The 288,358-nt window shown below is 43.0% G+C and overlaps 1 protein-coding gene and 1 long non-coding RNA gene across 5 annotated transcripts; one reads left to right on the top strand and one right to left on the bottom strand.

Annotated features, from left to right (window-relative positions):
* Positions 1-19,503: 19,503 nt before the first annotated feature.
* LOC120928650 lies at positions 19,504-24,129 on the bottom strand. Its single transcript, XR_005747282.1, has 3 exons — positions 23,870-24,129; positions 19,831-19,915; positions 19,504-19,741 (listed from the first exon to the last, which is right to left on the bottom strand). It is a non-coding gene; the product is annotated as an uncharacterized LOC120928650 (long non-coding RNA).
* A 70,701-nt stretch (positions 24,130-94,830) lies between these two features.
* Positions 94,831-254,166, top strand: SCUBE3 (signal peptide, CUB domain and EGF like domain containing 3). 4 transcript variants are annotated; one of them, XM_040337785.1, is made up of 23 exons: positions 94,838-95,562; positions 133,117-133,239; positions 141,950-142,075; positions 173,224-173,358; positions 174,110-174,232; positions 179,184-179,300; positions 189,106-189,153; positions 209,113-209,229; positions 213,957-214,079; positions 218,753-218,869; positions 219,864-219,986; positions 223,455-223,571; positions 224,918-225,007; positions 227,701-227,814; positions 228,035-228,196; positions 228,520-228,723; positions 233,756-233,917; positions 234,022-234,189; positions 235,057-235,218; positions 239,555-239,752; positions 244,765-244,917; positions 249,727-249,806; positions 251,688-254,166. In XM_040337785.1, the coding sequence occupies exons 1-23, from the start codon at positions 95,442-95,444 to the stop codon at positions 251,835-251,837; spliced, it is 3,033 nt and encodes a 1,010-aa protein (XP_040193719.1). In that variant the 5' UTR covers positions 94,838-95,441; the 3' UTR covers positions 251,838-254,166. The 4 variants fall into 4 exon arrangements, with proteins under 4 accessions (XP_040193722.1, XP_040193719.1, XP_040193721.1 ...); XM_040337787.1 differs by lacking the exon at positions 133,117-133,239; XM_040337786.1 differs by lacking the exon at positions 189,106-189,153.
* Positions 254,167-288,358: the final 34,192 nt, after the last annotated feature.

Genomic DNA, 288,358 nt, shown 5'->3' with positions numbered 1-288,358 from the left:
TCTTATTAATACTGCTGTTCATCATGGCACCTCCTGCCCATGTGATATGACTCTGTATCAACTACTACTGTTAATACTACTACTGCTGCTTCTGCTGCTGCTGCTGCCCAGTCAAGACACCTATGTCAGCAGTTATTTGACACTCTATATACTCCTATTCCTACTGCTGTTCATCATGGCACCTCCTGCCCATGTGATATGACTCTGTATCAACTACTACTGTTAATACTACTTCTGCTGCCCAGTCAAGACACCTATGTCAGCAGTTATTTCACACCCTATATACTCTTATTAATACTGCTGTTCATCATGGCACCTCCTGCCCAAGTGATATGACTCTGTATCAACTACTACTGCTAATACTACTACTGCTGCTTCTGCTGCTGCTGCTGCCCAGTCAAGACACCTATGTCAGCAGTTATTTGACACTCTATATACTCCTATTCCTACTGCTGTTCATCATGGCACCTCCTGCCCATGTGATATGACTCTGTATCAACTACTACTGTTAATACTACTACTGCTGCTTCTGCTGCTGCTGCTGCCTCACTCAAGACACCTATGTCAGCAGTTATTTGACACTCTATATACTCCTATTCCTACTGCTGTTCATCATGGCACCTCCTGCCCATGTGATATGACTCTGTATCAACTACTACTGTTAATACTACTACTGCTGCTTCTGCTGCTGCCCAGTCAAGACACCTATGTCAGCAGTTATTTGACACTCTATATACTCCTATTCCTACTGCTGTTCATCATGGCACCTCCTGCCCATGTGATATGACTCTGTATCAACTACTACTGTTAATACTACTACTGCTGCTTCTGCTGCTGCTGCTGCCCAGTCAAGACACCTATGTCAGCAGTTATTTGACACTCTATATACTCCTATTCCTACTGCTGTTCATCATGGCACCTCCTGCCCATGTGATATGACTCTGTATCAACTACTACTGTTAATACTACTACTGCTGCTTCTGCTGCTGCTGCTGCCCAGTCAAGACACCTATGTCAGCAGTTATTTGACACTCTATATACTCCTATTCCTACTGCTGTTCATCATGGCACCTCCTGCCCATGTGATATGACTCTGTATCAACTACTACTGTTAATACTACTACTGCTGCTTCTGCTGCTGCCCAGTCAAGACACCTATGTCAGCAGTTATTTGACACTCTATATACTCCTATTCCTACTGCTGTTCATCATGGCACCTCCTGCCCATGTGATATGACTCTGTATCAACTACTACTGTTAATACTACTACTGCTGCTTCTGCTGCCCAGTCAAGACACCTATGTCAGCAATTATTTCACACCCTATATACTCTTATTAAGACTGCTGTTCATCATGGCACCTCTTGCCCGAGTGATTTGACACTGTATTGTCAATGTCTACTACTACTATTACAGCTCAGTCAAGACACCTGTGTCCCAATTTTTTGGTACACTATTGACTACTATGACCACTACTGATGCTGTAAAGTATTCCCCAAGTGTTTTTATGCTATGTATTACTATTACCACTACTGCTTGTAAATCATGCCTGTGTGATACTTAGTGGGAATGCTTTAATAAGCATTCCCAGTATGGATACCCGTAAATGTATTAATCTTAATTAGTGTGAATGCTTTAATAAACATTTCCAGTATTGATATACGTAAATTTAGTAATCTTATTATTCCTTACGTTTTTTGGTTCTGCGTAACTTCGGCATACTTTCAGCTATTGAGACCATTCAACTGTAAAAATGTTCGTCTCGTTCAGCTAATGATGGGACTTCTTCAAGTTTTTTTCTACTTTTTACACTTTTATAAATTTTAAGCTTTTAGACCCTTTTTTTTAACATTGAAGTCAATGAGAACATCCATTTCCCCTTTGAATTCACATGCCCTGCCAAAAGTTTCAGCTACTTCATACTTTCACTTACAGACACTGAAAAAACTTTAAAGCGGTCACAAAATATTTAGCTATCCGGCTATGACTTTTCAGATCGTTATCGTTTACAATTTTTTGGTGAAAACGCAATTTACGTTTTGCGAATTTTTCACAAAAATGCAATAGGTTATAATGTAATCCTATGGAGGGGATTTAGAGTTTGTCATGTGACCTTAACATTGGAGATCTTTGTAATTAAAAATATCTTTACAAAAAGGGGAAACAAATTGGTCTCACGCCCACAAGATCTACTTTTCATACACAATTTTTATATCAAAACGTAGCTATGCTTGTCTGGTTTATGGCAATGTGACCAATTCTGCGATACGTATTTTAGTTTTAGTTATTGGAGCAACAGCCAGAAATTATGTCTCATAGACTCTCATGTGAAATTATCTAAAAAATGTTGCTGCAGAACTCACAAAGACGCTCTTTTCTAAATCGCAGACATGGCCACATTTTTAAGTTTATCTGCATAAATTTCATATCGATGCGTTTACAAGGGCCGTGTATTTCAAACGGTGTAGTCGTTGTATCAATTGCATGTACGTTTGAGGATTTATTAAGCTTTGTTTGGAGGCTTAAATCATGTATTAGATCTGTGAATTAAAAGCGTTTGTAATGTTATTTCTTTCCATAAATAACTTTCCTGACCTCAGTGCAATATTCCTCCTCACTGACCTGGGGGGAGGGGAAACCTATTGAGGGGGGAGGGGCGACCAGGAAGTCAGCATACTCTATACTTTGCAGATAGAGAAAGAAGCTGTGTGTCCTAAAGATAGTGTAGTGGTTATGGTGAATGTCTTTGGCAAGGGGCTCACCAATTAAGCTATTCAGCATTCCCACTCGCATTTTCCTCAGGAAATGCATTGTCTAGTTATATTATATTTTAATACTCCTGCTGCTGCCTCCATGCTGAGTAAAGCTTCATGACCTCTCTGGCACAGCGGATCCACCAACAGCCTCCGCTACAAGCTACCAGACCGGATCTAAACAGCAAGTGTAACTATAACAATGAACCTTATGTTAAACCCTGTTTTGCGGCATTTATACTGCAACCATTGGGCTGTCTGCAAGAGCTCATCTGCATTCTCTCTCTTTCTTGCTCTCCCTCTCTCTATCTTTGTATATATATATATATATATATTGTTGCTTTTGTTATGTTCATTTTTCAACAGTTTATTTTGTGTTCGTCGTGTCTGTGTCGTGTGCTTTAGTTTGTCCTAGGTTAATGTTAAATAAAATAATAGTATAAAATGTTTTTGCTTATTATGAAGTTAAATGTGTTGATGTTGATTTGTTTGATGTGAAGTTAGATGTGTTGAAAAACCTACAACTCTATCTCAAAAAGAAATGAAACATTTCCAAAAAATAAGATTTTTTAATACAAAAATAAATTTAAATATAGCTATCAATGAGTTTCTGAATGCGGTGCAGTTCCGCAATATGACCCGATAGCTGCTGCTCTAGCAGAGCATTTTGTTGGGTGAGGTAGCTCATCTTCCGCTGGTTTTGCAGGATCCTATGGTGGGTCTTTTCGATGAGTCTGTTCTGCCTCCTCAGATCTCTTGATGCTTTTAGGATATAATAAAAAAAGATTTGGATTTCAAATAACGTTACCAAATAAATAAAATATTTTTTTTTGCTTATTAATCAATCATTATCATGTGTATACACTTGTTATGTGTCTAACACATCCCAGGAGTGCAGAATTATTAGGCAAATTAGTATTTGGACCACATCATCCTCTTTATGCATGTTGTCTTACTCCAAGCTGTATAGGCTCGAAAGCCTACTACAGATTAGGCATATTAGGTAATGTACATCTCTGTAATGAGAAGGTGTGTGGTCTAATGACATCAACACTCTATATCAGGTGTGCATAATTATTAGTCAATTTCCTTTTCTTTGGCAAAATGGGCCAAAAGAAGGATTTGACAGACTCTGAAAAGTCCAAAATAGAGAGATATCTAGCAGAGGGATGCAGCACTCTTAAAGTTGCAAAGCTTCTGAAGCGTGATCATCAAACAAAATAAGCGTGTGGAAAAACAAAGGTGCAAAATAACTGCCCATGAACTGAGAAAAGTTAAGCGTGCAGCTGCCAAGATGCCACTTGCCACAAGATTGGCCATATTTCAGAGCCGCAACATCACTGGGGTGCCCAAAAGCACAAGGAGTGCAATACCCAGAGACATGGCCAAGGTAAGAAAGGCTGAAAGACGATGACCACTGAACAAGACACACAAGCTGCAACGTCAAGACTGTGCCAATAAATATCTCAAGAAAGATTTTTCTAAGGTTTTATGGACTGCTGAAATGAGAGTGAGTCTTGATGGGCCAGATGGAAGAGCCCGTGGCTGAATTGGTAAAGGGCAGGGAGCTCCAGTCCGACTCAGACGCCAGCAAGGTGGTGGTGGAGTACTGGTTTGGGCTGGTATCATCAAAGATGAGCTTGTGGGGCCTTTTCGGATTGAGGATGGAGTCAAGCTCAACTCCCAGTCCTACTGCCAGATTATGGAAGAGACCTTCTTCAAGCAGTGGTACAGGAAAAAGTCACCATCCTTCAAGAAAAACATGATTTTCATGCAGGACAATGCTCCATCACACGTGTCAAAGTACTCCACAGCGTGGCTGGCAAGAAAGGGTATTAAATAAAAAAAAGTAATGACATGGCCTCCTTGTTCACCTGATCTGAACCCCATTGAGAACCTGTGGTCCATCATCAAATGTGGGATTTACAAGGAGGGAAAACAGTACACCTCTCTGAACAGTGTCTGGGAGGCTGTGGTTGCTGCTGCACGCAATGTTGATGGTGAACAGATCAAAACACTGACAGAATCCATGGATGTCAGGCTTTTGAGTGTCCTTGCAAAGAAAGGTGGCTATATTGGTCACTGATTTGTTTTTGTTTTGTTTTTAAATGTCAGAAATGTGTATTTGTGAATGTTGAGATGTTATATTGGTTTCAATGTTAAAAATAAATCATTGAAATGGGTATCTATTTATTTTTTGGTTAAGTTGCCTAATAATTCTGCACAGTAATAGTAGTCACCTGCACACACAGATATCCCCCGAAAATAAATAACACTAAAAACAAACTAAAAACTACTTCCAAAAAAATTCAGCTTTGATATTAATGAGTTTTTGGGGTTCATTGAGAACATGGTTGTTCAATAATAAAATGAATCCTCAAAAATACAACTTGCCTAATAATTATGCACTACCTGTATACTTCTAGCATCAATACCATATTATGGTTCTACAATCTGACAGGTGCGCTTTATATGTTGTCCATTTTTATATCTACATTTTATTGTTGAAATGTTATTAATCATTGTGCACATATTTACCTTCCTGAACGAGGCTCACAGGACCGCTCTCTTCCTCCTGCTCTTCTGCTTGAGAAGTTGGGGTGGTGGGGGGGGAAGCTCCTCAGCTTGCTCCTCAACAGGAGCTGGGGTTGGGGAGTGGGAGGGCCCTGGCTGCTCCTCCTCATCCATCTCCTCCTCTGCCGCATCCTCCTCTGCCGCATCCTCCTCCTCCTCCTCATCGGCCTGGCGCCTTCTGCGCTTGGCGCGCACAACTGGCATTGGAGCTCCTATAATAACACAATGTTCATATATTATAAAAATGTTTTCTAATGACGTATGCAAATTCTGTGTACTCTGCTGTATTGTATATGAATACAAATTGATTTATATAGACAGTTAACCAATGGGACAATGTTATATTAAAGGGTCTTGTGGGCACTACAGGGGACTGAGCGTGAGCTGGGATGACGCCATGTTAAAATGAGCTGTTTTTGTCTCCTTTGTTTTGTTCAGACGATCTCATGTTAAAAAAAGGGCCTGATGGAGCACACGGGATTACTATAACAACCCCACTCCTAACACAGGAATTTAGTGGTAATCTATATATATAAAACTCAACGTGTGTGTGCATAAATGTATGTATGTATGTATGTATGTATGTTCCAGCATCACGTACAAACGGCTAAAGATATTTATATGAAACTTGGCACACAGGTTACTTATATGTCAGCCACAAACATAGGATAGGTGGTTTAAACCTTACCCACCCCCATTTGCCATGGTCGGGGTTTTTCTTTAAAGTCCCATGCAAAGCAATGGGAAAAGTATGTTCCCACATAACTTCTGTGTTCCTGTCTGCTGTCCCATGTCTTTTTTCAACAGTACTATGAATACCTTGGCTGGTGGTGATATATGTTAGCACAACATGGCATCTTGGTTAACAACATCTGACCTTACATGAATTACATATGACCTTACATAACTGTCACCAAAGGAGCTGCGTTGGCTCCACGCGATTGCCACTGCACTGACAAGTGATTCACCTCTGCAGCTAGGGGTTCGGATCCCGCTCTCGGCTACCCGTGAATTGAGTTTGGTGGTCTCAGCCCCGCCCCTGGTGGGTGTGCTATGCGAGGTTGGGTTGGGAGGACCCCCTCACACCCGCCATTGCCAACCGGGGCATGGAGAAAGGTGGCAGATTGCCTCTGGGGGAGGCCTCCCAACTCCTGCAGGCCGGCTCCTCTCTCTTTCGAGTTCACGCACAAAATACACTTTTGAAAAAAAAAACATAACTGTCAACAATAACTTACCTGGATGATATTTAGCCCGAAGACGTCTGACCTGATCCATTTGGCGCCTCTTCAGGTCAGACCACTTCTTCACAATCGCATTGTGGTCGTGTTGGCCGCCAAAGTCAGCGATTAGGGCGCTGACCACAGCCCTTTTCTCTGGCTGCCTCCGCAGCTTATCGTATCCTGTTTCCAGGAACTTCTGCAAGATGAAGAACAAAGTATATTGTAATACTTCTGTTGACAGCCTTATGGATATATGACGTAAATGTATGCTATTCAACAATTGGAAGCATTCTCGCCTTATTAATCAATGACAGGGGTAACATGACAGATTTTATATCCTGCCATTTCGGTCGCCACCTTTTTTGCATAAATATAGCAGGCATTATCATTTGCATAATTATGAATATATTATTAACAACACAGGATACACGTATAGGGGAGATATGCGTTGCTAACTCTTTTCCCTGTCAGGAGCCTAACGCCCCGGGGGGTCAGAGACGGGACCTTTTCGGAGGACCACTGACGTATGTACCCGTCGCAGTTTTTTGTGATGTCACTCTTTAGGTGTGTGCACATTTTTCACTGCATCCGGGTGGAGTTTTTGGGTTGTGTTTTGCACGCCACAGGCTTTTCAACAGGAAAAAAACAGCTGGAGGCAGAATGGTTGCAAAACACTACGGGTTTGTTACCTAACTCTGGGTTTCAAGACCAGTCCACCTCCAGCTGTTGCAAAACTACTACTCCCATCAGCCACGGTCTGTCAGTGCATGCTAAGAATTTTACTTTTGCTGCATCTAGGGTGCCACAGTTTAGAGACCCGTGCATAAAGGCCTGAAAAATGGGGGCCTGCAGAACTTACAATACTAGAAGTGCCAGCATTCCCAGGCATGCTGGAAGTTGTAGTTCTGCAACATCTAAAGGGCAATATGTATTCGAACGTCCTTGGGCCTTGAGGACACTGAAGTCAGGACGTTCGCATACGTCCTATGTCCAAAAAAATGTTAAATTCATTATGCTAAATAACAAGGAAAAGTGCCTAAATACACATTTGCCAACCAGGGTGTCTGCAGCTGTCCAGGCATGCTGGGACTTGTAGTTTTGTAAAAGCAGGAGACACATTTTTTGTGAAATACTAATATCTGATCATATATACTAACTTTTAAACTAGACTAAAATGCAGTTGAAGATAATGAAATAACAGTGGTCGAAATACTTACACAAATCAGCAAATTTTCCTCAGATACAGTGAAATTACTTCCAACCATCTTGCTCTGCGATTGCGTTGCGATCAAAAAGTTGGAAACTGGCAAGGGTCCAGGAAATGGTCGCGTGTTGTTCGCGTGTTGATTGCGCTGCTTGGACCGAGATGGGTCCATATGGCTTCGGCTGTATGGACCACAGTAACTCTTTTCCCTGTCAGGAGCCTAACGCCCCGGGGGGTCAGAGACGGGACCTTTTCGGAGGACCACTGACGTATGCAACCGTCGCAGTTTTTTGTGATGTCACTCTTTAGGTGTGTGCAAATTTTTCCTTGCACCGGGTGGAGTTTTTGGGTTGTGTTTTGCACGCCACAGGCTTTTCAACAGGAAAAAAACAGCTGGAGGCAGAATGGTTGCAAAACACTACGGGTTTGTTACCTAACTCTGGGTTTCAAGACCAGTCCACCTACAGCTGTTGCAAAACTACTACTCCCATCAGCCACGGTCTGTCAGTGCATGCTAAGAATTTTACTTTTGCTGCATCTAGGGTGCCACAGTTTAGAGACCCGTGCATAAAGGCCTGAAAAATGGGGGCCTGCAGAACTTACAATACTAGAAGTGCCAGCATTCCCAGGCATGCTGGAAGTTGTAGTTCTGCAACATCTAAAGGGCAATATGTATTCGAACGTCCTTGGGCCTTGAGGAGACTGAAGTCAGGACGTTCGCATACGTCCTATGTTCAAAAAAATGTTAAATTAATTATGCTAAATAACAAGGAAAAGTGCCTAAATACACATTTGCCAACCAGGGTGTCTGCAGCTGTCCAGGCATGCTGGGACTTGTAGTTTTGTAAAAGCAGGAGACACATTTTTTGTGAAATACTAATATCTGATCATATATACTAACTTTTAAACTAGACTAAAATGCAGTTGAAGATAATGAAATAACAGTGGTCGAAATACTTACACAAATCAGCAAATTTTCCTCAGATACAGTGAAATTACTTCCAACCATCTTGCTCTGCGATTGCGTTGCGATCAAAAAGTTGGAAACTGGCAAGGGTCCAGGAAATGGTCGCGTGTTGTTCGCGTGTTGATTGCGCTGCTTGGACCGAGATGGGTCCATATGGCTTCGGCTGTATGGACCACAGTAACTCTTTTCCCTGTCAGGAACCTAACGCCCCGGGGGGTCAGAGACGGGACCTTTTCGGAGGACCACTGACGTATGCAACCGTCGCAGTTTTTTGTGATGTCACTCTTTAGGTGTGTGCAAATTTTTCCTTGCACCGGGTGGAGTTTTTGGGTTGTGTTTTGCACGCCACAGGCTTTTCAACAGGAAAAAAACAGCTGGAGGCAGAATGGTTGCAAAACACTACGGGTTTGTTACCTAACTCTGGGTTTCAAGACCAGTCCACCTACAGCTGTTGCAAAACTACTACTCCCATCAGCCACGGTCTGTCAGTGCATGCTAAGAATTTTACTTTTGCTGCATCTAGGGTGCCACAGTTTAGAGACCCGTGCATAAAGGCCTGAAAAATGGGGGCCTGCAGAACTTACAATACTAGAAGTGCCAGCATTCCCAGGCATGCTGGAAGTTGTAGTTCTGCAACATCTAAAGGGCAATATGTATTCGAACGTCCTTGGGCCTTGAGGACACTGAAGTCAGGACGTTCGCATACGTCCTATGTCCAAAAAAATGTTAAATTCATTATGCTAAATAACAAGGAAAAGTGCCTAAATACACATTTGCCAACCAGGGTGTCTGCAGCTGTCCAGGCATGCTGGGACTTGTAGTTTTGTAAAAGCAGGAGACACATTTTTTGTGAAATACTAATATCTGATCATATATACTAACTTTTAAACTAGACTAAAATGCAGTTGAAGATGATGAAATAACAGTGGTCAAAATACTTACACAAATCAGCAACTTTTCCTCAGACTTAGTGAAATTGCTTCCAACCATGTTGCTGTGTGATTGCGCTGCGATCATAAGTTGGAAACTGGCAAGGCTCCAGGAAATGGTCGTGTGTTGTTCGCGCAATTGCGCATGCGCGATCGAAAAATCGCAATCGCAATATGTTTTTTGGTTAAAATATCATACATATTCGATTTCAGAGTGCTGCTACAGCAGTTTTCGAAATATCTGCAATCAATTTCGCATTCGCATTTTGTGAAATTGCGTTAAAATATCTCGAATATTCGATTTCAGAGTGAGCCAATCAGAGCGCTCCTCCAGCATTTCTCGAAATTGCGCAATAAATATCGCATTCGCATGTTGCGATATTTCGATAAAATATCAGGAATATTCTGAGCCAATCAGAGCGCTCCTCCAGCATATCTCGAAATTCCGCAATAAATATCGCATTCGCATGTTGCGATATTGCGATAAAATATCACGAATATTCTAAGCCAATCAGAGCGCTCCTCCAGCATATCTCGAAATTCCGCAATAAATATCGCATTCGCATGTTGCGATATTTCGATAAAATATCACGAATATTCTGAACCAATCAGAGCGCTCCTCCAGCATATCTCGAAATTCCGCAATAAATATCGCATTCGCATGTTGCGATATTTCGATAAAATATCACGAATATTCTAAGCCAATCAGAGCGCTCCTACCGCAGTTATCAAAAAATCGCAATTATTTTCGCATTCGCAATAGCGAAAAATCGCAATCAATTAATTTCGATAAAATATCACGAATATTCGAATTTAGCGAATATATCTCGAATATTCGAATATATATTCGAGATATATCGCGAAATCGAATATGGCATATTCTGCTCAACACTAGTCATGAAAAGGGGAGCTTTTCCAATAACAAACAAAAAAAATCAGATGTGGAGGGGCCTTTTCATATGGTTTTGATCCTAATCTCTCTTCCTCCATCTATCATGTATGGCTGTTAATTAGCATACAAAGGGGGTTAAAGGATATACAGATCATTATGGATGAGAACTAAAATTCACCAAAATCCATCAATTCAAAGCACATTTAATTTCAGGATTTGACAGATTTATTGTGTAAATCTGGATGTCATCCCTATTTAAAATCACTTGCATAATCTACTTAAATGGAGCTTATATTGTCTTTATAGGCATTACTTAGAACCCCCCTTTACAAAGATTATAAGATAGATATATGGGGCCAGATTCACAGTGGACTTACGATGGCGTATCTCCACGTATGCCGCCGTAAGTCCGAATGTGAGCCGTCGTATCTATGTGCCTGATTCTTAGAATCAGTTACGCATAGATTTGGCCAAGATACGAGCAGTGTAAGTCTCCTACGCCGTCGTATCTTGGGTGCATATTTACGCTGGCCGCAAGGGGCGCTTCCGTAGATTTACACGTCAAATATGTAAATTAGGTAGATATGCCGATTCATGAACGTACTTGCGCCCGCTATGCCGTTTACGTTAGGCTTACGTCGGGCGTAAAGTTACCCCTGCTATATGAGGCGCAGCCAATGCAAAGTATGGATGTTGGCAAGCGTATCTTTTTACGTCGTTTACGTAAGTCGTACGTGAATGGGGCTGTGTGTAGGTTACGTTCACGTCACAGGCATTGGGCCTGGTGTATCTTATGGAGTAAATTCGACGTGATACTGAGCATGCGCGCACATGCGCCGTTCGTTAGGCGCGTCATTTACGTGGGGTCACGATTCATTTACATACAACACGCCCCCTACCAGCCTATTTTGAATTAGGCGGGCTTACGCCGGCCAATTTACGCTACGCCGCCGCAACTTATGGAGCAAGTGCTTTGTGAATACTGCACTTGCCTGTCCAAGTTGCAGAGGCGTAGTGTAAATAGGATACGCTACGCCGGCACAAAGATACGGCCAGATACGTGAATCTGGCCCATAATATTTTTATATAGGTACAACCTCTTTTCAAAAGTTTTCAAATTAAATTTGTCCAAAACTTTTGGGTATAAGGTTGTATTATTATTCAAAAACAAGTTGAGGGCTTATCTAATTGTAACACAGGTGATCTGCTGCCTCCCTATGTAAAAATTTCACCTAAGTGAAATCCAGAAAAATTCAAAACTCAATGAAAGGGAAGGTGGCGCTGTTTAGAATGTATTTACACAGATAGGGTATCACCAGAGTGCCTCACCCCTGCAGGGGTGGAGAGCGTTGTAGTCGAAATACACTCCGAATCGTTTTGACAAAGGCTTTATTACATCTTGGCACTCGTGGAAGGGGCCAGACTCTCCCTGAGATACCTGCACGATTGGATTACAGCAAAGAAGGAGGATATCCCGGCAAGGGGGATTTTAGGATTCGGAGTGTATTTCGACTACAATGCTCTCTACACCTATATAGGTGAGGTGCTCTGGTGAGTGCGGACACAGGAGGGGAGCACAGAAAAAGTAGGGGAGCACAGAAAAGTCACCTAATTGTGTAACACGGAATCACTTCACAGACTGTCACTTTTTGATTAAGCACATGTCACTTTCTGGCTTATGGACATTTATTAATTTATATGGGTATCAGTGATGAATTTATGCATCTAATTTATAGTTCTATATTTTGGATTAAGCACGCGTCACTTTCTGGATTATGGACATTTAACAATTCATACGGTTATTAGTGATGAATTTATGCAGTCCTTCCCTTCTATAGAACTGATGACCAACTGAGAAGTTGGCCCAGTTCTCCAGGAACCCAAACCCCTCTGTACTACCCCTGCTCCTCAGCCAATTGTTTACTTCCCTAATCTCCCTGCCTTTCTGATGTGGCTCAAGGTATCGATAGTATTTCTGAGAATACTACCTTGCAGGTCCTATTCCTCAATTTAGCTCCTAAGTCCCTTAAATTGTTCTTTAGGATACTCCATCTGCCTCTGACTTTGTCATTGGTGCCAACATGTACCATGACAGCCGGGTCTTCCCCAGTCCCTCCCAGTAATCTTCCCACCAGATCCATGCTGTGCCGAACCCGAGCACCCGGTAGACAACATACAGTTCGGCGCTTCAGGTCTTTGTTATAGATTGCCCTCTCTGTCCTTCTAGGAATTGAGTCGCCTACCACATCTGTCTTTCCTTTCCATTTGCTTCCCCACCACTCTAACCGGAGGAGTTATTCCCCTGGCAGCTAGGAGAGTCCCTCAGCTCCAGCAGTGCTAGTCTCAGACTGGTTTCACCAATGTCACTCAATGGGATGTTCCAGCCCAGGATCGGCCTCGCTGGCACTTTGCCTTCTAACCTTCCTAACTGTCACCCATTTACTCTTTTCTAGTGCCTGCACCTTTTTGTCTCCACTCGCCTCTGTGCTGGCCCCTGCTGGTACCTGCTAGGTACGTTCCCTAGTCTCCTTTAGAGAGTTATTTGCCCTCGATCAGATGATCAAGGAACGCATACATGCCGCAAGATGTACACAGAGTCGCATCTCCACACCCGCTGGGCATCGTACCTACTAATTTAATGAGGATCGGGGACTATACCCTATTCAAATTAACAACTAGCTTCCCGACACTAATACTCAACAATACACAGGTACTCAACAATACACAGGTACTCGCAGCCCACATGCACTCGCAGCCCATATGTACATACAGTCCACATGCACTCGCAGCCCTACTCAGGTGTATACCAGGCAATGAAGTGTTAGTAGATTTCTTCTGCCACATTGGGGTTGATTTTATTAAAACTTGAAAGAGGGACATCTGGTGCAGCTGTGCATGGTAGCCAATCAGCTTCTAACTTCAGCTTGTTCAATTAAGCTAAAAATCCTGGAAGCTGATTATCAGGACACGTACTTACCGAGACCGAGATGCTGCGGACGGCTCACCTTTACGAACTGGCGCTAAATTTCCTCCGAGGGTGGAAACAGAGAGAGGGAAGCACCAGAAGGCACCGGCACCGGAGGGTAGCTGGGTAGTAGCCGAGGTGAAGATCACAAGTGTGGGATCCGGAACCACAGGATACGTTAGAAGCCGGAAGCCAATGCAAAGTCAATCAGGAGCAGGAATAAGGAAGTCCAAGAAGCAAGCCAGGTTCAGGGAATGGAGACAGCAGCAAGTTCGAGATTCAAGCCGGGATCAGGGTTCACAGAGAGAAGCGAGTCCAAAGTCCAGAGCCGGGGTCAGGGGTAAGAGAAGGCAGCAATCCGATAAACGAGCCGAGGTCAGGTATCTAGTCAAGCAATCGGGTAATCCAGGTCAAGAGGTTAGTTCAAGGGATAAAGCACATACAGGAACTGATGACAAACCAGCAATTAGCAAAGGGGAAGGGGCTGGCTTAAATAGGCCGCACTGGCCACTGATTGGTCCACAGAAGTACAGGTTCAGGACCAGGTTCCAACGGACAGCACACAGAATAGCACTGAGCAGTGGCTCAGAGACAAAAGAGCTGGACCTGCAATGGAGAGATCCTGGGTTCGATTCCACCCAGGACCAACTGGGGAAAGAGACCGTGGAAGGTCTGCGCCCTGACAGTGCCCCCCCCCCCTAGGGGCGGACTCCGGACGCCCAAAATGTCCATTAACTCAGGATGTTCACGTTGAAAGGACCGAATCAACCGAGGGGCATGAATGTTTCTGGAAGGCTCCCATGAACTGTCCTCCGGGGGATAGCCCTTCCATTTAATTAAGTATTGGAGTTGTCTCCCTCTTTTCCTGCAGTTAAGGATAGCTTCCACTTCAAACTCTCTTTCTCCTTCAACCTCTATTGGTGGAGGTGGAGGCTCCGCTCTCCCTTGGAAAGGATCCGGGACCAGGGGTTTAAGAAGTGAGGCATGAAATACGGGGTGAATCCGGTAAGAATCAGGTAAGGCCAGTTCAAAGGCTACAGGATTAATCTTGCGTTTAATCTCGAAAGGACCGATGAATTTCGGGCCCAATTTTTGGGAAGGAACAGGTAATTTTAGATTAGAGGCGGACAGCCAGACTTTCTCTCCCACCTCAAAAGTGGGACAGTCCCTTCTACCTTTGTGATAAAATTTCTTAAAGTCCTCCTGAGCCCGCTGCATCACCTCTTGTAAGTTTGAGAAATTCTGTTGAATGGATACTAACCGTTCTTGGTCGGCTGGAACAGAAGCTTCGGGAATAGAGTCCGGTAAGAAGGGAGGATGGAAGCCATAATTTGCCCAAAATGGTGTTTGATTTGTGGAGGCATGAATGGAGTTGTTATATGCGAATTCTGCAGATACTAATAGTGAACGCCAGTCATTCTGGGAGACTGAGCAGAAACAACGGAGGTACTGCTCCAAGGTCTGGTTAGTTCTTTCCGTTTGGCCGTTGCTTTGCGGATGATAGGCCGAGGACAGACAAATCTTCACTTCCAGGGACTTACACAGTTCCCTCCAGAACTTGGAAGTGAACTGTGTACCCCTATCGGATACGATACTCTTGGGGACTCCGTGAAGTCTAACGACCTCTTTAAAAAAAAATGTTGCCGTATCGGAAGCTGAGGGCGTGCCAACCATGGGCAAAAAATGTGCCATTTTTGACAACCGGTCAACCACGACTAGAATCGTGGTGAACCCTTCAGAGGGTGGTAGGTCAACGATAAAGTCCATTGAGATGTCTGCCCATGGACGTTCCGGAATGGGCAGTGGCTTGAGAAGACCCCAGGCCCTGGTGTTAGGACCCTTGTTGCGTTGGCAACGGACACAGGAGGCCACATAGGTTTTGCAGTCACGCCGCCACTTAGGCCACCAGAAGGATCGAGCAATTAGTTTGGAGGTCTTACGTGTTCCAAAATGGCCTGCCATCTTGAGGTCATGGTGTAGCTGTCTTACTTCCCTTGGCACGGAGATCTTATCTCGAGACCACCACAAATCTTCCCGTTTTACAAGTGAAGAGGTTTCCGGATCTGTACATTGGCGAGATGCCAATTTAAGAGAATTGAGGAAGTCTGATTGAGCGATCAGAAAAAAGTTTTGAGGGTTCAGGATAGTGCTGGGTTCTGAAGTATCCGGTGTTTCCGGGAACATTCTTGAAAGAGCATCGGCTTTACCGTTTTTTGAACCGGGTCTATAGGTTATGTGGAAGTTAAACCGCGTGAAAAAGAGGGCCCAGCGAGCCTGCCTGGGTCTTAGACGCTTAGCGGAACGCAAATGCTCTAAGTTTTTGTGGTCTGTAAAAATTATGATAGGGTGAATAGCTCCTTCCAGTAAGTACCGCCATTCCTCCAATGCGAATTTGATAGCAAGCAACTCCCTATCCCCAACATCATAGTTCTTTTCCGGCGGAGTAAGTTTCCGGGAGGCGTAAGCAACTGGGTGCAAGAGGGATTTTGGCCCCTGTCTCTGAGATAAAACAGCACCAGTGGCGGACTCTGAAGCGTCAACTTCCAGGATGAATGGGAGTGTTGGATCTGGGTGATGTAAAACGGGTGCCGAAGAGAATACTGACTTAAGCTTAATGAAGGCTTCCTGAGCTTCCCGTGACCAATGGAACCGATTCACTTGACCTGTAAGCTTGGTGATGGGGGAGACAATGGAGGAGAACCCCACAATGAACCTTCTATAGAAATTGGCGAAGCCAATAAAACGTTGGACACCTTTTCTATCTGTAGGAGCCGGCCATTCCTGAATTGCCTTGACCTTTTGGGGGTCCATGGCAACCCCATCAGTGGATATAAGGAAACCTAGGAATTGTATTGAAGTCTTCTCGAACTCGCATTTCTCTGCTTTGAGATATAATTTGTGTTGTCTGAGGATCATAAGTACTTTTTTAACGTGGTTCCGGTGTAATTCTAGCGTAGCTGAAAAGATCAAGATGTCATCTAGGTAGACAACAAGGAAGTCGTCCAGGTACTGACGAAAGATGTCATTGACTAAATGTTGGAAAGTGGCCGGGGCGTTACAAAGCCCGAAAGGCATCACTAAGTATTCAAAATGTCCGAATCTAGATCTGAACGCTGTCTTCCACTCGTCCCCTTCCCTGATCCGGACAAGATTGTAAGCTCCTCTGAGGTCGAGTTTTGAGAAGATGCGGGCCGAGCGGAAACGCTGGAACAGCTCTGGGATGAGTGGTAAGGGATACCGGTTTTTAATGGTGACCTTATTGAGCTCCCTATAGTCTATACAAGGTCGGAGTGAGCCATCCTTCTTCTCGACGAAGAAAATCCCAGCCCCAGCGGGGGAAGAGGAGGGGCAAATAATTTTTTTCTCTAAATTCTCGTCGATGTAGGCCTTGAGGGCCTTTAATTCAGTTTCTGAAAGGGGAAAATTACGGCCGAAGGGAATCTCAGAGCCTGGCAGGAGATCAATAGGGCAGTCATACGGCCGATGTGGGGGTAAACAATCTGCTTCTTGTTTATCAAAAATGTCTTTGTACCCCAAGTAGGCAGGAGGGACGTGTAGAAGGTTTTCCGGTGGGCTAATGAGGGTGGAGCAAGAATCAGGAGGAGGTAGCAGGCAATGCTGAAGGCAAAAAGAAGATGTGAAACTGATGTCTCTGGTGAGCCAATTGATACATGGTTGATGGAGCTGAAGCCAAGGGAGTCCCAGAATGATGGGGAACATGGGAGATGGGATGAGGTCCAACCGAAGATGTTCTTGATGGCCAAGATCAGAGATGACGTGCAGGGGAAGTGTTTCATGTGTAACCAATCCAGAACGGGGAAGTGACCCATCCGCTAGGTGGACTTGAAGGTGAGTATCTTTAGTGCGGTGAGGGATGTGCAGCTTTTGGGCCAGGGCCAAGTCCAGGAAGCTGCTGCATGCTCCCGAGTCAATGATCGCCGGTAGGCGGGTTGCCCCTTTCCGGAAGCTGCAGGGAAAGGAAAAGCACAACGTAAGTCTGTGATAGATGCGAGACATGGTAATTGAGGGTTGGTGCAGGTTTCAACTTACAGGGTCTCACCGGACAGGTGCGCAAAAAGTGGCCGTCCCCACCGCAATAAAGGCAAAGGTTGGCTCGACGCCTGCGTAGTCTTTCTTCCGGAGTGAGGGGCGGACGTACTAAGCCAAGCTGCATAGGCTCTGGATCAGGTAATGAAGAAGTTGGTGAAACCGAAGGAGGTGTGGGCACCGAAGGCAGACGTGGCGGAGCCCAGCTGAGACGGTTGGACTGGAAACGTTCAGAACGCCTCTCTCGTAGGCGTCGGTCCAACTGGGTGGCGGACTGGATCAGACCCTCCAGAGTAGCAGGGGTTTCAGAACGTGCCAGTTCATCTTTTAGGGCTTCGGAGAGACCCTGGCGATATTGGTACTTTAGGGCCAACTCGTTCCACCCAGTATCGGCCGACCACTTCCTGAACTCGGCGGTGTAATCCTCCACTGGGCGTCTACCCTGGTTCAGATTATGGAGGGTGGATTCAGCAGTGGATGAACGCAGGGGATCGTCATAGAGCTTGGCCATGTGAATAAAAAACTTGTCAATAGTGTCCAAAGCGGGACTCCTCTGCTCCATTAGACGATGGGCCCAGGCCTGGGGTTCATCCGAGAGGAGGGAGATGACAAATCCCATTTTCACCGCCTCAGAGCAAAAAGTCCTGGGCTGTAAACCAAAATAAAGGGTGCAGGCGTTTTTGAAAGCTTTGAACTTCCTACGGTCACCCGAGAAGCGTTCAGGAGTGGGTACTCGGGGTTCCGGGTTCGTGGTCATAACTGCTGGGGTTAATGCGGCCTGAGGAGCGGGAAGTCCAGTAAGAGGGGCTGCAGGTACAGCAGATGGCCCAGGTGGGATGGCAAGTTGTTGTAGGCGGCCATCCATCTGGAGATAGCCTTCTTGAAGTTTTTGCACAGCGTCCGTCAAGGCGGAGACCTGCTGGCACAAGGTCTCAAAAGGTGAGCGCGCCCGGTCGGTCTCAGACATCTGGCTGGTTTGTACTATCAGGACACGTACTTACCGAGACCGAGATGCTGCAGACGGCTCACCTTTGCGAACTGGCGCTAACCTTCCTCCGAGGGTGGAAACAGAGAGAGGGAAGCACCAGAAGGCACCGGCACCGGAGGGTAGCTGGGTAGTAGCCGAGGTGAAGATCACAAGTGTGGGATCCGGAACCACAGGATACGTTAGAAGCCGGAAGCCAATGCGAAGTCAATCAGGAGCAGGAATAAGGAAGTCCAAGAAGCAAGCCAGGTTCAGGGAATGGAGACAGCAGCAAGTTCGAGATTCAAGCCGGGATCAGGGTTCACAGAGAGAAGCGAGTCCAAAGTCCAGAGCCGGGGTCAGGGGTAAGAGAAGGCAGCAATCCGATAAACGAGCCGAGGTCAGGTATCTAGTCAAGCAATCAGGTAATCCAGGTCAAGAGGTTAGTTCAAGGGATAAAGCACATACAGGAACTGATGGCAAACCAGCAATTAGCAAAGGGGAAGGGGCTGGCTTAAATAGGCCGCACTGGCCACTGATTGGTCCACAGAAGTACAGGTTCAGGACCAGGTTCCAACGGACAGCACACAGAATAGCACTGAGCAGTGGCTCAGAGAAAAAAGAGCTGGACCTGCAATGGAGAGATCCTGGGTTCGATTCCACCCAGGACCAACTGGGGAAAGAGACCGTGGAAGGTCTGCGCCCTGACACTGATTGGTTTCTATGCAAAGCTGCACCAGATTTTGCACTCTCCAGTTTTAGTAAATCAACCCCTTTGTGTCCAATAATCCAATGACTAGCAAAGCTTTATAGGTTCCAAAAGCTGGTGCTGGATTGGTGCTCAATCTATACAAATCTTGTTGACTCCAAAACAGCCCGATGTTCAGGCATGAATTGAAAATCTGGCACTGGGGTTGGCAACCACTCTGGTAAGACTGTACCAATTTCTAGTTTTGTCATGTAACAATAACTTCCTCAGAGTCACAAACTTTGGTGCTAAATTTAAGAATATTTATTGCAGTGTAATGATAAAAGATTGAACACTGCTGCATTTTATGCTTTGGTCTAAGGTTTTTGGTGTACAAGAAGACTAAGTAAAACGGTGGTTTCTCAAAATGACAGCATAGCATTATGAAACTGTACCTTCTGAATAGGCTCTTTGGTCGTAGAAGTGGTTCTGAGGTCTCAGCCCTAGGTTTGAACATAGTCGGAAGTCAGTGAAGAAATCTAGAATGAAGGCAGAGAATGTTACTCATCTGTGACAAGAATACATTGTAAGAAGCAATGGAATGGGGGTTGGGTGGTTCAAGACTTACAGTTTCTATTTTATGTTTTAAGACCAATTTTCGAGGTATCTATGCAGGCATCTGCTGTTGCACCAATAAAAATAGTGGTATGAGCCTACAACGAAGACAAATAATGTGGTTTGTTTGAGAGAAAGAAATGACTTAGGAATAAGTTTGGGGGTTTCCTAGCCTCTTGCTTTTCCCTTTTTCATTAATAAAAGTAAAAATAAGCGGATGGCGTGATACAAAACTTGCACTATCTGTGTGGATGAAGGCTAATTCAACAGTTGGGCCTTTCTGCATTATTCAGCAAACCTGTCTACTCAGGCCCCATACACACGAGAGGATTTATCCGCGGATACGGTCCAGCGGACCGTATCCGCGGATAAATCCTCTCGAGGATTTCAGCAGATTTCTATGCGATGGCGTGTACACACCATCGCATTGAAATCCGCGCCGAAATCCTCTGGCGATGACGTGTCGCGCCGTCGCCGCGATTATGACGCGGCGACGGGCGCGACGCTGTCATATAAGGAATTCCACGCATGCGTCAAATCATTACGACGCGTGCGGGGAATCCCTTTGGACGGATGGATCCGGTGAGTCTGTACAGACGAGCGGATCCATCCGTTGGGATGGACTTCAGCAGATGGATTTGTTGAGCATGTCAGCAAATATTCATCTGCTGGAAATCCATCCCAGGGGAGATTTATCCGCGGATAAATATCCGCCGGAGTGTACACACCATAGAATCTATCCGCTGAAACCCATTCGATGGGATTTATCTGCGGATAGATTCTATGGTGTGTACGGGGCCTAAGGCACGTGAACAACAGATATTTAGCTCTTGTGCATGAGATCTCTAGGTTTTTATGTGCGAGCGAAAGGCACAGGAGCACCATCCAGCTCCACTGCCAGCAGTCTGTAAAACTCCAGAGAGAGGCTGAAAGGCGATGCAGCTGTATGGGCCATCGAATGGTACTAATGTCTTGGGTAGTATTTGCACAGGGATAAATGTCCAGAACACAGACTTCCTGCGCTCTGGGCATTCATCCCTGCACACTACCTTAAATGTTAGTACCACTGACCCCCTCCAATTGCAGCAGCTTTCAATCTCTCATAGAATTTTACAGTCGATGTGCCTGTTCCGCCAGAATTTTATACACAGGGGCTAACCACCCAGTGTGCATGAGACCTTAGTAGACAGGATGGCTAGCTAATCTTCAAACCTCATTTTTTCTTTGTTTCAATAGATTATTGTTGAAATAGATTTTCAACAACAATACATGTGAATGCAAATCATAGGTAGAAGCAAAGCATAGGTAAAAGCAGAGGTATAAAGCTTTGTGTGACATACAAAGAAGATCCAATGTTAGGGCAGATATAATAGACGGTATAATTTTAAATTTGGAGACCGCAATAGCTAGGACCCTCTTTCTACACCTTGTACATTGCTTACAAGCTGTCTTGATCACTGAGAGAGAAAGGTAGGTTATTCGGGAAAAGACAAGAAGGAAAGAAGGGAAGAGGTTGAGGAAAAAGAACAAGGTTGGGGTCAAAGAAATGAAGGAACAAGACCAGTCGGCGTGCCACCATTCTCAAAACCATTTACCCTAAGCTGAGTAAGTTAGATGGTCTACAGAAAATCATCAAACCTTATAAATGTCTTTGGTCATGAAGTACACTGCCAGTTTTTCATACACTAAAAAGCATGCTTTTGCTGGACTTGTGCAACTGTTGGGGTGCCAGACCACCAGGTTTGGCAAGAGTTTGTATTAACAGTGCATGCCATTGGTTTGAGGTTAAGTAGGGCTCCATATGGATTCTTAGGGATGTTTTGGCCCAATACAGTGTATAATAATTGATAAACTCTAGTCCAGAAACTTTCAATCCTGGGACACTCCCACCATATATTAGCTACCCACTGCTCAAAACCCACCACAACAGAGGTCTGAGGTTCTCTGTTTGAACCTATTATGTTAATGAAAATATGGAAAAGAAAGCATGCAAAAATGTGAAAATAACATTAAAAAAATGACATCAAAATGTATGCCTACCCAAAAAATATACTATGCTTTCCCCTTAACACAGAAATTTACAGTCGCTTGACATAGTATTCATACCCCTTGAAATTTTCTACATTTTGTCCTGTTACAGCCAAAAACTAAAATGTATTTTATTGGGATTTTATGTGATAGACCAACACAAAGTGGCACATAATTGTGAAGTGAAAGAAAATAAATGATTTTCAATTTCTTTTTACAAATAAATATCTGAAAAGTGTGGTGTGCATTTGTATTCAAACCCCTTTAATCTGACAGCCCTAACTAAAATCTAGTGGAACCAATTGCCTTCAGAAGTCATCTAATTAGTAAATAGAGTCCACCTGTGTATAATTTAATCTCAGTATAAATACAGCTGTTCTGCAAAGCCCTCTGAGATTTGTTAGAGAACCTTAGTGAACAAAGGGATAAAGTTGTGGAGAAGTTTAAAGCAGGGTTCGGTTATAAAAAAAATATCCCAAGTTTTGAACATCTCACGGAGCACTGTTCAATCCATCATCTGAAAATGGAAAGAGTATGGCATAACTGCAAACGTACCAAGACATGGCTGTCCACCTAAACTGACAGGCCAGGCAAAGAGAGCATTAATCAGAGAAGCAGACAAGAGGCCCATGGTAACTCTGGAGGAGCTGCAAAGATCCACAGCTCAGGACAACTGGACACAGGACAACTGTTAGTTATGCACCATGTTGTAGGGTTGCTTTTCTTTAGCAGGGACAGGGAAGCTGATCGGAGTTAATGGGAAGATGGATGGAGAAAAATACAAGGCAATCTTAGGAGAAAACCTGTTATGCCGCGCACAAACGGTCGGACATTCCGACATCAAAACCGTGGATTTTTTTTACAACGGATGTCTGCTCAAACTTGTCTTGCGTACACACGGTCACACAAATGTTGTCGGAAATTCCGATCGCCAAGAACGCGCTAACGTACAATACTACGACGAGCCGAGAAAAATTAAGTTCAATGATTCCGAGCATGCGACTAATTGATTCCAAGCATGCGTAGGATTTGTGTGCGTTGAATTGCCTACACACAATCGGAATTTCCGACAAGAACTTTTGTTGTCGGAAAATTTGAGAACCAGCTCTCAAACATTTGTTGTTGGAAATTCCGACAGCAAATGTCCGATGGAGCATACACACGGTCTGATTTTCCGACAACAAGCATCGAACATTTGTTGTCAGAATGTACGATCCTGTGTACGCGGCATAAGAGTCTGCAAAGGACTTGAGACTGGGGTGAAGGTTCACCTTCCAGAAGGACAAGACCCTAAACATACAGCCAGAGCTACAATGGAATGGTTTAGATCAAAGCATATTCATGTGTTAGAATGGCCCAGTAAAAGTCCAGACCTAAATCCCATTGAGAATCTGTGGCAAGACTTGGAAATTGCTGTTCACAGGCGCTCTCCATCCAATCTGACAGAGCATGAGCTATTTTGCAATGAAGAATGGGAAAAATATCGCTCTGTAGATGTGCAAAGCTGGTACAGACATACCCAAAAGACTTGCAGCTGTAATTGCAGCGGAAGGGGTTCTACAAAAAATTGACTCATGGGGCTGAATACAAATTCACTCCGCACTTTTCACATTATTATCTGTAAAAATTGTTTAAAACCATTTATCATTTTCTTTGCACTTCACAATTATGTGCCACTTTGTGTTGGTCTATCACATAAAATCCCAATAAAGTATATTTACATTTTTGATTGTAACATGATAAAATGTGGCAAATTTCAAGGGGTATGAATACTTTTTCAAGGCACTGAATTGTTTAATTATGCAGTTTGTTTAATTCCAGCCTTACAATGCCCATTTTAACCTTGCATCAAAAGCAGGCATTTGCAAATTAATCAAACCTTATATACATTAACTATACATGCAACCAATTTTCATTTATCTTCACTCATTCAATTCAATGTAATACTATGACCTCAGTATTCAGATTCCATTTTGCCTTATTGTTTGCTATTTATTTAAAATGTAAAATCCTTTAATACTCACTTTGTTAGGTGCTGAATTGGAAGCTGCCTGTTGAAGCAGGGTCTAGGTGTGTCCAGTCATTTGGAAGTGTGCCTTGCAATCTTAATAAGAAAGTAAAAAAGAGACATGTTTTATTTCACATGACTATTTTATTCTTTAGAACAAGAAGTGTTTTGTGAAAGCATAACTTAATTAAATGCTCTCAGCTCTTGAATGAAGTGACAGATAAAAAGACCTGTAAATCTCATATATAAATGTACGTGACAGTTACAGAAACAAATTGAGAGTTTGTGAAAGCAAGAGTTACTGTATAAAAGCTAAAAGACTTCAGGGCACATTGTTCTTGCTACTCTGTTAAAAAAATTTACTTGGGAGTTTCTGGCAGCGGTTTTCTCTAAATAACATCTTGCTGTAATCTCATTAGTTAACGTACATTAGACCATTTTCATGAAGAAGCAGGAGAAGAGGTCCTTGTTTTGGTTTTAACCATAATAAAAAGAACTTCACTGAAATATAGTCTGGACATCAAATGTCCCAAAACCGCTTGTATCACAAACCCCTAGGGTTTAAAGTGAAGTTCCACCCATTTTTTTTATGTTTGTCTGTGCTGCATGCCCTAATCTCATAGTGTTCAGAATAGACAATTTTTATTTATTTTGTTGCTTGTAAATACCTTTATTTTGTAGTTCTTCATTACTTCCTCCTCCTTATTAGCCTAGGCTATTCGCAAGAGTTTCTGGGATAGGCATCATGTATCCCAGAAGTCTTTGCAAATAGTCTATTTGCATAGAGAAGGGGCGGCAACTTCCTCTGACACTCCTGTTGCTATGGAAACCTGACTGAAACCTATTACATCGCTTGTGCAGCACTGAGCATGTGCGAGATCTGCAAGGCTGAAATCCAGGAAGTCATACAGTCTGGCTTCATGATGCCCACACTTAAGATTATAAACTAACTAAATGCTCTAACAAAACGGACCTAACAACCTAACAAAACGGACCTTAGTTTACAGACTAACTTTACTTGACTACATTAAGCTTGTGTATTACAGGGGTATTTATATTTAAAAAGTGAATTGTGGGTGGAACTCCCCTTTAACAATACACAGAGGTGGCCATCTTTGTAGAAGCACAGGGCTTTGCTTTCTCATGTCAAACCACTGCCCCCCCCAATGACTGGTAATCTGGTGACTGATGGATGAAATATTCAAGAAGCAGCAAGGAATTTGTAGGAAGCACAGATCCACGTTTGCTTTCCACATTTGCTTTACAGGAGCACTGTAAGCAGTCTGTACTTACCTTCTACATTCTCCAATGCAATGCCAGCCCACCCCGGCAGCTCAGATAAGTACTACTTCCCAACTTTATGATGCCTGGTGACTGAGAAACTTATTGCTGGAGGTGGGGATCCTGCATAGCCTGTGCAAAATTAAACTTATTTAAAGTAAAAACATCTAAAATTTCAGAGTGCTCTGTCAACAGATTTGGGTGGCAGGAGAATGAGTAGATGGTAAGATATGATTGCTTTAGGTGCCTCATATAAGGCATACTTGTTATATTGCTCATGGGCAGAATCTTCTTTTGGAAAAAAAAAAAAAAAAGTGTTCTCAGATACTGACTTTCAGTTTTGTAAAGTCATTGAAGTCAAGTTTGCATTAGGTATCTTCTATTATGTGCAAATAGCAGAAACATGTAGAGACATTTCTACACTGCCATCTCACATAAATGCAAGGTAGACAAAGGAATTGTCAATGTTGAGACATAAATAAACACACGTACAAGACCCAACACTTCAGGTTAAGCAACACCCATGACAGTCATACAAAAGATAACTGCAGCCATTGCACAATTAACACCACAAACTTATTATATTCATCACCAAGAGGGGTATTTATAAAAAAAAACTTAGAACAGAAAACAGAAACAAATCTAGTCCATAATGACCAGTCTGATTTCATATGTCTCTCGAAAAAGAGGAGTCTAACTGGTCACTATGAGCAACAACCCTGCTGTTTCTGCTTTCTATTGTCTTTGTTTTTAACCCACAAAATACCCCAAATCCTTACCACTGCACGCTATCGGTGCCTTGGATAAACCCTTTAAAGGAGTCCTAGAGTATTTATGTCTATGATGAAATATATATCCATGGAATCCTAAACCCTTGATGTGGCATTCTTCTTTTCCTCCTGTATTTGCTCATAATAGATTTTCCCTAAAGGGTTACTTCACCTTTACTGAAAAACTGCCAATGTAGATGAAGGATGTCTGTAGATAAAAACAAACCGTGTAGCTTTGACTAAAATTGAATAATGCCCTTGCTATAGGTGTAGGCCATTTACATACCTCATGAAGCATGACTGGAATACTCCTGAGCCATCAGGGGGAAAAAGTGCATGTGAGGGGGTTTGAATCAGAGCAAGAGCTCACTCCTGTAATGGTGAAGGTGAGTAGTAATGAGTAGGCCTCACTAGGTAATGTCCTAACAGAGTCCTGGGAGTATTCTAGTCAGGCTTCATGAAGTATGTAAATGGCCTACACCTAGACTAATTTCTCTTTAGTTAGAGCGGCATGTTTTTTTTAAAATTTGTTTTCTATAAAACACTCCTTACATGGATAGGCAGTTTTTTCATAACGTTGAACTAGCCCTTTAAAGCGGATCTCCACCCTAAAGTGAAGTCGCGCTGATCGGCACCCTCCCCCCCTCCGGTGTCACATTTGACACCTTTCAGGGGGGAGGGGGGTGCAGATACCTGTCTACAGACACAATACGGGCAAAGGACGGGTTTTTTCCTGGCATCCCGTCCGTCCCACGTTGTATGCTGGAAACACTCGGCTCCCAGCACACAGCGGGAGCCAATCGGCGGGCGCAGCGCGACTCGCGCATGCGCCGTAGGGAACCGGGCAGTGAAGCCGGAGTGCTTCACTTCCTGTTTCCCTCACCGTGGATGGAGGGGGGAGCAGCAGGGTGACGAGCGATAGCTCGTCATCTGCTGCGGACGGCGCTGGACTCCAGGACAGGTAAGTGTCCTTGTATTAAAAGTCAGCAGCTGCAGTATTTGTAGCTGCTGGCTTTTAATATATTTTTTTAGTGGCACATCCGCTTTAAAGAAACTTTGTCCAGATGGCTGAATCCAACAACATGTTAGACCAACCATGGCATGTGTGAATAATATATCATTTAGTGACAACTTTGTGCAAAAAAAAATCAGTTTGTCATATTCCCGCAACTTGTGTCAAAATATAAAAGATTCCATGGACTCGACATCCCTCTCAGCAAATAGCTTGGGGTGTCTACTTTCCAAAATGGGGTCATTTGGGGGGGTTTTGTGCTATTTTGGCATTTTATGGCCTTCGAAACTGTGATTGGTAGTGAGGAGTGAAATCAAAAATTTACACCCTTAGAAAGCCTGGCGGTGATTGGTTTTTGGGGTCCCGTACACGGCTAGGCTCCCAAAAAGTCTCACACATGTGGTATCCCCGTACTCAGGAGAAGCAGCAGAATGTATTTTGGGGTGTAATTCCACATATGCCCATGGCATGTTTGAGCAATATATCATTTAGTGACAACTTTGCGCACAAAAAAAATAAATATTATTCCCGCAACTTGGGTCAAAATATAAAATATTTCATGGACTCGAGATGCCTCTCAGCAAATAGCTTGGGGTGTTTACTTTCCAAAATGGGGTCATTTGGGGGGGTTTTGAATTGTCCTGGCATTTTATGCATTTTATGCACAACATTTATGTCACCCACTCTTCTAACCACTTGAAGACATAGCTCTTTCTGACACTGTTTGTTTACATAAAAACATATTTTTTTTTTGCAAGAAAGTTAAGTTGAATCCCCAAACATTATATATTTTTTTTAAAGCAAAGGCCCTACAGAATAAAATGGTGGGTGTTGCATTTTTTTATTCCACACAGTATTTGCGCAGCGATTTTTCAAACGCATTTTTTCGGGAAAAAATACACTTTTTTTATTTTAAAGCACTAAAACACACTATATTGCCCAAATTATTGATGAAATAAAAAAGATGATCTTAGGCCGAGTACATAGATACCAAACAGGACATACTTTAATATTGCACACAAACGCGCAGTGGCGACAAACTACATACATTTTTAAAAGCCTTTAAAAGCCTTTACAGGTTATCACATTAGATTTACAGAGGAGGTCTACTGCTAAAATGACTGCCCTCTATCTGTCCTTTGCAGTGATACCTCACATGCATGGTGCAACTGCTGTTTACATATGCCTCCAGACCGTTGCTTGCGTTGGCTTTTGCGCAAGAGCGGGGGGGGGGGGGGACAGGGATGCTTTTTTTTTTATATTTATTTAGCTTTTTTTATTTTATTTGTAAATTGTTCCTTGGGGTCTATTAGACCCTAGATCTTTCCTCTGCCCTCAAAGCATCTGACCACACCAAGATCGGTGTAATAAAATGCTTTCCCAATTTCCCAACGACGCTGTTTATATCCGGGGGGGTGGGACATTCCCTCCCACTGAATGTAAAAGCAGTCTAGAGGCTAATTAGCCTATAGAACTGCTTTTACATGAAAGCCGACCGCTGGTTGAAAATATTGATACCAAGATGATACCTAAACCTGTAGGCATCATTCTGGTATAACCATTCAAAGTCCAGCAACATACCAGTACGTTGATGGTTCTTGTTTGGACATGTATTGTAATCTTTTTTTTATGCAGCCTGTTGGCTGAACGAAAAAAAGATTGATCGGTGGGTATGCCCACCATTAGAATACCTCCCTTCATCCACCCACTTCTAATGATGGTCATACATGCACCATTTATATATGCCGAAGCATGGGGGCATCCTCCCGCAAAAAAGTTATGCTGCGTACACACGGTCGGACTTTTCTATGCCGTGTACACATGGTCAGACTTTTCCATGGGAAAGCCTCCGTAGGAATGTCAACTGTATGTACGCGGTATTAGGAGCAAAATCGCTCCTCCGCCCCTAATGCCCCCATGCTTCGGCATATATGCTCTTTTTTTAACTGTGGTGGTGAAATCACCTCCTACAGCGTTGGAGTCGCGGCTTTATATATCGTGGGAGCAAACGCTGTTGCTGTCACGCTAAATAAATCCGCGCTGCAACTGAATGGCATACCTGCTAAGCAAATGATGGTTAACATTTAAACAAAGTAACATTATAGTATAACAGTAAGATCATACCATGACTGCAAAGCAAATACCAAAAAAAAAAAAACAGTCAAAAATAAAAAATTTTTTAACGCAACCTGTGTCTAAAATATATATATATGCCGAAGCATGGGGGCATCCTCCCGCAAAAAAGTTATGTCGCGTACACGCGGTCGGACTTTTCCACGGGCAAGCCTCCGTAGGAATGTCGACCGTATATACGCGGCATTAGGAGCAAAATCGCTCCTCCGCCCCTAATGCCCCATGCTTCGGCATATATGCTCTTTTTTTAACTGTGGTGGTGAAATCACCTCCTACAGCACTGGAGTCACGGCTTTATATATCGTGGGAGCAAACGCTGTTGCTGTCAAGAGAAATAAATCCGCGCAACAGCTGAATGGCGTACCTGAAAACAGTAAAGTAAATTACATACCTGAAAAGCAAGCATGAAAAAACATAACAACAATAAAACTTTGCAGAATAGAATACAGTAAAAAAGAGCAGAACAATAGAGAGAGAATAGAGAGGGAGAGAACAATAAAATGACAACTATTTTTTTTTTTGTGTTCTTTTTTTAACACTTTTTTTTGTAACTGTAACTGTTCAACTTTTCGGTTCCAGGTTTGGGTCTCTCAAAATGCGATGACATCTTGGGAGACCCTGTGTAAGTGTGCCTAGCCTGTGAAATGTTTTACCCTACGCTAATACTTCACTAGTGTGTGGAAGCGTTCAAAACATTCACCAATACAAAGACCAGGATCGGCAGGACAGCTGGGACAAAAATAACGGGTGTCACGCCTAAATCTGCGCTTGCTACAGACACGACATTTTCTTTGGGGGGGTTCGTTGGGTAGGGGTACTCTCGAGGGCATACGAAAAATGCCTCTCATGCAGTCGGCTTACTGCATTTGGTGGAGGATGATGAGGTGCAGAACCGCCTGGATACAGGAGTTCTGTGATGATCTCCTCCTGGAAGTCAAGGAAGGATCCATTCCGTCCTGAAGCTTTGTATAAGACAAAAGCATTCAGTAAAGTTAATTGAAATAAATATAGAGACACTTTTTTGTACCAGCGTCTCGCCTTACAGGCAATATGATATGGCGCCATCAACTGGTCGTTGAGGTTCACCCCTCCCATATTTTTGTTATTTTCGTGGACACAGAGGGGTTTCTCCACAAAACCGGTCGCCGTACGAATTTGTACTGTTGTGTCTGCGTGAAGGGTGGTAAGAACGAAAACATTCTTATTGTCCCGCCACTTCACAGCAAGCAAATTATTACACCTGCAGCAGGCTCTCACCCCCAGCCTAAGAGGGGAATCTACAAGCCGCTGGGGAAAGCCCCGGCGATTAGGTCGCACGGTGCCACATGCTCCAATCTGACGATCAAACAAGTGACTAAAAAGTGGCACGCTGCTGTAATAATTGTCCACATACAAGTGGTACCCCTTTTCGAATAAGGGTGACACCAAGTCCCACACGTTCTTGCCAGCGCTCCCTATGTAATCTGGGCAGTCCTCCGGCTCTACCTGACTATCTTTGCCCTCATAAACCCTAATGCTCCATGTGTAGCCTGTTGCCCTGTCACAAAGCTTATAGAGCTTGACCCCGTATCTGGCACGCTTGCTGGGAAGGTACTGCTTGAAAGACAAGCGGCCAGAAAATGTAATCAGGGACTTATCAACGCATACAACTTGCTGGGGATTAAACAAGGCTGCATAACGTTCGTTGAAATGGTTTATGAGGGGCCGAATTTTGTAGAGCCGGTCACTATTGACTAAAACCCTTGGATACTGATGGATAGTCCCACTGAGGGCACCAAGGTGATCCATAGAGAATGGGAGAGAATGACAATAGAAGAGGGTATCCTGTATCAAAGAGGCCGAAGGTGTAAGCCAGATGTTCCTTCCAGAAAAACATTGCTTGACTGTGCTAAACGCACTTCATGATGACCATGGTCATTTAGGCCCAGATAGAACTTTCAAACTAGTCAAGGACGAATTCCATTGGCCAAAGTTGCAGACTGAGGTGGAAAGTTAGTGTCGCTCCTGCGGCAGGTGTATCCAGAGGAAGACTGCCAGGCAGGGCCGCCCCGATGAGTTACTTACAAAGTCATGGACCTATGGAGTTGGTGTGCATTGATTTCCTGTGACTAAAACCTGATCTGAGTGGGAGGAGTAATGTCCTGGTTGTGACAGATCATTTCACCCGATACGTCCAGGCCTTCCCCACTAGGGATCAAAATAGCCAGCACAGTGGCCAAGACTTTAGTAGAGAAGTTCATTACCGTCTCCCTCAGCGTCTACACTCAGATCAAGGCCGGGACTTCAAAAATAGATGTGTTAACTCTTGAACATAAAGAAATCGAGAACAACTCCTTACCACCCTCAAGGTGATCCACAGCCAGAGCAGTTTAACTGTACACTCTTGAACATGCTGGGAACCCTCCCACTAGAGAAGAAACAGCATTGGGGACACCATATTGCTGCAATAGTCCATGCCTACAATATTACCTCAAATGATGTTACTGGATACTGCCCTTACAGACTAATGTTTGGGAGAGAGGCTCGCTTACCAGTAGATCTAGTCTTTGGGACCTCCACTGATCACACCTCTCAAGCCTCTTACAAGGGCTATGTTGATAGGCTAAGGAAAAACCTAAGGGTAGCCTATGAAAAAGCAAAGGAAGCTTCTCACATCAGAGAACAAAAGAATAAGAGGAACTTGAACTTAAAGTAAGAGTTCAAGATCTGCAACCTGGGGATTGGTTATTGTTACAAAATCTAGGAGTGCCAGGGAAACCTAAACTATCAGATCAATGGCATTCCCAATCCTACATTGTTTGTCAATGTCTACCGGGGCTTCCTGTATATCCAATCAGACCAGAAGGGAAGACAGGGCCATTAAAAACTTGGCATTGGAATTACCTATTGCCTAATTCAGAGGCTGTGTGGGTTCCTTCCGCTCCTTATTCCGAGCCATCTCAACCTCCAACATTGAGGTCTCGGTACAGAAATTATCCTCTAGACCAGTGATGGCGAACGCGTGGCACGCGTGCCGCTCCCGGCACGGCAAGCCGTTTCGGTGGGCACGCCACACGCCATGAAAAATTGATAAACACACACTAAAATCCATTCGTCCCCACCGCACCGCAAACTACAACTCCCACAGTTCTCTACTGCTATTGATGACATGTCCGTGTGGGAGTGACAAAGAAGAAACTCCCTCGGTGACGTGCGTGCGTGTGTGCGCACGCACGCTGATCCAATCAAAGAAGCTGTCTCATCCCCACCGCATCCACCATCAAACAAATCAGCGGTGACGTGACTGGGAGCACACGCGGCTGGAATCAGAGGAGCCTTTCGGCGGGAATGAGCTGCTGGAGCAAGGTCAGACACTGGGAGACAGGTGTTAATGTGGAGTGTTATCTTGTTAGTCCTAAGCCTGCCCCACTCTCAGATATCAGGTGCTAGCTCAAACAATCAATTGTGCAAAAAGAACAGCCTCATTGGTGTCATTGTGAAATAGTGTGCCCCATCATTGGTGTTATTTAGCCTCATTATTGGTTTCATTAGGAAACATTGTGCCCCATCATTGTTGTCATCATTGGTGTCATTGTGCCTCATTATTGGTGTCCTTAGGGAACATTGTGCCTCATTATTGGTGTCATTGTGCCTCATTATTGGTGTCATTGGGAAACATTGTGCCCCATTTTTTGTCATCATGCCTCATTATTGGTGTCATTAGGAAACATTGTGCCCCATCATTGGTGTCATTGTGCCTCATTATTGGTGTCATTAGGAAACATTGTGCCTCATTATTGGTGTCATTGCATGTGTCAAGTAGGTGAGTGCAATGGTCAGGTAAGTGAGTGTAATGGTCAGGTAAGTGTGTGTAATGGTCAGGTAGGTGAATGTAATGGTCAGGTAGGTGAGTGTAAGTGTAATGGTCAGGTAGGTGAGTGTAATGGTCAGGTAGGTGAGTGTAATGGTCAGGTAAGTGAGTGTAATGGTCAGGTAAGTGAGTGTAATGGTCAGGTAAGTGAGTGTAATGGTCAGGTAGGTAAATGTAATGGTCAAGTAAGTGAGTGTAATGGTCAGGTAAGTGAGTGTAATGGTCAGGTAAGTGAGTGTAATGGTCAGGTAAGTGAGTGTAATGGTCAGGTAGGTGAGTGTAATGGTCAGGTAAGTGAGTGTAATGGTCAGGTAGGTGAGTGTAATGGTCAGGTAAGTGAGTGTAATGGTCAGGTAGGTGAGTGTAATGGTCAGGAAAGTGAGTGTAATGGTCAAGTAAGTGAGTGTAATGGTCAGGTAAGTGAGTGTAATGGTCAGGTAAGTGAGTGTAATGGTCAGTGTATGTTGCACAATGCATTCCTGATCCCTGCAGTCTGAGCGAATCTGGCAGAATCGTACATTTCTAGTCCCCTAGGGCTCATTTAGAGAGGGATGATCAGTCCCATCCTCTGTACAGAGCCGCTGGCAGGTTTAATTCTGTGTTGGCACTTTGCAAGAAATAAATTGCTCTTATGTCGCGGTTTGGGCACTCGGGCTCAAAAAGGTTCGCCATCACTGCTCTAGACCCTGCAGCTGAACCAGAAGACTGTTTAGGGACAGGCCCTCACATGCCTTATACCAGGGATATGCAATTAGCGGACCTCCAGCTGTTGCCAAACTACAAGTCCCATGAGGCATAGCGAGACTCTGACAGCATCAAGCATGACACCCAGAGGCAGAGGCATGACGGGACTTGTAGTTTGGCACCAGCTGGAGGTACGCTAATTGCATATCCCTGCCTTATACTAAGAAGTCAAGCTGGAACTATTTGCTCTGGTTTATGCACCCCTTCCTCTTACTGAAAGAACTGAAGGAGAGATTAATTAGATCAGTGTCTAATTTTCTATTTGTGTATGGTGGAGGTGGGTGTAATCTTTGTAATTTTCAAATTTTTCAATGAGATTTTATATGTGGATATTTAATAAATTAATATAGTCTCACCCGGTTGTTCCTTTTTAAAGAATTTCTTTTGGAAATGTTCTTATTTTTTTCTCTTTTTTTTCTAGAGATTACGCTAGAGTCTGAAACAGAATCAGAACCTGTAATTGAACCAGAACCTGAAAGTGAGTCTGAACCAGAAGCTTGATGCAGCCAATGGGGAACAGAACAGGAACCTTATTCTGTGGAAGACATGTACGCTCGACTGAGACTGGAAATATGTCTCCCAAAGAAATTGACCTATGATTCCCTTGGAGAACACTCTGATGAACTCATACCCACTGCTCATCAACCGACGCAAGCACTTGCCTCCTTTTCTGAGTCTTTGGCAAAGGATGACCTTGATCCACCCCCTGACACTACTGGGTGGGCCACTGATATACTTTTGGCCTGTCCTAAACTTAATATGAGTTCCTCCTCTGCTGATGTACAGTATATCATTTATTATCAGAGGATCCCTCATTAAGCCAGTTATTAGCTGTTACCACCTCTGGTTTAGTAGACAAATTATTGACTAGCTCATGCAGTAAAGTCATTTGGGTGATATCTTGTCTTTGGAGACCAAAGACTTTCAAGTGGGGGTGAGGATGTAGCAATATGGATTGTTACCAGAAAGCTTTGTACCTTCCAGTGTTCTAAACACTGTGCTACTGCGCTACTATCAATCTATCCAATCAGGGCACAAGACACCTGCCATATCTGGTGTGCTCGTTCCTGGGGCAAGAAAGACAGGGCTCAGCTAAATAAAACGGGGTGTATGCTGCAGCATTAGAGAGAGTTTTTCACGTTAAGCATGCATTAAGGTGAAAAACCACAAGGGTTTACAACCCCAATAAGGCATCCTAGAAGAAGACTGCATATCTCCTAAATTCGGTGTACACTTGGAATCTGTATGGCAAAGAGAAAAAAAGCTTACTATGTATATCTTGTTTCTTCTCTGTTCCTCTATTTATCAAGAATGCTGTGCAATGGGAGAGCAACAATGGCATAAACAGATGATATCAGCTTGTAGTATCCCCTAATGATAGACTAGGTGTAGGAAAAGTTATCTGACTCATGGTAGTTGCATGAGTCTATTAATTGGGTCATGGTTCAGATTCAGGTCAGGCTGGAAAGCTCTGCAGACCAGTCCTCTATCACCTCCCCCTGGTTCTGGAGGTTTAATGGAAACTTCTAGAAGCTAGTGGGTGGGGCTAAAGAGGCAGGAATCTGAATATTTATGGGAATCTGGTCAATCCCCAGGCAGGAGGCCTGGCAGGGTGGCTGAACCAGCCCATAAATATTAAAGAGCCTGGCCAGCAGGGAAGTCAATTAAAAAAGGGAGTGTTAAAGTGCTGCTGTGTGTGGCCTGGAGGGGGCCTTGGAGGAAGGGGGGGGGGGTCTGACCCCAGGATGAAAGCTGGAAGAAAGAAGCTAAAAGAGGGTTCTTCACTGCCCCTCAAGTCCACCAGGGAAGGGCAGCCTGTTAGCCAGGAAGGAAACTAGCCAAACGAAAGACCTGAAAGCAGTTTCACCTACACCTGCATGACAAGGACAGTGTGAGTACCTATACACCCCCAGGGCCTACAAGAGGGAGGGCTGCTAAGTGCCATACCCAACCAATTCTCCCTTGGACAGTGCTGAAAATCTGTTCTGGAATCCCTTGCTCTGGGATACTCTTCAAGGCAGCCAGATGGGCTGGTAGTTTCTAGATGGGGTCTAAAGAGGTTAATTTAAAGGGGACCAAGTGCTTTTTACAGAGACTGTGTTACTGATCCGTTAAGAGACAGAATTGAGTTTTGTCCTCCAAGTTTTGTTTCAAGTCAAATTGGGAATCCCATATACCCCTAGACCCTATCCAAGTTGTTTACCAAAAATAAAACAACAAAAACAAGCACATGGACTGGTTACTGACTTTGAATGCAGGAGTAGAGGGACCGAAAATCCAATGGCTCCTGCGAGGGTAGCACTACAAGCTTAAAGTAAAAGCCCAGTCAAAACCTACAGTAACTAAGCTTAAACATGCTCCCACCCTCGTGTTAAGCCATATACTAACTACCCTGTAAAGGAAAGATGTGTATACTTACCAAATGTAAAGGCACTCCGGACAGATAACATGATCAGCTCCCAATGCCATCTTCAGGAAAGAGGAGGGACAACGAACAGTGGATGCCCCATAGTAAGTCTATGGGTGGTGTCACCTTCCAGGCTCTACAGCCACGGTCAGCAATCTCTCCTCTCCCCTGAAGCCGGCGACTCGGGAGGCTATGTGATTGGACCAGAGCTACCTTAATTAGGTAAACAAAGACATCTTTTCTTTACAGGGTTGCTACATCACTAACCTACATCACTGACCTAGTCTCAAAATATCAACCCTCTCAAACCTATGGAACTCCCTACCCCAATCTGTCTGACTATCTCCTACTCTGTCTACTTTTAGGCTATCCCTGAAAACCTTTCTCTTCAGAGAAGCCTATCCCACCTCCACCTAACAATTGTACTTTTATTTTCTCCATCACCTAATCCCCCACAGTTATTACCTTTTGTATCCATTTTAGATTGTAAGCTCTAATGAGCAGGGCCCTTTGATTCCTCCTGTATTGAATAGTATTGTAACAGTACTGTCTGCCCTCATGTTGTAAAGCACTGTGCAAACTGTTGGTGTAATATCTTTTCTGTATAATAATAGTAATAGTATAGGACTTATGCCCCGTACACATGATCGGTTTTCCTGTTGGAAAAAGTTTTTGGTCGGGAATCCGGACCGTGTGTATGCTCCATCAGACTATTTCCAACTGAAAAACTGCTGGAAAAAGATAGAGAGCAGAATCTCTTTTTTCCCGTCAGGAAAAAAACTGATCGGAATTTCCAACCTTGTGTACAAATCCCAACACCCAAAATTCCTACGCATGCTCGGAAACAATTCGACCCATGCATTACATTTCATTTTCTTGGCTCGTTGTAGTCTTTTACGTCACCGCATTCTTGGCAGTCAAAAGTCACCAAACTTTTGTGTGACCGTGTGTATACAAGGCAGGCTTGAGAGGAATTCCATTGGAAAAACCATCCAACTTTTTTTCCGACGGGAAAACCGATCATGTGTATGGGGCATAAGACTGGGGGTAGGAGCACTTTAATGTTTGGCCAAGTTGAAAATTAATCTTTCTGTATTCCAGAATCTCTATTCTCCACATTGATATCCACTGCTACCTGCTGTAAACAGTCAGTATTAGGTTATATTTTCCCTTAGCATAGTGAATAAGGGTATTGTTTGCAAACAGGAAAATCTTCACTTGGCTAAAAGCTAAGGGAAAATTCCCTTGAAAAGTAAACATCTTATTTGCCTTGGGTAAATCAACTTTGTTGTCTCCTATGACCACACTGACATACTGAGGTTTATTTACTAAAACTTTAGAGTGAAAAATCTGGTGCAGCTGTGCATAGAAACCAATCAGCTTCCAGGTTTTTTTGTCAAAGCTTAAAGGGGTTGTAAACCCTTGTGTTTCTTCACCTTAATGCATCCTATGCATTAAGGGGCCGAGTCATACACTCGGCGGCTATGGACGCCGAGTGTATGAAACGGGAGCGAGCACGCAAGGTAACCCCTCGGGATAGAGCTTCCCAGAGAGGGTTATCTATTGCTGGGAGGGGCTGCGAGAGCCACCGTGGGATCCCAGAAGAGGACAATCGGGGCCACTCTGTGCAAAACGAACTGCACAGTGGAGGTAAGTATGACATAGTACCCATCATTTGACGGAGCGATCACATGGTAAACGGCTGCTATCAGTGGCCATTTACCGTGATCCGTGACGCGCCGGGTCTTCCAGACCCAGCGGTCACGGATATTTCCCGGAGCGCGCCCCAAGGTTAGAAGCTGATTGGCTATCATGCTCAGCTACACCAGATTTCGCACTGTATACTTTTAGTAAATCAATCCCACTGTGTACCAAACAATTAGCACTACTAATACTTCTGGTGCAGTTACACTTATAAGTTTTTCTCCTAGTTTTATGTTCCCCAAACACTGATCCAGCAAGAACCCACAGAGTCGCTTTTCAAAATCTTCTGAGCTGGACCCATGCATGTACTGTGCATGCATTACTTAATCCTATAGAACAGGGGTCTCCAAACTGCAGCCCGGGGGCCTGATGTATGCTTTTATCTGGCCCTTGGGGCACTATTTCATGCACCGATACCAACAATCAGGCTTAATTCCCCCCAACTAATGCCCATGTAGGAGTACAATTCCTCCCAATGACGCCAACAATGGAGGCTAAAAACACCAATAATGGGGTACAGTTCCTCCCACTGGCACCAATAATGGGGCACAATTACTCCCAAAAAAAAATTATTAATAAAAATGCAATAAAACTATCCCCTATTTTATAAACAATACAAATTTTGCGCAAACCAATCGATAAACCCTTATTGCGATTTTTTTTACCAAAAATAGGTAGAAGAATATGTATCGGCCTAAACTGAGGAAAAAAACGTTTTTTTATATATTTTTGGGGGATATTTCTTATAGCAAAAAATAAAAAATATTGAATTTTTTTTTAAATTGTCGCTCTATTTTTGTTTATAGCGCAAAAAATAAAAACCGCAGAGGTGATCAAATACCATCAAAAGAAAGCTCTATTTGTGGGGGAAAAAGGACGCCAATTTTGTTTAGGAGCCACGTCACATGACCGCGCAATTGTCAGTTAAAGCGGCGCAGTGCCGAATCGCAAAAAGGGGCAAGGTCCTTAACCTGCATAATGGTCCGGGTCTTAAGTGGTTAATAAATGTATCGATGTTTCCAGTAGAAGTTTAGTAAAATATTTTCAATAAGTATTGCTTGCCAGTACATTTTTCATAAATTGAACAACAGAGCATTTACACTGACCCAACAACAGACTTTTCTTGTAAAGAAGCTGATATTCAAGTCATTTAGTGTTGAAGCAATACAAAAAAACACCCTATTTCATAGAGGACTAGCCCTCGTTCTACAAGATTAAAGAACAAATCTACTGAAGGGCTGCCCTCTTGAGGGTCGCAAAATAGATCAATAGCCCTCTGGCTACCCTGACCCAGAGAGTCCTCTGTCACCTCTGACACCATAGGTTCAAACATTTTTTCCCTTTAGACAATAATAATAATAAGGAATGATATAAACCAGAATGAGTTAAATCAATAAAAGTTTACTTAATAGGATGAATGAGGAAAGAACCAAATGATAAACTCAAGCTCAACTTCAACATAAGTTATTTTATATAAAGTGTTATTATAGCGGAGGTTCACCCTAAAACAATTATATACCATTCCAACCAGCATACTGCCGACATGTACAGTATGCTGTTTTTTTTTTTTTTTGCTGTACATACCGCTTTATCGTTCTTTTTCTTTTCCGACTCCCGCGGGGAATAGGCGTTCCTATGAAGAGGCGTAGATGATTGACGTGCGGCTAAGGCGCGTCACGCGATCCGAAAATACCCAAACTGGGACTCGGCTATATACGGCGCCTGCGCAGTCAGCTCCTAGTCTGTGCGCAGGCGCCGTATAGCCCCGTATAGAGCCGAGTCCAACTGAGAACCATTGACTTTAATTAGGAATCTCTCATAAGCTCTCCAAGGAACTCCCCCCCCCCCAAAGCTGGGAGGTCCTGTGTGTGTGGTCAGGTCTCTGGAGGGAATTGGAGAGGGCCTTGTGGTATGTTGGCAAGCTTTGCCTTTAGCTAAGGTAATACCACAGCAGCTGCGTTTGATGGCATGGTGCAGCGACTGCGTTTGATGGCATGGCGCAGCGACTGTGTTTGATGGCATGGCACAGCGGCTGCATTTGATGGCATGGCACAGTGGCTGCGTTTGATGGCATGGCACAGTGACTGCGTTTGATGGCATGGCACAGTGGCTGCGTTTGATGGCATGGCACAGTGACTGCGTTTGATGGCATGGCACAGTGGCTGCATTTGATGGCATGGCACAGTGACTGCGTTTGATGGCATGGCACAGTGGTGCGAATTGATGGCATAGTGACTGCATTTGATGGCATGGCGCAGTGGTGATAATTGATGGCACAGTGGCTGCGTTTGATGGCATGGCACAGTGACTGCCTTTGATGGCATGGCACAGTGGTGCGAATTTATGGCATAGTGACTGCATTTGATGGCATGGCACAGTGGTGATAATTGATGGCACAGCGGCCGCATTTGATGGCATGGCACAGTGGTGATAATTGATGGCACAGCGGCTGCATTTGATGGCATGGCACAGTGGCTGCGTTTGATGGCATGGCACATCGGCTGCGTTTGATGGCATGGCACAGCGGCTGCGTTTGATGGCATGGCACAGTGGTGTGAATTGATGGCATAGTGACTGCATTTGATGGCATGGCACAGTGGTGATAATTGATGGCACAGTGGCTGCCTTTGATGGCATGGCACAGTGGTGACAATTGATGGCACAGTGACTGCATTTGATGGCATGGCACAGTGGTGACAATTGATGGCACAGTGGCTGCATTTGATGGGCACAGTGAGGCTGCAATTTTTTTTCTTACGTTTGCGCCCCCCCAAAAATTTTGAGCACCAGCCGCCACTGGACTGCTGACATGATCAGAGGTTACGGACATGGTCAGAGGTTGCGGACATGGTCAGAGGCTGTGGACATGTTTAGAAGCTGCTGACATGGTCAGAGGATGTGGACATGATCAAAGGCAGCATACATGATACAGGAGATGGTCATAGACTGCAGACATGATCATCATATGGAATAAAAAAGTCTTCAGCCATTTATTACCTGAAATCAGTGGGGAACAGCTTAAGTTCTAAAACATTACAATTATTGTCCCTTTAATTCATTTGTGACCATTCCCCCCCCCCCCCCCAAGCCCAGCTGAGACCTCACCGAGCCCAGCCAAAAACGCCTGAGCACAGCCAAACCCAGGGGAGCTGAGACAGCCCCTCTGCTCGAGCCCAACTGCTTACCACACTGGAACAGAAGACAAAAATTACTCTGAAAAGGATGATGATGACTCTGATGAGGATAATGATGATCCCTCAACTGTATCAAGGGACAACTTTCAGCCTCCGTACAAGTACAAAGACAGTACAACGAGACTGTCCACAGATCTCCTTCTGCTGGGTAAATCTGTTAAAGTAGGCAGCAGCTGCAGCTCCTCTCAGCAGCAGAGTCCCTGCACACAGATCCACGCCAAGCCACATCTTTGCTTCTTATAGTCCCTCCCAGCGATCTGCGCTGCTCCATCAGCCTGCTGGAAATGATAGTTTCACACCATGCAGCCAGAGGGTGAATCCCTTCCAGATGGACTACATGTCCCAAGATGCCTTGCTTCTTCCATTAATCAAAGAGTCACAAAACAGCTAAACTAGAACACTAGGGAGAACAGCTCCTTGGTAACAGCATTACACAGGGTCTTCTTATTGCAGGAAATGTGAGTATCCAGCTCCTGGCTACACTACCAAAAACTGGTATTTTATATTTATACAGGTGCAAGAAGAGTTAACCTACCTGACAAACTACTTATATCTCTCAAGAAATCCAATCATGCAATTGGGTCAGATTTCAGAACTTCCAACTGACTGACTGGGTGAATTGATCCTTTCTTAGCATTGTGAGGAAGTTTAGTAAATGAAACACAATGCCATTTTACCCTACTAACCACTAATTACTTACAAACCAAAAGGCAGCTATACACATCGCTCTCAACTGTACCTGATTTCAAGGAACTATCCTTGATTTGGGGAAAAGTCCCTCTGTCCCTCTTTGTCTCTCATTTGTCCCTGATTTTGGTCTGATCTATATAGTTGTACAAAAATGTACATAAAATGCACTTTTTATCTTTCAAAAGGTGTTTCTCAATGCTAAACCTTCCATCCAAATTCTAAATTGCTTCATTTGTAAATTTTAAAAGCCAGTATAAAGTAATAGGAGCGGTCAAAAAAAGTCTTGTGGATTTAATTAACCTTTTTTTGGTGTGTGTTAGGGGGCGTGTCCTATGCCTAAATACGTTTGCAAGTAGGTGTCCCTCATTCCAATCTCAAAATGTTGGGAGGTATGTATACATAAGCACCTTGGGGACTCCAGACATTTCTTTGTCAGGGATGCGAGTAGTCTGATTGGCAAAAGATTAAACTATCTACGATGATGGCCATGCCTGATTGATCCAGACATTTGGCACCAATGACGGACCTCTGTGTTGAGCAGGGAAGAAATGGCTGCATAGAAACTACATTCATAAATGAAAGTGGGCCTTGCAGACTGCATATTTGTCAGCTTGAAGGCCCCTTTCACACTGAGGCGTCGGTGGCATGTTTTACCCATGTATTAACCCCTGCTAGCAGCCCGGTTTGCTGACGGTATAGCCGCATTGCCCATTCATTTTAATGGGCAGGAGCGGTGTCAGGAAAGACGTCTGCAAGGCACAGCTGCTGTTACCCGTTGCGCGCCTGTGCGCATGCGCCAACCAAGGACGATCTGAACGGCCACGAGCACTTCTGCTGATGCACATGCGGGCGCGCACCTGTCACGAGAACTGGCGCCATTAAACAGAGCTGTGACACTGACTTATTGCTGTTTGGTCTACCGCGTTTACCTGAATCCTGATACTTCTATGTGTGACTTCTGATACTGATCCGGCTTGTTCCCGACTACCTCTGCCTACTTCCTGCCCTGACCTCTGGCTTCCTACGGATTGATCCCTGCCTCCAGTTCCTGTTATTCAGCACTTGTTGCCAAACCTGCCTGAGACCCAACTATGCCTCTGCCTGCTGTCTATGCCTGATCTGCCTGTCTGTTGTCAACCCAGCTCGTCTGACCCTGCTTTAGCTGTCCAGCCTGTTGCCAGTCCTGCTTCCGGTGGTGCACCCCCACTTGTCTCTTGCCACGTCTGCAAGCTTGTATGCCTTCTCGCTTGCCCGTCACCTGCTGTGTCCGGTTACCGCTCGTGAGTTCCTGGCTTCTACCTGTACAGACTTCTGGACTGATCATAGACACTCTTACCCCGCTGTGCTCCTGGATCTGCTGTCTCACTATCAGTGGCCCACGAGCCATAGCTGTACGAGAGGCCTTCCTCTACACGTCAGGCTCACCCACCAGAAACGTGACACTGAAGTGTATTTAGCGTCTCTTTCAGGACGCGTTGCAGGCGCTGCAAAGCGCCTCAGTGTGAAAGGAATCTAAGTGTAAGGTAGCTAATACATGTCCCACTACTTTTGATCTTGGACAGTGAAATCCCTTTCTTCCCTGAATTTCAAACCCCCAAACAGTTTAAAATTGTGTTTTTGTGCTATGCTATAAGATACATGTTACAGCTAAATAAATTTACTTTCAGATTTCAGACCTGCTAGAGGCCCTAATTTGTGTATACCTCAAGAATTTGTTTATACTCTCAAAATGATACGCTAAGAACCTTCAGTAGGGCAGGAGTTAAAAGTATAAGAGAAATCTTTCCTTGGTCATTTGCTTTCTGGCATATCCCACAGCCAAAAGGGTAAATTTGAATAGGAGTGCGATGGAAATAGGAAATGGCGGGTCTTGTTTATCAAGTGTCTGCCTCAAGTCAAAGTCTCCATTTAAAAGTCCTGAGGATATGCCGACAGAATCCCCCTCTTTCTGTTTACTTACCCTCCGTCAACAGGGCTCCTGTCAGGAAGCCTCCCTGACTCACCTGGCAGAGGAAACAGTGTGTACGTACATGTTATATGAGCATATACATGTATGCATCCATCATAATCTATATTCTCACATAAGTCTAACTGTGTCAATTGTGTATTTGATGTTTAAAGTATATTTATTTGATGTGCTAATATACACTTGTGAAATAGCCCACAGAAATTAAATGGAAATGTTGTTTTCTAGAAACTAGACTCTGGTTTAAAGTGGACTATTTTTAGCTATCACTACCTATCTGTAGTTTAAAGACTTGGGGTTTGTTCTGCTGTTTGTATTATTTTTCTTTCATTTTGTATGAAGAATATTTAGTCTGGCTTATGTCATCATAGTGATTTTTGTTCATTCCCCAGCTCACCACTTAAAGCTCAACTCCAGCCAAAACTTTTTCTTTCAGTTTTGGAAATTGTGGGGAAAGCTTAGAAACACAGGTTTCTCTGGGGAGATAATCGTAAACTTAAAGTCAGAGTAGAGTTACACCATAGGTCCCAAATTAGATGGAATTTTAGGGGACAGTTCCTGTTCCCATACATAACTTTCTTCATAAGGGATTATCTGATTGATCAATTATTTCCACTGAGATACAGTAGAGGAAGAGGACTCATCCATATTTATTATCTATGGCTTTGTGGGCCATAAACAATGTTTCTATTAGGAAGTGTCTATTATATTATGGCTATATGTTTTGTCTAGTGTACCAAACAAACAGATGAAGGGTCTACAGGTAAGAGGGAATTGGTCGTGATTCAAAAATCGGATATCGCTGGACACCCCCAAATAAAGGACATTATATCTTCCTAGGTTTGAATGCATCATATACAGTTTGAGGTGGATGTGTGTGTCCCATTGTGTACAATCAAAGAGGGGATAGATATGTTTAATAATATTATAACATTTAGTTAGCCTTTTATTACCTGCAGGCAAGAAGAGCATTTGATAGGAACAAATATCATTGCATTCCTCTGTTGACATAGTTGCTAATAGGCTCTGCCATTCAGTCTTAGTAGCTAATGGGGTTTTACCCACCTTTGTGTGTAACAAGTGGAGAATGGAGTGGAGAATGGAAAGGAGAATGGAGTTTACATAAAAATCATGTTTTGGGGGTAAATCATGTTTCTGCTGTAATTATTTGAAGGAGTGAATATCAAGATGGCAGGTGGTGTTTGTGGGAGAACAACTTAGTGCCTCCATGAAAATTCAATAACTGTCTGGTCTCCAAGACATGTACTAAGTGTGCTTATAGGTTATAAGGAACATCAGGGAAGACCCACGTGATTAGGTGTTTTCTTTATCCTGACAAGTAAAAAGAAACGTGGCATCCTCTTTAACTTTTTTTATGTTTATCAATTAAATTCAAGAGACTAATGCCCACGCTAACGTACACAGGATGGGAAATTCCGACAGCAAAAGTCCGATGTGAGCTTTTGAACAGAAATTCCGACCGTGTGTATGCTCCATCGGACTTTTGCTGTCAGAATTTCCGGCAACAAAAGAGTGAGAGCTGGTTCTCGAATTTTCAGACAGGAAAAAAAAATTCCTAAACAATCCGACATTTGCTCGGAAGTATTAAACTTAATTTTCTCGGCTCGTCGTAGTGTTGTACGTCACCGGCTTATTGACGGACGAAAGTTCAGAGAACTTTTGTGTGACCGTGTGTATGCAAGCCAAGCTGGAGTGGAATCCGTCGGAAAAACAATCCAAGGTTTTTCAGACGGAAAATACGATTGTGTATATGTGGCATAATTAAAACTTACAAAGCCATCTACATCACTAACCTAGTCTCAAAATACCAACTCAATTGTTCTATTCACTCTTCCCAATACCTCCTGCTTTTAAACTCCAATGTCAACTCATCCCATGCTCACCTTTAGGACTTCTCCAGAGCCTCTCCCATCCTCTGGAATGCTCTACCCCAATCTGTCCGACTTTCTTCTACTTTGTCCACTTTCAGCCGATCCTTGAAAACTCATCTCTTCAGAGAAGCCTATCTAACCCCCACCTAACAACTGTACATTTATTTTCTCCATCAGCACATCCCCCACAGTTATTACCTCTTGACCTTCTCCCTTCAAATGTAAGCTCTAAGGAGCAGGGCCCTCTGATTTCTACTCTATTAAAGTTTATTGTATTGTTACTGTCTATCCTCAAGTTGTAAAGCACTGCGTAAACTGTTGGCGATTTATAAATCCTGTATAATAATAATAATAATAATGTATTAACTGCTTAATAATCTATTAACTGATGACATATACAAATTATATATGGGGGACATTTATCAATTTTGTTGCAAGATAAAAAAGCTAAACAAGAGCAGCAGGACCCATTGTGATTTATTAAAAGGTTACAGCGCAATTCATAAATTCTTCCTTTGGCTGCTCTAAAGTTGCACTTGCAACTGATCCTGACCCTGATCAACTCTTAATTTTGCATCTGTTAAAGTGGACATCTGTCTTAAAGGGGAGTTCCAGCCAATTTGTATGTTTATTAAAAGTCAGCAGCTACAAAAAGTGTAGCTGCTGGCTTTTAATAAACAGACACTTACCTGCTCCAGCGCTCCAGCGACGCGCCGGCCGGGGCTCCGCTCCTCTCCCCCCCCTCCCCGGCCGGCGTCTTCATTCTCAGTGTGGGCACCTGGCCCCGACAGCTTTCGGATTCACGGCTGGGCACCCACTGCGCATGCGCGAGCGGCACTGCGAATGCGCGAGCCGCGCGGCCCGGCGCTGCGCCGTGTAATTGGCCAGGAGATCACCTAGGACCTGTGACGTGTCCTAGGCGATCGCCTACAGCAGCCCCTTCCTGTAGGCGATTAAGCTTAGTCGCCTACAGGAAGGAGGAAGTGGGACAGGAAGTCCCACTCTTCCTGAAGCCCCCACTCCCCCCCCAAAAAAATTACATGCCAAATGTGGCATGTAAGGGGGAGAGGAGTGGGTTAAGAGGAAGTTCCAAATTTGGGTGGAACTCCTCTTTAACTTATGTAATAAATCTGTCTTTGATCTTTGAAAACTGTTGCACTTGGCTGACCAGAAATATAGACACACTACGGTTGATTTGCTAAAACTGGAGAGTGCAAAAGCTGGTGCAGCACTGTATAGAAACCAATCAGCTTCCAGTTTTGAACAAGCTGAAGACAGAAGCTGACTGGCTATCATGCAGAGCTGCACTAGATTTTGCACTCTCCAGTTTTAGTTATCAACCCCAGTGGTTTGTAAACCTGTCACAGAGATTTAATAAAGAAGACACAGCCTAATTTGGGACCAATAGTGTTACTAATTTGCTTGATAAACATCCCACAGTAAATATACAGGGGCAGATCCACAGAGATCTGCACCGGCGCAGCGTATGGGAGATACGCTATGCAGCTGTAACTTACTTTGCCAGACTTCGAATCCTCAAAGATTTTGCGCCGTAAGTTACGGCGGCGTAATCTATCTCTGGCGGCGTAACGGCGCGTAATTCAAATCGGCGATTAGGGGGCGTGTTTCATCTAAATGAATCGCGTCCCCGCGCCGAATGAACTGCGCATGCGCCGTCCCTAAATTTCCCGCCGTGCATTGCGCTAAATGACGTCGCTAGGACGTCATTTTTTTTAACATAGACGTGAATTACGTCCATCCCGATTCACGGACGACTTACGCAAAAAAAAAAATTCAAATTAAACGTGGGAACGACGGCCATACTTAACATGGCAAGTCTAACTATACGCCGCAAAACACCCGCTTTAACTATACACCGGAAAAAGCCGACTAGAGACGACGTAAAAGAATGCGACGGCCGCGCGTACGTTCGTGGATCGTCGGAAATAGCTAATTTGCATACTCAATGTGGAAAATGTCGCAAACTCCACCCAGCGGACGCCGAACTATTGCATCTAAGATCTAAGATCCGAAGGCGTACGAAGCCGTACGCCTGTCGGATCTAACCCAGATGCCGTCGTATCTTGGTTTGAGGATTCAAACTAAAGATACGACGCGGGTAATTTGAAAGTACGCTGGCGTATCAGTAGATACGCCGGCGTACTCGCTCTGTGGATCTGCCCCACAATCTTTAATTTGCAAATAAACATAAGGTAAATCAGCTCGAGTCTCAGTGGCTGAGTTGGGGTTGGTTATGGTGAATTAATTGGTTAAGTGATATACATTCATGATTTTCAAGTATGATTTATTATCGTTATTAATTATTTAAACCAATGAATCAGGCCGTGGCCAAGTTATTTCCAAATAATTATATTTTTTGTGTTAAATAAATATTTTAAAGGATTATTGCTGTTGGTTTCTTTATTCTCTATGCACGATTGGGTTATGCATGATGCCTGTGGTCCCATAATCGCACCAACTGTTGATACCCGCTCACCAAGATGCTTGGCGATGGTCTTGTGGCCCATTCCAGCCTTGTGTGGGTTTACAATCTTGCCCCTGACATCCTTGGACAGCTCTTTGGTCTTTGCCATGGTTGAGAGATTGGAATCTGATTGACTGATTGATTCTGTGGGCAGGTGTCTTTTATGGAAAAAAAGAGGAGTCGCGCTGCAAAAATATAACATTATAAAAGAACACCAATAAGTGCCAATTGAATCAGTAAAAAATTGGTCAGTGAAAATTTGTGTGATATCATGAAATGATCATAGCAGTATCAAAACATCATAATTATCCATAGTGCAGTAAAGAGGAAAGAAATTAATGGGCCAAAGGCTTGAACACAGTCTCAAAGTGTAGTGATGAAACAGCAGTAGATCCCAAGGTGCCAGACACATCCGCAACGTAGTGATCGGTACAGACAGGAGACCTCCACCCACGGGTAACACTGACTCTTACCGCAAATCAAATAAAAAACGGCATAAACACAGATATCCAGTCTCCACTGCAAAGACGAGTTCAATCCTCCATCTAATAGTAAAGCCTCAATAGCGAATAATCCCCACTTAGTATCAGCCCGATGCAGAGCTCCAAAACATATGAAGAGACCAAGGAGAGCACATAGCGTGATACTGTATAAAGGTTTATTATAAAACAGCAGATTGCGTACTTACATCAATCCAATTAAAATGAGCATATAAAAACACAGCCGGCTGGCCTGTATGGAAGCGTGCGCCCGGAAAATCCGGGTCCTCACACGTGTAACGCTCTGACGTCACCGCGTTACACGTGTGAGGAGTCACGAGTAGCCGAAAGAAGCCGAACGTCGGTGCGGCTCTATACGGCGCCTGCGCACCGACGTTCGGCTACTTTCGGAAAATCGTGACGCGCTGTATGCGACCGTCGGAAGCCTGTCGGAAGCCTGTCAATCAAATAGGAATGCCTAGTCCCGCAGCCCATACCCGGAAGCGGCGGAGAAGATCTATCTCTAAAACGGTAAGTACTGCTTCGATTTAAAAAAAAACACCCGATTCCCCTTCATAAAATGAGCCTCAATCTAATGTTAAAAATTGAGTTTTTGGGTGAACCTCCACTTTAAGCTGCCTTGAGTGAGTTTGGTCTTCACATATATTTGCATCATAAACCCATGTTTTATTCAAAATCTTTACAATAAGGTAATTTTAGGTTGCCTAGCTGGGTTGAATGCTTTGGAATTTGTGCGAAGTCTTGTACATTGCACTTCTCATGTAAGGAACACTGGTCACAAGTTAAAGGTCACTGGCTGAGATAAGCAGATGCTTAATAAGATAACTATTCAGTATCATAAATGTACAGCCACCAAAATTACCACAGAATGGAATCAGCGCCTCTGTTATCCACTTGCAACACAAATTTATGACAACTATGCCATTTGGAAACTATCCACATATGTTTGGTGTAAATATCTTACAAAAAGTGTGCCCCAAGTACTGAATAAAACAAATATGCTCTGATAACCCATCTTTTACTGTATTTTCTTTATCTAGACAAGTACAGAATTGTCTCAAAACCATAAGGCAATAAGAAGCTGAGGGAATTCTCTCAGGAGTCATTATGAAAAGTTAGATGCAATTTAGGTAAGATTCCTTTAATTTGTAATCAGTTAGGAGGAACTTCAGGTTTGGGTTAACTATGAGCTTGCCCCATACTTTGGTCAGAATTCAGAAAAACAGTATACTGGTAACAACCAGTTACCAGTCCAGCAATTCCTGCCCTTTGAACTCAGGTGGCTTAGAACAGCCAATACTAAGGACATTCTAATGTGTCAGTCCCCTCCCTATAAAAGTCAGAGTTCCCACCAGCCTTTTGTCAGTGTGTGTGTAGTTGAAGTCAGGGGCGGACTGACAACTCATGGGGCCCCCGGGCAATAGAAGATTATGGGGCCTCCGGGCTTACAGATGGCCACCATGCCAGGAGGCAGTGCAGAGGCGGGGCAGCTAAAATCTCGGGATTTTCACATCAAAAACATGTCGGTTTTGGACATATCAGGGACAGATGTAAAAAAAAACACTGATTTTTACATACTGTCCCTGGTTTTACTGAGCCTGGCAACCCTGATGGGGCCCCCTAGTGGCATGAGGCCCTCGGGCAGTGCCCGAGTGCCTCATTGGTCAGTCCGCCCCTGGTTGAAGTAGATAGGGACAGCTGACAAAACACAATACAGTGCTTAATACAGTGTTGTTATACAGTATACTTCATTACAGTGAATGCCGTGTTTTGGGTTACATCGTGTGAAATTAACCCCTTCACCCAACATATATTTACTATGCTTTATTGTGGTTCATTACTGCAAATTGCATTGTGGTGAGTAGGGATGAGCTTTGAGTTGAGCCCGTTTGGCGAACAGTGAACAATTTGGGAGAAATCTAAAGTGCTAATTTTAAAGGCTTATATGCAAGTTATTGTCATAAAAAGTGTTTGGGGGCCTGGGCCCTGACCCAGGGGACATGTATCAATGCAAAAAAAAGTTTTAAAAGTTGCAGTTTTTTCGGGAGCAGTGATTTTAATAATGCTTAAAGTGAAACAATGAAAGTGAAATATTCCTTTAAATTTTGTACGTGGGGGTGTGTATAGTATGCCTGTAAAGTAGCGCTTGTTTCCCGTGCTTAGAACTGTCCCTGCACAAACTGTCGTTTCTGAAGGCAAAAAAGTAATTTAAAAGTACTTGCGGCTGTAGTGAATTGTCGGCTCCCGGCAATACAGAGAAAAGTAATTGAAAGCCCCCCTCTGATGCAACGGGAAACCTGCATTACATCAGAGGGGTCTGGGTGACCCATCACGTCACTGGGAAAGCCCGGGTTTCCCCTTGCGTCAGAGGGGGGTGGGGTCACGTGATGGGTGACCTCGTCCGTAGCTAGATAAGAGACCTGTCAGGCTGCCGCGACGTCTTTCCCGGGGTGTCTCCAGTGGAGACAGGATGCTGTTCCTCGCTGCGCTGGACATCATCGATGGAGCCTGGAGAGAAGATCATCCATTGCAGGATACCAACAGCGCTGGAGTGGAGATCAAGAGTGGATTACCACTGCTGGAATCTTTTTTTTTATTTTTTTATTTTAAATAAAGGACTTATCCCAACTGTGTCTGTGTGTTTTTTTTTTTAATTTTACACTTTACACTTTCTTTGTGAAATGGTGGGGTTACAATGTACCCCTTACCAATTTACATAGGTGGAGGCTGGGATCTGGGGGTCCCCTTTGTTAAAGGGGTCTTCCAGATTCCGATAAGAACGACGCCCGCAGACCCCCACTACCACCGGGCAAGGGTTGTGGGGATGAGACCCTTGTCCCCATCAACATGGGGACATGGTGCTTTGAAGGGTCACCGACCCCCAAAGCATCCTCCCCATGTTGAGGACATGTGGCCTAGTACGGTTTAGGGGGGGCACTCTCTCTTCCCCCCCTCTTTTCCTGCGGCCTGCCAGGTTGCATGCTCAGATAAAGGTCTGGTATGGATATTTGGGGGGAACCCCACGTCATTTTTTTTTTGTTTGATACAAGTTCCCCTAATATCCATACCAGACCTGAAGGGCCTGGTAATTGAATTCGAGGGGACCCCCACGCATTTTGTTTATATCAATGACTTTCAATGACTTTTCTCTGTACTTTTTTTTCATCTTTTCATCAGAAATTACAGTTTGTGCGGGGACAGTTCTAAGCACAGGAAACAAGTGCTATTTTACAGACATACTATACACACCCCCCAGGTACGAAATTTAAAGGAATATTTCACTTTTATTGTTTCACTTTAAGCATTATTAAAATCACTGCTCCTGAAAAAAACGGCCGTTTTTAAAACTTTTGAATGGGTTGTTTTACAAAGTTATAGTTTACAATCACTGTAAGGCTATCTCTGATGAGCAGCTGTCAAGTGCTTTATTTTAATTGCGGAGACATGAGACACCATGTTAACTGCCCATGTCTGCCAAAGCCTGAAAACCAACACCAGTGTCCAACCAGGTGGCAAACTTAGGCCGCGTACACACGGTCGGTCAAAACCAATGGAAACGGACTGAAGGACCTTTTCATCGGTCCAAACCGACCGTGTGTGGGCCCCATCGGTCAGTTATCCTTCGGTCCAAAAATGTAGAACTTGCTTTAAAATTCAACCGATGGACGCCTAACTGACAGGTCAAAACCGATGGTTAGTACGCAAAAGCATCGGTTAAAAACCTGCGTATGCTCAGAATCAAGTCGACGCATGCTTGGAAGCATTGAACTTCATTTTTCTCTGCACGTCGTTGTGTTTTACGTCAACGCGTTGGACTCGATCGTTTTTTTAACTGATGGTGTGTAAGGCACATCAGACCATCAGTCAGCTTCATCGGTTAACCGATGACAACGGTCCTTTGGATCGTTCTCATCGGATGGACTGATCGTGTGTACAGGGCTTAAGTCAGTTTGCTCCAGTTCCCAAAATCAAAATAGAGGACAGTTAAAGGTTTAATCCTTTACATGAAGCCTCATCTAAAGCCTCAATTAGGCTGCCCAAATAATCTCAAACTCAGGCCTCAGATCATGGGATATCAGTGCTCACCAAACCCAAAACTGTCGGCCTAGATAGCAAAAGAACCACCATCAGACCAAAAGAGAGGTTTGAGCTTAAAGCGGAGGTTCACCCTCAAAATTAACTTTTTAGCTAACCTATCTCCAGCCTTAATAAAGGCTTGTAGCGTTGTCATTTTTTTAAAAATGTTTACACTTATCTGTCTTCAGCCGCACTTCCGGGTCTTCTTCCTTGCGGGGAGTGTGCGGGATGCTCTTTTTCCCTGACGGGGAGCTCTGCGCAATGTCTCCTTGGAGTGAGTGTTGATCCTCCCAGGAAACGATTGACGTGCGGGTAAAGCGCATGTCTCAGCTCTTTATGGCGCTATACGGCGCCTGCGCCTGCCGTGTAGAGCTGACTGCGCAGGTGCCGTAAAGTGCTGAGTCCCCCTCGGATATTTTCGGAAGGCAATGACGCGTTTTACCCGCACGTCAATCATCTATGCCTCGGTCTTAGGAACGCCTACTCCCCGGGGGAGCGAGAACCCGGAAGCCCGGTGAAAACAACCATAAGACCGTAAGTACAGCGGTACAAAAAAAAATCCAGCATACTGTAGATGTCAGCAGTATGCTGGATGTAACGGTCTATTGGTGTTTTAGGGTGAACCCCCGCTTTAAGGAGCAGAGTTAAGTCACCTCAGCTCCTTCAGGCAAGTTCCCTTAAAATCTAATCTTCTCCTATAGTGCTTGTTCAAGTGGAAGGTGTATACCCGAAAGTCCTTCTGGAATCTGGGGCTCAAATGTCCTTGATCTACCGTGAAAAACACCTTTAAACTCCTGCCACTACAGAACTTACACGATTGTGCTATCCAAATTACCTCCCTATAATTCTTGAATGAACAGAACAGGCCAAAGCACAACTTCTAAACTGGCAGAAAGTGTTGTCCAAAAATTTGATTGATGTGGAATGCCCAAAGAGTGCTCAACATCACATTTGTCTGCATGAGGACAAATCATTCTGAGAAATGTACCAGCAAATCCCATTAGCAGACCTAGATGACTTCAGAGAACAAATTGAAAGTCCCTATGCGTCTCCCATTGTGGTGGTGAAGAACAAAAATGTATCCCTCAGGCCCCGTACACACGTCCGAGGAACTCGACGTGCCAAACACATCGAGTTCCTCGTCGAGTTCAGTGTTGAAGCCGCAGAGGATCTCGGCGGGCCGACTTTCCTCATTGAACAACGAGGAAATAGAGAACATGTTCTCTATTCGGCCCGACGAGTTCCTCGTCGGCTTCCTCGCTGAAAAGTGTACACACGACCGAGTTTCTCGGCAGAATCCAGCTCCGATCGAGTTTCTGGCTGAATTCTGCCGAGAAACTCGGTCGTGTGTACGGGCCTGAGAATGTGCATTGATTATCGCACCATCAAAAAAAGAATAATCCAATACCAGTACACCACTCCTCAAATAGAAGACACTTTGCAATGTCTATCAGGGGCCAAAAGGTTTGGCAAGTTGGACCTGAGAAGCAGGTACCATCAGATCCCCATGCACCCTGACAATCAGGAGAAAACCACTTTTATCTTCCGAGTGGGGTTCTTGATTTTATCTGGATGCCACAAAGTCTAACAGGAGTCTCTGCACCAGTTTTGGTCTATGCTGACCCTGCCAAGCCCTTTGAGCTACACGTTGACACCAGCAGAGAAGGATTGGGTGGTGTGTTGTATCAAGAACATGACATCTGAGACCTGTCGCTTATGTGAGCCAAGGCCTTACCCCAGCTGAGAGAAACTATCCTACCAATAAGTTGGGGTTTTTCGCTTTGAAGTGTCATGAACAAGCTGAAAGAATACTTGTATAAGGCAAAATTTGAGGTTATGAAAGATAACAACCACTCACATATGTTCCTGCCACAGCTAAACTGGATGCCACAGGATATCGATGGTTGGTGGCACTGTCAGGGTTCCACTTATTTTTGAAATACTGCCCTGGAATCAGCAAAAGGGATGCTGATGTTCTGTCAAGAACACTCTATGACCCATAGACTCCTAAGAAAGAGTGTAATCAAATCCAGAGCCAGAGCGTCAACATGGGCAGAAGCATTTGGAATCACCACTGCTGGCATCCCAAAACTCTACCGCAACTTGACCCAGGTGAGGAATGAGGATCTGCCCACTCTCTTCAAGTAAAAACGTAAGGAAATACCAAGCAGAAGACCCTCTCTGCTGTTTCACTTTGAAAGCCACTCTGGAACCTCTGCCTGTGCTGATAACTCTCCCTGACAAAATGGAGTCTTTTGCCCTCACGTCTACATTTTCTCCCACACTAACATGGCTGTCGGGTGTCAACAGAAGTTGTAGCATCCAATCAGACAGCTGTAACCTCTGTAACAACTCTGGAGCCAAACACATTTCCTTGAAAGAATCTGCTTCTTCTCTTAGGTCAGCTCTATGCAGTTGAAAGTTGTAATTGCATATTTGTGTTCTTGTTTTTTTTTTATGTACATTTCAACTTTGCATTCTTTTATGAGTGTTAATGGAACAAGTATTTCCTAAATGTGTTCAAATAAAACTTTCTTCTAATTAAAAAAAATCAAAAAAAAATCTGCTCCATCTCTACAATAAAACAGCTCCACAAATTGACTGGAGGCCGGCTTGCACCCTTCCTCACTTAGGCTACTTTCACACTGAAGTGCTGCTAAAACAGCGCTAAAGCGCTGGTCGTTTTTGCTGTGCTTAAGCTGAGTTTTCAGCCGCTAGCAGGGTGGATTTTACCTTTAAAAAGAGGGTAAAAAATGCAGTTTTGCAGAGCTTTCAATCGCTTTTAAGGCACTTTGGAAGAGCTGCCCATTCATTGCAATGTGCAGGGGTGTTTTGGGAGCGCTATTTACAGAGCTCCCAACCTGCCTCAAAGATGCTGCTTGCTGCTTGCTGATGCCGCAAGCGCACCACCCCAGTGTGAAAGCACACACTGCAAAGAATAGGAGACACATGATGATACATATAGCAACGTACAGCTCTGTCCAATGCATATCGCCACGGATGACATATTCCTGAGCATGAACACCATGTCAGTGTCATCATGTTTTTATATATTCTCACTATGTTGTGAATAACGGGAGGATAACTGTAAGTTAGAATACATTTTTCTCACAACTAGACTGTACACTAGATGGTGTTATATATACTGTATATATATATATATATATATATATATATATATATATATATATATATATATATATATTCTCACAACTAGACTGTACACTAGATGGTGTTTTATATACATATATATATATATATATATATATATATATATATATATATATATATATATATATATATATATATATTATACTGTAAGTATCAGGAAGGAATGCCTATACTGAAATGGGCTCACCAACCAAGATTATAACATAGCAATTGTAGCACTACCCCCGAAGGAGCTGTTGGCTTAGATTTGGGCCTGCACGTTACCTCACCATTCGTTGTCTAGGGGAATGAGAGTCTGTAGAAACCTCAATGTCCACACAAGTTGCAAATCCTTTTTGTTACGCTTTATTCACACAAACTTGCACAGGAAGAGGGATGGAGGGTCAGGGGAAGGTTCAGGCACTCAATGCAGATCACTGGGGAGCTTTTAAGCTTCAAATGTCACACTCACCACTTTCCTTCGAGTGGGTATTGCTCACCCGGATAGGCCCCTCTCACCTGCCTAGCAGCCGGGGTGATGCACAAACAAAAATAAAGAATAACAGTCTCTGCCACAGACTTTAGTGCGATGAAATTGAACTGTACAATAATCCTCTGCCACAGGATTTAGCATTCAGATATCCAGCCTTACAGTTTAGAACCTTTAAGCCAACCCGGCACACTGTAAAGTAACATAGGCTTCGGTGCATCTTCCAATAAAGTCACCAGGCCTTCCCCCGAGATACCAGCCTTCCGCTTGGTCCTTTCCAGGACCCGCGGCTGAAAATCAATCATCACATACCTCGAGCCAGGAGGGCCACGAGGCAAAGAGCCCCGAAAAATGACGTCTGCCCCCTTATGTACCCTTCCCCAGCATGCCCAGTGGGGAGACCACTCCTACTGGGCTGTTCTCGGGGGAAGGACCCAATAGTCTCTGGCCTGCTTGTATTCCAACATTGGCCTGGGGTGATAACGCCACCTACAGGCAACAGTGAGAATTCCCTCAAGCACAGCCATAGCCAGAACAGAGGCTGTTTTAGCTATAATCATCCCAAAGTCTGAGCCAACTACCAGCTCAGACATACACTAAATTTAAACATAGCGCCTTGCTACACAATTAATTAAACATTAGCACTCAGAAATGTTGTAGTGATTAACTAAGAGGATTAGCAAGCTGCAAACAATGAACACTTAACAAACCATCTCTTGCTTTAACCTACACAGGGTGTCCTAGTTAAAACAGGTGGCGAGGATCTATAAGTGGTTACTGCAGCAACCGTCAGCAGTCTGCATGTACTAAACTTTCTGCTGGCCAGCTCGTTGGGGCCCAAAATCTTTCACTGGAGCATTCTAGGTTGTGTCCCTTTAAGAGTTGTTGCATGCAAAAGTCAAGTGTTCCTAGCAGGCAAGTCTGTGTATGGTTGGCCAGCAGCTGCCCACCAATACTGTAGAAGTAGAGGCTGGCTGTCCCAGCACCAGGCAGAAAGGGCTTCACTCTTTCTCTCTGGTGGTATCCTCAGCATGTGGACCTTTACTGCACAGATGAGTCCCCGCAGTCGGCTTGGTTTTCCCTGCTTTCAGATAAAGATGTCCCAATCACTGCCCTCCAGTGTTGCTCATCTTACTTTAAAAAAGTAATTAGTTACAGTTACAATTTACTTCTCCGAAAAAGTAATTGCGTTAGTGACTGAGTTACTACATTGAAAAAGTAATTAGTTACTCAGCAAAGTAACTGTGACTTTTTTTTTTTATATTCTACAACATGCCTCACTGTGCCATCTGTAACACGCCTGCCTCACTGTGCCATCTGTAACATGCCTCACTGTGCCATCTGTAACATGCCTGCCTCACTGTGCCATCTGTAACATGCCTGCCTCACTGTGCCATCTGTTACATGATAGGAAAAACGCTAGCAATACCAGTGAAGGTCATCATTCTTTCATGGCGGTGGAATGAATCCAGCACACGCCCAGCTCTCAACACTCACTTTCCCCTTTCATACTGTGAATCATTCATGACACAAGAATGACAGGTATGCCAGGCCATTGACGGCATCACATCACACTGCCGAGCTCAGGGGTGACCTGGACTTTCCACTGCCTCTGTGGGCTGATTAAGTTAACGAGATGCCCGGCAATCCACATATCATTTTGTACCTGAGAGCCAAAATAAACGATGTCACAATAACTTGTTGTACACAGTGGAGAGGGGATAATTAAAGCTGAACTTAAAAATTAAAATTAATCTTGTGGGGCAACACCTCCCTACCTTCTCCTGTTCTCCGCATGTCAGCCGTCGGCCATCTATTATTAAAAAAGCGCGCCTCCCCCTCTGACTGTTCCGTCCGTGATAGGCGGAACACTAATTTTCCCAGCAGAGCCTCTGTTCAGTGTTCCGCCTATCACAGATGTCCTCTCGTCCGAGGCCGAGGCTGAGGATGAGAAGGCATCCGTGATAGGCTGAACACTAAACAGAGGCTCTGCTGGGAAAATGAGTGTTCCGCCTATCACGGAAGGAACAGTCAGAGGGGGAGGCGCGCTTTTTTAATAATGGATGGCCGACGGCTGAGTCACAGGTAGGTGTAATTACGGTAACGCCGACCAAGTAATGGGAACGGCGTTGCCGTGAGGGGAAGAGTAATCAGGTAGATTACTCGTTACCCTCAAAAGGGGCATTGTTAGGTAACATCGTTTATTTAAACGCTGTTACTTACAACACTGCTGCCCTCACTGCACATGGACTGGTAAGGGTCTGTATAGCACTGGTTTCCCCACAGAAAGAGCTTTCTTCCTCCTTCAACCTGGGAAATCTGTCCCATTAATGCCTCTGGCTTGGGAGTTGTAGTTTTCCAGCCAGCCTGTGGTATAACTCAGTCTCTCCTGCAGACCACATTTCCCACAATCCACCGCAATTCTTCATCAAAGTCTCTCTTGTGCTCCTGTTTCATGTTCCGTTTAAGGGATGAAGGCAGAAACAACACCAACTGTATCTGTGCAGAAGTCTTTTGTGGATGTACACACAGACCAGCAACAAGTGAGATTGCAGCTGCTTCTCTCCTGCTAGTTAAAGTGGTTCTAAAGGCAGACGTTTTTTTTACTTCATGCATTCTATGCAGCTTCCCTTAGTCCCCCTAATACTTACCTGAGCTCTATCTCTATCCAGCAATGTTGCATGAGAGACTCGGCTGTCTGGGACTCTCCCTCCTGATTGGCTGAGACACACAGCGGGCACTGTTGGCTCCTGCTGCTGTCAGTCAAAGTCAGTGAGCCAATGAGGAGAGAAAGAGGACGGGACCGAGCCACGGCTCTGTGTCTGAATGGCTTGGCTCGGGTGCCCCCGTTTCGTCAGATATCCATCAGCCATCAGAAAATGTAATGGAAGTGACGTTTAGTCGCCGCCATCTTGCTACACCTCGCACTTGTCCATAGCAAGGATACACTGAGAAGGTTGTAAGCGGACATCTTGTTACACCCAGCAGAGTTTTGTATTTTACACATTTAGTGAAATACAGTACTCCGTCTTACTGTTTAGATGTTGAATTTTAAAAGCTGCGGCAAGCATGCTGATCTACAGGTTTGTCAATCTGACAGAAGTTCGCTGCTTTTAAATATCAACATGTAAACATTAACACAGTGTTCTAGGTTCTGTATTTAACTATATAAACTCAGTTTACTGTTAAAAAAACATGTAGAATGCAAAACTCCAGTGGGTGTAACAAGATGTCCGCTTACCCCCTTCTCAATGTATCCTTACTATGGAGTGCAGGTTGTAGCAAGATGGCGGCGACGGAACGTCACTTCCGTTACGCATTCTGACGGGTCACTGAATCTGACAAAACACCCCCATAGCAAACTGCTTGCTGTGGGGACACTCAACAGGAGGGAGGGGCCAGGAGCGTCAGCAAGTGACCTGAGAAGACGATCATGGCTGCTCTGTGCAAAATCACTGCACAGAACAAGTAAGTATACCATGTTTGTCATTTTTAAAAAAACTACATACAACCCAACTACTGTTCCATATTTGAGAGCTTCACAGACTTGCATAAACTTAAATAATCATTTTGGGGGGAAAAAAGCTTTTGGACAAAGAGATAGTACTTTCTCTAAACTGACCTTAACCTCTTGAATACCAGCCTACAGTGCCTTGAAAAATTATTCACACCCAGGGCCGGTACAAGGGGTGGGCAGAAGGGCCGGATACCTAGGGCAGGACCATTTACTGAATTCCCTGGCCCGGAACATAAGTCAATCTAACAAAGTGTTCAACCACGATATGCCTCAGTGGGATGTAAACAACACCCATCCAAGGGGAAGGCTCCAAATCCACAATGGGCAAAAAGTACCCAATGGAAATGATCCCCAATCGTGGTACCCTAAATGTAAAATCAACTTTAAAGGAACAAAATAATAATAAAAATAGAAATAAAGGAAAACTATAATGACACAAAGCCGACATGAAGAGTGCACCACCCTGCCAAGATAGGAAGGTGTAAATCATAAAGGCCCCGTTGCCACCATCCAGAGACAAAAAAGCATATTGCTTAGCTAGCAGTGTGTGAAATTGGAAAACCATGAGCCCAGGGTACGCACGCCGGGTTAATGAAACAGGTTGTAGTGAGCCCGTGGAGAAGCGATTGTGCGCTGTTTTTGGGGTAATTTTAGGGCTCAAACATTGGGTCCTCCTCCAGTGTATCACACATAAGGTGACACATATCTGGTATCTGCCATTTATCGTTGACATTAGTGTGATATGTATGCAAATGTCCCCTTTACTATAGCGGCCATACTAGTTCCCCACGGTGTCCCCAAACATCATTCTCTTAAGTTGTCACTCATCATTGACATGGATTGGGCCCCCAAGATGTTTAATATATAATATTTTCTATCTGGAGATGGGTCTACCCAATATGCTCAGCTATTCTAAGATAATCCTTTTTGTACAGAGATCAATTTTTATATATAAATTTGGATTGTGTATGTATATATTTGATGTTGCTGTGTTATATGAACATGTATGACATCACTTCCTGTCCTTTGACTGGATACATAATTTCCTGTTCCCGCCCCTGTGTGGGCTGGGTTTGGGTCCAGTATTGTATTTATAAGCAAGCAGTATGGGGGTGCAGTAATATACCCCTGTTGATGGTTCTCTAAGCCGAAACGCATCGGATTCGCTGTTATAGCATCCCATACTGCTTTTACTATTGCTCACGTGATCAAATTTTATTCATGTTTTTTTAATTTTTAAATAAAACCTGTCATGGTTTATTTTGACCTGCACCATTTGGAGCACTTTTTTTTCCTTTTTCTTCCATTTTACCAATTCCGCCCATTAACCCATTGGGGTTCTCTTTATGTCCTGCATCGGAAGTCGCATCCGTCCAGTTCCTGTGATTGGTGGTATTCATCTCATCTGATTCGTACAGCCATTGCCGTTTGGGGAGGTCCTCCGTGCAGAGATCCAGGTCCGTTGAGACCACTACGCTCATAAGACTTACTGTTATTTAAACAGCTGAGTCCATATCCTCTGGTAAGAGTACATATTATACTTACCTTTAATATGTGATGCCTTGGTGATCCCTTCAGACAACTATAAACTCAACGTTCATGTCAATATAATTCACAATTTTTTCTACGGAATCACCATTTATGCACTGATTTGTGTGATCTATTTATGCATCCAGTGCCACATTCATTGTGACACAGGGTTCTTAAACGGACTATATATATATATATATATATATATATATATATATATATATATATACAGGTGGTTCTCAAAAAATTAGCATATTGTGATAAAGTTCATTATTTTCTGTAATGTACTGATAAACATTAGACTTTCATATATTTTAGATTCATTACACACAACTGAAGTAGTTCAAGCCTTTTTATTGTTTTAATATTGATGATTTTGGCATACAGCTCATGAAAACCCAAAATTCCTATCTCAAAAAATTAGCATATTTCATCCGACTAATAAAAGAAAAGTGTTTTTAATAAAAAAAAAAGTCAACCTTCAAATAATTATGTTCAGTTATGCACTCAATACTTGGTCGGGAATCCTTTTGCAGAAATGACTGCTTCAATGCGGCGTGGCATGGAGGCAATCAGCCTGTGGCACTGCTGAGGTGTTATGGAGGCCCAGGATGCTTCGGTAGCGGCCTTAAGCTCATCCAGAGTGCTGGGTCTTGCGTCTCTCATCTTTCTCTTCCCAATATCCCACAAATTCTCTATGGGGTTCAGGTCAGGAGAGTTGGCAGGCCAATTGAGCACAGTAATACCATGGTCAGTAAACCATTTACCAGTGGTTTTGGCACTTTGAGCAGGTGCCAGGTCGTGGTGAAAAATGAAATCTTCATCTCCATAAAGCTTTTCAGCAGATGGAAGCATGAAGTGCTCCAAAATCTCCTGATAGCTAGCTGCATTCACCCTGCCCTTGATAAAACACAGTGGACCAACACCAGCAGCTGACATGGCACCCCAGACCATCACTGACTGTGGGTACTTGACACTGGACTTCAGGCATTTTGGTATTTCCCTCTCCCAGTCTTCCTCCAGACTCTGGCACCTTGATTACCGAATGACATGCAAAATTTGCTTCTCTGTAGCCCAGGTCAGGCGCTTCTGCCGCTGTTTCTGGTTCAAAAGTGGCTTGACCTGGGGAATGCGGCACCTGTAGCCCATTTCCTGCACACGCATGTACACGGTGGCTCTGGATGTTTCTACTCCAGACTCAGTCCACTGCTTCCGCAGGTCCCCCAAGGTCTGGAATCGGTCCTTCTCCACAATCTTCCTCAGGGTCCGGTTAACTCTTCTCGTTGTGCAGCATTTTCTGCCACACTTTTTCCTTCCCACAGACTTCCCACTGAGGTGCCTTGATACAGCACTCTGAGAACAGCCTATTCGTTCAGAAATTTCTTTCTGTGTCTTACCCTCTTGCTTGAGGGTGTCAATGATGGCCTTCTGGACAGCAGTCAGGTCGGCAGTCTTACCCATGATTGCGGTTTGGAGTAATGAACCAGGCTGGGAGTTTTTAAAAGCCTCAGGAATCTTTTGTAGGTGTTTAGAGTTAATTAGTTGATTCAGATGATTAGGTTAAGAGCTCGTTTAGAGAACCTTTTCATGATATGCTAATTTTTTGAGATAGGAATTTTGGGTTTTCATGAGCTTTATGCCCAAATCATCAATATTAAAACAATAAAAAGGCTTGAACTACTTCAGTTGTGTGTAATGAATCTAAAATATATGAAAGTCTAATGTTTATCAGTACATTACAGAAAATAATGAACTTTATCACAATATGCTAATTTTTTGAGAACCACCTGTATATATATATATATATATATATATATATATATATATATATATATATATATATATATATATATATATATATATATGTATATATATATATATATATATATATAATTTGTTTGCATTAATTTTTTGTGTCATCATAACCATTGAGCACAATATCATTTAGCGTTGCACTATTATTCTACCAAGTATAGATCCTATCGTCTGTAGGCGCTGTAACTTTTCACAGCGGGGGGCGTAGTTTTTCATCTTCGCCCTGGGCACCGGATGACCTTGTCCTGGCACTGTTCACACCCCTTGAAATTTCCCAAATTTTGTCATGTTACAATCAAAAACGTGAATGTATTTTGTTGGGATATGTGATAGACCAACACAAAGTGGCACATAATTGTGAATTTGAAGGAAAACGATAAATGGGTTTCCACATTTTTTACAAATAAATGTGTGAAAAGTGTGGCATGCATTTGTATTCAGCCCCCCTGAGACAATACTCTGTAGAACCACAGCTGCAAGTCTTTCTAGGTATGTCTCTACCAGCTTTGCACATCTAGAGAGTGACATTTTGCCCATTCTTCTTTGCAAAATGGCTCAAGCTCTGTCAGATTGCATGGAGAGTGTCTGTAAACAGCAATTTTCAAATCTTATGCCACGTACACACGACCGTTTTTAATGGTCTAGAAAGTTTTTTTCAACCTGATTCTTGTCAAGCCTGCCTTGCCTACACACGATCGTGAAAAAAGAATGCCCTAGCAAAGCGCGGTGATGTACAACACGTACGACGGCACTATAAAGGGGAAGTTCCTCTCGCATGGCGCCACCCTTAGGACTGATTTTGCTGATTTCGTGTTAGTAAAAGTTTGATGAGAGACAATTTGCACTTTTCAGTCTTAATGCTTTTCAATCTGTTACAGCGTGACGAATGTGCTATCTCCATTACGAACGCTAGTTTTACCAGAACGAGCGCTCCCGTCTCATAACTTGCTTCTGAGCATGCACGTTTTTTCACGTCGTTAAAGCCTACACACGACCGTTTTTCACGCATGAAAAATGCTCTGGAGCCCACACACGATCGTTTTTTAATGACATAAAAAAAAAAAAAAACATTTTCACGTCATGAAAAACGGTCCTGTGTACGCAGCATTAGGTATAAAGGTATTCCCGCACTACTATGGAACAGCTAAGTAACTGCTGGAAATGTGTGAAAAATGTGTGTCAACGGCTACAAAACACTGGAAGGTGAACCACAACCTAAGTGAATATGTAAAAAAAAGGTAGTGCCGAGCAGGGCCGGATTAACAATGGGGCTGATGGAGCTGCAGCTCCAGGCCCCTTTCTCAAGATAGGCCCATTTGCCCAAAAAAAAAAAAAATTTTTTTTTTTTTTTTTTTTTAAGATTTTTCTTTCTAAGATCGAATTTGGGGGGTTGTAGTTCGATGACCAGAGGTCACAGAAACCCCACATTTGGGGGTAGGCATGGGAAGAGCTACCCCACAACTGGTTAAAATATGGGGCGGCTATCATTCTGGGCTACCACCCAGGCCAATTCTGACACTTCTCTACTACATGTAAAAATCATCATTTGTTTTTTGCTAGAAAATTACTCTATGGTGGTCTTTGCACTTTTTATGTTGCAGGGTACAGAGCTGCACGATTCTGGCTAAAATGAGAATTGCAATTTTTTTGCTTAGAAAATAGATCACGATTCTCTCACGATTGTTGCGGCGTAACATCATCTTTCACATAAAAAAAAACAAAAAAAACAAAAAATGGGCTAACTTCACTGTTTTGTTTTTATGCTTTTTATTATTCATTGAAGTGGGAAAATGCAGTGTGACATAACATATTGCAGCAATAGCCATTGTATTCCCTAGAGTCTCTGCTAAAATATATATAATGTTTGGCAGTTCCAAGTAATTTTCTAGCAAATAATATTGCTTTCTAACTTAAGAAACAAGTGTTGGACTTTAAGTGGTTAAATTTAGTTACAATGTTAGTTAGTTACAATGTTTCATGTTGTTTACAAACTTGGCAGACTGCCCAGATTTTTTCTTTACACACAGAAGTGTATCCCTTTGATCTAAGAAGGAAGTGTTAGTTACAATGTTTCCTGTTAAAAACTTGGCAGACTGCCCAGATATTTTCTTTTGACAGCTGAAAGTCTCTCCACTTGTTATATGAAAGAATCAGCAAACTCTGCATTGAAGATCGTCAGGGGGGTTGAATCGAGATCACGATTTTTTTAACAATTAATTGTGCAGCTCTAGCACGGTATTTGCGCAGCAATTTTTCAAACATGTTTTTTTGGAAAAAAATGTTTCATTCATTAAAAAAACAGTTAGTTAGTTAAGTTAGCACAATTTTTTTTGGTATCCTAAGCGATGCTTTACATTTTTTTAGGTTACATGTTTAGAGTTACAGAGGAGGTCTAGTACTAGAATTATTGTTCTCGCTCTAACGATCGTGGCGTATGTAACCTGTGTGTATCTGGCTCTGATACTACCAGTGCCTACCCAGCCACTGACTAGTACCTCTCCCCAGCCTGTCCCCACACACCCTCTCACCTGCTGACCTGTGGATGGGGGAATCACTCCTGCAGTGTTATTGTGTTCTGCCAGTGCGTACAATGATCAGTGTTGCTAACTTTAGCTGGCAGCACTGATTGTTTTAAGAAAAAAAAAACAGGCTGGTTGTACTCAAGTTGATTAATAGATTGACTTGTGTAAAACCAGCTAGCCCATACATAGATTGACTATGGCTGGTCTCTGCATAATTGGCGTAATTTCAATCCATGTATGACCCGCTTAACCACTACTCAGTCCCTAAATATCCTTCCACTCCTGTACATAGTGCTCACTGTCATACTCTCCACACTCCTCTCCTGTACATAGTGCCCACTGTCATACTCTCCACACTTCTCTCCTATACATAGTACCCACTGTCATACCCTACACACTCCTCTCCTGTACATAGTGCCCACTGTCATACCCTCCACACTCCTCTCCTATACATAGCGCCCACTGTCATACCCTTCACACTCCTCTCCTGTATATAGTGCCTGCTGTCATACACTTCTCTCCTGTACTTAGTGCCCACTGTCGCACCCTCCACACTCCTCTCCTGTACATACTGCTCACTGTCATACCCTCCACACTCCTCTCCTATACATAGTGCCCACTGTCATACCCTCCACACTCCTCTCCTATACATAGTGTTCACTGTCATACCCTCCACACTCCTCTCTTATACATAGAGCCCACTATCATACCGTCTACATTCCTCTCCTGTACATACTGCCCACTGTCATACCCTCCACACTACTCTCCTATACATAGAGCCCACTATCATACCGTCTACATTCCTCTCCTGTACATACTGCCCACTGTCATACCCTCCACACTCCTCTCCTGTACATACTGCCCCATCATACCCTCCACACTTCTCTCTGGTACGTACTACCCTCTGTCATACCCCCTCACTCTTCCTGTACATACTGCCCATTGTCATACCCTTCACACTCCTCTACTGTACATAGTGCTTTTTTCCGTACCCTTTGTACTCCTCTCCTGTACATAGTGCCCACTGTTAGACCCTCCACATTCCTCTCCCTCACCTGCACATACTTCCCACTTATATACCGTCCATACTCCTCCCCTATGTCGCTTACCCACAAAAACAGTTCTTTAAAATTATACTGAATACCCTCAATGTTACCAGCTCTAGAATGGACACACTTTTGTTAGTTCAACTAAAGGAAATCTCAGTTCTCATATTTGTTCTGCCCCATTATTAGTACTCATTTAATTTTGTGATTACTACTATGATGTATAGAGGAACATCGGGGATCTCAGCTACTCTAAATATAGCACTTATATAAAAAAGTGGCCCTGAAAATATTTTTTAAATGTTGGCAACTGTGCACTTAGGCACTGCCCAAGGGCCACCGTCCACCGGGTCAGTAGGGGGCCCCATGAGAGGCTCCTGGGATCCTGTGATAATAAAGCGGTAGTAAACTTTCCTGACATTACTACTTTTTAGAGGCCCTGGGGTAGGTTATGCCACAACGTACAAGTATGCACAGCATATTAGCACATTAGTGTACACTTCAATTTTCAGACTGAGCCCTCCAGTGCTGCGATGAATCAGGCGGGGCCCGGGCGCTTACATCTTCACCCGGTCTTCCTTCTGGGTTCTGTGCCTTTGGTCACTTGCCTTGGCCGGGCTGTGTTCATGTCATTCCCACGCATTTATTTATTATTTATTACACCCCATTCACACCTCCGCGACAAAACGCCCGACGCCGGCCGCTCGTACCGCTGGAGGGGAGAATTTCTATTGCTGTCTATGAGATGGTTCACATCTCATAGACGCCGTACACCTGCGGCATGAAAAAAAGTCCCGGACCCTTTTTTTCAGGTGGCATTGGCGTTCGGCCATACAAAGCAATAGGAAGGATTTGTAAAAAAAAAGTTACACTATTCGCGGCAAAATACGCCGCGTACGTGGCGTTACTTGTCGCGGAGGTGTGAATGCAGCCTAAAAGGCCCCACCAAAATCCTCAGCACCAGGCCCATGATGTTCTTAATCTGGCCCTGGTGCCGAGCTGTTGCAATAAATACTGAAAATACAAAAAATTGATCATAAAAAACTAACGCTTAAAATCAATAGTAGTGCAAGGTGCAACATGTTGTGCAAGTATCAATGAAGTGCAAATCAATGGAGCTACATATTGTGCAAGTGACAATAAAGTGCAAATCAATAGTGCCTAAATATCACAATACTATAAAATGGATACACATAAATAATATAAATAAAAAACATATGCTGTGTAAACTTTTACAAGAGAATACAAAAGTGCATAAGTGAATGTGCTAAATCACAAATGTGATGATGTAAACCAAGTCCAAAGATGTGCAATCACACATAAGGTAATAAGTGCAAAGTGATGGCTCTTCAGTGCCATTACTGGGATAAATAGATGGCCCCTTACCTCACTGCTGTGAGGTTACAGCATGTAAATAAAGCCTGAAGGTTTTGGTCATGGTCCAGCCTGCCTGGATGGTCCGTTGGAGGTTATAGATATAATCACTGGGTATAGGGAGCAATTATATTTTTTATTGGGAGCATGGAAAGCATTGCACCCATGATCAGCAGATTGTGGGTGCTATGCAGGGCTCTTGCAGGCTCTGTGTGTAAGCTGTTTGGCCGTAAGGCTAGGTTCACATTACTGCGAATTCAAAATCGCACGATTTTACCACAAATTTGCGGCCGCAATTTTGCCACAAATTTGCCACGGTTCTCGGCCACAATTTCAGGGAATGCCAGTCTATAGAGCTGAATTCACACCGCACACGGATCAAACTCGCAGAGGACCCTTTTTTCCCACAGCTTAGATTTGCACTGCACTGATGTAAACGGCACTAATGGAAAACAATGTTGTTTTAATGACTTGGAATTTAAGCGATCGCAACGGCTCAAATTCGCAAAAGAATTCCCAGCAGTGTGAACCCAGCCTAAATCTTACAGCCATGTAGTTATGCATTAATAGGAAACATCAATGAACTACCACAGCGCTTAACAGCGCCCTGGTAGTTCATTGAGAACTTCAAGCTGACAGCCGCAATTCACTGTCAATTCACAGATCTGTATAAATGAGTGACACGGTCAGGTGGGCAGGCAGAGCCTTGCGCGACCTTGTTCTTTGGAGATTCCCCACCGCTTGTGACATCGGGGGGCCAAAGAGGTGCGAGGGACGGTGAATTTGTAAAATGTTGCACCCTGAATATGGGTTTAACATGTTACCAAAGGTGAACTAATCCTTTAACTACTTTCCGACCAGCCGCCAGTAATACGGCGGCAGGTCGGCTCGGCTGCGCGAGATCACTTAGCTAAACGTCATCTCGCGTTTCAATAGGGGCGCGCAGAGGTGATCAAATTCCACCAAAAGAAAGCTCTATTTGTGGGGGAAAAAAGGACGCCAATTTTGTTTGGGAGCCACGTCGCATGACAGCGCAATTGTCAGTTAAACCGACGCAGTGCCGAATCGCAAAAAGGGGCCCGGTCATTGACCAGCAATATGGTCCGGGGCTGAAGTGGTTAAAGAGTCTACAATCTATGTTATAAATATTTGAAAATTGATATATACTAATGTCCTATCTCATTTTAAAGTTGTAATTTTTGTCACAATTTTTTGGGAAAATTTAAAAATAAATGTAATAATTTTTCATACTGCCACCAGAGCAATACAGTGTCCCCATTTGACTGGTGCGGTAGTGATCAGGGTCACTGACTGGCGACAGTATGAAAAGAAAACAAATTGTAATACTGTTTTCAATTTTTTTTTACTTTTTTTTTTACATTTTGTACATTCTGTGATCAAAGCAGTACAGTGTCATCATAGTGACACTGTACTGCTCTGGAGAGATGATCAGGATTTTTTATTTTTTACACTATGATTGCTTATTACAGTGATGATCACTAAATCATTATATTTATGAATGGCATCCATTCATGTGCCATTGTGTACTATTGTGATAGCTGTTTTTTTTGCTATACAAGAAAACAAATACAGGAAATTTTGAAAAAAAAAACAAGTTCTTCTTAGTTTCTGTTATAACATTTTGCAAATAAATAATATTTCTTCATAATTCAGGTCAAAATAAATGTATTCTGCTACATTTACTTGGTAAAAATAATCCTAATCAGTGTTTATTATTTAGTCTGTGTGAAAGATAAACAGTCTAAAAAATATGGTACCGTATATATTTAAAAATTGATTAGTCCTGATTTACTGGCCTGATCTCTTTTCATGAGGCCCTAGAATGCCAGGATAGTACAAATACCCCCTAATAACCCATTTTTTTTTAAATTTCAAGGTATTTAGTAAAAGCCATGGTGAATTTTTTTAAGATTTTTTTGGTCAAATTTTTTAGAAAAATTTAAATATTGTATATCATTTGTTTATTTCACAAAGTTATTTCTCACGCACAGCATAGGTGTAAATATAATTAAACCCCAAAACACATTCTGCTATTTCTTCTGAGTATGGGAATACCACATGAGTCTGTTTTGCAACCTAGATGCATAGAGAGGCCCAAAATCCAAAGAGCACCTTTGGCTTGTCAAGGAGCATTGGTAATGCATCGGAATTTTCGGACTTTTTCCATCGGAAATTCCGACCGTGTGTATGCCCCATCAGAGTTTTTCCATCCGATATTCTGAGGAATTCCATCAGATTTTAGATAGAGAACATCCATCGGAATTCTGATGTAAGTTTGGCCGGGCAAAAGCCTGATGGTGTGTATGGGGCTTTACACATCTAATTTCCTGACTACCTGGGACATTTTTGGAGGCCCTGGAGCGATAGGACAGTAGAAACACCTACAAAATTACACCATTTTGGAAAGCAAACACCCCAAGGTTTTTTTCTGAAAGGCATAGTGAGTCTTTTAAAAAAATGTATGAAAATATTTTTGAAAAATTCAGGAAAGAAAATGCAAATATGTTTTTTTACCCATTTTTTCAATTATTTAGATATTTCTAATTACACCCCACAACAGATTCTGCTACTCCTTCTGAGTATGACGATACCACATGTGTAAGACTTTTTCACTTCTTTGGACCAATCACACAAATCAACTAATTGTATAAAAACCAATGTAATGTAATGATCACCTCTACAGTATATGAGTGGTCAGGGAATAAAGCTTATTGTAGTGTCACCTATAGCAGTCACAGTTCCTATACGCCAGCCTAGCCTATCTGTACATGGTTGCCCCACGGAATGTTCACTGACCAGGAAGTACAGGAGGCTGAAGAAAGGAAGAACAAAAGAGTCCATGTGGTTCCAGGAGTATAGTTGTCTGCAGAGGATGGCTGGGTCTGATGTCTGATGTCTCACAGGAAAATAGTCAGTTTGTTTGTGCAGATGGGTCAGTTCAGGCTGCAGGTGGAGACATGGTCAGCAATCTGGCAAAAGATTGCTCCAGGCAACAGGCAGCAAGGAGAGGTAACATTGCACTGGTATGGCAGTGATTAGGAACATTCTTGCTGACTGCACTGGTCCGTGACACTGGGGACTAGTGTGGCAGCAATCAGGAACACAGCTGCTGACTTACACTGTTCAGGTAACACAATTGCTGGCTTACACTGGTGTGGTGACACTGCGACTGGTGTGGCTGAGATTAGGGACAATATGACTGGTGTGGTGGTGATCAGGGACACTAAGACTGGTGTGATGGTCATCAGGGACAATATAACTGGTGTGGCGGTGATCAGGGACTAAATAGACTTGTGTGGCAGTGATCAGAGACAAAGTGTTGGTAAGAGCATGGCAAGTACTCTGCAAACAAATGTGGATAGGGAAATAACTTAAAATAACCTAAAATACATACAAATAAAAAAATTATAATCTTGACCTAGGAGGACGAGGTCCATATGGAGTAGGAGGTTGAGGTGGCGGTGGATGTGGCGGTGTAGGTGGAAGCGGCGGTGGAGGAGGACGAGGTAGCCAACACAGGTTTTGGTTTTTAATTTATTTATTTTTTAAATTAGGGTACACCCCAAAAGAGTGAGAAAGATCAAAGATACAAGAATGGCTGGGTAAGGCCGGTATACGTGTCTATTCTGCACAAGGTTCGGACAAGTCCTGTGGGATCCATGCTTGGTTCATTTTAATGAACGTGAGCTTGTCCACATTGGCTCTGGACAGGCGGCTGCAATTGTCTGTGATAACGCCCCCTGCCATGCTAAATACACGTTCAGATAATACACTGGCTGCAGGGCAGGCCAGCACCTCCAAGGCGTAAAAGGCAAGTTCAGGCCATGTGCCCAATTTGGAGACCCAGAAGTTTAAGGGGGCAGACCCGTCATTCAGTACGTGTAGGCGTGTGCACACATACTGCTCCACCATATTGGTGAAATGCTGCCTCCTGCTAAAACGTTCCATATCAGCTGGTGGTGCTGGTTGTTGTGGCGTGCTGACAAAGCTTTTCCACATTTCGGCCATGCTAACCCTGCCTTCTGAGGTGCTGGCGGAGCCCCTGCTGCGTTGGCGACCTCTTCCTCCTCCTCTGCCTTCGCCTTGTGCTTCCACTGTGCCCCCGCTGTCAGGTGGGAATTCCACAGGCAGCGCGTCTACCAGCGTGCACTTGTACTCGCGCATCTTACAATCACGCTCCAGTGAGGGAATTAAGGACGGTACATTGTCCTTGTAACGGGGATCCAGCAGCGTGGCCACCCAGTAATCAGCACCTGTTAAAATGTGGGCAACTCGGCGGTCATTGCAGAGACACTGCAGCATGTAATCGCTCATGTGTGCCAGGCTGCCCAGAGGCAACGAAAAGCTGTCCTCTGTGGGAGGTGTATCGTCTGTGTCCTCTGTATCCCCCCAGCCACGCACCAGTGATGGCCATGAGCTGGTCTGGGTGCCACCCTGCTGTGAACATGGTTCCTCCTTCTCCATCTCCTCCTCCTCATCCTCCACCTCGTCATCCTCCAGAACTGTGCCCTTGCTGGACAATTGTGTACCTGGCGTTTGTTGGTGCAGGAACCCACCCTCTGAGCCACTTGTGAATGACTGCCCTGAAAGCCTTGGAAATGATCCCGATTCCTCCTCCTCCTCCTGTGCCACATCCTCTTCCATCATCGCCCAAAGCGTTTTTTCAAGGAGGCATAGAACTGGCATAGTAACGCTGAGAACGGCGTCATTGGCACTGGCCATGTTGGTGGAGTACTCGAAACAGCGCAACAAGGCACACAGGTCTCGCATGGAGGCCCAGTTATTGGTGGTGAAGTGGTTCTGTTACGCAGAGCGACTCACGCGTGCGTGCTGCAGCTGAAACTCCTCTATCGCCTGCTGCTGCTCGCACAGTCTGGCCAGCATGTGCAAGGGGGAGTTCCACCTTGTGGGCACGTCACATATGAGGCCGTGAGCGGGAAGGCCGAAGTTACGCTGCAGCACTGACAGGCGAGCAGCAGCAGGGTGAGAACGCTGAAAGTGCGCACAGACGGCCCGCACTTTCTGCAGCAGCTGTGGCATATCGGGGTAATTTTTAAGGAACCTCTGCACCACCAAATTCAGCACATGCGCCAGGCAAGGCATGTGCGTCAAACCGGCTAGGCCCAGAGCTGCTACGAGATTTCGCCCATTATCGCACACCACCAGGCCCGGCTTGAGGCTCACTGATGCCAACCACTCATCGGTCTGTTGTTCCATGTCCCTTCACAACTCCTGCGCAGTGTGGGGTTTTTCACCCAAACAGGAAAGTTTTAAAACTGCCTGCTGTCGTTTACCCATGGCTGTGCTGAAGTTGGTGATGAATGTGTTACGCTGACCGGATGAGGAGGCGGTAGAGGATGAGAAAGCGGAGTAGGAGGAGTTAGCAACAGGAGGCAAACTGAAGCGCCCTGCAATCCTTGGTGGTGGAAGGACATGCGCCAAACTGCTATCCGCCTCAGGCCCAGCCGCCACTGCATTTACCCAGTGTGCTGTTAGGGAGATATAACGTCCCTGACCGTGCTTACTGGTCCACGTATCCGTAGTTAGGTGGCCCTTGGCACAGATGGCGTTGCGCAGTGCACACCTGATTTTGTCTCCCACTTGGTTGTGCAGGGAAGGGATGGCTCGTCTGGAGGAAACACTGCAAAAAATTTTTTTTTGCCCTAAATTGGTGTTTTTTGAATAGCAAAATAGAAGAACAGTAGCTAAAGTGTTTATCTCACACGTACAGATATGGAGGAAACACTGCAAACACTGGAGAAAACACTGCAAAATATATATTTTGCCCTAAATGGGTGTTTTTTGAATAGCAAAATAGAAGAACAGTAGCTAAAGTGTTTATCTCACACGTACAGATATGGAGGAAACACTGCAAACACTGAAGGAAACACTGGAGGAAACACTGCAAAATTATTTGTTTTGCCCTAAATGGGTGTTTTTTGAATAGCAAAATAGAAGAACAGTAGCTAAAGGGGTGCTATCTCACACGTACAGATATGGAGGAAACACTGCAAACACTGGAGGAAACACTGCAAATTTTTTTTTCCCTAAATGGATGTTTTTTGAATAGCACAATAAAAGAAAAGTATCTAAAGGATGTATCTCACAGTAACATATGCAGTGCTGGTGTAATTTGATTTCTGAAGCAGGACTGACTACTACCTATTTCTCTCCCTAAAAGCAAAACCAGGAACCTTTCCCTAAAGTATCTAAAGCAGAGTGACTTGCTGTGCTATGTAGATTGCTGAGTAATTTGATTTCTGAAGCAGGACAGTCTGACTCCTATCTAATTCTCTCCCTCAGAGCAGCAGCAGCGCCAGCCTTTCCCTACCCTATCTAAAGCAGAGTGACGTGCTGTGCTATGTGCCTCTAGTTTATATAGAGGCGGGTCACATGCTGCACTGGCCAATCACAGCCATGTCATTAGTAGGCATGGCTGTGATGGCTTCTAGGTCACACGACGAGTTAAACGAATGTTGATTGGCTGCCCTGCAGCGCGCCATTACATTACCGAACACCGAACCCGAACCCGAACTTACAGCAAATTGTCCGGGTTCGGGTCCGGGTAGCAAAAAGCCAAAAGTCCGGTACGAACCCGAACTTTACAGTTCGGGTTCGCTCAACCCTATTTAGGTATTGAAGTTGAAAACGGCATGATTTGACCCAAACATGCAGGTATGAGGTCCCGACTTCACTCTTTCTTTCCTGATCTACATGCTTGTCCCTGTTCAGAAATTCTTTACCCCTACTTCCTTTTTCTTGGTATTTCTTTACTTTCATTCTTTTACGGTGTTACCTTTTTTTATTTTCTTGTACATCTTTCTTCCTGGATTTTTTTTTTCTTCTTCCAAGCAACAACAAAAAAACAAAAAGAACCATAATTATTGAGAATAAGAAAGCTATTTATGTGTCTAAACATTTGCCCAAACATGACACATAAAAATACACTGTGTTCAGGGCCGGATTTGCTCTCCCTGCCGCCTCAAGGCCAGGTTTCCGCAATGCACCCCCTCCTCCTTTTTTATTTTATGAATTAAATTATTTCTTATTATTTATTCATTTTTTTAGCAATTTTTTTTTACTTAACTTTTTTGCTATCACACAGGAAAAAAAAATTCCCTGTGTGATAGCAATTGGAGGTGACATGTTCTCTTTATTGACCCTGTCACCTCCAAAACAGGAGTCCTAGCACTGTGCTAGAACTCCTGTCACAGCTGAGATGGGAAGTGTTATACCTGAAGGGTTTCACATGTACTGGTTCTCCCCTCTCACTGTGTACATCGGCAGCAGGAACAGGAGACAGACTCGGTGGCCGGGGGGAGGACGGAGTCCCGAAGACAGAGCCAGCAGAGAGAGGTATGTGGGGTGGGGGGGGGAGGGGAGGACGGACGGGAGCACACATTTTACAAGTGATTTCGGCGACATCGCCGCAATCACTTATTAACGAGCGAGCAGATTTCCCCATAACTGCCCTTAACTGTATGTTCAGGGCGTTGGGGGAATCTATGCCACTGCCGCCCCTTGGCTTCCTGCCGCCCCAAGGCCTGGCCTCAGTGGCCTTGTGGGAAATCCGGGCCTGACTGTGTTACACTATATTCTACGCATAGACAAGACATCTTTGGTTGATATGAATTATATATGATTACTCTTGCATGATTACAAATTGATTTATTTTTTCTCAGTTTTTCATGTTCATATCATCTAACAATGCATTCTGTATGTTTATTACATGTTAACTTGAAAACCTTGAGGTCATCTCTTCTAATCACTTTGTATAACCAAAAATGTTGTTTGTAATGCTTTCCAGATCTTTTTTTTATATATTTAATACAACACAGATAAAATATAATGGCACATGTGGTTAAAGTAGATGTAAACCGTAACTGAACCACATTTTGTTTGCTCTGTGCATTTTGTATCATAATCAACTTCCAGTTTTGTTTGAAATAAAATATTTGCTTTCACATTTTTTTACAGCGTGTTACTGATTTCCAAAAATCTCATTTTGGTCACTTCGTATCAACATGTGACTGCGCAGGTGACCTGATGGTGACTGAACAGTGGACCATACTCGCATAAAGTGTTGTGTAGTCTCCATCAAAAATCCATGTGACAGGATGACAACTAAGGATGTGAAGAACACCCCCGTGTTCAGTTCGCAGCAGAACTCCCGAACAGGGGAAATGTTCTAACCTGAACGGCGAACCCTATTGAAGTCCAAGGGAGCCGAACAAGAAAAATCAAAAGTGACCATTTTGAAGGCTTATTTTTTTTAAAACAATCGTTTTTGCAGGAGCAGTGATTTTTTACCAATGCAATACAGGGCATGTATACACCTTCGAGTCCAAACCAATTTTCAGCTTTCAGCGCTAACACATTTTAAATGACAATTGCACAGTCATATGATGCTGTACCCAAACAACATTTTTATCATTTTTTCCCACAAATAGAGCTTTCTTTTGGTGGTGTTTCACCAATAGGTTTTTTATTTTTGCGCTACAAATAAAAAAAGGCTGAATTAAAAAAAAAATCTCAGTTTCTGTTACAAAACGTTGTAAATAAGTACGTTTTATCCTTCACTGATGGGCACTGATGAGGCTGCACTGATGGGCACTAATGAGGCAATACTGACTGACACTGATGAGGTGGCACTGATGAGGTGGCACTGATGATGAGGCACTTATATGCAGCACTGATAGGCAGCACTGATAAGCAGCACTGATGGGCACTGATAGGTGTCACTGATGGGCACTGATAGGTGGCACTGATGGGCACTTATAGGCAGCACTGATGGGCACTCATAGGTGGCACTGGAGGGCACTGATAGATGGCATTGATCAGGAGGCACTGGCAGGCATCACTGATGGACACAGAGTGCCATCCCTAATGGGCACTGATTGGCATCCCTGGTAACTCCAGTGGGCTTACCTGGTGGTCATGGATGGGCATCCCTGGTGGCCATGGGTGGGCATCCTCGATGGGTCTGCACTAATAATCAATGTGCTGATTATCAGCGCAGACCCCCCTGTCAGAAGAGCAGCCAATCGGCTCTCCTCTACTCGTGCCTGTTTACACTGTGATCAGCTGTGATTGGACTAAGCCGATCACGTGGTAAAGAGCCTACGTCATAGGCTCTTTACCTCGATTGAAGATGTGGTGTGTCAGGCTGACACACCACACCACTGATCGCCCCGCTGCATGCCCCCATGGTTACAATTGCAAGCACCCGGCCCTTCGAGCCTGGTATGACTTTGGAAGAGAACCCCACTCCAAAAAAAAATGGTGTCCCCCCAAAATCCATGCCAGACCCTTATCCGAGCATGCAGCCTGGTAAGTCAAGACATGAGGGGAACGCGTGAGCGGCCCAACCCCTCCTGATCCACACCAGGCCACATGCCCTCAACATGGGAGGGTGGGTGCCTTGGGGCAGGGGGTGGCTCTCCCCCCCCACTTCAAAGCACCTTGTCACCATGTTGATGGGGACAAGGGCCTCTTTCCGACAATCCTGGTCTGTGGTTGTCGGGGGCTGCGTGTGGGGGGCTTTTTAGAATCTGGAAGCCCCTTTAACAAGGGGGCCCGCAGACCCTTCCCCTCCATGTGAATGAGTATCGGTTACATAGTACCCCTAACCATTCACAAAAAAATAGGCAAAAAGTAATAAACACAAGAGACAGTTTTTGACAAATCCTTTATTAAAAGATAAAAAATAGCATCCTTCGATGTAAATCCATCATCATCAAGGGGTAGGACCAAATAGCTATGTCACCCATTGGCATCGCCCCCTTTCTGATGTCATGGACTGGTGCATGCTGGGCATGTGATGTCACGTGGGGGTGGGGGGGCAGAGCCCCCATGTAAAAGGCATGTGGCCTGGTATGGTTCAGGAGGGGGGTCGCTCCCCCCCTTTCCTGACCTGCCAGGCTGCATGCCCATATAAGGATCTGGTAGGGATCTTGGGGGGGACCCCACGCCGATTTATTTTTATTTTTATTTTGGTGTGGGGGTTTCCCTCCAAATCAATACCAGACCCGAAGGGCCTGATATGGACTGGGGGACCCCACGTAATTTTTTTGATTATTTATTATTCAGCTTTGCCCAATTATGGTGCAGAATGCACTTTGCAGTGCTCAGTGCATTGCATTGGCGTTTGTCTGGTTGAACACCCTGCAAACTGGGGGTGTTCGGCGGAAGGCCGAATGGGCAAATGTTCGGCCTGAACTCATGCTCGGACCAAATTGTTCGCCCATCCCTAGTGACAACACAGGGTGACAACGCTGGAGAACAATTGAAAGTATGGTATAAATCATTGTCACCCCTTAACAGGAAGTGCCTCAAAAAGGATCACTAGGTGTTATTTTGCTGTAAGCTGCAGATTAAATTACTGAAAATGTATTTTGAAATTACAATAACATGTTAAAGCTTATATGAGATTTTAGTGAATGGGTTTAGGTCTTTATATATTACTTAGCTTTAGCATATTCTGTACTGTAAAAAAAATAAACAATGGAAAGTCTCTCTTGCACCCAGAGAGTGAATTGTTTTGATAGAGGCCTTTTGAATTTTCAAGCATGTCATGGGATAGTGGGAGGATCCTGCAACAGCTAGTGGGATACTACATAAACGCAGATAGAACACATCAACTCCATGAAGACAATACCTCCCTAGTATCTCTTTACAACGAAGAAGAATTTGAAACAAAATGGTATTGTGATTTTCTATTATATGTACTTCATTTTTTACTTCACACAGAGTTTTTACCTGTTTCGGGATAAAAATGACAATGGGGGCCAACAGCCCAAAAATGTCTGCCATGGCTGATCAAGCTCTTTCTTCAATTTTATTTCTCCAGAACCTGCTTTCATCTGCTATCATTATCTGCTATCATTGTACTCTCTACATAGTCTAATAACAAAATTTTCTGAAAGTATCAAAAGTGTATTTTTTGTACACAGCTGACTTCTCAAAAATAATATTGCCATCCACAACTAGTAAGCATTGTTTAGCCCAAAATGGCTAATACCATTAGATATGATTCTGTTAACGACTTAACGAAAAACAAGCCTGTATCCTGTGGCTAGATGGATACAATGGAGTGCAAAGCCTTTCTGGCTTAAGGCAATTCCACAGGTTAATTCCATTGAGGAGTCAATATCTGAATTTTGTTCTCCATATTAAAATGTCTTAACCACTTACCCCCCGGACCATATTGCTGCCCAAAGACCAGAGTACTTTTTGCGATTCGGGACTGCGTCGCTTTAACAGACAATTGCGCGGTCGTGCGACGTGGCTCCCAAACAAAATTGGCGTCCTTTTTTCCCCACAAATATAGCTTTATTTTGGTGGTATTTGATCACCTCTGCGTTTTTTATTTTTTATAAACAAAAATAGAGCGACAATTTTGAAAAAAATTAATATTTTTTACTTTTTGCTGTAATAAATATCCCCCAAAAATATATAAAAAAACATTTTTTTTCCTCAGTTTAGGCCGATACGTATTCTTCTACATATTTTTCGTAAAAAAAAATCGCAATAAGCGTTTATTGATTGGTTTGCGCAAAAGTTATAGCGTTTACAAAATAGGGGGTATTTTTATGTCATTTTTATTAATATATATTTTTTACTAGTAATGGCGGCGATCAGCGAATTTTTTCGGTATTGCGACATTATGGCGGACACTTCGGACACTTTTGACACATTTTTGGGACCATTGGCATTTTTATAGCGATCAGTGCTATAAAAATGCATTGGATTACTATAAAAATGCCACTGGCAGTGAAGGGGTTAACACTAGGGGGCGGGGAAGGGGTTAAGTATGCCTGGGTGTGTTCTTACTGTGTGGGGGGGGTGGCCTCACTAGGGGAAACACTGATCCTCTGTTCATACATTGTATGAACAGAAGATCAGCATTTCCCCTGCTGACAGGACCGAGAGCTGTGTGTTTACACACACAGCTCCCGGTCCCCGCTCTGTACCGAGCGATCGCGTGTGCCCGGCGGCGATCGCGCCTGCCGGGCACACGCACAGGAGTCGGGGGCGAGCGGGGGGCTGAGAGAGAGGACGTTATACTACGTGCTCTCGCCCAGCCGAGCCGACCTGCCGAAGTAGAACGGCGGTGCACGGTCGGCTAGTGGTTAATCTCTGGTGATCTGGGACACAAGGAAGGCATACCTTATGCCGCGTACACACGACCGTTTTTCATGTCATGGAAAAAAACTTAATTTTTCTCAATGTGATTCTTGTCAAGCCTGCCTTGCATACACACGATCGTGAAAAAAAAATATGCTCGAGTAAAGTGCGGTGACGTACAACACGTACGACAGCACTATAAAGGGGAAGTTCCATTCGAATGGCGCCACCCTTTGAGCTGATTATGGAAATTTTCCTTTCTCATAACTTGCTTTTGAGAATGCATGTTTTTTTCCCCGTCAAAGCCTACACACGACCGTGTTTCACGACGAGAAAAACGACGACGTGAAAAACAACAAGAAAAAATAGAGCAGATTCTACATTTTTAATGGCAATTTTTCTCGTCTAGAAAAATGCTCTGGAGCCTACACACGATCGTTTTTAATGACCAATTTAAAAAATGGCATTTTTCTCGTAAGAAATTAGCAGTTTCAAAAGATCAGCAGGACAATGGGAACATTTTCTAGTGAGGAAGTATGTAAACTAGAGATACAATATTTGGCTGATTCCACCTTTGATCATTTTAAACTTTGGAAGGATGCCCAACTGATGTATAAACAGACTGCTCTGACAACAGCGGAACATAAGAGATTTGTTACACAATGTCAATAATGTGAGGAAGGGGAAAGTACAGGCAATTTATCAGCAGTCATAGCTAGTTCCCAAAAATCATCATCCCACATAGGTACACTGATGACAGGGAACGGCACCATTACTCACAACATGGGGGAAATGGTGGAATCTTTTAGAGCCTTTTACCAGGACCTATAAACAACGTACTTCTAGAGTAAACTATCACCTTCTAATCACAAAGCATCTGGCATGGATGGTTTCCTATCCAAAATATATAAACAGTATGGCCACATATTACTGCCTGAGTTATTAGAAGTCCTTAATGAGATGTTTCAGCTGAAAGTAATTGCCAACTCTTTGAATGAAGCTGGCACAATCGTTTTTCTCGAATGAGGGGAAAGATTTACTATACCCAGCCTCATATCGCTCAATTTCTTTACTTACCTCAGACATAAATATCGTAGCTAGAGTTTTAGCAAATAGATTAGGGGTGGTTATTCAAAAGTTGGTGCATGCAGACCAATTGGGCTTTATTCCCATCATGTCTATGGCGATAAATCTGTGGAGGATCTTTTTTGAACTTGCAATTGCCCATGGATAATATGGAAGGCAGGGCAGTTTTGTCGCTAGACACTGCCAAGTTGCTTGACAGCATTGAATTGCCTTATTAGTGGGAGGCTTTGTGCCTTTTTGGACTGGATGAGAGGTTCATCGGGTGGGTCGACCTACTTTACTCTGCCCCAAAAGCTTGCTTACAGGTCAATAACTCCATTTCTACATTATTCCCCCTCTTCCCTCCTTTATGCACTGGTGGTGGAGACATTGGTGGCATTCATTAGACAACCTGCCTCCATCATAGATGGATCATAGATCATTTAAAAGAGGGAGTATTGAGGATGAAATCTCTCCTTATGTGGATGATGCATACATAGATGGCTACATCAATCAGCTATTTTCTCAAGATATCGTCAAAACATTTCAGACTATACAGGCAGACTATCAAATCCCTACCCACGGTTTCTACCAATACTTACAACTGCAAGATGCCCTAAAAACTCAGGCTAAAAAGACACCATTGTCCCTGAGGGCTACCCCTTTAATAGACATTTTAGCTAATGCAAATATTAAAAAGGGCCTTATCTCCAATCTTTATACACTTCTTCTATGCAACTATTTCACTAACCTCCCTATTCTAGGCAGGGTGGGTTTGGAGGGGGACATAGGTATCTTGACAGAAGATGTCTGGACCAGTGTTCTCGAACAGGTCCCAATGATATCCCTGTCACCCACGCAGAGATTATCCCAACTGTTTATATTACACAGAGCTTATCGAACTCCTTCAAAACTTTTTCAATGGCATGGGAGACAACCCAGACTGTCCTAAGTGTCAGGGAGTGCCAGCAGACATCATACAAATGCTTTGGAAGTGTCCCAAGTTATTTAGATACTGAAAAGCAGTAGTAGACACCATTAACAGAGTGTTTCAAATACAAATCGCTTTTGTTCTCTTAGCTTGTATCTTGGGATATCTAGACAAGGAGTATCCACTGGAGATGAAACTATAACTAAAGGCAAAACTTTTTTTTTTTGTTTTGGAGAGAGTGGAAGGGGATTAGAATGCATGTCAGTTTTTATTGCTGTCTGTGATTCACCCTCTCTAGTTGTCTTGTTTACCATTATCATTGAAAGTAAAAGTAATAGAGGTGACATCTTCCAATGAGGACACTAATTCTGGTGACCTGGGGGTCCCAAATGTATTCTTAAGATATTCTCTTAATTTACAGGGATTGCCTCTCACTTCCTGTTAGGCTATGGGAGAGGAAGTAAAGGGAAATCTCTGCAATGGGACACAAATGGCAGAAAAAAAAGTTTTGCCTATATTTCTACTTTAAGTCCCCAGTATCCAGACTTCTTTTAATTGCCGTAAGCTCTAAATTGGATATCCTCACTCTTTCCTACGTTTGAGGAGTGATGAACCAATTTAAATTCTGTTCTTCTAAAAAAAAAAACATTTTTCAACATAGGGCTCCCACCTATTTGCTTGGTTATGCATGACCTATTCCAATTCTGAAGAGTATGACTTCCTCTAGCAAGCTATTGGTAGCTGCGACCCGTGGAACCAGCTTAATTTTCAACATGGAGCAGCAAGTTATAAAAACAAAGTTATTTCTTATTTTAGACGATAGAGGAAACCTCTAGTCTTACCACTGATGTTTTTATTGAGGTCATGTAATATCTTGTAATATTATTACAGTACTGATGAAGACTGCTTAATGTTTACACACTTTGGCTTTTCTTTTTGGATTATAGACCACTTTTTATATATCTGTACGCCTCGGAGGTAAAGGTCACGATTTGTGATTTGCATGGCATGTTTGTCTTGTTTGTTTAAGACAAAAACATCCAATAAAAAGTATTTTAACTACTTGTGGACCGCCCACCATACATTTACTGCAACAGGGCGGCCGCTCTGTGCCAGATCACGTACCTATGTGATCTGACACTTCCGGGTCAGGGACGCGTGCTGTGATTCTATACATCGGGAACTGATTGGTGGGTATGGCGGACTCGATGTCCGCCAGCACCCTCCGATGCTTCGGTAGACAGGCAGAACGGCAGTCTGTGAGTACAGAAGGCATAGATCATGTGTTCCTGTAAAGTAAGAACACAGATCAATACCTTCCACTAGAAAAGAACAGCCCCCACTTTAGTGAAAACAGGCTAGGCACACAGTTAACCCTTTTATCGCTCCCTGATGGTAACGCCTTCCCAGCCAGTGTCATTAGTTCAGTGACAACGCAGATTTTTTTAAAACTGATCACTGTATTAGTTTCACTGGTCCCCAAAAAGTGTCAAAAGTGTCAGTTAGTGTCCGATATGTCTGCCGCAATATCACAGTCCTGGTACAAGTCACCATTACTCGTAAAAAAAATAAAAAAATAAAAAAAAATATACCATAATTTGTAGATGCAAACCAATCAATATTTGCTTATTGGGATTTCTTTTTTACCAGAAATATGTAGCAGAATACATATTGGTCTGAATTAATGAAGAAATTACATATTTTTTTTTAAAATTATTCGATATGTTTTATAGCATAAAGTAAAAAATATAGGCCCGGATTCACATACATCGGCGCATATTTATGCGGGCGTAGCGTATCTAATATATGCTACGCCGACGTAGCGCACAGATGCAAGCACTGGATTCACAAAGCACTCACCCCCAAATCTATGCTGGTTTTCCTCGGCGTAAGCCAGCGTAGGTGTAAATGGGCGTGAGCCATGCTAATGAGGCGTGACCCCATTAGATGGACTGAGCGTCATAAAGATACGAATAATGTACGGCGCATGCGCCGTCCCATGAACGCAACCCAGTGCGCATGCGCAGAATCACGTCGGAACTACTCCCTAAGATACGACGGATCACTGCCTACGACGTGAACGTAACCTACACCCAGCCCTATTCACGTACTACTACGTAAACAACGTAAAATATGACGGCTGTTCCCTGGTCCATACCTTTGCTTGAGTTGCGCCTCATAGATGGGGAATAACTATACGCCAGGCGTAAGCCTTACGCAAACTGCGTATATTATGCGCCGGGCGCAACTACGTTTGTGAATCGACGTATCTCCCTCATTTGCATATTTGCAATGAGGCGGCCAGTGTAAATATGCGTCCACGATACGCCGGCGTAGGAAAGTTACGTCGGTCGGATGAAGCCTATTTTCAGGTGTATCTAGTTCTGTGGGCACGGTGCACAGATACGACGGCGCATAGTAACATTTACGCGGCGTATATCGAGATACGTCGGCGTAAGTGCTTTGTGAATCCGGGCCATAGTCTTTTTTTGTTTATAGTGAAAAAAATGTAAACTTTCAGAAGTCAAGTGGTTAAAAAAAAAACAAGCCAGTCACATATAAAATAGGGAATAACATTTGGTGAATCAGTGATGACTAAGGCACTGGGTTTCCTTGTAAATCGTAGTGACTGAGCCCAGGTTCACACTGAGCTGCGGGAATGAAGCCATGCCAGTTCAGCTGAACTCGCACGATTTCGCTTCTGCTTGTCAGTCCCGATTACAGATGTCAATGTAAATCGCGAATCGAAATTTTAAAAACTAGTGCAGAAACTACCTTTTGAAATCGGTGCAGTGCCGCCGATGCAGCGTCGCACTGATTAGGACGATGCCATTGCCGACAAATGCCACCGATTTGACATGTGATTTGACAAATCGCATGTCAAAATGCACCAGTTTGAGCCAGGGCTTAATCAGTGTCAATCTGCAGCTTCTAAAGCTAGCAAGATATTTTCTTGTAATAAAAAAATGCCTAGACTTAAAGTGTAACTCATATTCAAATTACTATTTTCATTTAGGTTAAATTTGGTGGTCATTTCGGGGTTATTTGTACTGTCCTGGCATTTTAGGACCTCGAAAACGGAGATAGGCTATCAGTACATGAGGACTGAGCAATTTTAAAATATACAGTATATACCATAGTTTGTAGATTAGATAACTTTCATGCAGTCTAAATAATATACACTGATTTGGGTTGTTTTTTTACCAAAGTAATGTAGCAAACTACATTGTAGCCTAAAGTTCTGAAGAAAGATTATTTGTTTGCAAAATTATATAACAGAAAGGAATGTTTTTTTTTCAAAAAATTTCATTTTTCATTTACTGTATATAGCAAAAATATAAAAACAACAATGGTAATTAAATACCATCAAAAGAAAACTATTTGTGTAAAAAAAATTATATAAATATAATTTGTGTATAGGGTTACATGATGGAACAATTGCCAGTTAAATTAGCACAGTGCTGAATAGCAAAAAATGCCCTGTTCTTTTTTTTTTTTAAATACGTTTTTATTTTATTCTTTCACATGTCTAAATCCGTCAATATTATTATGTTTCTTCATTAAATCTTTTCCCATTTCATAAATACAACCACATCAACAAAAAAAAAATGTCATTTACATTACATTCCACCTTGAAAAAGAAAAAATAACAGATAACAAAAAGGAAACAAAACAATAAAGACAAACTATCCCGTTACCCTGGTTGCAGCGCCCCTCCTCCCCCTCTTTACTGACTTCCAATAATCAGAATTTCCTTCTATTAGTGCCCCTATTGTACTTATTCACCACTAAATGTTGACCCTGAGTTCAATCACTCATCCCAAATTCTATAATATTTCTGGGATGTTCCTCTTTGCTCATACAATAGTTTCTCATATGGAAGGATTTGATCTACCGCTCCAAGCCATTGGCCCTTTCGAAGAAGGCGTACATAGTGCCCACTGTTAGACCCTCTACATTCCTTTCCATCACCTGCACATACTTCCCAGTTTTATACCGTCCATACTCCACCCTTATGCCTCTTACCCACAAAAACAGTTCTTTAGATTTTTACTGAATATCCTCAATGTTTCAAGCTCTAGAATGGGCACACTTTTGTTAGTTCAACTAAAGGAAATCTTCTCAGTCCTCATATAATAATGGCCTACCCTGGCCATTATTAGTACCCATTTCATTTTGTGATTACTACCGTGATGTATAGAGGAGCATAGGGGATCTCAGCTACTCAGTGTCCCTTAAAAATATTTTTGAAATGTTGGCAACTATGCACCAAGGGCCATCGGGTCAGTAGGGGGCCCCATGAAAGGCTCCTGGGATCCTGTGATAATAAAGCGTGGCAAACTTAGCTAACATTACTACTTTTTAGAGGCCCTGAGGTAGGTTATGCCACAATGTACAAATATTCACAGCATATTAGGGTACACTTAAATTGTTCGACTGAGCCCTCTAGTGCTGCGCGATGATCAATTCAGCGGGGCCCGGGTGCTTCCATCTTCACCCGGTCTTCCTTCTGGGTTCTGTGCCTTTGGTCACTTGCCTTGGCTGGGCTGCGTTCATGTCATTCCCATGCATGCTCATGCGCATCCTCTCTCTCTCATCCCCCTTTCTCTCTCATCCTCCCTCCCTTACCCCTCACCCCTCTCTCATCCTCTCCCCTCTCTCTCTCTTTCTCATCCTCCCTCTCTCTCTCTCTCTTTAATTTAATTTGTTATAACAAAAAATAGTTAGCATATTTATAAAAGGCCCACCAAAATCCTCAGCACCAGGCCCATGATGTTCTTTATCTGGCCCTGCAGGTCGGCCACTTGGCACAGGACCTGGAAGATAAGAGTAATCACTGTAGTAGCAGAGACTACTATAGCGATCATAAGCTTCCACAGGAATCTCACAGGTATGGAATATGCATACTTACATTGGTCCAAGAGGGATCAATGTAACTATGCTATAAAATCCATACCTTTAAATGCACAACCCCATCTCCCAGTGTTTAGCATGGTTGTCTTCCTAGAGGCAGCTGTGGTTTCATCCAATCTACTGCATTCAGTGCCTCCTGCTGTTTGATTGACAGCTGCTCTGACCATATAGAAACGAAGACTGGGATTTCCTGTAACTGTAACAACTGCAACTTTTGCTGGAGAGCTTGACCAGTTAATAACAGGTCTACTGGCAGGATCAATAGATAATAAAACTATGTTACAGGGAGGACAAGGAAATATACCGTAAACATTGTTTTATAGATGCCATTGACAGACTGCACCATATATTTTACGATTTATTATGCACATAGTTCTACTTTAAAAACCCTGTTGGATACATAGGATTGGGGTCGTGCCTGATGTCATACCTTCCAACATTTTGAGATGGGAATGAGGGACACCTACTAGCAAATGAATGTAGGCATAGGACACGTCCCCTGCCACACCCCCTTAAAGGAGAATTAACCAAAACAATGTTAATTTAATCCACAAGGGCTTTTTTTTTACCACTACTATTCCTTTTATATTGGCTTTTAAAATTTACAAATGCAATTTAGAAATTAGATGAAAGGTTTAGCATTGGGAAACACTTTTTGAAAGATAAAAAGTGTATATTATATACAAATATATAGATCAGACCAAAATCAGGGACAAATGAGGAGGAATGAGGGACAGAGGGACATTGCTCCAAATCAGGGACAGTCCCTCGAAATCAGGGACAGTTGGGAGCTATGCCTGATGTGAATGGCGGAATGTGTGAGCTCTATATAAATGAGTTAAATGTAATACATTTTATATACACGAGTATCATCATTTTTGTCTATTATGAATGCAGCAACTAGTTGATTTGGTTTACATATGAATAGAGAAATATCCCAGAAGTATATATTTGCTATTCTAGAAAACAATACAAAGCTGTAAGGTCAGGTTTTGCCCTTCTGTTCTTTTCAGTTACAAATGCCATTCATTTCCTGTGTAGGTGTTAGATGTCTGCTAAGAATGTATTAGTCAGAAGGATGCACGAGGAGACTTATTAGATGTTGGGTAACCAACAGATTTTTGTAAACATTTGTGATACAGTAAAACCTTGGTTTGTGAGCATAATTCGTTCTAGAAACATGCTTGTAATCCAAAGCACTTGTATATCAAAGCATTTTTTTTACATGGTATAAAAGAGAAGAGAGGCGTCTCTAAGTGTAGCAATAAGTTGCTAAATGTTGTACCTTCATTAAATGTAACCATATTGCTACACTTAGAGGCTCCTCTCTTCTTTTTTACACTCAGTTGTGACATGGCGCTACTCTTATATCAAGACATCGTTTGTATATCAAGGCAACATTTATGAAAACATTTTGCTTGTCTTGCAAAACGCTCTCAAACCAAGTAAACTGTATTTATTTTTAGCTTTTTCTGATGAACCCATATACCTTCCTTTATGTACTACTAAATAGGAAACAACTGACAAAATGTGGAAGTACATTGTCTTAAAAAACTAAATTAACAAAGGGTATAAACACCCTTGTATACCAAGACCAACTAACTTACCCACTAATAAACAATCATATTTGTATTAACCCGAAACAAAAGTATTTTTCAAATTGATGATGTTTATAATAATTCAATACTGTAGTTTGCCAGTGCTTGCTTTGTTAAAGTAGTTCTGCATGACATTTAATTTGCTTAATCTATTTTTGTATCATAGGCTTTGTTTTTTATAAAACATTGTTTTTACCTCCTTTTTAGCAATTTTTGCGACTCTGTGCTGATGATCTCCTCCACCCTCTTTCAACCACTTTCTACCTACAAGCACTCCCTCTAGAGTCAGCTGCAAATCATTGGCGCTGGACCGCCTTTCTGATGGTGACATCATGCCAGTGCAATGTGTGCTGGTGCAACCGCTTGTGTGAGACAGGGTGACAATGCAAGAGAACAATCGGGAGATTGAAAGTGGGCAGTATGTACAGGAGAGGAGTGTGGCGGGTATGAAAGTGGGTAGTATGTACAGGAGAGGAGTGTGGCGGTATGAAAGTGGGCAGTATGCACAGGAGAGGAGTGTGGAGGGTATGATAGTGGGCATAACTCCATAACAGGAAGTGCCAAACCAAAGACCTTAAAGGGGTTGTAAAGGTAAAAAAAAATGTTCCCTAAATAGCTTCCTTTACCTTAGTGCAGTCCTCCTTCACTTACCTCATCCTTCGATTTTGCTTTTAAATGTCCTTATTTCTTCGGAGAAATCCTCACTTCCTGTTCTTCTGTCTGTAACTACACACCGTAATGCAAGGCTTTCTCCTTGGTGTGGAGAAAGCCTCTAGAGGACACTCTCTACTTTGCAGATAGAGAAAGGAGCTGTGTGTTAGTGGGCGTCCTGACACTCCTGCTCACCCCCTCCCTCTCAAGAGGCTTTCTCCACACCAAGGAGAAAGCCTCGCATTACTGTGTGTAGTTACAGACAGAAGAACAGGAAGTGAGGATTTCTCAGAAGAAATAAGGACATTTAAAAGCAAAATGGAAGGAGGAGGTAAGTGAATGAGGACTGTACTAAGGTAAAGGAAGCTATTTAGGGATTTTTTTTTAACCTTTACAACCCCTTTAATGACAAGATGAAAATTGATTATTTTATTAAAAGCTGCAGATTTCCTAAAATGTACCACTCTTGCTGGAATGAATAAACAAAGTATAATATAAGGATTGAAATAAATTTATTGGAGAAAATGCTGCTTCAGATTTCCCACAGTGCTGCTCATGTAGTCAAAGGCAAAGAAACTTTGGCCATGCAATTTGTAATTTTTGTTAAATCTGAATTCTGATCATCCCCTTTGGCAGATGTAAAGTGCCAATGTTTTGTGGAAACCTTCTCTCCAAGAATGATCAGTATTCCAGCCATTCTATTACTCTTTATTTATCTATCACAGCAGGACTGTTGACATTGCTTTATGTTAACATTTGAGAATAGGTTCTCTTTATAGTACAAGACTCTGTGAGCACCTTCAATGGCACCCTATATCCTGTTTATACATACCTTGTCTATATAGATCTTTATATTCTCTTTCTTTTACATAATACCATAGTTTTTATGTGAATCAACTCACAATTTGTTTGTTAAAAAAAAAACACAGTATTAGGAAATATAGCTCTCCATGCTGCCATTAGACACAGGCAGGGCTTTTTTTCAGGGGGAACTTGGGGGAACTCAGTTCCACCACCTCTGGCTCAGACCCTTTGGTGCCTTCTCACCACAATCACTTGTAAACACAGAAGTCTAGTTTCTGTGTTTACAAGTGACAGCTCTGCACTCTGTGCGTAACCCCCCCTGAACTCTGCACTCTGTATGTAATGCAATCCTGGTATTTAATGCCCCTTTAAGACCCTTCTACTGTTTGTGAAATCTGAACGGGGTCGTGGTTGAGTTCCTGCACCTATTTTCTGAGAAAAAAAGCTCTGGACACAGGCCTGATTTTGTCATTGCTAAATTTCTGAAAATACTTTCAAAGCTGGTCAGATTTTCATTCAAACATTTCAAATTTTATTTGAAAGTACTTAAAATGTTGTGATGACCTGTTTTTGGAATGCAATGCTAGGCTTATTAAACAATTACAATACGTACAATTTTTCCCAAACAAAAACAACATTCACAGTTATAAATCCGTTCACTTGAGAAATATTTCCCATCCTGCCCATTCAAATTTTCTCATTACTGTGGTTGAAAACGGACTTGACCCCACTAACTATTAGAAAATTAAATGAACATTTAGAAAGTAAACACATTCCAGTGAAATTCTACTAGTGTATGGCCAGCCCTAGTGAGTAATCTGAGGGCATGTGCACAATACAGTTAATCACCACATGAATCACTGTCTACTCTAATGTAATGCAACCCAAAGCAAACTTGTGGATCCCCTGATGACTTTTGAGGCTGTGGAGTTGATCTACTAAAGCCAAATAGTCTGTTCAAAGTCAAATAATTTGCTGGAGCAAATTGGATCATGCTTTTTTTTTTTTGCCTTCTACTGGATCAACTGTTTGTAAAGGATTGTGTATATAGGATTGTCAATATATTTTTTTGTCCATTCTATTGGTTGAACTGGACGCTTTTCAACAAGACTTAAGCCTCGTACACACAGTTCGATTGTTGGCAGGGGATTGTCTGTTGTCAGACTGTTGTCTTAAAATCTTACCGCTAGTAGGCTCCTTTGGACAATTGTTATCCAATTTTCAACCAACAAATATTGGATGACAGGCTAGTAAATTTTCGGCGGACAACCGTTTGACGTCAGTCGAAAGTACAAACACGCAAGCTCGGAATCAATGCTCACCAAACACAAAATTAGCAGAAGGGGCCCAAAGGGTGGCGCCCAAGAGTTGAAATTCCTCATAGTACGTCACTCAGTTCCAGGGTTGACAACCTCCTGCAGCATTTTTTACTGACAAAACATGGAACATTTACTGTCAGGGCACATTTTTTACTGGCAACCTGAGAAATTGCAAAATTCCTGTTGAAAACTATCACAGTGAATATTTGAACAGTATAAACATGATATGGAAAGACTGACAATACCTATAAAAAATAAATTTGCTTGAAATACACTTAGAAAGTCAATACAGCATGAAATGATCATCCCCTGATATTTACTGGCAGTCGTAAAAAAAAATCTCAGTTTTTTATAAACTGTCAGTAAATTTACTGGCTGTTGGCAACCCTGCTTAGTTCGTGTTTGTGGCACGACAATTGTGTACTGTTATGCCGCGTACACACGATCGGTTAAACCAATGAGAATTGTCTGATGGACCGTTTTCATCAGTCAAAACCGATCGTGTGTGGGCGCCATCGGTTATTTAACCATTGGTTTAAAAAAAGCCAACTTCTTTTAAATTTAACCGATGGATTCCTAACCGATGGGAAAAAAACGATCGTTAGTAGGCACAACCATCGGTTAAAAATCCATGCATTCTCAGAATCAAGTAGACGCATGCTTGGAAGTATTGAACTTCGTTTTATTCAGCACGTCGTTGTGCTTTACGTCACCGCGTTTTTTTAACCGATGGTGTGTAGGCGTGACGGACCATCAGTCAGCTTCATCGGTTAACCGATGAAAAAGGTCCATCGGTCCGTTCTCATCGGATGGACTGATCGTGTGTACGCGGCATTAGGAATAACAAGGACAGCCGCACTCTTGAACAATCGTTGCCTTTATTTAAAACAGGAACAGCACTACAAGTCACAGCAATCGAACCTCGGACAGCTGACGCGTTTCACACTATATCTAGTGATTAGTCATAGCCTGCACCTGGGATCTCTGTGGGGTGGATTTCTGCCAAGGTCTCCACCTGGAGCGGCCATCTCTCTTTGTGTACTGTTAGTATGCAAAACAAGATCCTGGCACATGCCCTTTTGACAAAAACTAGGCGATCGGTTGGCCAACAATCGTACCGTGTGTGCGAGGCTTTACTATGTAACTATGCTGACCTTGCAGATTTTTCACTTTGCAAGAAAATAATCCTTTAGCTTAGTGATTGTGGTGAAAATTAATTTTGCAAAGAATTCATATTCATAGGCAAAGAATCCCCAATCAAGTGCATGGATAATAAAAAAGAAAACAGTATTTTTGCTTACACATGATTGAAGTCAGCAGAGCTTTATTTCGTTCACCAAAGCTGGCCATGGATTTCGATTTATCTATGACCATTCCTGTTCAAAAGGAGTCAATCTAGTGATCGTCTCGAACGGCACTGCTGGAAAATGTGTGCTTGATTAGCACATGTGCAACCCATCAGTTGCAGCGATGATCATTGTATTCTGACAATGAAGGAGTCCCGCTGTCAGAACACAATAGCACAGCGTGGAGGATTCCTTCATCCACACCGAATGTGTGGATGGGGAATCTGTTTGTTTGCTGATCAAGAAAAAAAAAAAAACTGAACCATCTATGACCAGGGGAAAATTCCTTTGCAACATGAGCATTTGCCTTTAGTAAATCAACTCATATGAGCCGAAACTTGATGGATTCTCCTAGTGAGCACCAATTAGTTGATTAAAGCGGGAGTTCACCCGAAAAATTTTAACCTTAGATTGATGCTCGTTTTGTCTAGGGGAATCCGGTAGTTTTTTTTAAATCGAAGCAGTACTTACCGTTTTAGAGATGCATCTTCTCCGACGCTTCCGGGTATGGTCTTCGGGACTGGGCGTTCCTACTTGATTGACAGGCTTCCGACGGTCGCATCTATCGAGTTACGAGTAGCCGAAAGAAGCCGAACGTCGGTGCGGCTCTATACGGCGCCTGCGCACCGACGTTCGGCTACTTTCGGAAAATCGTGACGCGATAGATGCGACCGTCGGAAGCCAGTCAATCAAGTAGGAACGCCCAGTCCCACAGCCCATACCCGGAAGCGACGGAGAAGATCGCTCTCTAAAACGGTAAGTACAGCTTCGATTTAAAAAAAACTACCCGATTCCCCTAGACAAAATGAGCATCAATCTAAGGTTAAAAATTTTCATTTCCGAGTGAACCTCTACTTTAACAAAGATATCCCCCGTTTTTTTCTATATAGAAGGTAATAAGTATGGTTTCTTTAGAAAGGTATATTTTTTTTCCTTTGTTTGATGTAAAGCACACATTTTTTATAGGTTCCCCCAGTAACCACATAGCATACCCCCTCATTTAGCCATTAAAATGGCCTGTTGAAACAAGTGCCCTGTGTCGTCCACTTTCAATCATATTTAATCAAGTAAAGGAAATGTGTAATTAGAATCAGCTGCAGAAACAGTCTTTCCCTCTTCTTCCCGTGACCTTTAGCCTCCGCCCGTGGCAGATCTCCCCTGAGCTTGGCGTTGCACTGCATTATGTGCATCCCACACATTACAGACTGCTTAATCTAACCATTTGTAACCGTCTCCATTCTTCCCAACATCATATACGTTTGCCTACACATCCTTGTGCTAAAAGCATCTGGGCACACCGCGACAAGTATTAATAGCTAGGAACCTTAATTACATTTTTAAAAAAGCCTTCAAAACTACTTTTGAACTATTGCCCCATCGTCAAATAAAATAAATAGCAGAGCATCTGGAAAAACTTGTCTTCTTTCTTTTCGTTGCAGATGAAGCTATACAAACAAATATCGAAATCAAGAGGGAATTTACACTTTTTTTTTTAATCCATTCATCTTGGCTTTTTTTTTTCTTCAATCAAGCCTAAGGTAGAACCAGTTTGAACATGACAGGTAAACTTTCCTCCTGGCAAATACTGAATGGTAAATAATACTTAAAAAAAAAAAAAAAAGTTTTTTTTTTTTTCTTTTGCGCCACACACTTAGAGAAAGTAGAGCTGCGCCCTGCTAAAGAGAAAGATCAGGCGTAGCTGGAAAATCTAATATATATTCAACAAGGAGGAGCACTGAAGTTGACAGTATCATTTATATGCAACACACAGCTAAGAGTGGACAACCTCTGTCCAATGTATATTTTACAAGGTTGCGATGTTATAGCGTCAGCGGGAAAGTGGGCCACCTATAGACCTAAGATAAGTCCTTTTGGATTTAAAGGGCAGAGTCACGGAGCTGACAATCTAGTGCCCAATTAACATCCAGAGAGAGAGAGAGGAGAAATGCTAGAGCATCTATGGAAAGCAAAACTGTACAGGAGGAGCATACCTCCCTCCTTCCCCCCCTTCTCATCTTGGTCCCCCTCCTCATTCCCTCCCTCCCTCCTTCTCCGCACTCCTTCCTCCTTTCCAAGCAGGAACCTTTGTGTGTTGCAGCTGGTGAGGGGGGAGGTTTTGCTCTATCTTTTCAGTATACAGGCTCTTTTTTAACAGACAACACTTCTTCTGTCCTCAATACCCTACAGATCTATTTTTATCTTATTATTTTATTTTTTTTGTGTGGGAGTTACAAATCTGCCTTTGCTTCTCGTTTTCCATCACCTTTCTAAAATCATTTGAATTTTGCCAGCATCCAACTGATAAGTAATTTTTTTTTTATCGCTTGACTTTTTTCTTTTTTTTTTTTCATGATTGAATTAGTACTTTTTTTTACAATTATAATGCACAGAAAATTATTTCTGTATTAACGGCGCTTTAGAATTAGGTTTAAAAAAAAAAAATGCCAGAAAAGTAAACTTCATTGTTACTAAGGTACCGCTAAACGATATGGCACTTTTTTTTACTTGATTGGATTTAGGTGCTGTTTTTTTTTATTATTATAAATGCTGCAGAAGAAAATCATAGCGTTGAATGTTCTGGCAGATCATGTTTGACAGCAGAATAGACAGAGGTTCTGACCTACTGGTAGTTCAACTTTCGCTGTTTCTGTAAAGTAGCCAAATATGTATTTTTACTGTAGAGCGCACAGAACCGTTGCCATGGACGTACAATGGGACATGGTATACACGTTATTTTTGTTCCTGTTTCTCTACGGCCACATCAGTGTCAGCATAGCCAGCCAAGGTAAGACCTTCCTGGTGTTATTCACATGTTTGTATGACTTAACTACGCAGTTTAAAGCAACTCACTTGCCAGTGTAAACTGTCAGCTCTGTGGGTATGTGGGAATTTTCATGCTGGCTTTTTGTCACTTTGTGGGTTATATGCGATGAGCACCTTTGGGTTCATGGATAACTGACAATGTGCAAAGCGAGGCAGCCAATCAGCAGTCATCTTTCATGTCTGTTGACTTCTCCAAACTGATGGAAGGTAAATTCCTATGGGATGCATATTTTGTGCTGCTCTATAACTAAGCCTGCTTCTTTTGCTTTTATCTCAGTATGCTTTTTATAAATGTTGTCATGTTTTTGCTTTAATGTAATGATTTTCCTACATCAAAGTCGGCATATCAATTGTTTTTTATTCAGAGCTAGGTTTCACGTGATGCAGGTTAAAAGTTTCAGGAGGAGAGTAGATGCAAGAAGAATTTAAATTATTTGGAGGTTGTTTTCTCTATAATTATGTCTAATTGAATGGCTTGGTCATGTGTTGTTTTTATAATAGTCACTAACTTCATACATTTGCTGTTACCAGGTTAAATAAGTACACAATTTTATTGATTAAGCTTCAGATCCACATTACCTGCACTGTTTCTCTATTTCCTTTAAAAACCGTAAAGCCCTTGTCTCTAGAGAGGCACATAGTTAATATCAATTTAAACAACACCGCTGTTTCCTTTATAAAATGCTGTTTAAACATAGATGGTTTTCATTTTTGAATATCACCTTTGGCTATGAGAATCTTACACTGATACAGCTGTGCTATATTTCGGGATTGATATAAAACATGGTACACAAATTTATTAACACATAGCAGCCAATCAGAATTGACCTTTCAGCACTTTGGTTAGTTATTACATCCATGCTATTAACACTTGAAGATCGATCTATAGATACTGAGGGCAAGTGATACCCATAACAACCAATTAGATGTTGGATTTTCCTCTAACCTGAACTTTTAAGTAACTTGAAGTTATAGCTGGAATATGACTGATGGCTATAGGTATCATAGACAATTTCTTACCTCTCAATAAAGCATTATGGCTTTTGCAGGTTAGCAGTCCTTAGATGTGGTGGCTGTATTTGATTTATTTTTTCACGCTTTCTTTTTCTTTATTTTAACTTGGTAATCCTGCCATTAACTTACTTCCTGTCCGGGGGTGACAACCATAATGAGCAGGGTTGTCACCCTAGGACAGGAACTGTCTTAACACTACATACTGCTTCCCTTGCTTCCACATAACAAGGTGTTTTATAGTAGATTGAGATAGCTAGGAACAACATTGACTGATAACAGTCCAGAGGCAGAAGGTAGAGGAAGTTATCAAGTCACAAGGTTTTTGGTTGGATGAACAGATTGTTTTGCACTTGATGAACCGATATAATAAAATGCTTTCAATGGTATATTTAACAAACCAAAAGGCAACACATAAAATACATTTAATGGTAGACCTTTCATATATATAAGTTGTTTGGCAATGTGTCATCATACAGTTCAGAGGTCTCAGGTATATTACATTACTGACTATCTATCGTCATACTTCGGCAATTGCACATCGTATATTTGTACATAGAAAAGATCTTGTAACCTATGTAGTTGGGTTATTTTTACTATATTATTGTTACTTTTCAGTCTACCATGCATGCTGCTTGCTATGCCTAGTACTCGGTGACTATGTATACGGTTGATTATACAGCATCTAAATCACATATAGACATTCTGCTCCAGCTTTGTTCTGACCTTTGAAGTAGATTCATGAGGGCTGAGCTAGCCTATGATGTGTTTTCTACCGCTGTTATGAGGCCTCTTGTTATTTTTTGACATTTTTTAGCTATGACTGTGGATGTTTAGTGGGGTGGGGGAAATCTCAGCCCAAGGTTCAGGGCCAGAGGCGAGCGGTCTGGGGTGGCGGGGGCTACAGAATAAGATCTTGGTCTCCATAAAAAGCTGTGGGTACGTCATATAATTAAAAACAGCAACTAGGAAAATGACCATGAGGTACAAAGTAAAGACATTCCTGTAAAATGTGCTCATTATAGAGATTACAGATACATCTGATATCAGTACTTATTACATTACATATCATATTACACAGTAATAATGCACAGCCTAACCACACACACTTTTTTTTTACAATCTTTCTTTAGTAATTCAACGAGAAATGTGAAGAAAGCAGTAAACCTTCTCAGCCAATCAGAACTTAGTTTTCCATTTAGTCTTTTTATTTATTCTGAACTGCTAAAGGTCAACATCTGATTGGCTCCTAAGATCACTGTATACCACTGCTCTTGTTGTGAACCAGCAATACTACTTGTTGTCACTTTCACTTAGGATGGTCCTAAACTGGCAGATCTCTCGCAGGTAACATATTGGGAAGACAGACGCGCTCCACCTTGTTGAAATCCGATGCAGTTTCTTTTGTGAAATATTTAAGGCACAGTGAAATAACCACATAACCATCAGAGAAACATTTCCAACATGCTTGATATCTCTTGCTTGTTATAAGAGAAACATGGAGTTTAAAAAAAAAAAAACCTACATACTCATCTAAGTGGATGTAGCATTGATCTGATGCTGCATCTGCCCCTAGAGAACTGAGTGATCAAAGACCGCTAATCACTCAGTTCATGGTTTTCACTGAGCAGAGAGATGGTGACTGTCAGTCACCGGCTCTCTGCTTTGCCCCTCCAGCACTCACTGGAGCAACAGGTTATGGATGGGGAAAGAAGGGCTGGCTCAGGCTTTCAGTGGCATGCTGAGAGCAAGAGCAAGCTGCGGGACCAGATATCTGGGTGGATATTAAAGTCTGTATCTCTCCGAAGCCTGGACCAGTTGAGTGAAATCAGCTGACAGCAGATTTTGGCCTGCTGTCGGCTAAATGCAGGTCACAGGAGTGCAAACCGAGATGTACTCCTGTGACTTACAGGAGAAGTATGGCCATTGACCAAAAGAGCTTTGGCCCTACTTCTAGTTTAACCCTTCATAAACCAGATTAACATAATGAATGTGTTTATCAGTCAAAAAGCATGTAAAAGTATGCAGTATATACATCTTATTCTTTTACAGATCTTTTATTAGAGAATGCTAAAGGAAGGTACCCTAACTGGGTTTAAGGTACCTTACTTACAAAGTTTGCAAAAGTACAAGTGTGGTTGTCACTCGTTAAGTTTGCAATTACAAAACAGTAGCAATAGGTTCAGAATCCATTCTTAGGAAGGACTCTAAAGTGTGTGGTTGATTCTTCACAACATTCTTTAGGTAAGTGGTAACAATCCCATGAGGTATATCCATTGTAAACAGATTGGACTGGATCAATGGGATCTCCTTTGAAACCAAAGTAGGTTAGTACCTTTGCAAACAATAGGACATGTTCTCATCTGCAAACATGTTCTTGCATGCTGAGAAACCTCCACCACTTAAAATGTATAACAGTGTATATATGCTCAAGATGTAAAATCATATATTCCTTTCCACATTGTATTTAAATTATTTCTAGTCTACGCCTATTAATCTCAACAAAGATTGTAAACCTATTTTGTGAGGTTCCCCACAAATTAACCTTCGTGGAATCTGTGACATGTATTTACTATGCCCTGTGAATGTGCACTGGTGTGTCACACATTTCACAGAGCCTGCCTTCATAAATACAGAGGCGCTGAGAAAGGAGTTGGAGTCAGTGGAGGGGTTTCATCAGATTAGGCGACCCGTCAGAATGTGTAATGGAAGTGAAATTCTGGTGCCGCCATCTTGCTACACCCCGCACTCCTCCATAGTAAGGATACACTGAGAAGGTAGAAAGCGGACATCTTATTACACCCACCGGAGTTTTGCATTTTACACGTATTTTTAACAGTAAAGTGAGTTTATATAGTGAAATACAGTACTTAGAACTTTGTGTAAATGTTTAGATGTTGAATTTTAAAAGCAGCAAACTTCTTTGAGATTAGCAAACCTATAAGAAGAGCAGGCTTGCCGCTGCTTTAAAATTTCAACCAGTCAGACGGAGTTCTAAGTACTCTATTTCACTATATAACCTCAGTTTACTGTTAAAAATACATGTAAAATGCAAAACTCTGGTGGATGTAACAAGATGTCCGGTTTCCCCCTTCTCAGTGTATTCTTACTATGGAGGAGTGCGGGGTGTAACAAGATGGCGGCGACGGGATGTCACTTCCGTTACACATTCTGACGGGTCGACAAATATGACGAAACATAAGAATCCCTGATTTCTGGCAGCAAGGCACCATGGGATATGTAATCTTTAGAAACTGAAAGTAAACAGCAGAGGAGAAGCTGCAAAGCATGCAGGGAATCCAGGAAGACGTGGAAAGAAATGGATAGCAGACAGGCTGAACTCACAACATGAAAGAAGATTTTATACTGTAAAATCAAAGTAAATGTCTTGACCACAGAACTCCTTTAAGAGTGGTTGTTCCCTGTTCGCCACCGAGAAAATTAATTATGGAAAGAGAGGTTTTAGTGAAAGTGAATGATGGGAAGGAGCTGATTCATTGTACAAATCCATAGGAAAATCTTATTGTAGTTGGGGGGGGGGGGGGGCATTCTTCCAAGGCAACCAGCCCTTTACCACTATGGTGATGCCCTGATGCTTTCTGGTGCAAATATTGGTATCCAGCTAACAATCTGAATACTGCCTGCAATGACTTGCCTTTCCTAAAGAAAATACAAGCTTCCTGGCTGTAATGCTGATCCAACAACTTGGATACTTTAAAGTGATTGTAAAGGCATCTCTATCCAGTGATGTTGTAGGATTGTCTCAGCTGCCTTGGACTCCTCTCCCCATTGCTTGAGACAACAGAATGGTGCCATTGGCTCCCACTGCTGTTAATCAAAGTCAGTCAGCCAATGAGGAGAGATGGGGGGACTCAGATACATGTCTAAATGATTACACAGAGCTGCTACTCGCCTCAGGTGCCCCCATAGCAAGGAGGGAGGGGCCAGGAGAACCGAAGAGGCACCCGAGAAGAGAAGGATCCAGGCTGCCTTGTCCAAAACCACTACACAGAGGAGGTAAGTATAACATGTTTATTATTAAAAAAAAAAAAAAAACAAGACTTTTCAATCACTTTAAGTTAATGACTTAGCGCAGGTATAAAGATACACATCACTCTAGCTTGAATTGGAAGTTCAGTCAAACACTAACTATACTTAAATCTACCCCACTCCCATTCTAAGCTTATTCTATCTACCCTATGAAAGAAAAGATCTGTATACTTACCTATGCTGAGGGTGCTCCGATTCGGTCACATGATCGGGTCCCAGTGCCAGCTTGAGTGTAGGGTAGGAACAGCCAACAACAGATGTCCAATAGTAAACCTATGGGTGATGTCACTGCCCAGGCTCTGCTATCTTTGTCGGCGATCTCTCTTCTTCACTGAAACTGGCGCTGGGACCAAATCATGTGTCCGGACTGGAACTGCTTCAGAATGGGTTAGTATACCGATCTTTCCCTTACAGGGTAGATAGAATAGGCTTAGAATGTGGGTGGGAGTAGATTTCTGTTTTATTAGTGTTTGACTTAACTTCCACTTTAAGGAGCAGCAAACTTGTTTCAGGTTAGTGACTCAAAAAGTATTAAAGCTTAAGTTTCGTAAAAAATATGTCCTATGTCTGATTGACTGCTGTATAGTGTAGAAATCTTCTCCAGCACTGCAGGGTTTAACATCAGCTTCTGCAGTTCCACAGAGTTGTGCCACTCGCCCGCCCCCCGATGCCCGCCTCCTCCATTTATAGAACTCTTACTATTCTTTTCCCAGAATGTAAAGCGTTCTGTAAATGGAGGACAAGTAGGTGGATGAATGACAGGATCTGTCTCCTCCAGTCACAGAACACTTATTATTCTAGAAAATAATAGTATGAGTTCTATAAAACAGCAGAGGTAGGTAGGTAGAAGGGGCGGGCAAGTGGCACAACTATTACCTTCACAGCTGCTGTTAACCCTAGCAGCGCCGCAAGATCAGTGTTGTAGGGAGGACCAGACACATTTCATTACAGGTAGGTTATGTCCCTGGTGCTGCATAATAAAATAAAATGAACTGAAGGCAGCCAGACAGCTATTATTCATTAGAAATTTGGCAACAACCGCCTACATGTTTCTCTTATTATGTTTTTTTTAGACATAATTTAGGTACATTACGCGAAACTTTAGCAGAAGTATAGCTGTTAAGCCTCGTACACACGATCCGTCCATCCGATGAGAACGGTCTGAAGGACCGTTGTCATAGGTTAACCAATGAAGCTGACTAATGGTCCGTCGCGCCCACACACCATTGGTTAAAAAACCGATTGTGTCAGAACGCGGTGACGTACAACACAACGACGTGCTGAAAAAAACGAATTCAATGCTTCCAAGCATGCGTCGACTTGATTCTGAGCACGCATGGATTTTTAACCGATGGTTGTGCCTACTAACGATCGGTTTTGACCTATCGGTTAGGAATCCATTGGTTAAATTTGAAGCAAGTTGGCTTTTTTTAACCTATGGATAAATAACCTATGGGGCCCACACACGATCGGTTTTGACCGATGAAAACAGTCTATCAGACCGTTGTCGTCTGGTTTACCTATCGTGTGTACGTGGCCTTAATCTATTCCTAGAATCCAATGAGGGTTAAATGTGTCGGATATGATAGAAGGATTTTGTAATGTAACATCTCTACTTTTGTTGCAGTTGTCTTTTTTTGTGAAGCAACTCTAAAAAATTTAAACTTTACCTGATTAAAAAGAATAACGGTGAACAAACTGGTACCAAGCTGGTATCATAAAACACAGGACCTTATTTTCAGAGTTACAATAATCTTCTTGACAAGCTCCCTGAAATATCCAAACCCTTTCTTTCTCTAGCTGAGGAAATCAAACGTTATTAAGAAAGAAGTAGAAGACACAGCCCGGAATCGTCTGCTCTAGGTATCACCAGTGGCGGCTGGTGCTCAAAATTTTTGGGGGGGGCGCAAACGAAAAAAAAAATATTGCAGCCTCACTGTGCCCATCACATGCAGCCACTGTGCCATCAAACTCAGCCACTGTGCCATGCCACCAAATGCAGCCACTGTGCCATCAATTGTCACCACTGTGCCATGCCATCAAACAGCAACTGTGCCATCAATTGTCACCACTGTGCCATGCCATCAAACGCAGCCACTGTGCCATCAATTGTCACCACTGTGCCATGCCATCAAACGCAGCCACTGTGCCATCAATTGTCACCACTGTGCCATGCCATCAAACGCAACCACTGTGCCATCAATTGTCACCACTGTGCCATGCCATCAAACGCAGTCACTGTGCCATCAATTGTCACCACTGTGCCATGCAACACAGCAACTGTGCCATCGATTGTCACCACTGTGCCATGCCATCAAACGCAGCCACTGTGCCATCAATTGTCACCACTGTGCCATACCATCAAACGCAGTCACTGTGCCATCAATTGTCACCACTGTGCCATGCCATTAAATGCAGCCACTGTGCCCCTCAACTGTTGCCACTGTGCCAATTGTCACCACTGTGCCCTTTAATTGTCACCACTGTGCCCCATGATGCCACTGTGCCCATTGTCACCACTGTGCCCCATGATGCCACTGTGCCCATTGTCACCACTGTGCCCCATGATGCCACTGTGCCCATTGTCACCTCTGTGCCCTTTGTCACCACTGGGCCCCATGATGCCACTGTGCCAATTGTCACCTCTGTGCCCTTTGTCACCACTGTGCCCCATGATGTCACTGTGCCCCTTTCCCTGTAAAAAGCACTTACCTGAGGATTCCATGTGCTCCCTCGATGTCTTCTGCCGCTGTGGTGAAGCTTCAGCCAATCAGGTTCCTGATAACCAGAATCCGGGAACCTGATTGGCTGAAACGGCCGTTTGTCTTATACAATGCCATGCCATCAAACGCAGCCACTGTGCCATCAATTGTCACCACTGTGCCATGCCATCAAACGCAACCACTGTGCCATCAATTGTCACCACTGTGCCATGCCATCAAACGCAGTCACTGTGCCATCAATTGTCACCACTGTGCCATGCAACACAGCAACTGTGCCATCGATTGTCACCACTGTGCCATGCCATCAAACGCAGCCACTGTGCCATCAATTGTCACCACTGTGCCATACCATCAAACGCAGTCACTGTGCCATCAATTGTCACCACTGTGCCATGCCATTAAATGCAGCCACTGTGCCCCTCAACTGTTGCCACTGTGCCAATTGTCACCACTGTGCCCTTTAATTGTCACCACTGTGCCCCATGATGCCACTGTGCCCATTGTCACCACTGTGCCCCATGATGCCACTGTGCCCATTGTCACCACTGTGCCCCATGATGCCACTGTGCCCATTGTCACCTCTGTGCCCTTTGTCACCACTGTGCCCCATGATGCCACTGTGCCAATTGTCACCTCTGTGCCCTTTGTCACCACTGTGCCCCATGATGTCACTGTGCCCCTTTCCCTGTAAAAAGCACTTACCTGAGGATTCCATGTGCTCCCTCGATGTCTTCTGCCGCTGTGGTGAAGCTTCAGCCAATCAGGTTCCTGATAACCAGAATCCGGGAACCTGATTGGCTGAAACGGCCGTTTGTCTTATACAATGAGCGCAGATTGCCTGCGCTCAGAGTATAGACAGCTGAGAGCCGGAGAAAAGCCTATCAGAGCCGCTATTCGGGTAACCGGTGTCCTGCATCCGGTTATCTGAATAGACCAGGCAGCGCTGGCAACCAACAATAACATACATTTGTGCATTTATGCACAAATGTGTGTTATTTATTTGCGAGAGGGGGTGGCGCTGCAGCGCCCTCTATAGACGGCCGCCAGAACTGCGGCTAAAATGTCAAAATGACATTTTAGCCGAATAAAAGTTCTTAAAGGGCCCTTTTTTTTTTTTTTTTTTTTGTGACTGTGGGAGGGGGGGCGGCGCCCGTGCGTCCCTATGGACGGGCCGCCACTGGGTATCACAATATATAGGTTGGATCAACAAAGCTTAAAAGAGAAGTGCAGGGGAAAAGAAGAAACAATCATACTCTGTGTGGCTGCAGCATCAATCCGATGCTGCAGCTGTCGCTCGCCAGCTCTAAGACTGAGAATTGAGTGGCCACATGACTGCTATACACACAATTCTAGATCTACACTGAGCAGAGAGCGGTGATGTGTCAGTCACTGGCTCTTTGCTCTGCCCTGCCTCACTGGAGCATGGAACTGTGGTAGGGAGGCTGAGCCAGCTGCTGGTCAGGTATCTGGGTGGATCCCAACATTATTGTCGGCATCCCTGCAGAACAGTGATGGCTCATCCATATGGGGCGCATGGGTGACGCCCCCTATCCATGTTTCCGGCCCCCTAATCTACACGCGGGGTGCCAGACGCATGGATTTCAATGTTTTTTTTTGTTTGAAGCACATGATTAGAGCCTGAGGCTCTAATTGGCTTAAAAAAAGTGTGGACCCGATTGGCCAGGAAGTCTTAGGAATTGGGTCTCAGTCAGGACCCACTTGCTGTTGGGCCTGGAGGAGAAGCAATGGCCCCAAAGTGTGGAGCTGAAGCCTGAATCCATGTCTGCCTGCCTGGTAAGGAGGCCCCTCATTCCCATCCATCTCCCACGCATTTCCGTTCGTCTCCCATGGGGGGGGGGGATCACTGCATTCCTGTAATCTCCCGCAGGAGGAGGGGGATTGCTGCATTCCCGTACATCTCCAGTCGGGTGGTTGGCGTTGGTTTGCCAGCCCTCCTCTAAATATGAAGCACCAGCCACCACTGCTCTGTGACTGGCTCTGTGATGTCACTTGACAGTGGGCTTTAGCACTCCTGTGACCCACATGAGAAGTATGGCCTAACGAGCTTTGGCCTTATTGTAAAGGTAAATGAAAAAAATAACAAACACAATTTTCTTGTTTTTCTCGGGTCCCCTACCTGTGCTCCTGGTCCAGTCCAATCCAGTCAAATCGCAAGACAAGTCACACCGGTGTAACCGGGGGCTAAACCTAATTTGCCACATAGTTGCCCACTTTTTTTTTTTTTCTTTTTTTTCCCACTTCAGACTCAACCAGAGAAAAAAAACAAAGAAACGAGGAGAGGACCATGCTCCTGGCCCAGACTTCACTTGCCCGTATAATCTCCTCTATGGTTTCGCATCATAAGTGGTTCATATTCATTTAATTAATATTTGATTTATTTTCTTTTTTCTTTTATTTCTTTTTTTTTTTCTCTCTTCATACACAACAGTTATTAAAACAAACAAAAAAGGGAGGAAGAAAGAAAAAAAAAAGACAAAAAAACAAAGCAACAATCCGAATCCGAGTGGAAAATGATTACCATCTCTGGGTCATCCGGAAGTTCATTATTTGTGATTTCTCAGATTTTTTGTCTGATCTCCCTCCAGTATCTTCTTATTTTAGGGCAAATCCACCAGACGTGGGCCATAGAGCCAACTTCGCCACAACCCCTCCAACATAGTTGTGATGTGGTTCCTGAGAATTTATGTAATTTGTCCGGCGTAAGATACCAGCAAACTAAACATTTATAGTTTAGTTCTCTAGTATCATTGTTTATTGAGGTCTCGTGAACCCTTGTTATTATTTGATTAATCTCAAGCTCGTTTACCCGTGAACCCAGCTCCTCCTCCCATCTCTCAATGAATGGCAGGGCATTCTGTGTTCTTGTTTTGTTTAAAATCTGATATATTTTAGAAATTATGCCCTTTTCGATCTTCCCCCTCGCATAATTTTTCGACGGGCAGAAGGTTTGTCTCTGCTCTAACCGGTTGAGGGAGGCTATCAAAAAAATGTTTTAGTTGTGCATAGTTGCCCAATTAAACAGTGCATAGCTTTGTGTCATCTGCAAACACTAAATTGGTACTTTTAATCCCAGACCCAATATCATTTATAAATATATTAATAAGTAAGGGTCCCAACACTAAACCTTGGAGTACACCACTAACAACCTTAGACCATTCAGAGTATGAATCATTAACTACTACTCTCTGAATATTGTCTTTTAGGAAGTTTTCTATTCATTTATGGCCGGTTCACACTGGGGCGACTCGTCAGGCGACTCAGCCGCCTGACAAGTCGCGTCCCATTCTATTCAATAGAACCGTTCTAATAGGAGCGACACAAGTCTCTCCGACTTACAAAAAGGTTCTTGTACGACTTTGGGGGCGACTCGGGGCGACTTGCATTGACTTCTTTATATAAGTCATTTTGCAAGTCGCCTCTGAAGTCGTCTTCAGGACGCCTTGCCGAGTCGCCCCCGTGTGAACCGACTCTTACAAATGTAATTTTCTAAGCCTGTAGACTTTACTTTACACATTAGCCGTGTGTGGGGAACTGTGTCAAATAATTTAGCAAAAGCCAAGTATATATAATGGGCCGGATTCACATACTGGAGCGCATCTTTATGCCAGCGTGGCGCATCTCATATGCGCTACGCCGACGTAACACAGAGAGGCAAGCACAGTATTCACAAAGCACTTGCTCCCAACGTTGCGCCGGCGTAACGTAAATTCCTCGCCGTAAGCCGGCCTAATTCAAAGTAGGTGGTAGTGGGCGTGATACATTTAAATGAACCGTGACCCCATGCAAATGATGGGCCGAACGAACGGCGCATGCGCCGTCCCGTAGACGCTTCCCAGTGCGCATGCTCAGAATCATGTCGGAACGAACGCCTAAGATACGTCGAATCACTGAACGTAACCTACGCCCAGCCCTATTCACGTAGTACGGCTGTTCCGTGGTCCATACCTTTGCATGGAATGCGCCTCCTATATGTAGAAAAACTTTACACCGGACGTACGCCTTACGTAAACGGCGTATATTACTGCGACGGACGCAAGTACGTTCGTGAATTGGCGTATCTCAGTCATTTACATATTCGACGCGTAAATCAATGGGAGCGCCCCTTGCAGCAAGCGTAAATATGCGCCCAAGATACGCCGGGGTAGGAAAGTTAAGTCGGTCGGAGGAAGCCTATTTTCAGGCGTATCTAGTTCTATGGGCACGGCGCATAAATACGACGACGCACATTTACACTTACGTGGCGTATCTGTACATACGTCGTCGTAAGTGTTACGTGAATCCGGCCCAATATATCTATAGCCATTCATTTGTCTAAAGTTTTGCTTGTCTCCTCATAAAAAGAAATGTAATTTGTTTAACAACTTCGGGTCTTTTCTATCTTCCTTATCATATAAGGTAAACAAACAGGTCTACTTGGTAAAGACTTTGACACCTTTTTAAATATAGGCACTACGCTGGCCTGTCGTTAAAGCAGTATTCCACCCACAATTTTTTTTCTTTAAAAGTTAGCAGCTACAAACACTGTAGCTGCTGACTTTTAATAAGCACACTTACCTGTCCAGGGAACCCGGCCCGCCGAGGCCGATCCATCCATCAGGTCGAGTGTGACGCCCCCATTCTAAGTAACGGAAACCGGCAGTGGAGCCTTATGGCTTCACTGCTCATTTCCTACTGCGCATGCGCGAGTCGTGCATCGCTTCATGAATGGCCAGCTTGTCTTCTGGGACACACACAGTTCCCAGAAGACACAGGCAAGGGAGGAAGTGACCTAGGGGCTCCGTGGTTTAGGAAGTGGCAAATTAGGTTGACTGCATAGCAACAGAGTGTTTCTTGGAAGTTAAAAACATTTTTTTTTTTTCAGTTTGTTTCCATGAGTGTTTTAATGAAAAAAATAATTCAGGGTGGAACTCCACTTTAAAGAGCCCCTGAAAAATTTGAAACAATGGCTTTGAAATGACAGAGCTCAGTTCTCTTAGGGCATGTGGGTATATGCCATCTGATTCAATTTTATTTTGTTTAAATGTTTCTGGAGCGGACTGGCGCGTACACTCGGAATTTCCAACATCAAACGTTGGATGGTAGCTTGTTGTCGGAAATTCCGACTGTGTGTAGGCTCCATCGGACATTTTCTGTCGGAATTTCCGACAACAAAAATTTGAGAGCTGGTTCTCAGATTTTCTAACAACAAAATCCATTCTCATCATTTCCGATTGTGTGTGGACAATTCTGATGCACAAAATTCCACGCATGCTCTGAATCAAGTACGAAACGGAAGCGCTCGGTCTGGTAAAACTTGTGTTCGTAATGGAGATAGCACATTCGTCACGCTGTACGGACTGAAAAGCACGAGGCTGAAAAGCACAAATCGTCTCTCACCAAACTTCTACTAACACGACTGGTATTGAACTTCCCTTTTAATAGAGCCGTTGTACGTGTTTATACGTGACCGCGTTCTTGGCGCAAAGTCATCCGGAAGTTAAGCCCCCTCCTCCTTCCACCCGCCACTGAACCATTCACAAAGCACAGCGCACTTCGCACATGCGCAGTCGGGAACCAGCTGTGAAGCCGCACTGCCGGGTTCCCTCACCCTAAATTGCGGCGGCAGCACCCAAAAGCCGACTGAAAAATCAGCTCGGGTGAAGACACCACTGGCACAGAGCTGAGGAAGGTATTTAATTAATGTGTCTTCTCTATTTCCCCAGTCACCAACTCAAAATCATCTAATAAAAGGCTGACATTCTCAGACCTGGCCTTTTTATTATTAATAATTTTGAAGAAATATTTTGGGGTTTGTCCTACTTTCTTTTGTAATCTCTTGTTCGTTTTGAATTTTTGCAACCTTGATTTCCTTATTACATATCCTGTTATATTGGGCCAGATTCATAGAAAAAGTACGCCGGAGTATCTGCTGATACTCCGGCGTACTTTCAAATTTGCCGCGTCGTATCTTTATTTGTCATTCACAAACAAAGATACGACGGCTTTTGGCTAAGATCCGACAGGCGTACGGCTTCGTATGCCTTCGGATCTTAGGTGTAATTTTCCGGCGGCCGATGGGTGGAGTTTGCGTCGTTTTCCAGCGTCGGGTATGCAAATTAGCTGATTACGGCGATCCACGAAGATACGCGCGTTCGTCGCAATCTCTTACGTCGTCGCTAGTCGGTTTTTCCCGTCGCAAACATAAGCCTGCTTTTTCATGGCTTACATTTAGACAGCCCATGTTAAAGTATGGCCGTCGTTCCCGCGTCGAATTTCAAAATGTTTTTTTCTTTTGCGTAAGACGTCCGGGAATACGAAAGTACATTACGCACGTCGCCGTTCAAAAAACACGTCGGGGCGCTGTAATTTTGCGCAAAGCATGGCGGGAAACTTCCTAACGGAGCATGCGCAGAACGTTCGGCGCGAGAACGCGCCTAATTTAAATGGTACACGCCCCATTTGAATTAGACGGGCTTGCGCCGGACGGCTTTACGCTACGCCGTCGCAAGTTTACACGTAAGGTAAGTGCTTTGTGAATCAAGCACTTGCGGCGGCGTAACGTAAAGGGGATACGTTACGCCGCCGTAAATATTTGTGAATCTGGCCCATTGTTTGTAACTTTTAAATGATGATAGTGTTCCTTTATTATTATATTTTTTTCAAATGTTCTTATTATATATAGTTTTTTCAACATTGGAGTTTTATTTTTAGCACTTTAAACCTATTGTCAATGGGAATATATTTTGCTTCGTTTTCAAGTTGCTTTTTACATTGCCCTCCGCTCTCGTCTCTGTCCTGCAGATGATTGTGTTCCCTAGCCATGCAAGCGCAGTCCACTTTCTCTCTCTGGGAGTGTGAAAGAGTGCAGACTGCGTTGGTAGAAAACAAAGCTGAGTGCTTGTTTGTAAGTTGCTGGGGCCATGTATCCATTGCTTGGTATGTCCTGCTATCTGCAGGATGGAGAAGGCAATGAAATAAGCATATACAAACGGAAGGATGCCACGCTAAAATGACAAAGAAATAAAGTCCCATAAGTATTATAGTCCAAGTAGAAGTGATATAGTCCAATCATGAAACTAGTAGATCACTTCAAGCAAAATGTGAGGGATTAATAGGTAGATTCAGTAAGAGTTAGGTCGGCTTATCAGTAGATAAGCCGACCTAACTCAGAATCTACGCCGACTTATGTTTAAGCGTATGCTCAAACAGAGATACGCTTAAACATATCTAAGATACGACGGCTTGCGCCGTCCTATCTTAGATTGCAATATTTCGGATGGCCGCTAGGTGGCGCTTCCATTGCGATTCAGGAACGTACGCCCGGCCGACGCAGTACTTTTACGCCGTTTACGCAAGAGATAGGCCGCGTAAAGTTAGAGCTGGGCCCTAGTTGGAATAGTAATGTCAAGTATGGCCGCCGTTCCCGCGTCCAAATTTTTTTACGTCGTTTGCGTAAGTCGTCCGTGAATCGGGATTTACGTAGTTTACGTCCACGTCGAAATCAATAGGCCCGTGCGGCGTACTTAGCCGCAATGCACACTGGGGAATGTAGGCGCCCGGCGCATGCGCAGTTCACTAAAAACGTAAAAAACGGAAGGTCAAGCCCCATTAACATACAACACGCCCCCCTCAAACACATTTGAATTAGGCGCCCTTACGCCCGCCGATTTAGGCTACGCCGCCGTAACTTAGCAGGTAAGTACATTGTGAATCATGTACTTGCCTCGCTAACTTATGGCGGCGTAGCTTAAATTCCTTAAGCTACGCCACCGCAAAGTTGCGGCAATGTTACTGAATCTAGCTATAAGTGTTCAACATATATGAAAAAACACTTTGATAGTGAATCATGTAAAGATATGCAGTAGTGAAATCCACTAACAAGTGTGCCTGGCCCCCAAGTTGGGATACAGAAAGATAGTACTCCAGCTCAATACTACATACTGCTAATGCGTTAAAATGTTCTGTTTAGATATTTAAAGTGGGTGCAAACCTGATTCATGAAATCTGACCTGGGCACATATATCTGTAGTGTTTACTTATGTCTCTCCAAAGCTCTAAGGCCGTGTACACACGGTCGTTCCAAACCGATGAGAATGGACCGAAATTCAGTTTCATCGGTCCAAACCGACCGTGTGTATGGCCCATCGGTCTGTTGTCCTTCAGTTCAAATTTCACAAACAGTAGAAGGGTCTTAAAGGGGCATTAAATACCAGGATTGCATTACATACAGAGTGCAGAGTTCATGGGGTTACACACAGAGTACAGAGTGCAGAGCTGTCACTTGTAAACATAGAAACCAGACTTCTGTGTTTACAAGTGATTGTGGTGAGCATGCGCCAAAGGGTCTGAGCCAGAGGTGGTGGAACTGAGTTCCCCCAAGTTCCCCCTGAAAAAAAGCCCTGAGTATAACATGTTTGTTATTTAAAAAAAAATGTATTATAATGTATATTTTAATAAAAATACCTTGTCCTCAAAGTAGAATTCCAGGCTATTGCTAACTAAGCTTAAATCTGCTCCCACCCCAACTCCTTTTCTAATTACCCCAAAAAATGAAGATACTTATACCTACCCTTTCTCAGGGTGCTCTGGTCTGGTTATGTGATCCCTCCAATGGCTTCAAGGAAGAGGTTAGAGTGTCAACAATGGCTGGATTGCCTGTGAAGTGACGTCACCCGTAGGCCCCTTTCACGTGGGGTGGGCTCCGCCAGAGCCGCCTGCTCAGCGGGAAATCTGTCCGCTGATCCCCACTGAAAAGGCAGGTGGCTAGTCTGTGTCTGTTCGACTTATGCAGAGCAGAATCAGACCGCTCTCCTCTATGAGCAGTTGCATGTAAATGGACCGCTTGTCTGTTTACCCCTGACTGCCATCTGATCAGATCTGCCAAACCAGACAGATGCCCATCTGTCTGTTTTTAGCAGACAGGATTGGATCAGATGTTGGCGGGTGTAAACAAACACAAAGGACCATTGACATCCACCGCTCTATAGCGGGCAATGGATTATCTGATTGAGTCCGCCTGAAAAACTGACAGGCAGACCCAATCGGTCCACCCGTTTGAAAGGGTCCTTATTATTATTATTTCATTTACTTATATTGCGCCATCAATTTACTCAGCGCTTTACATATATGCTTACTATGGGGCATCAGTTGTCGCTTTCCCTCCTCTCCCCTGAAGCTGGACGCTGATCGAAAGCGGATCAAGTGACCAGACTGGAGCGTCCTGAGAACAGATATGTATAAATTAGGAGGCGGTGAGAGCAGCCCTTAACGTAGTAATAGCCTGGAGTTCCATTTTAATCCTGCATTTTCTCAAAATGAACATAATATTGCAGCAAGTTTTGTTATTTTTTGTTACACTGTAACAAAAATAAGCAAAGGAGTTGAAAGGATGTTGACACATAAAATATCGCTAAAAGTCAAGCTGATAATGACGCACATTAACAAAAACATATCAGGAAAAGGGGATTTACCCATGACACACACACACAGGATTTGCAGAGTCTTATGTGTTTTCCAAAGAAAGAGCAAAGCAGTCGTTTTTTCATTTAACCACTTCATTTTTTGGCACTTTCACCCCCTTCCTTCCTGCCCAGGCCAATTTTGAGCTTTCAGTGCTTTGTCTTTTTTTTTTGGGGTATTTAATTTACCACTGTATTTTTTATATTTTGCTAAACAAATGAAAAAAGACCAAAAATTTTGAAAAAAGACCAAAAATTTTGAAAAAAAATGTTTCTGTTATAAAATTTAGCAAATAAGTAATTTTTCTTCTTTACTAATGTGCGCTGATGAGACTGCACTGATGGACACAGATAGGCTACATTGATGGGCACTGATGAGGCAGCACTGATGGCCACTGATGAGGCAGCACTGATGGGCACTGATAGGCTGCAATGATGGGCACTGATGAGGTGGCACTGATGGTCACTGATAAGGCGGCACTGATGAGGCTGTACTGATAGGCGGCACTGATGGGCACTAATGAGGAAGCACTGATAGGCTGCAATGATGGGCATTGATAGGCGGCACTGATGGGCATTGATAGGTGGCACGGATGGGCCCTGATAGGATGCAATGATAGAACTGCACTGATAATTCCCTGATTATCAATGTAAACAATGTGCTGACAGGCATGCTGGTTGGTTTCCTCACACAGAGACAGCGTGGGAGGAAAGGACTGCCGATAACCGGCAAAGTCTGTTTACATGTGGTCAGCTGTGATTGGACACAACTAATAACATGGTAAAGGTGATTGGCCCTTTACGGCAATCTGTGATCAGCTGTGTCCATCACAAAGTGCGACGGATGTGTGCCCCAGGGGCAGCGCAGGAGGCGGGGATCTGGGAGGACGTCCATAGCAATATAGCGAGGTCGGGAAGTAGTTAAAGCACAAATTTTCAGGAAAAAGTACAGTTTAACGAATAAAAAGATAAAAGATGGTGTTAGTTTACATCCTTTATCTTTTGTTATACGTTGTGATTTTATTGTATGCAATTGTATTTATATTTTAATAATTCAATAAAATATTTGAAACGAAAAGATGGTGTTAGTAATAGATATCTAACATGTCACGCTTTAAAATTGCGCACGCCCATGGAATGGCAACAAACTATGGTACATTAAATTATCCACAGACAAAAACAGGAGGTCGGGTGCTAGAATTATTGCTCTCCCTCTGATGTTCGTGACGATACCTCACATGTATGGTGCAATCACAATTTACCTATGTGTAAAGTGTAATGTAGCACTTTAAAATTAGTTTTTATTTTAATATTTAAAATATTAACTTTTTTAAACACTATTTCTTTATTTATTTTTTCGCTCAACTTTATTGCTATCCCAAGGGATGAACAATCACCAGGCATTCCCACAATCATCTCAGGGACAGGAGACTGGCCATTTGGACCTCTTTGGTCAATTACTACAGAAGGGCAGTCTTGGCATGGGGAGGGGGTGGGTCTCACTGGTTATTCCTTTCTGCCGCTTGACTATACACTATATATGCCTAAACAATTTGAACATATTAATGAACATCAATTATCTAAGGCTAGCATAAAGCCTAAAATTAGGTACAAGTTATTTTTTCCTTTTTTTTAAAAAAAATCAGCACAAGGGATTTAATGAACATAGTCTTCTAAAGGTTTAATGTGAGTGCTTGCCCTGTTACAAGCACTCATCAAGAGTGCCGACTATGCCTGCCCTGCCACCTCCTTCATTCAAAAAAGCTGTACTATAGCTTCTATTAATGAAAAGTGCACTATGAATGGAGAATGGGAAGATGAATGAACGGTCCACCTTCTCCATTTAATTTAGTGCTTTATATAGTATAGCTTATATGGTAGAGCTATAGTACAGCTTCTATGAATGGAGTAGGGGGAGCCTCTGGAAGAATACCGCAGTCTGGGTACGGGTAGGGGGGCAGAGGACTAGGACTGCCTTCAACCAGGGCAGCCAGCATCAGCAATAGGTAAACTTCTTATTATATGTAAACTTAAACTCAAACTTAGGCTATAATGCATAGACTTGCACAACATGTGTGTCAGGTAGTTACCAAAACCATAAATACTTTACTGAACAAAGAACTAAACAATGTTAAAGGGGTTGTAAAGGTACAATACCAGCCTCCCCAGCCCCCCCATTTACTTACCTGACCCCTCGAAAGTCCTGTGCCGTAAACGCGCTGGCATCTTGGCCGGCTTCTTGGCTCATTTATTGGTTGATTGAAGCAGCGCAGCCATTTACTTGCGCTGCTGTCAATCACAACCAATGATGCGGTGCGTGGGGGGGGGTGGGACCGCCCTGTCTTTTCTTCGCTCTCCCCTATGGGGGGATCGGATGAACACGGACTGTCTGTCCGTGTTCACCCGATCCGATACGCCAGACGGATGGAAAAGTAGGTTTTTCCTCCGTCACACTTTGGCGGATCGGAACGGGTCGGATGTCAGCGGGCATGTCACCGCTGACATCCGCGGCTCCATAGAGGAGCACGGAGCGCCCGTTCGCCCGTTCAGGTCCGCCAAAAAAGCTGGCAGGCGGACCTGAACGGGCCGCCCATGTGAAAGAGCCCTTAGGTTCCACAGTGAGTATAACAATCATGCTTTACTTCATGTACAGAATGATTTTACTGTTGCGGGTTTAGTAACACTTTGAGCCCAGGTTCACACTGGGCTGCAGGAGTGAAGCCGTGCGAGTTAAGATTTCACTCCCACTGGCAGTCCCGATTTCGGCCGCGATTTCAGAGACATCTGTGCAGGTTCCTGCACAGATGTCAATGTAAATCTCGGCCTGAAATCGCAAAAAGTAGTGCAGAAACTACTTTTTGAAATCGGTGCCATTGCCGACAATTGCCGGCAAATGCCTCCGATTTGAGATGCGATCTGACATGTCAAATCGCATCTCAAATTGTACCAATGTGAACCAGGGCTAAATCTGTCTGTGGTTACAATTACCATTTGCCCATGAATGCAGGAGAGCTAATGAAGTCATATTTTGCAGCCACCTCCAAATATATGTTTTAGCTTGCTGAGTTTGTTTATAGACATCAAGAAATATTTACCAATCTCCGTCAAAAGATTTGAATGCACGATACATTTTACACGATGCAGTCATTTTAAATGATGTCAATGATACCATATAAAACACAAAAGCGGGCACAATGTGGCGTTGGTTAGTACAGAAATAATCTTTACATTGCTTGGAAGCAATCTTGGCAGCTCAGGGCTTTGCTTGGAAATCAGAAGCAGGTGGTAAAATAATGTCGTGTAATAACCTATTAGATTGAAAAGCCTGTTCTACTTAGAAAAGAGGAAATAAAGTTGCAACCTATGGATTTAGCCTGGGATCACTCAGTACATGTTCTTTGAGCAGTTCCAGACAGGTATTTCCCCTTAAATAGGTTAGGAAACAAAACAGGAAGCACTGACAACAGCTGCCAGGTTCAACATAGAGCTAGGAGGTATATTTCAGGGTGTCAGGGTTTTTGGATAAAAAGGCCAGGACTGATCCTTTTCAATCAAATGCAATGCAATATGCCTACTTGGAGCTGTTCGGTACACAGAAACATAATTTCCTGCTTGTGTGATTGGCTCACATATTTTCCCAGAAGTCTGCACTAAGATACGAGTCAGATTTCAGGCATTCCTGCAACAAAAATATTATTTTTTTGTGAGATACTCCTATTAGGAAATCACGTCTAAAGAGATGCAGACCCAGCAGATTTCCTCATTAGTGCCCTGCAGGTGCACAGCTGATTGATATTTATAAAACCCCTCCCATTAGATTCACTTTCCCACATGGACACAGACAAACACACAGGGATTTCTTCAGAATAACAAAAGGTAGGAATCTGCAACAAAGTTTGTTGAAATCCTTGTAATGTACATAAATCACCCACAGGGGAATGTTTTTACTCTTTAAAGGGGTTGTAAAGGTACAATTTGTTTTTTCCTAAATAGCTTCCTTTACCTTAGTGCAGTCCTCCTTCACTTACCTCATCCTTCAATTTTGCTCAGGAGCTGTGTGTTAGTGGGTGTCCTGACTCTTCTGTAGTCCAAGGGAGGGGGCGAGCACGACACTCCACACCAGGGAGAAAGCCTTGCATTACTGTGTGGAGTTACAGACAGAAGAACAGAAAGTGAGGATTTCTCAGAAGAAATAAGGACATTTAAAAGCAAAATCAAAGGATGAGGTAAGTGAAGGAGGTCTGCACTAAGGTAAAGAAAGCTATTTAGGAAAAAAAAATTGTACCTTTACAACCCCTTTAATTGTGGCACTTATTCAAAATATCTCGGGCCAGATTCACGTAGTTTTGCGCAAAACTGCGGCGGGGTAACGTATGACATTTACGTTACGCCGCCGCAAGTTTTACGGGCAAGTGCTTGATTCACAAAGCACTTGCCTGTAAAGTTGCGGCAGCGTAGCGTAAATCCCCCGGCGCAAGCCCGCCTAATTCAAATGATCCGGGTAGGGGGCGTGGATCATTTAAATTAGGCACGTTCCCGCGCCGAACGTACTGCGCATGCGCAGTCCCTAAAATTTTCCGTCGTGCATTGCGCTAAATGACGTCACAAGGACGTCATTGGTTTCGACGTAAATGGCGTCCAGCCCCATTCACGGACGACTTACGCAAACGACGTAAAATTTTCAAATTGCGACTCGGGAACGACGGCCATACTTAACATTGGATACGCCACCTAGGGGGCATGTTTATCTTTAGGCCGCGTATCTCTTACGGAAAACGGCGTAAATTTACTGCGATGGGCAAGCGTACGTTCGTGAATCGGCGTAACGACTCATTTGCATATTCTACGCCAACCGCAATGGAAACGCCACCTAGCGGCCAGCGTAAATATTGCACCCTAAGATACGACGGCGCAGGCCGTCATATCTTAGGCATGTTTAAGTGTATCTCAGTTTGAGAATACATTTAAACATACGACGGGCTTAGATTCGGAGTTACGTCGGCGTATCTACTGATACGCCGGCGTAACTCTTTGTGAATCTGGGCCCTCATCTTTTACCTTTAGCACACTAAAGTGTTTGTAAACCCATCCAAAAAAAAGAAAAAAAAACCCTGCAAGACAAAGGCATGAATGAGCTAATGCATCACATACTAGCTCATTATCTAATACTTACCTTGGATCGAAGCTGGTGCAGCAGTCCCTGTACACCGCTGTGATCAATGCCCATTTGCAGCTTCACAATTGTCCATCAATGCAGCTTGATCAATGCCCATCCATTGCCTCACAATTGCCCATTAATGCAGCTTGATTGATGCCCATCTGCAGCCTCCCTATTGCCATGAATGCAGCCTGATCAAAGCCCATGTCAGGGAGGGGAGTGGGATGAGCGCTATCAGATTATATACAGAGTGAAATATAAGAGCGAAGAACAAACTGAATAGGTAATAAAACCGTATCAGTAATCTAGGACTTTTAATGGTGTGTCGTGTCATAAATAGGTGAGCAATGAAACAAGGTACAGAAAGATATATAGAAAAATATCAAAATTTATTATAAATACATGAAAACAAAATATATAAAAAATACAATGATTAAAATCATTGATTGCCCTGTGATAGATAAGATGCGTCAAGAATTAGATGAATGGAACAGCTGATCGCCGACATGTTTCGCACATAGCGTCTTCTGGGCACAGCAGTCATCTAAGACACACTCTTATCTGATAATATGTAAACAAACATGAATTAGTTACATATACTTTTTACAGGGTATACACAATACATTCATGTAATTTGATAGTAAGCTCATAACTAACAAGCGTAAATCGTATAGGTACATGCTCACCAGCAACTGTGGAATGTCGAGCAACGCCAGCTGAGACACAAGAAGCAGGACCGAGGGAGGTTGGAAAGATGCTCACCGGGCAAGGGCGCGCCTAAGCAGCACCTACACCCCCTGCGGGAGTCAGATCCGCAGGGTTCTGGGTGATGCAGTACCCTTGGGTAGGTTGCAGATATTTGTAAAGTTGAGTAATTGGATCTATAAAATAATAAAGTAGCTAGTATAGGTCATGTATATAGACATGTATATATACATGAAATATGTTACCACAGTCACCTAAATGTATAGGACTGTGGTGTTACTGATGGGATATAATTACCCCACCAGTACTACAATTAAACAATGTATAAAAAATATATAGAAAATTATATAGCATACCTACTCTTGTAATTTAACACCGTTTGAATTCGTATTGGGCCATAGTATTGAATTTAAAGCAAAATGACCAGTAGGGAGGCGCTGTAGTACCAGATCTAGTATAGAGAGGAGGTAGTCCCACACCTAAATGATAAATGGTAATTTGCATTACTGCAGGTATAGTGCAAACAAACGACCAACATTTGCATAATTTGCATTGCTGCAGGTATAGTGCAGACAACCGACCAATATAGCACTTCGCTTCTCCCTGTGTTGTGGCTAGGCTTGCCTAGCCACAACACAGGGAGAAGCGAATTGCTATATTGGTCGGTTGTCTGCACTATACCTGCAGCAATGCAAATTATGCAAATGTTGGTCGTTTGTTTGCACTATACCTGCAGTAATGCAAATTACCATTTATCATTTAGGTGTGGGACTACCTCCTCTCTATACTAGATCTGGTACTACAGCGCCTCCCTACTGGTCATTTTGCTTTAAATTCAATACTATGGCCCAATACGAATTCAAACGGTGTTAAATTACAAGAGTAGGTATGCTATATAATTTTCTATATATTTTTTATACATTGTTTAATTGTAGTACTGGTGGGGTAATTATATCCCATCAGTAACACCACAGTCCTATACATTTAGGTGACTGTGGTAACATATTTCATGTATATATACATGTCTATATACATGACCTATACTAGCTACTTTATTATTTTATAGATCCAATTACTCAACTTTACAAATATCTGCAACCTACCCAAGGGTACTGCATCACCCAGAACCCTGCGGATCTGACTCCCGCAGGGGGTGTAGGTGCTGCTTAGGCGCGCCCTTGCCCGGTGAGCATCTTTCCAACCTCCCTCGGTCCTGCTTCTTGTGTCTCAGCTGGCGTTGCTCGACATTCCACAGTTGCTGGTGAGCATGTACCTATACGATTTACGCTTGTTAGTTATGAGCTTACTATCAAATTACATGAATGTATTGTGTATACCCTGTAAAAAGTATATGTAACTAATTCATGTTTGTTTACATATTATCAGATAAGAGTGTGTCTTAGATGACTGCTGTGCCCAGAAGACGCTATGTGCGAAACATGTCGGCGATCAGCTGTTCCATTCATCTAATTCTTGTCGCATCTTATCTATCACAGGGCAATCAATGATTTTAATCATTGTATTTTTTATATATTTTGTTTTCATGTATTTATAATAAATTTTGATATTTTTCTATATATCTTTCTGTACCTTGTTTCATTGCTCACCTATTTATGACACGACACACCATTAAAAGTCCTAGATTACTGATACGGTTTTATTACCTATTCAGTTTGTTCTTCGCTCTTATATTTTAACCATTAAGGACTGGTGTAGTAGTGTCTGTGCTGGAAACCAACCATACAAACCTTCGATATATACAGAGTGAAACTGCTGTTTACTCAGCGGCCTCTTTAATACAAAGTCCTGCCTATAATATGCACACACTCTTTATTGTTGGATACTTGCGTCATATACTTTCCACTGCACCTCCACTGCACCATAAAGTGGTTGTAAGCCTCAGTCAGGAAATCCGACCAAAGTATATTCAGTATATCTGTAGTGTTTACTTGTCTATCTCCAAAGCTCCAAGAGTTGTGTCTCTCTGGTGCTTCCTTCCTCTGTTATCAGCATGTGTCACTTCTGAAAGTGTTCCCGACATTTGTAATGGGGAGGTAGCTCAGCAAATAGCTTGCCTATTCATTTATGAGTGCTGTGTGTGAAGGGGGGTGTGTCCCTTTTCTCCAATCAACTCTCACACAGTGTAACTGCAGCTCTCCACCCCTCCTCTCTGCTCCTCACAGATGCAGAAGGATTTGTATCACTAATCTGCACTTTTGAAGAGATGTAGCGAAGAGACGACTTCAGATAAACAAGTAAAACGTATGTAGGAGGATTTGTATAATCTCTGTATATCACCTGAAGCTATTCTCTTCACTGAGCATATGAGAGGGTTTACAACCACTTTAACAGAAGGGGACACAATCCACACATCAACCAATGATCTTAAAAAAAAAAAATTGTCTGCAAAATAGTAAGCATAGAGGAGATTTGGCAGTCCTGAATTCCAGAATGTATTTTCTGTCTTCCTAAATGCAACAGTTTGCTGGTTGGGGACATTGTAATACCTCAGACCCTATAGCTCAATTGGTAACCTTGTCAAACTGTACCTTGCCTGCTAGCTTCCACCTGGAGATGGACCTACCGCGCCTTCCCCCTTGTTCTCCCACAACAGTTCTCCTTAAGAAAGTTCGAAGGGCCTCTAAAGAGGCACTAAATATTACTGGCCCCCTGGATTTTACCCCCCCATGGCATAATCACAATTTTCCAGAAATTTGCAAATTGCAGGGATTCTCATCATGGCAACAAAAGGGGTGTTTGCTTTTTTCCCCCCATAGTGGTACTACCCTTAAGGCATATGATCGCTTATGCACTGAATTCTCATTGTCCCCCGAGAAATGTTACCAATATCTTCAATTCAGGCAAGCACTGCAAACCCAAAATCAAACACTTAACTTAACAGTATCTAGTTCAGCTTTAGTGACTAAAGTCTTGCAATCCAGTGTCCATAAAGGTTTGATATCCCGTATATATCTGGTCTTGTTGTCCTCCATTCAGGTTCACATTTTGATGAAATGCAAAGCTCGCTGGGTGGCTGACATAGGAGACATTGATGGCAATCAATGATACATGACCCTAGAATTTATTCCTGTTACATCCCTATCAGCCTCACATAAGCACTCACAGTTGTTTATCCTTCATAGAGCCCATCGTACATCTGCCAGTTTGTTTGACATGGGCCTGAGAGATATGCCACTATCCCACAAATGTACAATACATAGGGGTGATTTTATATGCATGATCTGGCGTTGCCCAAAGCTCAAAGCTGTATTGGACTGAGGTCCTACAGACCATCTCTACACACTCTCAAATACCTGTACCTCTAACACCATTAGTGTGCCTAAAGGGTGTCTACATTATGATAACTAGATTTTTTTTACTTAGCTAGAACGTTAATTGCTAGGTTCTGGATATCATCTACAGTACCTAAAAAGAAATGGGTTGTGTTCATTCTCTGCTACTTAGAGAACAATTGGTTTACTGACACCGAAATGCGCAGCACAATTTTTTATCTTATTTGGAAGAGTTGTTTGTATACTCCAGGAGTTGCTCCTCCACAGTTAGTAATGAATAAACTCTTAGGCCTCGTACACACGACCGAGGAACTCGTTGTAAATGAAACATAGTTTTCCTCGACGAGTTCCTTGTTAGGCTTGTCGAGAATCTTGTCAAGCTTTCTTTGCGTACACACAGTCAAGACAAAATCTAGTCGTTCTCAAACGCGGTGACGTACAATACGTATGACGACACTATAAAGGGGAAGTTTCATTCCACTGGCGCCACCCTTCTGAGCATGTGCGGGTTTCTAAGCATACACACGAACGCGTTTCTCGTCGAAAACCAGCCCGACGAGGAACAAGACAAGGAAATTGAGACTCCGGATGAGGAAAAAGAGAACTTGTTCTCTTTTTTTCTCATCGAGTTCCACAACAGTTTTCTCTATGAAAAACATAAACACGACCGTTTTCCTCGACAAAAAAGCTCTGCCACCAAGTTTCTTGATGGATTCTGTCGAGGAAAACGGTTGTGTGTACTAGGCCTGACAAATTTAAGTTAGTATGGCTCCATTGTCAAGGGGCCTGAATTGTTTCACCCAACTAGTGCATCAGTTGTGTTAGTTTTGTTCTGAGCTTATAGTATGTTATTCTAGCTCAGTAGATTGCTTCAAAAAAGGCCTGGATTCTTTCCTAAATGTACATAATATAAGTGGGTACTTACATTTATAGGTAAAGTTAATCCGGGGGGAAATCCGATTGCCTCTCGGGGGATCAGGAAGGAATTCTTTCCTTTGCTGTAGCAAATTGGATCATGCTTTGCTGGGTTTTTTCGCCTTCCTCTGGATCAACTGTGGGTATAGGATTGGGTATATGGGATTGTATGATATTATTTTTTATTTATTTATTTTTATGGTTGAACTAGATGGACTTGTGTCTTTTTTCAACCTGACTAACTATGTAACTATGTAACGACTTATGTCTTTGTACTGTTCAGATGCTCTTTCATATTAATAAAAGAGTTTGGATTAAAACAATCTAAAATAACCTGTGATAGGGCTATGGAAATTCAAATAAGCTTTACAGTAAGCCCTCACTGACCTTGGTAACTGCAATATCTTGTGGGGAAATTCATTTTCAAACTTCATTATAAAAGTACCACAGTTGTGTTTTTTAGCCACTTTAGCTCATTCTGCTGCCTGTCCTATCTGTGACTTAGCCTATTCTAAGCTCTTCAACAATTCCTATCTCCATTCATTCCCATAGAAACACCATACTGTATGTCCCAACAATGGAGGGCTTTTCATGGAAATGACTGAAGATTTTTGTGCACATGCATAGAAGAAGTGCTCAGCAAGAAGATTTGCGGAGAGGTGACTGTGCAGTGCTCTGTAGTATCAAGAATTGTGGAGTATTTCATCTCCAAAGATCACAATAGAGACTTTTAATTTAGGCTGCAGTTTGTTTTAGAACAGTGTTGGCGTAAAGGCTATTTTTTTTATTATTAAAATAAACAAGAAGTTATACTTACCTGCTCTATTTAATGGTATTGTACAAAGCAGTCCCTTACCTCCTCTTCTGGAGTCCCCCGCTGGCGCTGACCACTCTTCCTTCCCTGCTGATGCCCCCCCAGTACAAGGCTTGCTAAGGGGCACCTGTGTGGGCACGCCCCCGAGCCAGGCTGTGTGCATCCACAGACACAACGTGCAACAAATCCACTGAACCCCCCCCCCCCCACCACCACCACCGTTCTCTCCTCACAGAAAGCATTAGCCAATGGCTCCCGCTGTTTCCTGTGAGACCAGGAAGAGAAAGCAGGCAGCTCTGCAGACAAGGACAGCACTGGGTCCAGGGAGGGCTACCTTAATGCAGAAAATACATTGGGGTAAAAAAACATTTAAAACGTTTAAGTTTGTAATCACTTTAAAGGAGTTCTATGGTTACAGCACTTTATTTTATAACATCAGCATTATAATTACAATACATACAATAGTTATATTTTATAAACAAAATAGATTGGCTGGAAAACTCTTTCATGTTGTCAGTTCAGCTGGTCTTTTGGTCATCTCTTTCTGCAATTTCTTTATTCCCTTCATGCTTTGCAGCTTCTCTTCTGCTTTTTAATTTAATTTCTAAGAACTATACACTGTATATCCCATGCTACATGTAAGCAGTGATCCCTGTACTGACTCTGCCTCCTGAAACCCCTTCTCTCAGCACCTCTGTAGTTCAGAAGGCAGGCTCTGTGAAATGTGTGACATAGCAGTGCCTACTCACTAGGGCATAGTAAATATGTCATGTATTCACTATGTGTGGTCTTTACAAAGTAAGTTTACAAATTTCAAGCTCATTCCGATTAATAGTAGTAGGCTAGAAATAATTGAGATACAAAGTGGAAAAAAATATATACTGTATGAATTTCGACCCTCTGCTGTGTATTTACATTAAAAAGCTGTGCTGTGTATTTACATTAAAAAGCTGTCTGTCTGAAAGTGCCCCTGTGCCAGAGAAAAAAGGGGTGAGGACCTACTAATTTACTGCCTCTATTCACCCCCTTAATGACCAGGCCATTTTTTGCAATATGGCACTGCGTCACTTTTACTCACAATTGCGCAGTCATGGGGCACTGTACCCAAACAAAATTTATGTCCTTTTTTTTCCCACAAATAGAGCTTTCTTTTGGTGGTATTTGATCACCTCTGCAGTTTTTATTTTTTGCGCTATTAACAAAAAAAGACTGTCAATTTTGAAAAAAAAAATATATATTTTTTACTTTCTGCTATAATACATATCCAAAGAAATATATAATAAAAACTAATTTATTCATCAGTTTAGGACAATATGTATTCTTCTACATATTTTTGGTAAACAAAAACGCAATAAGCGCATATTGATTGGTTTTGCAAAAGTTATAGGCCCGGATTCAGAAAGGAGATACGACGGCGTATCTCTGGATACGCAGTCGTATCTTTGATTGCGGGCCGTCGTATCTATGCGACTGATTCATAGAATCAGTTACGCATAGATTTCCCTAAGATCCGACCGTTGTAAGTTTCTTACACCGTCGTATCTTAGGCTGCATATTTACGCTGGCCGCTAGGTGGCGCTTCCGTATATTTACGCAAGGAATATGCTAATTAGGTAGATACGCCGATTCAGAAACGTATGTCCGCCCGGCGCATTTTTTTACGTCGTTTGCGTTAGGCTTTTTCTGGCGTAAAGTTACCCCTGCTATATGAGGGGTATCCTATGTTAAGTATGGACGTCGTTCCCGCATCGAATTTTGAAAATTTTACGTCGTTTGCGTAAGTCGTTCGCGAATAGGGCTGTACGTAAGTTATGTTCACGTCTAAAGCATTGACGATTTGCAGCATAATTTCGAGCATGCGCACTGGGATTTTTTCACGAACGGCACATGCACCGTTCGTAAAATACGTCAAATACATGGGGTCACAGTGAATTTAAATAAAACACGCCCACATCAAACACATTTGAATTAGGCGGGCTTACGCCAGACGACATACGTTACGCCGCCGTAACATAGGACGCAAGTTCTTTCTGAATACGGAACTTGCGCCCTAAATTACGCCCGCAGATAGATAGACAAATTTATCTGAATCCGGGCCATAGCGTCTACAAAAAAGGGGATAGATTTATGGACTTTTATTTATTTTTCATTGTTTTTACTGGTAATGGCAGTGATCTGCGATTTTTAGAGGGAATGCGACATTGCAGCTGACAAATCTGACCCCAAGTGACACTTTTTGGGAACCAGTCACATTATTACAGTGATCGGTGCTAAAAAAAATGCACTAATCAATGTATAAATAACACTGGCAGGGAAGGGGTTAACACTAGGGGGGCAACACTAGGGGGCGATCAAGGGATTAACTGTGTTCCCTGGGTGTGTTCTAAATGTGTGGGGATGGGCTTACTGGGACAACACAGAGATCGCTGTTCCTGATCACTAGGAACAGCAGATCTCAGTATTGTCCCCTGTCAGAGATCTGCCTTGTTTACATAAGCAGATCCCCATTCTGCCTCTCTGTACCGCGATCACGGTGCGCGCACCCACACATCCACATGCATGGACCGACATACAGGTACAGTACATCAGTTTGCTCAGCCTTGCCACAGTATACAGTATATGCGGACGGGGGTCAGCAAGTGGTTAATATTTTATGGTTGCTCCGCAGTACCTGCAGCTACAAGTTAATTTACTGCCCATTAACACCTTCCTGCCCGGCCTATAGCAGAATGATGGCCGGGCAGTGGTTTTACCATTCTGAGTGGATGTTATATGACATGCTCTCAGAAAGTGTGGGGCCATGCAGTGGTGTGTTCTGTTACAGGCTCTGTGCATCAGACATAGCTGATGACTGATCAGTGTACTGGCTTGCTGCCGGTAACATGTGACTGCTGTGACCAATCACAGCAGGTCACATGACAGTTGTAAACAATGGATGGTTTCCTTTCATGCCATTCATTGTATACAATTGTGTCGGTAGCTGTGATTGGTCAATGTGATCACAATAGGACAGACAGGCAAATCACAGCCCATCTGTACCATAACAATCACTGCTAATAACAACAAAACAAACCAATGATCAGTTTCATTCAGTAAAATGCCTACTTATAGCAATGTAATAATGAGTAATGAAAAAAAATCCTGATCACTTCCCTAGAGTAGTATAACATTACTATGGTAACATTATATTGCTCTGGTCACAATGTGTTAGGCAAAAAAAAGAAAAAATGTAATAAAGAAAACCAAAAATGTGTTACACCGCCACACTAGTAATATGATGATGCTGTACTGTACTGGTGACAGTATGTAAAAAAAAAAATATATATTAATTTTCCCAAAAAAAGCATGACAAAAAAATTATAACTTCAAAAAACTTGCCATGCCTCTTACTAAATACTTTGGACTGTATTCTTTCCAAAAAGGGGTAATTTTCATTATACTGTCCTGTCCCGGAAAAATGATCGTGTGTACGCGGCATTAGGCAGGCCATAGACGATGCAAATTTCTTTCGTGCAACCATGGGTTGCAGGAAAGAAGTTTGCACCATTCCCCCATCAGCACAGACAGTGAAACTCTCCTGCCGAGCCATTATCTTCTCCTGGCAGGGGTGAGCAGGGGAAGCCATCCCTGCCAAAAGAGACAGTGATTATTGTTATCAGCAGGCTGGTTGTGTGATCAACTTGGTACATTCAGCCTGTTCACAAACAGTTTGAATCTCAGCCGGTTCCTGCTGAACCACACAAGATTTGAACCGTCTATGGCTGGCCTTAGTGGAACTTAAAGGAGAAGTTTGGGGTAATTTAAAAAGCAAACAGACATACTCACCTCCAGAGGGGGCTCTCTAATTAGGCAAATTAGGCCGTCGCCTAAGGCCTCGCACTCACATGGGGCCTCGCGGCCGCCTAATTTGCCTGTGATCAATACTAATGTCTGCGTCATCAGATCTCTCTATTACCCCTCTCTCTTTCTCACCTCTCCCTCTCTCCCCCTTCTTGCATTGGCTGAATATGTCTGATGGGTGAGGGGGGTGCCCTGGAAGTGGTGCTGATCACCTGTGTGCTAGATCCGTGCATTTTCTGCAGCCATTTTTCTTGCCTCACAAAGCCTAGAGCCGCCTCTGCTCACCTATTTATAGTTGTTAGATTCGCGCTTAGGAAATATTCCTGGGCTACTGCCTCCCCTGGAGGTCCCTAAAGAAGGGATCTAAATTGTGTAAAATGTATATGATGTTGAGATGTGTTGCGCTGCACTCCACTCAAATCGTGGTATGGGTAGAGAAGTGGATAAGTGCTACCGTAAGTTAATTTATAATAATGTTATTAATAACAACCATCTGAAAAAAAAACCTTCAAAAAAACGTTTTGCAAAATAGTAGTGTCAGGTGAAGTCCGTTGCTGCATGCCACCTATGAAGAGCGAGTTGGTGCTCGGGTCGCTCTTCCTGGGGGCCAGTCAGCAATGGAGGTGTGTACAACAAGTGGTTTATGTTCAATCAATACTCCCTTTAGAACAGGTTTTTTCCTCAAAGTTGCAAAACTATGGTAAATATCCTAAAAAAGTGATCCAAACGAAAAAGCCCCTTCTATGGGTGATAGCAACCCGTGTGTATTAGATGTAAATGCTCAAGTGCACTAAATCCTAAGGGCTCTTTCACACGGGCGGACAGGTCCGCCTGCCAGTTTTTTGGGCGGACCTGAACGGGCGCTCCGTGTTCCTATGGATGTCAGCGGTGACATGCCCGTTGACATCCGACCCCCTCCAATCCGCCAAAGTGTGACAGAGAAAAACCCTATTTTCCATATGTCTGGCGGATCGGATTGGGTGACAACAGACTCCGTCGTCGTCTGATCCGCCATAGGGAGACCGGCACTCTGACAGGTCGTTCCCTGCACAGTGTGCAGAGACCGACCTGTCATCTGCCTGATCAGCCGGGATCGACGGAGCGATCCCCGCTGAGCAAAGCGGAGCCCGGAAACGGTCCGCCCCGTGTGAAAGGGCCCTAAGTGAATCCAAAACGAAACCAGATATTAAAACAACTTGTGCTATATATCAAAACAGCTGTGCATCCAAAACATACACCTGTGAGCAATGAAGGATGAAAGGTAAATGAATAAATATGTATCCTTCCCCACCAGGTGGGGATTTGTAAATGTCCCAAAAAATGCAAGACGTATCCACTGATAGGCAAATCCACAAAGAAAGTTTACACTGAGTAGATATAAGTTCAGCCGCAGTGTCCAATATTCATAAAATAATTAAAAAAGGAAAAATATAACTTTACTAGATCTTCCAGTAAGGTGACGTTTGTGATTGTCCTCGGTGTCCTATGAAGACTTTATCCTAAGTGTATATATCAAGGTGACTTTTCTGCTCCCCCTTTTGATACCCCACTCACCAGATCCAGGTACCCCTGCAGGGGTGGTAGGCGACAGTGAGTGTGTTGATTCGCTCTATGCCAGGTTGCTGCTCCTCCGCTCAGACTTCTGGGTGACCGGAAGTTGACGTATTGCGTGTGAGATAGCTGTACCTTACGTACGCTTCGTCAAGTGTCTTCTTCTGAGGCGATGCCTTTAAATACTCCCTTTAAAGGTATTAAAGGGAGTATTGATTGAACATTAACCACTTGTTATAGGTGGCATTCACCTGACACCACTATTTTGTAAAAAGTTTTCTTTGAAGGTTCACTACCAGATTGGATACAATTACCCACATGCAGATGGTAGTTATTAATAACATTATTATAAATTAACTTACGGTAGCACTTATCCACTTCTCTATCCATACCACGATTTGAGTGGAGGGCAGCGCCACACATCTTAACATCATATACATTTTATACTCCCCTCTATGCTGCAGCATCGATCTGATGCTGCAGCTGTCTCCTGTTGGCTCTAAGCCCGAGAACTGAGCGATCACATGGACACTGATTGCTCAGCTCTTGGTCCTTTGGAGTGGAGAGCATTGACTGTCAGGCCCCGTACACACGTCCGAGAAACTCGACGGGCAAAACACATCTTTTTGCTCGTCGAGTTCCTTGTGAAGCCGCCGAGGATCTCGGCGAGCCAAGTTTCCTCATTGACTAACGAGGAAATAGAGAACATGTTCTCTATTTGGCTCGACGAGTTCCTCGTCGGTTTCCTCGGCCAAAAGTGTACACACGACCGGGTTTCTCGGCAGAATACGGCTCCGATCGAGTTTCTGGCTGAATTCTGCCGAGAAACTTGGTCATGTGTACGGGGCCTCAGTCCAATGCTCACTGAAGGGTTGGGCTGGAGAAGGGGCAGGCAAGATGACTCCAGCTGTCAATCTGGGCGAATCCTGACAATATGGTTGGGATCCTTCCAGAGCCTTGAACAGCCCTTTGACATTAGCTGACAGCAGGCTTTCGACCTTAGTCAGCTGATTCTGGGTCACAAGAGTGTAAAAGTTAGTGCACTCTTGGATTCCAGAGACGTATGACCAAAACTGATTTGTCCATACTCTTTTAATTCTATGTGAGAGGCAGCAAGTTGGACCATGTTAAATCACTGTTATCATTTGCCTGTTTTACACAAAAAGAATATCAGTGTGCATTAGCAATATTCACTAAGTTTACCACTTGGACCAATGACAGACTTGCTAGTTGCTGCTGCTTAATGTATATGCCAGCTCATAGGTCATGAATTAACAAAGTATTTTTCGAGTTCAATAACCACTCTGTAAGCTTTAAAAGTTCATTATTGAGTTTGTGTTTTCAAATCTGAGTCTTTTAATTTGGGATTGCTTATATGTATTAAAAACCCATTTAAAAATCTTGGATATTTGCTTTCTTCTATCTACCAGTAAAAGCTGTTGTGTTCTCTGCCAGTAAAACAGTGTTAGTAAGGTGTTACGCCAGGACAAAACATTTAGGTTGGATTGACTGGGGGAAAGGCTTTTATTGCTGTCCCAGTAACCGTAGTTATGGGTACAAAAAAAAGCAGAAGTTCAACCGCTTCCAACTGTACTTTCCAAGAGAAGGTCTCCGACCTGGCCATGCTGCATGGCAGGGGTGTTTAGATCATGACAAATCTAAAGTCTTCCTTTTGAATTGTACCAACAGGTAAGCCTATAGTAAGGCTTACCTGTGGGTACTGTAAATATCTCCTAGACTTGGGCCGTTAAGGAGATATTTACTATAAACGCTGCCGCCAATGTCATGTGTTCTGAAGAAACGGCCGCTGGTGCCGTTTCTGCAGGGCATGTGCCGCGACCGGCAGCTCCCGCGCACATTTGTGCGCAGGAGTGATGTTTTTGCAGATTCGGGCAATCACAGCGCCTCTCCCTTCGCTCCAATGTGAAAGCCTGCGGTTTTTCCCACTGGAGCGGTGCGCTGGCAGGACAGTAAAAAAAGTCCTGCTATCCACATCTTTGAAGCGCTCCTAAAGCGTCCCTGTCCATTAAAATCAATGGGCAGTGCCGCCGAACTGCCAGCAGCGGCACTTTTGCGGGCAGTTTAAACCCTTTTTCGTCCACTAACAGGAGTTAAAGCGCAGCAAAAACAATGGTAAAGTGCCGCTAAAAATTGCCCGGCGCTGCTCAGTGTGAAATCAGCCTTAGACCCCTTTTCACACTTGGGCGTTTTTCAAAAAATAGCGCCTGTAAATCGCCTAAAAAAAGCAAGAGGGCTTTCACACTGAGGCGATGCGCTCTACCGCTCCTGCCCATTGAAATGCAGTGGCGCTTTGTGGGTAGTTTTAACCCTTTTTCGGCCACTAGCAGGGGTTTACTGCCGACGCCGCCCAAGCAGCCTTAGAGTGGCCTTTCATTGGGGCCTGTCTCAGGCACACCAGTGCAATAATCACGCTGACAGATTTGTGAACAATATTTGAGAAATAGGCCTTTTGTGTACAGTACATAGAAAAAGTTATAGATCTTTGCGTTGATAAATAGGGACAAACACAAAAGCGTTTATAATTTTTCTCAGTGTATATATAGATATCTATCTATCTATCTATCTATCTATCTATCTATATATATATATATATATATATATATATATATATATATATATATATATATATAGTTACATTGTTCCAAGATGGGACCATACCTATGCCTGTAATTCAGTAGCGCCTAGTGGTATATTTTTTGGAGGGGCGGGAAACAATCCAAGGAACATAGTGCAATATTATTATTATTTTAAAAACCAATGAGGATGGGCATAAGTACAGCAAGAGAGAGCAACTATAGGCACTATTACTACCACTGGTGCCACTGAGTTTAAACACTGTTACTGCTCAAGCAGTGAATATTAAATATGGGTAAAGGGATTTTTGCTTTATATTTTAAGCGAATGCATTCATTATTACCACTGCATCATATATATATATATATATATATATATATATATATATATATATATATATATACAGTTATCAAAGGGCTAAGAATATTGGACACTAATTTTACTGCAAAGTTAAGGTACTGTTGATACAGCTAGATCCAGGAATTTTTGGGGTGCTGTTATTACCTCTAGAGTCAGCGCTTTTTGGTACTGTTATTACTGTTAGAGCTGGGAATGTTCTACATGTATCATTGCAGCTAAAGATTTTGCTATTACCAAAAAGAGTCAGGAATTTATTGTGTTGTGTTCAATATTCCCTGCTGCTTCTTTCTTCCATTAATGTATTGTAGTGCAAGCATGGATAACTGGAAAACGTAATCTTCATGACCCACCATTTGATTCTTCCTTCTCACTGTACTGCATGAAAAGACATTTCTTTCAGCTAAATCTGATCTCATAAGCAGTTCCTTTGGCTTTTTGCTTTACTATATTTCAATGCCCTGTTATGCCTTACATTCAAGTGATACTCATTTTTCTTCTCTTAGCTGTGCTTCACTTCTCTGTGTACCATTCTCTGTGTATATTCATTATTTTAAGCACTGTATGCACATGGCTGAGAGTGCCATATTGGCACTTATGGCCCAGTGCCTAGGGCAGTACGGTAAGGGTAAAAAGTAAACCAAGCCTCCATTTACAAACTGATAATTGAAAAAATATTTTGTTTGCCAATACTGGCTACCTCTACACGTTTGTGGCTTAATTTAGAAAATCACATAAATATAAATATAAATGTATAAGTCACAAGGGCCCCGGTCTTTATTTTTAGTATAAGTATTGTGTGAACTCTCTTATAAAAGCAATTAACAGTTCTCAATATATAAAAAAGTCAAAACATGCCACTATCCTTCCCAATAACATTCCGTATAACATATAGATATCTATCCCCTGGTATTTCTGAAAACCTATATCATCGTGTAGGTAGAGATACAACAACCCTTATAGAACTCTTCCACATAGCTGTATTCATTTTGATGTGCCACTTGGAAGAACCGTGTTGTCAACATATTATCATTCCTTTCTTTTAGATGTTGATGAATGCGTGGAAGGAACAGACACATGCCACATAGATGCCATCTGCCAAAACACCCCTCGGTCATACAAGTGCATATGCAAGTCTGGATACACAGGGGATGGGAAGCATTGCAAAGGTATATTAGAAGCATAAAAAATAGACAGATGGGTTTTTTAATCTTGACTGCCCATTGCATTTGCTAATGCCTTAGTGCCCGCCTGTTCTAGTAACCTGATTTAAAGGATTTCAAAAACAGACTCAAGCCCTGTACACACGGTCGGACCTTTGTCTGACAAAATTCACATCGGAATTCCGACGGAAATCCATCGGAGTAAAAGAGAACGGGCCAGATTCACAAAGAGATACGACGGCGGATCTCCTTATCCGCCGTCGTATCTCTGAGATCCGACGGTCGGATCTATGCGACTGATTCATAAGAATCAGTTCTGCATAAATCTCCCTTAGATCCGACTGGTGTAAGTGACTTACACCGTCGGATCTTAGGCTGCAATCTCCCGCCGGCCGCTAGGTGTCGCCTCGGTCTTTTACGCGTCGGATATGCAAATGAAGAGAACCGCCGATTCAGAAACGAACGCCCGCCCGTCGTTTTTTTTTTACGTCGTTTGCGTTCGGCTTTTTCTGGCGAATAGTTACCCCTGCTATATGAGGGGTAGCTAATGTTAAGTATGGCCGTCGTTCCCGCGCCGAGTTTCAAATTTTTACGTCGTTTGCGTAAGTCGGTCTGGAATACGGATGGCCGCAATTGACGTTGCCGCCGAAAACAATGACATCCTATCGACGTCATTTGGAGCATGCGCACTGGGTAATTTCGCCGGCGGCGCATGCGCAGTTAAATCGGCGCGGGAACGCGCCTGATTTAAATTGTACACTCCCCCTAGCCGCGGAATTTGAATTCCGCCGGGGGAGTTACGATCCGACGGTGCAATTTTCGAGGTAAGTGCTTTGTGAATACTGCACTGGCCTCGCTAAATTGCAACGGCGGATCGTAAATCACATAGATTACGCAGATCTAAAGATCTGCTAATCTATGTGAATCTAGCCCACCATGTTCTCTATCTAAACTCCGACGGAATTCCTCGGAATTTCCGATGGAAATAATCCGATGGGGCATACACATGGTCGGAATTTCCAATGGAAAAAGTCAGTCTGACTTTTTCCATCGTAAATTCCGATCATGTGTACGGGGCATTATACAAATGAAAGAATTCAGAATGTGTGTGGCCATTCTTATCTCTCATAGCATGGATGAGCTACTCTGAATTGAGAACAAAAAATTACTCTACATGAATGACTATGTCTGCCTTGATGATACAGTTGTGATGCCGGGTCTGACGTTGGGTACAAATACTGTATTTTAACAATGAGTCCTGGTAAACCTAAAGCAATTGTAATTATTATTAAAAAAAAGCATCTGGGTGTTCGGTTTGCATCACTTAATTTGCAGAGTTAGAGGCCTCGTACACACGACCGAGGAACTCGACGGGCGAAACACATCGTTTTGCTCGTCGAGTTCCTTGTTAGGCTGTCGAGAAACCAATCTTCTTCATTCCCGTCAAGGAAATAGAGAACATGCTCTCTTTTTGGCTCGTCGAGTTTCTCGACAGTTTCCTCGACGAAAATGTACACACGTCCTCAGCAAAAAAATATCTCCCAGCAAGTTTCTTGCTGGTTTTTGCCGAGAAACTCGATCGTGTGTACGAGGCCTAATAGGTTCAATTTACAGATCTATACTTTACAGCTCTGCTGTACAGTTATTGTCTAAGCAAGTATTCTTCTTAAGTATTTGCTACTGTTATGTTTTTTAAGCCTCATACACACACGATCGGACTTCCATCAGACTTTTCCGTGGATTTTGATCCGAATGGGCGTTGGCCGTGAACTTGTTCTGCATACACACGGCAGGAAATTTTCAGCCAACTTTCACCAAATCACGTGTTTTTTCAGCTCTCTACCGCCACCCTTTGGGCAACTTCTGCTATTGTTGTCTGATCTTTAGCATTGGTTCTGAGCATGCGTGTTTCTACTTTGGACTTTAGTCCGATGGACTTGTGTACACACGATGGGATTATGCTCCATCGGACATTTGTTGGCAAAAGGTTTGAGAGCATTCACGGCGAACATTTGTCTGATGAAAAACCGAAAACAATTGTCTGATGGAGCATACACATGGTCGGATTGTACGATTAAAACACGTCTGTCGGACAGGTGTTGCCAAAAAGTCAGATCGTGTGTATGGGTCTTAACAATGCTTCCTCACTCCCCAGTCAAAATTTCCAATTCAGCTTCAGGGAATCTCCTGCACAGCATCACTTAAGCTGGCCATGCATGGATTAAACTTTGTCCAGTTCAGCAGGGATCGGACTGATTTAGATTTATGTATGGACAAGGTGGCTGTACAAAAGTCAATTTACCGACTGACTTCTGTACAACCGCTTTGTTGGATTTTTGCTGCTGAATCAGCACTTGCCGGCTATAAGTAAAAGTATAAAGCAATTACATCAAAATAGTCACGCTTATATGAAAATTATAACTGATATAAAACATATGTGGAAGAAAAAGAAAAAATATATATATATTTCACGTGAAAAAATGCAAAAGAAAAGTCCTCATTTTCTCTGTTCAAATGTTGTTAAACATGTGGTAATTCCTCCATCACCAATAAGAAGAGCATTCAATCGTGAAGCCACCACCCATTTGGAAGAATGCATGCTTACTGGCTACAGTGGGACCCCCTAATTAAAGAGAAGTCAACTGAGCTTTTAATTGGGCACCTAGCCCTGGATCAACATAAGGCAACTCCTCCAGCTCCGCTGGTGGATGATTGTGACCAGTTCTTATCAGGCATCACCCCATAAACACATTTCATGAAAATATAAAAAAGAGAATCCCTAATAGTGTAAAGCCTCATTAGCAAGTTTATTAGTTGAATAAAATTACGCTTACATTCGGTTAGATTCAAAGTGCTTTGAAACAAATCGCCGCTGGCCAGATAAACATTACCCGCAATTCCAGGATCTTGCGATGATGCTATGTTGCTCCGCCCTATGCGTTTCATTACACGTGATATCGTCCCGCAAATACTGCACCATAGCTGTTTATATCCACCATGTAAAACCAAGCCTCATCATGGATTGCAAAATGGATGACCTGCTTTAAACACCAATCCTCGTTGTGCGTGATAATAAATTAGAATGATAACTACTCAACCCACAACCAAGCCTCTGTTTGGGTACACTGCAGCCATGTATGACTAAACTGATCTCGGCCCCAATGATGGTAAATGTAAATGTAAAGCACCACAAGATGCCAGGCCCCCCCCAGCGGAAAGTATAGGTAACTAGCTGAATACCCGGCGTTGCACGGGCTTCCTATCTTAACCTTTTGGGGAGGAAAATCATAGTAATATAAATATACCCATCTTTTATATAAGGGTGTAGGTAAGGGTTAATGTAACTGTCATATATTTTTATTTGGCATATAAGTAATATGTGTACCAGGTATTATTGAAATATCTCCAGGCGTACAGAAGTTATGTGGGAACATACATTTCCCATCGATTTGCATGGGACTTTAAACAAAAACCCCGACCCTCACAAATGGGGGTAGTTAAGGGATAAATTAACTATCCTATAGTTTAAGTGGACATATAAGTAACATGTGACCAAGTGTTATCGAAATATCTACAGCCGTTTGGAAGTTATGAAGTAACATGTATTTCCCATAGAGTTGAATTGGACTTTAAAGGAAAACCCCGACCATGGCAAATGGGGGTGGGTAAGGGTTAAACCACCTATCCTATGTTTGTTGCTGACATATAAGTAACATGTGTGCCAAGTTTCATGTTAATATCTTTAGCCGTTTGGACGTGATGCTGGAACATACATACATACACACACACACACGTTGAGTTTTATATATATAGATGTATTCACGCATACAATGCTATTAATTAAAAATCAAGGAGCTGCAGCAACCACTGAGGCCATCTAAGGGTCAAAAATTATAATATAATTGATATGCAAGTAAATATTTATAACTTGGATACATAAAGAATCCAAATCACCAAAAATGTGTTAAAATCCCTGTAAGCACTTTATAACAGAATACTATAATGCTCAAAATCATTAACATTCCATGGTATTGGTTATCTATATATATAAAACTCAACGTGTGTGTGTGTGTATGTATGTATGTTCCAGCATCACGTCCAAACGGCTAAAGATATTAACATGAAACTTGGCACACATGTTACTTATATGTCAGCAACAAACATAGGATAGGTGGTTTAACCCTTACCCACCCCCATTTGCCATGGTCGGGGTTTTCCTTTAAAGTCCCATTCAACTCTATGGGAAATACATGTTACTTCATAACTTCCAAACGGCTGCAGATATTTCGATAACACTTGGTCACATGTTACTTATATGTCCACTTAAACTATAGGATAGTTAATTTATCCCTTAAAGTGGATGTAAACCCAAAAAATAGTTTTTTTGTTTTTGATGTCACAATGTAGAGTATAAGATTTCCTATCATTTCCATTTTCATTATTGAAATATCTCCAGGCGTACAGAACTTATGTGGGAACATACATTTCCCATTGATTTGAATGGGACTTTAAACAAAAACCCGACCCTCAGAAATGGGGGTAGTTAAAGTGGATGTAAACCCCAAATTTTTTTTTTTTGTTTTTGATGTTACAATGTAGAGTGTACGATTCCCTATCATCTGTGCCCAGTCTTGCCACACAGAGTTAATCCAGCGCTGAGCAATCCTCTTTTAATGTTCAGTGAAAATTAACAGAATTCCAGATAAAAACTTGCCAAATTATAAAGTCCGTTTTTCTGTTCTTGCTTTGTGTTACAGGTTATTTACATATCTAGAGCTTGGACATGTTTATCATATGTTATGTTATGTTTATCATAATATGAGGTGATCCAAAGTTCATTGTATATTACCAGGATATGTAAATAACCTGTAACACAAAGCAAGAACAGAGAAACAGACTTTATAATTTGGCAAGTTTTTATCTGGAATTCTGTTAATTTTCACTGAACATTAAAAGAGGATTGATCAGCGCTGGATTAACTCTGTGTGGCAAGACTGGGCACAGATGATAGGGAATCGTACACTCTACATTGTAACATCAAAAACAAAAAAAAAAAATTTGGGGTTTACATCCACTTTAACTACCCCCATTTGTGAGGGTCGGGTTTTTGTTTAAAGTCCCATTCAAATCAATGGGAAATGTATGTTCCCACATAAGTTCTGTACGCCTGGAGATATTTCAATAATGAAAATGGAATATTAATAATAATAATAATAATAATAATACCTGCTACACATATTACTTATATGCCAAATAAAAATATATGACAGTTAAATTAACCCTTACCTACACCCTTATATAAAAGATGGGTATATTTATATTACTATGATTTTCCTCCCCAAAAGGTTAAGATAGGAAGACCGGGCAACGCTGGGTATTCAGCTAGTTTAAAATAAAACAATAAATTGGCAATATACAAATTACCCCTAGAGAGAGTCACTGGCTAGCAGCAATGGGATTGATCCAAATAGTTATTGCTATCAATCCATGACAAGGCTTGGATTTTACATAGTGGATATAAACAGCGATGGCACAGCATCACATGGGAAGAAACGCGGTGGGTGGAGCGACATGCTGATGTCATTGCGAGTTTCCAAAAGTGTGGGTGTTGTTTATGTAGCCAGCGAGGATTTGTTTTAAAGTGCTTTGAATTTAACCAAGTATAATTTTATTCAACAAATACATTTTCCTATAATATTTTATGTAATCAGAGCATCTCTTTTTTATATTCTCATGAAATATGTTTACTAAACCAGTCACAATTACCGGCCAGTGGGGAGATGAAGGAGTTGCCTTATGGTGATCAAGAGCTGGTTGCCCGATTGAAAGCTCAGTTGACATCTCTTTAATTAGGGGGTCACACTTTAGCCGATAAGCGTGCATTCTTCCAATTGGGTTGTGGCTTCAGGTTTTGAACTCTTTTCTAATTGGTGATAGAGGTTTATCATATGTTTAACCAGAGCTTTTTTTCTCAGAAAATAGGTGCAGGAACTCAACCACGACCCTGTTCAGATTTCAAAAACAGTAGAAGGGTCTTAAAGGGGCATTAAATACCAGAATTGCATTACATACAGAATGCAGAGTTCAGGGGGTTACACACAGAGTGCAGAGCTGTCACTTGTAAACACAGAAACCAGATTTCTGTGTTTACAAGGGATTGTGGTGAGCAGGCACCAAAGGGTCTGAGCCAGAGGTGGTGGAACTGAGTTCCCCCAAGTTCCCCCAGAAAAAAAGCCTTAACCACTTCAATACCGGACACTTTCACCCCCTTGCTGCCCAGGCCAATTTTCAGCTTTTACCTCTGTCGCACTTTGAATGACAGTTACGCGGTCATGCACTGCTGTACCCAAACAAGATTTTTATCATTTTAATTGAGACAGATTGAGCTTTCTTTTGATGGTATTTAATTACCACTGAGTTTTTCTATTTTTTGTTGAACAAAATGTAAAAAAAAATTAGCTTTTCTTAGTTTCTGTTACAAAATTGTGTAAATAAGTAATTTTTCTCGTTCACTAATGTGCGCTGATGAGGCTGCACTGATGAGGTGGCACTGATGGGGTGGCACTGATGAGGAGGCAATAATATGCAGCTCTGATGGGCGGTACTGATAGGCAGCACTGAAGAGGAGGCACTGACAGGCAGCACTGATGGGCACTGATTGCCATCACTGATGGGCACTGATTGGCACCTCTGGTGGCCACTGATTAGCACCACTGGTGGCCATTGATTGGCATCACAGGTGGGGATCACTGGTGGGCACAGGTGGGCATCACTGGTGGGCACTGGCAGGCATCGCTGATGAGACCGCACTGATAATCAATGCACTGATTATCAGCGCAGACCCCCTCATCAGGAGAGTCGCTTATTGGCTCTCCCCTACTCATGTGCTGTCAGCGTGAATAGAGGAGTGCTAATTTACACTGTAAACAGCTGTGATTGGACACAGCTGATCGCATGGTAAAGAGCCTACGTCATCACCGATCGCTGTGCTGCAAGCCCCAGGTTGTGCACAAGTGGCTTGATCTGATGGACGTCATATGAGGTCCAGTCAGAACAATGAAACCGCCACCCAGCCATCATTTTGCTATAGGCTGGGTGGGAAGGTGTTAAGAATATTTGAGGAGGATTTTTCTTTTGCACATTGCACTTTGTGTTTTTTTACATGAAATTGTATTTTTTTTTTCGTTTTGGTCCACATATGTTTTATATCACTTCTAATTTTCATTTTGATGTAATATAAGTTTTATGCCCTGTACACACGATCCGTTCATCTGATGAAAACGGACCGATGGACCGTTTTCATCGAACGAATCGATTGTGTGTGGGCCCCATCTGTTTCTTTCCCATCGGAGAAAAAAAATAGAACCTGTTTTAAAATTCCCGTATGGTTAAAAAAACTATAGAAAAAAACGATCGTCTGTGGGGAAATCCATTGGTCAAAAATCCACGCATGCTCAGAATCAGGTCGACGCATGCTCGGAAGCATTGAACTTAATTTTTCTCTGCGCTTCGTTGTGTTTTATGTCACCGCATTGGACACGATCAGATTTTTAACCGATGGTGTGTAGGCAAGACTGATGAAAGTCAGCTTCATCGGCTATCTGATGAAAAAATCCATCGTTTCGTTTTCATCAGACGAACCGATGGTGTGTACGTGGCATTACTGTGTAAAGTATCTCACAGTGGAGTTGCTGCTCTAACTCAACTTGGTTTTTGCCTACATTTAGTTCATAGCGCAATTTCTTTTTTGATTTTTATAAAAGTATAAGTAAAATGAGCTCAGGACAGAGTGCAACCAATCTATGTATGTTGAGATTAAGACTTATGGCCTACAAGAAATTGTCCTACCAACCAGGGATCAAGTCCTGGGGAAAAAAGTGTGGGAACACCCACCCAAGATCCACTCCCCCACCAAAAAATAAATAAAAAATGATACGCTCATATGCATAATTACTAAACCGCATGTTTAGAAGCAAGTTCTTTCTAAATCCCGCGATAACTCGCGGCAGACCTCCGCAATGTCTCCTGGGAACAATGACAAAAGCTCCCAGGAGACATTGCGGCATTGAGGAAGTGAGGGAATACCCGCACACTACCCGATGAATCCATATACAGGAAGCGGATAGTAACATAAAGGATTACTAAGGTTCGCCTGCCCCTGTCAGTGACTCAAGTTGGGCATCGCCGCTTAGTGAAGGATTGGCTCGGGCGGCTTGGCTGCTCTCGGATGCTCTAGTCCTGCAAAGGGAACTGCGTTCCGGCTGTGAAAAAAGTGCAGGAACTCCTTTCCCACGCGTTCCCGCAGGACTTGAGCCCTGCTACCATCATAGCAAATGATTTGACCAGCTACTTGGGTAGCTGCAGTGATTCAGTTGTCCAGATAACCCGTACATATGCTTTGTTTCTAGTTTAGAAGACTTTCAAAAAAATGTACACCAATCTAAGGGGGAGATTTACTAAAACTAGTGCACTCAGAATCTGGTGTAGCTGTGCATGGTAGCCAATCAGCTTCTAATTTCAGCTTGTTAAATTAAGCTTTGACAATAAAATCTGAAAACTGATTGGGTTCTATGCAGAGCTGCACCAGATTTTGCACTCTCCAGCCTTAGTAAATAACCCTATAATGTATGTTTAGATTTATTTAACAGTAAAGGCATAGCTCTGTGAATTCATTTGTTACACATTTGTAATTATTTCTGTTTATTTTTTTTCCTAGATGTAGATGAATGTGAACGGGATGATAATGCAGGGTGTGTACACGAGTGTATAAACATACCTGGAAACTACAGGTGCACGTGTTATGATGGATTTCGATTGGCACACGATGGACACAACTGTCTAGGTAAGTAAAACCTACTGACAGACAATAACTATAAGAAAGCTGAACTCTAGACACTTATAAAAGACACATTAATGCAACTATGTTTTACCTAATACTTTAATAAATGCATTTTTTTAATTCAGCTAGTGTAAATACCTCAATTTGACTTGATTTCAGTATATTTCACTTGTACAGCAGCACTGAGACTGGAAGAAAAGCAGGCAGGCCAGAGAACCAATCAGTAGTACTGCAAATTGGCTGGCAAGGACAAGCTCAAAGTAGGAAAGAACAGAATGAGCATAGAGATTACCTCATCAGTTTTCTGCTGCTCCTTCACTGTACTATGTGTAGGCTGTGGGTGGAGAGATGACACTACCGCATTCCTTAACCGTAACAAAGAAACAGGGATGGACTGGCCATTGGGACTACAGGGAGTTTCCCGGTGGGCCAATGGCTCAGTGGGCCGGCTTCAGTGACAGTGGACCGCTGCGCTCCTCTGCCTCACCCTTACCGCATCGCTCACCTCCTTCCCGCAGTGCTCACCTGGGGGGAACAAAGAAGCAGGGGGAGGACCAGAGGAGCGGGGGGGATGACAGAGGAGCATGTGGGAGGGGACAGATAGCTGACTCAACAGCTATGGCCTGGGAGTTTCTCACTTCTGCCTAATCTTGTCCCATAAGGGGGGGCACCAAACTGATTCTTTGCCCTGGGTGAAATAATGTCTAGCTTCCCCACTGGTACTGCCTATAAGAGTACCAGTACCAGCCATTCTACTCTAATAATCTAATAAAGTAGAACGGCTAGTGAAGGGGGAGAGGGGGCTTGGGTGGCCGGGGTGGGGGGTGTGGGAGTTGTCCGGCCACCATGGGAGAGACCTGTCAAAGTGGGCCAGTCTGGATGAAGTCCAGGGCCAAATTTTTGTCCCAGTCCAGCCCTGCAAAGAAAGCGTAGTTATTCTCCTGGTTGTGCTGTGTGGTATAGCTGTAAAAAAACGTATAGGACTTAAAACTTATAAAAACTTAAAGCGGAGTTCCACCTAATAAGAAAAGAAATGGCTGCACATCCAGGAATTTCCGATTGCCTTTTATTGTTCAAAGTGATCAGTGATAACACCAAAGACACCAACATGAGGTCACGTAGACACGTTTCACACAAACATCTTGTGCTTAATCATTACAATAACTAAAATGACTGATAGATCTTAAATAGACCGCCCCAGTAACTGCAGGTGTTCTGTGGGCAGTGATAGTGTTGACACATTTGGCACCTTTCGGGGGGAGAGGGAAAGGTCCCATGGAAGTTCAGCCCCCTCCTCCTTGCATGTGCAATATGGAACTGGCTGAAAAAGTTGAAAGGCTTCACTGCCGGTTTCCCTTAGACCCCTTTCACACTGAGGAGTTTTTCAGGCGGTACATCGCTAAAAATATCGCCTAAATACCACCTGAAAAACTCCTGCCCAGCCTTCTCAATGTGAAAGCCCAAAGGCTTTCACACTGAGGCGATGCGCTGGCAGGAGAGAAAAAAATCTCCTGCAAGCAGCATCTTTGGAGCGGTGAGAGGAGCAGTGTGTATACCGCTCCTTCATCACTCCTTCCCATTTAAAACAATGGGAAACTGGAGTAAAACCGTTCGAAATACGCCTCTGCAGAGGCGCATTGCGGGCGGTATTAACCCTTTATTGGCGCTAGCGGGGGTTAATACCGCACCGCTAGTGGCCAAATCCCGCGCCAATTCCGACGGTATAGCGCCGCTATTTTTAGTGGCACTATACCGCCACCGCGGTGTGAAATGGGCCTTAGTGAAGATGGCGGCACAGGCACCCGACAGCCGATCCACAAATCCCTTGACAGGTAAGAGTCCATATATTAAAAGTTAGCAGAAACTGGAGAAACTCCTTTTTTTTTATACAAATTAATTGAGTTGCCACATACTGTAGTTGGCTTTGCATTCACAAAAGGAAATCCTACCAATGATATCAATAAAAAGGTAACCCAGATAGCAAGCAATTGAGCTGCAAGTTTGAAAATGACTTGCCAGGCTTCACAAGTTTGTTGCAAACAAACTTGTGCACAATTGTAGCAAGACCCCATTGCATGACTCCAGATCAACTTTCCTTACAAACATGCTGCAAGTCTGATGCAAGTTCTGATTCAGTTATGTTATGTAATGGTCATCTACAGAGTGGTGCGCTTGCTGTAGACTCACCACTGCAACTTTGTTCTTGCTAGAGACGTGCCACACAAATTTTCTACAATTTGAAAAAGTGTCAGCTAGAACGTGTGCTTCAAGTGCTCTGCAAGTGTACAACTTGCCAGTGAAAATGTGCGGCAAGTTAGAAAGACATACAATACAACACTAGCACAGATCTGTGGCAAGTTATCCATGCTATCTGGGAATAAAGTAATTAAAGCGGAGTTCTATTTCTACTTATCTGTCTCCCACTTCTGGAGATGGCGCTGCGGCACCGTCCCTAGGAAGTTCGGCCCCCTCCTCCTTCCTCTGCTTCCAGGCCAAATAGGAATCAAAGCACACTTTGCGCAATGCGTAGTAGGGAATCAGCTGCGAAACCGAAAGGCTCCACTGCCAGTTTCCCTTAACAGGAATGGTGGCGGAAGCACCCCGACAGCCGATTTACAAATTGGCTGGGGTGCCGACTTTGTGCGCTTCCTGGATATGTAAGTGTCCATACATTAAAAGCCAGCAGCTACAGTATTTGTAGCTGCTGAATCAAATTTTTTCCTGGGGGGGCCAGAACACTCTATTAAAGCTGAACTCAATTAAAAGTAAAAATGCTCTTTTGAAGTTGGGCTCCCCCTGCATTGTTAAATGTTTATTTAGGTCTAGAACAGGGGTGCCAAACTCCATTTCACCAAGGGCTGAAACAGCATTATTGTTGCCCTCAAATGACCAGTTGTATCTGTAAGACTAGATGTCTAGAGCACCACCCCCCCCCCTTATATCAGATGTCAAGAGCCCCCTACCATCAGAAGTCAAGTGTCCCTCGCCCTCCCTTACAACACAGCTCCCCCCTTACCTTGTGCTGCTGCCGGTAAGAAGCTGGAGGCAGAGCTGGGAAGCAGAAAGTGCAAGATATGGTGAAGTACCAAAGGAAGGCTGGAATCTGCTCAGGGGTGGCAGCTGCACAAAGAGGCACAGGACCTATAGGAGGAGTTCTGTCTTCCTCTCTGCTGCCAACTGCTGAGATGGGGGGAGCAGAGACGAGCCTCTCTACAACTGCACGGAGAAGCACAGGATCTGACAGAGGAATTCTGTCCTCCTTTCTGCTGCTAACTGCTGAGACAAGGTGGGTGCGAAGATGAGGTGGTTGCCGCAGCTGCAGGAGAGGTGCGAGGACCACATGGAGTGGTGTGGGGGGGAGCGGATTTGAACCGCAGGCCTTGTGTTTGACACGTGTGGGCTAGAGGTATTTTACATAATCCTCTAGACCCACAGGCTCCCTCCAAGACTGGTCGCTGCAGCCCCCTTTTTCTCCTATGCAGGTCTTCTAATGTCATCAAGGCCCCCGCATTGGGCATTTGGACTCTAAGGCCTTGTACACACGACCGAACATGTCCGCTGAAACTGGTCCGTCGGACCAGTTTCCGCGGACATGTTCGGCCGTGTGTAGGGCCGACCGGACAGTTTCCCGGCCTAGCGGACAGGTTTCCAGCGGACAAAAGTTTCTTAGCATGCTAAGAAACTTGTCCGCTGGAAGCCTGTCCGTCGGACATTTCCGATGGTCAGTACGACTCATCGGACATGTCCGCTGGCCCGAAATCCCACGCATGCGTCGAAGTGATTTGACGCGTGCGTGGAAGCATTGAACTTCCTGGTGCGCGCACGTCACGGCGTCATCGTCGCCGCCACGTCACCGCGTATTCTGACTGCTGGGAATTTGGTCTGATGGTGTGTACACACATCAGACCAAATGATCCCAGCGGACATGTCCGATGAAAACGATCCGCGGACCGTTTTGACATGTCTGGTCGTCTGTACGCGGCCTGAGGAACAGTCCACCCCTGGAATGTAGGGAAGCACTGGCTGCGGCAGGAGTGGAGGTTCTGGTAAGTAAACCAGCTTTTCCTAGCCTTCAGACATAAATGTGAATTTAACCCTTGCAATGCAGGGACAGCCTTATTGCAAGGGAGTATTTTGACTTTCCCTGAAGGTGGGCTTCAACTATGCTGCAACATATTAATTACAGTGGCCATAAACACCTAAATGAATTCTGTGGTACATTTGAGTCCGTAAAATAAATCATAGAATGTAAATAAATACCTGGGATGTTGCCAGACATTTTGTCAGCTGATAATTTCCTGTGCCCTCTGCCTGTTCTGCATTCTTATCAGTTATCGCAGATGGGATGGGTTCTGTAGTCTTCAATGTTATGGAGAAAATGAGAGGGAAAGGTTCTGTAGTCCACTCCTGCTTATGTTGTCTTAATGCAGTAAGGCCTCGTACACACGGCCGAGAAACTCGACGGGCAAAACACACCGTTTTGCTCGCTGAGTTCCTTGTGAAGCCGCCGAGGATCTCGGTGAGCCAAATTTTCCCATTTCCGTCGGGGAAAAAGAAGACATGCTTTCTTTTTGGCCCGACGAGATCCTCGGCGGTTTCCTCGTTGAAAAGTGTACACACGACCGGTTTCCTCGGCAAAAAAAACCCAGCAAGCTTCTTGCTGTTTTTTGCCGAGAAACTTGGCCGTGTGTACGAGGCCTTAGGGTGAGTGTTGTTACCTAGGACAGGAAGTGTGTTCTTGACAGAATCAACAGATGAAAGGACCTGGCAAGCTACAACATATTACAATTTTGATTTTGTTTTTTTTTAAATGTTTTAATTGCTGCGTCCCACTGCATGAACTTATGCTGTGGTTGAACAGATCTAGTGACACCTCTAAGGGAGGATCATTATGATGGTGGATCAGCATGAAAAACGCTGTCTCCAGCAACTTGATGGATACAAAAGCCACAAGACTTGGACAAGACATTCCATACAGGCTGAAGATGTACATGTTAGCTTCTATATGCGTGTTGTTTTTTAATATTTGAAGGAAGGAATATGTGGATGATCTAATAGTACCAGCTTTGGATTTCTAAATCATCTCACAAAATATAAGGGGGAACTTGCTGTAGTTTTGGAGTTAAGAGGGCAAAGGAGAACGGCAGAACTTGTTGTATTGTGCAGGGCTTGGGCTTTCTGGTAGGTTGATTTATACTGAAATTACGATTCAGAATGGCTGATAAGCACAAATCATTCCGTATGGAGAAATACCATGGTATGTTACCAAATAACCATAGTAATCAGAGAGCTTAGCCATTTGCCATGGTAAATCTGTATTTTTCTGTAAAGGGAAATTTACCATGAAAAATACTCACAAGCCATGAAATGTCATAGTAATTTCATGGTCCATTTTTCATTTGCCATGGTAATTTTGTTTCTTTTTCTGTAAGGAGAAAATGAACCGTGGTGAATGTTCAAATTAAATGTGTCATAGAAATTTCCTGGCAATTTGGCATTTCTGTACCAATTTTGTAATAAAAGAAAACCTTTTCTCAATTGTAGACATGGTACTTTCTTTAACACGTGCAATGAATTAAAGGTAGCAATGCTACACTTCCTGCATGCTTAATTGATTTCAGATTTTTTTTAATCAATTACAAGTTGTTATATAGTAAGTCCACGAAAAACTGATGTTTCCGTTCTGAGCAAAAGACTGGTTAAAAATGATGTCAAGAAAGATTTCTGTATTGGTCCATCGATTAGCAGTGGCCAACAGTGGTTCTCTATAATTCTCTAAGTCTTTTTCAATATTTTTTTTTACAAAGGGGTTTTATTCATTTTCAGTCAAACTAACAGAGCCAACAATTAGGTAGTTACAATGCAAAAAAAAATAATCATAGACAAGCATTTTCAATATTTTCAAATCTGCAATTTTCATTAAATTACTACTTGGAAACCCTGACATGAAGGTCTGTGTTCAAACACATCCTGTTATCAGATAACACGCTCTGTCCCTGTTTCCCAGTTGTGCTCCTTTGTTGTCATGCTGTTACAAAGGCTTCCAATATAAATTACAGGTAATCATTTTAACATACATAAAGCAAGAATGGTAAACTGTTGTCACCATCATAAAATGCCACGCAGTCATTGCTGGAGCACAGGCATGTGGAAATAAAATGGCTGCAAAGAGACTGCAGCACTAAGATGCGATAAAGGATAAAAAAAGAACAGTATAAAAGGCAGTTGTTAATTATACACCACAAAATACCCATGCTGTATGTGCATATAGTTCACACTCATGCTGTTTTGCTGTATATATTTGTAGGTGTACTGTAAGAATCCCATGCTTTTTACCAATCAACATTACAACTGTAAAATATGTCTTAGCATAGAACCTTTGGGTGCCAGCAGGTGACATAGGCTTCTCTGTTGTGCAGAGCACAGGAATTGTCCAGCCCCCACCAGGGGCCTTACAGAGAATTTTGGGGTTCACTGTGGACATTTCAACGCTTGGATATATTCCACTGAAAACAGCTGACATGCAAATAGAGCACTGAAGCAAAGTCCCTTTTGGGTGGAAAAAGCATAGTTCATAGACAAACTGTGGCTGATGCTGACTAATGCCCTGTACACATGATCAGAGTTTCCGTCGGAATAAACTCCAACAGGTTTTTCAGACGGAAATCAGTTCCAGCTGTCTGGCATACACATGAACACACCAAATTCTGACCTTCGAAAACGCGGTGACGTACAACACTATGACGAGCCTAGAATAATGAATTTCAATGCTTCCGAGCATGCGTCAAATTGTTTCCAAGCATGCATGTTTTTTTCTCCATTGGAATTCCATACAGATGAACGGAATTTTCATCGGAAAAAAAGAGAACATGTTCTCTTTCTAAGTCCACCGGAATGGGGCATACACACGGTTGGAATATCCGATGAAAAAATTTAGTCTGACTTTTTTCCTTGAAAATTTTGACCGTGTGGATGGGGCATAAGTTCAGGCTGGTGAATTGTCAGGCTCAGAGTTGCAACTCATGTTGTGGAATAGGTCAAGCAGAGCAAGCAATAAACAGCCAAATAGCATAAGCCATAAGACAGGAAAAAATTGTAGCAAGAAGGTGCATAAATTACAGACCTTCCAAAACCCAGGCAGTCTTTATTTTATTTACAGAGACCAATGCAGGAAGACTTAATTCTCTCTGTGATGACAAGTTAAGTATGTATTTGGTAGGTTTAAATTAGTGTAGGGATTATACTAGGTTAATTTTGTCTGTTACGTTCAAGGGTTTAAAATTAATGTTTTGTTTTTGGGGGCTAAGTTATGTAATGATTTGAGTTACATGTTAAGTGTCACTTTTATGGGTTATTTTAAGCATTAGGATTGGAGTTTAAAGTGAACCTGTAGCAAGGTCTATGGACAATATGTATTTACATATAAACAAGCTGAAATAAGCTTTAAAACAAGCCTTAAGTGTCGGTTCACACAGGGGCAACCCGACTTACAGCGCGACTTTCCAAGGCAACTTCAGCGTGACTTGGAGCAACTTACAACGTGACTTGAAGTTGCCTCCAGGACAGGCGACTTTGGAGACAACTTCCATTGAAATCTATGGGTACAAGTCAGATAGAAGTCACCTTGAAGTAGTACAGGAACCTTTTCTGAAGTCGGAGCGACTTCAGTATTGTACATTAAGACGGCTCTCATTCACTTCAATTGAATTTCTCATGTCGCGCGACTTGGGGCGACACAAGTTGGATCCCAGGTCGCGGTATTGTGAACCGGCACTTACTGACCTTTGTGGCTACAGATATTGTGGAGCTATTTATCCCCAAAATGTATGACAGAGTTAACAAGCAAAACAATTGTAGTTAGTTTCACAGCAGTTTTAGCTAACCTTATATCCTATCTGAGCCCCGGCTGACTTCTTCAATTTTCTACTGTGTTCTTTTAACCTTCATTACTGTGGAACGTTCATATATTATAGGGCCCGCAACAGTGGAAAGGAATAGAAAATCTTCTGCACATACACATAAATGACCAGCATGGAGACTTTGGGAACAGTGGCTGAGCTGTGCAAGGACCTTGGAGAAACAGGGGGGTTGCTGGGGAAGATAGGCAAGCATTTCGAAGATAATACAATATAGCAATTTCTACTCTATTCAAAACAAAGAAAAATGGCTTTAATTGTTAATTCAATAAAAGAGTTAGGTGACGTTTTAGAGTTTGAGTAAAGGAAAGCTTAAAAGTATAAGGTCAGTTTTAGGTTAATGTCATAGGGGTCAGGGGTTGTAATGGACATTTTTTTGTACATTACTATTCTGTGCTTAAGTACCTGCACCGAGATGGCTTACAGTTCTCAGTCTTGAAAACCAATGTACCTGGATTCTAGAGCACCACGAAGGACCAAGTGGATGATTTCACTCTGATCTTTAACCACTTCAGCCCCGGACCATTTTGCTGGTCAATGATCGGGCCACTTTTTGCGATTCGGCACTGCGTCGCTTTAACTCACAATTGCGCGGTCGTGCAACGTGGCTCCCAAACAAAATTGGCGTCCTTTTTTTCCCACAAATAGAGATTTCTTTTGGTGGTATTTGATCACCTCTGCGGTTTTTATTTTTTGCGCTATAAACAAAAATAGAGCGATGATTTTGAAGAAAAAGTAATATTTTTTACTTTTTGCTATAATAAATATCCCCCAAAAATATATATAAAAAAACATTTCCTCAGTTTAGGCCGATACGTATTCTTCTACATATTTTTCATAAAAAAATCGCAATAAGCGTTTATTGATTGGTTTGCGCAAAAGTTATAGCGTCTACAAAATAGGGGACAGTTTTATGACATTTTTATTAATATATATTTTTTTTACTAGTAATGGCGGCGATCAGCGTTTTTTATCAGTACTGCCACCTTATGGCGGACATGTCGGACACTTTTGACAAATTTTTGGGACCATTGGCATTTTTATAGCGATCAGTGCTATAAAAATGCATTGATTACTGTAAAAATGCCACGGGCAGGGAAGGGGTTAACACTAGGGGGCGAGGAAGGGGTTAATTATATTCCCTAGGTGTGTTCTAACTGAAGGGGGGGTGGGACTGACTAGGGGAAATGACAGATCACTGTTCATACATTGTATGAACAGACGAACAGTAATTAATCCCCCTGACAGGACTGGGAGCTGTGTGTTTACACACACAGCTACCGGTTCTCGCTCTGTAACGAGCGATCGCGGGTGCCCGGTGGTGATTGCGCCTGCCGGGCACGCGCGTCGGCACCAGGGGCGAGCAGGGGCCGCGCACCTCCGGCGGCGCACACATGCCCCTAATGGCTGAAATGCAAAATGACGTATACCTACGTGATTTCGCACAGCAGAGCCGACCTGCCACCATATAACTGCGGCGGCTGGTCGGCTAGTTGTTAATTTTTTGTACCTTTAATGCCAGAAATAGGCTGCACCATGACTGTGCTAAAGCACTTTAAAATGGTCAATAGATAATATGGCTGCACCTACAGAGAATGATCTAGCTAGGAGGAGCATGACAGTGGAGAAAGTGCTGGGCCCTAGTAGCAGATCTTGTTGAAAATCACTGCACTGCACTGCACTGTAATAAAAATTACTTCCTTTGCCAACTGATATCTGATCCAGCACATGAAGAGATGCCATCTCTATACAACTTCAATCACCTGGCACTTTAATACTAGGCCTTTGATATCTGTATTTTGGAACTAGCAATGTCAGCGGCATTTAATTCAACAACAGGCGTGGAGTGTTTTAACTTGTAACAGTTGTGTGGAGTCTTCTCAATGCCAGCAACTTCTGTAAAAAAAATCCCAAATAAGATGTAACTCCGTGATCACCATGGGTGATCCATGCAGAAGTACTATGCTCATTATTTTACTCATTGAAGCCCGTTGAGCAGTACATAGCTGACATTTTTACAGTTTACTGCTTCCCCTTGCAGAGTCCAGGGCTGTCAAATATAATTCAGTCTCTATTATTACAAAGCAAGAACAGTATAGCCATTTGAAACTTTTATACTGTTGTTCTATGTAGCATGCGGAGATCCTGGGTGCAATAAAAGAACAGCAACATGTAAGGTGAATGTCCAACTAAAAACCTTTTTTCAGTTTTGAATAGTGTGGGTAGGTCAGATTTTTACTGCTAAAAAGGGCTCTGTTAGGCCTCGTACACACGGCCGAGAAACTCGACGTGCAAAACACATCGTTTTGCTCGTCGAGTTCCTTGTGAAGCCTCCGAGGATCTCGGCGGGGCCAAATTTTCCCATTCCCGTCGGGGAAAAAGAAGACATGCTTTCTTTTTGGCCCGACGAGATCCTCGTCGGTTTCCTCGTCAAAAAGTGTGCACACGACCGGTTTTCTCGGCAAAAAAAAAACCCAGCAAGCTTCTTGCTGTTTTTTGCCGAGGAACTCGGCCGTGTGTACGAGGCCTTAGAGAGATCTCCCCCCACTCCTTGTCACAGTGACTGCTACTAGTGAAAACCTGTAACAGGAACACAGGCAGCATTAAAGTAAAATAAAAAAAGGCTTGACTAGACATATTATTTTTACTAAAGGCAAATAAGCTGTTCACTTTGCAATGAAAAATGGACATTGCAAGATAATTTTCCCCAGAGCTTGGTTAATGCGGTGAAATTTGGTTCGCAAAAAATAACCACAATAAAACAAAATGAAAAAAAAAAAAACAGTATTCTTGCTTGCACGTGATTGGATGCTTCATCTCATTCACTAAGCTCTGGGGAAAATTAATTTTTCAAAATAAACCATATGCAGGGTCCCCAGAGCTTATTTATGCTTTCCTGGGGGCAGATCCACATACATCTGCACCGGGCGCAGCGTATCTAAGATACGCTACGCCGCCGTAACTTATCTTTTTAAATTTGAATCCACAACGAATCCGCGCCGTAAGTTATGGCGGCGTAGTATATCTCTCGCCGCGTAAGGGCGCGGAATTCAAATGACTGTGATGGGGGCGTGTTTTATGTTAATACGTCGTGACCCGAAGTAAACAACGTTTTTATTTTAACTGCGCATGCGCCATCCCTGGGGGTATCCCAGTGCGCATGCTCGAAATTAAACCGGAACCAGCCAATGCTTACGACGGTGACGTCATTCTACGCAAATTCCTATTCGCGAATGACTTACGCAAACGACGCAAAAAATTCTAAATTGTACACGGGAAGGACGGCCATACTTAACATTGAGCCGGAAAAAGCCGAACGGAAACGACGGAAAAAAATGCGCCGGCCGGAAGTACGTTCGTGGATCGCCGTAAATAGCTAATTTGCATACTCAACGTGGATTTCGACGGAAACGCCACCTAGCGGCCGCCGAAAAATTGCATCTAAGATCTGACGGCATAAGAAGACATACGCCTGTCGGATCTAGCCGAGATGCCGTCGTATCTTGTTTTGAGGATTCAAAACAAAGATACGACGCGGGAATTTTGAAAAATTACGCCGGCGTATCAATAGATACGCCAGCGTAATTTCTTTGTGGATCTGCCCTCTGGTGTGTATTATATGATTTTCAGATCAAAATGGAACCAATGGTGTTGGTGCTGACAGTGATGTTCTTGTTTTCCTGAACCACAATCAAACCCTATATAATAAACCAGCTACAAAGCCACTTGAACATTTTGAGACACTCTTTTTCTATTGGTTCTGAAGCAAAGTGTTGCAGCTTCTGTTTTAGAAACTTTTTGAGATCAGTCGGTTCCTGAAGTATACGTTGCACCTCCTATCTTCACAGCTGAAAGTGTTCTGAGATATACGGTATGAGAGGCCACTTATATTTCAGAATTGCTTTATAGATGACCTGAGATGGACGATGATTGCCACTAGGTAAGCATGCCATTAAAACTATATTCTATTTTTTTCTGTAAAAGTTACCCATTTTCATAAAGAAAGCACTGAGAGTTGATATATTTGGGAAAAGCAATCAGAGCAATATATTATCAATAAAAAAAATGATAACATTACTCAGTCTGGCTGAGTATTGTAGTGACGCAGATCCTTGTTAACCTAGTTATACCCTTATTGTATTACCACTGAGGTTTTTTAACTTGTTCCACATTAGGATCTTAAGGATAACTTTTCTTTATGGTGTTTTCCAAATCTTAAAACCACCTTCCTCCTCAGAAGCCCACAAATCTAATTCTATTGACTTAAATAGAGGAAGTCAGGAGCTGGGCGGGGAGGGGGAACCATGTGGTATGTTTCTGAGGTGGACCTCTGGGGAAATGAAAACCTGTATTTTATTTTCTGCCAGTATTTCAGCTTTTAAGAAGCAGAAAACTGTTACATGATTGCTAGCAGACTGCAGATCATAGAGCTATTACCATGTTTATAACAAGAGCCAAGTCTGTTATTCACCTTCAGCCTCAAAACCAGCAGCAATTCAAATCCCCATAATTTCAGGCATTATGTGCTACCAACTCAAATAGGTACCCTGCCAGAAAAGTGTTCCTACTTTGATTTAAGTAAATGTGCTTTAAGCAGTGGTTCTCAACCTTAGTGAGACCAGGGCTGGGTAAATTATTTTATAACCTTCTATTCCCCAACAATAAAAAAAAATGCCTTTTCTCATGCAATAAAAGTATTGGATGGCAAAGTATGTAATTAAAATGCATCAAAAAGGGAGTAATCAATTGAAGATATTGCCCGTAGAAGAGTTACTCTAATTAAAATAGACTCTATGACATAAATTATTTAAAGCTGAAATTTAGTGAAAATTATTTTAATTAAAAAACAGCACTCGGGACAATACTTACCATGAATTAACTGTGTTTGATTAAAATCTGAGGTCATCTGCCCCTGAATACATCTGTAGCAATGATAGTCTATTGTGGGGGTATCCAGGGGCTGAAGACTTCAGATTTTATTCAAACATAGCAGCTACTAGTACAGGGCACATTCTTCATATATGAACTGTCCCTAGTGCTGTTTTTTTTCCGTTAAACTTCAACTTTAAGTCTATTTACCGCTTTATTATTTTTCCCATTCTTTTTATTTCTCTGTTCTTTTTTCACCTCTATTTTCCCCTATCATTCTCTCTCTCTCATTTTCTTTCTCTCTGGTTCTTTCTACTTCTCTCTCTCTCTCTCTCTCTCTCTCTCTCTCTCTCTCTCTCTCTCTCTCTCTCTCTCTCTTGTTTTCTCTATCTTCCTATTTTTCGCATCCTCATTTTATCTCCCTCTATTTCATTATCTCTCACTCTCTTATGTCTGACTATACCTCCTTTTTTCCTTTGTGTCGATTTGACTTCTTTCTCTTACCTTTTTTCTTCTCTGTTGGTCTGTCCATCCTCACTTTTGTTGTCACACACAGGAAATTGGTTTGCACCAAGTTGTGTATTAGCAAATAATATTGTTTTAACGTGCATGAACATTCTAAATAACCATACTGTCATGAAATAAATGAGCCGTGCATGTATTTTATAGGACTGCAAGCAAAGGGTAAAGTTGCAACATTTGAAAGGTATCACTAGTAAACACTTATTTGAACTTTGCACCAGTGGTGGTAATCTTGAAAATTATACAGGACTCTAAATGCCCCCAACACTTTCAGAGGGGTGCACAATGACAATTGTTTTTGTTGAGGTTTTAGTCCTTCTGCATTTTTTGTAGCATAAAACAATCCAAACGAAAGAGAAAATTTAATGCCCCGTACACACGATCGGAATTCCATCAAAGTTTAGATATAAAACATGTTCTATATTTTTCCGATGGAATTACGATGTGATTTGGCCAGGCAAAAGCCAGATCGTGTGTACGCGGCATTAGTGAAGTAATCTCCTTCATTGGTGTCAGTAGAAGTATTTATAACACCCAGCATTGGTATCAGTGGCTGACATAATAGCCACTAGCATTGGTGCCAGTGGCAGTAATAGTAACCCTATGATTAATGCCAATAGTAGTAATAGCAGTTCCCAGCATTGGTGTCAGTGGCAGTAATAGTAACTCCTGGCATTGGTGTCAGCGGCAGTAATAGTAACTCCCTACATTGGGGTCAGTGGCTGCAGTAATAACCCCCAGAATTTTTGTGAGTGGTCACAATAATAACCTCTACTATTATTTAACCCTCCGCATTGGTGATTAGAGTCAATATTACTTAATTATGCTTCTTTGCCTCACCTGGAGTGGCAGGTTGTCTTTATTCGTAGCAGTATTATGTAGCCCCCTTCTCACTGGTGGTCAGTGGCAACATCATTTACTCCCTTCTCACATCCCACATTGGTGGTCAGCGGGAGTAATATTGACCCCCTATAGAATAGAAGCAGTATTGTGTCTCTCCCCCTCCCCCACATTGGTGGCCAATGGTTGTTTACCTGATTACACACTCCCACACAACTCTTTCTCTCTCCCTTTTCCGACCAGGACTCTATTTGTACTCTATCAATCCGCTTGACAACATCAACTTTGTTTTAGTGCTTGGTGAAGAAATGCAGAGAGCACCCCGCTTCTCCTCTGCTGTCTGCTGAGCATGTAAAACCACAGAGAATAGACTATGCCCTAACCTTTAAGATGAAACATCCTTTCAATTATACATCTTATTATTGCATAACATGGATTTTTATATAAAGCTTGCCAGCTGCTTTTCACTAATAGTAGATTAAATCTGGTTGTTTTTATGATAGTTCACTGCCCCATGCTCTGACACCAGACACCATGTTTTATGTACTTTTATTTGTATTTCCTAAAATGAAAACATATGCAAACATTTTTACGCTAAATCTAATTTAGTGAGAATATTATTCAGAGAAGCAATTATAAAGGGTCCTCAGAGCTTATTTATCTTATGTGTATTTATACTGTATGAAATTCAGATTAAAATGGAACCAACTGTGTTGGTACTGACAGTTACATTCTTGCTTTCCTGAACCACACTGCAACACTGAAGATGTGTGAACACATGTAATTGTAATTAATGCACTGCAACATGTCAAATTAGTTTACAACATCTATCTAGACCAGGGGTACACTGGGAGTATGGGAACCCACAAGTAGAGGTACAGGATTGGATCTCTGAATAATAGAAAAAAACTATTTTTTGCATTATCGTTCCATTGATCCCAAAATCCAAGTGAAAAAATGTACTTAAAATGCCAGATGACATGCAAGCTATGCCCTGTACACACAATCGGTTTGTCTGATGAAAACGGACCGATGCACCGTTTTCATCGGACGAACCGATCGTGTGTGGGCCCCATCAGTTTTTTTCCAATCGGTGAAAAAAAATAGAACCTGTTTTAAAAATTTCGTATGGTTAAAAAACTGATCGTCTGTGGGGAAATCCATTGGTCAAAAATCCACGCATGCTCAGAATCAAGTTGCCGCATGCTCGGAAGCATTGAACTTCATTTTTCTCAGCACGTCATAGTGTTTTACGTCACCGCGTTGGACACGATCGGATTTTTAACCGATGGTGTGTAGGCAAGACTGATGAAAGTCAGCTTAATCGGATATCTGATGAAAAAATCCATTGGTTCGTCTCATGAAAATGAGACGAACCGATCGTGTGTACATGGCATAACAGTGTCAGTAACTGGATTTGACTCTGTGTTTTGTTTGGACAAAAACAGCAGCAATAATCTCACTAGATTTAGCCAGCCTGCATATTTGGGATTTGCTATTTTATACAAAAAAAAAGTTATACAATCCTAATGATTGTCTTTTCATGCCCTATCTATTCATTATATAAATAAAAATCAAGCTTTTGAGTCATACTGGTGAAAATTTCAACAGTGTGGCAAAGGGGGTATGGAAATATATTTGGCAATCCATTAACCTCCCTGGCGGTATGATTCTGTCAGAAAAAACATGCTAAAAGCGGTACCATTATTTGCAAGGAAATTTGGCGTTTTATATTGTAGGTCTGTAATTTTTAGAAATAACTCACTTAAATCTGACCAAACAAGCTTCTAATAGGCATCCCGGGTATGACATTTTTTTAAAAACAAAATTATAAATTATAATATAATAAATAATTATAAATAATTATAACAAATAATAATATAATTATAATAAAAATTATTCAATAATGTAATCAAATCAAAATCACTGAAATTTGCTCAGTTGCAGAATTGTTGCTGTCATTATTTTTTTTTTTTTATGACGAATTTCCCCACAAATCGCTATCGCACAATTCTGCAAGTGATTATAATTTATTATCGCTGTTTTTTAGCTGATCTAAAACTATTTTTAAAATAAAGGGACACTTTTGGTTGCTATGGACAATCTACAGTTTGCAGGGAGAAAGAAACGTTTTTATTATATAAAATGACATGCATGACACAGGACAGACCACTAGGGACAGGGGGGGTGTGTTTTTTTTACATACAGTACTGTAATCTATAAGATTACAGTATACTGTATGTAAGGTGTTTGTTTACTTTTTTGAATTTGGCGCCGTTCTCCGTCCCCGTGCGTCGTAACGTCGCAGGGAACGGAGATCGGCGTCACACGGAGGCACTGTGTGAATCGAGCGAGGACCCACTCGCTCACACAGCGCGGTGGCATCGCTGGATCCAGGGACAAGGTAAGTAACTTGTGCCTGTGGATCTAGCGAGGCAAGCCCGAGTCTGACACGGGGTTTCCGCTCGCAGCAGGAAAATCTAACCCCGTGTCAGACTCGGGAAGACCGCCAGGCAGGTTAAGGGTCTATAATGTCAAAAAGGTAAAGTATAACTAAAGGCAAAACTTTTTATTTAGATTTGGATAGAGTGATTAGATGTTAGAACCATTGTCAGATATGTATTGCAATTTATGTCCCTGTTAGGGAGGTTTACTCTCTCAGGCCTCATACACACCACCAGTTTCCTCGGCAGAATCCATCAAGAAACTTGGTGGGAGAGCTTTTTTGCTGAAAGAAACTGGTCGTGTGTACGTTTTCGATCGAGTAAACTGTTGAGGAACTCGACGAGCCAAAAAGAGAGCAAGTTCTCTTTTTCCTCGACGGGAGTCTCAAATTGGCTCGTCGAGTTCCTCGTCGGGCTGGTTTCCGACGAGAAACTCGAGCGTGTGTATGCTAAGAAACCCGCGCTTGCTCAGATTAAAGTATGAGACGGGAGTAAAAGTAGCATTTGTAAGGGAGATAACACATTTTTAAAGCTGTAACAGACTGAAAAGTGCAAATCGTCTCTTACCAAACTTTTATTTAACACGCAAACACATAAGATTAGCAAAAGCAGCCCCAAGAGTTGTGCAAGTGGAATCGAACTTCCCCTGCCGTTGTATGTGTTGTACATCACCGTGTTTGAGAACGAGGAGATGTCTGTTACGTGTGTACGCAAAGCAAGCTTGTCGAGTTCCTCGACAAGCCTAACAAAGAACTCGACGAGGAAAATTATGTGTTTTGCCCGACGAGTAACTCGGTCGTGTGTACGAGGCCTGATTGTCTTGATCACCAATGTCACTAGAAATTAAAGTGAGGGTAAATCCAAAATTTTGAGTTGCAACCAGAACAGGATTAGATAGAAAAAACTTAAATTGTGACACATGTTTCACCATTGGTTTTCCACCACATTTGAAAGATATACTTTCACGTCCTGTTGAAGAATGGTTGAGATGGCAAAAAAATAAAACCCTCCCAATTGCTATCCAAAATGCAAAAATAAAATGTTTCTGCTTTAGCTGTACGAAGGACCCCTGATCTAGACATTCAAAGTGGGCAGCATTTAGAGTCTACAATTCACTCAACAGTGTGGTGTCACAGAAAGGCTTTTGTTGATCTTAAGGTTTATATGCACAAACCATGAAAGCTTACACATATACAGTTGCACCAAAAATAATGTATTGGTTTACAACTATCCAATGCAAAACTTTTGTGGAACATTAAGAGCCCTGTATTTTTTCACAAGACATCAGCTTGCAAAATTAAGATTTTCTTTCCTTATTTGCTGTTCTTTTTTTCTGTGCCAACTAAATTCCTGTTTGGCCGACATTCAAGAGTAAAAATAAGGGAAACTTTGATACAGGTTTTACATTTACAAGAAAGCTGCGCTTCCTGATTTTATTTCTTGTAGGTTGTATCCATAACACAACATGCACAAATCATGGTTGTCAATATATACTTTAAAAGGATAAATCATTTTTTAAAACAATTTTATCTAATTAATTAAGTTTGCTATATATACCTATTTGCTCACACAATACAAATAATGAATGGCATTCTGGAAGGACACAGGTACAAAACCTTTGCTATGTGTACCCCAGCAGGCACTTCTGATACATTCAGAGACTTTTACCATCTAGAGTTCATAGTAACAGAAAATACATTTATAATCCTAGCGAAAATGTTTAGTAAGTATTGTAGTTTTTAGAAATATAAGCGATTGTTTGGAAGACATCCTTACTTTATTTGGATACTGGTAATAAATGTACCCATTTCAAGGAATACTTAGGCTTCATGTACACAAGACATTTTTACAACCTCTCCTGAACGGTTTAGAGGGGCTGTAAAGGTGCAATTTTTCTAAATAGCTTCCTTTACCTTAGTGCAGTCCTCCTTCACTTACCTCATCCTTTGATTTTGCTTTTAAATGTCCTTGTTTCTTCTGAAAAATCCTCACTTCCTGTTCTCCTGTCTGTAACTCCACACAGTAATGCAAGGCTTTCTCCCTGGTGTGGAGTGTCGTGCTCACCCCTCCCTTGGACTATAGGAGACTCAGGACGCCCTCTACGTTGCAGATAGAGAAAGGAGCTGTGTGTTAGTGGGCGTCCTGACTCTCCTGTAGTCCAAGGGAGGGGGCGAGCACGACACTCCACACCAGGGAGAAAGCCTTGCATTACTGTGTGGAGTTACAGACAGAAGAACAGGAAGTGAGGATTTCTCAGAAGAAATAAGGACATTTAAAAGCAAAATCGAAGGATGAGGTAAGTGAAGGAGGACTGCTCTAAGGTAAAGGAAGCTGTTTAGGAAAAAAAAACTTTAACTTGACAGATAGTAACCCACGCTTGAAACGTCCGTTTTGCCGCGTTTAAATGCCACGATTAGCTGCGTTTGTGTTTAGAAACGTTTATATATATATATATATTTTTTTTTTTTAAATAGCTAAAAACAAAAAAAATTCTGTAAACGAAACATGAGTTACCGCATTTAGCCGTGTTTAGAAGCTTTTGGCACTTGAAATGCCTCTAAACTCAGCTTCTGAACCCATTTTTTTGCATTCCCTAAAAAACCTTTAAACTAAACTGCCTAGAAACAGCTGTAAACGACCCTGTGTACATGTACTGATAAGGTAAAATAGAAGAGAGTTCAGGAGCTGTTGAAAAAAATGCCTAACTGCTCCTAAATGTCCGTATACCAGCAGTAGTGTAGGCCTTGATTTTGTCTGACCCATACCAGGACTACCTAGTAAATATGGTAGCTACTTTTATACTTTTTTTAACAATAATATACTGAGAAAGTTTTATTCTTTTCTTCAACAATTACATGCGTTCATGTCCATGTATGTTTATGTAGGGGCAGTTGCAAAAAATGAACACTCGTGGTATTCTTGCTTACAGGATCGCTACTAAAGAAAACAATTGCATTCTAAATTGTGTATGTGGGTAATACATGTAACAATAGTATTCATTATATAATTTTTTTTATAGTACTTCTTTATTTATATTTTTTACTTTTGCATTCAGATCAACCTATCCTGAGAGACAGGGATTTGGACAAACAATAATAATATAATGGGTGCTTCTACTGTAGCTGTCAACGTTTATTGCCATAATTTAAATACATTTAAAACACTGGTTGCATTTTATTTAAAGTTCATCACAACCTTTGTTATTTCCAATTTCGTCTGCATGTGTTGTGAGGGAAAAAACGAAATAATTTAACTAAATAAAAGAATATGAAATAAAAAAATATTATGCTAAATGCTATCATTATATATATCAACCCTATAAAGTTGTTCAATTACAATTCAATAATACGATTATTTAATGACAGTGGTCCTTTAAGCCTCCAGTATATATCACTGCTAGAATGAAAAAGATTGTAAAATCTACTTGCAGTACATACAACGGTCTTGCAGAGCTTCCTTTGTTGTGGACTATGCTTTGTCTTAGGCTGACTCTCACGGTCACTTCAACCTGTATTTATCAATGTGTTTAAAACAAGATAAACACGCTACGAATGGCAAGATAATACTTTCTTGGTTAAAGACATTCATTTATGCAGGAGCCTGTAACTTAAAATTTGAAGAGTTACACGATAGTCTCCTGGAAGGTTTATTTAGGATGCAGAAATACAATATAAATATAGACTATTTGTGAAAATTAAAAACTTTCTGATGTGCAAATGTAATAATTCCCATAAGAGAAAAATTACTAGATTTTTCACCTTTACAAAACACATGAAAACTGACACGAACCACAGAATTTCCATGGTACCAGACCCAGGAATAATATTATGATCAGGTTCTATAAACCTAAAATCAGTGCCATGTTTACCAGACCCAGCGGCGATTAGGGCTTGTTCTCACTAATGGGATTTTCATTTGCTTTTATAATGAATGAAAGCTGCATGCAAGGGAGTTTCAGACACAAGTCATTGGCTAAGTGATCAAAAACAGATGAGGTGTAGAGAAACACTTGAAATAAACATAGATTTTGGGATTGGATAATATGGTATAGTTAATACTTGTATTCAGGGCTGCTGTTATAAATCACGGGGCCCTGTACAGCCTACATGGCAGTGCCCCCTCAATATATCAAGACCATATTTTCACAAAAAATACACTAAAATCATTATTAGTGGACACAAACATAACAGAGAACCGGTCTGAATAAGTCCTTTTTTATTTGTTTTTTACATTAAAAAAAATTATATTAATGGGGGCAAGGGGGCACACGGGGGGGGGGGGATCAGAATCAGGCAGAACAGGGAGGGGAATCAGTGTCGGGGGAGCAATTACAGGAATGATGCCCTGTGCCAGTGTCTCTCCCTACAGCAGCTGAAAGCCGGCAGGAGGGGGAGAAATTGGCTTTCAGCTGCTGCAGAGAGCTGCACAGGGCATCCTACTGCCCCTCCGCCAAACCACACTAATTCCTCCTGCTGTTTGGGCCCCCCTGTGTGCCTGGGCCCCCTACAGGAGGACTGGTGGTCCCCCCTTATCAGCAGCCCTGCTTGTATTTGTGACATAACTTATACAGAATTTGTGATAGAAATATGTTCTTCTGAAATGTCTTCACTACTATCATGCTTATATAAAATTGGTCATATTAATTAACAGTTAAAAATACAAAGCATAGTCTGATATATTTTGGAAAGTTTCTGCCCCAAATGGGAGGGCTCTAGTCTAGTCTAATAGTCTGTCCCAGTCACACACAAAAAAAATGGGAACATCAAAACGTATAACATTGTTCTGTTTACCACTTTGAAGAATAATGTTCTGCCATAACTTGAATGTGAATACAGAGTAGACCTTATGTGGTTCCAGCTTGAGTATAATGTAAAAGTGATTTGTGCTGGAGTATATCATCCACACATAGCCAAAGGTGCAGTCTCAAAACAAAGAGCAGGGCAAACTATGGGATTGATTTACTTACACTGAAAAGGGCAAAATCTGGCATAGGTCTACATAGAAACCAATAAACTTCCAAATTATTTTGTCAAAGCTTAATTGAACAAGCTGAAGTTAGAAGCTAATTGGCTACCATGCACAGCTGCACCAGATTTTGCACTCTCCAGTTTTAGTAAATCGACCCCTATATGACAACACAGCAGGCTAGCCTCTCTCAACAGCTGCAACAAGCAAAAAGCATAGTACCAACAAGGCACAAACTGGGTGAAAGATAAGAGGTTTTACCAATGCTCAACAACTCAAGTAGTGCACCCGCTACACAGCCGTTAGATGTAGTATTGGTGTACCCTGTTGGGAAGTGCATACTCATCATCCGGGTAACAATTTGTTTGGGCCAGATTCTCAAAAAAGCGCCTATCTATAGGCGGGCGTAGGATATCTCAGATACACTACGCCGCCGTAACTTAGTGAGGCAGGTCCCGTATTCTCAAAGAACTTGCGGCCAAAGTTACGGCGGCGTAGTGTAACTGTGCCGGCGTAAGCCCGCGTAATTCAAAGTAGGCTAGTGTGGGCGTGTTTTATGTTAATGTATCGTGACCCAACGTGATTGACGTTTTTAACGAACGGCGAATGCGCATGCTCAGTATCACGCCGGCTTATGTCTTACGTAAACGACGTACTTTGCTAAGCCGGGCACACGTACGTTCGTGAATCGGCGTATCTAGCTCATTAGCATATTCAACGCGTAAATCTACGGAAGCGCCACCTAGCAGCCAGCGTAAATATGCAACTAAGATACGACGGTGTAAGAGACTTATGCCGCTCGTATCTTAGCCGAATTTATGCGTAACTGATTCTAAGAATCAGCCGCATAGATACGACGGCTCTCATTCGGACCTACGACAGCGTACATGACGCTACGCCGTCGTAAGTCCTTTGAGAATCTGGGCCTAAATCTTTATATATATCAGTCATATCTCTAGTTGAACATGGAGCTATTGAACTTATTAGGTTGCAGAGCAAGTAAATATGTAAATAAGTACTGTAGCTTGAATGATTGTGTTATTTTTCTATTTTATTCTTCTTCCATCCAAATAACTCCAGTTTCTAGACATGTGCACAGAAAAAAAAATATTTTTTTTTTGTTCCGTTTCGTATCGTTCCGTAGGTTCGTTTCCGTTCGTTTTTTGTAAGACGCCCGTTTTCCTGTTCGTTTCCTTTCGTTTTTCGTACGACGAGATTTTTTCGTATTCCGATCGTTTCGTATTTTCGTTACCGTTTTATTTTCGTACATGCGGGATGGTTCGTTATTCTGTTTAATTCATGTTCGTTACTTGTTAGACAATAATTTTCGTGAATTTTCGTCAATGATTTGCATTCTGTGTTTTGGATTCCTTTTTCTGTTCGTGTTTTCGGTCGTGTGTTCGTGTGACATCTATGACAATTTGTTGTGGATGTCATGTGGGCATGCGACTGAAGATACGAACAGAAAAAGGATTTTCGTCATTTTGTACTTTTGTAAATATATTGCGGGATTCGCGGCACTTTCAACACGCGGCTCATCCATATTAACGATTGTTAAGCCCCATACACTTGGTCAGACTTTTTTAACAACAAACATAAAAACGATCGTTTTCCGTTAGTTCTCAGAAAATTTGTTCGTTTTTGGGTTCAAATGTCTGGCCAACTGATCTCCCTTCAGATGAAAATCCACAGAAAAGTTTATTTGGCTTTACTGTACTACTCAGCACAAAAGAGAAGCTGCTTTACTAACTACACTCACTGCCCATTCAAAAAAAACGAAAATTACATCTGTGGCAAGGGATTTGCATTCTGTGTTTTGGGTCCTTTTTCTTTTGGTGTTTTCGGTCGTGTGTTCGTGTGACATCTGTGGCAAAAGATTTGCATTCTGTTGAATCCAAAATACGAACAGAAAAAAGGAATTCAAAATACAGGGTGCGGGTCTTTTGTTGTGGATGTCGTGTGAGCATACGACTGAGGGTGCGAACAGAGAAGGGATTCAAACAAGATACAGAGTGCAAATCTTTTGTTGTGGATGTCGTGTGAACATACGGCTGAGGATACGAACAGAGAGGGGATTCAAACAAAATACAGAATGCAAATCTTTTGTTGTAGGTGTCATGTGGACATGCGGCTGAGGATATGAGCAGAGAGGGGATTCAAACAGGATAAACGTTTTCGTTTTGTCGTATTTTCGTCAGATCGTTCGTTCGTATTTGCGGTTGTTCGTTATGCAGCTCATTCGTAATCCCGTCGTTTTCGTATTTTGGTGCTTTAATTTTTTCGTATGTACACATTATTCTGCGGGTACGAAAATGAACATTTTCGCACGAAAATTCGTACGAACGGGAATGCACATATCTACCAGTTTCCACTCCACTTGAAAACTTCAGCAAAACCTTAGCCAACATAGGGAAAGTGATAGAGACAAATATTAAAAGAGAAGATAGTACTTTTGCTTCTGAAATAATGTCTCCGCGTGAGCTTCTAGGTTCAGTTACACATTTAGATTTAGATTCAGCCCTGGCTCAACAGCTTTTTTGTTTGCATTCACTGCCAAAACTCCCTACTTGGAAATTTGGTGCCGATTTCCAAAGGTACGAGAGCTTGGCATAATAGTATTTTTCCATTTTGCAGGCTTGCTTCCGCAGTGTATGATGGTCATTCAGGTACACTCTTTCCATGGTGCACCTGGCAGTCCGATCAACATGCAGTATATGAAGGTTCATTGGCTTCACATACAAAATCTGCAATTTTCCATCCCTAGGCTGGCATGAGCGAAGTACACATTTACTTTAAGAATAAGAATTTTCTGTGAATAATGCCAAAATAGCAAATATATTATTTTAAAAACTGATATCTGTAAAGCATTAGCAATATGCACTGCAATTAAAGCTGAACTCTTGGCACAAAAACATTCATTTAAATATATTCCTCAATAGCCACAAAGGATATGAATCTAATTTGTGAGCACCAAATGCATTTGCAGACCCAGTGATTACACTGTAAAAGTATAAGCGGTAATGTGCTGTACATAGTAGAGCTGCACGATTCTGGTCAAAATGAGAATCACGATTTTTTTGCTTAGACTAAAAATCACGATTCTCAAAAACTGAATGCCAGAAACCCCCCCCCCCCCCCCCCCAAAAAAAACCTGTGATTTATCTGAAAATATGAATATATAAAAAACAGACCAGTGATATGTCTATAACAGGGGTAGTGAATTAAAATTCACGGGGGTCCGGTCAGAAAATGTTTCTTCTAGCGGAGGTCCTAGTGTCACAGACTAGTCCCCCCCATCAGATTGGTCCCCCCTCATCACAAATTTGTCCCCCCTCCTCACAGACTGGTCCTCCCCCCATCACAGACTGGTCCTCCCCCATCACAGACTGGTGCTCCCCCCACCACAGACTGGTCCTCCCCCCATCCCAGACTGATCCTCCCCCCATCACAGACTGATCCTCCCCCCATCACAGACTGGTCCCCCCATCACAGACTGGTCCCCCCATCACAGACTGGTGCTCCCCCATGATTGGTCCCCCTCCATCACAGACTGGTCCCCCTCCATCGCAGACTGGTCCCCCTCCATCGCAGATTGGTCCTCCCCCATCACAGACTGGTTCCCCTCCAACAGAGACTGGGTCCCCCCCTTACAGACTGGTCCCCCTCCATCAGACTGGTCCCCCCCTTACAGACTGGGTCCCCCTCCATCAGACTGGGTCCCCCCTTACAGACTGGTCCCCCTCCATCAGACTGGTCCCCCCTCCCCTTACAGACTGGTCCCCCCTTACAGACTGGGTCCGCCATCACAGACTGGTCCCCCCCATCAGACTGCCCCCCATTACAGACTGGTGCTCCCCATCACAGACTGGTCCCCTGCCATCACAGACTGGTCCTCCTGCCATCACAGACTGGTCCCCTGCTATCACAGACTGGTCCTCCTGCCATCACAGACTGGTCCTCCTGCCATCACAGACTGGTCCCCTGCCATCACAGACTGGTCCTCCCCCATCACAGACTGGTCCTCCCCCATCACAGACTGGTCCTCTCCCATCACAGACTGGTCCTCCCCCATCACAGACTGGTCCTCCCCCATCACAGACTGGTCCTCCCCCATCACAGACTGGTCCCTCTCCATCACAGACTGGTCCCTCTCCATCACAGACTGGTCCCCCTCCATCACAGACTGGTCCCTCTCCATCACAGACTGGTCCCCCTCCATCACAGACTGGTCCCCCCTTACAAACTGGGTCCCCCTCCAATAGGCTGGTCCCCCCCCTTACAGACCCCCCTAGATAGTAGACTCCTGTCCTCATAGCAGCACAGCGCAGCACAGCATTTCCCCCTCCCCACAGAACCGTACCTTATTTACACAAGATGTGCAGCGCGGCCGCTCTGGACAATGGGTGGGACAAGTTCAAGGTGAGTGATTGATTGATTGCTAGGACCGCCCACTGCGTAGCAACCAATCACGCTCGTTTTAACTTAAAAAGTCCCGCCCTTTGTTCAGAGTGGCCGCGCTTTTCATCTTATGTAAATAAGACAGGTGGAGGGCGGGTGCAGCGTTCCGAGGGAGAGACAAACCCGCGCGCGGCATGCCTGCCATGCTGTAAACATAGCAGCAGGCGGGCGAGCTGGGGTGAGGACTGAAACATGCAGGCAAACTATTTGCCGAGGCTGCGGTCCAGGCAGTATGGCTACTGGGGCCGGAACCGGACCGCGGTCCGCCATTTAGTGATGCCTGGTCTATAATGTTAAAGACCATATAACTCCTATGAAAAAATCAGAATGCCCTAATCATGTACACGGAAAATAAAAGAAAACCAGTATTTTTACTTGCACATGATTGGATGATGGAAGTCAGAAGAGCTTCTCCTCATTCACTAACCTAAAGGGAAAAGTTAATATTCCCTTGCAAATTGAACAGCCTATTTGCCATTAGTAAATCAACCACTTTGTCTTTAACAGACTGTGACCATCATAAGTATTTATCCTTTCTCACTACTCCTGTAACTTAAGGTGTAATCATAGGCATGCGCACAGGGTGTGCCAGGTGTGCCCAGGCACACCCTTATCACTGTGTGCAGTACAGATTCCCCCTAATGCCCTGGGTCCCCGTTCCCTCTCCCCGCAGTGCTTTCAGCTTCCCTAGTCTCCTATACCTCCAACTGTTGCTGCAGGGGTGTTTTAAGATGACTCGTAAATATGTAACTTTCCCTTTCATCGTGAGTGATTGGTGCTATGTGTTTGATCTTTGGGGTGCACACCCTAATGCAATAGGCTGCGCACACCTATGGGTGTAATACTAATGGGAAGAGAGGGGTAGTCATCTCTGGCACCAGCAGAGACCCAGAGGCACATGCCATGCCCTTTTCTACTATTAATATATAATTTTCTAAGAATCATTAGTATTGAACTTTGGGATTTCATTAATCATAGTTGGCTTTATGTCTACAAGTTAGACAGATGAGTTTGGGTATGGCGCCTGAAGGGAACCTAAAGATCTTTATATTTCTCTAACGTCATGTACTGTATATGTAGATCTTTTTTGCATCAATAATTTTTGTTTCTTTGTAAAGTTAGTCTACTTGTTTTCTCCAATCTATTATGCCATTCTTAATTAAGGGACAGCGTGATTTTACTAGCATTAAAACCACCGCCTAAGATTTCAGTTCAACAATGTGATTATAAGTCACATCCCAGTTGTCATGCCATGCCTGCTCATTCTGTTCCAGGTTTTCTCTATCCAAATATCCTCAGGATACTGTAATTGCCAACTTAGATGTTTGATATGATGCTTTGATCTCACCAGAGGTGTGTGTTTGATCTGTTTCCTTATTAAGAATTTGCAAATTGTACTTTTTATTCAGCAATTAAAGTTTATTTGGTATATGTTTGCATAATCGTGGCATGTAAGTAACAGACATGTCATATGAACTCAAAGAAATGAATCAAGTTTGTTACATTTAATTTATCAGAGGATAAGTACATACAGGATTTCAGGGGATAAGGTAAGGATAGGTGAGGCTGCTATGCGTAATATGCTATATACTGTAAGTCCTTCACAAGTTGTCATACTGTATTTAGGTGATTGGAGGTTATAGATTTTATAGGTTTTATACCCACCATGCACATGGTCATTTTAGAAGCTTTCCATCAGATTTGCATGAAAAATAAATCAAAGTTGGTGTGAAAATCAGTGAAAGAGTTCTGTTTTTTTTGTCATTGGTTCAAAACTATTTTATACAGTTATTTTTATCATTTGATCATTTAAAACAAAGAAATCATTAAAACCAACTTCTTTGCCAAAGTGAAACTTCACCACATTCACAAAGCTCTGGGGCAAATCCCCTTGCAAATAGAACAGACATTTTGCTGTTAGCAAATCAATCCTATTTTATAAGTTAGGCACAACAAAGACAAAACTTTTTGATTAAGATTTTGATAGAGTGGTGGGGGAATAGAACCACTGTTTGGTTTTTATTGCTGTCTTCTTCACCATTACCTTCCCTGGCGGTATGATTATGTCAGATTTTTTTAATGTGAAAGTGGTACATTGTTACCTGAGCCCATCTCAATCCAGCGATGTTGCACGAGAGACTAGGCTGTTCAAGAATCTCGCTCCTCATTGGCTGAGACGGCAGCAAAGCGCCAATTGGCTGCCGCTGTTGTCAACCAATAGGAGGAAGGGGCCCGAGAAGAGGAGGATTCAGGCTGCTCTTTGCATAACCACTGCACAGAGCGTGTAGAAAAAAATTGACTTTAGTATCACTTTAAGGAGATTCAGTATTCCTAATTGTCCAGGTCACCATTGTCACAGGGAATGAAAGTAAGGGTGAATCCCAAATTTGGCGTTACCACCAGAACAGGAATAGAGGGGAAATTTTACAATGGGGACACTAGTACCTGTGACAGCTTTCTAAGAGGAGATTTATTGTAACATTCCTGTTGAGTCTACAGGACATTAAATTAAAGCAAAATCTCCTTACCGAGGCATAGCTGGGAAAAAAATTACAATGGTTTAACCAAAATTAAAAAAAGGAAGATCTGGCTAAAGGATAATTAAAAGCATATTGTTTTAGTTTTTTTTTTTTATTTTAGATAGAATGGAGAGGGATTAGAACACCTGTCAGGTTTTCATTGCTGTCTGTGCCCCTGTTAAGGTCATGTTTACCATTATCATCAAAAGTAAATACCAAATTTTGCGTTGTCCTTAGAACAGTAATAGAGGAAAAATCTTCCAATGGGGACACTAGTTCAGGTGACCTGGGGGGGGGGGGTTGGGCAATGAATTAACATAATTTGTAGGGATTTCCTCTCACTTCCTGTTGTGGCTATTTGACAGGAAGTGAATGTAAATCTCACCAATGGGACACCGCAGGATTCCTCAGTCCTTCATCCTCAGACAAAACAATGCCAGCAATAGAAAATTCAGAAAAAAACAACGTAGGCCCCCCCAATCCATACCAGACCATGAGCATGCAGCCTGGCAGGCCAGAAACCCCACTTAAAGTGAAACAATAAAAATGAAAAATTCCTTTAAATATAGTGGGCCCCCTTAGTCTGCCCGTAAAGTGGCGCATCTGTAGCATGTATAGAACATGCTGCAGCAAAAATGAAATTTCTAAAGAAAAAAAAGAGTCAAATCACATTTAGATTGACTTGCAGTTGCAATCGCGGTTGCAATTGCCAGCCCGGCTATTTAAACTGATTTATTTTCATAAACGACACGCAGCCTGGCAGGCCAGGAAAGGGGGGGCATGGGGGTGGGTGCTTTGGGGCAGGGTGTTCTCTGCCCCCACCCCAAAGCACCTTGTCCCCATGTTGATAGGCACAAGGGCCTCTTCCCGACAATCCTGGGTGGTGATTGTGGGAGTCTGCAGGCAGGGGGCTTACCAAAATCTGAATTAACCAAAAAAAAATTCAAATTTGGATTTGGAACAAAACGAATTGCACATGTCTATTCTTTACTCATTGTGTTAGCATTCTCCTCCTTAGGGATTAATACCTTTATAACATACTCTAGCGCATTATTATTATAACCGTGTATCTTTTTATACTGCAATTTTCTTTACCTCATGATCACCACTAATAATACACAGCCAATAACCTTCTGAGCGGTGTTCCCGAGTCTGACTCGGGCTCGCCTCGCTGCAGCCACAGACAAAGTTACTTACCTTGTCCCTGGATCCAGCGATGCACCCCCGCTGTGTGAGCGAGCGGGACCTCGCTCGATTCACACAGTGCCTCTGTGTGCCGCCGTTCTCCGTTCCCTGCGATGTTACGACGCACGGGAGCGGAGAACGGCGCCAAATTCAAAAAGGTAAACAAACACAATACATACTGTATAGTATACTGTAATTTTATAGATTAGAGTACTGTATGTAAAAAATACACACCCCCTTGTCCCTAGTGGTCTGCCCAGTGCCCTACATGTACTTTTATGTAATAAAAACTGTTCTTTCTGCCTGCAAACTGTAGATTGTCCATAGCAACCCAAAGTGTCCCTTTATGTCAAAAATGGTTTTAGAGCAGCTAGAAAACAGCGATAATAAATTATAATCACTTGGAGAATTGTGCGATAGCGATTTGTGGGGAAATTCGTCATAAAAAAATAAAAGTAATGACAGCGACAATTCTGCAACTGAGCAAATTTCAGTGATTTTGAGTTTATTACATTATTGAATAATTTTTATTTTTATTATATTATTATTTGTTATATTTATTTATAATTATTTATTATATTATAATTTATAATTTTGTTTTAAAAAAAATGTCATACCCGGGTAGCCTACTAGACTCTTGTTTGGTCAGATTTAAGTGAGTTAAGAATTACAGGCCTACAGTATAAAACGCCAAATTTCCTTGCAAATAATGGTACTGCTTTTAGCACCTTTTTTCTGAAATAATCATACCGCCAGGGAGGTTAATGTGGTGAATGTACCAACACTATTGATGGTATCCAGGATGCTATTATATCATAGGATAACTTTTAGAAGTCAGTAGATAATAATAGTGATGTAGTAATGTAGAGCTGGATCATCAGAGCGCCAGGGAACATTGCTGTAACAGTTTTCATTTGAATTTCCGAGTGTTCCCGCTGCTTGTTGTCACATACAGTCCTGCCTCCTGGCCCAGATACTTTGATACACATTACACATCCTGGCATTGGACAGTGATCTGTCTATCAAAGAACCTGGGCCAGGAGGCAGGGCTGTGTGTAACAGCAAGTGCAGAGAACATTTGGTAATTCTAATGAAAGCTGTTACAGCGATGTTCCTCTGCGCTCTTATTATCTGGCCGCCTGCTCTCCTCTCTCTTCCCCAGGACGATCGCTGGGAGAACAGCTCCCATTCAAACCCCCTGCTGGTGGTGCTCGCCCCCCGCTCCGAGGCAGCCCACGCTCACCAGCCCTCATTTTCCACTCGCAAGATGCGAGTAGGGGAGTGGAAAATTTGAGGGCTAAACTAAGAGATACATAGTATATAAAATGATTCTTAATAACGTAGTACAAATTAAAGGTCATTACTTCCTTCGCAGGGTTATGATCCATGTTATTAACTACTGTACTATATTGTTTCTTACCTTGTTCTTACAGATTTAGATGAGTGTATGGAAAGCAATGGGGGCTGCCAGCAGATATGCATCAATATGATGGGGAGCTATGAGTGTCGCTGCCGCGATGGATTCTTTTTAAGTGACAACCAACATACATGTATTCAGCGACCAGAAGGTAAGTTTAAAAGGCAATCGAAGGGGGCTGGACTTGCAGGCACAGTCTGAATGCCTAATAATCACTCCTTTTTAGGTCTGGATAGAAGGAAGGGGAGAAAATGCTACATATACAGTACCTTTGCCATCAGAAGAAAATAGGTGACCAAATAAGGTTTTCTTTCCTACCCTGCCAATGTTCCACCCATGAGCCTGGGCTATTAACTCACAGATGATAGATCATTGCCTGTGGGCACCTACAGAATACCAAGTTACAGAGCAAAGTGATGATTACATTTTTAATTTTTTTCTTTTTTTTAATATTCATAAGCTTAATTTATTAAAGAGGTTCTTCAGCCTTTTTGAAAAAAATTAAAAGTTAGCAGCTATAAATACTGTAGTGGCTGACTTTTAATAAAAGGACACTTACCTGTTCAAGGATCCAGCACCATTTGCACCTGGGCCAGTTCTTTGCAGGTCTTTGGTTCTGGCGTCGACATGTTAACATTGGCAAGCTGGCTGTGACTCCTTGCGACTTCACAGCCAGCTTCCCACGGCACATGTGCAAGCCGCTCTGTGCTTTGTGAATGGTCCCACAGCCATCTGGGACCTATGGCGTGTTCCATTAATCTACAGCTAACATGGAACGAGGTTCTACTACTACTTTTACTGTACATACAATTATGTTATAAGTAGCTGTTGTAATAAAGTAAAATTTGTCATAGATTTGATGGTCCTTCCATACTTCTGTAATTTCTCTTTCTTTTTTTTAGAAGGCTTCCTCTGCATGAACAGGAACCATGGATGTGCACATATTTGCAGAGAAACTCCAAAGGGTGTGTCCTGTGAATGTCGACCAGGCTTTGAATTGACAGGAAACCAAAAAGACTGCAAATGTATGTGTGTCTGTCTCTCTATTTACCTAATTTACTAAAAAGTAACAACATTTTAAATGTACCACCAGCTGGAGGAGCTGTAAATAATACTTGGAGAAATGTGAAGGATTCGTTTGCAGCCACTGAGCAATTTTTTTTATAAATATCATATATATATATATATGTGACGCAATGTGCGGCGTATGGTCTGAGCACTGACAGGCTGTCCCCCACCCCTTCAACCTCTGCAGAAATGCTGGCAGCACTCATATGTATATTTCCCAAAGACACCTCTGGATATGATTCTGAGCATGTGCACTCAACTTCTTTGGTCGACCATGGCAAGGCCTGTTCTGAGTGGAACCTGTCCTCTTAAATCGCTGAATGGTCTAAGCCAGTGTTTCTCAATTCCAGTCCTCAGGCCCCCCCAACAGGTCAGGTTTTCAGGATTTCCCTCAGATGAAAAGGCTGTGGTGATTACTAAGGCAGTGAAACTGATCAAATCACCTGTGCAAAATAATGGAAATCCTGAAAACCTGACCTGTTGGGGGGGCCTGAGGACTGGAATTGAGAAACACCGGTCTAAGCCAACGTGCTGCAGCTCAGTTTCAGGGCCCTGGCAATGTTTTTATAGCCTATGCCATTTTTATGTAGAACAACAATTGTTTTTTTCAGATCCTCAGAGAGTTCTTTGCCATGAGGTGCCATGTTGAACTTCCAGTGACCAGTATGAGAGAGTGAGAGCGATAACACCAAATTTAACACACCTGCTCCCCATTCACACCTGTGACCTTGTAACTTTAACAAGACACCAGGGAGGGAAAATGGCCAATTGAGTCCAATTTGGACAATTTCACTTAGGGGTGTACACTTTTGTTGCCAGCGGTTTAGACATTAATGGCTGTGTCAGTAGTGTATTTAGGTTTTGTGCTGCCCTAGGCCTGACTAAACTCGTGCACCCCCTAATTTAAATATGACCCACCTCTTCCTGTCAAGGCCACACCCCTTCCTGTTTAAGACCCGTCCTGAAATTTTTAAGTGGGGACACTAGTTCTTAGGGCCTGGGGGGGCATTGGATTCCCTTAATTTGCATAGATTTCCTATCACTTCCTGTTTGGCTATGGGGTAGGAAGTGAAGGGAAATCTCTGCAATGGCATAGGGATGTTAAAAAAATACAGGGGCTATAAACCTTCCTAACTCTATAAAAAAGGAAAAAAATAAAGTGTTGCCTACTTTAAGCACAAATTTCTGATAATTTTATGGAGCGGACTAAGAAGATATAACTATGCCAATGGTGCAGCAGAAAACATATAGCACAGTGTGGAAGTTTTGTGGTCCAGGATGATAGGACAGTCAAAATTAGAAGCAGCTTGCGTTACACTAACAGTGTAGCACAAGCAAAGATACCTCAAACAAGAATTGAAAGACTCTTGGCTGGCTACAAAAAGCGTTTACAAGCTGTGATACTTGCCAAAGGGGGCAATACAAGATATTAACTCTGCAGGGTGCCCAAACTTTTGCAGACGCCATTTTTTTGTTTTCTGTAATTTTGAAAGTGTAAATGATGGAAATAAAATCTAACTTTTTTTGACATATTATAAGAATGTCTAATCTGTTATTTGATGCCTTTTGGAGATTTTTCCATCTTTCCTTGGCTTCTTTATGCCCAAACTTTCGATCCCCACTGTATTGAATGGTTTGCGCAAAAGTTATAGCATCTACAAACATATATTTATGGACTTTTAATTTTGTTAATTGTTTTTACTAGTAATGGTGGCTATCAGCGACATTGCAGTGGACAAATTTGCTACTAAGTGACACTTTTTGGGGACCTGTGACACCAATACAGTGATCAGTGCAAAAAAAATGCACTGTCGCTGTATAAATGAGACTGACAGGGAAGGAGTTAACATCAGGGGCGATCAAAGCGTTACGTGTGCTCCTAGGGATAGATTTCTAACTGTGTGGGGGATGGACTGACTGGAGGAAGAGAGAAATCTGTGTTCCTGATTAACAGGAACACAAGATCTCTCTCTTCCTCTCAGAGAGCGGCGGTCTGCCTTGTTTACATAGGCAGACTGTCATTCTGCGTCTCCTGTCAATGTGCTTGCATGCCCCAGAGATGATCCGAGGAATCACGTACAGGTAAGTGATTTTGCGTTTAAGGGCCGCCCTGCCACAATATATGTACGTGGGGCGGTCCTTAAGTGGTTAAACCATATATTTATATATTTATCTAAGGTTTTATTAACATACAGTGCCTTGCGAAAGTATTCGGCCCCCTTGAACTTTGCGACCTTTTGCCACATTTCAGGCTTCAAACATAAAGATATAAAACTGTAATAAAACTTGTTGTTGAATCAACAACAAGTGGGACACAATCATGAAGTGGAACGAAATTTATTGGATATTTCAAACTTTTTAACAAATAAAAAACTGAAAAATTGGGCGTGCAAAATTATTCAGCCCCTTTACTTTCAGTGCAGCAAACTCTCTCCAGAAGTTCAGTGAGGATCTCTGAATGATCCAATGTTGACCTAAATGACTAATGATGATAAATAGAATCCACCTGTGTGTAATCAAGTCTCCGTATAAATGCACCTGCACTGTGATAGTCTCAGAGGTCCGTTTAAAGCGCAGAGAGCATCATGAAGAACAAGGAACACGCCAGGCAGGTCCGAGATACTGTTGTGGAGAAGTTTCAAGCCAGATTTGGATACAAAAAGATTTCCCAAGCTTTAACCTCCCTGGCGGTATTATTCTGTCTGGAATTACGTACCAAAAGCGGTACATTTATTTTGCAAGGAAATTTGGCGTTTTATACTGTAGGCCTGTAATTTTTAGAAATAACTCACTTAAATCTGACCAAGCAAGAGTCTTGTAGGCATCCCGGGTATGATTTTTTTTTTAAAACAAAATTATAAATTATAATATAATAAATAATTATAAATAATTATAACAAATAATAATATAATTATAATAAAAATTATTCAATAATGTAATCAACTCAAAATCACTGAAATTTGCTCAGTTGCAGAATTGTCGCTGTCATTATTTTTTTTTTTTTATGACGAATTTCCCCACAAATCGCTATCACACATTTCTGCAAGTGATTATAATTTTTTATAGCTGTTTTCTAGCTGATCTAAAACCATTTTTGACATAAAGGGACACTTTTGGACAATCTACAGTTTTTAGGCAGAAATGACATTTTTTATTTTTATAAAAGTACATGCAGGACACTGGGCAGACCACTAGGGACAAGGGGGGTGTGTATTTTTTACATACAGTACTGTAATCTATAAGATTACAGTATACTGTATGTAAAGTGTTTGTTTACTTTTTTGAATTTGGCGCCATTCTCCGTCCCCGTGCGTCGTAACGTCGCAGGGAACGGAGATCGGCGGCACACAGGGACTGTGAATCGAGCGAGGAGGTCCCGCTCGCTCACACAGCGGGATGGCATTGCTGGATCCAGGGACAAGGTGAGTAATTTGCCCGTGGATCCAGCAAAAGGTAAGCCGCGCCGCTGCACGTCCACCCCGAGCGTGACTCGGGGATACTGATTTTAGCATTGAAAACCAACCCCGAGTCACGCTCGGGTTTACCGTCAGGGGGGTTAAACATCCCAAGGAGCACTGTACAAGCCATAATATTGAAATGGAAGGAGTATCAGACCACTGCAAATCTACGAAGACCTGGCCGTCCCTCTAAACTTTCAGCTCATACAAGGAGAAGACTGATCGGAGATGCAGCCAAGAGGCCCATGATCACTCTGGATGAACTGCAGAGATCTACAGCTGAGGTGGGAGACTCTGTCCATAGGACAACAATCAGTCCCTGTATACTTCACAAATCTGGCCTTTATGGAAGAGTGGCAAGAAGAAAGCCATTTCTTAAAGATATACATAAAAAGTGTAGTTTAAAGTTTGCCACAAGCCACCTGGGAGACACACCAAACATGTGGAAGAAGGTGCTTTGGTCAGATGAAACCAAAATCGAACTATTTGGCAACAATGCAAAACGTTATGTTTGGCGTAAAAGCAACACAGCTCATCACCCTGAACACACCATCCCCACTGTCAAACATGGTGGTGGCAGCATCATGGTTTGGGCCTGCTTTTCTTCAGCAGGGACAGGGAAGATGGTTAAAATTGATGGGAAGATGGATGGAGCTAAATACAGGACCATTCTGGAAGAAAACCTGATGGAGTCTGCAAAAGACCTGAGACTGGGACGGAGATTTGTCTTCCAACAAGACAATGATCCAAAACATAAAGCAAAATCCACAATGGAATGGTTCACAAATAAACATATCCAGGTGTTAGAATGGCCAAGTCAAAGTCCAGACCTGAATCCAATCGAGAATCTGTGGAAAGAACTGAAAACTGCTGTTCACAAACGCTCTCCATCCAACCTCACTGAGCTCGAGCTGTTTTGCAAGGAGGAATGGGCAAAAAGTTCAGTCTCTCGAACTGATAGAGACATACCCCAAGCGACTTACAGCTGTAATCGCAGAAAAAGGTGGCGCTACAAAGTATTAACTTAAGGGGGCTGAATAATTTTGTACGCCCAATTTTTCAGTTTTTTATTTGTTAAAAAAGTTTGAAATATCCAATAAATTTCGTTCCACTTCATGATTGTGTCCCACTTGTTGTTGATTCTTCAAAAAAAAATTACAGTTTTATATCTTTATGTTTGAAGTCTGAAATGTGGCAAAAGGTCGCAAAGTTCAAGGGGGCCGAATACTTTCGCAAGGCACTGTATATTGAAATATGTGTTATTTTACTTTCCCCCATGTTTCAAACTCATTATTGGGGTCAAATTGTGTTTATGTTCCAAAAAAAACACTCTTAAAAAGATTGCAATTGTACTAACTTTTAATATTCAATACTTATAATATGTCTTTGTAATGAGTATTTATGCTGCACACTCAAATATGATTATTTATTTTACTTTAATGTGTTATAGTGACATGTAACTATGGAAATGGTGGTTGTCAGCACACTTGTGATGACACAGATCATGGACCCAGATGTGGCTGCCATGTTAAATTTGTTTTGCACTCGGATGGGAAAACCTGCATAGGTAAGTAAAGTAAACAGATAAACACACAAATTGTTATATTGCAATGTCATTATTTAATTGCTGTGCTTGTTTTATCTCTTTTTCTAGGTTTTATTAGATTTATAGCTTATCCTTTAATTACAGTATGTTTAGATATTTATTCCCATAAAAAAATAAATCATACCATAATCGTGTACAGAGCCATATTTAAAAAAAATCCTGCTGTCCTAAGCACTCCTGAATGATACCTTTTTTTTAACTTGCTCGTCCCTTGCCTCGTGTGATTATGTCAGTAAAGACTATGGGCCAGATTCACAGTCAGCTTACGCGGACGTATCTGTTGATACGCCACGTAAGTTCTGTAATGCGCCGTCGTATCTATGCGCCGTATTCAGGGAACAAGATACGCCTGAATTTTGCCAAGATACGACTGACGTAAGTCACCTACGCCGTCGTATCTTGGGTGCATATTTTCGCTGGCCGCTAGGGGCGCTTTCTTTGATTTACGCATCGAATATGTAAATGAGCTAGATACGACGATTCACGAACGTACTTGCGCCTGTCGCAGTAAGCTACGCCGTTTACTTAAGGCGTACATCCGGCGTAAAGTTACCCCTGCTATATGATGCGCAGCCAATGCTAAGGTATGGACAATGGAACAGCCGTCGGATTTTACGTCGTTTGCGTAAGTCGTACGTGAATGGGGCTGGGCGTAGGTTACGTTCACGTCGTTGCCATTGAGCCGTCGTATCTTAGGGCGTAAATTCGACGTGATTCTGAGCATGCGCACGCATGCGCTGTTCGTACGGCGCTTCATTTACATGGGGTCACAATTTATTATAATAAAACACGCCCACTACCAGCCTACTTTGAATTACGCAGGCATACGCCGGCGCATTTACCTTACGCCGCCATAACTTAGGGAGCAAGTGCTTTGTGAATACTGTACTTGCCTCTCTATGTTACGTCGGCGTAGCGCATATGAGATGCGCTACGCCCGCACAGAGATACGCCAATCTCTGTGAATCTGGCCCTATGGCTTTAATGGATGCAGCATGCATTCTGCATTATATGCATAGCAGCTTTTCAGCTGTAGAGACCATAAAACAAGAGAAAGGAGGGATGGCTTCTTGTAAAAAGCATTCTGACTCTTTACAAGACAGTGTCCCTTTTATCCCCTTCTACTTACAGTTTTCTGATCTTAGCTACAAATGTCTAGAGATGTACCTGAGAGAAAAATAACATAAGGAAAACATTATCACAATTTTTACATTTTGAACCTTGGTGCTGCCCAATCTAACCCTACTGCCTTAGGCCTTTAATAATGTTTATATTACATACATAAAATCAGATTTATCAATATACAGTATTTAAATACTTAAAAAAAAACATGTGATTACATTTTTGTATGAATTACATTACATTACTTATCAAGATAGTGATGGTTTCATTCAGATTAAACAAAAGATTGAAAGAGGGAGTATTTGGCAGTATCTAACACCTAAAAAACATGGCTGATCCTGCCAGTTTCTTCCCTCCCTTATGTAAACTGACCACAGTATACCATGGCTGCTGAGCCCTGACACTGTGGTCAGTTTACGTACTCCCGTCATCCGCAGCCCTGCTCTCTGTCTCCACTCTGCTCCTGTGTCCTTCTCCCCCTCTCTCCCTGCCTGTCAGCTCATGCTGCTTGCAAAACACTAACTTGCATGCACCATCAGCGCTGTCTCCTAGTGTAGTGTCCCCCTCTGTGTGTGATTTATAAAACAAAATGCTGTAAATATCTTAAATTTTAGAGCAGCAATCCGCGATCACATGACCGACCTGCCCTCTCCTCCTCCCCTCCAAAATGATTTCAGCAGGGAATCTCTGCCCCTCCCACTGCATCTGTCAGAGGAGGAAAGGAGAGCGCCAGCCGGTCATGTGATCACGGATCTCGGCTCTGAAATGAGGTAATTACAGCACAGCAGGGGAGGCAGCACTGATGGTGCATACAAATTAGAGTGGCTTAACAACCACTTTAACTTCTGCCTGTGGCACTTAGGCAAGGGTGGTATGAAGTCTAACTGACAAGATTAAAGTATAACTTTTTTTCATTTTCATTATGCCCCATACAGACGGTCGTTTTTTGTGATGAAAAAAAATGACGTTTTTGAAAACGTCATTTAAAATGATAGTGTGTGGGGAAAATGTCGTTTTATGTCTTCAGAAAAACGACCAAAAAAAAATTCGAACATGCTCGAATTTTTTGTGTCGTTTTTCAAAATGTCATTTTTTGTGTCAATGAAAATGATAGTGTGTGGGCAAAACAACGTTTTTGAACCCGCACATGCCCAGAAGCAAGTTTTGAGACGGGAGGTAAAACTACCATTCATAATGGAGTAAGCACATTCATCACGCTTTAACAGACAAAAAAGCACGAATCATCTTTTACTAACAAGTAACCAGCTAAAAGCAGCCTCAAGGCGAATAGAACTTCCCCTTTAGAGTGCCGTCACTTTGTTCATCATTTTTCAAAATGATGGTGTGTATGCTACATCGTTTTTGAAAATGAAGTTTCAAAAATGTCGTTTTTTTTCATCACTTCAAACGTCATTTTTTTTTCATCACAAAAAACGACCGTCTGTATGGGGCATTAGAGTGGGGAGGATTTAGAACATCTGCCAGTTTTTATCGCAGTCTGTGTCCCCATTAGGGAGAATAACTTTCTCTATGTATCTTGTTTACAGTACCTTTATCACCAAAAGTGAAAGTAAAAGAAAATCTCAAGTTTTAAGTTGTCCTCTGAAAAGTAGTAGAGGAGAAATCTTCCAATGAGGGCACTAGTTATTGTAACCTGGGGGGCCCCAAGGTGTTCCCTTAATTTTTCAGGGGTTCCTTTCACTTCCTATTTTGGCTATGGGACAGGATGTAAATGTAAATCTCCCCAATGGGACACAGATAGCAAAAAAAACACTTTTAACACTTCCTTACTCTATTCAAAATGACAAAAAATGGCTATAGTTCTACTGTAAAGCGGAGTTCCAGTCGTTTTTGTGTTTATTAAAAGTCAGCAGCTACAAAAAGTGGAGCTGCTGAGCTGAATTTTAATAAACAGACACTTACCTGTCCCACAATCCAGTGATGCAGCCACCCAAACTTTCGGTTTTCTCCCTCACATCTCCCCGGCACCAGCATCACAAGTGTGGGCACCCGGCTGTCACAGCTTGCAGCTTCACAGGCGATTGCAAGTTGCACTGCGCCTTCTTAATGGTCGGGCAATCTTCTGTCCCACAATCCAGCGATGCATCCATCCAAACTCTCGGTTCTCTCCCTCACATCTCCCCGGCGCCAGCATCACAAGTGTGGGCACCTGGCTGTGACAGCTTGCGGCTTCACAGGCAGTTGTGAGTTGCGCTGCGCCTCCTCAATGGCCAGGCAATCCGTGTCCCAGAAGATTGCAGGGAGAGGAGAACTTCCGCTCGAGTCGCCTAGGCGGCCCGAGCGGAAGTGGGAGCTGGGTATCTGTTGTCTGTTGAAACTAGGAAACTTGCCGCAAGAACAGTATCAAAGGTGAAATCTTCCAATGGGGATGTATTTATGGTGACAATTTTCTAGGAGGGGATTTTCCTCACTTTGTAGAGATTTCCTCTCACTTCCTGTGGTGTTTCTATGGGACAGTAAGTAAAGGGAAATCTCCTCAATGGAGCACATATGCCAAAAGAAAAAAAACAAAATAAATAAAAACTAATTTCGGGAGTAACTAAATAAATGTTTTTTTCGGACGAAATATTTCAGTATGCACATGTCTATTGTCTATAGCAGTGGGTGCCTTTTAATGTTGGAGTGATTCACCCAATCACTTCTACATTCCGCCAAGGTTACAGCATTTAATAAACATGTAGGTGAATATCATGTGAAATATAAAATTGCAACTATCACCATTTTACAACTATATTCTCCAGGGTCTTTGCCTTCAGAAAATATAGTATTGCTTATGGGTTTAACTAATCTTCAACATGTGCAAAAAATGTAAAAGTGGCCCTAATAGACAAGTGGTTTGTCCAAAGGAAAGGTTAAAGGGATTGTAAAAGCAGTTTTTTTTTATACTAACACATTCTAATTTGATAGTCAAATCCATCTCATCTAACACTACCCTCTCCCCAGACTGACAATACTGCTGTCCGGCCTATAGCAAAATGACAGCCGGGCGGTGGTTTAGTTATCCTGACTGGGCGTCATATGACGTCGAGCAGGATAACTGCCGGTGCGCGCCGATCGGTGGTGCAGCGTGTCAGTCTGGCACACCGCTACACCGATCTCGATAAAGAGCCTCTGGCGGCTGATCACAGTATAAACAGGAAGAACCATTTATCGGCTCTTCCTCACTGACAGACGCGAGTAGAGGAGAGCCGTTCAGCAGCTCTCCTGACGGGGGGAAAGTGCTGATTGTTTATCAGCGCAGCCCCCCCGCGGATGCCCACCTATCAGTACCCATCCATGCCCACTTATCAGTGCTCATCAGTGCCTATCCGTTAAGTATATCTATAGCCAAAACTTTATTTTCACTTTGAATAGAGCTTGGAAGGGTTGAAATCTCTGACTTTTTTTCGCCATCTATGTCCCATTGGTGAGATTTACCATCACTCCTTATACTGTAGATACAACAACATTAAGTTTGAGGAAATTGATCCAAAGTAGGGGAGTTCCCCTTATAGCTGTCACTGGAACAAATCAAGACAGTGAATCGTCCTAAAACAAGACAGAGGTTCTAACCCCTTAGCACTTTCCAAAACTGAAAAAATGACATTGGATTAGTGTAAAACTCTTTATTTTAGGAGCATAATTTAAATGTTTTGTCAGGTGAATAGAAGGAACAATACCTGGCTACCATATCCAAAAACAAATGTACCATATTAGGCCATTTAGTATAGAGGTCATTAATACAATTTATTCATCATCACACATTTAACCATTGAATACCGGTACATGTTTTCCACTGATGCCATGGACTTGGCAGAATAATACATTTTGTATGTGAAGTTCTATAGGAGAGGATCTTTTACTGTCTGTAATAATAGTTCCCTTTGTTAGTACTGTATATGTGACTTGTCCTTCTTAGTTGGTACCCAGACAGGTTAGCATTGATGAGTGGTTTGTGTGGTGATGTAGTGTATTTGATACTTAGGATTTTCAATAAAAGCTTGTAGCCATAGTAGGGGTTGTGTTGCAATGTCTTACTGTTTTTTTTTTCTTTATAGAAAACAGCTACAGCCTGAATATAAAGGCCTCTCCTCCGCCAGCATACTACAGAGAAAAAGCGGTGTTTTTCATGTGGAAATGTGGTCACTCTGCATGGGTGTTTAACCCCATGCTGAGTCAGAGCTAAAGCTCTCCTATTATCAGGGAGAATTACAGAATTATAGGTCTGAGACAGACCACTGCTTATCAAGCAAAGCTCCTTCTCTGCAGCATGCTGGCAAAGCAGAGGCTTTTATATTCAGGCTGTGGCTTTCTAAAGAAAAAAATCTGTGACACATTCCACACCTTCGGTTTGGCTGCACCTAGGATGATTTTAGTTTATTCAAAATGAATTTGTTAGAAAAAATATGGATATCCCTTGATTATTTCTGACTCCTTTGTATGGCAACAAACTTTTTGTCGCCGCCTTTGCTCCGCCCCTGACCCCACCCCCTTTGCCCTGCCCATGTGTACAGTGGCGGTGTATATGCTCATCCTCAGGTCACAGAGTGGACCTCTCATTATAAGGTACACAGAGCCCCCATTCAGTCAGGAAGAGGATCCCCAATTATAAAGCACAATAAGTCCTACTTCTCAGGTCACAAAGTGTGCCCCTCATTACAATGTGTACAAAACTCCCATCCCCAGGTCATACAGGGGGTCCCCCATGATAAGATGTACTGAGGTCCCCATCCTGAGATCACACAGGTGCTCCCCATTATAAATACAGTGCCCCCATCCTCAGGACACACAGGGGTTTCTCAATATGAGTGCAGCCCCCCTAATCCACATGACAGGGGGTCCCCCATTTTGAGTACACTGTCCCTGCTCAGGACACACAGGGGCCCCCATTATATGAAGTATAGTCCCCCCCCCGCCTACACATACCGGGTCCACTGCCTCCCATGTTTCATCACTGTACTTTCCTGTACACATTTTCCATCACTGCACTCATGTTGTATTGCTGTACCCCCTTCTCACTCATGTTGCATTGCTGTACCCCCTCTGCACACATGTTGCATTTCTGTACCCCCTTTTCACACATGTTGCATTGCTGTACCCCCTCTGCACACATGTTACATTGCTGTACCTCCTCTGCACAGATGTTACATTGCTGTACCTCCTCTGCACACATGTTGCATTGCTGTACCCCCTCTGCACACATGTTGCGTTGCTGTACCCCCTCTGCTTACATGTTGCATTGCTGTACCCCTCTTACCACCCTTGCTCTAGCAGACATTTAATTCTCCAAGCTGCACATTGTACTTCCCGCACAGCCTGGACTTCAGGAGGAGACCGGTGAAGACCTGAGAGACAGGGCAGCAGACCAATCAGCTTCCAGCTGCATTTGGGTAAAACAGGCTTCAGCATCACTGTCACAAGGGACATGAGTAAAACAAACCACACACATGCTGCCTACGTGTCGGTGGTGCTGCTGATCTGATGCCGATCCCTGCCCTGAGTTCTCTCACTGGTTCGGGAAGTGTCCTCCTCCTCCCGGGGCTCTCTTTCTGTCTCTCTAACCAGGTCCGGGCCGCTTACTCCATCTATCCCTCCCCTCCTCTCCACCGGGATTCCTTCCACAGCTACGCATCCTGATCCCCGCAGGCAAACTAAAGCTTCCACGCTGCACCCTTTTTTCTATGGGGCGCAGAATGGAAGTTTTAGTTTGCTTGCTGGAGGGACAGACCAGTATTTAAAAAATCCTAATCCCCAGTGAGTGGCTGGGGGATCCGGATTTTGCTGCCTCCCTATCCTGGCGCCCTGGGCAGCTGCCTAACCTGCCTATTGCTAGCACCAACCCTGATTACTAAAGGCTTTTGGAGCAGGATTATGAGACGAGAATAGGTTCTTTGGGGTGAAGGGTTCAAGGAAGATTTTTTTGTCCTTTACGAGAAGACAATTTAACCATGGCTCAAGGAGCTGCTGCCGCCATCTAGTCCCCAAAGAGAAAGCCAAGGATTGGATGGGTGATCTGTCTATCGAAGTGCCCGGACAAGGGGGAGGGGCTATATATGACGAGGTGCGGCGGGGAACACACAGCTATTCAAATGAAAGCTGTAATGTTCCCCGCGCTGATCAACTAGGCGGCGGGGGGGGGGGGGGGAGTGCTTGGCTTTCTCTTTGGGGACAAGGCTGCATTTGGGGACATGGCTGCATTTGGGGACATGCCTGCATTTGGGGACATGCCCGCATTTGGGGACAAGGCTGCATTTGGGGACAAGGCTGTATTTGGGGACACATGGCTGCATTTGGGGACACATGGACACATTTAAAAAAAAGTATCGGTAAGCGTTATCGGCGAGTACATGATAAAAAGTATCAGTATTTGTACTCGGTCCTAAAAAAGTGGTATCGGGACAACCCTAAAAAAAATGCAAATAATTTCTTTATCAGTTTAGGCCAATATGTATTTTGCTACATATTTTTATTTTGGGTGAAAAAATCCTAATAAGCTTAAATAAATTGGTCTTCACAAAAGTTATAACATCTACAAACTATGGGATATTTTTATTTATTAATTGAAAAAAATTAGGGCTGTTACTGAATACAATTTTCACGTTCGATTAATCGTTTTTTTTTTTTATCGATTAACCGACTAATTTTGATTAATTATAACGCACATAAATTTTTCGGATCACCACCATATATAGTCCCCACTGTAATATCCATGGACATCTCCCCCACTGTAATATCCACAGACATCCCCCCACTGTAATATCCACAGACATCTCCCCCACTGTAATATCCACAGACATCTCCCCCACTGTAATATCCACAGACATCTCCTCACTGTAATATCCACAGACATCTCCCCCACTGTAATATCCACAGACATCTCCCCACTGTAATATCCACAGACATCTCCCCACTGTAATATCCACAGACATCTCCCCCCACTGTAATATCCACAGACATCTCCCCACTGTAATATCCACAGACATCTCCCCCACTGTAATATCCACAGACATCTCCCCCACTGTAATATCCACAGACATCTCCCCCACTGTAATATTCAAAGACATCTCCCCACTGTAATATCCACAAACATCTCCCCCATTGTAATATGGTCCACATCTCTCCCACTGTATAGGAATATTAGTGCTTGCTTAGTATTTCCAGAGAAGCCGGCCGAACACGACCAGTTGAGGCGGGGTGATGACGACAGCGCGCCGCTCTAGGCTCACCTAGGCCGCCGGGTGGACCAAGATGGCCGCCACTCTGGGAGCTAGGCCGAAGCCGCGGCCTTTCCTATGGCTGAAGCAGCAGTGGAGCACCGCGGATCACGTGTGTGCCGATCTGCATATGGTGACCCGTTCGGATCACGGATCATTTACAATCCATTGCACCACTAGTACCGATCAAAAGAATTTTGATTGATCAAAAAAGTTACGATTAATCGAGGAATTAATCTTTAATTTCCACAGCCCTAAAAAAAAAAAATGTTTTTACTAATAATGGCGGCGATAAGCGACTTATAGCGAGACTGCAATATTACGGCGCACACATCGGACACCTAACTGACACTTTTGAATATTTTTTGGGGACCAGTGATCAGTGCTTAAAAATTTGCACTGTCGCTGTACTAAAGACACTGGCTGGGAAGGGGCTAACATCAGGGGAGATCACACTGTGTGCCTAACCTGTGCTTTATCACTGTGTGGGAGGTGATTTGACCAGACAAAGGCAAATGATCAATACCTTCTCTTTTGACAGAATGGCAATCTGCCTTGTTTACATAGGCAGATTGCTGTTGTGCCTGTGTACTGTGTAATCAATGGGTGCCAGCAGACATCGAGTCTGCGGTACCCGTCCGGAAGTGTCAGATCTCGTACTAGGTACGTGATCTGGCACAGAGTGGCCACCCTGCCACAATATATGTACGGTGGCCAGTCCGCAAGTGGCTATGGATGGCATGCTGAACACCACTGTATGGACTGCTTTCATCCTAATGACTACCAATATATAGGACATTTTTCCCACTGACCCACGATAAATTGGTTTTAGTTAGGGTCCCCAAGACCTGAAAATTCATTTAGAGGTTCCTCTTGAGTAAAAAAGTTAAGAAAGACTGCTCTAATGGATCCTTAGCACTCAAATTACAATGGGGCTTTTAATCCAAAAAAAGTTTTGGCTGGACTTTTACTTTATTCTGAGGTTAATTCAAATATTCTTTAAAAACCTTAGGCTTCCCTATACTGTATAGACCTCAAGGGGTTCTTTTGTAAAACAATTTAGTAAAATTTCAACCTTTTAAATGTTAAGTTTTCATTACAAGCTTAAACAACATATAACATAGCAGAAAAGGGATGTGAATGAAGGGGAAGGTGCTAATTTATTTATTAGTGGGTACACAGCTAATAAACACAATACGCATGCTTGCCCTGTGGCCACATGGACCTTTGACGTAGTTGTCCCTCTTGAACCATTGTGGCTGTTCCCTATATTTTTTTTCTATGCTCTCAACTAAACAATCACAGTAGTGTGCATTTTGAAGAAAAACATAGAAGAACAATACAAAGTAGATTGACGTTAACTTCTATAAAGATGTAATTTTTAATTAGACTGGTTTGATTTTACTGATAGATCACTCTCTTGTAAACAGGGGAGAGACGCTCCGATCAGACTCCTAGCGCCCCGATCTTAGCCAATGGTAAATATTCAGCCTGTTTTGTGTTATCTTTATAGTTTGTATGTAAGTATGCATGCTTGTGTGTATAACTATGACATCCTTAAAACAGGACTGTTGCAGGAAAAAAGAAAAAACTAGGAAACTAAGGTCATGGTGGAGACAACTCACAACCACACTATGGAAGCAATGTTATTTCTGCAAACACATTTTTTAAGTCTGTTCTGCAAATATAACATTTGGCAACAACACATACAATAGGCTTATTCAGTAAGGCAAAGAGCTAAATGCAGTTATCCATAGCAACCAATTAAGGTTTATTTTTCACTGATCTAACTTCACCAAGGTAAAGGCTGAAATGGTTATTGTACTTGGCACAATATCATTACTGCTTTATTATTTTAACTTAGTTGTGCTTTCAACTACACTTATCACTTGACTGAGGGATGTGCAGATTACTGAGGCTCAGGCTTCCTGTAAAATAAACAATTGACCCCATTCCTTCCCCTCCAAGATTGACCAGACGACACATATTATTTTTGGAGTCAAATGGCCATAGCAGCCTCTTATTACAATTGAAATACAAATATCATCATAAACAATTGTAATGCATATATAATACATTTTATATTAAACAAAAAAAAACTCAGCTTAATCCTAATCCTAAAGGTCTTTGAAGGACTATTTTCTCTCAACCAACGAATTGTATCTGTCACCCCATGAAGGGCCCCAAGCCTCAACTTACACCAGCTCAGGGACAATTACCACTTACTTCCTACCAGATACAACCAACTTGTTACCATTGTATTATTAGAAAGTGAAGGGACCCCCATACCTCCAGATGGGCCTAACCCCCTAATTCTCCTAAAATACAAAAAAGGTACAGCGCTAGAAATATTGAGTGATAATAACCAAATAAGTGAAAAATGGTGACAAATTAAAAAAAATGTGAATAAGATGATATAAAATAAACGTTTGAAACCAATATTATATCAATGTAAAAGTCCCAAGTAGGTGCACTGAAAAAATCTTCTTCCACCAAAAAGGGACACCCAAGTAGTGAGATGTAGTCTCCTTACCGAATTAAGTCCCCTAATTCTCCATTATTTTATTCAGCACCGCCTTCAAAGACCTCCCACTGCTGCTACGACTAGTAAGAAATAAACCCATAACGTGAACATTTATGAAAAAAACATACCCCACCAAGGACTGCCCACTATTTAAACCATCCCTACCCCGTACTACAAGAAACCTTGTTAGGTAGCCCCCCAAACCAACAAACAAGGGAGGGTTGGTGGTAGAAACTTTCTTTATTCTATGAGAAGCTCAGACAAGATCCTCCAACCCTCTACTCCATACATCCCTTGGGGCCCACCAATCTAGTAAGTGGATTAATACCTCTACCCATCACACCACTATTCTCTCTGCCTCATCTTCCCACCCCAGTCATGCTGCACCTCCTCCAAGTTGCACTTTTGCTCCAGGCCATATACTTTATATAAAATATAGATATGAAAAATTCTTTGTGACCTGATAAGGCTGTGGCTCTTTAAATACGACCTGATAAATAAGAAGTCACAGGTAAACATCAGCATCTACAATATTTTACATTGCCATGTCCTTTTGTCAGGCTGTTCTGATCAGGAAAACCTCATACAGTTCCTGGTTCTTCGTGCCATCCATACGTACTAATTGGTTCATCACTAAGATGGGTTGTCTCAAAGACCAATAAGGATGTATGGGTGGTGGAAAGGGGTATGGCATGCCGAAGCTTGCGGGCCAAAGGATTGGCAATTGATGTTGCTGCAGGTATGTACAGGCACGTTTAGACTCCTGTACTTAATACCTGTCAGTGGGTCTTTTGTTTTGTTGTTGAAGTCAGTTAAAGGGGTTGTAAACCCTCAAGGTTTTTCACCTTAATGCATTCTATGCATTAAGGTGAAAAACCTTTTGTAGTCCAGCAGCCTCCCTTTTACTTAACTGAACCTGATCTTTCCAGCAACGAGAATGAGCCCAGCAGCTCCAGCTTCTGTCTCGGGTCCTCATTGGACAGACTGATAGCAGCAGGAGCCATTGGCATAGCCATTGTTGTCAATCAAATCCAGTTACACAGCAGCAGGACTCAGGAGCGCACCCGCACCAGTGCCCCCTTGGAAAGCGGGTTTCCGAGGGGGCACTCGATGTGGAGAGGAGCCTGAGGTGCCGCGGGGGGCTCAGAAGAGGAGAATCGGGGCAACTCTGTGCAAACACCTTGCACAGAGGAGATAAGTATAACATGTTTGTTATTTTTTTTATTTTTTTTAAACACAAAGCTTTACAACCCCTTTAAGGGCTCTGTGGTATTATTAAGAACAAAGTGCTCAGTTTAGAGGTCAAGTGTGGAGGATGGGGATTAGGCTTTCTTTAGGGGATTAGTGTGTGGATGTGGGGGGGGGGGGGGGTTGCAATCTAACATTAGGGACAAACCAGGACTAAACTTATTTATTGATTTAAAGCAGAATAACTTAATAAAAAAATAATGTTCTTTGGCAAGGAACATACATTTCACAATATTACATTATTCACATAATTATGCTACCAAAATGAGTGTGCTGTAAATTTCCTCCAGCATTGATCCTGTTTCTTCTAGCTGGAGGCTGCCAATTTGCTGAGCCCCGAGCCCTCCCTTTTTTGAAGCCTATTAAAGCCTCTGTATCTAATCAAGTGCTTATACAAAAAAAACATTGGAATCTATGCACCTGGTGCCCTGAATGTAGATTAGGGGGCTGGACACATGGATTAGGGGGACATTATGGGCTGCCACTGGTTACATTCAAGGAATACTATACTTAATAACTGTCACTTACTCCATTCCCCTGCGTTTCCTCCTCCTAGGCAGCCAATAGTATCACTCCTCAGCCAATCGGGTGACGAGTCTCAGGACCCACTTCCTGATTGGCCAGGAGGAGAATTTAGGGAGACAATAGCGAATAATAATTTTCTATTGTCACACAACTGGGCGAGCTTGGGGTGCAGAGCTCTGCGTCCCGAGCCCACCCTTTTTTGAAGCCTATTAGAGCCTTTGGCTCTTCTACAAAAAAAAACATTGGAATCTATGCACCTGGCGCCCTGCGTTTAGATTAGGGGGCCAAATGCATGGATTAAGGGTGGCGCCCCTGAGTCCTGCATTATGGGCCGCCACTGGTTACATTCAAGGCATATTGTACTTAATAACTGTCACAGATGCTTCTTTATACAACTGAACTGTCAAGCCATCAAATGCCTGGTGTCATAACTGATCACATGTACAGCATCATGGCAACTGTCGATCAAACAGACTAAAGCCCCGTACACACGACCGTTTTTCCTGCCAGGAAAACTGCAGGGAGAGCTTTTGGCCGTGATTCTCGGCTGTGTGTATGCTTCGTCACAGTTTTCCCGACAGGAAAACTGCCAGGATTCCCGGCAGGAAAATAGAGAACCTGCTCTCTATTTTCCCACCGGGATTCCCAGCGGTTTTAAACCCAGTAGTTTTCCTATGGGGAAACACTGCGAGGAAGCATACACACGGCCGGGATTCCCGACCAAAGTTTTCCCCGCAGTTTTCCAGACAGGAAACCCGGCCGTGTGTACACGAGGAAACTTACTGAGCACGTTCTCGGGTTTCCTGTCGGGATTCCCAGAGGACTTTATACCGCCGGAAATCCTGGTTGTGTGTACAGGGCTTAAGATGATGGCTGTAACCGAATCACTAAAACCACAAAAAAAGACTTAACATGTTAATGCAATTTCTAAAGTGGATTTCAATATCTTTAAATCTTCAGCTTTTAACCCCCCCTGACGGTAAACACGAGCGTGACTCGGGGTTGGTTTTACATGTTAGGATCGGCAAACCCGAGTCACGCTCGGGCTGGACGGGCTTACCTTTCGCTGGATCCACAGGCTTGGTTTACTCACCTTGTCCCTGGATCCAGCGATGCCACCCGCTGTGTGAGCGAGCGGGACCTCCTCGCTCGATTCACAGTCCCCGTGTGACGCCGATCTCCGTTCCCTGCGACGTTACGACGCACGGGGACGGAGAACGGCGCCAAATTAAAAAAAGTAAACAAACACATTACATACAGTATACTGTAATCTTATAGATTACAGTACTGTATGTAAAAAATACACACCCCCCTTGTCCCTAGTGGTCTGCCCAGTGCCCTACATGTACTTTTATATAATAAAAAATGTCATTTCTGCCTAAAAACTGTAGATTGTCCAAAAGTGTCCCTTTATGTCAAAAATGGTTTTAGATCAGCTAGAAAACAGCGATAATAAATTATAATCACTTGCAGAAATGTGCGATAGCGATTTGCGGGGAAATTCGTCATAAAAAAAATAAAATAATGACAGCGACAATTCTGCAACTGCAAATTTCAGTGATTTTGAGTTGATTACATTATTGAATAATTTTTATTATAATTATATTATTATTTGTTATAATTATTTATAATTATTTATTATATTATAATTTATAATTTTGTTTTAAAAAAAAAAATCATACCCGGGATGCCTACAAGACTCTTGCTTGGTCAGATTTAAGTGAGTTATTTCTAAAAATTACAGGCCTACAGTATAAAACGCCAATTTCCTTGCAAAATAAATGTACCGCTTTTGGTACGTAATTCCAGACAGAATCATACCGCCAGGGAGGTTAATAAAATATACCTGATGATCCTGCCGTGAAGAAATTTCCTGTTATGGAGTGACAACTGTGCCCCAATTCGGGTCCATTATCACCATCTCACCCACAGTGGAGAGAACAAGGGCTTTGCTAACACACATTGAGTGGAATTTACAAAAACTGGAGTACACAGGATCTGGTGTAGTTGTGCATAGTAACCATTCAACTTCTAGGTTTTATTGTCAAAGTTTAATTGTACAAGCTAAAGTTAGATGCTGATTGCACAGTTACTATGCACAGCTACACAGGATCCTGTATACAACAGTCTTCCCCCCGCTGTGTAGGCATTGTGACTATTATGACTGTCAGGAAGCTGATCGGCAGAAATGTTGTGCAGTCAGTGCTGAAGTGAGTGCATGTACACAGGAAGTGGCTAAAAGAAGCATGATGAAATTATCAGAATTGCGATACAAAAGAGATGGTGAAAACAAAACAGCATTTTATCATATAAAAATGGCCATTTGTTTATACACAATACTTTAGAAAATACATGTCATCCAGTTAGGGTTTGTATCTGCTTTAGTTTTTCAGGTAGAGTAGGAGTAAGTGTTTTTTGCTTTGAGTAGATTACATTTATTAGTAAATGCAACATAGCTGCAGTGGCCACCTTAGCTCTCAGCTCAGGGAACCTAGCTAAAATCTATCAATGCACAGAACAAATGAACAGATTTTTTTTGGGCCGTAAGAACAGATAGGTAGATTCACAAAGAGTTAGGCCGGCTTATCTACAGATAAGCCAACCTAACTCTGAATCTAAGCCGGCCTATGTTTAAGTGTATTCTCAAACAGAGATACACTTAAACATACCAAAGTTAGGCTGGCTTGCGCCATTCTATCTTAGGTTGCAATGTTTTTTTTGGCCGCTAGATGGCGCTGCCATTGCGGCCGGCCCTAGATTATGTAAATGAGGGGATACGCCGATTCCCGACGATTTACGAGCGTACGCCGGGCCTACACCGTCGAGTTACGTCATTTCCGTACGCGATAGGCCGCCTAAAGTTATTCCACCTATGAGGTGGAATAACAATGTTAAGTATGGCCGCCGTTCCCGCCGCGAGGTTCGAATTTTTTACGTAGTTTGCGGAAGTCGTCCGCGAATCGGGATTTACGGCGTTTACGTACGCGTCTAAATCAATAGGCCCGTACGGCCTACTTAGCCGCAATGCGCACTGGGAAATGTAGTCGCCCAGCGCATGCGCAGTGTAAAAAACGTCAAGAAAACGTGAGGTCAAGCCTCATTTCAATAATACACGCCCCCCTCCCAGTCATTTGAATTAGGCGCGCTTACGCCCGCTCGTTTTAGGCTAAGCCGCCGAAAATTTGAATGTAAGTGGTTTGAGAATCACTTCTAACCTAAATAATTTTCGGCGGTGTAGCCTAAAAAAAGTAGGCTAGGCCGTCCTAATTTTAGGCCATTGTGTGTGAATCTACCCAAGAGTATGCAGAGAGTCACGCAAACACATGGAAATCCTATCTATACTATATATGCCTAGGGCCTTGAATCCAGGATCATAGTGCTGCAAGGCAGCAAAGTTAAACTTTAAGCCACTGTGATAAATGTAAAATGCAGTGTTTGCCTTTATTATTATACCTCATATGAAGATTAGATTACATTTTAGACGTCAATGCAAAAAAATCCAAAAATTCAAAATGATTTGTGATTTTTTTTCTTGCAGTTGTATTTGGCAATAGAGCCATCTACAGGCTAAGTGTGATCGTTCCAAATGAATGCTACAGTGCGAAAACATTTTGTGACACATGCTTTCCTGTCTTTGGCATATTAACCACTTCAGCTCCAGACCATTTTTGCTGGTCAAAGACCAGGCCACTTTTTGCGATTCGGCACTGCGTCGCCTTAACTCACAATTGCGCGGTCGTGCAAAGTGGCTCTCAAAAAAAATAGATGTTCTTTTTTTCCAACAAATAGAGCTTTCTTTTGGTGGTATTTGATCACCTCTGCGGTTTTCATTTTTTGCGCTATTAACAAAAATAGAGTGACAATTTTGAAAAAAAATCTATATTTTTTACTTTTTGCTAAAATAAATATCCCCAAAAAATATATAAAAAAACTTTTTTTTTTCTCAATTTAGGCCCGATAGATATTCTTCTACATATTTTTGGTAAAAAAAAAATCACAATAAGCGTTTATTAATTGGTTTGCGCAAAAGTTATAACGTCTACAAAATAGGGGATAGTTTTATTAGCTTTTTTATTAATATTTTTTTTTTACTAGTAATGGCGGCGATCAGCGATTTTTTTCGTGACTGCGACAGTATATGGCGGACACATCGGACACAATTTTGGGACCATTGTCATTTTTACAGCGATCAGTGCTATAAAAATGCACTGATTACTGTAAAAATGGCAGTGAAGGGGTTAACCTGTAGGGGGCGCTGAAGGAGTTAAGTGTGACCTAGGGAGTGCTTCTAACTGTTAGGGGGCGTGGCTTGCCGTGACACATCACTGATCGCTGTTCCCGATGACAGGGAACAGACGATCAGTGACATGTCAGGTGAAGGACGAGGAGATGCTCTGTGACCCGATCGCGGGACACCGGCAGACATCGAGTCTGCGGATCCCACGGGCACGGTCACAGAGCTCGCGACACACACGGCTCACAAATTAAAGGGGTGACGTATATATGCGCCCATTTGCACAGCCGTGCCATTCTGTCGATGTAAAAGTGCGTGCGGCGGTCGGGAAGCGGTTAAAGAGCGTGTTAAAGCTTTTTTTTATGAGCTGCAAGTAATAATTAAGTGGAAATTGTGAGTTGTGTCGTATGCTGAGAAATCTTTGCAATTGCTTCACATTTTTCAGTGGTGCAGTAAATGCTGTGTCCCCGTAATGCAGGGTTGACAACTTTCAGTAAATTTACAAACAGTTTGTAAAATCCGTAATTGTTGCATCTGTCAGTTACAGACATCCAGCCTACATGTCTGTAATAGACATTCAAGGACAGATGCAAAAGTACGGATTTTACAAACTGTTCGTAAATTTATTGAAAGTTGGCAACCCTGCATTAATGGAAATACTCATTATTAGAACACCTTCGTGCAGGCATGTCAGCAGCAGTGCTTCACGAAGTAACCCCAGAGCAATAGGCAAACTAATTGGACTTTCAAAATTAAGTTAAATTAAAATTAAAAGTTGCTATGGCACATAAGGCATGCTAAATAGTGCTAAAAAATGGCATAGAATATCCTCAAGAGTCTAATTGAGAATGCTTTAGGGCTAGTTTACACTTGCTTCAAAACATGGCTTCAGACACACTTTGTAAAAGCTCTCTGAACGCCAGTTAAAGCCCCTGTCACTAAATAAAATGGTTAGCTTACAGTCTTGTTTACACCTTGCTTTTGCTTGGTGCTTCGATGAGGCTTCTATGAGGCTTTGGTGGAACTTCGATGAGCCTTTGGTGGGGCTTCGATGGGTCTTCGATTAGGCTTTGGTGGAACTTAGATGAGCCTTTGGTGGGGCTTCGGTGGGGCTTCGATGAGGCTTTGGTGGGGCTTCGGTGGGGCTTCGATGAGGCTTTGGTGGAACTTCGATGAGCCTTTGGTGGGGCTTTGGTGGGGCTTCGGTGGGGCTTCAATGAGCTTTTGGTGGGGTATCGGTGGGGCTTTGATGAGTCTTTGGTGGGGCTTCAGTTAGGTTTCAAGCAAGCTTTGCCATAGACTTCTATGAAGGCTTTCAAGACGCTTTGAAGCACCACTAAAGCTACATGGGGTATCATTTTTACGTGGGTAGGTATCACATGGGTAGGTACAGAGCATGATGGGACTGTGAGGCCTATATAGGTCCGATGCAAGGCGCGCATCCGTCATTTCAGCGAGGAGGACCGGCGAGTCAACATCGGGAGAAGGAGAGAAGTGAAGAACATGACGTCACAGCACGGAAGAAGAACTCATCACAGCACGGAAGGAGAAGACGTACAGCACGTAAGAAGACACCGGACAGCGAGACGAAGAACCGGGGTGCGCCGAGTCAACAACGGAGAGCGGCGAAGACAGAAGGAGAACCCCGGAGAGTTGAGAAGACCCGTCGGGATAGCGGAAGAAGAAGAGCCCCGCCGAAGACGCCGGAGGAAACCCGCCGGGGGGGTGGGGGCTTTTTTAAAAGCCACCCCCCCCCCGGCGGTGGAAGAGAACCAGACGGCGGCCCCCACCCACCCGAAGACGTCAAAGAAGAAGCCCCCCCTGGTAAAAGAGCTAATAAAGAAGACAGGGGGCGGCCTCCGGAGCAGAAAAATAAAATATTTTAATACACTGTGTGGTTTATTTGTGTTTTTACCACTTTTCTTGCAGGTGAATGGGTAGGGGTACGATGTACCCCATACTCATTCACTTAGGGTGGGGGGGCCGGTATCTGGGGGCCCCCTTATTAAAGGGGGCTCCCAGATTCCGATAAGCCTCCCGCCCGCATACCCCGACAACCAACGGCCAGGGTTGTCGGGAAGGGGCCCTGTCCTCATCAACATGGGGACAGGGTGCTCTGAGGTGGGGGGGCCGCAGTGCGCCCCCCTGCCCCAGAGCACCCAACCCCCCCATGTTGAGGGCATGCAGCCTGGTACGGCTCAGGAGGGGGGGGGGGCGCTCGCTCGTCCCCACTCCCTTCCTGGCTGGCCGGGTAGCGTGCTTTGGATACGGGTCTGGTATGGATTGTAGGGGGACCCCCTACGCCGTTTTTTCCGGCGTAGGGGGGCTCTCCTTACAACCCATAACAGACCTAAGGGCCCGGTATGCTCCTGAGGGGGGACCCATGCCGGATTTTTATTTAAAATCCGGCGGGGACTTCCCCTTCAGGATTCATAACAAACGCCGCACACGTGTAGAATTGGCGGGAATCCAAGTCGGATCTCCCGTCGCTTCTATGACGGCTCTGTCTCCATCGCGGCAAGCCAGCTCGGCGCTGGCTCCCGCGATGGGGCTCGTAGGTGCTCAATCTCGCTGAGAAAGAGAGCGAGATTGACACAAAATCGGGTTCACCTACTGTATATATATATATATATATATATATATATATATATACAGTACAGACCAAAAGTTTGGACACACCTTCTCATTCAAAGAGTTTTCTTTATTTTCATGACTATGAAAATTGTAGATTCACACTGAAGGCATCAAAACTATGAATTAACACATGTGGAATTATACATAACAAAAAAGTGTGAAACAACGGAAAATATATTTCATATTCTAGGTTCTTCAAAGTAGCCACCTTTTGCAGCAGACACATCTCTAGAACTGTTAAGAGGAGACTGTGTGAATCAGACCTTCATGGTAGAATATCTGCTAGGAAACCACTGCTAAAGAAAGGCAACAAGCAGAAGAGACTTGTTTGGGCTAAAGAACACAAGGAATGGACATTAGACCAGTGGAAATCTGTGCTTTGGTCTGATGAGTCCAAACTTGAGATCTTTGGTTCCAACCCCCGTGTCTTTGTGCGACGCAGAAAAGGTGAACGTATGGACTCTACATGCCTGGTTCCCACCGTGAAGCATGGAGGAGGAGGTGTGATGGTGTGGGGGTGCTTTGCTGGTGACACTGTTGGGGATTTATTCAAAATTGAAGGCATACTGAACCAGCATGGTTACCACAGCATCTTGCAGCGGCATGCTATTCCATCCGGTTTGCGTTTAGTTGGACCAGGCTGTGTAAGGGCTATTTGACCAAGAAGGAGAGTGATGGGGTGCTGCACCAGGTGACTACCTCTTGAAGCTCATCAAGAGAATGCCAAGAGTGTGCCAAGCAGTAATCAAAGCAAAAGATGGCTACTTTGAAGAACCTAGAATATGAAATATATTTTATTTATTTTTATATTTAGTTTTGATGCCTTCAGTGTGAATCTACAATTTTCATAGTCATGAAAATAAAGAAAACTCTTTGAATGAGAAGGTGTGTCCAAACTTTTGGTCTGTACTGTATATATACATATATGTATATGTAAAGTGTTAAGTTTGTGGATTCAAAAACATTCCCCTTAGGAACAATTCTGTATCACCTTGCTGCTTTAACTTAGGCACCGATTTTATCAACATACTGTATATTTAAGTTAAGATACTGAATGCCCCAATTTAAATAAAATGTCTTAGTAGGTCCTTCTAAATGAATAATTCTAATCATAGATTAGTGTCGGGCAATTGTTTCTTTGACATATTGGATGCTTTCTCCAATATAACATCATCTGTACAGATACTAAACCTTGTATATTACAAAAGAGTTAGGGACAGTATAAAAAATATGAATTTTCAGTGAATAACCCTGATGTGAATAAGAAAACATTCCATCTTTGTACATATTGGAACGATGAATGCATGAAAAAACACAGAAAACTGCCATTTCATTTAGTCTCAAAAATGTATCACCAGGTTGTGATATTGGCTTTAAGTATAAGTCCAGGCTAAACCTATCTAATCTTAAATCTTAATCTCTCACCCCCTTTGAAAGATGATTATACTTACCTATTCTCAGGGTACTTTGGTCCAGTCACATCCCCAGAGGAGAGGAGAGAGCAGGAACAATGCAATTCCTGGGCGGTGATGTCACTTATAGACTTAAAGGGGTTGTAAAGGAAATTTTGTTTTCCCTAAATAGCGATCAGGAGTGTCAGGACGCCCACTATCACACAGCTCCTTTCTCTATATGCAAAGTAGAGAGTGTCCTGACTTGCCTGCTCGCCCCCTCAAGAGGTTTTCTCCACACCAGGGAGAAAGCCTTGCATTACGGTGTGTAGTTACAGACAGAAGAACAGGAAGTGAGGATTTCTCAGAAGAAATAAGGACATTTGAAAGCAAAATTGAAGGATGAGGTAAGTGAAGGAGGACTGCACTAAGGTAAAGGAAGCTATTTAGGGGGGGAAAAACTTTAAGTTTGCCATACATTTTTTAATTTTCTTATTCAATTTCCTTTAGATTTAGCTTCAACTATGTAGCGCAAGGACCTACCTGATTGCATACAAATTGAAAGTGTTTAGGTTTTGCCCTTTATACTATGAGGTTTTGGTAAATCTAAAGAAAAATTGTACAAGAAAATTGTATAATGTATGCCCAACTTTACTATGGGGCATCCGTTGTCTGCTATACCTCACCCCCCCCCTTTCCCAAAGCCACTGCTGAGAGGTGATTATGAACTGGAGCACCCTCAGAATAGGTACGTTTATACATCTTTCCTCTACAGGGTAGTTAGAATAGGAGTTAGAATGAAGGTGAGAGCAAATTTAAGTTTAGACAGGCTTAGCTCGCATTTCCTTTACCCGCAATCTGTTAAACGACTCATATTGTTACCATTTCAGGGAATCCCTCCTCCTTAACTGACTCATCTCTAACAATACTTGACACCCTCTTAAATTGGCTTTTGGGAACAGACTTAAATATAGAGTAGATGCAGGATAAAAGACAAAAAGGGAGAAAGAAAGGCGCACCAGCCTCGTGTACTACCGTTTGGCAAATTTTAATGGAATAATAAAATAATGAAAACTACTCACAAACAAAGAATGATAAAAGGCTTGTCAAATGATAATTGAAATACCCCTCAAACCACACTCCAGACTGTAGGGGGGGGTGGCGAGGTGCGTTGCTGCTGGCTGACGCGTTTCGAGGTGACAGAGACCTCTTCCTCAGAGCCCAGCAGTCCAGCAGGATAAAAACTTGTGCATTTAGGTAATTGATTGCAATTAAAGGGCTTAAAATAAAGATCACTATAAAAAACTGAACAATAGAGCCTTGTATCGAAAAAAGGAATATAATTTTGATCATATGTTTTGTTAAACTGTACTGCATCATTCAAGCTAATATGAAATGACAACAAAGATCATCTTGCCATATGAAAAAACATCTTCTATGAATCTCATATTAAACAATATTTTTTAAACGAGGGATTATTATAAATGTGCTGTTCCCCAAATTAAGTAACAGATGCATTGGCATATGGGGGTGCAGCATGGGAGCCCATTGCTGCACCCTGCAATTGCCGGTAATAGTAATATGAAATATAAAATAATTCTTATGCAAGATTATTTAGAATATAGCAATTATAAATTGCTTCTGGTATTATATTAACCTGAATTCTCAAGAAGCCTACTGCTTGCAAAAACGTCTAAATCATGGTCAATCAATGTATACAAGGATGATGGCTCAGATCACCAACATTTTTTAAGAGAAACTTAATTTGTTATATAAATACTGTACAATGGGGTTTCTTGAACAAAAGTGAGTGAACAAAAGAAAATTCCAAATCAAGGCAGGGTCTTGGTAGGATTAGATTCAGGGCGGGCCTCTCGTTGATCCGCATGGACGTCATATGGCTTAGGGCTGTACGCTGGCACAATCTGTCACCAGCTGCGTCCACCAGCCAATGTCTGATCACTGTACCAGTACCATATAACTGCTGTAACCAATCACAACAGGTCACATGACAGTTGTAAACAATGGATGGCTTCCTTTCAAGCCATCCATTGTGTACAAGTGTGCTGCTAGCTGTGATTGGTCACAGTAATCACATAGCACAGAGTGGGCCAACCACAGCTAACCAGAACAAATCAAACTGAATGAACGCTTGCATGTATCAATGCAATTCATTGCTATATGCAAACATAATATGTAAAAAAAAATAATACTGATCACTTACCCAGAGTAGTACAAGGTTACTATGGTAACATTATATTGCTCTGGTCAAAGTGTGTACAAAATAAATCATTAAAAACAAAAAGATTTTTTTTCCAAACTGTCACCAGTCAGTGTCCCTGATCTCTGCCACATCAGTGATGATGCTGTACTGCAATAGTGACAATATGTAAAAAAAAAAAAAAAAGATTAGGACAAAAAATTACAACTTCAAAAACTCACCATGCCTCTAACTAAATACCTTGGACTGTCCAAATTCTAAAAAGGGGTAATTTGGGGATATCTGTACTGTCCTGACATTTTTGGGCCTCAAGAAATGAGATAGGCCGTCAGTACATCAGGATTGATACATTTTTTTTAAAGATTTTTTTATTAGGTTTAAGACAAACCAACAAACAGTAAAACATACAAAAAAAAACACCAGACAACCTGGTCATAAACGTTAGGCAATACACTCAAACATAGAAAAATAAACTGACATCAGTGCAAAATATAAAGTGGGCACAGTGGTAAAAGGTTCATGTATAATACCGGGATATAGCAAAAGCGGAGGTCCAGACATTAGAGATCCGTGAGGCACGGCCCATCAATGGTCAAGCAAGAGTAGTACCATCAGTGCTGGGAGAGGGTTAGCGGACTAGCTAACCATCTACCCCAAAATTTGTGGAAGGTTTTGCTCAGTTTTTGGAGTTCAAAAGTAAGTTTATACAGTGGGATAGCGTCATTAATACGTTTTAACCAGAGGGATTTCTGAGAGGTCTGTGTGCCCTTCCAAGACAGTAAAATTGCTTTTTTAACATAGAAGAAGAGTATACGGAGCAGTCTCTTGGCATGTGATGATAGGTGTAATTTGCCAAAAATGCCTAATAGGCAGTTCTTGGGGTGGATTATGTTTGGGAGGCCTAGCGCCGATGAGATGAAAGCACCCACTTCTTCCCAGAAGTCCTGGACTACCGGGCATGTCCAGAAGCAGTGTAAGAAATCGCCGCCCAGCCACAGCCTCGGAAACAGGCAGCCGAGGGCAGGAGACCCATCCTGTGTAACCTAGCCTGAGTGAGGTGGGTTTGATGGAAAATGTTCGGATATGTGGGGGAAAAATTGCGCTAACTAGAAAAATTTGTGATAAGAGGTATGACCCAAAAAGCAGCCAGCACACAAACAAACAAAGTCCAGGCAAATAAATACAAAAAAGTGCAGCGCTAAAAAACGTTAATGTGAAAAAAATGTTATATAAACATAAACAATTGAAGAAACACTTGTGTAGTGAATGGTAAATGGGAAGTTAGCTCATGAGAGCCAAAGTATATGTGTCTAGCGATCAAGCTAGTGAAAAACACAGGATAAATGCAAAAAAGCAATCAAAGTTCAATGATCTGTGGGGAGAGTTCATGAAACTGCTTCCAGCTGGAAAGGTGAATGCACTTCACAGATGATGTAAATTCAAACAAACAGTGGTAATGGCTTGTCTGTAGCAATCTCCACGTTGGTATAGGCAGTGGCGGCCCGTCCATAGGGGGCGCCCGGGCGCCGCCCCCCCTCCCCCCAAGTCAGTAAAAAAAAAAAATAAAAAAATAAAAAATTTTTTTATTTAAACATGTCCCTTTAAAAAAAAATAAAGCAAAAAAAGGTCCCTATGTGCACTGTTCCCGGGCGCTGGGCGCCGGTGCAGTGCGGTACGAGTAGCGCCACGTCTGTGCAATCACAAGATTGCAGACGAGGCGCTACATTGGCAGGCAAAATATGCCTTTGTGGCTATGCCCATCGCGCCACTTGCTTCCGGCGCGATGGACTTGTGACCGGGCGGGTGCACGGCACCCAGTGTATACTGTGCATAGTGCCGACAACAGGAAGTGACGTCAGCACTATGCATCTCAGAGGGACGCATCAGAGTGAGCCTGCAGCCAGGTGAAGATGCCTGCTCCCGATCCCCCTCTCCCTTAGTAAACTTATGGAGGCAGGAATCGGATCACTAATGGATGGGCACTGGAGCTGACAGTGCCGAGCCTGAAGCTGAAGGTGAGTGTGGGGATTGGAGGTTCTCTCTCTCTCTCCAGCTGAGAGTTAATTTCTCCTCTCATGTGTCACTCTCTTGCAGCCAGCATGGCTCCGTTTGTGTTCACCCCTCTCCCCCCCTCCCTCCAGAATGATCTCCACTGGCTCTCCCTGTCATATCTCCCCTCTGTCTCTGTGAAGCTGCACGATGTTTTTATCTTTACAGTCACACTGAGCTAGGATTGCAGCCTTTTTCTTTTGTACTTTGCCTCTTATCAGACCAGTTATCTCCCTGCAATCCCAGCATTCCAACTGCTTAGCCTAGTAATATATATATATATATATATAATTATCTGCTCTCCCCCCAACACAGGCACAGCTGATCAGTTTAATTCCAATGGGATGTACAATTAACTCTACACTGTCCAGCAGCTGCCTTTTTACCTTGTGCCCTATATAATGTGCCCTGCACCCCTCCCCATGTAATGTGCCCTGCACCCCTATCCATGTAATGTGCCCTGCACCCCTATCCATGTAATGTGCCCTGCACCCCTATCCATGTAATGTGCCCTGCACCCCTCTCCTACATGCACCGCCATACACTCCTCACACCTCTCCTACATGCACCGCCATACACTCCTCACGCCTCTCCTACATGCACCGCCATACACTCCGCACCCCTCTCCTACATGCACCGCCATACACTCCGCACCCCTCTCCTACATGCACCGCCATACACTCCGCACCCCTCTCCTACATGCACCGCCATACACTCCTCACCCCTCTCCTACATGCACCGCCATACACTCCGCACCCCTCTCCTACATGCACCTCCATACACTCCTCACCCCTCTCCTACATGTACCGCCATACACTCCTCACCCCTCTCCTACATGTACCGCCATACACTCCTCACCCCTCTCCTACATGTACCGCCATGCACCCCTCTCCTACATGTACCGCCATGCACCCCTCTCCTACATGTACCGCCATGCACCCCTCTCCTGCATGTACCGCCATACACTCCGCACCCCTCTCCTACATGTACCGCCATACACTCCGCACCCCTCTCCTACACATACCACCCACCACTATACACTCTGCAGTATTTGCAGTCTTTGATTCTGTCCCGTATGCTGTTAGATCATGGTATTGTAAAGCTGTAAAGCAATGTAGACATTTCTTAATTTTTCATTGCATTAATTTTTTTTCTTGCTAAATACTCCTGACACTAGTGGAATACAGGGGCGGAATGGGTGGATTATATAAGGGGTGTGGCTTATGAGAAGAGGGAGTGGTCAACCAGGAGGGGCGGAGTCTGGCGCCCCCCCATTCTAAAAATTCACCAGCCGCCACTGGGTATAGGAAATAAAAAGGGTACTCTTACCAGCTGTGGTGGACTTGCGTGCTAATACTAGCGCCAAGTCAGGTAAAGCGTGGTGGTCACAGCGGACCCTGGGTTTTGTGCAGATGGATGGCTCTGTTGGATGGTTCAGATGGTCGCTCCACTCAGGATATTGGAACCGATCTGGTCAGACGCTCTCTCCAAGGCAGAAACCCCAATGGGTGAGGCCAAATGATGGAAAAGGCCACACTCGTGGAACACAGCATATGTGAGGAATAAATGAAAAAATGCTCCAATGGTGCAGGTCAAACAAGTAAAAACCGTGAAGGCTTTATTTTGTTAAAAAATGTAGCAGTAAAATCACGTGAAATTGGGATCATAAAAAGCAGTATGGGGTACTCAGCATGTTACCCGACGCGTTTCGGCTCAAAGCCATCACCATACACTGATTTGGATTATTTCCACCAAAGAAATGTAGCAGAATACATTTTGGCCAAAATTTGCAATTAAAAATTGTTTATTTGCACAATTTTATAACAGAAACAAATAAAAACACCTTGTTTTTGTGTCTTTTTTTTGCTTATTTAGCAAAAAATAAAACCCAGTGGTAATAAATACCACCAAAAGAAAGCTCTAGCTGTGTAAACAAAATTATAAAAATTTGGTTTGGGTACAGTGTTGCATGAACGTGCAATTGTCTTTCAAAGTGTGACAGCTTTCAGCTTGAAAGCTGAAAATGTACCTAAGCAGGAAGGGAGTAAAAGTGCCCAGTATTGAAATGGTTAACTAAAACAGAAACAGCTATAGGAGGTTTAAAAATGGGTGAGGGACAGCCAAACTCTGCTGCTATGGTGAGATTGTGGAAGACAGTTTCATGTCACATGTCACCATGGCAAGACCGAGCACAGAATCAAAACAGAAGGTAGTTACACTGCATTAGCAAGGTTTCTCCCCGGCAAAAATTTCAAAGCAGACCGGGGTTTCAAGATGTGCTGTTTACACTTTTTTGAAGAAGCACAAAGAAGCAGGCAATATTGAGGACTGTAGATGCAGTGGTCGGCCAAGGAAACTTGCAGATGAAAGACAGCAGATGAAAGCAGATGAAACACACATCATGCTTATTTCCCTTTGATATAAGATGTGCAGCAGTTCCATTAGCACAGAACTTGCAGAAACCAGTAGGATCCAGGTACACCCATCTGCTGTCCAGAAAAGTCTGGCTAGAAGTGGTCTTCATGGAAAAATTGCGGCCAAAAATCCATATCTCCGAAATGGAAACAAGACTAAGCGAGTAAACTATGCACGGAAAAAATAGAAACTGGGGTGCAGAAAAATATTTGGCTGTAGTAGGAGGCAGTTTGTTTGTGAAGGGCTGGAGAGTAGTACAATAATAGTGTCATGCAGGCAACAGTGAAGCATGGTAGAGGTTCCTAGCAGGTTTACAGCTGCATTTCTGCAAATGGAGTTGGAGGTTTGGTCAGGCTTAATGATGTCCTCAATGCTGAGAAATACAGGCAGATACTTATCCATCATGCTATACCATCAGGGAGGCATGTGATTGGCCCCAAATCTGACCTTTGTCCGACCAAATTCACATCAAAATTCGGACGGAATTCCATCGGAGGAAAAGAGAACATGTTCTCTATGTAAACTCCAATGGAATTCATCGGAATTTCCAATGGAATTACTCCAATCGGGCATACACACGGTGGGAATTTCCATCTGACTTTTTCCAACGGAAATTCTGATCGTGTGTACGTGGCATAAGAACTATCTTCAGTGTACAGAAGAACAAGGAGTCCTGGAAGTGATAGTTTGACCCCTCCAGAGCCCTAATCTCAACATCATTGAGTCTTTCTGGAAGAGACAGAAGGATTTGAGGCAGCCTACATCCATAGAAGATCTGTGGTTAGTTCTCCAAGATGTTTGGAACAACCTTCCTGTCGAGATCCTTTAAAACAGGGCTCCAAAAAATCTGGGCGCCCGGTCGCAATTGCGACAAGAAATTGTGACCTGGTGCCCCGGGAAGCTTAGGCCTGCAGAAGGCTGCAAAGCCGCAGCCTCAATTACCGGCCGGCGCGGGCCCGCCGCGATCGCGCGGCGGGGGAGGTGGGGGTGCATGGAGACCCAGGATCCTGTGTCTCTGTGGGCCCCAACCTCCCCCGCCACGCCCGCTGGTAATTGAGGCCGTGGCTTTGTGGCCTTCTGCAGGCCTAAGCTTCCTTCTATGATCTGGCTCCATCTTGTGGTGGCCTTTGGCATTACAAGTAAAACAGCAGTTCTAATGTGTTTTTCACTGTTTTCACTGCCATCTCCTTCCCTCTAATTAGAACCCCAAAACATTAGATATATTTTTTATTCCAACACCCTAGAGAATAAAATGGCGGTCGTCGCAATACTTTCAGTCACATCGTATTTGCGCAGCGGTCTTACAAGCACACTTTTTTGGGGGGAAAATACACTTTTTTTAATAAAATAAATAAATAAGACAACAGTAAATTTAGCCCAATTTTTTTTATATTGTGAAAGATAATGTTACGCCGAGTAAATTGATACCCAATATGTCACGCTTCAAATTGTGTCCGCTTGTGGAATGGTGACAAACTTTTACCCTTTAAAATCTCTATAGGCGACATTTAAAAAATTCTACAGGTTGCATGTTTTGAGTTACAGAGGAGGTCTAAAATTATTGCTCTCGCTCTACCAATCGCGGCGATACCTCACATGTGTGGTTTGAATAACGTTTACATATGTGGGCGCTACTCACGTATGCGTTCGCTTCTGCGCGCGAGCTTGGTGGGCTCCTAGATTCCAAGCAAATTTGTCAAACCCTGCTTTAAAAATCGTGTGCAAGTGTACCTAGAAGAATCAATGCTTTGAAGGAAAGGGTGGTCACACCAAATATTGATTTGATTTGGATTGCTCTTCTGTTCATTTATTTTTCATTTTGATAATTGATAAAAATATAAACTATTAACACCTCTATTTCTGAAAGAACTCTTAATTTACAGCATTTTTTCTCATTTGCCTGAAACGTTTGCCCAGTAATATATATATATATATATATATATATATATATATATATATATATATATATATATATATATATATGTTCTGTAATATGTGTATGTACTATAGCTAAGTGCATGCTATATTGTAAAATAAACATGAGCATTTTCCTTGCAACTGCATTTTAGTTCAAAAGGTAAAACCAGGAACTATAAATAATGTTATAAATAATATGCTACAGAATAATACAAAGTTCTTTTGTATTTTAATGACCATTCTTATTTTCTTTATCACATTTGTTTGTTAAACCTTTAGAGACCTGCTCAGTGAATAATGGTGGTTGTGACAGCCGATGCCATGATGCAGTAACAGGAGTACACTGCAGCTGTCCTATGGGTTTCATGCTACAAGCAGATAGGAAGACTTGCAAAGGTTAGTAGTCCTGGAAGCTTTCTGTTAAATCAATAATTTATTAAAGAGTAACACCACTTTTGCAGGGGGAAAAAAGCAAATGAAAAAAGAGACAAAATAGTATTGCATATACAATTGCTCCCCAAGCCATATTATTATTGAATGCTATTAAAAATGTCCTTTTCTTTTCAATCTGCAACGCTGTCATTATATGTAAAATTCAGTGCAATATGGATACCTGTAGGCCTTCTGTACACAATTAGTGTACACAACTACCCAAGGAATGTCATTTCCTGCTTGTGTGATTGGTTCAATGATATTCCCAGAAGTCTGTGTGAAGATACAAGACAGATTTAATGCATCCTCTGCAACTCAAATGTCATTTTTGGTAAGATACTCACAAAGGGTTAATTACTTCGAAAGGGATACAGACACTTAGAACACTGCAAGTGCATCAGCTTCGCGCCTAAGGGTAGAACAAATCTTAATGCCTAAGCACAATTTTGCAACTTTGACATTTGTTAATAAAACCATACATATTATTATCACAACTACTTTGTGCATTCGGGTGAGTTTTTTCAGGACAAATTGGGCTTTCATTTGGTGGTAAATGGTAATTTGTATTATCAAAGGAAACCTGTCCTAAAATAGTAAAAAAATATATTTAACCCAAAATAAATTCTCCTGCTCCTGATGATCGCAGCGATGCCACATTAGTTGTTGATTGTAGCAGTAGTACAGCCCAAAAACATTAGTGCGCATTTTGCTTTCTTTTATCCCATCCAAAACACACTGAAACTAACTAACACTGATACTAATTCAACCGCTTCTGGACCTGAACCACATACTTTTACTGCAGCAGGGTGGCCTTTCTGTGTGGAATCACATAATTGTATGTGATTTTGCTCTCCCTGGTCTGGGGGCATAGCAGGAGCCAATCAGCGGGTCCGGCAGACCCAATGTCTGCTGGGACCCGCCGATCATTCCTGAGGCAGACAGAACGGCGGTCTGCCTATGTAAATCGCTGTTCTGTTACAGGAGAAGACAGAGATATTGTGTTTCTGCTAAGCAGCAACACAAATCTCTGTCTGTTTATAGTACCATCACACACACCCCCCACCCCCTCACCAGTTAGAAAGCACTCCTTAGGGGCATATTTATTTTTCTCTTCAAGGAGAGAGAGAGAGATACAATGTATCTCTCTCCTCCATTCACAGAGAGAGAAACCACAGCGTTGGGCTTCACAGTGGCTGATCACTAATTATAGCCAATCAGAGGCAAACGGGAATCGGAAATTCAGGGTCTCGTTTGTTAGTATGGAGCCCAGGGCTCACGGTGAGACATCGGTCTCTGTGCTGAGGAGTGCACAGTGCGGAGCACTCTCAGCACCAAGAGAGATGTGCAAATATGTGGCCCCATATTTGCGTACGCTTGGAGTGAAGAGGTTAATAATGAAAATGTCGCTCAGCACATTGACATAGTCAACTAAACAGATTTTTCTTCAGAGCAGAAACAGGTAGGAATCTAAAAAACAAATGTGTTAAAATCTATTAAATTTTCATTGGTCAGCCAGAGGGGAATGTTTTTTTTTTTGGAGTTACTCTTTCATTTAAAAATTAAAATATACCTGTGAACATCTACTGCTATACACCACACATGTTGGGAAATTCTACCCAATAGATGATAATCTGTGTCCTCGAAATCTCTCTGCAGTCACATTTAGGTGACTTGTCAAAGGATTGTGGCTGAACTTTTTTGCACAGCCCCAAACTTTTGCTCTTTTGGAACCATATATCTTTTTCCAACTCAGTTGTCCTCTTTTTTGGTCTAATGTTTATAACTCTATAAAGAATTGGAACATTAAAGGATAGGCAGTGTTGGAAAAAAATATTTGTGGGTCTGACCACACAGGTTCTAGAAGGTATCTCTTATCTTGGAAATTTTGGAGGTGTATTCTTGGCACATGATTCTGTACTGTGGGACCTCCTTCTCAAGCAGCACTGAATAAAGCCAGAGTTAAGCCCTGTACACACGCTCGGTTTTCCCGCCGGAAAAACCGAGGGGAAAGCCAAGAACCCGTCTGGAAAACTGCCATGAGAGCTTTGGCCGGGAATCCTGACCGTGTGTATGCTCCACCGGCACTTCCTCGCAGTGTTTACCATAGAAAAGTATTAGTAAATCTGGCGGAAAAAAAACGCTGGGAATCCCGAAGGGAAAATAGAGAGCAGGTTCTCTATTTTCCCGCCAGGATTCCCGTCTGTTTTCCTGTCTGGAAAACTGCGAGGAAGCATACACACGTGTGGTTTTCCTGGCCAAAAGCTCTCTTGGCAGTTTTCCTGGCAGGAAAATTGGTCGTGTGTAGGGGGCTTCAGCCTCCTGACCTGCATTTGGTCAGCCTAGGAGGACAGCCAGCGACACAATATAACTGGTAATATGAAAATATAAAAATTCTAATTCTTCACTTAATCATTTCATTGCAGAGTCTTTCATGTTTGAGGGTCCCTTTCACACCAGGCACACTAAATACATACATGTTAATGTGGTTTGCATTAAAATTGTTCTAAAGCCTAAAGCATTTTTTACCTTAATGCCATCCCTGTATTAAGGTAAAACATGTTTAGGTAGTGATAGTGTGTTGGGGTAACCTTCAGGATGAATATTTTAATATTTGTCAGGAACTCTAGTTGTGACGTCTCTCTGTCTGTGTCTCTGCAATGGCTAAAAGAAGGTGGTTCCTCTCTCTCCCAACTGGATTTTTTTTGTTCAATTCTTTATTTATGTAGTTTTTGATTAAACTGGGGTGAAGCTGTACAGGTACATCAAATATCATAAGCTAAGTGTCAGAAATTTTTTCCACATGGTACATATAGGTAAGGACTAGTAATCTACAAAATTTCACCAAAGATGGTCAGAGCATAGATGTCCAGTGTAAACAACCTCCGTGTCCGAACTTTTTCAACATAGACAATCATAAGTGGGTAGCTTTCCATAGCTGGGGCTACCAAAAGCCAAGAAGTGTGGAAGGTAAGTATTGAGGGCAAAAAAAAGGGATGGGAAGAGGAGGCATGAAGTCCCACCACAACTCAGTTTTTAATAGAATTTGAACTATTCAGAATATAAGAGGAGGAGTAATGCCCTATACACACGATCGGTTCATCCGATGAATACGGTCTGATGGATTTTTTCATCAGATATCCGATGAAGCTGACTTTAATCAGTCTTGCCTACACACCATCAGTTAAAAAACCAATCGTGTCAGAACGCGGTGACGTAAAACACAACAACAAGCTGAGAAAAATGAAGTTCAATGCTTCCGAGCATGCGTCGACTTGATTCTGAGCATGCGTTGATTTTTAACCGATGGATTTCCCCACAGACGATCATTTTTTTTCTATCGTTTTTTTAACCATCAGATAATTTTAAAATAGGTTCTAAGTTTTTTCACCGATGGGAAAAAAACTGATGGGGCCCACACACGATCTGTTCGTCTGATGAAAACGGTCCATCAGAGCGTTTTCATCCGACGAACCGTTCGTGTGTACGCAACATAAGAGTACTCACCCCAAGGCTGGTAACATGCAAAACTCCATGGTGGACAGTAACAAAGTCAGGAACATTAGCACTTTTTGCTTGTTCCTGCAGTCTACAACAGATAGATCATGGAGAATCAGCCCTACAGAATGCATCTATACAGTAACATTTCACATTTGGGTACACTGACAAAAAAATACTACCTTGACCAGCTCAGCACTCTATACTTGTTTCTGCAAAGATTCAGCTGCCAGATATACCAACATGGGACATTTTCAGAACATCTGGGATTTTTGGCAGGTATGCTTTTTGAAATCCTTTTCCCTGCAACATATTTGCAGTTCATGCTGAAATTCCCTTTTATGCCTCATTCACAAGAGCGTACCTAAATCGCATGTCGTGAAGGGGTTGAGTTTTCCTACATGGCAATGCGCAGGTGTTCCGTTAATCTGTGTGCAGGCAGGCAGACCCATTTATGTCAATTGTGACACAACAGCTACACAGCATATACCTGCGCCCTTTGCGGAAGTCAAATTGAGAGCAGTGGCTGGAACTTTGCAGCCAATGTGTCCTAATTGACATGAAAGGGACTGACTGCATGCAGATCCACAGAAAAACTGAAATATCATGCGGACAAAAATGGCGCTTCGCACGGGCGTAGACTTAAAGCAGTTGTAAACCCGCGATTAATTTTTTATTTATTTTTTTCACCTGAAAGGCAAAGGCCATAATGAGCTAGTATGCATCGCATATTAGCTCATTATGAAATACTTACCTCGGAACGAGGTGAGAGAAACTTACCTGGTCCACGCCGAGCGAGATGTCATCTTGACTCGGAGTGTCTTCCGGGGGTATCGCCACTCCAGCGCTGTGATTGGCTGGAGCGGCGATGACGTCACTCCGGCGCATGCGCGCAGGAGACTTCAATTCAGCAAGGTCCGGCGGCCGCCGGTCTTTTAGCCGAGGATCCCCGCTGCGCATGCGCCGCTGCAATTAGCGGCGCATTGCGGGGGGAATATCTCCTAAACAGTACAGGTTTAGGAGATATTCTTTGTACCTACAGGTAAAAGTAAAAAATGTGGGTTTACAACCACTTTAAGTATGCCCTTGTATTCAAGCCATTAAGAAAAATTTCTTGAGACAACTAAAGTACATATGTGAAGATAACATACAGTAAGTTTGCTTCCAGTTATATATTATTTTATTTCCTTTTGTAGATATTGATGAATGTCGTGTCAATAATGGCGGTTGTGATCATAACTGTCGCAATTCAGTCGGTAGCTTTGAGTGCGGCTGCAAAAAAGGTTACAAACTGCTAATTAATGAAAGAGGCTGCCAAGGTGAGTGTTTTATGTACAACAAAATAAGAGACCAGTCAGTGATTCTAAATCTGTATTTCTGACAGTCTTACACTTTCGATTCAAACTTATTAGTAGATCCATAAGAAGTTAAAATGTATTTGCAGATAATGACTCATTTCAAATGTATCTCTTTTTTTATACTATGTTAAAAAGCCAAGGCAATACAAATATACTGTGATAGGGACGTAAACAAAGTATACTAAAATGTTTTTTGTTGCCAGGCTAATTTCTCAACGAAGAGACATTTCGAAATAGGAAGTGTTTTCAGTAACAGCCCCTATTATCACTATCACCAAAAAAAAAAAAATTGACTATTCATGAAATTTAGGGATAGTTGGTGGCTAAACCACCTAACCACTCTAACCACCTCCCAGCTTTTAGTAAATGAAGGAATTCCCTCTGTGCCATGTAGTCTTTTAATATGCCTTTGTTTCAATTTTTTTTATTGATTTTACAAGGGAAAAAACATACATAACATACTCAAAAATAGGGATGAGCTTCGAGTTCGAGTTAAACTCATGTTCGACTCGAACATTGCCTGTTGGCCGAACAGCGAAAAATTTGGGGTGTTTGCGGCAAATTCGAAAAGCCACAGAACACCCTGGAAATGTCTATGGGAGAAATCTAAAGTGCCAATTTTAAAGGCTTATATGCAAGTTATTGTCATAAAAATTGTTTGGGAACCTGGGTCCTGCCAGGGCACATGTATCAATGCAAAAAAAGTTTTAAAAAAACTACTGTTTTTTCGGGAACAGTGATTTTAATAATGCTTAAAGTGAAACAATAAAAGTGAAATATTCCTTTAAATTTCATACATAGGGGGTGTGTAAAGTATGCCTATAAAGCAGCGCTTGTTTTCCGTGCTTAGAACTGTCCCTGCACAAAGTGTCATTTCTGAAGGATAAAAAGTCATTTGAAATCACTGCTCCCAAAAAAACTGCCATTTTTAAAACTTTTTTTTACATTGATACATGTCCCCAGGAGCAGGACCCAGTTCCCAAACACTTTTTAGGACAATAACTTGCATATTAGCCTTTAAAATTAGCACTTTAGATTTCAAACGTTCAAATACCATAGACTTTAATGGGGTTCTAAAGTTCACACAAACATTTGGTCTGTTCGCAGGTTCTGGTGCAAACCGAATGGGGGGGTGTTCGGCTCATCCCTACTCGAAAACAACACATCAGGGCATACCAACATCTTCATCATAAAAATATATGTTACTCCTAAGATTTATACCCCATATAACAATACAGACACCTCCCAAGAAAAATATGGTTCCAAGACTCTCCCCCTCCCTCACCCCAAAAAAAAAGGGGTGATAAAAACAACATTTATTGTGTAAGGGGGGGGCTAGAGGAGCCCTACCTAAGGGACGCTTCCCGATTACACCTATCAAAAGTACCTATCTCCCAATCACCAACTAACGAATCAACCCAAATACCACACACTCCTCTCTAAATCCATACATTTTATATCCATAAATCTATTGAAAAGTGTATATTAACCACTTAAGCCCCGGACCTTTAGGCAGCTAAATGCCCATGCCAGGTTTTGCGATTCGGCACTGCGTTGCTTTAACAGACAATTGCGCGGTCGTGCGACGTGGCTCCCAAACAAAATTGGCGTCCTTTTTTCCCCACAAATAGAGCTTTCTTTTGGTGGTATTTGATCACCTCTGCGGTTTTTACAATTTTGAAAAAAATGCAATATTTTTTACTTTTTGTTATAATAAATATCCCCCAAAAACATATATAAAAAAAAATTCCCTCAGTTTAGGCCGATACGTATTCTTCGACCTATGTTTAGTAAAAAAAAATCGCAATAAGCGTTTATCGATTGGTTTGCGCAAAATTTATAGCGTTTACAAAATAGGGGATAGTTTTATTGCATTTTTATTATTTTTTTTTTTTACTACTAATGGCGGCGATCAGCGATTTTTTTCGTGACTGCGACATTATGGCGGACACTTCGGACAATTTTGACACATTTTTGGGACCATTGTCATTTTCACAGCAAAAAATGCATTTAAATTGCATTGTTTATTGTGAAAATGACAGTTGCAGTTTGGGAGTTAACCACAGGGGGCGCTGTAGGAGTTAGGGTTCACCTAGTATGTGTTTAAAACTGTAGGGGGGTGTGGCTGTAGGACTGACGTCATTGATCGAGTCTCCCTTATATAAGGGATCACTCGATCGATACGCCGCCACAGTGAAGCACGGGGAAGCCGTGTTTACACACAGCTCTCCCCGTTCTTCAGCTCCGGGGAGCGATCGCGACGGAGCGGCTATAAACAAATAGCCGCGCCGTCGTCCCGGATCGCTCCACGAGGGAACCCGACTGCCGCATGTAGCGGGGGGGGGTCCCGATCGGACCCCCGACCCGCGGAAAGGCAAGGACGTACATGTACGCCCATTTGCCTGTACGTGCCATTCTGTGGACGTACATATACATGCGGCGGTCGGGAAGTGGTTAAAGAATGTGTCCCAAAACAACTACATACGGTGTCTTCTTTGTTCCAACCAATCATATGTTCCCTTACTCCATCTCTCCGGTCCCCCTCTTTGCTCCCCCTCCATTTCCTCCTTCAGTTCCCCTCTGTGCCCTCCTCTGGCCCCCCTCTGTGCCCTCCATCTGTGTCCTCCTCCTTGCTCCTACAGTCTCCCTCTGTGCTCCCCCTCTGTGTCCTCCTCTGTACTCCTCGGGTCCCCATCTGTTCTCCCCCTCTGTGTCCTCCTCCAGTCCCCCTATGTGCCCTCCTCTGTGCCCTCCCTCTGTGTCCTCCTCCGTGCTCCTCCAGTCCCCCTCTGTGCTCCCCCTCTGTGTCCTCCTCCATGCTCCTCCAGTCCCCCTCCGTGTCCTCCTCCATGTTCCTCCGGTCCCCCTCTGTGCTTTCCCTCTGTGTCCTCATCCGTGCTCCTCCGGTCCCCCTCTGTTCTCCCCCTTCATGTCCTCCTCTGTGCTCCTCCAGTTCCCCTCTGTACCCGATACCCATTCATATTAGAGGGGGCCGGAATTTGGGGTCCCCCTTGTTGATGGGGGCTTCCAGATTCTGATAAGCCCCTGGCCCACAGACCCCGACAACCAACGCCCAGGGTTGTCAGGAAGAGGCCCCTGTCCTCATCAACATGGGGCAAGGTGCTTTGGGGTGGGGGGGGGCGCAGAGCCCCCCCCATGTTGAGGGCATGCAGCCTGGTATAGTTCAGGAGGGGGGTGCTCACTCGCATTATCCGTTTCCTGACCTTCTGGGAGGCATGCTCGGATAAGGGACTCATACTAATTTTGGGGGGGGACCCGCGCCCTTTTTTTAAAAGAAATGGCCTGGGGCATCCCCTCTGAATCCATACTAGACACAAAGGGCCTGGTATGGACCTGAGGGGGGACCCCGCACCGATTTCTACGCAAATTTTTTTGCCAACAATTTATTTTTACATTCAGCTTTCAGAGGGGGAAACCTGCTGTCAGCTGATGATTCATTGGTTGTTAAGGATGCGGTGGCCAGCTACCTGGCCCCCTGCTAAGCAACCAGCTACAGTGCCTTGAAAAAGGTGCTTTGATCAGATAAAACCAAAATTTAACTTTTTGTTCTAAAAGCAATGTGTGGTGGAAAACTAACACTGCACATTACCCTAAACACATCTTCCCCACTGTGAAACATGGTGGTGGCATCATCATGTTGTGGGGATGCTTTTCTTCAGAGTTGTAAGGAAGATGTATGGAGTCAAAAACAGGGAAATCTTAGAACAAAACCTGTCTGCAAAAGACTTGAGACTGGGGCAAAGGTTCACCTCCCAGCAGGACAACGACCCTGAACATACAGCCAGAGCTAAAATGGAATGGTTTAGATCAAAGTATATTCATGTGTTAGAATGGCCCAGTCAAAGTGCAGACCGAAATCCAATTGAGAATCTGTGGCAAGACTTTAAAATTGCTGTTCACAGATGCTCTCCATCCACTCAGACAGCTTGAGCTATTTTGCAAAGAAGAATGGGCAAAGGTGTCATTCTCTAGATGTGCAAAGCTGGTAGAGACATCCCCAAAAAGACTTGCAGCTGTAATTGCAGCAAAAGGTGGTTCTACAAAGTATTGACTCAGGGGGGCTGAATACAAATGCAGGCCATACTTTTCAGATATTTATTTGTAAAAAAAAATGAAAACCATTTATCATTTCCCTTCCACTTCACAGTTATGTGCCACTTTGTTTTGGTCTATCACATAAAATCCCAATACAATACATTAACATTTTTGTTTGTAACATGACAAAATGTGGAAAATTTCAAAGGGCATGAATACTTTTTCAAGGCACTGTATATACAGTGCTAAAATAAAAACTTCAAAACGCAAAACACATCAAAAATCGCATCAAAAACACTGGTGCGGTTCCATTGAAGTCTATTACCCGTAAATAGCGGGAAAAAAGTCTCCGACCCTTTCCAAAAAGGCACCGGCCGCAAAATGCATAGATGTGAACTCATACCATAGGAAACCATGTTAAATGGACTGTAGAGCGTTTCTGCAAACTACAAAAAAATGCATAGTGGAACTGCAGTAACAATAAAAAATATCAATGTGTATGTGACAACCTCCTTCATGTGTGAATTTATTTATTATTGGAAGCGACAAACCTCTCATAGACATTTCCTCACCCCTAGATATTGACGAGTGCTCCTTTGACAGGACATGTGATCACATCTGTGTCAACACACCTGGGAGCTTCCAGTGTTTGTGTCAAAAGGGCTATGCATTATATGGAGTTACTCACTGTGGAGGTAATGTTTTAACTTTGCTTACTTTTGATATTGCCTTTAATTGTTAGCTCCAGGGATTTCTGGATATAGGAAATTATATGTTATTTAAACCAGGAGGGTAGGGCATGAGTGCATGGGAATAGATGTTCAGGGCCATGGTCATGTCCTGTTTTAAAGGCCTAGTTGAAAAGCTGTCCAACTAGGTAGACAATGCATAAACCAAAAGTACCAGGTAGTTGTGTACTTTTCCATTGTATGGGATTTACTTGCCTTTGAATCATTGTGTAGCATAGTCTTTGTAACTCTTGGCCTAACTTCAACCATGGAGAGGATAAGGGATTTCCAAGCTTTTGCAATTGTTGGTTTCACTGTGGTAAGGACATGTCTCAAAAATTTAAATGGATCTTTAAAGAAGTCTAGTAGTTTGACACAAATGAGGGCAATTTTGTTACCTACGGGATCGCTTGTCCCAAAAGGCTAGCAAAAAGTGAAAAAATATCAGTCCAGAATATCTGGACCACTGAGCAGGCCACCAGGTATAATAAAAGGTTCCCAATTGTCCACATATTCAAAAATTTAAAAGTGAAAAGCCAGGTATGTAACAGGCGATTCAAACTTGGACCATATACCATCTCATCACAACCTTGTAGTTGGTTTCAAAGGCTAGAACTGGACTTCACAGTTTCCTAAATTTGATACCATCACACTTCCTTGATAGCTGACCCTAGATCAGTATTCTATTGTCGGGTGTACGTCAGGAGTTGGGATGAAGAGGGAGACGTTAGCAGAGTATATATAAGTGATATAAGGACTGGAGAATGTGCAAAAGGGAACCTAACATTGTCTAAAAAGTGTTTAATCTGGAGATGCCAGAGAGTTCCACTTATGGTAACCGATAGGTTTGTTATAACACGGGGAACATCTTAACACCTTTTTCCATGATCAACTTGTAGGCGTAATGAGGAACCATTTTAAATGTATGCAAAACATGTAATTTACTTTTGTCAAATCCTAGATATAGATGAATGCAGCATTAACAAAGGAGGCTGCAAATATGGTTGCATCAATATACCAGGAGGCTTTGAGTGCACCTGTCCAGCTGGCTTTAAACTTCATTGGAATCAGAAAGACTGTGTAGGTAAGTGCTTTGAAATTTTCATGGGGTTTAGAGCACTGCAAAAACATGTTTTATCATATGAACATTAAGAGGTAATTTTTACAACCAAAACAAAAACATACAAAAAATAAATAAATAATAGTTCTCTCCTTTTTTGATGCCCATGAGTGTCTGTGTGTCTGTGAGATTTGCCATTAGGATAGGGTAAATTGTTAAAGGTATATTTTGGTCTGTATAGAGTCGAGATAGGCAGATATTTATGTCTATAGAGGGCCAAAGAAATTATGGAAATGACTACCAAATTGTTTAAAGAGAACATCAATTGTAGGTAATGTCTTAGGCCTCGTACACACGTACACAAACAAAATAAAAAACACAGTACAATCCCATACACCCAACTCCATACCCACAGTTGATCCAGAGGAAGGCAAAAAACCCCAGCAGAGCATGATCCAATTTGCTACAGCAGGGGAAAAAATTCCTTCCTGATCCCCCGAGAGGCAATCGGATTTACCCTGGATCAACTTTACCTACAAATCTTAGTACTCAGTTATTTTATGTACATTTAGGAAAGTATCCAGGCCTTTCTTAAAGCAATCTACTGAGCTGGCCAGAACCACGTCTGGAGGGAGTCTGTTCCACATTTTCACAGCTCTTATTGTGAAAAAACCTTTCCGTATTTGGAGGTGAAATCTCTTTTCCTCTAGACGTAAAGAGTGCCCCCTTGTCCTCAGTGTTGACCGTAAAGTGAATAACTCAACACCAAGTCCACTGTATGGACCTCTTATGAATGAATGAATGAAAAACTTATATAGCGCGGCACATGCGAACTGAATCGCCTCTGGGCGCTTGTTGTTCGTGTCTCATGACATCAAAAGAGCAGAGTTTTGATCTGTCTTCTGAAAGTCAGGTGGTTTTCCTCCAACCGAATGCTGGTTGGTAAAGCGTTCCATAGTCTAGGACCTTGAAAAGCAAACCTTCTTTCTCCTTTGGACTTGTATTTGGTTTTTGGAACCTTGACCAGATTTTGGTCGCTGGATCGCAGAACGCGATTAGAATTGTGAGGTTCTATCTTGTCGCAAAGATATTGCGGAGCCTTCCCATGGATGCACTTATGTGTCAGGCAGAGTGCTTTAAATGCAATTCTGTCTTTTACTGGCAACCAGTGAAGGGTTCTCAGCGAAGGCGAGATTGATTCCCATGTTTTTTTCCCAGTCACAAGTCTGGCGGCCGTATTCTGAACGACTTGCAGACGAGCGATTAGGTACTTTGGGAGCCCGAGGTAAAGGGCATTTGCATAGTCCAGTCTGGAATTCACGATTGTTCCCACCACGACTGCTACGTCTTCTTTGGGGATAAATGGAATAAGTCTGCGTAGTAGGCACAACAAATGGTGCGATCCGCTGACTACTGACCCTATTTGTGCGTCCATTGTCATGAAGGTGTCAAAAATTACTCCTAGACTTTTGACTTTGGAGCTAGGGGCGATGATTTGGCCCAGAGTGGGCGGCGGTGTCCAGGTAGTTGCCAGTTGACTCTTTCGGCTGGCGTGAAACATAAGAAGTTCTGTTTTGGAACTGTTGAGTTTAAGATAACTCGTAGTCATCCAGTTTTCTATCGAAGAGAGACATTTCTCTAAACTGAGATGATGATCCTTTTTGCTGCAGATGCGAAAATACAGTTGCGTATCGTCTGCATAAGAGTGATAAAGTAGTTCTTGGCTACTGATAATATCAAAGAGAGGGCGAAGATAGATGTTGAACAGCACCGGTGACAGGGGGGATCCTTGGGGGACTCCACATGGCACCGTGTGTTTTTCCGACGTGAAAGATCCCAGTTTCACTGTTTGTGATCGGTTTTCAAGAAAAGAGGAAAACCATGGTAAATCACCTTCTGTGACTCTGGCTACCTCGGCCAGTCGCATCAGTAACATTTTGTGGTCTACTGTGTCAAAGGCTGCGCTTAGGTCCAGCAGAACCAGGAGACAGGATTCTCCCTCGTCTGCGGCCTCGAGGGCATCGTCCCATATTTTGAGTAAGGCCGTTTCTGTCCCGTGTCTGGGACGGAAACCTGATTGAAATGGATCGAGTAGATTGTGGGTATCCAGATGCTGTTGCAGCTGTTGTACCACTATTTTCTCCATTATCTTGGAGAGCACATTTAGGCCTGTTATGGGGCGGCGGTGAGTTGGGTCCTTGGGATCCAAGTTAGGTTTTTTCAAGATGGGCTGGATTGTGCCCTCTTTCAGCAGGGATGGCACTATGCCTTCCTTAAATGATTGGTTTATAAGCTGTGTGATGGGAGGTGCCAGGATGTCGGCACATTCCTTCAGCAGTTTGGTGGGGATGATATCATTGGGTGCTGTGCTGTTTTGCAAGGCACCAATGATATTTTTTGTGGTATCGATGGAGATCGGTTCCAGAGAGAACTTTGTTGATTGTAGAAAGTTTCTGTTGGTCTTTTGCGGTTGATTGAAGGGGGGGTTGAGGGGGGTGTTGTTTTGCAGAATACTTTCCTGGATTCTTTCGATTTTGTTGATGAAGAAATCCGATAGTTCATTACAGAACTCTTGGGTGTCTGAATTGGGGACTTCAAGACATCCCTGATTCATGGTCTGGGTGACCATCTTGAGGAGTTCTCGGGGGCGGTTCATGGTGCTGTTAATCGCCATAGAAAAATTATGTTTCTTGGCTTTGAAGATTTCCTTATGATATCGTGTTGTTGTTGCCTTGTAGATGATGAGGTGATCTTCTGAAGGGCTTCTTTTCCAGGCGGCTTCCGCCCTTCTGCGCTCTTGCTTCAGTACGGACAGCTGGTTGTTGAACCAGCCGGACTTTTTTTTCCGGATGCGGACTTTGCGTTTCGGTGCTACTAAGTCGGCTGACTGTAGCAGAGCTGCATTTATGGCATCCAGTGTATCTGGGGCTGCGAACTGAGGATGAATAGTTTCGATTCGGTTTCCCAAGGTAGATTTGAAGAGTTCCGTGTATATTTGTACATGTTGATCATATCCCCCCTAATTCTCCTCTTCTCAAGAGTGAATAGATTTAGTTCTTCTAATCTTTTCTCATAGCTGAGCTCCTCCATGCCTCCTCCCGTCGAGGTAAAAGAGAACATGCTCTCCTTTTGGCTCGACGAGTTCCTCGACAGTTTCCTCGATGAAAAATGTACACACGACCAGTGTGGAAACTGGTCGTGTGTACGAGGCCTCAGCCTTTCCCGGGCTTGGTACTGTATAGGTAAAACCACTGAATGTAGACACAAATTAAAACAATATACAAATATCTACAGTGTAATAACCGACATATCAGTAGGTGAAGGTTGTACATTTTAAATTACATTACTGCACAATTTTATCCACACATCAATGAAGGTAAAATTATATGTGCATCAAACTTTTGATCATTGCAAATAACTCTTGTGAACTTGTAGCACATCTTAGAGGTATGTTCTAGGAAACACTTATTAAACATTTTCTTTGCCCCTTAGAGCTGGTAAAATGTATGACGACTGGCATGTCCTCCCGTGCGGCTATGGTATGTTCTCGAAGTGGAAAGAAAGACACCTGCTCTCTTACCTGTAGCTCCAAGACTTTGCTGCTGCCAGGTAATTTCCAAAGCTTCAAATGAGGGGGATTAGCTGTAGGGTATACAATATAATTTGTGGCATGGGGCTTGTCTTAAGAACTGTGTCTTTTAAAAAAGTAATTACAAAAATTAAAAAGTCTAAACCCAAGAACAAAAATTTAATATATTGTGGCTTAAAAGTCCTTAGATGGCTGTATTTTCTTTGAATGCTTTTTTATTTTATTTTATTTTAAACTGGTACTCCTGCCATTAACGTTCTTCCTGTCCAAGGGTACTGTATCCATGGAGAAGCAGTGTTGTCATCTTAGGGCAGGCAGTGTGTTAGAATCACAGAACACCACACCTTCTCATCATCTCCATAACATGGTTGGAAGTATTCAGTAGTTCACAGATGTAAACTGGGCAGAGCTGATAACGATGTTTGAGATTTCAGTTCAGCATTGATGGATCACTTCAGGGAAATAGGGGGTTACAAGATTTCTAGTCAGATTGACTGGTAGTTTTGCACTTGCAGAGCAAATATAACAAAAAACATTCAATGGTGTATATAACAGAGCAAAATAAAACAAATAAGAGAAGTTTAGATAAGATTTACATGCACATTAAATCAGAAACATTAATTTTTGTGTCAAAGATGTCGATTTTGTGTTTTTTTTTTAAATTACAATGACGGAAAATATCTGGTTCATTGGTTCTCTTGCACTGAAAGGGAAGTTTAAATGAATATAAACAGAATCAAAATATTTCCTGAAGGAACTAAAAGTAAATTAAAACGGAGTTCCACCCAAAAGTGGAACTTCCACTTTAAGCACTCCTCACCCCCTGACATGCCACATTTGTATTTTTTTTTGGGGGGGGGGGTGTCTCCTCTTTTTAGTGGGACTTCCTGTCCTACTTCCTCCTTCCGGGTCCTAGGCTGCCTAGGTGACTCCTCCTGTCGCCTTAGGTGGCCCCTCCCTGCCAGTGATCTTCTGGGACACAACACAGGTCCCAGAAGATTGCTGGCCTATAGCAGAGCACAGCGTGAGTGTCGCATTTGCAGTGCGCGCCCGGCTGTGAAGCCTTAAGCTGTCACAGCTGGGTGCCCACAGTAGAAATGAAGGAGAAAAGGGGGAGAGGAAGGAGCGGGGCTTTGTGCGCTCGCATCGCTGGACCGTGGGACAGGTGAGTGTCGGTTTATTAAAAGTCAGCAGCTATGCTGCTGACTTTTAATAAATAAAAAAACGGGTGAAACTCCGCTCATATGTTCAGATATTTTATATAAATATTGCTGTTTTTGTAAAATGATTCTAGTATGTAAATCTTGTATAATATTACTAGTACTAATAACAACAATAATAAATTGTTTTCTGTTTCTCTGTGCAGAGTCAGACAGTACTTACATCTTCAGCTGTGGATCTCCAGCACATAAACCTGGACTCAACTCTAAACAGAATACTAGCCATCATTGCACTGGTAACTTAATGCCTATCACAATGGGGGAAACTATAAATGTATGGACCCTAACAAAAAACAATTTCTGGTCCCTTAGCTCTCCATGATCATTCGCAAAACCAATAAAACTACTAAGCTATAGCTAATTTCAGTCCTACAGCCACTTCTTCTGTACTGGCTCAGTTTTCTACATCTCCTAATTTTTGGGGATGTAAACTCAATTCATAAAATTTGACCTTGGCACATATATCTGTAGTGTTTGCTTATCTCTCTCCAAAGCCCTGCGTCCTGTGTCTTTCTGCTGCTTCGTTCCTCTGTTATCAGCATGATAACTTCTGCCAAGTTCTCTGACAATTTTTTTTCGGGTAGGTCGCAATAGATAGATTACAGAAAGCTGATCTATACACAGAACAGCTCTGCTTATGTAGGAGGATTTGTTTCATCTCTGTGTATCATCTGAGGCTGCTCTCTTCACTGGGTGTATATGAGGGTTTACATACACTTTAAGTGTAATCTCTTTGGGATAAAATCATTGGCCTTACTATATCCCCAGGCTCATACCATGTAATGCTGGTGTTACAAAACTGTTTTATCTAGCCAATATAAGACAAACTCAGAGTCACACATGCAATAATCAAATTCCAACAGCTTGATATTATCTTAATTGCAAGTGTCAAAGGTCTTATAACACACCAGCTCTAGTGATAGTTAAACCTATAGGCGTTCTAATCTAAATATTTTTTTAATCCTTAAAGTGGCTGTAAACCTCAAACATGAAATATGAACAAAGCACATATTTCTATAGTGTTTATTTGCCTCTCTCCAAAGCACTATGGGGTTGATTTACTAATATACATATAAGTGCACTTCCTCCAGAGCTTAGTAAATGAAGTAAAATTTCACTTTGCAAAGAATACTTAGTCACATGCAAGGAATATAAAAAAGCTGAATTTTTGTTGGTACATGATTGGATGATAGAAACCAGCAGAGCTTCCCCTTATTTCAGATCTAGAGCAAATGTAAAGTGCACATGCAGTGCACAGTATATTTGCCTTTAGTAAATCATCCTCCTGTCATTTCTCCCTGATGTCTAGTTATCAGCATGAATCCCTTCGGATAAGTTTTCCTAACACTAAGTGAAAATAAGTGACAGAGTTGGGATCAATCTGTGATTGACAGCCTCAGCTATGTTCCTGTATGCTTTAAATGACGTCATTGCGGCTCCGGCCAATCACAGAGCGAAAGACCGCCTACCCAGAAGTAACTGCTGTGAAAGCTGTAAGTATGCAATGCATACTAGTTCATTATGTCTTGAAGGTTTTTTTTATGGAGGTTTACAACCTCTTTAAAAAAACACACACATATGAGGTAAATCTCCTCAATAAGTACTCATGTGCCTGTTTTAGCACTTTCAAACCCTGTTAGCATAGACAAATTCCTATTGATATTCAGCCAGCTTCTAAGTTCATATTGCGCGTTGACAACACACAGTAATTTTACAGAGTTTTGTTGGCCTTACCCATTGTGTTCTTATCCACAGCATAGAGACTAAATGACTTGTAGTCCAAGGTAAAAAATGGGAGGGCTAAATGTTCTCTCAGGCCTCGTACACACGACAAAATCCATCAAGAAACTTGGTGGCAGAGCTTTTTTGCCGAGGAAAATGGTCGTGTGTATGTTTTTCGTCGAGAAAACTGAACAAGTTCTCTTTTTTCTCGTCGGGAGTCTCAATTTCCTTGTCGTGTTTCTCGTCGGGCTGGTTTATGACGAGAAACACGTTTGTGTGTATGCTTAGAAACCCGCGCATGCTCAGAATAAAGTATGAGATGGGAGCGCGCCTTCTGTAAAAGTAGCGTTTGTAATGGAGCTACAGTAGCACATATGTCACGCTGTAACAGACTGAAAAGCGCAAATCGTCTCTCACCAAACTTTTACTTAACACGCAGTAACATGAGAGTAGCAAAAGCAGCCCCAAGGGTGGCGCCAGTGGAATCATACTTCCCCTTTATAGTGCCGTCGTACGTGTTGTACGTCACCGTGTTTGAGAACGACGAGATTGACAGTGTGTACGCAAAGAAAGCTTGACAAGATTCTCGACAAGCCTGACAAGAAACTCATCGAGGAAAACGATGTTTCTTTTATGACAAGATTCTCGGTCGTGTGTACGAGGCCTCGGAGATAACACGGGCGGAGAGCACAGGACACATGTAACTAATAAAACAAATGTAACAAAATGCTTTCAAGGCTATATTTAAAGCAGAACTCCATGAAAAAAAAATATTTTCCAAAATGCTTTCAAGGGTATATTTAAAGCAGAACTCCCAGTGGGGTTAATTATTTTGTCTAGGGGTGTCCCGAAAGGCTATACCTACCTGATCCTTCGATCTTCCAGAAAACTGCGCTCCCTCTGATCAAGCGGTGGACTGTTCTTTCCGTCCTCACATCCAGAACAGGTCTATGGGCATGATGAATTGATGATGCCAGCCAGGAAAAGTCCATTCACAAAACCACTAGCATGCAGGGAGGCAGGAGTGGCAGGGATTAGTCTCCACTAAATTACCTAGACAAAAACAAAGCAGTTAACCCATTCAGTGGGGCACAGCCTTTTTTGTGCCCAGAGTTGTCCTTTAACAGATGAAAGGAGACCAAATAAGATAAAACAATCATTGTTAGGGTTTATATACTTTTTAATCATTTTTAATTTCTCATTTCAGAAACTCTGGTGCCACCAATAAAGCAGAGAGCATCCTTCAAACTTAAAGATTCCAGATGTGGTCTGAGAGTGCGTGGCAGATCATCAAGAGGGGAGGAAAGCGCAAGACATGGAAGTATGAGAAATGGAGAAGGCGAAAAGTGGTAGGAAGAGAGGATGAAAAGGAATTGTGGGAAAGGCATTAAAAAGTGGAGATTCAGGAGAAAAAATAGGAAAGAACAGAGATATACCAGGGAGGGGTAGAAATGCAGATAAGAAAATTCAGTTACTGCTAAGTAGTTCTTTTCTCTTCTTGCTATTTCTCACGATCAGTTTACTTATCTTGTCCTAATCAGGTTCTCATGCACCATGCTCAGACTGTCAACTAACATATATTCAGTTGAAATGTCACTCTCTGTGGAGGAATAAAGGCCGTAGCACTCGCTCTTCTCCCAATAAAGAAGTTACCAGGATCTCGTTGGAATTGGAAGCTGAAGTCAAAGTGGAGGAGGCCACAAGTAAGAGTTTTCATAACCTGACATAAGTCTTAGTATTGTAAAGAAATTAAAAGATCAGAATAATAAAAAATTTGCCACATAAAATGTGATGGCATGAAAAATTGAAGCGTGATGAAATGCAGGTGAAATAAAACTAGAAGTTTGGAATTGTTTAGAAGTTCTGTGTTAAGCTTTATACCAATGTAAAGAAGTTTAGATAGAGATAGATTATTACTAAGGTTTATTTGGAGTTCAGCCGTGGTTCATTTGTTGGGTTACATATAGGGGTTTTAGTTTAAAAAAAGCTGTACCTTGTCAAATATTTTTAATTTTTATTTTCCCAGCAAGTTGTTCACTGACATGCCTCCGCCAACGACTGGAACGCAAGATTAAATCCATACTGAAATCTTTGAGGAAATCTATTAATCAAGAAAGATTTGTGATACGTTTAGCATCTGTAGAATATGAGGTAGCACAGAAGGGTGGCACAGCAACTGAAAGGGGAGAAAACTGCACTCCAGGACATCACAAAATGTGGGGAAAATGTGGTAAGGAGGAAGGATATTTGCTTTCAATCACTAAAGGAGAATGAGAAAATAGAATGAAAACTTTGTTTCTTAAGGAATACCCAGAGTAAATCCAAGCAGGATGAATGGAAAAAACACAAATGGATTCCTCCACCCACACAAGCGAAATGGAGGGAGGAATCCACCCAGCTGAGACATTGTATTCTGACAGTAGGACTGTTTGGTTACTATGCACAACTGCATTAGATTCTGTATGCACTAGTTTTAGCAACCCCCCCCCCCCCTAAATACAAGTTCTTGAATGTGGAATACTGTACATGCAAACTTCTTAATACAACATTGAAATACATAAAAGTTAATTATTTTACCCACCAAAGGATTTGTGATTCTCATCAGAAGGCCTTGTAATCTAGCCCCACCTGCAAGACAAATGGGTTGAGTAGGGGACCAACTGTATGTGCAGATTATATGGTAAATTAACAGTATAGTTTGGTCCAAATAACATCCCAGCCAGTGACTGCCCTCACCTCATAAAATAATGCTCAGAGATAGCACTGTGCAAAGAAATAGATTCATATTGGCTAAAAGTGTTTGAGGAAGAAGGGATTAGTAGGTGTTGGCGCCTACTTGTGTAACCCAATATGAATTAAATGCAATATTGCATCATAAATAATTAACTGACCCTCAATATGTGGTTATAAGTGCACATGCAGTGCTAGCTGAATCTGTGTTCACAGGTGTTGGTCCAATTGTGAAAATGTAACATCAATGAATGTGAATATAAGTATAAATGAACCAATCCTAATATTAAATGCCTAGTGCTATGTACCAATAATAAAATTAAATATAATAATGATAATAATTAATATCAATAATATAAAAATTAAAAATTATATGTAATATATAGTCCATATATCTTTAAAGTGCTCGGTGATAGTTATATAAATTCTTTGTGCCGGTATATGGAAGTGCTGTATACTTCATGCAAAGTGCTGCGTGCAACACTTAACCTGCCTGGCGGTCTTCCCGAGTCTGACTCGGGGTTAGATTTTCCTGCTGCGAGCGGAAACCCAGAGTCAGACTCGGGCTTGCCTCGCTAGATCCACAGGCACAAGTTACTTACCTTGTCCCTGGATCCAGCGATGCCACCGCGCTGTGTGAGCGAGCGGGACCTCGCTCGATTCACACAGTGCCTCCGTGTGACGCCGATCTCCGTTCCCTGCGACGTTACGACGCACGGGGACGGAGAACGGCGCCAAATTCAAAAAAGTAAACAAACACCTTACATACAGTATACTGTAATCTTATAGATTACAGTACTGTATGTAAAAAAAACACACCCCCCTTGTCCCTAGTGGTCTGTCCTGTGTCATGCATGTCATTTTATATAATAAAAACGTTTCTTTCTCCCTGCAAACTGTAGATTGTCCATAGCAACCAAAAGTGTCCCTTTATGTCAAAAATAGTTTTAGATCAGCTAAAAAACAGCGATAATAAATTATAATCACTTGCAGAATTGTGCGATAGCGATTTGTGGGGAAATTCGTCATAAAAAAAAAAAAAATAATGACAGCAACAATTCTGCAACTGAGCAAATTTCAGTGATTTTGATTTGATTACATTATTGAATAATTTTTATTATAATTATATTATTATTTGTTATAATTATTTATAATTATTTATTATATTATAATTTATAATTTTGTTTTTAAAAAAATGTCATACCTGGGATGCCTATTAGAATCTTGTTTGGTCAGATTTAAGTGAGTTATTTCTAAAAATTACAGACCTACAATATAAAACGCCAAATTTCCTTGCAAATAATGGTACCGCTTTTAGCATGTTTTTTCTGACAGAATCATACCGCCAGGGAGGTTAATGTATTAATCTTGTGTCCACTCTGTGCTCCCTTCCTTCATGCTCTGATGTGTCCCGCACTCACCAGATTAAAATCCCCTCCTGGGGTAGCAAGCCTCCACAGTGTATGCCCTGTGTTGCACTCTGGCAAATCTCTGTCTCCCTGTATGGCTCTCTCCAGTATTCGGCTCAAAGAAAAAAAATGCCCAAATAGTGTGATATCGTATAAAATCGTGCATTTATTAATAAAAAATCGCTAGGTACTCACATTTAGAATGTTCAAAACAAGCGTTGTATGTAAAGCCTCGGAAGTGTTTGTGACCAGCATGAGGTCCGCTCGACCGGTTTCGTCGTGATGACGTCGAGCGGTTACAAACACTTCCAAGGTTTTAATCTGGTGAGTGCGGGACACATCAGAGCATAAAGGAAGGAAGCACAGAGTGGACACAAGATTAATACATTAAGTGTGGCACACAGCACTTTGCATGAAGTATACAGCACTTCCATATAACGGCATGAAGAATTTATATAACTATCACCCAGCACTTTAAAGATATATGGACTATATATTACATATCATTTTTAATTTTTATATTATTGATATTATTATCATTATTATATTTAATTTTATTATTGGTACATAGCACTAGGCATTTAATATTAGGATTGGTTCATTTATACATATATTCACATTAATTGATGTTAAATTTGCACAATTGGACCAACACCTGTGAACACAGATTCAGCTAGCACTGCATGTGCACTTATAACCACATATTGAGGGTCAGTTAATTATTTATGATGCAACATTGCATTTAATTCATATTGGGTTACACAAGTAGGCGCCTTCACCTACTAATCCCTTCTTCCATACTGTATTCCACTTCGGTGGGATACATATGTAGGGGCAGCCACTTTTCATAATTGTACACATCTGTACCTCTTGCAGCTATTTATACATCATCCCTCTTGCAGCATATATTTTTAAAAACTAACCTCCGTGGCGCGGATTCATTTCACTTTTCTAAAAGTGTTTGAGAGTTACTGTGCAAGAGTATTATAAGGCTGATATCAAGACAGATTTACTAACTTTATGCTAATTATAAGTATGAATAAAAATAATTTGCCAATGAATTCCTCAATAGTAAATGGTGTTATACAGTTGTGCTCATAAGTTGGCAGAATTTATGATTTATTGGCCATTTTTCAGGGTAATATGAATAATAACACAAAAACTTATCTTTCACTCATGGTTAGTGTTTGGCTGAAGCCATTTATTATCAATCAAATGTGTTTACTCTTTTTAAATCATGCAAAAATACAAAGGAAACTTGGACAGCCGCACTCCAAAAATGTTCTTTTTATTAAAATCGATCACAAAATAAACATGCCACAGCAAAAAAATTGGAACAAAAGCTAACGTTTCGCACTGTAGCTTCAGTGCTTAGTCATAGCTAGTACTAGCGAAACGTTAGCTTTTCTTCCAATTTTTTTGCTGTGGCATGTTTATTTTGTGATCGATTTTAATTAAAAGAACATTTTTGGAGTGCGGCTGTCCAAGTTTCCTTCGTATTTTTGCATCACTATTGCATTGCCGGCACCCATGGTTTGGTTCCAGTGAGGAGGTTTTTTGAAGACTACTGAGCGGTTATTTTCTCTCTCTTTTTAAAACATAATGACAACAGAAACGACCCAAATGACCCCGATCAAAAGTTTACATACCCCAGCTCTTAATACCGTGTATTGCCCCCTTTAACATCAATGACAGCTTGAAGTCTTTTGTGGTATTTGTGGATGAGGCTCTTTATCTTCTCAGATGGTAAAGCTGCCCATTCCTCTTGGCAAAAAGTCTCCAGTTCCTGTAAATTCTTGAGCTGTCTTGCATGAACTGCATGTTTGAGATCTGCCCAGTGGCTCAATGATATTGAAGTCAGGAGACTGAGATGGCCACTCCAGAACCTTCACTTTATTCTGCTGTAGCTAATGACAGGTCAACTTGGCCCTGTGTTTTGGATCATTGTCATGTTGCAATGTCAACGCACGTCCCATGCACAGCTTCCTGGCTGATGGATGCAAATTTTCTCCAGTATTTTTTGATAACATACTGCATTCGTCTTGTCAACAATTTTTACCAAATTTCCTGTGCTTTGTAGCTCACACATCCCCAAAACATCAGTGATCCACCTCCGTGTTTCACAGTAGGAATGATGTACCTTTCATCATAGGCCTTGTTGACTCCTCTCCAAATGTAGTGTTTATGGTTGTGGCCAAAAAGCTCAATTTTGTTCTCATCACTCCAAATGACTTTATGCCAGAAGATTTCAGGCTTGTCTCTGTGCTGTTTGGTGTATTGTAAGTGGGATACTTTGTGGCATTTGCATAGAAATGGCTTTCTTTTGGAGACTCGACCATGCAGGCCATCTTTCTTCTAATGTCTCCTTATTGTGCATCTTGAAACAGCCACACCACATGTTTTCAGAGAGTCCTGTATTTCACCTGAAGTTATTTGTGGGTTTTTCTTTGCATCACAAACAACATTCTCAATTCCTTGGATATCTTTTTATATCCCTTTACTGTTTTATACAGTTCAACTACCTTTTCCCGCAGATCCTTTGACAATTCTTTTACTTTCCCATGACTCCAGAAACGTCAGTGCCGCACTGGTTGAAAGATGCAAGGGTCTGTCAGGTGTCCAGAAACTCATTGACCTTTTATTCACACACACTAATTACAAGCAAACAGATCACGGGTGAGGATGGTTACCTCTAATAGCCATTCAAACCCCTTTGTGTCAACTTGTGTGCATGTTATCGGGCCAAAATAACCAGGGTATGTAAACTTTTGATCAGGGTAATTTGGGTAGCTTCTGTTGTCATAATGATTTAAAAAAAAGTAAACACAGTTGATTGATAATAAATGGCTTCAGCCAAACACTAATCATGAGTGAAAGAAATGTTTTTGTGTTATCATTCATATTCTCTGAAAAATGGCCAAGAAATCATAAATTCTGCCAGGGTAAACGTATGAGTACAACTGTATATGCCTGCAGTACAGCTTTAATTTGTTTTCTGTATTACATTTCAGAAAACATGTAGCTTGCCACTAAGGTATTTCAGCATTTCAATTGTTATGCTTATTTAAAAAAATAAGTGACACTTCCTTCGTTTTTTTTCTTACACTTTTCCCTGTCTCTCAGCTAGCTGCCCTCCTGGCACATATTACAATGGTCAACTGGATCAGTGTCAAACATGTCCACATGGGACTTTCCAGGAAAAAGAAGGGCAACTGTTATGTGACCTGTGCCCAGGGCCAGAAGCCAGTGGACCACCAGGAGCCATTAATATTACAGCTTGTACTGGTATGATCATACAGTGAGCACTTTAAACTGCTAGACTAGTAAATTATCTGACATAGGTTTTTTTTATTCTGATATAATAAAAATTGTTTTTATAATCTTTTCAGGTCAGTGCCTTTCAGGCCAATTCTCTACAGATGGCTATCGACCTTGTCAATTGTGTCCACGTGGTATGTACCAACCAGAAGCTGGGCGCATGCAATGCATATCTTGTGGAGGAGGACTGAGCACTAGACATGAAGGAGCTGTATCTTTCCAAGACTGTGAAGCTAAGGGTAAGGTACCTTACACAATACATACATATGCAATCTATTTTCATATTTTTTTCAACTCTAATTTGAATAAAACCTTGGTCCAGTGCAGCAGGACAGCTAAAGGCAATACCAATTAGCCTGCATCCAAATACACCATTGTTATGTCCTTAGTAATGCCTCCTCCTCTTGCAGTGCTGGCTGCTAGTATGTGCTTCTTATATTTCAGTTGCTTCCAGCATCAAAGTGAGACACAGGCTGCTTGTGTCAGGAAGTACTTTCGACGACAAATCCTACTAATGTAGCCCAAGTAGGGCATGACATAGCCTAGCACTAATATTTTTAAAACTTTCTGGACCTCTGCTGTACATCCCAGCAACTCTTCTGCCACATACTGGGTGACACAATGTTTTTTTTTTTACTAAAGACAAATCCACTTTGCACTTTACAAGTGAAAACTATAACTGCAAAGTGCACTTGAAATTGCACTTGGAAGTGCAGTCGCTGTAGATCCGAGTGGGACATGCAAGGAGAATAAAACGCATTTTAGCTTGCACGTGATTGGATAATAAAATCAGCAGAGCTTCCCTTCATTTCAGATCTACCCCTCAGATTTACAGTGACTGCACTCTCAGTGCAATTTCAAGTGCACTTTGCACTTGTAGTTTGTAGTTGTATTGCAAAGTGGATTTGCCTTTCGTAAATAACCCCCAAGGTGATGCTTATTTCTCCTAAAGTAATCCCCAAGATTTTGTTACCCTTTTACAACACATATTCTGTACTATATTTATTCCAAGATATGTATTGTTCTAATCCCCCACTTTTTAGACTTACTGAAGTAATGATTAACTGTTTTTAATTTTTACTTTACCCCTCTTTTCTCTCCCACAGTCCAGTGCTCACCAGGCCATTACTATAACACAACTCTACATCGCTGCATTCGCTGTACGATTGGCTTTTATCAGCCTGAATTCCGGCAGAACTTCTGTATTGCATGTCCTGGAAACTCCAGCACGGACTTCGATGGCTCCACCAGTGCCGCCCAGTGCAAGAGTGAGGGGACATAGCGGGACAGCAAGAAGGTCATGGGGGTGGAATAAAAGGAAATGTTACTCAGCTAGGAAGATGGTAGGGGAGGGAATGGAAACGCAAGTAACAGTATATGACTATCTGACAAGATCACAGAAAGTCAAATATACTGTATATATTATGTGCAACACAGGTTTTCTAAGTCAAAATATGCTGGCCAAAAATTACGGCAGCTCAAAATTTTTACATCACTGCCAGCAATTGATATCCCTAATAATAATATTGCCTTTCATTGGAAAAAGTGGTTTATTCCCAACATTTTAGTAATGATAGTATATATTGACGTCACTGTAATTTGTGTGATTGGGCACTGCAGCTTAAACACTGGTGCTGGTCAGACTCTTGCAAGACACCAAACAATCTGCAGCTATTTACTATTTTTGAGCACCGAAATTATCAAACAAATGTTCCTCCAATCTCTGTTATCAAATCATTCAAAAAAATTATTGCAGATTGCAGTCAATCTTTATTAAAAGGTGGTGGAAAGCTTCCAACTTTGCTATTGTAAAATGTATGGTCAGCATGACACTCTAAGGCACACGAGATCCTCGTCGGCTTCCTCGGCCAAAAGTGTACACACGACCGAGTTTCTCGGCAGAATTCAGCCAGAAACTCGATCGGAGCCGTATTCTGCCGAGAAACCCGGTCGTGTGTACACTTTTGGCCGAGGAAGCCGACGAGGATCTCGTCGGGCCAAATAGAGAGCATGTTCTCTATTTCCTCGTTGTTCAATGGGAAATTTCGGCTCGCCGAGATCCTCGGCGGCTTCACAAGGAACTCGACGAGCAAAACGATGTGTTTTTCCCGTCGAGTTTCTCGGACGTGTGTACGGGGCCTGAGGCCTCGTACACACAACCGTTTTCCTCAACAGAATCCATCAAGAAACTTGGTGGCAGAGCTTTTTTGCCGAGGAAAACGGCCGTGTGTATGTTTTTCGTCGAGAAAACTGTTGTGGAACTCGATGAGAAAAAAAGAGAACAAGTTCTCTTTTTCCTCGTCGGGAATCTCAATTTCCTCATTGTGTTTCTTGTCGGGCTGGTTTACGACGAGAAACACGTTCGTGTGTATGCTTAGAAACCCGCGCATGCTCAGAATAAAGTATGAGATGGGAGCGTGCCTTCGGTAAAAGTAGCGTTTGTAATGGAGATAACACATTCGTCACGCTGTAGCAGACTAAAAAGCGCGAATCGTCTCTCACCAAACATTTACTTAACACGCAGTAACATGAGATTAGCAAAAGCAGTCAGTGGAATCAAACTTCCCCTTTATAGTGCCTTTATAGTGTCGTCTTACGTGTTGTACGTCACCGCGTTTGAGAACGACGAGATTTTGTCTTGACAGTGTGTACGCAAAGAAAGCTTGTCAAGATTCTCGACAAGCCTAACAAGGAACCCGTCGAGGAAAACGATGTTTCATTTACGACGAGTTCCTCGGTCGTGTGTACGAGGCCTCACGATCAACACCCAAGCTGTAGTCATAAGCTGTACAAATAAATATCAATCCCACTGTCTTCTCTGACCTTCTGGTCAAATAGGGTGATTGACTTGAAATTTAGCTTAAATAAAATATCTAGAAGATTAAAAAATTATAATTAGAAATTTGTGAGTAATAAAGGTTACCTGTGCTGTACAACCACAAGGCGGTACAGTGACCATCTAACAATTAGGACTGTGATGGTAGACCAAACAGTCCCACTAGCCAAAGAAAAGTCAACTTAAAGGAGAACTTCCTTTTCCTCTGAGATATCTACTGTTACCTTAAAGCCACCATTTAATTACTAAGGGACAGACGGTGTCTTTCTGAGGATGAAGACCACTAAACTATTCAGAAAATATTAATGTACTGTGAGGTTTTAAGGCACTAGAATTCCATGATGAATAAATTAAGTAACTTTTGCTTAAAGAACATAGCATTTACAGTAGCATTATGTATGCATAAATATGACACATTACCCTGATGTAATTGAAAAAAATAAAAACAAATTCTGCTTTTTCTGTTAGCACAGAAACTTAATTTGTTTTCATGTCTCCAACAGTCTGGCAGATGTTAAAAATGTTAACAAATTATCTCACAATGGTCTTAAAAGAAGAGAGGCACAGACACATATAGTCCCGTGGAGCGTGTACTTTGCAAACTAGCACCTAGGATTGGAAACAAAATCATTAATTAGTTATGCTGCCACCAGAAATTATTTACTTTTCAAACTATTTTTATTGCTCAGTAAGTTTTCTTAAAGCCAGACTCTGGGATGATGTTGATAGGAAGAGAAAGCAGAGTGAGGCCCTGTACACACGACCGAGTTTCTCGGCAGAATTCAGCCAGAAACTCGGTTCAGAGCTGAATTCTGCCGAGAAACCCGGCCGTGTGTACACTTTCGGCCGAGGAAGCCGACGAGGACCTCGGCGAGGAAATAGAGAACATGTTCTCTATTTCCTCATTGTTCAATGGCAAAAGTCGGCCCGCCGAGTTCCTCGGCGGCTTCCACACTGAACTCGACGAGGAACTCGATGTGTTTGGCACGTCGAGTTCCTCGGTCGTGTGTATGGGGCCTGACAGAGAGATACGCTCATCACTGTGCTGATTCTCCTTTCACTGTTCAGTCACAAGCTGATGGCGGGTTCAGGATCGCCAGAGGAAGTGAGTTGAGAGATGTTGGCTTGGTTGTTTTATCTTGTATCTTGTTATTTTTGGCTGGAGCTTTGATTCAAGGGTCTGCTGTAGAAAACAAAGCATAAATAAAGGCATTTTTTTTTAATTTCAAACAAAGTGGCGATAGATTAGAACGCCTGTCAGGTTTTTGTTGTTTGTCATTATTGCTGTCTGTGCCCCACCCAGAAGATTTACCCTCTCTATTATCAATCGTGAAAGTAAAACAAGATCACAAATTTTGGGTTGAATAGTAATATAGGGCATATCTTCCAATGGGGACTCTAGTTCTGGTGGCCCTTGTGACAACCAGGGATCCTCTCACTTTGGAGGCATTTTCTCTCACTTCCTGGTTTGGCTATGGGAGAGGAAGTGAATGTAAACCTCCCCAATGGGTGGCAAAAAAAAACATCTGGGTTTTAACCCTACCTTACTCTATCCTCCCCCCAAAACAAAAATTGCACAAGTATCAAAATCATTTTAAAAACACATTAACTACTTGCCGACCTGCCGCCGTCATTTTACGGCGGCAGATTGGCTCCCCTGCGCGAAAGCCCATAGCTATACGTCGGCTCTCGCGCAGGCCACTAGACTCCTGACTCCCGTGCTTGTGCCCAGCGCACACGCGATCGCTGGTTACAGAGCGGGGAACAGGAGCTGTGTGTGTAAACACACAGCTCCCAGTCCTGTCAGGGAGGGAAATGCTGATCTTTTGTTCATACAATGTATGAACAGAAGATCGGTCATTTCCCCTAGTGAGGCCACCCCCCCTACAGTTAGAACACACCCAGGGAACATACTTAACCCCTTCCCCTAGTGTTAACCCCTTCACTGCCAGTGGCATTTATATAGTAATCCAATGCATTTTTATAGCACTGATCACTATAAAAATGCCAATGGTCCCAAAAATGTGTCAAAAGTGTCCGAGGTGTCCGTCATAATGTCGCAGTACCGAAAAAAATCGCTGATCGCCGCCATTACTTGTAAAAAAAAAATATTAATAAAAATGCCATAAAAATACCCCCTATTTTGTAAACGCTATAACTTTTGCGCAAACCAATCAATAAACGTTTATTGCGATTTTTTTTTACGAAAAATATGTAGAAGAATACGTATCGGCCTAAACTGAGGAAAAAAAACGTTTTTTTTATATATTTTTGGGGGATATTTATTATAGCAAAAAGTAAAAAATATTCATTTTTTTCAAAATTGTCGCTCTATTTTTGTTTATAGCGCAAAAACTAAAAACCGCAGAGGTGATCAAATACCACCAAAAGAAAGCTCCATTTGTGGGGAAAAAAGGACGGCAATTTTGTTTGGGAGCCATGTCGCACGACCGCGCAATTGTCAGTTAAACCGATGCAGTGCCGAATCGCAAAAAGTGCTCTGGTCTTTGACCACCAATATGGTCCGGGGGTTAAGTGGTTAAAAAATCAGCAAATATGCACTGCAGTTGCATTCCATAGTTGCATTGGAAATCAGATGAAACTGTAGTTGCATCAGTTTGAGACAGGCCTTTAACAACTACAGTTAAATGATGCTTAACCTACATTGCATGTGACAAGTGTAGGGAAAGGAAAATCATTGTTTATCTCTGTTTCCTAAAGAGGAGTTTGTATTATAAAACTGATCCAACCTTACCTTTTTTTTGCAGACCGGCATTGTGGAGGGGAACTGGGGGATTACACTGGTTTTCTAGAGTCACCAAATTATCCAGGAAACTACCCTTCTAGTGTTGAATGTACATGGAACATCAATCCGCCCCCCAAACGTAAAATTCTGCTGGTGGTACCTGAGATTTTTCTGCCCTCTGAAGATGAGTGTGGAGATGTACTGGTCATGCGCAAAAATGGTAAATGCATTGAGCCTGCATGCTATAATAAAACTGGAAATAATTTCTTGTGCGGAAAAAAAAATAGAGATATTAGAGTAGTAGTTATAATTATGGAGTAATAGTGGTAATCTTTCTGGTGAATTATAATACCAATTAAAGATTTGCTGTTTCTCTTCAAGATTTTGTATGTTATTTGTATCAGCCCTTTTAGCTATTAGACTGTAAGCTAGTGGTGGTCAACTTGGTTCTGACTCCCAATGATAGCTTTGTTTTTGTAAATTTACTATAATTAGTACTATATATTGCATCACACCCAGGAGAAAATAATCTGTGTAAAACCTTCATGAGGTTAATTTAAGATCAACATAATCAGGTTTGCACGGGTACAACAATGGCATGCCAGCAACATTTTCACAGGTTTGCAATGGTAAAAATTCCAAATAACATTGTGCTCATTTACCCAATAGTTAGTCAGGTTAAACAAAGACACCTTTCCATCTAGGTTAATCAATAATTTAAAAAAAAAACACACACACACAAATATAAAATCTCCATACACTATCCTATACCCACAGATGATCCAAAGGAAAGCAAAAAAAACAATAAAGCATGATTTAATTTGCTCCAGTGGGGGGAAACAATTAATTTCTGATCCATTATTACCTTTAATTAGTATCCATTTACATTTTGTGCATTTAGAAATGCATCAAGCTTTTTTTTTATCTACTGAGCTAGGCAGAACCAGTCCCTGAGAGTCTATTGTACATTTTCACAGATTTTACTTAAATCTATTTTCCTCCAGACATAAAGAGTACTTCCTTTTCCTCTGTAATGGCCTGAAAGTGAATAACTCTACACCAACTTTACTGCATAGACCACTTATGTATTTATAAATGTTGATCATTCCCCCACTAAATTGCCTCCTTACAAGAGAGAATAAATTCAGTTCCTCTAAAGGACATAGCTGAGCTTCTCCATGCCTCTTTCCCAGTTTGGTTGCTCCTCCCTGCACTTTCTCCAGTTCCCCAATACAGCAGTCTATACATTTTCTAATACAAGAAAGAAATTTGCTTGCTTTAGAAACTGCAGCTTAGCATTGCATGCCATTATTAAGTCTGTGATCTCCCAGAAAACCCAGATCCATGTTTTATGGTTCAATACGTTTTTATTCGTTTCATAAAACACTGTTTTCAAACAGAAAGCAAAAGAAACAAGAAACCGGACTAGGTGCCCGACAAAGGGCTACCCAATCCACAAAACATGAAACATACACATTCAGTAACACGTAAGTGGGTGCGTACAAATGATTACCACATAATTACATTGGCAAAGCCAATGATGACTTCCCCCAGCCCGGGTGCCCATATGGGAACCTGCTGCGACCTGGACCCAGGGAAGAAAAAGGGAGGCAGCTGAGGCAGTAGTGCCGGTAGTGTCAAATTTCAGTGAATTTGCACAGCACGCCAGAACCAAAACTAACACATAGGGCTTACGGGGTGTATGTGCATATATATTGCGGCCAATCAGAAGTGGCCCAAAGAAGAAGAGTAAAAGACAAAGAAGAAGGAGAGGAGGGAGAGTCCAAGAGAGAGGGTGGAGGGGGAGGGGAGTAGTAGAAACGGCGTAACTCAGGTCCAGCGCAGAATGCCCTGCCTTTCTTTTTTTTTTTTTTCTTCCTTCCCTCTTTTCCTTTATCCCAGCCACTATGCAGAGATCCAGGCTAGGGCTCAGCAAGGGATCAGAGGGCCTTTTTGGGTGGGAGTCTGCTCTTGAGTTTATCTGAAGCGGAGTAGTGCCTCCAGACGCTCCAGGTGAAGGAGAAGTTTGCATACCTATCTAGGGACTTGGCATGCAACTCCTCCATAAGCATAATGCCATTCATCTTACTTACCCACTCAACGAGGGTCGGAGGGGAGGAGGTTTTCCAATGTCTAGAAATCAACTGTCGACCTGCGCTAAGAAAGAATTTAAGAAGAGTATGTTTTTGGAATTTGACAGTACCCGGGAGAATGGAGAGGAGAGCAATAGTAGGGGAGGGGGCGAGAGGTTTATCATACAGTTCAGAAAATATTTGGAAGATTTGGTTCCAAAATGGGCGTATCACTTCACAATCCCACCAGATGTGACAATATGTGCCTGTTGCTAAGGAACATCTCCAGCAAGTATCAGAAGCCGATGGAAACATGATCCTGAGGGTGGTCGGTACCCGATACCATCGTGACATCACTTTATAATTTTTTTCCTGAGCATAACTTGAAATAGAGGATTTGTGGGTATAGAGAAAAGCTTTGTGCCAATCAGCCTCAATAATATCCCTCCCTAGTTCCTCCGACCAAGCTGCAGCGTATTTAGGTAAGGAGCTATGGGTGTGGCTTAAGATAATTTTATAGGTCATAGATAGAGTATGGCAGGGGGATTCCGGAAACGAACAGAGTTGTTCGAAACTGGTCAGGGCTCTATGAATCTGTCCTGAGTCATGAAGCTTTTTGCAGTAAGTTGTCAAGTGTAAGCGAGTGAGCCAGGTCACCTTAGAGGGCGCAGGAGTCTCGTTTGTTACAAAGGAGCCAGAAGAGGTATCAACAAAGTGTTGTGCAGTTGGCCAGGAAGCTCTATTGTAGTCATCAAAGAAGTGGGTAGACCTACTCTCAGGGAGAGCTGGGTTGTCAAATAGGGGAGTGACAGATCCATGTTTTAAACCTGATTTTCCACATAGTTGCCCAATTAAAGAGTACAGACTCTTCTATAGCAGTGGCCAAGTGGTTAGCACTTCCACCTAGCAGCACTAGAGTTGTCGGTTTGAATCCCAACCACAGCACAATCTGCCTGGAGTTTGCATGTCTTCCCTGTGCCTGCATGGGTTTCCTCCCAGACTCAAAAGACATTCTGGTAGGTAAATTGGCTCCTGGTTAAAAATAGGCCCTAGTATGTATATGTATGCATGTGAGTTAGGAACCTTAGATTATATGGTTTTTATATAACTCCCTCGTATCTTACCAACTATAGAAGTTAAACTAATCGGTCTGTAGTTACTTGGTAAAGATTTTGATTCCTTTTTTTAAATATAGGCACCACATTGACCTATACGTCAATCCAGTGGTACAATGCCAGTCATTAAAGGGGTGGTTCCCCTAAAAATAAAGTTTTGACATTGCATTTGCTATAATAATTACAGTTAGAATCGGCTGGTTTTATGTAAAAAATACCTCCGTACGTAGCGTTTGTATTATTCGTTCCCACCACCACTTCCGGGTACGATGCTGGCGGTGGGCGTTCCTTATTGATGGACAGGCATCCGACCGACGCATCCATCGCGTCACGAGATGCCGAAAGAAGCCGAACGTCGTTGTGCATGCGCCGTATAGAGCCGCACCGACGTTCGGCTTCTTTCGGCATCTCGTGACGCGATGGATGCGTCGGTTGGATGCCTGTCCATCAATAAGGAACGCCCACCGCCAGCATCGTACCCGGAAGTGGCGGTGGGAACGAATAATACAAACGCTACGTACGGAGGTATTTTTTACATAAAACCAGCCGATTCTAACTGTAATTATTATAGCAAATGCAATGTCAAAACTTTATTTTTAGGGGAACCGCCGCTTTAAAGAGTCTCTAAAATACCTAGTGCTTAGATATAACAGAGCTCACCCCTTTGAGGACCCTTGGGTGTAAGCCATTTGGTCCAGGTGCTTTATTCACTTTTTTTTGTTTAAATGTTTCTGGACCAGTGGCGGCTGGTTCAGGAGGACTTTTGGGGGGCCCTCCAGGTGATATACATGGGACAGAGGCTGTAATTACACAGATAAAGGGGTACAGGGGTGTGATCACATAGGACAGGGGGGTACAGGGCTGTGATCACACAGATAAAGGGGTACAAGGCTACTCTACTACAAGTTCTACTCTACTACAGCTCTACTTTATCTTAGTATATATGTTGATAACCAAATTAAGTATACCAAGATATGACATGGATTGCACAGCAGGCACATATTTGTATTGTTATCTATATTCTTCAATCTGTTCCTGATGGCACCATACAGATCTATCCCATGTCATCCCCACTGTCTGGTGTGTCTTATCTGTCACGGTCACTGATAATTTACTTGTCTGTGGGATTTCAGCAGCTTTATATTCTTTTTGATAGTTAGTTTCTGCAAAACGGCTTGAAGGATGAAGATCTCTGAATCCATGATGTGCCAGAATCAAGCTGTCACCCACCACTGGCAGGAGAAATACAAACAAAAGGAAGGGGCTTCAATTAGTTTAAGTTTGATACGATCACGTACCTGTGAGGGGGTGCCAGACCTTGTAGAGACCTGTTGGTCCTGCACAGTGGACGGCTACACAGATGATACGGGCTGGGGGGCAGGGCCATGGGCTGGGGGGTAGCGGCCCCTTGTGGATCGGCCGCCATTGTTCTGGACCATGTCAATTTTGAGCCTTTGTGGATCATTTGGAGGTAAGTCAATACTATCTTCATTAAGGACTTGAGCTTCCACATTTTCCTTTGTATATACTGGGCTGAAGAAGGTGTTTAAAACATTTGCCTTTTGCAAACTGTCATTTTTTTTAAATTTTTGCAACCTTGAATACCTTTTTCCATATTCTGTTATTTTCTTTGCAACTTTTAAATTATGATAGTATTCCTTCATTTTTTTTTTTTCAAATGCTTTGGATGTGAGCCACATAGGTTTTATTCTTAGCCATTTCTTGTAGGAGTCTCTATGAACAATACTGTAAATTTGGCATGTAATAGATTTCAGAAAATTCCTAACTTTTACTGTTCCAGCAGTGCCATTACTCCAGTCAATTTCAGGGTAGTTAAAATTCACCATTATTACCACTGTCCCAGCCAATATGGATTTGTTGCTTTAATAGTGATTATGCCTATTACCTGTGCAATAAAAAATATTTGGAAACAGACTTATACCCGGTACAAAAGTGGAAAGCAAGGGTATTCAGCTTCCACAGATGCAGCTAAGAATTTTAAAATGTTGTATTTTAACGTGATGGTTTAATTTGTTGCCTTACAGCTTCACCTTCTTCTATCACCACCTATGAAACTTGTCAGACATATGAGCGGCCTATTGCCTTCACAGCACGATCACGCAAGCTTTGGGTACACTTTAAAAGTAATGAGGTCAATGGTGCCCGTGGTTTCCAAGTGCCTTATGTCACATATGATGGTAAGAGCAGACATTGTCTTAAATTTATATTTACAGTTATTTGCTGAACAGAGGTTACTACTAATGGGTTAGATTCTGACATAAGAAGTTGCTTAGCGTAATAGAGCCTTCACAAGTAACATCTTGCTATATTTACAGTTATTTGCTGAACAGAGTTTACTACTAATGGGTTACGATCGTTTTTCGCGATGTGAAAAATTACTTTTTTTTTTAATGTCATTAAAATCGATTGTGTGTGGGCTCCAGAGCATTTTTCGCAACGTTAAAAATGGCCATTAAAAATTTAGAACATCGTCGTAAAAAATGGTCGTGTGTGGGCTTTAACGATGTGAAAATAACGCGCATGCTCAGAAGCAAGTTATGAGACGGGAGCGCTCGTTTTGGTAAAACTAGCGTTCGTAATGGAGATAGCACATTCATCATGCTGTAACAGACTGAAAAGCGCGAATCGTCTCTCACCAAACTTTTACTAACACGAAATCAGCAAAAGCAGCCCCAAGGGTGGCGCCATCCGAATGGTACTTCCCCTTTATAGTGCCGTTGTACGTGTTGTACGCCACCGCGCTTTGCTAGAGCATTTTTTTTTTCACGATCGTGTGTAGGCAAGGCCAGGTTAACAATAATCGGGTTGAAAAATACGTTGTTTTTTCTAGACCATTAAAAAGGGTCGTGTGTACGCGGCATTAGATTCTGACATAAGAAGTTGCTTAGCGTAATAGAGACTTCACAAGTAACACCTTGCTCTGATTGCCATGCTAATAAAATATATCTATTAAAATGACTTCGGTCTGCTTACCAAACGGAATATGATTGTTGCCACTGAGTCCACTGGTTTCATTGGCACCATACAGTGGATAAAGAAAAGATTCACTCCCCTTTAAAGAATTCACATTTTGTTGCTTTGCATCCTGAAATTAAGACACACAAAACTTCAATAGACGCCGAAAAAGCGTTTGACAGAGTAGACTGGGTATTTCTTCAGAACACACTAGAGTATTATGGGGTGGGCCCTAAGATGCTGGGGTGGATAAACGCTCTTTACAATCAACCAACCGCTAGATTTAAGGCAAACGGGACGTATCAGGGCCATTTGAGATGTTGAACGGGACCCAATAGGGGTGTCCCCTGTCCCCCTTATTGTTTATCCTATCTCTAGAACCATTGCTGGCCGGGATTAGAAATAATCCTGACATTATGGGAATTCAGACAGACGACGGGGAACACAAACTTGCGGCGTATGCCAACGATATTTTGCTATACATAATGAACCCAACTATAACTCTCCCTAACTTACTAAAAACTTTTAAATCTTATGGGGAGGTATCAAATTTCAAAATGAATCCCTTAAAATCAGAAATACTTAATATTAGTGTAAATGTACAGGATGAATGTAGATACAAACAAGACTTCCCATTTATTTGGAGAGACACAGAGTTAAAATATTTAAGAGTCAATATAACATCATCACCTGAGTTAATTTACCTACATAATTTTATTCCATTACTGAATGATATTAAAACGGATTTAAATAAAATCGCATCCAGACGAAGATCTATGTTAGGGAGAATAAACAGTTTCAAAATGCTAACCCTCCCCAAAATACTTTATAAAATACAAATGTCATCGATTTCACTTCCGGTAGCTTACTTCAAAACATTAAAAAAGTTATTAAGTGGGTTTATATGGCGGAATAAGAAACCGCATATAAGCAAGGCAATTTTAACAAGAGACAAGGCACGCGGTAGTCTGGGGGTACCGGACATTAACACATATTATATGGCTATTCACATGGCACAGGTGGTTGATTGGGTTAAAGAAAATAAAGAGAAAAGGTGGGTTAAATTAGAAAGTAGCCTAAATAAGTCAATGTTAGGGAAAGAGATTTGGATTCCGGCACAATTTAGACAGCAAAAAGAGCACATGCACATGATTACACTGACATCAATGTCAACATGGGATAGGGTACACAAAAAGGAAAAATGGGGATATAATCCCACTAATTGATACAAATTATTTTGCACCGGGGAAAGTAAGTTTTTTCGGTACTTGGATAAAAAAAACAGATGCACAACTAAGGGACATACTAAAAGACGGAAACATTTGTACTTTTCAGGAACTAAGCAAAAAAAAAGAAATGTTTGAGCTGAATAGGTGGCGATATTTTTAGCTGAAACATTTCGTGGAATCCCTCCCCTATCCGATTAGGTCAAAGGGAAACTTGCTTCCATTAGAGCGTTTGTGTTTAGCGTCGAACGGAAGAGGCGGAATTTCTCTGATTTATAAAATATTGACGGGATTAAAAAATCTGGGGCCACCTCCGTATATAAAAACATGGGAAGAGGAGCTGGAAACAGGTGAAACTGAGATAGACATTGGGAAAATTTTAAAGATGACGCATATTACATCAACTAATTGCGGGCTGACAGAAATGAATTTCAAATGCCTAGCACGTTGGTATATAACCCCGGACATAGCACACCATTATCAAAGGGAAACCGCCAAATTTTGTTGGAGGGGCTGTGTGGAACCGGGAACTCTGTCACACCTATGGTGGACCTGTCCAAAAATGTTAATATACTGGAACAAAGTTATATTAGTAATCGAGGAAATCACAGGAATTAAAATACCTGCTGACCCGTGGGTTTGCTTGTTAAATGGGACAAAAATGGCTATTAAGCAGTATATGAGAACCTTGCTTCCCCATATACTAAATGCAGTGAAAAGTCTGATTCCCAGACAGTGGAAGGACTCTAAGGCCCCGTACACACGATAGAATCCATCCGCTGAAAAATCCCAGCAAATGGGTTTCAGCGGATAGATCCTATGGTGTGTACACTCCAGCGGATCTGTTTCCGCGGATATTTCTCCCCTGGGATGGATTCCAGCAGATCGAATATTTGCTGACATGCCAAACAAATCCATCTGCTGGAATCCATCCCAACGGATGGATCCGCTGCTCTGTATAGACTCACCGGATCCATCCGTCCGAAGGGATCCCCCGCATGCGTCGTAATGATTCGACGCATGCGTGGAATTCCTTATATGACAGCGTCGCGCACGTTGCCGCGTCATAATCGCGGCGACGGCGCGACACGTCATCGCCAGAGGATTTCGGCGCGGATTTCAATGCGATGGTGAGTACACTCCATCGCATTAAAATCTGGTGAAATCCTTGAGAGGATTTATCCGCGGAAACGGTCCGCTGGACCGTATCCGCGGATAAATCCTCCCGTGTGTATGGGGCCTAAGAGCCCAACGGTGAGGAACTGGCTCTGTAAAATAAACTATATTTATTATACTGAACAGCTTTGGTTTATGGGGGAGGAAGGAGAAGGGGGATTAAAACGGATATGGCAGGATTGGGTTAAATATAAGCTATCACCGAGATATGTAGACAGGATGGTATAGAGCAGGAAGGATAATAGGTAAAGGGAGACACAACATGAGATTGAGGGTCGGAGAGAGGAGGGTGGGGAGGAAGTGAGGTTTGGGGGTGGGTTAGGGCGGGGGGGTTTTCTTAATTACTGGAGATTTAAATATTTTTGGAATTTTTGTATTTTTATGTGGGGGCCGGAATAGGCTCTCTATATTTAAATATTTACATGTAATAATAAAGTTTAGAAGCGATTCCGACTATGATGTGAACTAGGATGGAGACAGTGAATGAACGCAAAATTGATTAAGTCTTCTGACAGAGTTCTCTGAGGCAAATAAAAAAAACACACAAAACTATATATAAGGCTATAACTATATTAAAGTGGATGTAAACCCCAAAAAATGTATTTATTTTTTTGATGTCACAATGTAGAGAATACGATTTCCTATCATCTGTGCCCAGTCTTGCCACACAGTTAATCCAGCGCTGAGCAATCCTCTTTTTATTGTACAGTGAAATAAAACAGACTTCCAGATAAAGACCAAAGTCCTTGCTTGAGTGACAGGTTATTTACATATCTTGTTCACTAGCTGGATTCCCTTCATTAAGGTAAAAAAATGACCCAGCATTTGTATGCCCCCCCCACACACACACACACACGTACCTGAGTCCTTTTTCAAGCCACCGCTGTGCCCGCCTGCAGCAACACAGTTTTCTCTCTTTTCCCTCACAGGGGGATAGAGGAAGCCATTGGCTCCTGCTGCTGTCAATCAATTCCTGTGAGGAGGGAACAGGGGGCAGGGCCTAGCCACACTGTGTGTGTCTATGGACGCACACAGCCTGGCTCAGGAGTGAACCTGCACATGTGTCCCCCTTTCAAGCAGCTTGCTATTGTGATGCACGCAGAAGAGGAGGGGCAAAGACATCAGTGGGGAATCCCAGATAAGGAGGTTAGTGGTCACTCTCTGTAATATCATTGCACAGAGCAGGTAAGTATAACATGTTTATTATTTTAGGGTAAAAAAATCAACGTTGTAACAGCTTTCATGCCCACACACAGCACACATAGGCATCTGTGACAGCAAACATTATTTTACTCCCATTAGCATACTTCTTAGCCAATGGGGTGGAAGGAATGATTTGCATGACCCCACCTACTATCTTAAAATAAGAAATATCCCTCTTATTTTGGGGATCTGTGATGGAATAGGACATATTAATGCATTCTGTTCTAAAAGGGCTTCACTATGCTACTATATAGACCTGTAAATTGAAAGGATTTTTGCAGAATGTTCAGTCACACTGATGTTAGAATTGGTGGGCTATCTCTGCAATGTGGGTACAGATCTATGGCACCTTATGAGAGTAATCTGGCCCTACCTCTTGTAAACTTGCAAAGTACACATGAACAGAATATTTTTGTGTTGTTTCAGAGGACTATGAACAGCTAGTGGAAGACATTGTGAGAGATGGGAGACTATATTCTTCTGAAAATCACCAGGAAATTCTGAAGGTAGTGCTCTTATCTTTCTCAGTACAGTCTATATCATTTTACCAAACAAAAAGTGGTTTTGCTGATACATAGATAAGACTAGGCTTAAAGATGCTCTTATTACATTTTTATGAAGTAATGTAAGATATTCAGTTTCATAACTGAAATGTTGTCTTAGGAAGCAGAATAAAGGAGAGAAAGGATTTGTGTTCTATATTGTGCTCAGATTCCCTTTCAGGTCTGTCCCTGCTGTTTTTACTATAAACAATTTTATTGGATTATTTGATATGAAGCATTAGTGAATAAGATAAGAATAGAGGGCCAGATTCACATAGCCCGGGCGCAACGTAACTTAAACGATTTAAGTTACACCGCCGCAAATTGCCCAAGTTAGTGCCCGATCCACAAAGCACTTACCTGGAAATTTGCGGCGGTGTATCCTAAATCAGTCCGGCGCAAGGCGGGCCAATTCAAATGGGGCGAGTCCCATTTAAATTAGGCGTGCTCCTGCGCCGGATGTACTGCGCATGCTCCCGACGCTATTTTCCCGACGTGCTTTGCGTGAAGTTACGATGCGCCAAGGTTTTGTGAATCGCGACGGGTAAAAAAAAGTTGCGTCGGGAAAAAAAGAGTTGCGCCGGGAAAAAAAACATTTTTAAAAAAAATTGACAGCGATGCGGGAAAGACGGGTACACTTTTACATGGTGTACTAACTTTACACTTTGTAAAAGGTACCCTATCTTTGCGACGGCAAACTAACACTTACGGCGACTTAACGAAGGGAAAAAGCTTTGTGGATCTCCGTAAGTGCCAATTTGCATACCCGACGCTGGTTTACAACAAGAACTCCCCCCAGCGGCGGCCGCGGTACTGCATCCTAAGATCCGACAGTGTAAGTCCATTACACCTGTCGGATCTTAGGGCTAGCTATGCGTAACTGATTCTATGAATCAGCCGCATAGTTAGAAACAGAGATACGACGGCGTATCAGTAGATACGCCATTGTATCTCTTTTGTGAATCTGGCCCAGAGATCCCTGGAAAAACTGCCCCAATCAATCCACACGTGGCTATCAAGTTGTCTTTGTGTGGCCCCTTAGTGCTTTTTCCTTTTACATGCTAGTCACAGATAACTGTGAAATTCAAATATTTACAGCAAATAATTAAATCATTGAATAATTAAAATTAAAACGTAATCTTCTGTGACAAGTTACAAGACAAAGATCAAATAAATTCTGATATCCCAACTGCTTTCTCAAGCCTCGTACACATGACCGAGGAACTCGACGGGCGAAACACATCGTTTTGCTCGTCGAGTTCCTTGTTAGGCTGTCGAGGAACTCGACAAGCCAATTTTCTCCATTCCCGTCAAGGAAATAGAGAACATGCTCTCTTTTTGGCTCGTCGAGTTTCTCGACAGTTTCCTCAACGAAAATGTACACACGACCGCTTTCCTCTGCAAAAAAATATCTCCCAGCAAGTTTCTTGGTGGTTTTTGCCGAGAAACTCGGTCGTGTGTACGAGGCCTGAGTTGTTAAAATGGTTGTTCTATCTACCAGAAATATGTTATCAGCTGACAACAGCTATAATTCCATTTTAATGTATAGAGGGGATGTAATTTACAAAAATAGTGAAAAGGTGCCATGTGTAAAAACAAAAGTAAATAAAATATGATAAACCTGAAGTAGTTGTAGAGGTTAAAATACACTTGTGTTTCAAGGTCTCAGCTCCAACCTACCTGGCCCCAGGCAACTTCTCAGATTATTGGTATATATTAAGGTTTTTGACAAATGATTGCTGCTACTTTAGGAAATTACCTGGAATTAGTTTAGCGTGACTTGGCTTAACAGCTTTACAAATGTCTGTTTTGTTTTTTTATTTATGTTATTTCTATTTTTTATAGGATAAAAAGCTGATTAAGGCTTTTTTTGAGGTCCTTGCACACCCTCAAAACTATTTCAAATACGTAGAGAAATATAGGATGATGTTACCACGATCCTTCATCAGACTTCTGCACTCCAAAGTATCTGCCTTTTTGCGACCGTATAAGTAATATGAACTGGATTATGGACTGTAAAGCAAATGCACAAGCACATTGTATGTGCAGAGGGCCACATTCATATCACAATCAGCAAAATGCACAAGAACACCTACAATATGACTAAACATATTGATAGAATTTGCCAGCATATGATGTAATAAGATTTATGCATTTTAAATAAGTGTGTGTCCTTTTGAAGAGGTTAGGATAGTATATGAGGTTAGGATAGTATAGAAAGACATTACACTTACCAGCAGCGTCCTCATATGCTATGTATTATTGACTGTGGCCAAATGTGATCACAAAACGTTCATGGGCACACCTATCATTGTAGAATGGACATCTTGAACGATACTAGTTTGGGAAACACCTTAAGGGTACAGATTTGTAATGTTTTTGGACAACCTCTGAACGAAAAGACTATTCTAGTAATTTCTCCATATTTTTCTTTTAACAACAAACTCCTTTAATTGTTTTCTAAAAAAATGATCTCACGCGATCCACTGTATAAACATATTGAATGTACAAATTGATAAATGCCTTAAGACTGTTACAGGATGCAGACATTTGTAAAAACCCTTTACAAGTTTAAAAGTCATGAGACAACATTTTTGTTATGGTATCTGTAGATAGGGGGGTGTCTCCCTGAAAGAAACAAACCATCATAAAACCTGCCGGGACCTGCTGTGATGTACCTCGCGCCTTTGTTGATGTAAAGATGGGGTGCCCCTATGGAAATGAAAAATAATTAAGCCTAAAGCAGAGATTTTTTCAGCAAACATAAAAATCACTACATGCAATAAGTGTTTCCAATGTTCGGATGAGCACTATCCTCTAAAGAAAAGTCCTATGCAGCCCAATCCTCACCCTAATCGTCACAGGCGATACTTGAAGGACGCTTTATATGGTCACCCCTGCATGTGTCTTCCTCTTGTGGTTGCCCTTAATAGACTTAAGCCATTGAATAAAATGGGTAGTAAAAAAACTGGTACAGTCTAAAGCCTAAGGTGTGTACAAATGTTAGCATTCTCATTGTGTTCCAAGCTTTTATTGCAATTATTGAGGAGAACAATTACTGCAACCTGCCTCAGCAGGGCATTTGCCTAGCGAGAAATTGAATAAATAAATGTAAGCTTTGATACAATATTGTGAAAAGATGGAAACAATGCAGTGTACACTCAGACTGGGGATCTGGAATTGGCCATAAGGGTTGGTATATTGGACAAAATCGAAATGCTAATGTGAGTTTCTGAAGGCTGCTCAGCTTCAATTAACACTGTTTGAACCTGAACTCCAGATTGATAGTAACAAATGAATGCAGCTCTGTAATTATTAACACAGTATTATTGTTTAATGCAAACAGTGTAAATATCTGAACTTGGTAACAGCCTCTTTAAGTCTACTCTACAGTCTGTGTAGCAGAGCTCAAAGATGGGGAGAGAGAAGCAGCCCAAAGAACCAAGTAGTGCATGAAACATGCTAATAGGAGGAGAGAGAGCAGAGAGCTGCTTCTACTTTCACTATCCAGCCACAGGGCACCTAAAAATGGAAATCCAGCAGAGAAAGATACGTTCCCATGCTAGGCAGGATTGTGCTCTTTAAAATCTCAGGACTGGGTAGACAGAAATTCAAATTCTCTGGCAGGTAAAACGGCTCCCTTATATGTATTTCATCCGTAGTTGGCTGTTTGCCTGGAGTTCAGCTTTATATAAAGTATCAGAACTCACTACATTGCAATTTCTGCTCATGTCTCTTTTTTTTGTTTAGGAAGTGTAGCCAGTACATAAACATTAGTGCCCCAGTTAACTTACACTAATGTGGGCTGGTGTGCTTTATATGCCAGGGGTTCTTTTTGGGCCCCGTTTGGCACTTGTCACGCAGTTGCCTTATATATGCACCTCTTCTTTTGCTGAAAATTCAAGGACCCTACCCACTGTTGGTTTGTATTAGCAATGTAAAAATACTGAGTGTGATCTCTTCTTTGAAACTGTCATAGTGCAGCTTGTCTTTGTGCCTGTATTTCTGCAGTGTTAGAGGTACTAAGAGGTTATACTGTTACATTTCTTGCATTACCTTTATGCATACATCAGCTGAGATTAATAAAGTTTACTGACTATGGCGATATGGTAAGTATTGGTGGATTAACTGGTTAAATGCTACTATGTCACTAAATGAAGATGCCACGAGGAGAGAAAGATAAATGTAATATGTACAGAGAGTTTAGCTTTCACATAGATTTTTTGAGTGACAAATCGCCTACATTTTCTCCTGTCACTAATGATGACTGTCTTAAATTTCTTTTGCAAAAATAAACTTGTTTGCACTTAATAACAAAACAAAATATGACTGTATGTGTATGGATTAAATTAAGTTTTTACATAGACAAATATTTGTTTTACCCTGTATAAGAAATATGCAAATATGAAAGCCACCATATGCCATATAGTGCGAACACGCGTACTCTAATAACATCACAGGGTTGTGATTATTGTAAAGGGGGTGATTCTTTTCTATACCCACAGTATAAGGATCAACGAGTTTAGTATTAATTATATAGTGAGGAAAATAATTATTTGATTCCCTGCATATTTTGTAAGTTTGCCCACTTACAAATAAATGAAGGGTCTATAATTTTTATCATAGGTGTATTTTAAATGATAGGAGCAGAATATCAACCAAAAATCAAAAGAAGAAACACATGATACAAATGTTATAAATTCAGTTGCAGTTCAGTGAGTAAAAAAAGTATTTGATCCCCAAGCTAAACATGACTTAGTACTTGGTGAAGAAACCCTTGTTGACAAGCACAGACTTAAAGTGATAGTAAAGGTTCAAAATAAAAAAATAAAAATAACAAACCTCGTTTTCTGGGGTCCCTCGGCGGCTGTCTCGGCTCCTCCCCGCATCAGATAACCCCCTCTGGGAAGAGCTTTCCCAAGGGGGTTACCTTGCGGGCGCGCTCCCAAGTCCAGCATTTGCGTTCATAGACACGAATGCCGGACTCGGCCCCGCCCCCCGTGTCATTGGATTTGATTGACAGTAGCAGGAGCCGATGGCTGCGCTGCTATCAATTTATCCAATGAAGAGCTGAGAAGACCGGGCCGAGCAGAGCCGGGAAGCCAGCGTGTTCTCGACGTGGGACTTTTGAGGGCTCAGGTAAGTAAACCGGGGGACTGGGGGGCCAGTAATTATCGAATGTTTTCTCACCTTAATGCATATAATGCATTAAGTTGAAAAAACAGGAAGCTTTACAACCCCTTTAAGACATTTCTTGTAGTTAGTGACCAGGACCCAGGAGGGATTTCAGTTCACTCTTCTTTATAGATCTTTTCTAAATCCTTAAAGTGGATGTAAACCCGATTTTTTTTTTTAAAAAAAGAGCAATCCTCTTATCTTTTTTCAGTAAGAAAAAAAAAGGACACACAGTGCTGTGAGTGAAAGGTAATTTTCTTATCTCATGCAGGAGCATACAGAGTGTCACATTTACCCTCTCTCAGCTCAGAGCTGTGCTAGCTATACCGAAAACTTTTCTCCACTACAGCCTGTGTGGCACATGCGCAGGAGTCACAGGAGGGCCGTGAGCACGCTCTGTTTCTGCCCAGAATGCGCTCTGTGTCCCCTTTGCGTACACTTCTAGTATAACAAGCGAAAGGTTTGTACTCGCGCCGCTGCCAGCACAAGGGGAGTGTAGAGGTGGGTGGGGAGCCTAGTGACATTACGGCCCCGCCCACCGAGCGTCGAAGCATAGACCCACCCATGGAATGGATTACTGAGTTTTGCGGTGCTCGGTGTAGGAAAGGGGGTGAGTTGTGGAAGGTAGGATTATGATTAGACGCCATATACAGATACATATTTTATTATGCTGGCAACCGTTTATATTCATGTGTGGTGGGTTTACATCCACTTTAAGGTTTCTTGGCTGTCGCTTGGCAACTCAAAGTTTAAGTTCCCTCCATAAATTGTAACTAGATTGGCTAGGCAATGCCATTAGCTTAATGTGCTTCTTCTGGAGCCACTCCTTTGTTGCCTTAGAGGTACAAGATTTTTAGTAATGAGAACGGTATCATTAGCAGTAATCAGCATGGATTCATGAAGAATCGTTCTTGCCAAACCAATCTATTAACCTTCTATGAGGAGGTGAGTTGCCATTTAGATAAAGGAAGGCCCGTAGATGTGGTGTATCTGGATTTTGCAAAAGCATTTGAACAAAATAAGGTCTGTTGGCATGGACCATAGGGTGAGTACATGGATTGAAAACTGGCTACAAGGGCGAGTTCAGTGGGTGATGATATATGGGGAGTACTCGGAATGGTCAGGGGTGGGTAGTGGGGTCCCCCCGGGCTCTGTGCTGGGACCAATCCTGTTTAATTTGTTCATAAACGACCTGGAGGATGGGGAAAACAGTTCAATCTCTGTATTTGCGGACGATATTAAGCTAAGCAGGGCAATAAGTTCTCCGCAAGATGTGAAATCCTTGAAAAAAGATCTGAACAGATTAATGGGGTGGGCAACTACAAGGCAAATGAGGTTCAATGTGGACAAATGTAAAATAACGCATTTGGGTGGCAAACATATGAATGCAATCTATACACTGGGGGGAGAACCTCTAGGAGAATCTAGGGTCGAAAAGGACCTGGGGGTCCTAGTAGATGATAGGCTCAGCAATGGCATGCAAGCTGCTGCTAACAAAGCAAACAGAATATTGGCATGCATTAAAAAGGGGATTAACTTCAGAGATAAAATGATAATTCTTCCGCTTTACAAGACTCTGCTCCTAGAGTATGCTCTCCAGTTCTGGGAACCGGTCCTCATGAAAGATGTACTGGAAATAGAGCGAGTACAAAGAAGGGCAAGAAAGCTAATAAAGGGTCTGGAGGATATTAGTTATGAGGAAAGGTTGCACTGAACTTATTCGCTCTGGAGAAGAGACGCTTGAGAGGAGATATGATTTCAATTTACAAATACAATACTAGTGACTAGGGATGAACCCTGTTTCGGTTAGCACCAGAACATGCGAACGGACCGAAAGTTTGCGCGAACTTTCGAACCCTGTTAAAGTCCATGGGACTCGAATGTGAGAAATCAAAAGTGTGAATTTTAAAGGCTAATATGCAAGTTATTGTCCTAAAAAGGGTTTGGGGACCCTGGTCCTGCCCCAGGGTACAAGTATCAATGCAATGGCGATACCAAGTCATACAAAATGTGCAAGAGTGGCCCCCCGCATTATAAACTATATAAATTAATAAACAATCATTAAAAATAATGCTCAAATAGTTAGCTACTTTTACTCCAGAGCAAATATTGTAAAATTATATAAATCATACACAATAACTAAGGCTATGCTAAATGATGCTATGGTATAGCTAAAAAGGAAGACTAAATTAGGAATTGTCGATAAAGCAATTTACGTCAACCTCTATGTTTAAGCCATATGGGGCCAAATCCTCAAAAAACCTGCCTAACTTAACTTTCAGCAGTTAAGTTACACAGGCGTTAAATTTCTACCTAAGTGCCCGATCCACAAAGCACTTACCTAGAAATTACACGCCGTGTAACTTAAGTGCCTCCGTCGCAAGGCGGTCGTCTGATCGAGGGGGCGATTCCTATTTAAATGAGGCGCGCTCCCGCGCCGGACGTTCGGCGCATGCGTGTGATGTCATTTTTCCCGACGTGCATCGCGCGAACGTACTTTACGTCGGGCTTTGTGGATTGCGACGGGACAATAAAGTTGCGTCGGGTAAAAAAAAAGTTACGCGCCGGGAAAAAAAAATCGAAATTTAAAAAAAAACGCGGCGATCGAAAAAAAGGTTTGTTTTTACAAGGTCTAAACAGTTTAGGCCTTGTAAAAGCATCCCTAATTTTACGCATGCAAAACGTAACTTACGCAGAAAACACAAAGCTAAAAAGCTTTGTGGATCTGCCTAAGTACTCATTTGCATACGCAAAGCGGCATTTCGACTCGAAATGCCTCCAGCGGCGGATGCGGTACTGCATCCTAAGATCCCACAGTGTAAGTCTATTACAGATGTCGGATCTTCTGCCTATCTTTGGAAAAATCCTTCTGAGGATCGTTTCCAAAGATAGGCACAGGGATACGCAGGCTGAACAGCAGTTCCGCCTGCGTATCTCCTTTGAAGATTTGGCCCATGGTTCGTAACATTTGAGTGTGTGTACCCACATCATCTCCGTTCTAGAAATGCTACGCACCAGATCGCTACCTCTCCAATGGGCCTGGAATTTATCTATCCCTAAAAAGATAGTGCCTGAGGGATCTTTATTATGGGCCAGCAAGTAATGTTTGGAGACTGAATGGTTAGGGAAACCGCTAAGGAAATTTGTCAGATGTTCATTTAAGCGTATGTGTAAAGCCCGCTTAGTCCTACCCACGTATTGAAGCCCACACGGGCATTGAAGTAGGTAGATGACCCCCATACTCGAGCAGGTGATAAAAGATTCAATGGGGAATCTCTTGGGAGAGTGTCTGGAACAAAAACTGGTAGTCTTTTTGGTTGAATTATTAACCGCACAGACCTGGCATCTCCCACATTTGAAAAACCCCATTAGACCAGACAAAAACATGGATGGGATCTTGGGAGGATCCAATACATTGGGTGCCAATTTTTCCTTTAGAGATGCAGAGCCCCTGAATATCACTCTAGGTTTATCGGGGAGAATGGCACTCAAAGTCTTGTCACTCCTAAGGACGTGCCAGTGTTTAGACACAATGTGTCTCACACTGGCATGCTGACAGGAATAGTCGGTTATGAAGGGGGCGCTGTAGTTCGCCATTTGGTCAACTTTTGGTTTGGTATGGAGTAAATCTTCTCGCTTGGTATTGGTGACCAAACTCAAGGTATCCACAAGGGAATTATGACCATATCCTTTCTGAATAAAGTGTTCTGTGAGAACACCTGCCTGATCAAGGAAGGTGCTTAGCTCACTACAGTTCCTTTTGAGGCGAAGGAATTGGCCCTTAGGCACAGCTTTAAGCCATGCGACATGATGACAACTGTCGCATGGGATAAAGGAATTTCTGTCTGTAGCTTTGAAATAGGTAGAGGTGATGAACCTCCCCTCCTTCACAGAAATAGTTAGGTCTAGAAAATTAATGCTGTCCCTACTGGCCTCATATTTGAGGGCTATACCTCTGTTGTTGGAATTAAGAAATAACATAAAACTTGACAGTTCTTCCTCTGAACCTCTCCATAGGAGGAGGATGTCGTCAATATATCTGGCCCACAGCATAATCTGGGGCCTAGAGATAACATCAATGACATCCTCCTCCCACTTGGCCATAAATAAGTTTGCCAAGCTAGGGGCATATTTGGCCCCCATAGCAACCCCCCTGTCTTGCCGGTAAAATTGACCATCGTGCCAAAAGAAATTGTGGGAGGCCGCGAACTGTAACAGTTCCATAATGAAGGAAATCTGGACACCAGAAAGGCCAGAGTCTCTTTCCAAGAAATGGGTCACTGCCTCAAGACCTAAATCGTGTGGAATAACCGTATATAACGACGTAACATCTGCAGTCACAAGCCATAAGTCGGGTGGAGGTTGAATATCAGACAACATATTAATGACCTGTCTGGTGTCCTTCAGAAAGGAGGGCATATTCTTCACCAGAGGCTGCAGAAAAAAGTCGATATATTTGCCCACCCGGGACGTTACGGAATCAATTCCGCTGACTATCGGACGTCCCGGGGGGCAAACAGGGTCTTTATGCACTTTGGGTAGATAGTACATAATAGGCACCCGAGGGGCCTATCATAATAACAGCAAAACAAATAATATTAAATCATTATTTATCAGAAATAAAACAATTTAAATCAAAATCAACATTCAAACCATCAGGGGTAAGAACTTTAGTCTCCACTATCCAATATGACTCACGTTGACTAATACAACGAAAATAATTACCCCCCCTCCAGTGGCGATCTACCCTTTCGATGCCCCAAAACTTGAGACATCTAGGGTCTTTGTTATGGTGTAACCGAAAATGTCGGGAGACGCTATGTGTGCGTAGCCCTTTTTTGATATTATTGACATGATCACCAATTCTTACTCCCATGGGTCTTGAGGTCCGGCCCACATATTGGAGCCCACAATCACACTCCAACATGTAGACCACGCCAACAGTACCACATGTGATAAGGTTTTTGATGGTATAGGATTTTTGAGTAGAAGTAGAGGTAAATTCTTTGAGTTTTTTCTTATTAAACTTGCATTGCTTACATGATTGACAACGTCCGCAAGCGTAAAATCCTGTAAGGAAAGGAAAAAGACTACTTTCTCTAAAAACAGGTGGGTCAATAACCCCTGGGGCTATTACATCCCTCAAAGAGGGAGCTTTTTTATAGATAAAAAGAGGTCAGGAGGGAAGAACGGATCCAAGGATTTTATCCCTCTTCAACACATCCCAATGTTTACTTACAATTTTTTCAAATTGTTTGTGTTGGATATTGTAATCCAAAACAAGTTTAAACTCTAATTTGTTCTCTTTCTCTTTTTTAGAGTCAGAGATTAGCTCAGTTCTATTCATAGAGCCGACTCTGGCCATTTCACTTTGAATAATAGCCCTATCATATACTTTTTGTTGGAATCTGTCAGCCAAGATGTTGGACTGTGTTAGAAAATCCACATCGGAGGTACAATTTCTCCTCAAACGGATAAACTGTCCTCTGGGGATATTGCATAACAAATTTTTATGGTGACAGCTATGCAGTGGGATATACCCATTTCTATCAGATGGTTTAAAATGATTTTGTGTTTTAAATAAATCAGCATGCTTATATATCTCCAAATCGAGGAAGACGATTTTGTCAGAATCAATATTCCATGAAAGTGATATATTATTTTGATTGGTATTTAACTTCTGTAAAAACAGATTCAAACTATGTACATCACCTTCCCAAATTAGAACTAAAACGTCAATATAAAGTCGGTAACATTTTAATTGATGTGGAGGGTCTTTGAAAACACTTTCTTCCTCCCAGAGTGCCATGAATAAATTAGCGACGATGGGGGCAAATTTTGCCCCCATTGCGACGCCCATAATCTGCAGGTAGAAGTTCCTATTGTACCAAAAGTAATTCTTGGTCAAACAGAATTCCAAACACTGTAATAGGAACTTCTTATGTTTACTGGATAAATCAGACTGACTTAAAGCCCACTTGACCGCTGATACAGCATCTGAGTGGCTAATGATCGTATATAATGAGCTCACATCAGCGGTAACTAATAAAGTGTCAGGAGAACATGGGACATTACCCAAAATCTGAATAAATTGTTTGGTGTCTCTTAAAAAAGATTTAGTCCCTGAAACAATAGGCTTCAAAAATAAGTCTACAGTATATATTGGCCCAACCTGGCCGAGACCGAATTAATACCATTTACAATAGGCCTCCCTGGTGGCCGTATCGGATCTTTGTGGACCTTAGGCAAGATGTAAATAATAGGTGTTCTACATGCACTTGGGTTCAAGTATTCTGCTTCCCTTTTAGATAAAATCTTACGTTTATGCCCTTTCCAGACTAAAGTGTCCAAATCTTTTTTTAAATAAAAAATCGGGTCACTTCTCAATAATTGATAAGTATTAGTATCCCCTAAAAGACGGCTCATCTCTTCTTTGTAGTACTGTTTACTCATTACAACTAAACCCCCTCCCTTATTGGAAGGGCGTATAGATATTAGAGGGAACCCCGCACCCAAATTAAAAAAAGGAAAGGCGTGGGGCCCCCAGGCCCTATATACTTTGAACAGCATAGCAAAAAAACATAGGGAAGGGTTATCACCCCTGTAACATTTGTTTTGCTATCTGTGCACCTGTTCAGAACATTTCACCTCACTTTCTGTCCCAATGACAATTGGTTTTTTAAAATTTGGGTTTTTTAGTGAAACAAGGATTGGTGATAAACTACAAGTGGAGAGGAGACACGTTTTCCCATATTAACTCTTACAGGAGAGAATTGCCCTTCCTAGGGGTAGATTTCCTCTCACTTCCTGTTGTTTCCTTCCGTTTGCAAGTAGGAGTCGTTTGTAAGTTTGATGTTTGAAAGTAGGGGCCTGCCCTATATACTCTGCAGAAATTTGGGCCTTAGGTGTTGGTGTTGCCACAACAGTGTAAGCCCTCACAGTTACTCTTGGTGGGCGCAGGAATGGGCCCTGCTGTGAAATATTAGATCAAGAATTGTAATTACATGCCCCTGTTGAACAAGGGCAGAAAAATTGGGCCTTTGGTGGTGGACGGTGTTGTGGTGTTGCCACAACACTGTAAGGCCTCATAACTACTCTTGGTGGGTGCAGGAACGGGCCCTGCTGTGAAATATTAGATCAAGAATTGTAATTACATGCCCCTGTTAAATAGGATTTTTTTTAGAGGGCGTGGTCTGAACATGGCTGAGTAGGAGACACACGTTGTAGAGCTCCGTACACCCATACACCCACCCGTTAGACTGAAGAGAGACACCCAAGAAATTGGACCGTGCACTGCCTATCTGCATACCTGTGTTCCGGTGCGTTCCGGTGAACTGTCCTCGCAGGTCCGTCGGTCTGTCCAGCCCGCATAGGGAGGAGAGGGGGTTGAGGATCCCTATTGAGCAGTCAACCTGGGATGAGGAAGAGAGGGGCAAAGGCACTAAAAATATTAAAAGTGCCGATACCTCCACAGCAGAGAACCTATCCCTCCCAGCCAGAGATCCAGCGATACTTCCCAGTGACCAGAGCGACCGCTCTGAGAGACCGTGAGAGCAGATCACGTGACCTGTGTGAGCCGGAGGAGAGGGAGACCTTGCTGACACCCGCACCGCCGAGCACATTGACAGTTCACATGCCTACCAAGCTATTCACCCTCTGTACCCTACCAGCTAAAGAAACCCTAGAAGGTAAGGAGGGAGGCGGGATGGTATCAAAGACAGTGGGGGAAGAATCAAGTATACCTCAGAAGAACACTGAGGAGGTAGAGCCTGACTTAAGGGCACTCCTGCAAGCCTTAACAACGAGAGCAGATATGCAGGCACTCCCAACTAGAGCTGACATGGAGCTTTTTGTCACACGAGTAGAGGAAGATATGGAGTCATTAGTAGCACGAATGGAGGAGGTACACCGCAGAGATCTGGAATCTGTACGAGGAGAGGTGCAACAATTGGTAGATCAGTTAAAAACTGATCAAACAATACTAGATTCATTAGGAAAACGTATTGCACATATAGAGCTGATACAAACTCACCAATCACTTCAGGCCAATATTATGCAATTGAGATATGAGGAACTCGAGGAGCGCAACCGTCGCAAAAACCTGTGGTTTAGGGGGGTCCCTGAGGCAGTGGAGAAAGAGACATTAGAAAAGACCATCCAAGCAATATGCCTCCAAGTATCCACCCCACCCCTCAGGTTTTTGAGTTTGAAAGACTCCATAGATATTTGGGTCCCCGGTCAGTGAACCCTAATAGACCCAGAGATGTGATTTGCTGCCTCCACCGCTACTCCCATAAGGAGTTGATAAGTCGTGGAGCATGGGAGGCAGGAGAGATCACATATGAAGGTTCACAGATTAAAATCCTACCAGATCTATCCCGAGCTACCCTACAGCAAATGGCTATGTTACGTCCGTTGCTAGATAAAATTAGGAAATCGGGAGGGACTTATCAGTGGGGCTACCCACTTTCTTTAACAATAAAGAAAAACATGAGATCTTTCTCAATACAACATCCGACAGATCTACCTGATTTATTTAGGTTTCTCAAGACAGAGGCAATAGAAGTGGCGGATTGGTTGCAGTACATCCCGGGACCATCCAGGCGGACAATAAATTTAGCAGAAGGGAAGGAACCCCAAGTGCAAAGAAGTGGAGAAGGCAGGACATTAGAAAGACCCTTAAATGACTAGAAATAATCTATAATACACAAATAGAACAGAATAAATATATTGAGAGGGCCCTTAGGCCTTCCAGATACCTCCCCATCCCCAGGCTGGAACTGATTGTTGTCCCCCTCCCCTGTCAGATTATATAGTATTAGCCCTGTGTCCCCTCCCTCTCTTTGTCCCCCCCCTCTCCTTTTCCCTTCCTTTTTTTTTGTTTCCTGTTCCCATCCTGGAAACCCCCAAACCTAAATCCAATGTCTGAGAGACAGATAATGTGTAACTTGTTCATTAGGAAGTTAGCCCCCGGTTCTTCCACCCACCCCCTTTTCCCCCTCACTTACACAGTATGTTTTTTGTAATGTTCACTGTCTTGATTTTCCCATTAAGATTTTATGGGAGACATAAATGCACAGAAACAGTAGAATAAAATAAATCACTGAATAACACAGTTTATGACACATATATGAAGTTTAAAATGAATAAGAGGGTTACTCCCTCTGGGTTTTTTTTTTTTTTTTCTTACTCACACGGTATGTTTTTTGTAATGTTTATTATCCTGATTTTCCTACTAGGATCTTATGGGAGACATAAAAGCACAGAAAGAATAGAATAAAATAAATCATTGAATTACACAGTATATGACACATATATGACGTTTAAAATGAATAAGAGGGTCCCCCCCCCTTTTTTTATTAATATATATGTATATATCACATGTATATCACTTGTACTATATGTAAATACCATTATTTAATATAAAGTTAAGCAACTAGGGCAGAGGGATGGAGATATAAATAGATAATATCAGAGGCCTTATAAAATGGGCAGGAATACTTGTCTGGGGTACTCAATATATAATAACTAGATATGGGAAGTGGGAAATAGATCTCTTTAGATCCCCTCCGGTAGTGGGGGGGGGAGAGGAGTGGAGAGGGGGGAGAGGGGAGGAGAGAGGGGAGGGAGGAGGATAATAGAAAGGGAAGAAGGGGAGAAGAAGAAAGGAAGGGGGAAAAGAAAGAGGAAGGAAAGGAGAAAAGGGGGGGGGAGAAAAAAAGAAAAAGAAAGGAAAGGGGATAAAAAGAAAAATATGATGTGTAAAGAGGAACCTGTTTATGATCCTCTTAGATATGAGGTTACTATGAAAACTATACTGTTCTTTCTTCTTTGTTTTGAATCTCTTTTTGCTTTCCCTCTCTTTTGATTAGATATACTAGAGAGTGATCATAACTACTTGGGAAGATGCAGAATATAGTCGGGTGGAAGGGAAATAAATAAATAGGAGCTCCTCAGCCTTTTCAGATCAAACCCCCCCATTAGATTTTTACCCACAGAAGTCATAGTCGTATGACTCAGTAATGGGTGTGTCCCCTTTTGGGGCCAAGTAGGGGAAGAAAGTAAAGGATAAACTAGGGGAGGAGGGAGCAGTGGGTTTAGAAAGGAGGTTACTCATTAATTCGTTTTTTTTTTTTTTTCCGAAGATGGAGAGAATAAAAATCACCTCCCTGAACACCAAAGGGCTTAATATCCCAGAGAAAAGAAGGATGTTCCAGAGACAGATGTCGCATATATACAAGAAACACATTTCAGAGAAGGGGGATTACCATTTTTTCAGAATAGATTTTTCCCATGTACCTACCATGCCTCAAACCTTATTTAAAGGATGCATTGGCAATACCAAAGTAACACTAGCTACGTTATATGCACCAAATGTACATCAAGACTCTTTTTTAGAAGAAAGTCCTCTCTGATCTGTCAGAATTTGTGGAAGGCAAATTGATACTAGGTGGGGATTTTAATATTTCTTTAGATACTAGAATCGATACCTCTTCGGGAATAACATCAACTCCAAGGGGTATTAGAAGAAATATACTGCAGAAAATTACACTTTCTTCTCTAACCCCCACCAACGGTATTCTCGCATTGACCTCTTCTTATTACACCATTATATGATATCATCTGTTTCAGAAATCACTATTGGAAATATAACTTGGTCGGATCATGCACCTGTGGCCTTGTGTGTCTCCCTGTCCAATACAGCTCTGCCACAAGAAAAATGCTGGCGATTAAATTAAAGTTTACTTCAGAATGTCGAAGTAAGAGATGACATAGCCAAAGAGATGACAGCATACTTTCAAGTAAATGATACCCTGGCAAGTGATCTGTGTATGGTCTGGGAGGCACACAAGGCAGTGATCAGGGGAATCCTGATTAGGGATGAGCCGAACATACCCGGGTTCGGTTCGCACCAGAACGTTCGAACAGACCGTCCGTTCGCACGAACATTTAGAACCCCATTGAAGTCTATGGGACTCGAACGTTCGAATTCAAAAGTGCTCATTTTAAAGTCCAATATGCAAGTTATTGATGGAAAACGTCTTTGAGAACCCAGGTCTTGTCCCAGGGAACATGTATCAATGGAAAAAAAAGTTTTAAAACAGACAAACAAAGTTTTAAAACAGACGCAGTCACACCAACTGCGTTCAGGTGTTAGAAAACTGCACACAAGCAGTAAGAGCGACTGCGTTCAGGTGCAATGTAACAAAACAGGCGCAGTCACACCGACTGCGTTCAGGTGTTAGTAAACTGCACACACGCAGTAAGAGCGACTGCGTTCAGGTGCTATGTAACAAAATAGTCGCAGTCACACCGACTGCGTTCAGGTGTTAGTAAACTGCACACACGCAGTAAGAGCGACTGCGTTCAGGTGCTAGGTAACAAAATAGTCGCAGTCACACCGACTGCGTTCAGGTGTTAGTAAACTGCACACACGCAGTAAGAGCGACTGCGTTCAGGTGCTATGTAACAAAATAGTCGCAGTCACACCGACTGCGTTCAGGTGTTAGTAAACTTCACACACGCAGTAAGAGGGACTGCGTTCAGGTGTTATGTAACAAAATAGTCGCAGTCACACCGACTGCGTTCAGGTGTTAGTAAACTGCACACACGCAGTAAGAGCGACTGCGTTCAGGTGCTATGTAACAAAATAGTCGCAGTCACACCGACTGCGTTCAGGTGTTAGTAAACTGCACACACGCAGTAAGAGCGACTGCGTTCAGGTGCTATGTAACAAAATAGTCGCAGTCACACCGACTGCGCTCAGGTGTTAGTAAACTGCACACACGCAGTAAGAGCGACTGCGTTCAGGTGCTATGTAACAAAACAGGCGCAGTCACACCAACTGCGTTCAGGTGTTAGTAAACTGCACACGCGCAGTAAGAGCGACTGCGTTCAGGTGCTGTGTAACAAAACAGATGCAGTCACACCAACTGCGTTCAGGTGGTATTAAACTGCACACGCGCAGTAAGAGCGACTGCGTTCAGGTGCTATGTAACAAAATAGTTGCAGTCACACCGACTGCGTTCAGGTGTTAGTAAACTGCACACACGCAGTAAGAGCGACTGCGTTCAGGTGCTAGGTAACAAAATAGTCGCAGTCACACCGACTGCGTTTAGGTGTTAGTAAACTGCACACACGCAGTAAGAGCGACTGCGTTCAGGTGCTATGTAACAAAATAGTCGCAGTCACACCGACTGCGTTCAGGTGTTAGTAAACTGCACACACGCAGTAAGAGCGACTGCGTTCAGGTGCTATGTAACAAAATAGTCGCAGTCACACCGACTGCGCTCAGGTGTTAGTAAACTGCACACACGCAGTAAGAGCGACTGAGTTCAGGTGCTATGTAACAAAACAGGCGCAGTCACACCAACTGCGTTCAGGTGTTAGTAAACTGCACATGCGCAGTAAGAGCGACTGCGTTCAGGTGCTGTGTAACAAAACAGACGCAGTCACACCAACTGCGTTCAGGTGGTATTAAACTGCACACGCGCAGTAAGAGCGACTGCGTTCAGGTGCTATGTAACACAATAGTTGCAGTCACACCAACTGCGTTTAGGTGGTATTAAACAGCACCCACGCAGTAAGAGCGACTGCGTTCAGGTGCTATGTAACAGCACACACGCAGTGACACCAACTGCGTTTAGTTGCTATTAAACAGCACACACGCAGTAAGAGCGACTGCGTTCAAGTGCTATGTAACAGCACACACGCAGTGACACCAACTGCGTTTAGGTGGTATTAAACAGCACCCGCGCAGTAAGAGCGACTGCGTTCAGGTGCTATGTAACAGCACACACGCAGTGACACCAACTGCGTTTAGTTGCTATTAAACAGCACACACGCAGTAAGAGCGACTGCGTTCAAGTGCAATGTAACAGCACACACGCAGTGACACCAACTGCGTTTAGGTGGTATTAAACAGCACCCGCGCAGTAAGAGCGACTGAGTTCAGGTGCTATGTAACAGCACACACGCAGTGACACCAACTGCGTTTAGTTGCTATTAAACAGCACACATGCAGTAAGAACGACTGCGTTTCTGTGCAATTCAATAGCCCACTTGCATTAAGAAATGCATCAGAAAAGACACTGTGGGGCAGATTCATCAAGGGGGTACGACGGCGGATCTCCTGATCCGCCGTCGTATCTCTGAGATCCGACGGTCGGATCTATGCGACTGATTCATAAGAATCAGTTCCACATAGATCTCCCTTAGATCCGACTGGTGTAAGTGCCTTACACCAGTCGGATCTTAGGCTGCAATCTACCGCCGGCCGCTAGGTGTCGTCGCAGTTTTTTACGCGTCGGATATGCAAATGAGGAGAACCGCCGATTCAAGACCGAACGCCCGCCCGTCGCTTTTTTTTTACGTCGTTTGCGTTCGGCTTTTTCCAGCGGATAGTTACCCCTGCTATATGAGGGGTAGCTAATGTTAAGTATGGCCGTCGTTCCCGCGCTGAGATTCTAATTTTTACGTCGTTTGCGTAAGTCGATCGGGAATACGGATGGCAGGAATTTACGTAGCCGCCGAAAACATTGACGTCCTAGCGACGTCATTTGGAGCATGCGCACTGGCAAATTTCGCCGGCGACGCATGCGCAGTTAAATCGGCGCGGGAACGCGCCCGATTTAAATTGTACACTCCCCCTAGCCGCGGAATTTGAATTCCGCCGGGGGAGTTACGATCTGACGGTGCAATTTTCGAGGTAAGTGCTTGGTGAATTATGCACTTGCCTTGCAAAATTGGACCGGCGGATCGTAAATCAGATTGATTACGCGGATCTAAAGATCCGCTAATCTATCTGAATCTGGCCCTGTGTCTCTATCTCTCTCTCTCTCTAACTGTCTGACTGACTTCTCTAACAAAAGCCGGACCACACTACACAAGGCCGCCGTGCAGGTTGCCTTTTATAGTGTGGGGCGTGTACTAATCCCCCTGAGCCATAATTGGCCAAAGCCACCCTGGCTTTGGCCAATTATGGCTCTTCGTTTTTTGCGCGCTGTGATTGGCCAAGCATGCGGGACATACAGCATGCTTGGCCAATCATCAGCGCTCAATGGCGCAGTGAATTATGGGACGTTTTGCGTCACTCGAATTTGGCGCGAACGACCCGTTTTGTTCGAGTTTCGTCGAACGATCGAACGACCGATGTTCAAGTCGAACATACGTTCGTATCGAACGCGAAGCTCATCCCTAATCCTGATCAAATATGGATCAATCCTGAAGAAAAAGCATGAGAAACAAATTAGGGAACTGCTAGAAGAAATTCAGGCCTTTGAAATGCAACATAAAGTGACACTATCAATTTCTGTAGGAAGAGATCTAGGACATTTGAGAAGACAACTCACAGATATTATGCGGTTTAAAGCTAAAGCAACAATACAGAAAGGGAAAAAAACAAACTATGAACTAAGGGAAAAAAATGTAGCAAAGTAGAGTGTTAGCAGGTAAAATCAAAGAAAAAAATAATTTAACATATATACCACAAATAAAAGAGAGAGAGAGGGACAGCTAATACCTATGCACACCCAAAGAGATTGCCCAGACATTCGGGAAATATTATGCCTCCCTATATAACCTGACACAAAAATCTACTCTAGTATCGGACATAGAGGAATATCTCGAATCAGCAGGCCTTACCCGACTCCCATCATTAATGCGTCAGGCGTTAGAAAAGCCCATATCTACTGAGGAACTGACTGAGGTATTAAAAACGGTCAAGACTGGGAAACCCCCGGGCCCAGATGGTTTTAGGTTAAAATACTACAAAGAATTCCTCCCGATCTTAAGTACCCAGATGATTAAGGTTTTTAATGCAGTGGGCTCCACTTCGGCATTCCCTCCTGACTCACTTATGGCTCACATCATGTAATTCATAAAGAAGGGAAAGATCCAACAGAATGTGGAAGTTATAGACCTATCTCTTTATTGAATATTGACTTAAAACTCTTTACCAAAATTTTGGCCGCACGTCTCCAACCATGGCTTCCCTACCTAGTAGATTTGGATCAAGTAGGATTTATTCCAACAAGGGAAGCGAGAGACAGTACAACAAAAATCTTTAAAGGAGTTGTAAAGGAAATTTTTTCTTTTGCTGAAATGACTGTTTACAGGGTATAGAGACATAATAGTTAACTGATTCCTTTTAAAAATGATTAAAAATAGATAAAAATCAATCATATAATGTACCTTCAGTTTCTAGTTTCGTTTTTGCATGTTGTTTCCTGCTTCTGTGATGTACAGAGCACAGAGCCAATACAGGGCAGTGATGGTTTGGAAAACGAAACCGATTGGTGCTGAGGGGTTTTAGACACACAGTAATCACACCTCCTTGATTAGTGACCACAGAGAGAAAGCTCCCAGTACTGTGGTTATCAGGAAACAGAAAACCAAGAAGTGTGGAGATTAGAGAAGAATTACAGCAACTTGAGAGCAAAAACGAACATTGAGGACATGAAAACAGCACTGCATTAAGGTAAAGGAAGCTATTAAGATAAAAAAAAATTCCTTTACAAACCCTTTAATTTGGTACATCAAGCCAACGAGATGAACACACCCTGTGTGTTCTTGAACACTGATGCTGAAAAAGCATTCGACAGAGTCAATTGGCATTTTCTGTCTAAAACACTAGAACAGGAAGGCCTGGGGGAACATATGACCAGTTGGATAATGAGCGTCTATACCATTCCACATGCAGCCGTGAAAGTGAATGGAGTTCTCTCAAGACCCTTCGCCATCGGCACACGTCAGGGGTGCCCCCTTTCACCTTTACTCTTTGCCTTATCACTCGAACCATTGCTGAATAGAGTTTGTCAAAACCCAGATATAAAAGGAGTACAGGTGGGAGGGCGCACACACAAAGTCTCGGCATACGCAGACGATCTTCTGTTTTCTATGTCTTGTCCACATATATCGCTCCCTAACCTAGTAGAGGAGATTGAGAAGTATAGCATTCTATCCAATCTAAAAATAAACCACACTAAGTCAGAGGCTATGAGCATAGCAGTTCCATCTTCAATATGTAATAACATATATGCTCATTTTGGATTCAGGTGGAGACCGGCACTTAAAGCGGGAGTTCACCCATAAAAAATGTTTTATCCTTAGATTGATGCTCATTTTGTCTAGGGGAATCGGCTAGTTGTTTTAAAATCGAAGCTGTACTTACCGTTGTAGAGAGCGATCTTCTCCGCCGCTTCCGGGTATGGGTCTTCGGGACTGGGCGTTCCTTCTTGATTGACAGTCTTCCGACAGGCTTTCCGACGGTCGCATCCATCGCGTCACGAGTAACCGAAAGAAGCCGAACGTCGGTGCGGCTCTATACTGCGCCTGCGCACAGACGTTCGGCTACTTTCGGAAAATTGTGACACGATGGATGCGACCGTCGGAAGCCTGTCGGAAGACTGTCAATCAAAATAGGAACGCCCAGTCCCGCAGCCCATACCCGGAAGCGGCGGAGAAGATCGCTCTCTACAACGGTAAGTACAGCTTCAATTTTAAAACAAGTAGCCGATTCCCCTAGACAAAATGAGCAGGAATCGAAGGGTAAAACATTTTATTTCCGGGTGAACCTCCACTTTAAGTATTTGGGTACTTACATACCATCAAAAGAAAAATATACCTTTAGGATAAATTTCCCACCGGTATTTAACAAAATCACTTTTAGATAAATGGCAACACGGGTTACACTCATGGTTTGGCAGGATCAACATCACAAAATCTGTATTCTCCCAAAGATTTTATACTTGCTCCAAGCAATACCAATTACGATTCCAAAGAACTTTCTCCACCAGATACGTACCCTTTTTTTAAAATTCATCTGGGAGGGGAAACGACCAAGGATTAAAAGAGGTGCTGATGGCCCCTAAGAGCTGTGGGGGGATGGCGGTCCCCAACATAATCAAATATTATCATGCGATACATTTAGCAAGACTGGTGGACTGGTGTAGACATAGAGAGCTGAAACGATGGGTAGAGATAGAGCAACAGCTAAGCCCAATTCCATTAGGTAGAGCACTGTGGTGCTACACAGCTTTGCCGATCTCTCTTAAAAAAACACCCTACAATTGGTACGACCCTGAGAATTACAGCCACTCCACCCACCGAGCTCCAGACAACAGATCCACCCACAGAATCTGCAGTTTTTCAGTTCTTATAACAGAGGGGAGACATTTGACAGGTAAGGATACATGCAGGAGACATCTATATCCTTATAGATCAGCACTATGGCAGTAGTTTAGAAAGGATGAGAATGGGTTTACATCCACTTTAAGCCTTGCACATTGTTGGTTCACTTACCTTTTCCTTCGATTTGCCTTCTAAATTTGTCTGAATTTCTCACTTCCTGTTTCTCCTCAGTAAGCTTGTCCCCATCATCCATGGTGGTTAGTTAGCCAGAACAGTTTACTGAGGAGGAACAGGAAGTGAGAAATTCAGACAAAGAAAACAAAGAAAAAAACATTTAGAGGGGAAATCGAAGGAAAAGGTTAGTGAACCAACAATGCACTAGCTTAAAGGAACCTATTTAGAAAATAAAAACAAACACTGCGATGCAATCCCGAGTCTGGCTAGGGGATACCGCTTATGGCATTGGATTTCCACCCCGAGCCAGACTCGAGAATACCGCCAGAGTGGTTAAAGGTAATCCAATAAGGAGGGAGTTGCAGTAGTCAAGGTGAGAGATGACCAGAGAATGAATTAGGAGCTTTGTGTTGTCATTGGTTAGAAAAGGGTGTATTTTGGACATGTTGCGGAGGTAGAGGCAGCAAGCTTTGGACAGTGATTGGAAGGTGGGCTGAAAGGAGAGTTCAGATTCCAGAATTATACCTTGCCATGGGGGGACGGGTTGATGGTTGTACCATTGTTCTTAGCAGATAAGTCAGAGGAGGAAATATTATGAGTAGGGATGAGCTTCGTATTCGAGTCAAACTCATGTTCGATTCGAACATCGTATGTTCGATTGTTCGTCGAATTACAAACGTTATGGGCCGTTCGTGCCAAATTCGAGTGCTTGGCCAATCACAGCTTGCAAAAAACGGAGAGCCATAATTGGCCAAAGCCAGGGTGGCTTTGGCCAATTATGGCTCAGGGGGTTTAGTACACGCCCCACACTATATAAGGCTGCCTGGAAGTTGGCCTTGTGTAGTGTGTTGCAGTGTTTTACAGAGAGAGACAGAAAGAGAAAGTGTCATTTTTTAAAGCTACATAAAGCTGGTGTTCTCATATAAATTCCTACAGGCAGAGATCTGCTCATATTAATACCATAGGCAGGGGATCATTCTGCAAGTACTTTCACATGGTGTACTGTCTGTGTCCTCTGCACAGTGTGCACCTAAAGCTAGGTAAAACTGGTGTTCTCATATTAATTCCTACAGGCAGAGATCTGCTCATATTAATACCACAGGCAGGGGATCATTCTGCAAGTACTTTCACGTGGTGTACTGTCTGTGTCCTCTGCACAGTGTGCACCTAAAGCTACGTGGTGTGTGTACTGCATGTGTCCTCTGCACAGTGTGCACCTAAAGATACGTAAAGCTGGTGTTCTCATATTAATTCCTACAGGCAGAGATCTGGTCATATTAATACCACAGGCAGGGGAACTTTCTGCAAGTACTTTCACGTGGTGTACTGTCTGTGTCCTCTGCAGAGTGTGCACCTAAAACTATGTGGTGTGTGTACTGTCTGTGCCCTCTGCACAGTGTGCACCTAAATCTACGTAAAGCTGGTGTTCTCATATTAATTCCTACAGGCAGAGATCTGCTCATATTAATACCACAGGCAGGGATCAGCGGGTATTGTCAGTATTTGTGCAGCTACATCTCCCTGCAGGCCATTAGTATGTCTGGAAGGACAACAAGGAGAGGCAGAGAGTCACGAGCCGATAAAAGAGGGCAAGCAAGCTCTTCGTCTAGAGGCAACAGTGCTAGTCGTGGACACAGTGCATCCTTATCAGCACGTGGCCGTGTTGAGCCGCAACATTCCGAAGACTTGGTAGAGTGGATGACCAAGCCATCCTTATCCTCCTCATCCTCTCTCACCCAGGCTCAGGGTACTTTGTCTGGAAAAGCAGCTGCCAACGCGGCCTCTTCCCTCGGCTCAATGGCATCAGTCACTTCTTCCCTAGCCCCACCATGTCCTCCTGAGGAGTCCCCCGAACTGTTTGAACACAGTGTTGGGTACATGCTGCAGTAGGATGCACAGCGTTCTGAAGGCTCTGATGATGGTACACAGCTAGTAGAAGGCAGTAACGTGAGCTAAGAGAGAGAGGGTGCCCAAGAAGGACAGCATCTGGCAGTCATGTTCCCCCATACTGCCAGGTTTTCTACAGTGATAAGGAGGGAGGGGATGATGAGGTCACTGACTCCACGTGGGTGCCTGATAGGAGAGAGGAGGAGGAGGAGAGAGGAGGAGGAGGAGGCACATCTCCAATGAGGCAGGATGCCCTCCAGGGGCCAGCTTAAGGGCAGCACACCGACAGCATCACAACGCAGAGCTCCGCAAGTGCAGGGCGCTGCTGTCTCTGAGCGTTATTCCAAAAGTTCTTTGGTGTGGTCCTTTTTTGAGACGAGTGCATCAGATTGCACCGCTGCTATTTGCAACATATGTCTCAAGCGTATCTCGCCTGGCCAAAACATCACCCGCTTGGGCACCACATGCTTGACCAGACATATGTCGACCTGCCAAGCAGTTCGTTGGCAAGCGTACCTCAAAGACCCACACCAAAGAACAAAGCGGACCTCTCCTTGCTCCTCATCAGCTGGGATCTCCAACCCCACTATACCTTTAGTCCTCTCTGAAGCCTGCACTAATAAAACTGAAGGTGTAGAATTAGGTGTGTCACAGCTAAGTACTTGCGGGCAATCTACTATCGGTACACCGACGTCAAATTGTACCAGGCAAATTTCCCTGCCCCAGCTGCTGCAGCGCTGAAAGATGTTCTCTCCCAGTCATCCACATGCCCAGCGGTTGAATGCTAGCTTAGCTAAATTGCTAGCACTTCAACTGCTGCCTTTTCAGTTGGTAGATTCTTCCCCTTCCGTGAGTTTGTGGAATGTGCGGTAACTCAGTGGCAAGTTCCCAAACGCCACTTTTTCTCACAGAAGGCGATTCCAGCTCTTTTCCGGCATGTGGAGGGCAATGTCCATGCCTCGCTGGACAGGGCGGTCAGTGGTAAGGTGCATTTCTCTTCCGTTCATGGACGGACGGACACAGCAGCCTTTGACCATAGGGTATCATATCCTTCTTCCAGGAGAGATTAGGCAGAAAACAGCACTTTAAGTGTTAAAACACTTTCCTCAGTACAGCTCCTCCCAGGGGGCGTGGTCCCCTGGGTATAACCCACATTTTTTTTTCTGCCTAACGTCAGGAGAGACATGGCCTTCTGGAGTCCCTGTACTCTGGAGTTTTTTTGCGTTTTTTTCACTTTTATTTTGCTTTGTTCCTGCATTTTTGAATCCTGGGATTCTACTATCAACTGCCGACTGGGTGACAGGCTGGGTCTTGACTCTTCTAGTCCCCCCATGTTCGGCCATCGAGCGTGTGCCGGCCCTCAGCTCAGCTCTGGGTCGTCCACGACATGCCCCATTGCTCCAGGGGTGGCCGGGGAACTACATGTTCCAGGGCACACATATGACCGGTCTCTATGGCCTTGTCACAGTGTGTCTGGCCGACAGCCATGCCGTTTAGCGAACGTTGGTTCTGTCAGGAATGCCTCCAGCCGGTGGTTGCAGGACAGGTAAGTAGGCCCCTTGCCCTGGCAAGGTGGTATGGCTGGTGCTTCCCTGGGGAGGTCGAATGAAGGTCCGCCCTGCTTTCTTCTCTCCCTTCTTCCCCATGCTGGGTGGCGGCTGTAAGGGGGAGGGGCCTCCTGGGGTTCTCTCGCTCCCGGGGACCGTGTGTTGTGGGGTGCTGTGTTTTTTTTGTTGCTTTTGGGGAGTTGCTGTATGTGCTGGCCATGTTTTTTACTGTGTCACTGTGTTTTTAAACTGTGTATGGCCGCCATTTTGCCGCGGACGCAGTTTGCATTGTTCGGTGGCCATTTTCTTGTAGCCGCATGGTGTTTTTTACCTCGGACGGCGGCCATCTTGGAAAAGTCTTGGCCTCTAGTGCCTGAAATACCGCAGCAAAAGACCGCAAATCTCTCCCTGAGGGACAGCACAGCGCAGCCAGCACTTCTCAGCGCTTCAGCTCACACTGCAACCGGGTGGGGTGGTGAGTTATCTGGGGGTCCCCTGCCTTCTGTTTTGCAGCCGGGAGGTGACCGGTGGGTTTTTATGCCTTGCAGTGCTAGGGAGGCATAGCGGTGGGGGCAACATTGAGCCTGAACCGGGAGCTTCTACCCCAGCAATGCCTGAGTTAACCCTTAATGCCCCTGCCGCCTCTGTAGAGGCTATGACGGCAGTCCTTGAGGCGTTTCTCGCCAGGATTGAAGCGACTAGTGGCCAGAAGGGGGGTAAAAAGCGCCCCCTCCCTGAGCCTGCTTCTGGGGATGTCTCTGACGCAGAATCAGGCCCTGCTATTGCGTCTGGCTCTGGTTCTGTCATGTCAGATGATGCGGGCTTAACCCACGTGGACATTGAGGATGACTCAGGGTCAGTGCATGATAAGAAATTTGTTGGAGCTCTTATCTCTGCGGTGCGTGATACTCAAAAACTTGAGGATTTGGCGGAGGCATCGGATGTGCCGGTCCCTTTTGGGTTCCGCAAGCCACCCCGCACCGCAAGAGTGTTTCCTTGTGTTCAATATTTGGACAAGTTGTTATACAAGGAATGGGATACGCCACAGAAAGCTTTTGCTGTTCCAAAATACTTTGCGACCCGTTATCCCTTTGAGGAGGACTTTTTAAAAAAGTGGGTCTCTCCTCCATCAGTGGACCCTCCCGTGTCCAGATTGAGCAAAAACACCACGTTGCCTGTGGAAGGGGCTCCCGCCTTTAACTACTTGCCGACCGCCCACCGCCGTTATACGTCATCACTTTAGAGATGAATATCTCGGTAACGGTAGCAGCTGCTGCCACAATAGAGATATTCATCTCTTCTGTGGGCGGCCGTGTTAACGATAATGGCGGTCTCCGCGGCGAATCCGCCGCGAGATCGCCGTTATCGGTGGCAGGAGAGGGCCCCCCCCCCCCTCCCGCCGCTGTTCCGCGCCCTCCGCCGCTTACCGGAGCCGTCGGTAGCGGCGGAGGAGATCGCGACCATCCGGCAGCTGAGCGGGGACGAGACTGAAGGAAAATCTCCTTCGCCCGTCCCCATAGCTCCGCTGGGCGGAAGTGACGTCAAAACGTCAGTCCCGCCCAGCGTCTTAAAGAAACATTTTTTTTTTTGTCATTTGAAAAAATGACATTTCCAAATTTTTTTTTTTTTTTTTTTGCATTTAAGCCTAAATATGAGATCTGAGGTCTTTTTGACCCCAGATCTCATATTTAAGAGGACCTGTCATGCTTTTTTCTATTACAAGGGATGTTTACATTCCTTGTAATAGGAATAAAAGTGATAATTTTTTTTTTTTTTTTTCAGTGTTAAAAATTGTAAAATAAATAAAAATAAATGCGAAAAGCAAAAAAAAAATTTTTTAAAGCGCCCCGTCCCGACGAGCTCGCGCGTAGAAGCGAACGTATACGCGAGTAGCGCCGACATATGAAAACGGTATTCAAACCACACAAGTGAGGTATCGCCGCGATCGTTAGAGCGAGAGCATTAATTTTAGCCCTAGGCCTACTCTGTAACTCAAAAAATGCAACCAGTAGAATTTTTTAAACGTCGCCTATCAAGATTTTTAAGGGTAAAAGTTTGACGCCATGCCACGAGCGGGCGAAATTTTTAAGCGTGACATGTTGGGTATCATTTTACTCGGCGTAACATTATCTTTCACAATATATAAAAAAATTGGGCCAAATTTATTGTTGTCTTATTTTTTCATTTAAAAAAGTGAATTTTTTCAAAAAAAAGTGCGCTTGTAAGACCGCTGCGCAAATACGGTGTGACAAAAAGTATTGCAATGACTTCCATTTTATTCTCTAGGGTGTTAGAAAAAAAATATATAATGTTTGGGGGTTTTAAGTAATTTTCTAGCAAAAAAAATGGTTTTGTCTCGTAAACACCGACTCTGAAAAACAGGCCCGGGGCTAAAGTGGTTAAGGACCCCACAGGTGGTAAGAGCACACTGCTACCACAGTCTGGGAAGGGCAAGGAGCCTCCCTGAAAGCAAGGGCCTTCCTTTACTACCCCCTAGCATTTTTTTCGCCCGCCCAGTGCGGCAGGAAAAAGTTTTCAAGGTGCCAAGACCCATGCTGCAGGGCAGAAGCGCACCTGGTACCGCAAGCCTAATAAGCCTGCGGACAAACCTGCTTCCGCATGAAGGTCTGCCCTGCGAACGTGTCTCGGGTGGGGGGGCGACTTCGCGAATTCGCGGCTCGGTGGAGGTCTCTTCTTTCCGACCGTTGGGTTTGCAAAGTAGTTTCCTCGAGGTACAAGATAGAGTTCCTCTCTTGTCCGCCAAACAGATTTTTTCCTTCCAGCCTCCAGCTTCCTCCGGATCGCCGGAAGTATCTGTCAGGGGCTGTCCAGGATCTTCTGGTCAGGGGAGTGATTGTGCCGGTTCCCTCGATGGAACGGTTTCAGGGGTTTTACTCCAATCTGTTTGTAGTCCCCAAGAAGGAAGGGGTCCGTCCAATCCTGGACCTCAAGGCCCTCAATTGTTTTGTCAAAATGCAAAAATTCAGGATGGAGTCGATTCACTCGGTAGTGGCTGCTGAGGCAGTGTGGGATCGCTATCGTAGGATATCTGGACGACCTTCTCCTGAGAGCTTCCTCAAGCTCAGAGTTAGAAGAGGACGTGTCTATCACGTGTCAGACTCTCCGAGAGTTCGGCTGGCTTCTGGATATCCAGAAGCCAGTGTTGGTTCCGTCTCAGCGACTGGAATACCTGGGGTTAGTCCTGGATTCCGCGAAGGCGAGAGTTTTTCTCCCAACAGAGAAACTTCAGACACTGCAATCTGCGGTGCAGCAGTTGTTGACCCAGAAGTGGTCATCTCTTCGATTCTGCATGAGGGTTCTGCGTCTGATGGTGGCCTCTTTCGAGGCAGTTCCGTGTGCCCAATTCCACACCCGGGTGCTACAGAAGGAAATTCTGTCACATTGGGACAAGCTCCCTTCATCTCTGGATTACCAGATTCAGATGAGTCAACTGGTCAAGTCCACCCTGGTGTGGTGGCTGACGTCTCCGGTGCTTCGGACCGGGAAGTCGTTTCTGTCCTGCCATTGGACAGTGGTCACGACGGACGCCAGCCTCTCCAGTTGGGGGGGGCATTTGGGGCACCCGTTCAGCCCAGGGGCGCTGGACTCAGGAGGAGTCCCGCCTTCCAATCAATGTACTGGAGCTCCGGGCAATCAGGTTGTACCTTGCCAGGTGGTCCCTGGAACTGCAGGACGGACCGTTCAGGATACAGTCCAACAACGCCACGGCTGTGGCATACATCAATCATCAGGGAGGCACACGGAACTCAGCTGCAGCGATGGAGGTCGCGCACATCCTTCGGTGGGCCGTAAGGTCCGTTCCGGCTCTGTCGGCCGTGTACATTCCGGGAGTACAGAATTGGCAAGTCGACTACCTAAGTCGCCAAACACTAGACCAAGGAGAGTGGTCACTCCACCCGGAGGTGTTTCAGAGTCTGTGCCAAAAGTGGGGCACTCCAGACAGGGCACTCCAGACGTGGACCTTCTAGCGTCCCGTCTCAATCAGAAGGTGCCACGATTCGTGGCCAGGTCAAAAAGACCCGTGGGCGGACGCGTTGGTGGCACCTTGGGGTCACTATCGCCTAATTTAAGCCTTCCCTCCTCTGAAGCTTCTTCCTCGCCTGCTGCGCAGAGTGGAAGCCAAAGGGATTCCAACAATCCTGACCGCCCCAGAGTGGCCGCGCCGCTCCCGGTACGCGGACCTGGTGCGTCTACCCCTGAGAGAAGATCTTCTGTCGCAGGGTCCGATCTTCCAGCCTGCTTTACAGTCGCTGGCTTTAACGGCGTGGCTGTTGAGAGCCAGGTACTGAAGGACCGGGGCCTGTCAGGCTCGGTGGTCTCGACCATGCTGCGTGCAAGGAAGTATACTTCACAAAGGATTTACCATCGTACGTGGAAGGCCTACATCTCTATGTGTGAAGAGTTAAAATGGCACCCCCGTACATACGTGGTGTCCCGGATTCTGCTGTTCTTACAGCGTGGAGTGGATCAGGCTCTCGCCTTGAGTATGGTTAAGAGTCAGATTTCGGCTCTAGCTGTTTACTTTCAGCAACCCTTGGCAGCGCACTCCTTGGTGCGTACGTTTGTGCAGGGGGTCCGGCATGTGGCCCCTCCTGTGCGTCCTCCACTGCCCCCATGGGACCTGAATTTAGTCCTCTCGGTGCTTCAACAAGCTCCCTTTGAGGACATTTGGAAGATCCCTCTGTTGACTCTGTCCCAGAAGGTGTTTTTTCTGCTAGCGATTACCTCAGTCAGACGGGTGTCTGAACTGGCGACCTTGTCCTGCAAGGCTCCCTACTTAGTCATCCATGAGGATAAGGTGGTGCTGCGGCCGCAGCCGTCTTTTCTCCCAAAGGTCGTTTCGGCTTTTCACATTAATGAGGACATTGTGTTACCATCCTTGTGTCCTCGGCCGAAGAAGGCCACTTTACATTCCCTGGATGTGGTTCGGGCCCTACGTGTGTACTTATCTGCTACGGCTCTGTTCCGGAAGTTGGACTCACTGTTCGTGTCGGTGAATGGTCCTAAAAAAGGTCTGGCGGTCTCGTCGGCCACCATTTCTAGGTGAATCAGACAAGTTGTGCTTCAGGCCTATGCCCTGAAGGGGCGGGCGCCTCCCTTTCGAGTTACGGCGCATTCGACCAGGGCGATCGGTGCCTCTTGGGCTTTCCGTCATTAAGCCTCTGTGTTACAGGTGTGTAAGGCCCCGTACACACGAGAGGATCGATCCGCTGAAATTGATCCGCGGATCGGTTTCAGCGGATAGATCCGCTGGTGTGTACGATCCAGCGGATATTTATCCGCGGATATATTTCGGGCCGACCGATTTCCAGCGGATAAAAATTTCTTAGCATGCTAAGAAATCTATCCGCTGGAATCGGCTCCAGCGGATCGATCCGGTGGTCTGTACAGACTCACCGGATCGATCCGTCCGATTCCCTCCCTCGCATGCGTCGTAATGATTCGACGCATGCGTGGATATCCTTATATGACAGCGTCGCGCACGTCATCATCGCGGCGACGGCGCGACACGTCACCGCGGACGGAATTCTGCGGGGATTTTGATCTCCTGGTTAGTACAACCAGGAGATCAAAATCCACCAGAGGATTTATCCGCGGATACGGTCCGGAGGACCGTTTCCGCGGATAAATCCTCTCGTGTGTACCCGGCATAAGGCAGCGACCTGGTCGTCAAGTGGAGGTGAGTGCATCTTCGGATGCCTCCTTCGGCCGCAGGGTGTTACAAGCGGCAGTTTAACCGCTTAACGCCCGCCACACGACTAATTACAGTAGGTGTTTGTGATATTGTGCTTTTAGCACGACAGCGTCGCGCTGATACTCGGCGACATGGTGCCGAGATCTCGCACTCACTGGAATAGTGACAGCACATCCCAGCAAGCGCGTCATAGAAGCGACGGGAGATCCGACTTGGATTCCCGCCAATTCTACACGTGTGCGTCGTTTGTTATGAATCCTGAGGGGGAAGTCCCCGCCGGATTTTAAATAAAAATCCGGCATGGGTCCCCCCCTCAGGAGCATACCGGGCCCTTAGGTCTGTTATGGGTTGTAAGGAGAGCCCCCCTACGCCGAAAAAAACGGCATAGGGGGTCCCCCTACAATCCATACCAGACCCGTATCCAAAGCACGCCACCCGGCCAGCCAGGAAGGGAGTGGGGACGAGCGAGCGCCCCCCCCCTCCTGAGCCGTACCAGGCTGCATGCCCTCAACATGGGGGGGTTGGGTGCTCTGGGGCAGGGGGGCGCACTGCGGCCCCCCCACCTCAGAGCACCCTGTCCCCATGTTGATGAGGACAGGGCACCTTCCCGACAACCCTGGCCGCTGGTTGTCGGGGTATGCGGGCGGGAGGCTTATCGGAATCTGGGAGCCCCCTTTAATAAGGGGGCCCCCAGATACCGGCCCCCAACCCTAAGTGAATGAGTATGGGGTACATCGTACCCCTACCCATTCACCTGCAAGAAAAGTGGTAAAAACACAAATAAACCACACAGTGTATTAAAATATTTTATTAGTCTGCTCCGGAGGCCGCCCCCTGTCTTCTTTATTAGCTCTTTTACCAGGGGGAGCTTCTTCTTTGACGTCTTCGGGTGGGTGGGGGCCGCCGTCTGGTTCTCTTCCACCGCCGGGGGGGGTGGCTTTTAAAAAAGCCCCCACCCCTCCGGCGGGTTTCCTCCGGCGTCTTCGGCGGGGCTCTTCTTCTTCCGCTATCCCGACGGGTCTTCTCCGCTATCCGGGGGGTCTCCTTCTATGTTCGCCGCTCTCCGCTGTTGACTCGTCGCACCCCGGTTCTTCGTCTCGCAGTCCGGTCCCTTCTTCCGTGCTGTACGTCTTCTTCCGTGCTGTGAGTTCTTCTTCCGCGCTGTGACGTCATGTTCTTCACTTCTCTTCTTCTCCCGATGTTGACACGCCGGTCCTCCTCGCTGAAATGACGGATGCGCGCCTTGCATCGGACCTATATAGGCCTCACAGTCCCATCATGCTCTGTACCTACCCATGTGATACCTACCACGTGGTAGGTATCACATGGGTAGGTACAGAGCATGATGGGACTGTGAGGCCTATATAGGTCCGATGCAAGGCGCGCATCTGTCATTTCAGCGAGGAGGACCGGCGTGTCAACATCGGGAGAAGAAGAGAAGTGAAGAACATGACGTCACATCGCGGAAGAAGAACTCACAGCACGGAAGAAGACGTACAGCACGGAAGAAGGGACCGGACTGCGAGACGAAGAACCGGGGTGCGACGAGTCAACAGCGGAGAGCGGCGAACATAGAAGGAGACCCCCCGGATAGCGGAGAAGACCCGTCGGGATAGCGGAAGAAGAAGAGCCCCGCCGAAGACGCCGGAGGAAACCCGCCGGGGGGGTGGGGGCTTTTTTAAAAGCCACCCCCCGGCGGTGGAAGAGAACCAGACTGCGGCCCCCACCCACCCGAAGACGTCAAAGAAGAAGCTCCCCCTGGTAAAAGAGCTAATAAAGAAGACAGGGGGCGGCCTCCGGAGCAGACTAATAAAATATTTTAATACACTGTGTGGTTTATTTGTGTTTTTACCACTTTTCTTGCAGGTGAATGGGTAGGGGTACGATGTACCCCATACTCATTCACTTAGGGTGGGGGGCCGGTATCTGGGGGCCCCCTTATTAAAGGGGGCTCCCAGATTCCGATAAGCCTCCCGCCCGCATACCCCGACAACCAACGGCCAGGGTTGTCGGGAAGGGGCCCTGTCCTCATCAACATGGGGACAGGGTGCTCTGAGGTGGGGGGGCCGCAGTGCGCCCCCCTGCCCCAGAGCACCCAACCCCCCCATGTTGAGGGCATGCAGCCTGGTACGGCTCAGGAGGGGGGGGGGGCGCTCGCTCGTCCCCACTCCCTTCCTGGCTGGCCGGGTGGCGTGCTTTGGATACGGGTCTGGTATGGATTGTAGGGGGGCTCTCCTTACAACCCATAACAGACCTAAGGGCCCGGTATGCTCCTGAGGGGGGGACCCATGCCGGATTTTTATTTAAAATCCGGCGGGGACTTCCCCCCTCAGGATTCATAACAAACGACGCACACGTGTAGAATTGGCGGGAATCCAAGTCGGATCTCCCTTCGCTTCTATGACGGCTCTGTCTCCATCGCGGCAAGCCAGCTCGGCGCTGGCTCCCGCGATGGGGCTCGTAGGTGCTCAATCTCGCCGAGAAAGAGAGCGAGATTGACACAAAATCGGGTTCACCTACTGTACGTCCACAGAATGGCACGTACAGGCAGAAGGGCGTATATATACGTCCTTGCCTTCTAGCGGGTCGGGGGTCCGATCAGGACCCCCTCCGCAGCATGTGGCAGACGGCTTACCTGCGGGAGCGATCCGAAATGAGGGGGTCTGTTCGTTTCTGTCTGCCCCCTCGTGATCGCTCCCAGCCAATCCCGCGAGCCTCCGCCGTGTCACTTCCTCTGCCTGTAAAATGTAAACATAGGCAGAGGAAGTGATGCAGCTCTCATCTCGGCAGTATTTTCAAACCGCCGAGATGAGAGAAGACTCACACAGTAAGTCGCACAAACACTACACTTACACCACACATATAGGCACACTTAACCCCTTCCAATCACCCCCCCACCCCCCTGTCACTGAATGCAGTGATCATATATGTACTGATCACTGCATTTAGTGTCAGTGTGACAGTTAGTGTGACAGGCAGTTAGTGTTAGGTCCAGGGTAGCCCCGTACCCCCCCTAATAAAGTTTTAACCCCTTGATCACCGCCCTAGTTAACCCTTTCACTCCCTATTGCCAGTGTCACTAAGCGATCATTTTTCTGATCGCTGTATTAGTGTCACTGTTGCCGCTAGGAAGCTAATTTTTTTTTTATTGGGATTTTTTTTACTAAAGACATGTGGCTAAATAAATTTTGGTCTAAATGTTTGACTAAAATTTCGTTTATTCAATTTTTCTTATAACAAAAAGTAAAAAATATTGATTTTTTTTCAAAAATGTCGCTCTATTTTTGTTTATAGCGCAAAAAAGAAAAATCGCAGAGGCAATCAAATACCATAAAAAAAAGCTCTATTTGTGGGAAGAAAAGGACGCAAATTTGTTTGGGAGCCACGTCGCACGACCACGCAATTGTCTGTTAAAGCGACGCAGTGCCGAATTGTAAAAACGCCTCTGGGCATTTAGCAGCATATTGGTCCGGGGCTTAAGTGGTTAAGGTTGGAGTTCCTCCGTTGAGAAACTCCGGTTTTTGTTTGGGGTGTAGCTTCGTTTGCTGTGTTGTTTTCCCACCCCTCCAATTTTTTTGACACTGCTTGGGGACGTCCCTAAGGTCAAAGGCTGCTGTGTCCGTCCATGAACGGAAGAGAAAATAGGATTTTTGTACTTTGGCTTACCAAAGCGTTCGTAATTCGACGAACGATCGAACATACGATGTTCGAGTCGAACATGAGTTTGACTCGAATACGAAGCTCATCCCTAGACAGGAGCCACACAGTGGCAAAGGTTCTGCCAGCTCTGCAGGGGCAGGCTCAGAGGTGGTTGACGCCACGCCAGCTTAAGCCAGGAATTGTGGTTTGCGACAATGGCACAAACCTCCTCTCTGCCCTGCGACAGGGACAACTGACCTATGTGCCCTGTTTTGCTCATGTCCTTAACTTGGTGGTGCAGCGGTTCTTGGGCAGGTACCCGGGCTTACAGGATGTCCTGAAGCAGGCCAGGAAACTCTGTGTGCATTTCCACCAGTCATATAATGCCAGTGCTCGGCTGGCAGACCTCCAAAAGGAACCTGCCCAAGAAACGCCTAATCTGTGACATGCCCACCAGGTGGAACTCTACGTTGGCCATGCTGCAGCAGCTGCACATGCAGCATGGGCCATGAATAAGTATCTGTGCCAATATGGCAGCAGGACAGGGTCAGGGGAGCTTGTTTTTTTCCCCCACGCCAGTGAGCCATGATCAGGGATGCATGCACTGTCCTGTCACCATTTGAGGAGGCCACAAGGATGGTGAGCAGTGACAGTGCATGCATCAGTGACACTGTCCACCTGTTGGAGCACACGCTGCGTGGAATAATGAACAGGGCCCTTGAGGCAGAACAGAGGGAGGAAGAGAAGGACTTCCTTACCTCTCAAGACCCCCTTTATCCAGACAGTGTTCCTGCTTGTCCGCCTATCACACAGGAAGAGGATGAGGAGGAGGAGGATTGTGTCAGCATGGAGGTGGAACCTAGCACTCAGCATCAGCAGCAGTCTTCAAGGGATCTTTTACAGTCCCAAGAAACCCATGGACTTGTACGTGGCTGGGACGAGGTGGCTGCGGATCATGTTGTCCTAAGTGACCCAGAGGATTCCGCACCGAATGCCTCAGCAAACCTAATCTGTATGGCCTCCCTGATCCTGCAAAGCCTGCGGAAGGATCCTTGTATTCGTGCTATCAAGGAGAGGGATCATTACTGGCTGGCAACCCTCCTTGATCCACGTTACAAGGGTAAGGTTGCGTACCTTATCTTGCCGGCGCAGAGGGAGCAGAAGATGAAACATCTTCGGGAGGCCTTGCAGAAAGGTCTGTGCAATGCGTTCCCAGAGACTGGGAGGTTACAAAATCCTGGCCCTGGACAACGTGTTGCTGAGGCTTCGGTCAGTCACAGAAGGAGCGGTGGAGAAGGTGGCCTTCTGACCGATGCGTTCAGACATTTTTTTAGTCCGCAGCCCCAAGGTATGACCGGTTCCAGCAACCATCGCCAGCGTCTGTTTTACATGGTGCGGGAATACCTAGGGGAAAGATCAGACTTGGACACCTTTCCCACCGAAAATCCTCTGGCTTACTGGGTCTTGAGGATGGATCACTGGCCAGAGCTTGCACAGTATGCAACTGAGCTACTGGCCTGTCCTGCATCCAGCGTTCTTTCGGAAAGCACATTTAGTGCTGTTGGAGGCTTTGTAACCGATCACAGGGTGTGCCTGTCCACCGACTCGGTCGATCGGCTGACCTTCATAAAAATGAATCAATCAGTCTTGGATCACCAGCTACCAAGCACCTGATGCTGATGTAACCAAATATTTTTTTTTGAAATGTCAGATCCCTTCAAGACTGCTTATGCTGATGCTGAATGACTATCCTGTTATGCTGAGTGACTATCCTTTTCCTCCTCAATGATCATGCTGATAGCTTGTAAGGGTAAATTTTTCTGCCCCTGTGTAACAGAGGCGTGTAATTAAAATTTTTGATGCAATACTTTGCAGCGGGCTCATTCCTGCGCTCCAACTAGAGTATCTGTGAGGGGTTACATTGTTGTGGCACCAGCACCTTAGGCCCAATTTTTCTGCCCCTGTTTAACAGGGGCGTGTAATTACAATTTTTGATGCAATACTTTGCAGCGGGCTAATTCCTGCGCTCCAACTAGAGTATCTGTGAGGGGTTGCAGTGTTGTGGCACCAGCACTAGTGCCTAAGGCCCAAATTGTCTGCCCCTGTTCAACAGGGGCATGTAATTACAATTCTTGATCTAATATTTCACAGCAGGGCCCATTCCTGCGCCCACCAAGAGTAACTGTGAGGGCTTACAGTCTTGTGGCACCACCACCAACAAAGGCACGATTTTTCTGCCCCTGTTCAACAGGGGCCTGTAATTAAAATTTTTGATCCAATATTTCACAGCAGGGCCCATTCCTGCGCCCACCAAGAGTAACTGTGAGGACTTACAGTCTTGTGGCATCAGCACCAAAGGCCCAATTTTTCTACCACTGTTCAACAATGGCATGTAATTACAATTCTAGATATAATAGTTCACAGCAGGGCATTCCAGCACCCACCAAGACTAACTGTGAGGGCTTACAGTGTTGTGGCAACACCAACACCTAGGGCCCAAATTTCTGCAGAGTATATACGGCAGGCCCCTACTTTCAAACATCCAACTTACAAACGACTACTACTTGCAAACGGAAGGAGACAACAGGAAGTGAGAGGAAATCTACCCCTAGGAAAGGAAATTCTCTTCTGTAAGACTTGTCTCCTGTCCACTGATGCTTTATCACCAATCTTTGTTTCACAAAAAAAAAACAAATTTTCAAAAAAACATTTGTCATTGGGACAGAAAGTGAGATGCAATCTTCTGAACAGATGTGCACAGACAGAAAAACAAATGTTACAGGGGTGATAACCCTTCTCTAGGTTTTCCAAAAAGCTTAAAAATAGATTTTTTGGCTGGAGCTACACTTTAAAAAAGTACCAGTTCAAAATTACAAACAGATTCTACTTACCAAACAAACCTACCTGTCTTGTTTGCACCGCCTGTATACTGCTGTACAAAGTATATAGGGCCAAAGGGGCTGGTAATGACCCAGGGAGAGGGGGTGAAACCCATGCTATTTTTCTCAATGATTTTCATCCATATTGCAGGGACCAGACATTACATTAAAGCCGAAAGCAGTTTTAAATTACTTTTTTCTTATAGTAATGTCATTTTGTGCAGGGACAGTTCTAAACATGTGAAACACGTGCCACTTCACAGGCATACTATAGACACCCAGCAAGTACGATATTTAAAGGAATTTTTCAATTCTTTTTCACTTTAAGCATCATTAAAATCAATGGAGGTGGTACACAGTATATCACCT

The sequence above is a fragment of the Rana temporaria genome, chromosome 2, assembly GCF_905171775.1.
Source record: "Rana temporaria chromosome 2, aRanTem1.1, whole genome shotgun sequence".
Lineage (NCBI taxonomy): Eukaryota > Metazoa > Chordata > Amphibia > Anura > Ranidae > Rana > Rana temporaria.
The sequence above is the reverse complement of the archived record's forward strand: the minus strand, read 5'-3'. Positions and strand labels throughout refer to the sequence as shown.

What these genes read in the sequence shown, in the direction of transcription:
- SCUBE3 (XM_040337785.1), top strand. Translation starts at nt 95,442, where the DNA reads ATGTATTTTTACTGTAGAGCGCACAGAACCGTTGCCATGGACGTACAA. An exon ending in TGTCAGCATAGCCAGCCAAG is followed by an intron (nt 95,563 to 133,116) that starts GTAAGACCTTCC and finishes CCTTTCTTTTAG; the next exon opens with ATGTTGATGAATGCGTGGAA. An exon ending in ATCACCAGGAAATTCTGAAG is followed by an intron (nt 249,807 to 251,687) that starts GTAGTGCTCTTA and finishes TATTTTTTATAG; the next exon opens with GATAAAAAGCTGATTAAGGC.